Below are 279679 nucleotides of genomic sequence, written 5' to 3'. Positions count from 1 at the left end.
ACAACAACAACAATGTGTCGGCAACAATGCTGCGATCAGCATAAGCAACAACAATTCAACAATCAACTTCACCTTGTTCAAGGTCCAAACACGAAAAATACAGAAAATAAAAGCCGGAAAGACAGCGAAAAAGCGCCGAATGTTGTGCTGTTAATTTGCGTAGGGAAATTGAATGTTCAACCAATACGTCGGACAGAACGGGTGATAAATGAGCTCGGGCTTAAAAAGTTCCTCCGAGAAACAGTCGCAAAGAAAATACAATGCAGTGGGTAAGGATTAATCGGGGATTAGTCAAATGAAGCCAACAACAGTTCGCAGATAACAATTGTTTACCCAGAAGCGTGACCCTAAGACTTATACCAATTGGTAGTTCCTTTATATTGCAGAAGGTATTAACATTTCAGTTTTTGGTTAACATTTGTAATAACTGCAAGGGAAGCTAGCTTCTTCTCTTGTTAAACTTCTATTTAAGATGTGCGGTACAAGTATATGTGTAATATCTATAGTTTTCCAAAGATCACTGTACAGTAAGAAGCTGTTTTTATGGTTACGTTGGCGGCTGCACTTCCGTAGCTGGTGTATTTGAAGTCGGCCCACGCACTGAGATACAAATATGTGTGTAGAAGCCCCTTGAAGTACCTTCTATGCTTTGGCTCAATGCACGTGGGCTGCACGCCAAGCTACTCTTTCGGGGCTGGTGGATGGATCGGTTTGGTTGTTGTTTCTGTTCGGTGTGGAGCGGGGGGATTTTTTCGGTGGTTTGGCCATATGGTAGGTCAACGGGTGTCCCACGGCACCCGAGGACGACCTTCCACCGACATTGGGCGCGTTCCAGGAAATGGCATTAGCTCCTCCGCCTCAGGTTCAGTTCCCACCGCCACCGGCCATATCTCCCTGCTAATCATATTAATGCAGTGTGCGCGAGGGCTTGGCCCGAAGGTTTGGCTTCTCGCCCGCTCTCTTTTTTCTCTCCGTGCCATCACTTTCACTGCTGCATAGCATACCATACCGTGTACCGTGTTTAATGGGTCACATGCCCGTTGTTGTTTTATGGGTCATGTCCATCAGGCAAACAGGATACAAGCGAAAGGCAAGAGAGAGCTGCTATATAGTACGTAATATGATATGGCAAGGAAGTCCGGCGGGAATCAATTTAAATAGCTCGTTCTTCCAGAGTTGTCGCTCGAACTGTTTTCTACTATCTTATAAAATCAAAAGGGGCTTGCAAACGCAGAGAAACTTGCGTGCGACAAGAACAATAATATAATAAACAATATAAAAATAATATAAAATATTGGGACAACTGCAGCTGTTTCCTACCAAAACTTTTTCTATTCGAAAACGTTTCCCAACGGTATTTGGCAACTCTGTTCGCTTGTTTTCGGCCACGTTTCCGTTTGATGTGCGGTGTTTGTTCGTTTCGGTGTCTCTGTATTTGTTATTGCTGCCCCACAGACGCTGCCTTTTTCGCACAATATGGACTCATTAGCACAAGAACCGAAAAAAAGGAACTCGAACCCAAGAGCTGGTCCAAGTTCCGTGCCCCGTTCAACTAATTAATTATGGCCCTGCAACGTCATGGGGGTGTAAAATATATATAATTTGCATGCGCCGCTGTACACGCTGTGTGTTGTGTCTGTGTGATAATATATTTCGACGCTTGTTGTTCTTGCTTTTGCTTTTGAGTAATTGAGTCGAAAAAAATTTGCATTGTATTTAGTTACACACGCACACACGGGTGGCCCCAGTGTATCTGGCGGATACATTAGCATGGATATCCGCAGCATAGCCGTCGAAATGAAGCATTGGCCAGCTGTTGACCCCGACTGGGTCACAGTTTCGCGGTGACCACTTCACCACCATTGTCCTGTACGAAGGGGTATGTTACTTATTTCTTAGTAACCGGGGTAGTTATATCCAATCAACAACTAAAATTTAACGAAGAAAGGCTAAGAATAGGCCATACCCAAAAAACGTAAAATTTGTTAATTAGCTACCAATAACATCTTTCTTATACGGCGACCCCGAAAACTGGCAATAGGTCGTTGGCACTCCGAGCCAAAGCAAAAAGTATTAGGTAGCTGGCTCACAAATGCATATATACACACAGATATATGCTTCAAAGACTAGATATATGTTTAAATCAATACGATTTAGGTTCCTTCGATGACCCCTAATCATTCCCTGGATCATCCGACAGCCCAATAGACGAAATAAACGGAGTTCCTCTGACCAGCTGGCGCCTTCCGTACACTCAAAGCGGCTTATTGAGCTGTCTTCATTTTGAACCACTCTTATGTATTTATGTATGTACTTTCAGGCATATAGAACCAAGACTCGCCGTTTTCTCGCTTTTTTTTTTTTTTTTGTTTTTTTGAATATTTTTTTTTGTGTTTCGGGTTTCGTGTATGCGCGTCGAGATATGCAAATTAGCTCCGGCCTTGGCGTGGGCGTTAAAAGCTTTTTGTTTATGTGTGTGGATTTCTAACTTCGTTACACTTTGCTGCTCTGAGTGGTTGTGGGTGTCCCAGTGTGTGCGAGTGTGCGAGAGTGCGAGAGTGTGTGGGTGGGAGTCGTCGATATTTCTCGTTTAAGCTCGACTAAGAAAAATTCGCAAGCATATCTTTCTATTAGTCACACAATCTTCTCTGCTGACACGCTGACCGATTTGTAAATGCAATATTACGACCCGGTCCAAAATCCAGTCGCGAACCCAATCCCAAGTCCGCGCCCAGTTTGCCGGCCATTCCCATTTTCATTTCCATTTCCATTTCCGACTGTCGACTGTCGACTTTCAAACGGCCAGTGGCCATAACTCTTCTGCGCGGAATCGTTTTCCTCCTTTTTGCATTCGACAAATGGCAAAAGCATTCATATATTATTCAAAACAAATCAAATGAACGGCATAGAAACGAAAGAAAAATAGCCATTTGGCCTCTTTGGTTCATTGGCATTTCATTTGCCATATTCTCCCATTTTTTTTCCAATATATATATATAAATATATATATGTATATATATATATATTTTTTTATATTTATATTTTATTTATCCATCTCTATCAGCAACTTCCCATTCACGCACACCGCCATTCATTAGTCGAAACTAGTTTCTCTTTAGTATTTCTTCATTTTCCCCTGCTCTTTTGTTTGTTTGCCTCACACAGTCGGATATTTCTACTTCTACCGCTATTTATTTTAGTTTGTATTTTCGAGCTTTGTTCAACTTGTTTCTGCTATGCTAATTAGCAATCGAAACAAACCCATCCGAACCTCCATTTAAAACAATAAGCAATTCATTTGGAATTCAAAATAAATTAAAATATCATAAAGCCCCCACAACGAGCTCGGTCATAAAAAAAAAAAAAAAAAACAACAACAAAAAATAACAAAGCACGAACGCACCAATCAAATATTTCTTGACTTATAATCATAATGATAATCACAATCATGGCAAAGCGGCGGTACCCCGCACAACAAATACCCCCGTCGCCCCAAAAGTCTTGTGGAATATTCGCTTTTTCAGAAGTCTCCAGAATATGTCATTATCTTTACGAAAAACTCATTGACAAGAGTAACATTTTTGTCAAAAGCGTTCCCAGATGATTTGACTTGCGGATCGGCTTTTGCACTGATTGTCTTTTCACCTTGTGGTTAGGTTACTTTATGTAACTCCGCGATACCCGCCGCCCGCCGGGGATTCTTCCGTCAAATTGTTTACGATTGTTTTATGGCCTTTTGTCGGATGTGTGTTTGTGAATATACTGGATTGTTCCATTTTGTTGCGGATAGATCGCATCAAGATCGGATGTGCGCATAGAGCTAAAGCTACATATAATTCGGACGCTCTAGCCGTATCTATTTCTGCTGCATTGTCAGCATTAATTTGCAACTAAAAAGCGGCGACATTGAAGCGACAACTGTTGTAACTACATGAAAAACACCAACAACAACAATAATAACAACAACAACAGTGCCGACACGACCGATCGTCAAGTGCCACGCCCATGCCAGGCGGCACATGCCCGGCGGTCACTTTTCAATTCAATTAAAGACTGCAAGTTAATCAATCAATCAATTACTGTAATAATGCCGAGCGATTTGAGCCGAGCGACAACACAAAAAGGCGGCGCCCATCCAGATCCATCTATATCCACCCACTTCTTAAAGATACGGAACCGGATAATCGTGTAATGATACTGTGGCCCAAAATTTGGGTCCAATGTTTGTCCGAATTTGTTGCCATTTACAAAGTTCGCATGTCACTTGATGGCTTCCGAAGTGCCTCTTGTTCCCATCTGATCTCATTGACTGCGGAGCCTCGTCTTTATCTCAGGTGGCAAATAAATTTCATGGAATTTCTTTGTTGAGAGATCAAAGAAGCAGCAAACGCCCAAAATTTATAATATTTGTGTTTTGGTGGCGGAAAATGTAGTTTTTTTCAGTTGGCAACTGAATAATCCGAAATTATTCGATAAACTTTTTGGTTTTCAGAGGATTTTCTATCATAGCCTCTAGCTATATTTCTATGAACCAAAGTTTTCTCAAATCAAGGTGGTAAATCCTCCATCGCTCTCCCTTTTGGATACATTTTAAGGGAGGTGAAAGGCCCGTAGAAATGCATCAGGTTGGCAAGTGCTTGGGAAAGTGTTCACAAAACTGAGTCACGGTCAACTTGCACGAGTTTCCTACAACACATACATCAAGGGACTGCCGAGGTGTTGGCGCTGTCTGGGGCTTAATGACGACGCAGGCGATAAGAAGGGGCAGCGGGCACTGAGCCAAGTTGGAGCCGCAGTAATAAAAAAAAAAAAAAAATGCCTTTGGCCCGAAAGCGAGGCAAAGCAAACAAACGGGCACACGATAATTGACGTTCATTATCAACGGGCAAATAAGAATACAAGTCAATCCGAAACCCTTTAAGTGATCATCACTGAAGCTCTGAAGGGGCTCCAAAAGGGGAAGCGGGGGGTTTCCCCGAAAAGGAAAAAGGGGAGCGGGCGGTGCGGAGCGGTGCAGACATGTCAACGACTTGTAGCGGAAATCTAAAACTCGGCTTGGGCATGGAACTTCCCGTGTGCGGTCCAAACCTTTTGATTGCCCATCTGAAATTATGCCAGGTACTTGGTACTTGCTTGCCTCACCCCCCACCCCCCCTTTAAAATAATAAACATGCATGTGTGCTGTGCTTTTGTAATGACTTTTTAATGGTCTAGTAGTCATCGCACTTTGCCACAAAATTGGCCAGGCCAAGTCGGTTGGTTAATCAATGCGAGCTCTGCGGCGTTATGGCCGTATCTTATCGCCAGTGAGGCCTTCAACTTACAACACACATCTGAATCTTTGGAGTGGAATCGGAAGCATTTGTAGTCGACCAAACAAAAGCCCCCCAACAGCCAAAAACAAAGCACTGAAACCCAGCGTAAAAAAAACTGTTTTGTAAGTCGACTAATGAAGGTCGACAAGTCGGGGCTCACAAATGGGCCCCGGCCACGCCCCATTCTGGATTATGGCCCCTGGCGCGGCCTATAAATCAAGTTAGATTCAGCGGAAGGCGAGAAGCTTTCTGAAGGGCTCCGCGGCACCTGGTTCCTCTAATACTAAGGTCTCAGCTTTGGACCGTGTAAAAGGGTTTCGAACACCTGAAGAGGACGAGCCAAATTGTATTATAGATAAACCCAAACCAATTATTAAATGTATGAAAAGAAGACTAGCTTTATAAATGTTAAATTTCCCATAAGGCAAATTATGCTTTTGAAAAAAAAAAAGGAAAAAGTTTGAGCCTCGTAATTATACTTTACACGTATCCGGATTAAGTTCGCATATACCTTTGATTATAATAAATTTAAATTTTATTATAGTCGTTATTTATTTTTCGACAAGGTCACTGAAAAGTATCTTAATGCATCTCTTGGCATCTCGGGAATTTTTTACACTGTCAAACTATTCTTTGTGTACGTTTTTTTGTTTTTTTGGCAAATTTACTTGTTTTGGCTGCCATCCGATTTTCGTCTGGCGCCATTCGGGAGCCCATTAAAAATCAAGGTGCGATTTCAATTGGACTTTGACCGGACTTTGGCTAATTAAGCGATTATTTCCGTTCTGGTTCGAATGTCGACGGCACTCAAGTGTGATTTATGTCGGACAGTCCCACGCAATAGAAGTGATTTCGATTCCATCCCCGCCCCTGGCCCCTGGCTCTTCTTCCCTTCCGCGCAACTAGTGTACAGAGGTCAAATTCGGAATTCTAATTGACAAAGAGCGTGCACAGTGGGTCAAAACGAGCGCTTGCCTGGCCCACTGCCAGTTGACGGCGATTCATTCACTTCGAGAGCTCCCAGGCCCCCGAAACAGATGCCCCCCCTTTCGCCTAGATTAATGAAATTAGACAATCAGCATCGGCGTCTCAAGTGGTTGGTGGTTGGAAGCAGCAGCAAATGGCGAACGGCAAACGGCGAAAAAAGCGAAATTAAAATCACTTAATTAAATAATTTTTAATGTGTGCCGCCGCCGACCGTCCCTGTGACTCCGCCGCTTGGCAGCCGAAAATTTGAAATTGAAATTTTACTATGGCAGTCGGTGTGGTGTGTGTTGTGAAGCAGCTATCGATGTTGGTTAATTGCCCCGAATGGACATTAAAGCAACACAAATTGCCCCCCATTTCGAGACTCTCTATTTAGCTTTGTGTTCCCCGTTCATTAGGAGAACCCCGATCGCCGACTGCATCCCGTCAAGGTTACCGAATCGCATCTCCACTTCTATTTCTATTTTCATTTCAATTTCAATTTCCACTGCCATTGCCACCGCCAATCCCATTTGATGTTCGATATTACGAGTTTGAGAATTGAATATAACCGCCGATGAGGCCATAAAACACATCCATATTTCCATTTCCTCCGGCCGGCCATCTGATAGATCGCACACAGGCAATCAGCCCCTGCAATTACTGGAAATTAACAGCCTTCTGGCCAGGGAAAAAAGTGCCAAACGAGTTGGCCCAACATGTTTCCAGCTCGTTCGATCGGATTGAACTCGCAGCTAGACTCTCGATTCCTTCACTCAAAACGTCTAATATTTATAGCCTCAGCTCTGAGGCTATAAATATATCAGTTTCCAAACAATATAAACTGAATCAGGTTAAACAGGATTAAAGCCTTCCAGTTGGACTTCGTGCTTTCTTTCTTTCCAAAAAGATTAGTATAAATGTCCCTTGAATGTTTATATTTCTTTCATTTTAAATCAGCATTTAGTTAAGGTTCCCTTCCCGGATGAGTACCCCGCATGAATGACAATAAGTTGCCAAGTTGTAAAATGCCCTCGCCTAAATGATCCTGTATGCTCCGTTCAGTTAAAGCATTCCATTTAGGGACACCAAGGGCTCAATTAAACTTTCCTCTTCAATCAGTCTTTCAACTTGCTCTTTAATTCGCTCCGGCGCACTCCTTTTTGGCCAGCAGCGCAGCAAAATTGCTGTTAATTGCATCTAATTGGGTTTCAATGCGAACTCAACGCGAAAATTCGCACAAAATAACAAAAACCAAAAACCTGCAACGGTAGCCGTTGCCAGGTAGCCGAATCCCCATCACCATCCCCATCCATCCCTGTGTTCGTTCAGGTCGAAAACAAATTAATGACATTAAAGATCGCAAACAGAAGATGCAATTTTCGGTGTAAATAACACAATTGATGCAAATGATGTAGCGGCGATTCGGTCGGAGGCGAGTTTTGGAAGTCCAGAACAAATACAAAGTTTCGGCATCGCGAGAATTTTTCTGCTGGCTACGAAAGCCAAATAAACAAATTTAAGCCAAATTAATGGACAGCTTTTTGGCTCTCCGCTTAGTTGCTTTCTGTCTTTGGTTTGCTTGTCGTACCCATCAAATGTGGGCAGAGACGAAGAGTATATGAGTTTGGCGTTTCTCTCAACTATTGCCTTACAGTAGGTTTGCTCGTTTTTGTTAAAAATCTGTGTAAAGAAACACAACAAAAAAAAAGAAAACAAAATAAAAAACCCTTTACCTTTGATTCCATCACTACAGGGTGTTAGTTAGTCAAACAAACTCAGTCCGACTGATTCGCTTTTGGGTTGGTTTGGCTTGGTTTGATTTGGCGGGGCTTATTTATATTCGTGTTTGCCTAAAAAATTGGCGCTACCTACGCGAGATTTGTTTTTAGCGTCGTTTCTTCTTTTGTTTTCGCGATGATTCATTTCTTAGCCACCGCACTCGCATTAAAGTCCCCCCCATCCAGTATAGAAAGAAAAAACCTCTACTCCCAGAGGGAGGTGAAGCGGGGTCGTTCGCCTAATCAATAACCATCAATCGTCTTTACACACAGTAAACACACATAATAGATGGTCGTAAGCCGCAATTATTGATGGGCCCGTCGATTCTCTCTCTGAGCCGCGTTTCGATCGTTTTCAGTACCGCTTTCAATCCAAGCCGTGCACATCGTGTTTGAACGTTAGACGCTAATGAATGCTAACAGCTCCCCCCTCCTCTCTGCTCTTCATTTCAGCTCCGCTCAGTTCAGCTCAGCTCAGCTCGGCCCGGCGATTTCTGCATTTAATGGTAAGTCGAAGCCGGTCTCAATTTGCATTCAATTTGAGATTATATATACTATTACTATTTTTCAATATATGTATACGAATATGTCGGTTCAAAACATAATGAATTGTACTTCATTAACTCCAGATACTATTATATCTAGTATAACAATCCAGACCATGTTTTTTTTTCCAAATCCAACAGCTGCCTCCGTCGAGTTCCGCTTCAATTTTCCACTGTGTTTATGCTACTGCACTCGTCCCATTTCGCTCGCGAAGTAAACAAACCATTAAATGGCACTGCTAAATATAGTAACGACGACGAGGCGAAACTTTTGGGGCACACACAGCTTCCTGGCTGAGGCCAAATAAATAAAAGAAAACATTCAAATATTACGCATACGCACTGGCGACACGCACAGGCCAAAATGGATAGCCCAGCCAAGCGAAATCAATCAAAGACAACGAATTTCCAGCACGCAATCAATTCATTGCTCTTAAGGAGGTGGACTGCTTGGGTTTTGTGCGTCACTAGGTGTGGCAAAAAAAAAAAAAAAAAATAGGAAAAAATCGAGGAGTACATGGGGAAAGGACCAAGGCAAATCATTTGCCCGTGTGTGTGTGTGTGTGTGAAGGCTGCATCTTTAGGGGGATCAGGGTCCTCGAGACAATTGGGCGCCAGTCGAGTGAGGTCGTCTCGTCCAATCTCGTTTGTAGTCTGGTAGGCACCGACTCACTTTCTGCTGCACTCGCGTGTAAATCAATCAAAAAGGAGCGAGTGCCCAGGACAGGAATCTGCCACATTTACTGGCGAGTTACGCACAATTTAACCTGTCTGCTCCCCGCCCTCCGTACCCTCTTCTGTATTTTCCGTATTTCTGCTCACTCAATTATTATAATTGCGTCGTAAGAGGGTGGAGGCCAGAATGATAATGTCGGCGCCAGCATTTCCGCTCTTATTAACGACTTCTGGTCCTTGGACTGCCGACTGCCGACTGCCGACTGCTGGTCCTGGTTAAACACACCCAACTGAGTATGGACATGTGTCCGCGTTGCGGCTTTGTGGCTGCCTGACACGCACAATTAAGCCAAAGTTAGTCCAAGGATACGGTTTGCTTACTGGTTTGCTTTTATCTCAAAATCAAATCAAACAAGAAAGAAAGCTAGCTTCAGCGAGCCGAAGCTGATATACTCTTTCGGTAAAGTTTCGCCGAGATAGCCTTTCAAAATGAGAGATTAGTTTACGTAGAAAGAGACAGATAAGATAGACAGACTTACATTTCTAAATCGATTGAGATGGTAATTCAATATTCTTTATGGAGTCTGAGGTGCCTTCTCAATTTCCTGTATAATAAAATCACAATTTACTACGCTAACGCACGCTTCCCTCGAAAGATACATATCTATTTGTGGGACCCAAAAACTATAGAGAAGAAAAATAAAAAATAATACTGTCTCTTCTCTAGCTTTTTTGTCTGCCGTTTAGCATTTCCATTTTGCCTCGTTTCCGTTGCGCCCTAATGCGCTTGACCCTCGGAATTTGAATCCGAATCAAAATCGGGCTCCAAAACCCCGTGCAACTCAAGCGAGACAACGCTTGGTTGCAATCTGATCGCGTTTGGTTGCCCCTTCAGTTTTCAGTTAAGTTTCCGGTTAATGTTTTAAACTATTTCATATGGGAACTTATTTTTTTTTCAGTTCCTTTCCATTCAAACTACGAGATTATTATTTTGCCATACTTATACTTCACAATTTGTTGTTTAATTTCCTATATTCCTATGTCGAACTGGGATGGAATTAAAACTCTATTTCGGTTTTTCAACCACTTCCGCGAACCGCTGCCCTCCAGTTTCTATTGCTTCCTTTTGCGAGGGGATCCCCACGCCCCTGGACATGACAAAGGACACCCAGTGTCCTTGCTTTTGTTGCCGCCGTTGTAAAGTTTGAGTGAAAATTCCATTAGGATTATATTACGGCACTCCGCAATTCACACACATGCGCCGAAAGAAGCCAAAGCCACAAAAGTTTCGCTGGCCCATAAAGTAGGAGAATTCGTTTTTGTTATCCTTGAAGGCAGAGGAGGAGCGAGTTGGCAGCAAATCGGGAAGCGGGGAGCGGAAAACGGGGAGCGGAGAGCGGGGAAAGTTCAAATGGATTAGGGCCAAGCTCTGGCGAAGCCCCACAAGGCGTTGGCTGGCCTACTCACACATGCTCGCAGGATGTGCGTGCTGAGCAAACGCCAGGACAGGATATGTGTCAAGGACATGCCACACATCTGAGTGCGTTGGTGTGTGTGCAGCAATGAGGACTTATGGACTTGTGTGTGTGTGCCCTCCAGCTGCTCTCAGCTAGGTGCAATGGGCGTGGCCCTTGGGCTGGGCTGAAGAATATACATTTGGGACACATTTGTTGTCCGCTAATTGATGTCGCTCTTACCTGTCTTTATCGCCCATCTCTCCGATTTCCTTTTCACTGACTTTTTCGGCACTCCCAAGCGCATAAATTTTGAAACTTGTCTGCTTTCGGGGCACCATAGTGAGCAAAAAAAAGGGCACAAGCTTCGCCTAGAAAGTAACTTGGATGGCCAATCGGTTTTCACGGATTTTGCAGTCTATTAGATTGTTATTATTGCAACTTGAAGAGGGGAAGGTCTTCAAAAGTCTGGGTAAATGTTCTTTGCAGAAGGCCAACCAAAATTGAACATAAAATTAAAATACCGAAACGTTTATGTGTCACCATCAATTTACGGTTAGAATTGGTTGAACAAAAAAATTTAATTGGCAATCTCAATTAGTTACACTCAAGTGGTATTCCTTTAACCTCTTTTTCCGAAAGGAGCAGCATGTTTCTTTTAACTGCTGTAGGAACTGCAAGAATTGGCTATGAACTTGGAACCCCCCTTGGACCCCCCTTGAGTGACGCCTCTGCTTTTTCAGTTACAGTGCCGCCAACACAGAAATTTCCATTAGATCTACTTTGTAGCTGTGTGGATAGATGTGTATCTGTATCTTTGTTTCCATTTCGGCCGTTCTCGATTCTCGTTCTCAATAAATAAACACAATAAAGTCTTTTAATGCGAATTCCTTCATAAAAATCACCAAGACAACAATGATGACGATGACGATGATGATCGCTACAGCCGATGATGGTGATTTCGGCGATCTTTTGCTTTTTGCACTGACAGCTGTCGCATGGCCGAGCGAGCATCTAAATGTATCTTATTTTGTTAATTTTATGTTGGCCAGCCCAAGAGAACGAGGTGCGAAAAGTGTTCTAAATGGCTTTGGAGACGAAAAGCCACCGAAAAACCCCATGGCAAACAAAGTGAACGCGCTTTCTGATAAAATTCCACACACAAAGAGAGGCCAAGAGTGGCCATAAATAACAATAAATAAAAAGAACACGCAAATGGCGAGCAGCAGCGATAATGTCACCTTAATCAACATAAATCGCTTCGATGTCACAAAGTGAATTAGCTCTGGAAATTAATTAGATTCCGCCAAATCGACAAATCGAATGGGAGAGAAAAGGAGAATAGGAGACCCGGAGAATCGGAGAAAAACGATCGGGGAATGGGAACTGGGGACTGGGGAATTGGAGAGGTTAGCAGCAACACAACCTGCAGATAAGATTCGCTCGTGTTTTCCACCGATAAGACATCTTTTGACACGCAGTGTTCTGATAAGCCTGATAAAAAACACAAAGTTTAATGAAAGTTCCGATTACGGACGTCCTTGCACGCACACCGCCTAAAAAGTATATCTTCTCTTCCACTGCACTCCAAGTTTTTTTTTTTTTCGTTTCGCTTATCTGAGTGGCAGTGACTAACGACGCCTTGATATTCAGATACAGCTACACGGAGCAGGTGTGTGCAGGCGGATGTACAAGATACCCATATACGAGTATATAGATATAGATATAGATTCTTGCCATCTTTGATTACACAACGCGCATTCCGAACGATAAACTCATTGGGTTTTAGTGTAGGATACTAAGATTGGCATGGATTCAATGCATGTATGTATGTGGATCTCGACACTTTTCAACCAACGAGAGAAAGCCAACCCTCCTCGCTCAACTAGTTTCCCGCTTTGTATCCTTGTATCAACCAATTCATTTCCATAATTTTCTATTTTCAAGGCATTTCATTCACTTCGCTGCTGACAGTTTGAGTTTTATGGCCCGATATACCCTTGCTGGCCATATGGGTATATTCGAATGGGACATAAAGATGAATTAATATAAGGCTAAATCAAACACAAACTATTTAAATTTTTTTTTGGTTTTATGAAAAAATGTATATTGATTACTCAAAAGCTAGGTAAAAACTGTCTGGTTAATAAATTTAAAGAGAACTACATGTATCTTTCAATTACCAAATTGTCAGGGTCTTTTGCTCTTCGGTTTTTCTTTTCTGTCCTCTCGAAACAATTTTCATATTTTGCGCGTCTGCCTTGTTTTTCGGCTCTCGAATTTAACGCTCGAAACGCGGACGGAAATGTTTATCACTGTAAAACTTTCGCCACGCGTCGTCCATAAGTTAATGTGCACCATCCAACCATCCAGCCATCCAATTTTGCATCTTTTCAGCAACCCCGCCGTCAGGACATTTTTGGCACGACAGCGGGACGCGTTTGGAATGTGCGAAAACTTCTTAGAGGGTTCTCGCTCGCATTCTTTCGCTTCCTCCCAGTGTGCGCTTAATTTTTATAACATTTTTATGCTATCTCCGAACCCCGTAAAGCCCCCTTCTTCTGTTTACCCGTGGCGCTCTTAAGTGAATAATAAATTAATTGAATCGCCACGCGGCCCATTCTGGGCTGTAGAATGTAGGGGTTGGGTTGCCTGAGGAATACACCCCGTCCCAATCTCGTAAGTCGCGCTGTGCCATTCGTAAACTTTTATGTTAATGGCCAAGCTTGGGTTTATGGTTATATACCGCTGCCCCGCCGCCCCCCCGCCCCGGGCCACATTACAATTACCCCCCTCCCCCTTCCCTGCAATTAGCAAACTAATCAATGGCATATAGATACACTATCTAAATGCCTGATTAAAGTGTATTTCTTGCCATCTTGAAGGAGATTTGCGGCCCCCTGGCTGCAGTGACACTTAATTGGAAAACCACCGCTCCGAACCGAATTGTTTTTCGTATCTATCAGATACGTACACTTGCCGCCCGCCACTTGCTGTGTTTGCCTTTGGCCTTTCTGTGTTTGGCTTTGGCAATGCTTTTAATTAAGACCGGCCAAGACAGCAAAATAGCAAAAAAAAGTAAAGGCACAACAACATGAGCAGCAGGGATTGTCTCCGCACAACGAAAGTTAATTTTTATGGCTGAATACAGATATAGATACAGATACAGGCACACAAATACAGGCACAAACACCCACATGGCATAATGGCCAACTACTTTCTGCACAAATCCATTTCGGAATATGAATAACAGAATCGAACCGAGAGGAAGAACACATAGAAGAAATAGCAAATAGATGAAACACAACAAAGTTGGCAAAGTTTTTATTCCATTACAATGTGGAGAGCAAGCGAACCTCCCCCACAATTTATTCGCCAAAGGATTGAAATGGAATCCGATGACGCAGGGAAACCAGAAAACCAAATGAGAGCCCTCTGCGATTCCCCGGAATTCGAGACACCCGACTGTGAATGCTTCAAATGGTTTCATATGATTCGATAGTTAAGGGGTGGTGGAACTCGTTTTTGCAGCTATAAGATTTGGGATATGGTCCCTGGATAGTTCTTACAGTCATATACAAATGGATATTTCGTCTAACTTGATTAACTAAATGAAATTCATTCAGTTCCCCACGAAGTTTCCATCAGTTATTAAATGTTACGCGAAAAATCATGTTGTTTTAAATTTTTTGTTTGTCCTGCCTCATTTTGAATCGATCAATTCCAAGTAAAATGTTTAGGAAAAATATCTCAATATTCTTTTGCCCGCTTTGCATTGTTTCGCTGCTCTTGTCCTCTTCCCCCATTTATTAAATCGTGTGAAATGTGGAGTGCGACCGAGGCACGTAGCGAAACAAACAAAATAAAGACCGATATAAGTTCGTGGCGGAGATGTACGGACAACAAATATATATACTTTTATATATTATAACTCAAATGCTTAATGTACTTATGCAGCGTTTTCACATCGCACGCCCCAATGATAAATGCAGGTCCGTGCTCCTCGACCAGAGCATTATGTATATAGCAATTATAGAGTGCTTTTTGTGGTTGTGCAATCGCACCAGTTCACAATTCATTCATTCGCTCTCTCGATCGTTCGCCTACTAATCGTGTGCAAATGGAATGGGAATCCGAATCGGTCTCTGAATCATCCATCGGTCGCACTTTCGGGATATTTTAGATAGCGACGTGACCGGAGCCAATTCGCAATTCTTAACGATGCATGATTAATGTAAAAGTTTGCATGCCAATCGATAGGATTCCACAAAATCCGCGATTAGTTCGATAACAACAGAAGTGATCTACGACAACTTATTCCGATGTTTGTCTAGGTGATGAAAAACCTATCGATTAAGTTGATAATATTCAAAACTAATACAAGAAATTTTGTATTGTTAAATATATTGAAGTGTGATGCTCTCGGTTACTTGTGCAAATGCTAACAACATTATGTTGATAGCGCAATAAAAAGAAGCTATTCGTAAGCCTATTTTGGTTTTTGTACTCGACCAATAGTTTTAGAAGCTTTTTTCCAGCCAGCAAAACTGCCTGAATCGCATATTCATGGCGCTAGTGGCCCCAGCGATTCGATCCGATCTCTACATGATCTCGCCATATATCTTCATCGATCCGATCGTCGTGCAAGCTTCTGTTCTCTATCTTTATTCTCTCTCTTGCCATTTGCTGTTCGATCTCGTGGCCATCGATTGATGTTCGAGTGGCAGCAAAAACTCGCACACTTGAGGGCAATTCACATGCCAGCCGCAAATCAGCCGCAAATGACTTTATTTCCAAGTAGCAGCGAAACAACTAAGGAATGTCAATGTGGCAAGTGTGGATAAAAGGCTTCTGGGGGGGGGGGGTACCAAGAAATCCTACTGGTTGCCTGTCAAAGTTATTCAGTTTGAATAGAGCTTGAGTTGGCAAAGTCAGCTGGACATGTTCAACTCAAGATCGTATCGTATCGATTAAAAGTTTGGACACTTTCTGGGCGACACATTGTCGTTGATGATATTTTGGAAATCGATCAACGAAAGTTCTCGGATTCGAGAGCATAGAAAAAAAAATTGGGATTTACAGTCAGATAAAACAGTTTTTTTTCTGAGACTTGCAGTTTTAGTTGGCTTTGGGCTGCCCTGACCCCAAATGCCTTCGAGGAGGCCACGCATGCGTAGTCGCTGTCGATGCCGCTGATTTTGACGCTGACGTTTGCCGCATTTGGTCAAATAAGCTTTGGCAACAAAGCCGGGCTCGAAAAGCGAAAAAGCGATTTTGTGCCGTCGAATGTCAAAAGTGATTTTCGTTGCAGTGGAAACGGGGGGGAAGGAGCCACATCAAAGGCAGCAAGGCATTAAAAGCTCTCACAAACAACAAACAACAAACAACAAACCCCAAGCCCCCAAAAAATAAAAAAAAAATAAAAAACATGCGAAAGTCATAAATCATAATTCTTCATTCTGCCTGCGCGTTGTGGTGTGCTGCTGACTGACTTTCGGTTTGGAACGGATCGGGGAAAAATGGGGAGAGGAAGGCTCTAAACTTATTGAGCATGTCACACACATACACATACATATACATATAGTACAAGCACCACCACAATCGCAATCACTTATGATAAATGGCCAAAAGGCAGCAGCAACAACAACAACAGGAGAACAGCAGAACAGCAGAAATCGCGTACAAAACCAAAATGAGATTCTTGTGCTCTGTTTTTCGACTTTTGAAGTTTGACAGCCTCAATTTGCATTTTGAGCGAAATTGCGCCCGACCGACCACTAGTTCCCCCTCCCCCTCCTCCTCCTCCTGCCCCGCCTCCTTTTGCATTGCTACCACCACATTAACGCACCCTTTCCCTCGTCGGATAGTTCATCTTCCAAATGTCAGAGAGTCAGGATCTTGAAGATATCTGCAAAAGATATTCACTATGCATGTTTTGGTTTTTGAATTTATGTACTTCGTATATTCTTATAATAATAATAATATTCTTATAGTGCCTAAAGTAATTTCCCTATCATTGCCACTTGACAGGGAAACAACCAACAGAAAATTCTGTGAAATATCTTTATTTTCTAAAGCGTTTTTGAATGTAATTTCATAATTAAAATTGCTAGCCACTTTGTAAGCTCCTCGGGGATTCACGTTTCCATTTTGAAATGTACAAGCAATATCCCCGTATTTATCGGCATTTCCAGACTCAGTTGTTCCGACTCCCCCTCGTCGCCACACAGTTTTTAGGGGTTCTCGGGAGTCAAGCGAATTCATGGATGATTGCCTTCAATTGCATTTCAATTCCGTTTCAATTGCCGGCGAGGAATTTCGCTGCAGTTTCTCCTTCTGCTCACCTTCACCTCGCACACAACCCGTGAGGCATGTGTGTTTGGGACCCCCCTTAGAACCCCCCATTATCCAGATACACACACTGCAATAGCAACAACTACCCGATTCTACCCGATATCTGTAGACGCTGTGGGGCAGGGCAAGTGTGTCTGGTCCCAATTAGCCGATTAATGGCTTAATTGAAGCATCTTGAATACCTCCGCGAGAGAGGGGGTGGGGGTGATAAGTGAGCCTTTTTGGTGCGTGATCAATCACGCTATCGAGATTTGTAAGCTCGATCGCGTGACACGCGCTGCTGCTGCTGCTACAAGCCGCCGAGACTTACATAAATCAATTTAGCCGAGTTATTTTATAATTTAATTGCTTTTGTTTACGTTGACATAGCTCACTCACGTTCGTGGGTCTTTTGGTTTCCCCCAATATATCTCTCTATATATATCTATACATCTATATATCTGTATATCTGTGCATACTATCTGGCGCTCTTCTTACACTTACTCTCTTTTCCGTTTTGTCTCTGTGAATTTTGCAGATTCGCTGCCGATGTGAAGCGAGGTGCCGGCTGTTCGACGTTCAACGCATTCGCTCGGCCTTTGCGCTCTGAGCAACAACAACAGTCGGGGATCTGAGCCGATGGAACTGAATGGTATACCATACCATACTACTCCTCCAGCCCCCCAAGAACCCCTTAATAAGCCGAGAGAAAAACTCTAGATTCGAAGAAAAAGAAGCGGAACAGTGAAAAGTGTGTGCCTCCAAACCCTCTCCGTTTGTAAAACAATATTTAAAAGGGATTTTGAAGAAACTTTTTCGACAATCCAACAAACTAATGCAACGCGTAGGCCTTCAACTGTGATCAATGTATATATAACAAAAAAAAAGTAACAAAAGAGAAAACCTAGAGATAAAGCCAGTTCGTTACAATTTATTTAATCACGGTTTAGTTTTTTTTTTTAATTTCCCGTGTGTGTGTGTCCGTGTAACAACTAAGCCATGTTCAACTCCAACATACCGGCCTCCTCGCTGCTCAGCATCGAGAGCAGCGGCCTCCTGATGGGTGGCCATACACCCAAGACGCCGGAGATTCTTAACTCGCTAATCGCCATGACCAATCCGATGGACAACTTTAGTTTTGGCTCGACAGCAGCCGTTTCGGTTGGCTCGTCCGCTTCCTGCAGTGCGGCTGGCACGCCGGTAGTTACCGTCCGGCACTTCAACGGACATCCCAACGGACAGGTGAGGATTCACGCGCAAGCGGTGTGCCACGTGGCGTATACTTAATATTTCTACACCTCTGTGTTTTTGCAGTCGCAGGACAGCAGTCATTCCAGTTGCTCCGGATCGCCACTCGACTCGCCAGCGGGCACGGCCACCACGCCCAGTGTGCAACAGGTACTTTACTTTTATGCGATAACCATACCATAATCGATTTAAAATCGATATAATCGATTTTATATCAAAAAAACCATTTTAATGTCTAGTTGAAATTTGATCATCAACATCTATTGGAAAGCGATCGAAACCTGTTTCGATCTACGCAAACTTTATAAGCTATTGTTAAAGGAGTTCTTAAATCTTGTGATCCCATGGTTTCAATTCTAAACCAATCGAACTCCGTTATCGATTTATACAGAAATCAATGGTAAACGATTGAACTTCACTGCAATCAATCAAAAACTAATTAAATTGCTACTAGAAGCGACGCGATGGGTTTGAGCAACTTGAGGAACCGAACTTGTTCCATCCAAAAACGATATAGTGGTGCTGGTCATCCGCCCAAGTGGGAGGCAAATTTACGGCGGCTCTAATTTATAGGAAATTTGTGGGAAACAAGTTGAGAAGACGATACGTCTCTCTGGCCCTGCATTGCGGCAATTAAGAGCTGCACCGGCTCAACGCCTATAAATTCGTTTCGAGTAATAATCATAAATCACATTTGCACACACAGATAGAGAGACCAGACCGGGGCTATATAGACACCTGCCAATTATTACTGGGAGCGGACTAGGGATGCGTTCGTTGCACAACACAAAGATCGGCGGCCTTTGGCTCGTATGTAGAATTAATCGCTGAAGTTGACACCACCGGCAGCCGCAGTTACGTGCCTCATTAAGGCCAATGTCAGTCAGCCAGCCAGTCAAGAGTGATTCTCCCCACTCGCACACACACGATTCAGAGGCAGATTCAGCTACGAATTCAGATGCAGACGCAGATGCAGATACTCAAAGCAGTGCCGTAAAAGTGAAATCAATTCTGGCTGCGGCTCGCCAACTGACGCCTACTCACCGCTGCTAAAGCTCACGTCGGTGTATGCCGGACGGACAGACTTCTGGACGGACACCATACGGACAAATAAACGACGGAACGGACAATCAGACCAATGGCCAGTAGAGAGTGCGTGGGTTGATTTTGCACGGCAGCGAGTGCTGCGTGGGCGAAACAGTCATCCAATAATTTAATGAATGAAGCTGGCCAAATTGAAGCGGCCAGATTGAAGCCAGATCGAAGCTGCAGGTTAAATGTAAGCTAATTGTTGCTTGAAGAGTGCCTAAGCCTATAAAATAGAAGTAGTATTTTAACTTGTTTAAAAAGAAAAGCTACAAATAGGGTTCAAAGTTCGTATTAGGAACGATTTTCAATTTAATTGTAAGTGCGGCAGTAAATCTTAGCAAACAATGTTTGCATATTATTACATTTTTGTACAAACCTTTGGTTAGGTAGCAGCGGACTTTGTTTTATCAGGGTGTTTGACCCCTAGTTGAACCCAGAGGAGTCGGACCCGGACCCATCCCTGCGTTTTATTTTATTTTTTTTTTTGCATGCCAAATATTTGCACAAATGTTGCCGAAAAAGACAGTAAAGCAAATGGAAGAAATGTTAAATGGGAAGAAATTATAAGAACGGCAAACAAAACGAGTGAGAAATGTGCTAAGGTGCAAACAAGCCAAACAAAATGCAAATTTGCCAGCCCAAAAAAAATGCCTCTTTAATACTTTTTCGGGTGAATTTTGCGACTAAAGTTGCAGCGATGCGAAGTGCAAAGAAAGGCTCGGCCGTTCTGCAAAGTCTGTCAGATACAGAAATAAAGATAGAGGTACAGAGATACAGAGATACATATGTTCATACAAAGAAACAAGAAACTTTGACTGAAGCCGCAACCTGTGCCGTACGTTTCCATTCCCATTTCCATTTCCATTTGCAGCTCCAGCCCCATTTCCTCCTCCGAAAATTGCACAATTTTCTACGAAACTCTGTCCGACTTTTGAAGTCGACGCTGACCATATGGTCATATATTGGCTCCGATTTGCCAGCGACTTCGATTTCGGGCACCAGTGGACGGACGGGGGGCTCTGGCGCATGCGATTATTATGATTTTGTTTTGGATTTCGACATTCTTTACTTGTCGCTTTTTAAACACAAGATTTATTTATCTGGTTTCTGGGTCAATAAATAAAGCGCAGCGTGCCTAAAATTCAAATGGAATCCGATGCCCAAAAAATGAACACAGGGGCGCAAAGGCAACATTGAAAAGAAGGGCGCGTTCAATTAGTGGCATCCGAACAATTTCTCGAGCAGACAACAAACAAAATGCGCAAAAAAGCGACAACGACAACAACGAAGAAGGGAAACCCAAGCAAAACAACAACAACAAAAACAAACACACAAACACACAAAAAATAAGAGGGCGTCAGTCTGGTCGACATTTCAATGAGCTGCGGATTGAAAGGGCTAATTGAAGGCACAATTTTGACAGCCCCATTGATGGATGCCATATTGCGAGATTTATCGTACTGGAGTCACAAGCAGTATATATTCAATAGTCAGTTCGGCAATATATTATTCTTTAACAGCTGATTTATATAATTTAACTTAGGCTTCATTTCCAATTAGAGCTTTTGGAAAATGCCATACAGAGTTTAGACAACCTTGGAGTAGTTTTATGTAACCCACTTGTTGGTGACAATGAGAATTTAGCTAGAGCATTTCGCCAGTTCATACAGCTAAATGCATTTGGCAGTCAGTCAATCAGCAAGCGTTAAAGGAAAGTTGACAGTGTGCAGAGTGATGGCCATCTGTTCCTGGTCGATCGGGTCTCGAGCTCCATAAATGGAGTGGCCCAGTGCAGGCTGGCTATCGAGGTTGCTGCGGTTTCGGTTTCGGTTTTGGTCTCGGTTTCGATTTTATGTTTCGTTTTTTTTTTTTCCGTTTTTTACTTTAGCTGCCCACCCACCGCTGTCTCGGATTTTATCGAGTGCCAAATGCACTTGTCGGGGGCACAAAAACAGCGAACACTTTCTGGGCGTGGAGACCATCGCGATTTCTATATGTTTCACTTGAAAAATTTATAATTCATGCACACAACTCAGCTCAAGTGTCCCCAAACCCAAACCCAGACCCAGACCCAAATCCAGGGGCCAAGCCCTGGCCAATGCGCAAAAAGGTCGCCGGAGTAAATCACCGGGCAAATAAACAAACAAAATTAAAAATGCCGCTGGAGATAATCTCCTCGCTTCAGAGACCTGGTGCCGAGAAATCGGGCCGCGATTCGTCATAAATATATATCTGCCTGCCCCGCGAAGGGCGTCCATCTCTCGAGCAACTGTGTCGAACTCTCACTACAAAATCTCCACCGGGTGGCAAAGGATCAGTTAAAATAAGCAAGATCTCTAGATAAGAATAAACTTTACTTCGTTTGGTTTATATTCCGTGCACATGAAACATAAATATCGCTTGGAATTGATTTTTGTAGACTCTAGGAAAGTTGAAGACCAACTAAAGCCACCGCCGTTGGAATGCTCGAAATCTGTTCAAAATGTCAGTGAGTTGGGACCCAATCCGAGTTTGTCTACCTGTCTTGGCAACCTGGGCTGCCTTCTTTGGTGGATGCCTCTTTGGCAATTACTGACAATCCACTTTTCGGGTTAACATGTTCACAAAAAAAAAAAAAATAAATAAATAAACAGCAGGCATAAATTAGCTCAAAAACTAGTCTCCTTGTCCTTAAGCAATTTAAGAAGATTTTTACTTTCTAAAAATACATCATATCATTTAATGTCCTACATCAAAATTAGAAGAACATAGATATTTTAAGATTTAATATTTTAACAAAATTGTTTGTTTATGAAAGTTAAATTTTCCTGTGGAATAAACTCCTCTAACCGCTAACTCCGCCTTTTTTGTTTTGGCCTTTGCAGACCTGCTCTCGCCTGATTAAAGAGGGCCTGAAGCTTTCCATCCAGAGCAAGCGCAAGCTGTCCACCTGCGACTCCAGCTCCGGATCGGAGCAGCCGCACTCGAAGTACTCGCGGCGCAGCAGCAACCACAACGGGCACAGCGGTAGCAGCAGCAACAACAACTACAGCGGCAGCATGAGCAACGCCAACGACTTGGACGACGACGAGGAGTCGAGCGACGACGACAGCGAGACCAAGTCGCAACCGAAGGGACTTACTCCCGAGGACGAGGACCGGCGGCGAAGGCGTCGCGAGCGAAACAAGATCGCCGCCACCAAGTGCCGAATGAAGAAGCGCGAGCGCACCCAAAATCTAATCAAGGAGTCAGAGGTCCTGGACACCCAGAACGTGGATCTGAAGAACCAGGTGCGTCTGCTGGAAACCGAGCGCCGGAAGCTGATGGACATGCTGCAGTCGCACGGCTGCCAACGTGCCGAAGGCTGCCAGTTGCCCAACCAGCTGCTGCAATCGCCGGCCCAAAAGTATCTCAGCGAACTGGAACTGGAAACGGTGACCGAAGTGGTGGCCAGTTCCGGCAACAACCATCGGCTGCAGAGCATCCCCTCGATGGCCACCTTCAAGTTCGGGTCCAAGACGGCGGCGGCTATGGCCCAGCAACTGCCCAGTGGCTACTGCAAGCCCTCGCCAAGCGCCCAGGAGTTCGAGCACGCCGGCTACCAGCAACAGCAGCCGCAGCAGCAGCAATCCCTAAATCCCGCCGGCAACAGCGTGGTCGAGCAGCAGCAGCAGCAGCAGCAGACGAGTGCCAGTCCCGGCCTGATGTCCGACTACGTGCCCAACTGCGATGGCCTGAGCACCAGCACCAATCCGAGCCACAACAGCAGCAGCAGCAGCAACGGCAGCAGCAACATCAGCAGCAGCAACATCAACAGCAACATCAGCAGTAACGCCAGCGGCAACATCAGCATCAGCAGCGGCAGTGCAACGGCAACGAGCAACGCCAGCACCACGCCCACCGCCACCAGCAGCGCCATTGAGTTTGTGAAGAACGAGTTGGTGGACTCGCAGAGTCCCTACACCTCCGCCCTGAGTGCGGAGAGATTCCTGTTCGAGCCGAACGACAGTTTCCCGGATATCAAGCACGCCTGTGTTCTGCCCTCGCCCTGCGGCATCAATGGCATCAACATGGCCAGCGTGGTGCACACGAACGGCAGTGCCGGTGGCAACAATAATAACAACAGCAGCAACAACAACAACAACAACAGCAACAGTCTGATGGACTTTCACCAGGGACTGCAGCATGGCATCGGGGTTGGAGTCGGCGTGGGCGTGGGTGTTGGCGTGATGAACCCGTACGACGACGAGCAACTGCTACTGCTGAAAAACAGCTGCTACAGCAACGATATACTGTCCCAACTGGTGGACGACGGCGGGGAGTACGTGGACCTGGACACGGCCACCGCCTACATGAACAACGGCAGTTGCCTGGCGTGAGGAAGGGCGCCGGACAGGGAGCGGGAACGAGACTGCGACCGCGACCTGCTGCTACCAGCCTTTGATCAGTCCAATAGCCACCAGCAGCAGCAGCAACATCAGCAGCAGCAGCAGCGACTAGAACACCGACAACAGCAGTCACACCCTTCCGAGAATGAGGATCCATCGGCCAGTCCGCAAATGGATCGGCAGGTGGAACTTGAACTCGAAATGGAGCTGCAACTCGGAGAGGAGCAGGATCCGGCCTGGGCCCATGTAGACTATTGGTGCTAGGCCACTCCCTACACTAATTTAAATATTAACCGCCGCCACTCATCGATTTACCGAAAGTAATACCATGAAAGCAGTACAAGAAGCTGAAGAAGCCGCAGTCCCCCATAACAAACCAATCCAATTCGACCCGATTGAATTTTTCAACTTTGCCAAAAGTTCTAAAACAGTTACTTTACAATCACACCTTGGAGATATCTAATTTTAAACAGTCGAAATTGTTTTGAAAGTTTAGTTTTTATGTTTTCGTTAATTTTTCCTTACTTAAACGAAATCTTAGACATTCTTAACATTTATTTTATTTCAAAACATAGGCAACCCATCTATCAAAACTATATTTAAAATTTTATCAATCCAAGTTCGAATCCAAGTTCTTCCAATAGCAGAGTTTCCCTGAAAGGCCCCAATGGCCAATAGCAGAGTTCTCCCAATCCCGCGATCCAACCAAGGACCACTCGAATATCATCCCCAAGCCCTAGATCCATCCCCGCCTTATACGATTCCTGACCCCATGATCCCAAGTCCGCCTGGAGCGGCATTCAGCCTGTGGCTTGACTACCTCATGAAACAAAAGCAGAAACAATTAACAAGTAAGAGTTGTAAAGAGTAAGGATTAAACATTGTAAGACGATAGTCAAAAAAGCAGACGAAGCAGAGTAATAGAGAGCACACAAACACACGCCCAGGAAAAAAAGAAGCACTTGCACAACTGTACATAACTCAACATTTGATACGATATAGCTATCGATAACATTCCATTGCAAGCCTGCGAAAGGGAAGTCGAGAGAAGAAGAGTCACATCCGCATCAGTAATTATTAATTTTAATTTGTTCAATTATTTTCCAAGCGTATTTTTGTTTGCTCTTTGCTCCCAACGAAGCCTTAAAAATTATATTAACTATGCTATATATTTGTGTAAACAATAGAGAGAGATAGAGAGAGGGAAAATCTTGTTCAGAATTCTAAGCAGAAGCAGTAACAAAAATTAAAAGCCCATGCGATATATGATGACGTTTGATATTTTTTCTAAAAATTAGGCTTAGTCAGTGATATACCTTATATATACCCTACATATAAACAAGATACATGGATGAATTTTTGTTTTTTTTTTTTGTGTCCATACATTGTAAGCTAAATTAAAAATTGTGTAAGCTGTTGCCTTAATCAAAAATGAAAACGACAAAAAAAGAAATTCAAATTGACAACTAAAACTTAATTACTAATCTTCACTTTGTTAATTCTTTTGCAAAACTAATCTTCAAGAACAAATAATTAAATATTATATATATATATATACAAGAGATAATTGCAAAGAAATATGTATGAAGTATGAATTGGTGGATTCAAAGAACTTAAAGTGCTGCTAAAATTGAAACTTGGAACTCCTTTAAACTTGCGCCTTATTATAGTTTAACGAGAAACAACTTTTGTAACTTATATTATAAACGTCAGTTAGGAGAAGTCAAATAATATATATATATACAAGCGTGTACTAAATTGAAGCAAAACTTATATATTTGTGTGTGCCTATTGCTTGATCAACGAGTTAAGTCAGAGTTCATTTATATATATATATATACATACTTATACACGGATATAACAATAATATATATATATATATATACAAAAGTGTGTGTACAAACAGCTGTGAACACCAAAAAGTGGCCTAGAGGAGCATCGAACCCAAATGAGAGCAAAACAAAAATAATTCCCCTCACAAGTGCTTTGAAATTGTTCGTAATTGTAATTGCCTTGATTTGTACTAAAGAGTTAACCAACGATACCGATAAACGATAAATTATATATATGTAAAATATGCAAAGCCAACTATTTATAACAACCCTGTATAAGTAAACGAACCCCATGAGCCTCTTGATCACCGCCTTTTTCTCTAGATGTACCAAGTCTACCATAATTTTATGTCACCCCAAAATCCCACTTGTATCCGAAGTAACCCCCACGAAAATGCCTACCTATTTGCCCCAAATAGGACTGTTAAGCATGTAAACCATAAAGTAGCCTTTCCATTTGAAATGGAATTTTCAAATCAAAAATTTACCTCACACAAAAAAAAAAAAACTCGCACCCAAAACACACACAAAGAAGCAACCCTGAAGTATATTAGGGTGTGGACTTCACTCGCCGACAATTGATATTACGTTCATTACGTCCAACCAAAACGAAAATCTACAAAGAAAAATAACAAAAAACATTTAAAACGAAAAACTTAAAAAAGTTTTAACCACTCAGGTCAGGCGAGTGAAGAACCTTCAAGGGTTGCCATCACATTCAATGTTAAATGTAATTTGTAACTGTAAATGTTATTTGTAAACGATAATTGTAAACGGCTAAATGCAATCAAGTCCTTTTTGTTAGCCCCCCCAAAAACAAAAGGGGGCAAAAGGATAGTTCTCGCTTGTAAATTTCGTTTAATTTTTGTTTACCCTCGATTTGTTTTGTTTGTTTTCGATTAATATTCTCTAATATACATAAATATGACCTAGAGTCGAGTTTGAGTTTGAGTTTTGGGTTTGTGGGTTTCTCTTCTGCCTGCAGCTGAAAGGCGGCGATATCTTATCTAATAGAGCATCGTAGACATAGATCAACATCATCGGAATGCTATCCATCGCTCTCATCTTCGCAGGACTCATATATTCTCTAGTGGCGCATCTGCATTTTCCGATTTTGACATTTTCCTCGACCCAAACCTGGACCCCTCATTTTTAGCTTTTAGTTTTAGGCTACACATGTTTGTTTTATAAAAGTAATAAACTTAAACACAACATGCGCTACGAAAGTACCTGGACAAAAGTAACGATAAACGATCAACGACAAACGATAGATCAATGTTGGTTATTGTCTAAACACCAAATCGCAAACCTAATTCAGCTGCAGGCAGAACCATACCACAAAGCCCCCTTGAAAACGTAACAAAATCCAGACAGAAAGTCCCGTTTATTTTTAAAGTTTTAGACCTATCTATGTATATTTCTAACAAAATTGATAAAGTTAAACGCCTTTAAATGTGTGTATGTCCACAAACCACAAGAACAAGCAACAAATGAAGAAAACTCCCACAAACTGTGCTAAAACAAACGTATAAAATAATAAGAATGTGTCGAATGTTTTGAGAGAGTCCAGGTTGTTATTTTGTGTAATTTTGACAAGAGCAAAACTATACTGGAAATAAATCCAGCCGACTACTACTAATGTGAAAGCAAAGCAAGAGGAAAAACAGCAACCAAACCCAAGCAAATCTACTTCTTACTGAATTAAAATGACCCCCTAAGTCAGCCCTATCCAGTGTGTTCCATTTTATTCCGTAGCCGTATCCGTATCTCTAATGCTCGCTGTATCCGCATCTGTATCTGTACCTCTAACTGTTTCTGTAAATCGTCTCCGATCCGACCACAACTGATCACACTCTAAATAAAATTCAAATTTAATATCTAATGTCTTAGTTTTGCCTTTGATCTTACTGCCTGCCCCAACATTAGCGATTGCTCATCGATCTTGGATACTACCCGACGTCATTGCGCTTGGGGGCATATATCTGAATCAACCTGACCTGCCTGCAGTGCCTCTAAAGTTGTTACCCTTTTTGAGAGACTGGGTGTTTTGATTTTTGGTGAAGGCTTCATAAGGAATGCAATTGGTTTAGTGGTAGTCTATGAAAAACCATTTCTTCGGAGTGCATATCTGCTATGTAAATACCGGAATGAGATCAGAAGATGAGCTGTCCATATCGATCACAAACAATTGTTTTGCACCGGGTAGGGTATCGTAAGCCTCGGTCAGTGAATGCAATTATCTATTGATTACCGCACTCGATTCAGTTCGCTTTTGGCGCGTGTCTTGGCGTGGGCGTGGGACAATCTGTTCTAGTCGATCCAATCCGATCTGATCTTCCCCTGTGCAGCCCCACCAATTTCAGAACGGGTCTGCTTCGCTGACTGGCGAGTTATAAACAGACGCTGACATCATGTCATGCAAGCTGGATTCTGCCGCTTTCGGCTTCTCAGCGAGCACTACTTGCTATGTCGCCAACTATCCGTAGGTAGGCCCCTCTTAGCCTCTACATCTCTAGTTCTCCAGTTCTCGGGGCTCTCCTCTAATATGCATAAGTTGAAGGCTCGCTTTTGGCGCTCCGTGCTGCGTTCAAGCTTGGGCTCGAACCACTGCTCGTGTGATTAATGCTGCCCCCGGCAGTGATTAATGCCTAATTGCTTATTGAATGTCATAACAGTAATAAAAGAACAAAAAAACAGCGCACAAAATCCTTCTCGCTGCAGCGTGTGTCATAGATTGGGTCACCGTCTCCACGGGAGACCCGTGCACCAGACACGCGGTACGTGGGATGATACCGCCCCAGACAAGCCCTCTGTTAGATGTCATGATGGAAAAACCAGCATAGTTAGGTCAGACCTCTTCGAGAACGCTATAAAATGATACTTTGAGATCGCCTTAACATTGGTCAAGTTTTACTGCTTGAGGGTAAGTTTCTGCAAATCCCATGGTCAATTAAAAAATTTTGACGAAATAAAAAAAAAATTGTGAGCTCTAAAAGTGCTTAACAACAACAACAATTTTCAATAAATCGACTTTCAATAGCTACATTTTTTAAGTTTTAGAGGCAGTAATGTCTCATACAATATGAATATAAAATATAGTATTGTACTCACATTCCCACGATCCTTCCCTTTATCGTGTCGAATGGCATTTGAAAATCCGTAATGGTGCCAAATGTCATCTGGTCAACAGTAGATTTTAGTGTTTGTGTTTATGAGCGAAGAAATCTGAAATCAAAGCAAGTGCGAGCAGAGCTTTGATAAATGATGGCATTTAATCGCATAAAATATCGGCCATAAATAACCACAGAACGCATTATCATTGAGGTAACTATTAGCAATCATAGTGACACGCGCAGGTGTATTTGTGTTTGAATTAAGATAGGCTTATGTACATGTGTTGCAGCATTGGGTATTTATAGTCGTGCGTTAAGTGGAAAATTATGCCACCGAACTCTCAAACAAAAGCAAAAATGCGATAGTAATAAATGGGAAATGTCTTCGGGGTTTGCGATTACGAATTTCGACTTCGACCACTCCAATTATCAATTTCGACCCAACCCGGTCGCCAAGTGCCGACCTGCTGTCTGCCAAGGTCCCAATTCCAATCACAGTCTCAATGGAAAAGCCTTATGACTCAGTTGCTCAGAAGGTCAGGAACAGGTATCGGGAGTGGGTGTTTTATTGCAGATCGGTGAAAGAGAATGAGGCGTGATCCGGTCAAGAACAGATTGCAGGTTGAACCAAATATACATACAGTTACTATTTGGGTGCAGTTAAAATCGACAAGATCAACGATTAATTCATTTAATATGTAGGATAATGATATCCGTTATTGGTGACTGAATATTGTTATAACTGAACAAAATTTGGACGTTTTCATGCACTTGTTATGCAGTCAATATTAAATCTTGTGCACATTACTAGTGCAAAGAGAAAAGGCGATAATGATGGCGTCGTGAGGAGGAGCGTGTAAGCCCAAGGTCAACATTACCACTTATAAAAAATTTTGGGATATTCAATTCCTCATCCTCGTGAGGAGGAGCGTGCGCCTATTATTTATAAGCCCAAGGTCAACATAAAGACTTATCAAAATGGGATATTCAATTACATTTTAAGTTATTAAATCGAAATTTGGCACCAAATCAAAATTGCAATAGACGCCATCTTGCCAGAGCGAGATAGAACAAGCTCTTATGACTCTTATGACAGGAATCAACCAAGCTTTAATGTTTACTAAGCCAGTGCAGCACTCGATTTGCATACAATTTAACTATTACTCACCGCCAGAAACCCAGTTATTACGTCTTTCACTGATCTTTTTTTCACTTTTTGCAACTTTTCTTGAGTTGTTGTTATCCTACGAATTTTGGCGCCTATGCGGCTTTGGTTTATTCTTAGTATGGCGTTGCCAAGCGTTATCAAGACATGCGATACATCGCAACATATCGTTTAAAAACTAAAAAGTGTTTTTCAAGTCTAAATTGCCATCCAAAGAGTGGCAAAAAGGTCACCAAAAAAATTGACTTTCAGATTTGGTTGTTTTGTTATCAAACAATAAATATAAATTTAAATTTTAACAACATATAAATATATCGCTTGCACCTTATGTTTCTTTTTCTATTCGTCTCAATTAATGTTCCATCCCTAATTGTTCTTCTTCTTCTTGGCGCGTCGTTTTGTTTTTACACTGCTTTGGTTTATAAAATGAAAAAAAATTAAAAATCAAATCGGGAAAATGGCCCAGTACACGCCCCGCCAGCTGCTGACAGTGCCCAAAGCCCAGGATTTTGGATTTCCGTACGCCCCATACGAAATCCAGGAGCAGCTGATGCAGGAGCTCTTCCAGGTGCTCGAAAAGGGCCAAGTGGGGATATTTGAAAGTCCCACTGGGACGGGAAAGTCCCTGACTCTCACCTGTGGCTCCCTCACATGGCTGGCAAGACACGAAGAGCTGGTGCGGGCGGAAATGCTGGCGAGGATTCGCGAAGTGGAGCAGGAGTTGGCTAACCTGGAAAAGGAGGGCGAGCAGACGAAGGATTGGTTTGGAAGCCAGGGAAGGTCCAGGATGCAACGGGAGGAACTTCGTGACCTGCAGCACTTACAGCAACTACTAGATAAACAAGAAGAACAACTAGCGCAAATCAAGAAGCAGGCTAAAATCCATAAGAAGCAAAGAAAGGAGCAGCTCATCCGGCAGGATGAACTGGAGAAGGATCAGGATCCGGCCTCTGACGTGGATTCAGAGCACGAGACTGAAGACATGCCCGAGGAAGCCTTGGGAGATCACTATCGACCTGTCCAGATCTTCTTCTGCAGTCGAACGCACTCGCAACTGAGCCAAATAGTTTCCGAACTTCGCAAAACTTCGTTCAACCAGTCGGTAAGGTGCATCTCTTTGGGTTCCCGTCAGCAGTTGTGCTGTAATCCGCAAGTGCGCAGTCTGAAAAACGTGGGACTAATGAACGAACGGTGTTTGGAAATGGCTACCCAGAAAGATCAGCCCAATCCGACCAAGAAAAGTCGACTCACTATGAAAGCTAACGGTAGATGCTCGTTTAAAGCGGCGGCCTTGGTGGATTCGCTCAGGGATTTGGCACTGAGTGAACCCCTAGACATTGAGGAGCTAGCCAACGAGGGAATCGCTTGTGGCGGCTGCTCGTATTACGCCTCCAGATCTGCCCTAAAGCAGGCCCAACTGATTCTGCTGCCCTACCAGTTGCTACTCCACAAATCCGCTCGGCAACAGCTGGGCATTAATTTAAAAGGATCGATTGTACTAGTCGATGAAGCCCACAATCTTTTGGAATGTTTGGCGCAGTTGCATGGCGCCGAGATCAACCGCCAGCAATTAGAGCGAGCTAAAGTGGAGGTCTCCGCCTACAAGGATCATTTCCAAAAGCGTTTCAGCACCAGTAATCTCTTGAAAATAAACCAAATTATCTTTATAGTTCGACGGCTTCTCAAAAGTCTTGATCAAGGTGAGGAAAGCCAGTCTAAGAGCTCAAGGATGCTGCGCACCTATGAGCTTACCGCCGAGGGAGATTTTTTTAACATTAATCTGAGCGAGCTCCTGGATTTTTGTGCACGCACACGTTTCGCTAGAAAAGTTCAGGGACATGCGGCCAAGATGCAGAGGGCACCCCAGCCCAATGAGAATCAGCCTCCTTTGTCATCAGCAAGGAGTTTGATCCTCAAAAGATTAGCCAACGAGCAAAAGCAAAAGGAGATCATTAAGCAAGGAAAGCGGAAACTAGGCGACATAGAGGATAAGGTCGAGGAGCCGGCAAAGATTATTCCCTTGAAAGAAACGCCGTCGCCGATAAGACCTCTGCTGGCGTTTCTTGAAACGCTCACCAGCAATGCAGAGGACGGTAGGATATTACTTGATCCTAAAGAGGGAACGATTAAATATTTACTGCTCGACCCCGCTGAGCAGTTTTCGGATATCTTGAGCGAAGCAAGAGCGGTAAGACGAGCAATCATTTTAAGAAAATAATTACTTAACCATAATAATCCTCTGCAGATCGTTATTGCCGGGGGAACCATGCAGCCCACTCAAGAGCTAAAAGAGCAGCTTTTTGCCAGCTGCCAAGAGCGGCTAGTAGAGCGTTTTTACAGGCATGTTGTGCCCGACGAAGCCGTCTTGCCTTTTGTGGTATCTAATGGTCCAAAGGGTGCACTCTTGCATTTCAACTTTGCCCAGAGATCTAGTCCAGAAATGGTGGGTTCTTTTAAGTTTCCTTTCAGAGTTTGTTTTTTGCTTTATTGATTTTCCGAATCAACTGCAGATGCAGGAGCTCTCAATGGTGCTCCAGAATCTCTGCCAAGTGGTTCCAGGTGGAGTGATTTGCTTTTTGCCCTCATACGAGTATTTGGAGAAAGTTTACAATCATCTGGAGCTGTCGGGAACCCACGAGAGGATTAGTCGCAGGAAGACGGTCTTCCGGGAGGTCGCGGGATCAGCGGAACAACTCTTGGAGAAGTATGCACTGGCCATCAAGGAACCGAGATCGGGCGGAGCTCTCCTTTTGAGTGTCGTCGGAGGAAAACTCTCTGAGGGGCTGAACTTTGCCGACGATCTTGGCAGAGCAGTTCTAGTCGTTGGTCTTCCGTACCCCAATCGCCAGTCGCCAGAGCTGCAGCAGCGAATGCGGCACCTGGATGAGAAACTGGGACCAGGATCAGGCAACGAATTTTACGAGAATCTCTGCATGAAAGCTGTGAACCAGTGTATTGGACGAGCAGTTCGACACATAAAGGACTACGCTTGCATTTATCTTTTGGATGAACGCTTTGCGAACGCCAGGATTCAGAGAAAACTTCCCGAATGGATTTCCCGCCACATTGTGGAGGCGAGTACCGAAAGGGGTGGCTTTGGAGTAGTTCAAGCTCGTACTGCTAGTTTTTTTAAAAGCAGATAAGGAATCTTTGAACCTAATCATAAGCAGTCATTTCAAAAATGTCATTGTTTTAGGTTTTTTTTTATACTTTTTGTGTATTATACTTTGGTAGAAAACCAAGTTAAGTGTAAGACTTACAAACCATGTTTATAATTAAAAATTGAAAGTTATTATTTATTTAAAATTTGTGGGTAAATAAAATTTAATTTACTTCTCTAATAAATAAAAATAATATTATATATCATATAAATATAAATCGAAGATGGTCATTTGATTTTAAATTAATTAATGCGACCCAAACCAAATATACTAAATTTGGCTTTAATTAGTACTTTTTAAATTGGTTTTGGTCGTTACTAAACAGGGCTGCAACGGCGTAGGCTATCGTCCAATTATCAGTTCTTGTTCCACCGCTAACGCTAACGCGTTGAAAAAATAAAAAAAATAAAGGCGCGGAAAAAGTGTTAACTAAATGAATTGAAAATGTAAAGCTGAACCGAATTGTGCGATGGTTCGGGGACTATAGATTCGAGCTTTGTGAGAACTTCAAAAATCAACAAAAGGTGTGAAAAGTGCCGAAAAAATCCGCCTGTGAGCGTGTGTGAGTGTAGTGTTTTTTTCTCTGTATGCAGTATTAGGTTTTTTTTTTTTTATAAACGAAAACATTAATGAAGTTACAAGTTCAAGTTTACTCTTTCTCCATTTAAAAGAATTTTCTTAATGTATATAGGTTTCAAGTATTTTATTTCCCACATTTATTGATAAGAGTGTCTGTGTGTGTGTTTGTTTGCTTTTATCAGAATACAAACCGAATACAACAACAAACATGGGACCCCGTCGTTAAACAAATATTTAATATTATTAATCATATTAGTTGATAAATAAGGGCAACATTGCCAGTCGTAAATTTGGTTAAACTTCGAGATAAAACTGTGGATATAATTACCTTATATATAATAAACTTTTTTTGTTAAAGCGACATTTATTATAGAAGTTTAACTCATCTTTTGAAATGCTTAAGGAAAATTGAGAATTTTGTGCTTTGCTATATTAATGAGTATGATATTATTCATATATAATACAATAATCTTTAAAAACGGAAAGAGCAGGGTATCTAATGCATCACCCCCCTGCAGAAACCGCCCCGCCTCTTAGTGGTTATTCTAGTTAGTTGCTGTCGCCATTGTTTTTGCCTCGCTGGCTGACAAACTCGTTTTGCTTGACTTTGATAAAAATACAGAAAAATTACAAGTAAGCGAGTCAAAGAGGAAGGCAACTGGCACACTTTATACAAAAAATCTTAATAATCAGCAGAAAGAGTCGAGAAATCCGCTTGCAGTTGCACTTTGAAAGTTGAAAGCAAATGGAAGTGCTATCGCTATCGACAGTCATTCCTTAGTCTTGTTTACTTTATGCACTATATATTTTTATTTATTTTTTTCCTGAGATATGAGCCCGAAAAGCATTTTTGGTTGAAGGGCCTCTTGCATACGAGATCATATTTGATTAGGTTTTCTTATTTAAAGTTTCCTACTCTTAGGCTATTAGAAATTATAATAATATGATGATTAGGTTGAAATTATTTTTTCTGATTTTTTATTCTAGGGGATTTAAAAGTCGCAATACATTTTTCTATGGCTGTCTCTCTGGTTTTTGACTGGGCAAAAGAGAGCGCCGCGGATGCTCTTCCACTGATGTCTCTTTACTAAGGCAAGCCGAGGCTCGAACCAATGTTGGCTAGGTGGAAGAAAAATCTAGGGGCAGTGATGCGCATTTGAGGAACAGGGATACCATGTAGTGGGACCGAAGTTTTAGCAGCTGTCGTTTTTAACATTAACTGTAACAGGATAACTTTTACAAACATTTATAGCGCAGCACCAGATCCGTGATTTAATGGTTGTCCGTCAGGTGTAGATGGTGTATCTGCCGCTGCTCTGTTATTTGTTGCTCTGTAAATGTTAAGTCCTTACTCAGTTTCGCATTTCTGCAAAAAATTCCTGTTAGCGAAAGAGGCGAAAGCGCCTCCAGCGGACGAAAACCGAAATATCAACCGCTAAGCTGTTCAACCTACCGCGAGTGAATAAACAGACGACCGATTCCAATTCCAGCCGTCACATCAGCAGCAGCAGCAGTGAGTTCACTTCTTGGAGAGACTTGTTATTGCACTTTCGACCGCGGTTGTCTTCGGAATTCGGAAGTCGAAGCTCGGACAATTTTAAACTCGTAAACTTCGGTAGTCCGCAATCGCCGGGAAGGCACACATCCCAAGTTGTTATCTGCTTTACTGCAGGGAGAGCCCCGTTGTTAAGAATGAAGCTCTGATACATCATTTTTAAACACCTCATACGGCAGAAGTTGAGGAAATCAGGGAGGAAGAGCAAAGGAGGTTGCGAAACGTACCGGAAGCGAAACGGGTCGCGGCTTGGAACGATTCGGTAATGAAACAACACTATGAACGCCCAACTTTCGGCTATATGATGCAAAACATCGATCGCAATGTGCAAACAAGAAGAATATTAATTACAAATTGGCAGAAACAATGTGTAATATTTTAAATTTATAACATGTACCAACGTAAAGCTCGCGAAACTACTTTACTATTTAGTGAATGCGCTTTCGCTAACTCAATCAAAACAAACCGCAGCCGATGTTTATGTGTGTACAATTTTTTAGCATTTCAGAATTTTTCTTATAAATTTTTTTGGGTGTGTGAAAAGTGAAAGTGAAAATTTAGAGCAGCGAATAACAGGACGCGCTAAAAACGAAGAGAGAGGGAGAGAGCATGCGTTGTTGCTATTTATTTGGTTTTTTTTGGAAGGACTCTCCCCCGCACACACGCTCTTTCTCTAACGGTGTTTGCTCTCTTCCTCTTGTTCTTGCAGCGGCTCTCTCTTTGGCAGCAGCGGCGGCGATTTGTGACGTCAAAAGCAGCGACGTCCTTCGCTGGTAGACACACACGCACGCTCACCGACAGACACAATACCACACTGAGAGAAACTCCCACCAAAAGAACCCTCCCCCACCCCTAAAAAATCGAAAGAAAACAAGGAGAGAAAAGGATTTATTTTCCTTTTTAGTCCGCGGGCGTGCATGTGTGTGTGTTTTTGAGGCAGCCGCACAACTATAACTGTATCTAGCAGCAGCAACAACAATAGCAACTGAATCCCAGCAATATAGCAACAAAAATGGAACAGCCAAGCATTCTCGTCAAAATCCTGCACTCGATTCCGCACGTGAATTACACATTCCGTCGGGTTAACGACACCTTCAATCCGGACAGCGATGTTTACCTCGAGGTGAGTACAATCCCAACACACAGTAAGAAAAAAGATCTGATGTTAACACTTTCATTTTAAACTAATGAAATATGTTAATATATAACAACTCTAGAGGTAGGATTTAGCTCGGGCTTTTCTCACCAAATGTTTTCTAGACCAATTATCTTCCAAACAAGAAACTTATAAAATTGGTTTTTGTTAAGTACTTCATCCGATAACGTTAACTGCAACTGTAAAAGGGACCAACCATTGGGGTTATGGGCGGGAATTGGGAAGTGGGAGCACTTTAAATAAGTCATGCGTAAGGCACTTAGTATACGGGAGCGCAGCAAGATATGTAGAATCTTTCATAAAGAAACTTTATTTATAAGAGAATAAGTCATAAAAAGTTATCTTACAATGTTCACCAAATCAAAAATAAACGGAAACGAAAATGAGAAATTATAAACTGTTGAGCAAAGAACATTAATTTTTAAAATATTGGAAATGTTTAAATAGCATTTGGTATTAGGTATTTGCTATTAGGTATTTGCTATTAGGTATTTGGCCTTGATTAATTGAAGTTAAGCGTTATGTGGGCAAAACCCAACTGAAACACTTTGCCTGGAGTTGTAAACAACTTCAAAGTACCTCCATCAGAGATCCAAGGGATTGAACTGTATAGATATCCAATCCTAAGTACCTCTTGAGCGAAACCGGAGCATCTTCAATTGAGATTCGAGTTTTCGGTTTGAGTTATCTAATATCTATTTTGGTGTATGTTTTGTTTCTTTTGATGTCTTTTCGTTGGGCTTTCTTTGTTATTTTTGTCCTTTTTCCACCAGGTTTTACCTGCCCTCCAGGTTTGTCCCGTTTGCAAATGCATAGGATACAAAATGGAGCACAAAGGCGAGAAAAAACGCGTGGATAAATTTCAATTTCCATCGCTTTTCCTCTTCTTCCTTTTTGCCCCGCCTCTCGTTGTTTCATTGCCACTGTGTTCCGATGTTCAGAAGTCTGAATTTTGGGAGAGAGAACCCAATTTTTGACGGTCTCTCATGTCAGAGAGGGACTCTTTTGCAGACGTTCCGTTTTCATGTAGTTTCTGCCATGTGCGCTCCATGTGACGCCTCTGGCCAAGTAAACAGGGCGGGGCGAGGCAGGGTCCTTACTTAGGGGGATGAGGAGCAGCTGCACACTTCCGGCTTCCTTTTTGGCTTTGTCCCTCTTCTATCTCGTGGATTGCCTTTGTTTCTCCTGCCGACCGATCATCATCGTTGTCCTTAACTCCCTCGCATCCTTACCGCTATTTATAAATGTATATTCAAACGGGGCAGGGCAGAATGACGCCCTTTTTACCGGCTTACCAATCAACATATGCAAATCGTTAGATTCCCTTCCCGGGTTTCCCTACTTACGAAATCATCGCTACAATCCCAGCGGAAAAATTTGATTAAAATTAGCAGCCTTCTTTCCATTCTGCCATTTCCTTGATGCTGGGAAATGCCGGCTTCCAGCGCGAAAATTGTGTGTGTGTGTGTGTGTGCGAAAATTCAGGTCAGCTGGCAGAGCTATGGCTTCGGGTTTTCTTTTTCGGATTTGTGTTGTTGCAGTTAGACGTGGATGTGGATGTAGGTCAGACTGCAACATACATAACTCCCCTCGAATGGCATGGGTGAGAGGAGCGGGATTACGGGGACGGTCCGGACTTGGGGCGTAGTTTGTACGCACGTCAGCAAGAGTCATTTGTCACTTGTAAAAACTTGTAGGGGGTGAGCTTAAAATAGTAGCTACATATTCACAAACAAATTTTTTTAATAACATTTAAGTCTTTTATTATTAAATCCACAAGGCCACAATCCAATCCCTTTTAGAGTGTCTATTTAGTAAATGCCGTTCCTCTGATCATTTTTTCCGAGTGTGTCCCGGCAGTGGATGGCTAATTGGTGGGGCAGGGCTTTGGATAAAGCTCTAAGCCGGTAAAGCAGACGAAACCGAAAGGTGCGGAAATGGGGGAAGGGGATTGGAGGGCTTTCACTTTGGGTTACGTTCCGATGCGATAAACATCGAGAACAGCGAGTCCTTTAGAAGCACAGCCATCTAATCGTTATCAACGCCCAGCAATCTTCACCAGAGTCACCCGTCCTATCCACCAATCCCTAGCTCAAATCAGTCCGGCACAGTACTCATTGCATTGATTATGACGCAGACGAAGACGATGATCAATTCAACCTTCAACTAGTGACGGACGTGGACAATAAAAATAGACAAGATCCAACCCCATTTCCACACAAGTATGTGTGGGCCTATTGTACGGGTGCCCTCACGGCAGAAAGGGAAAAAGCGGGTTGAGCAACCCGCATCGGCAGATGAGTCCATAGATTGGACTAAAATTAATCGCGGCCAGTGACTTGTAATGGAGGAATGCAAACGGAAGGGATGGTTTGTTTCCCAGGAATGTGCTCCAAATATAGAGTTCCCAAATTCAGAGGTCCATCTTTGATCTATACCCTATGTTAAATTACCATCATGTCCAATCCGAAAATGATTTCTCTGAAAATCTAGGAATACTATATACATTATCGTTCCCTTAAAATGATAAAATAAGTGTAAGAAAGCTGCCACAAAACTTATCAAAGTTGTAAAGGCTAAAGCTCTCAGCTTTTTTGTTTTGCAATTCACAAAGAATACTCTTTGATCCTAAAGGCTTTCTTAATCTTTCCTGCATTACTCTATTCATGACAGCCCCATTCGCTCGCTTGGGTTTCGCTCAGAGATTGCTCTAAATATAGCTTGAATTTTATGCAGATTGCATATATGTACGTATGTATATGCATTTCGAATATCTCTAGCGGATTGTCAACCTTTTGTGCTTGCGTCAAAACTACGTTGCGGGTTATGGCAACAGCAATCTGTCTGCTATTGGTCCATCCCCTGCTCCCCCCTTTCTCCTCCCGATAGTTTTCCGTCTGCTATCGAAACAACAAAAGGGGTCCGGAGGAAGGACCAGGCCGATTCGGATTCAGATTTGGAGAACGCATTCCCGTTCTGTATTCCATATTCCCACATTGAGGCTGACTGACAGACAGCTGCCCTCACATTTGCCAGATGTGTGTGCCCACTTTACAGATTGTTTTGTATCAGTGTCTTTCGCTTGTTTTTGTTTTTTTCTTCTTTTACGACTTGGTATAAAGATGCTGCACTTGGAACTGAATGGGGCTTAGATGAACTGACTGAGCTCCAAACTGCTGGAACAGATTGCTGTGTCGCCAAGCTGCTGTGAAGAGAAAAGAAGAGCAGCTTCTTTCTTATCCGTTGTTTATTTGCCTTTTGGCCCGCCTTTTGTTGTTTTCCCAGCGAAGAAGTTCAAGACGCTGACCGAAATTGAAAAGTTGGGACCACCCAAAACGAAATCAGTTTGATTTCGGGCTAGGAGTTTGATTTGGAACTAACCCCCACGCTCTTTGGCATTTGACTAATGCTGTTGAGTGGTAAATATAGATCTGTTAATTCCATAACGGAAACAAATAAAGATCTGTTAGTGTTTTTAGTGCCATAATAAAAATAACATATAAAAGACTAGCTATATCATACACATTCTTAATAGAAAGTGTTTTATAAGGCACTTCTATCAAAGTATGTTTATTTCTCGATAAAGTACACAAAGTTCAAGTTCAAAAACGATTCAAATGGCTTTTGTTTACTTTTATATTGGTCTGCCCCGTCCCCCTTTATCTGTATAATATGCATTCGCCCACCTTCACCGCATTAACACAGAAATCTACTCCATTTGGTTTCGTCTTGTTTTGTGGTGGTGAATTCTGTTGGGGATTCTCTGGCCCCCTTTTTTTTCTGCTTTATTTCTCTGGTGTGAAAGTTTTGCGTGGGTTCTCGTATTTCTTGGCCGCAAGACCACATTCTTCAGCTCATAATGAATTAGCCAGAAAGCGAATTCACAGTTCTCGGCGAGATTCGATCCGAGTTAATGAGCCCGAACTCAGCTGATCGTAATTGGATTTCTCATTGGGGCTCCCCGATTTTACCCACTTCACATTGAAAATTCATCACGGAACGCTGCTGGATTAGCATATCAAATTATGCCACGTCAACATGGCCAGACATACCTCCCCGTTCATTTACTCTTCTTCCATTTCCTCTCGGGTTCTATTCAATATCATCGTTTTCTTTCAGGGGGGACCGGAGACAAAGGCTAAACTTCAACCGATTCTCAGTTCTCAATTCTCGGCACTGGGTTTTATGGTCTGTGTCGGGTTGATTTCCTGTGTTGCACTTGAAAAAAAAACCATCCTCGCGATTTGAATAAACCTCATTTTAAATTATAAGTGAGCGGGGTTTGAAGGGCTGTGGACAATTGAATTCACATTTTTTTTATACATATTTTTAAAAATAGATAATTTTTTCAATATGTTGCCGTAGAAGTTACTTGAGATTTCTGTAAATCTTTTTATAGCCAAGGCCAAGGAACAAATCCATTTTCTTATCTCAAAACCGAGCTAACCTTGACTGCTCCTCCAGCAATCTTGGCTTATGTGCCCTATGGCTCTTTCTTATCGCCTTTGCATGTTTTTCTTCCCAATCTAGTACTGAAAAAGGGCGTTGGTTCTCGGAATTACCATAACGAAGTGACAAAGCGGAAATAACACTATCCACCCGCTGGGCTTCACAACCAAATCGCTTCATATTTATGCACTTATTATAACTTTTTTTTTTGAGGTCCGACGAGGGGGCCGGATGTTTGGTGGAGTTCGGAGAACTGGTTTTTCTCCAACAAGAATTCTACAAAGTAACTGGTTGACCCACGCAAAGAGAAAACTTGATCAGAGCTAGAAAGAGGGAAATAATTAATGAAACAAGCTTTTCTTGGATTTCAAATACGTTAATGTAAAAACCATTTTGTTTTTATATCGTATATAAACTTCAAACCATATTGACTCATACTCAAGAGTGATATTTAAAAAGTAACATATGATCTTTAAGTTGTAAAATTATTTATTTTGTGTCTTTCGTCCGATTAAAATGTACACGAAATGTTCCATAGTTCACGTATTTACTTACTCTTGTTTTGTTCAGGTTTTTTTTTTGCATATGCTGTACATTTGAGTCTCTCGTGATATAGTTTACAATTAGCCCCTCGCTGAATCCCCTCGCCTACCCTCTCCTCCGTAAGCTCCTTGTTTTTCCGCCACTTTCATGGTAGTTTTCACACTTCCCATTGAGACACACTTACAAATACTAGGGAAATTGTCAATTAAATGGAGGATGTGGACTGGAAAAGGGTGGTGGGGGCTGCCGAAGGTGGTATTTGAAGAGCTTCAAGGTTATTTGTTGTTGCTGGCAATTTGCTTTGATTTAATTCAATTTGAGAGGCGTCGGAGGCAGCGCGTAAATTTTTGTCATTTTTAGCACCAGCGCCGCGTTTCCGAAAGGCTCCCAAAGGGGGTTGAACACTATAAGAGGAGGGCTAAATGGGGCTGGTATGGGGGTAGTTTTTCGCTTGTTAGCAAGGAAATTTTTCGCTACATTTTGCAGATTGCATGCCCTGGAAAATTGTAGGAGAGAGGGAAAACTTGGGGCCTTAGTATGTAGAGAAAAAAATTCACTTAATAATTAACTCTAAGACCAGAGAAAAAATGCACTCTATAATAATTCAAAGACCAATATTGTTGGATAATTTAAAAATGTGTCCTGTTCATAGGAGTTTGAGTACATATAAACAAAATAATGTTGCTGAGAAATACCCTTCTAAGCGATGGCTGGTCTGTTTTCCCGCCGTGTAATGTAAGGGGAAGGTGGTGCAAACAAGGTTGGTGGTGGGGTGGTGGGGTCATTTCTCAAGTGTCATTCAACTGCGAGGACACGTAAATGTGCCGAGGCACAAAGACGACAACAGCGACGGCGACTTTAACTAGTTTTAATGATTATTTGCATGGCACAAGTGCAATAAATAATAAATACCCCTCAAAGAAGTGATGTGGGTGATGGGTGTGTTGAGGAGGGGCGACTGCCTGCATCCTCCCAGGAGGATGTGGCTTGTCTAATGGGTATGTAAAAGGTAATTGCAATTTCGAATCAATGCTGATTGACTGCTGGACATTAAAGTTTTAAAGGAAAAGGCAGAGCTATAACAAAATCGATGTGATCCTTAAAGTTTGCATTTAAATAAATCTACTTGGGATTTTTGAATAGGTTCTGTGCACTTGCTATTTTTATCGCTCCACTCGAGTACCTAAAGTATCCCCATTTGAAATGCCGAAACTGGAACTCGACTTAACTTGACTGAAATGGACGACTCAAGTGGTCTGACTCATTTGCCATTCATTCGTATTTAGGCTTGAGTGGGTGCGATGGAAACCCCATCCCCATCCATCCCCGTTCTCAACTCCATCTCTGTGCCATATACAGAGGAATATCCAATATCCTGGACTGGTAATTCGAAGCTCACAGTGCATAACGTGTTTTTTTTAATGACAGAGGAAGGCAGTGAAATTACCATCAAGCCAAGAAATTTGTCGGTGCAAAAGTTGGTAAGGGTCAAGTGTCTCTTCGCCAGTTTTACTTGGCAAATTCAATTCAATTTCGGACACGGAGCCGAGCGAAAAAATAAATTAACTTTAAAGAGGACACTCTGCCATGAAGCCAACAAACAACATATTGCAGTGCCAACAAAAGGCATCGTGTTGCAAGTTATTCAATTAAAAGTTTTGCCAATGTCCAGCACAAAGAGCGGAGTGTAGAATTCACTGGAACAGATTTTTATTAAAATTTGCAGAACTGTCTGTCAACAGGTCAAAATGTTGATGTTTGACTAACCATATTGCCAAACTGCCAAATATATTTTTAATTAACTAAATTTTATAGGAATGTCTCTATTATTTGAACCATTTGGTTATCCTGTATTTTACCTTTAACAAGTTCATTGGTAAATCAGATTTCATCAGATCATTTCGGCTCCGTTGTGGATGTTGTAATTGATTCGCCAAAAATGCAATTAATATACAAATAGTTAATTTATCTGTTGTAAACTCTGGGATAAATTCTCAATCTTTTTAAGGATTTATGTTTGCTACTTATTGTTTTTGCTAATTGTTGAGTTTATGCTAACTTAAGCCGTATTATTTCCGTATTTTCTTGCAGAGTCTGGGAATCTTGGCGTCCATTCCTGCCGGCCTTCTGATCGTCTCGCTGTTGGGACTTCTGCTCTACCTGCTCACCCGCTGCTGCGACCGCCGCCAACGGAAGCCGAGTGCTCAGCGCTGCCAGAGCTGCTCGCTGGTCATCATCACGCTGATGACCTGTGGCGCCATCGGATTAGGTGAGTTTGGGTGAATTAGAGTTGGCGTTAAAGCCAGCGATTCCAAGTCCCGACTCCCCGAATCCTGAATCGCGATGGGGAAGGACGTTGAACCGCTGCATCGGATCAAATTGGCAGTCCCAGTTGCATTTGCCAAAGCACGTATAAATCCCTTTGCGGTTCCATCGCGTGTTGGTGGTTGCGGGTTGTCGGTCGTCGGTCGTCGGTTGTCGGTTGTGGGTTGTCGGTGAACAATTGGCAATTAGCCAGAACGCGACTTATCGCCAATGGAGCGGAGCTCAGCGGCTGGTCGGTCGGTGGTCACGTATGCAAAGTCGGGGCAAAGAAGTGGAGCCAATACTGGAGGACCATGCGTCATCCGACGGCGGTGGAAGCGGTGGTTTGGCGGCGACACAAACGATGAAATAATAATTTAATTAGCCGCCGGGCTGCGCAGAGAGCGCTTAATTGAATCAGAAATGCGAAACTTGTGTCGCGGTGCGCATTACATCACTGACCTGCCCCATGATGCTCTTGCCTTGATCTCCGATAAATGAATGAGCTCTCTGACTCGGTTAACCCGATTTCTCCGACTGGCATTATCCCCGCTATCTTCGGCACATATCCAACGCAGGCTCGCTCTTCACAATTTGATTTACTGATTTGTGTCCCTCTGATCTTGCTCCACTTGCAGGCTTGTACGGCAACGATGACTTCCACAATGGTCTGCTGCAGGCCTTTGGCTCCGGAAAGAACGTCGAGGGTCTGGTGCTCACCCTGAAACGTCAGGTATGTCCAAAGTCACACACGATGCCACATTTGCTGGTCTGTCGAGAAAAAACAGCAGCATGTGGCGGTTGTGCAATGTTTTAGATAAAGTTTTTAGTTTTTAAGCCGTTGTGTATCGACTTAAGGCCCCAGGCTCATAAACTTTTTAATAACGCGAATAAGGTCTGGAGTGCGATCTTAGTTACCCTGTGCCCCTCCCCCTCCCCCTCCCCCTACATCGCTTCCGCTATAGTAAAAGCTTGTCTTGCCTAGTTCTTGGCTTTCATAAACTTCTGCTATTTCCATGCAGCCCATATTCCCTTTCCAGGCGGTCTAGCAACCGCCCTTTCGGCTCCATCTTGTTCATTATAATCAACCTAAAAGCTGTGTGTTGACAGTTACGTGCCCATGTGGGAGGATGGGAGGATGGGAGGAAGGGAGGGTGTGTAATGGGGCTAGGAACAGCAGCAGCAGGACTGCAAAGGTGGCGGGTGTGGGCAGGCACTAGGGGAAGTGTCCTCTTGGCCGAAGCTTTCCTATTCATAAACTTTGTCAGCACACACAGACAGAAGAGCGAAGAAAGAGGACGGGGGGGCGGCAGGGAACAAGGCAGATGCGGCAAAAGGTTAAGGGGGTGAAAAGTGGGTGGGATGAGGTGAGTGAGCCAGCAGCATCAAAGGTAGACGACAACGACCAGGACGAGGAGGAGTAGGAGCAGAGGCAGAGAAGACTGAGGGAACGGCGGGGGCCAAACAGATGGCTGGCATTGCTCAACTCTTGAGTAAAACGCTATTAATTATCCCTGGCACAAAGGACATTGGCCGAAAGGAGGGGCTGCGAACGAAGGGGCTTGGCCTGTGGACGTGCGTGTGTGAATCAGTCCCTTGAATCTGAGAAGGAAACCTTCCCGAAGCCGAAGCCGAATCCCGAAAACCCCCAAAACCCTACCCCAAACCAAGTACCAAGTGCGGAAGCAGAAGTATTACGATAGAAACTATTTTTCCCTTTTTGTGTGTTCTTTGTTCCAGGGAATGAGGATAGAGGAAATAGATAGATGGGTACTGCCTTCACCCTCCATCCTCACATATTTGGTCATTTACTTTTGAACTTCTTTCATCTCCCTGGAAATGGAAACATTTAAAAACCATTAATTATTGTACATATCTGCTCGTTAATCTAGACTCGGTATATTTTCATTTGGAATGCTTTATTGTACTTATCTGTAAAAAGTATAAACATGCGAAAATTAAAGTAAATGATTGTCCTCACACTCAATCTGCAATTTTCAGACGGAGAGCATCAAGCACGACTTGGAAACGCGGATGGCCGGGCACAAGGTCGAGCAGCTGGTGGAGAAGCCGCAGTACAACCAGACGGTGGTCATGCTGCTCATCGAGACGTCACGTCTGGTCACGGAGAACACCTCGCGGGCGGTGGCTTCGCTGGACAGCATGGTGCACTACTTCATGAAGGCCAAGGGCAGCGAGAACGACACCTCACTGATGGGCTTGCTGCAGGTGAGTTGGGTGGAGGAGCCTCTCCAGATGCATACGTTTTATACTAATCAATCTCGTTTTGCGCTTGCAGCTGGGAGAGTTCTACGAATCCATTCGCTGGCCAACTACCTTGGCCTTCCTCACTGTGCTCCTGCTGCTCTGCACGGTTCTGGTGATCGGTGTGGCCAGGCGCTCCCGCTGCACCCTGATCTTCTTCAGCGTTTCGGGTCTCTTCTGCATTATCATCTGTTGGCTGCTGGCGGGTGTTTACCTGGCCTCCAGTGTGGCCGCCGGCGACTTCTGTATGCGACCGCACGACTACATGTGCCGCCAGGTGGGCATGGTGGGTGCTTCTTTCGATCCCTTCGATCCCCTTGCAAATCGTACTTAATCCCCAATTTCCAATTCGCAGCGGAGTCCCTACGTTGACTTTCTGAACTGCGGCACGCCGCGCAATCGGTTCATTCTGCGCCTGAACGAGTCCCGCGATCTTGTGGATCGCGCCAGGGAAAGTGTGGACCAGATGCAGCGGTGAGTGAATGCTGGTTGCCTTTCGGATTGCTCTGGGAATACCCTGATTTTTTGTTTCCATTGCAGGATGAGCAAGGACACCTATCCGCACATTGATATCCAGCGCACTCTGAACGCCATGGACAATGATCTGGAGAACACGCTGCGCAACCTGACGACGTTGTCGGCGACTCTGGACCGCCGGGCCATCGACCGGCACTACGAGGAGGCACTCCGCGGACTCTGCGGCGGCGGGCTGCTGGGCCTCAGTCTGATGATGGTGGCTGGGCTGCTCACTTCCTTCCTGCTGACGATCCTCGTGTACGCCGACTCGCACGCCTGGATCTATCTGACGAAGCGGTACGATTTGTGTGCCTCTATATGGCCCTTTAATTAAATAATTAATGAATTTAATTACAGACCAACTCTGGACGCTGACAAATCGGAGACTGCGCCGCTGTTCCCCGCCTCGAATGCGCCGAGCGCCAGCATCTCGCCCACCGCACCGATAAGCACGGGGACGATCAACAGGACGCTGCTGCACCACCAGCAGGCGGCGGCGGTGGGCGGCGGATCGGGCACCCTGCTGGGATCGGGAGGCGGCGGAGGCGGAGCCGGAGGAGGAGGAGGCATGGGCGCCAATGGACACAACGGCGTGGGACCGTATCGCAACGGAACGGCCGGCCTGAGACAAGGGTTGGCATCACCATCATCTCAATCAAGCCACACCTCATCTACCGCCACTTACAACAATCACAACAACGGCACCACCACCGGTTACAGCAACAGCCACCAACAACAACACCACCACCACAACAACCACCTGTACAGCAACAACCACCACCAATACAACAACCACAGCAACAACCACTACAGCAACAATACACAGCATAGAACTAACAACGCGGCGGGCGCGGTGGCAGCGGCGGTGGGCGTGGCCAGCAGCAGCGGTCAGCGATCGCCGTCGCCGCCGCCCGGCTACGATTTGGTGCATGGCACAAGGCATGAACTTTGATTTCATTCGATTTGTTGTTTGTTTTTCCCTCCCAAAAAAAAAAAAAAAAAACGCCCGAAACCCGAATCCCTTCCCTTATGCGTTTGTCCTGTGTTTCCGAAACCCACTGCTCACTGAAATAGGTTCTCATTGGATCATATTTTGTTACTTGTTTACTCGAGAGATGAAATCATCACATATTTGCGTTTATAGGCAACCAAAACCAGTCCAGTACCAAGTTTGGTATGTGAATAACCTGCCGGCTCAAATATAAGTTTTTTTTTATTCTATTTTCTACTGAACATACTGATTTGCAATTTTTAGAATCCATAGAGAGGTTTTAAAAATATATTCAGTGCTCAGCGGGTTTCCGTTTCTAGTAAAAGGAAGTGTTTCTTTATCGTTATCGTTATGTTTTCGTTTGGCTTTTGTTTTGGTTTATTTGTCATTTCGTTGCTCTTTTCGTTGTGCTGCACCTGCATGAGAACACTAACAAAGAACACCAGCACACACTTACTACAAATGAACACGATGACAACCAGCACAGACCCCACCTACACACACAGGTCTCTCAGTGAGGCTTCACTGTAACCGATTAACTTAACTCCACACAGTAAACTCCACGTACTAATCCCTGCAGTTGAAAATGGAAAGAAGTTGATGGAAAGACAGCTAGTTTAACACCTAAACAAAATCCTTATAAACTAATCAGATCTAAATTCCATTGATTTTTCTCACTGAGAGCTTTTGCCCAAAATGTAAATTCCACTTAGAACTTATAGGTAAAGGCTCACATTTTACAAGTTACAATTTCGTGTCTTGACACTACCTTCTAAACAAACGTTGGGTTCATCCGGTAGAAAGGCTAACTATTTCCAACTAAACAACAACAACCCATGCCCAATCCTAAATAGGCAGCTGACTAATGCCCGTCTTTGATATTTCAGGTCGGGTCACCACACGCTGGGTCGCCTGCCATCGCACCACCAGCAATCGGCGTCGTACCTGCCGGGCCCCAACAACGGAAAGTACGCGACGCTCAGCAAGCAGTGTAAGACGCTTGAGTCCAACGACTTCTACTGAGATTCGCTTGCCTGCAGTTCCCATGCAGGCAGTAGCAGCAACACAGCACAGCAGCAGCAGCATCAGCAGCAGCAAAGCAGCCTCATCAATCAGAACCAGATCCAGCAGATCCAGAGCCAGGGCCAGAGCACGCTGAAGAACATCTTTGCCTCGGCCACCCTGCCCCGCTCCACCGGCAGCTCCATTCGGTCGGTGCTCTCTGTCCAGACCTCCAACGCGGGCATCTGCCGCTCCACGGGCAACGGCTTGGACGCTGAACTGGTGGACGACCGCGATCCCAGGGACGTGACGAACAACAGCTTCAACCGCTTCGATCCCAAGTACATTAGCATCGGTCCCAAGGCAGTCAGGGGTCAGAATAACAATCTTAACATTATGTCCGCCGCCGGATCGGCGAATAAGTGTGCCACGCTGCGGCATGTCGGCCGCTACGGTGGCTCTCTGAAGGGTGTGTCCGCCGTCAATGCCACGCCCTCGCCCGCAGCTGCCCCGGCTGTCCATTCGCCGAACTTGCGGAGCGCCAAAACGCCTTTAATAGCCACCGTTTCAAAGGATTACTGCCAGCAGCCGGACTGCATTCCCCAGGAGTTCCTCCTTCAGCAGCAGCAACAACAGTTGCAGCAGCAGCAGTTGCAGCTTCAGCAGCAGCAACAACAACAGCAGCAGCAGCAGCTGCAGCAACAGCAACAGCAGCAACAACAGCAGATGGTGCCACCTGCTCCGCCGCAACCGGCGCCACCGCCTCCGCCCAAACCAAAGATAGTCAATACGTTTACGGAAATCCCCGGCACCACGGGGGTAGGCAGCTCGTATGCCAAGGAGCAGCAGCAGCAGCAACAACTGCTGGTCCTGCAGCAGCAGCAGCAACAGCAGTTGCTGGCCCTTCAGCAGCAGAGGGAGCGGGAGTTGCAACAGCAGCAGCAACAGCAACTGCAGCAACAGCAGCAACAGCGGGAGTTGCATCCACCCACCACCCACATACTGCCCGCCTCGGCTGTTTACAGCATCGAGAGCAGCGACGTGTTGCCCACAGCCGCGCCGCGAGTGCAGCAGCGTTCGCTAAATCCCGCCTCGATTGTTAACCAGCCGCTGCCCGAGATTCCCACCAACCAGCAGCAACAGCAACAGCAGTCAAAGATCTCCGCTCAGCCGCTTTGCGCCGCCAGTTTGGGTCAGTATCGGTCGCTGCAGCGACCCCAAACCCAGAAATTGCAACCGGTGGCCATCTCTTCGCCGCAGCAGCCGCCAACGTTGCCGCCGAAGAACAGGCACAAAAACAGCAATCGAGGCGGCGCCGTGGACAGCAGCAATGCCAACCACATGCAGACCTTGCCGCCAAAGTCAGCTAGCTTAAGACAGCAGCAGCAGCAACAGGAACGGGAAAGGGAGCGAGAAAGGGAGCGGGAGAGGGAGAGGGAACGAGAGCGGGAGCGTCCCCGGCGGGCGGAGACTCTGGACAATGCCCGCAGCTACATAGAGCAGCAGCAACAGTATCCCAGCCAATTGATAACCAGCAGCTACATGAAGAAGCAGCACTCCTACGACAGCAGCTACCATCAGCAGCAGCAACAACAGCAGCAGCAGCAGCAGCAGGCCTTCTACCAAAGGCAGCACAACAACAATTTCTCCACGAAGCAGCAGCAGCAATTGATGCTGGAGCAACAGCAACAGGCCTTGTTCTACAGATCCCTGAAGCGAGGCGAACGCGGAGCAGCTGGAAGCGGAGGAGGAGTTGCCGGAGGAGCCGGAGGACTGGGAGGAGGAGCTGCCATCAGCAACCAAAGCGATCTGTACTCGGTGACGGAATTGTAGGAGTGCGCCTGCTGCGGCGGCGGTGTGGATGTGGTGCGCAGAGGCGCCTCATCCACATCGCTGCACGCGGCGGCGGCGGCCACACAAACTCAGAGCCACAACCAAAACCAAACACAGACGCAGACGCAAATGCAGTCGCAGAGTCAGGCGCCCGTTCCCCTGCCACCCAAGAAGCACCGCCAGCGGGAGAGGGAGCGAAACCTCGAGCGGGAGCAGCAGCAGCAGGTCGCCCAGTGCAATGCCAATCTGTGCGAGGAGCACGAGTACGATGAGTACTATCCGCAGGCGTTCGAGATGCAAACAGCTGTCGGAGGCGGCGCTGGAGGAACCGGAGGCGGAGGTGGAGCAACTGCGAGCTCCGGAGGATCCAAGCATGGCAAAGCGAGCCAGCAGAGAGCAGCCACCTTCGATGTGGCCGATGCCCGGGACTACGAGCTAAAGCGCTTGGGCAACCGCAGATGCCAGCAGCAGGCGGCTCCCAGTAAAAGAAACGGGGGCGGAGGAGCAGGAGCGGGAGTAGGAGTTGGAGTAGGAGCAGCCATTAGCCAAGATCACCATCGCAGCCACGATCGGGAACGGTCGCGCAGCGATCATCGCATTGCCAGCTATGCCTGCGAGGAGGTCAACTCATCGGCGCTGTGCAGCGCCGGCTCCATGAGCTCCATGTTGCAGCCGTCGAATGGAACCGGAACCGCAACCGGAAGCGGCAACGGCCACCGAAGTAGCGGCCACCAGCACCAGAGGGATCACCATTCGCGGGAGCAGCAGCAACAGCAGCAGCAACAGCAACAGCGGGAGCGACGCGAGAAGACCTTTAAGGTATGATTTTTAGAGACGTCATAAGAATTGTCCAATCCGCGCCAGGACAGCAGAAACGGCACCTCCAGGCGGCGGACGCGTTGAGGGAAAATGGAAAGCGAACGTGGCGGATTCTACAGCGATTACTACGAGGAGGAGGAGGAGGTTAACCCCATGAATATGAATGCAAACGCTAGTGAAAAGTGAGTGGAGGAAGCGAAGGCATCGTTGAAGCTTTCCCAATTCGAGATTTAGAGATTCCCAGCCTGTTTTTCTGTTCAGCCTAAATCGCGACTACTCCCTTCTCTCTCTCTGTCCCTGTCTACAAACGCCCTCACTCTGTCGCACACGTGCAGACACGCACACCAGCAAAAAAGAAAAACGAACGAACACACACACATATATACTATATATATATACGTAAATATATATATAAAAGTTATAAAAATCCAACCTCTTCTGATTGATTCAAAGCTGCAAATGCTGTTAAAAGGTGCTAAAATGTTAAGGGTAGTGGTCAAAGTAATTTCTTTGTGTGTACATTTCAATCAGTGTATTTCTTATGTTTAAACCTATTTGTAACTATTTATACAAAATTGATATCACATTTATACAAAATCTGGCATAATCGATGAGCCAATTGCAAAAAGCAATATTTATTATTACATATTGGCAACATTTTTTTTTTAGTTTTATTGTATAGCCTTACTTTTGATTTACGTCCTTTACCCAGGATTATTTTGACCCCTGCTGTGCATAAAGCAATTTCATGTAACCTACATCAGTTCTCTGCTCTGTGTTGTTGCCTATTGTTATATATATATATAGAACTTAACTTTGATTAACCATAACGAATACTTTTTTTGTGACCACTATGAATACGAGTATTTTTTAAAAGCCTTAGTTAAGTACATTTTAGTTTTAAGCGCAAAACTATTTATTTACGTCAGATTGTAAGCTTCGATCCAAAAAATAAGACCTAGAACGTGCGAAAGGCAAAGGACAGTCGGCTAACAAAAACATAATGTTTGGAATATTGTTAATCAAGTGGCTTTTGAAGATTTTTGAGAATGATTTATGAGTTGGAGTCGATGTCTTTTGCATTTTCTGTGCCGAAATAACCTTTTTTTTTTGTAAGAGTGTGTGTGTTATATTTATTATAGTTTTTTTTTGTTTAATAAGCGATTTATGCTACATCATTTTATTGTTTAGGAATCCGTTGCGAGAACCAACAACAACAACTACCACAGCGACACGTACGTAAAAATTTTTGTGACGTCAGAAATCTAAAAAAAAAACTATGAAATACCAGCAGCAAGAACAAAGCATAAGGCAACAAAAATATAAGAAAGACGTTAAAAACCTATGCGGAAAACAACTCACAGGACAAAACAAAAATTGAAAATTTTACATTTTAAACAAGAAAAAGAACATTTTCTTAAATCAAGCAATATGAAAAGAAATAATTAAATCGAAAAGAAGCCATACCAAGTTGTTCAACTATTTTAAACCAACAGTTCAGCAAAGAAAATGATATACAAGAAAACATACATATATACATAAACATCAATTAAATACATACATACTTATTATAGAGCCAGCATAAGGAATATTAATTAATCGACAACAACCACAAACAATGTTCAGGTCAAAAACTGCATTTAAAAGGAGAAAAAAAATTAAGGACACCCTTGTTAGGCGGTAAATTAAATGAAATGCTCTTTTTATATACAAATATATACACATGCATATATATATATATATTTATATATATAACATATATATAAATATACATATTTAACAAATTGCAATTACCCAAAACAAACAAACCATCAAACACAAAATAAAAAGCAACTTAAAAATGTTGTTGGCACAGCGACAAACACACAACAAACTTTTATAAATCTAACATAATTATACTACACAAAATACAAAAATCACAACACTCATATGTACATGCGAACAGTTGTGGGCAAAATAATTTTAGTGCCATTAGATTTCGAAATCTTAAATAAAATTTACATTTTAAAATGATTTTTTTATTCGTATTCAAGGGTTTAGGTATGATAGATTATTTGTACCATGATATTAGGTCAAAGACTTGCCAGAACATACTATTTTAAATTTGTATTACAAATTTAAAGCTGTACGCACCATGTCCACACTATTATTTTGACCACAGCTGGGCACACAAACGAATTGAAATAGGAAAGACAAAGCAAGCTAAAACTGAAAACACATTTATTCTTTCTGCTGTGCAGATGCAAATAAAACAAGGAATAAACCACTTCAACTATGTTGAAAAATTGCAACACGCACACACAACACAATCGCCAATCCTCCGTCTCTTTCGCTGTCTTACTCTGACTATATCGCTGTCTCGCTCTGAACAATTCACCCACCACCCACACTTCCGTTGTAGTTTGCACTGGGAAATATATTAGCAAAAGTTAACACTCGAGGAGAAAAGTAAGTTAAGGAAATGTTTAAACAAAATCAAGCAAAAGGTCCTGTTCTCCTGTCCTGTAAATACTTATATATATATACGCTCAATATAATTCTATATAACTAAGTAGTAGTTACCACTGTGACTGTTTGTGTGTGTGTGTGCGATGTTTGCAATTGTTTTAAATTTTTTTTTTTGTGTAATTCGAAAAGCAAAAATATTTCGATGTTTCATATGTAGTGTAATGTAGAGTAGCTGAGTCTATGCGATAAGGCCAAAATAGATTTTAAAGCGCGGTAACAAAGCCAAGGATAATGAATCCGTGGGAAAATACCAAACGAAAATTGCAGGAATGTAGGCGGGAAGGTGTTTACTAAAACCATTTACATTCTAAAGCAAAGAGGAAATTATCAAATAACTAAAATCAAATGCAATTAAACACGAAACGTGTATGATAACGAAAATAAAGACAAAAACAAAAGTGTTTTCACGTTTTAGCCATTAAATAAGGGGGACGAAGCGCACTTTTTCGTACTTTAACTGACGCAAAAAAAAAACAATTTATTAATGATATTAAAAAGGGTAGAACGAGAGCAAGCAGCTATGTATTCCAATCTTAAATAGTAAACGAGAAACTAAGACAAATTTTAGAAAAATCAGTTTTTACATAAGGTTAAGACAGATGACACTTCTGGTTTTTCCTTTTAACTACCATTTTCTCCCATTTCCCGCCCACAAGTCCCACAACCGAACCGCGCAAAGAATTCAAAATCCTGTTGACACATTTCAGTGCATATTATATAATGCATATATACATATATAAATAAACCAACAAATATATTACATAAATACATAATTATTGAAATAACGATATAAGTCTGTAAATTTGTTAACATTTCTTAAAGCAAACACAAAGCTCAAGTCAGATCAATCAAGAGCAAAACAAAAATTTAGAAATCGACACCCAGAAGTTGTAGCTACGCCGAAATAAAATTATACAAGAGAAAAATCTTAAAATACGCAAGTACGGGCCACTGTCGTTAAATCATCCAAAACGTGTGAAATATATAGAGTGCAGATCGGTCGGTCAACGCGAATCGAAAACGAAACAATTGTTGAAAGCGGCCGCTTTAAAATCAAAACAAAGAAAAGGAAAACAACACAGAAAAAAGTAAATAATTATATAACAGTTGTGAACAAATTATATTTACATAGCGTATAAATAAATTGCATAACAATTGATTAAATTACTGAAGAGAAAAAAGCGTTTTATTTCCGTTATTAGTTTCTTCATTTCCAACTGACAAATAAATTCAAATCCGATAGGAATCGATAGGAAATTGATAAGAGTGCTGCCCATGCGTTATACCAGGCGTTAGTGACTTTTCTTTAGTGGGCCTTCTCACAAAGCGATAGTGCATTATAACCCGGCAGCTTTTACCATCTCTAGAAAACAAAAACAAAGCGAAACACTGCAAGCTGGAAATTTATTAATAAATATTTAAATAATGGAGCCAAGTACTATGCAATACGATGTTAGCAGGTTCAAAACCTTGTTTGTCACCAGGGATGAAGGGCAAGAGGAGATCTCAAACATGGTCTTTAGATCCGAATTCTATGATGAGGAGTTGGCATTGGAACGGGAAGAACAGGAGCTTGAGGAACGAAATCTGAGTAACCAGCAATCACTGGGTGGTAATGTAAAGACACTTCACAAAAAATCCAATATGTACATAAATGCAACAACCACTTTAATTCATAAAAACATATTCCGTTTCCTTTTTTTAAAACCCAACTTTTCACTTTACTCCTCCCGCCAGGATCCGCATCCTTTATCTGCAGGCACTGTCCAGAGGTGTTCTTCAGCAAGAAAGATTTAACCGCCCATCGTCCCATTCACCGGTTGAAAAGTAATAAGCGAAAACCCACATCCGGATTCCCCTGCGACATCTGCGACAAGGTCTTTCAAAGACGCAACGCCCTCGCGGATCACATGAATGGTCACAACGGGGTACGGAACTACCCATGCCCGGAGTGTCCAGCTCGCTTTGTGCAGCGCAGCAACAGGGATTGCCATCTGAAGAGCATCCACCTGAAGACATATCTGCACTCCTGTACGGAGCCGGGATGTAGAAGACGTTTCAAGCAAAAGCGGGAACGAGACCAGCATGTGAAAACGGTCCATCGGAAGGAGAGAAACTTCGTTTGCGAGATCTGCACGGCTAGCTTCAGTCATCCCATTAACTACAAGAAACACTTGGCGTCCCATACTGCTGAGAAGCAATATAGTTGTCACATTTGTGGCAAATTTTTTGGGCGGCCTGAAAACCGGGATATTCACCTCTTTGTCCACAGTACAAGTAAGGCATATGTCTGTTCCGTTTGTGGTGCAGATTATATGCGACGCAATCAATTGATTCGTCATAGTTCAGAGAGTGGCCACCTCAACGACCGGATTGTACGACAGAAGCCTCAGTTTAGCCCCGCCTTTGCTAGGAAACCCTTTGCTAAAGATCAGGTTCCAAAGAAATCCTATCAGGAGAAAAAAGCTCGGGAGGAAATTACACAAGAAAATCTGCAAGATGCACAAGGAGAGCAGTTTGTGGATGCGGAAGAAATTCCTAAAATATTTACAGAAGAAGAGGAGCCATTTGATCAGGTCTGCATAATGTGAGCGGATAAAAGGTAATTGGCCTTAAAAATACAAAAGAGGAAAAATAATCAGGTTAGTTCGTTTAAGACACAAAGTAATAGATGTTAGGTAAAGTTAAAATAAGAATCGAAACTGAAATATTGTTATATATTACGTTATTAATATATCAATGAAATAATCTATATAAGAAATCAAAAGCTAATTAAAATCTTAGGATCTTGGAATTATGCTTTATGCGGAAATAATCATTTACGAATGATATAAAAATAAACAATTATTACCGTATGCAAGACATGTGTTAAAGACGTCAGGTGAAAAATAAAAAATAAGCGAATGAAAAGTGAATGTCGTTTTGCTTGCACTTCAATAAAAAATGTGAAATGGATTTTGTGGTCCCAACTGCCCCCAGCCCTTGGAGTAGGTTGAAAAGTAACAACATTTAGGTGTATAACCCATACATATACAAATCAGAATGGGAAATGAAATTATTTAACACCTCTTTAATGGTTCATTTCGCTGTTAATGGTTAATGGTTACTGATTTTTTACCACAACTTCGCACTCGATATCAAAATTTGATTGATTAATCGTCTCTGTTGTTAGCTTATCGATAACCAATGGGTGACCACAAAGCCGAGATAAGTATATCTTTCATCTCACTCCCTCCATTGTTACACCTGTCGCTTTTTTTTAACTCTTTGTTAACTGGCATAGAAAATTATCTAATTTATTGTTGTTGTTAGCCTTTCGATTGTTGTGCCTGAATGAACTTGTCGAGAGAGTTAGGCTACCAAAAAGAAATAAAGAAGATTGCCCAAAGGGGCTTACGTAAGCCATGACCCTGTCCAATGATATTTTACCTCAACAGGTTCATTGCTTCTTTGAGTTCATTATTCAGCGTGGGTTACATGATATATAGTAGAGGTATTTCATTTTTTTTTACTTTCTTTTCAGTTAAAGATTAAGTAGTTTTGAATATTGTAAAATTGCGCTGCTAATAAGCTTTACCTATATATTTTACTTAATGTTTTCGGCTCCCTTTTTATTATGACGAACTTTTGTGCCTACTCAGAGACGAACAATATAATATGTATACAGATGATTCCCATAACAGCGGATAAAGAAATACAATACCATGAACTTCAGAAGGTTGGAAAAAATATTTTAAGTTTGCGATGCGTTTTCTATTTGCCTCTTTAGTCACGTTCCTGAGTGAACTCTGGGCACTTCCGCGACGGAAGTCTGATACAATTAGGCACTCAACTTTACGTTTGAGCGTAGGTCAACTCACTCCAGAGAGAAACAGATCCCCTGGTATGATTCACTAAGCCGTTCCGATCGGTGTCTATCAAGCTGTCATCCTTTCACTTTCGTTACGTTGCGCTGCGTCTTGATTTTTTTGATGTAGGTCAGCGACTGCAGGATCAAATGCCCAAACTGGTTGGGCGAATCGCGAAGATTGTGCAACAGAGATTGGAATGGGAAATGGGATTAAGTTAAAGTTATCAATTATATTGAGGTGAGTCGGGGAGTGCGTTCACCATCCATCATCCTGAGGTAAATGGTGCAACTGGGAGATGTACAACTGGGCTATGCAGATGGAGGAAAGTCATTCGGAATCAACTTAAATACATTTTTGGTAAATTGATGCCCTGCTAACACTACTCACAGCACTTGTAATGAAAGACTTCATTACCATTTTTCTTTGTAGGCGGTTTTGGATTAGACCCCCTTTTTTATATTTTTCTTGTAAGTTTTATCTTAATCTAAGTTTCCAAGCCAAGGTGGAGCACACTGATTTTTGAGTCAGATTCAAACATGTCTCATTCTCATAGAGACAACACTTTGATTATATATTATTTGTAAATTTTTAAGCTATTCAGAAAGTAATACTGGCATTAATATGGATGCTCTCAGTAAGGGGAACCAGTTCGACCTGGAGATGAATGAGCTCGTTAAAATGTTTGCAAGCATACATGTTTCAGAGAAGAAATCGGTGATAACTTTGAAAGTGAATGGAGACTTGGAGCTGATCGAAGAGAATCTGGAGCAGGCAGAAAAGAATCTCGATCGGGCGGATGTGGACTTGAATCAGAGGAACGAGTTCGACCAGAAGATGGATGAGCTCTTGAAAATGTTTTCCAGCTTAAACATTTCAGAAAATAAATTGGTGCTAATTGTGAAGGTCGATGAGAACTTGGAGCAGATGGTTGAGAATCTGGAACAGACGGAAAATCTGGATCTGGGTGTGAGTTTGAGTCAGACGGATGTGAGTCTTGAACATACGGTTCCGAATCTTGAGCAGATAATTGAAAATCTGGAGCCAACAATTGCAAATAATGAGCAAGTAGGTGAGGAGACAGAAGACGGACAGACGAACGAGAGTCTGGAGCGGAAAGTGGAAAATCTACAGATCGAAAAATCTACGGATCTGCAGCCAAAGGAAGAAAATCCGGAGCAGACAGATACTAGTCCTGTGAAACATTCCGAAGAGAACAGGCTAATCGAGCAGGCTTTGCTAATGGCCGCTTCCCTTACGATGACCAGCACCCTCAAGATGTTTAAGAAGTTCGCCTTTTGGTCCACGCAGCCGGTGGTCCAGATAAAGGAAAAGGTGACACTCAATAAATGGATCGAACCGAAACGGAAGATTACTGAGATCCGGGTGGAGCCATACCAACTGCCTTCTGGTTTCATTTGGTCAACTGTGGATTTGGATAATAGCGAACAGCTCGAGGAGCTTCACACGTTCCTTAAGGACAATTATATTGAGGATGACCGCAACCTCTTTCGTGTGGACTGTCAGCCGGAGTACCTGAAATGGGCCCTGAAACCGCCGGGCTGGAAAATCGAATGGCATGTGGGTGTGCGGGTGGGTATGAACGGTGCTTTGGTAGCCTTCATTTCGGGTATACCCTCCAGTTTGTGGTGTCACGACAAGGTGATCAAAGTGGTCGATGTCAACTTTATGTGTGTCAACAAGCAGCTGCGACACATGCGAGTGGCGCCCATTTTGATCCGCGAGATTGTACGTCGATCCAATCTAGAAGGCATTTTTCAAGGACTCTATTCCGCCTCCATCCTGCTACCGACGCCAGTTAGCACCTGTCGCCTCTGGCACCGCTTCCTCAATGTCCAGAAGCTGGACGAAGTGCGCTTCTCGGCGCTGCCCCGCAACATTACCCAGTGGCGCGGGGTCCAGACATACAAGCTCACCTCACATACCGCTACGAAGGGGTATCGCCCCATTCGCGAAGAGGACATGGATCAGGCTTACAGACTGCTCCAGGACTACTTGGAGAGCTTTGAAATGTGCCCGATTTTCAACGGGGCTGAGTTCAGGCATTGGTTCACTCACAGACCAGGTGTTGTCGAGTGCTTTGTGGTGGCGGATGCCAACGGCCTGATCACCGATCTGGCCAGTTATCTTTGTCGTACCACGACGGTCCTAAACCACCCGGTGCACAAAAGCGTCCGCACCGCCCACTCCTTCTACAACGTGGCCACAAAGACGCCCTGGGTCGAGCTAATGAACAATGTGCTCGTCTCGGCCAAAAATAGCCAGATGGACCTGTTCACTGTTCTCGATGCCATGGATTGCAAAAAGTTTGTACGCCCTCTAAAGTTCGCACTTGGAGACGAAAAGTTCTACTACTACCTGTACAACTGGCAATGTCCACCAATTGATTCCAAAAATATTGCCCTGACACGCTTGTAACAAGAACTCCTGTGATCCTTTCTTATCGAGCCATTTTCAATTACTTGGTATAACCTTTACAAGTATATATTTTTAACCGTTAATCTTTTTCCTTTGATCACCAATGTGCGCAGCCAAAGGCAAGGGGATTGCCAATTCAAGTTGGTTCACAGTGCTTGGGTTTTGTGTGGATCGTTTTGGGCTTATTGTCATTCCAGCGGCGCTTGGCTCGATTCACTCCCACTGCTGCCCCACCTCCTCTTACTTTGATATAGTTTCATGCATCAAATGCGAATCACAATTTTCAAGCGAAATCCGAAATCGAACAAATCCGTAATCACAAATCAGAGAAAGAAAACTGCCAAAAACGGCGACGTGTCCGGCATTTCAAACGGGTGGGACAACAAATCCGAAGAAAAAGTGTCTGAGAAACTTTCATTTCGCTTTAAAATGAAACAATGTATGCCAAAGCCTAATTAATATTTCAATTTTCAAGTATTTAGCTTTCTAGATCATAAATGTAAAAATTGGAAAAATAAAGTTAGTTTTACCTTGAAGAATACACCTGCGTTTGCGACCTTCTGGATTTCCCACCCCACAAGTCTCCCAAGATTCTTCGTTTCTATTTATCTTTTTTATTGGTTATTCTTGGCTTACAGTAGACAATAGATAGGTATAAAAAAAATAAAGACGACTCTAGGACCTAAAAATAGTATAATAATTTAATGGTATCCATGGGATGATGAGGCCGGTGGACCGTAGCTACTGGCAGGCGGTAAGTAAGTGGCCTCGGGTTCGAAAATGGGCGTGGCCGAGTCACCGGACTGCCCGGGTGGTCCGTAGAGCTGCGCCGAGTAGTCGTAGCCTGGCGAAGAAGGAGCCTGTAGGAACGGAGAGCTGGGCGTGGCGTAGTCGTAGCCGGAAATGGAGTTGGACCCGGACTCGTGCTTGGCCCCCAAAAAGGCGCTTGGCTTGAATGGCACCTTGGAGAGCTCTAGGTCGTGGCTAGGTGTCGCGGAATGGGAGGCGCCTAGGACGTCGGTGTGAAGAGCCTGGGGCTTGCTGGCCGTGTAGCTAAAGTGTCCCAATCCCTTGTGGCCTAGGGCATACACAGGGGTCTCCCTCTCCTGATCCCGCTCTGCCTTTTGCTCCTGCTCGAGGACCTGCACTTGCACAGGCTCCTGCAGGGACTCCTGGTGATCGTAGCCGGGAATAAGGGGAACACCGTAACTGCTCAGGGGAACTCCCTTGCCAAAGGGCGTGGCTGGGGCATCGTAAGAGTAGCCAGCATGCTCTTCTGCTGGCTGAGGCAACGGGTGCTGGGCGAACAACGCTCCTCCTCCGACGGTTCCTCCTCCTGAGGAGTGACCCAGTCCCAATGCGTGGCTCAGTCCGTGCTCCAAGGCGTGCTCCAGGCCGTGGTCTAAGCTTTGATCCAAGCTGGGTCTGTGTCCGTGACTGGGTCCATGGCTGGTCTGGTGGCCAATGCCATGGCCAAAGCCGTGACTGTAGCCGTGGCTGACGTAGCTAGGCCTGTGCACTGGTCCCGATCCATAGCCGATTCCGTGACTGCTTCCACCATGACTGCTACTGCTGGCGAACTCGGGAGTGGCCACAACATAGGTACTAGTTTTGTGGCTGTTACCCAGAAGATTCAGATAAGATCCAGCAGAGGATGGTGCATACTTGTAGCCCAATCCGGATCCGTGGGAATGCCCGTGTCCGTGACTTGTTCCGTGTCCAATTCCGTTTCTTATTCCATGCCCCTGAGCATGGTAATTGTGAGCAGAACCCAAACCACCGGTAGTTTGAACAATATAGGTTTCTATTTTGGGACTTCCACTGATGTCATTATGATGGGGTCTTCCGTGACCACTAGAACTGACGTAACTGGGACTCCCGGAATGTCCGTAATGATGGCCGATACCGCTTTCGCCCTCGGAGTGACTGGCGTAACTGGAGTAACCACCGGAGCCCAAGGAGTTTCCATGGAAACTGCCAAAGTTCAAGCGGTTCTCGTAAGCGGGCGGCAGATATTTGTGGGAGGGGCCGTGATAGCTTGAGATTCCGCCATAGCTCAATCCCGCGTCTCTTTTGAGCTTGGAAGACGAATTAGCTTCTGAAGCGGAAGAAGTAGCAACGGGATCGGAAGTAGTTGTTGTGGCAGATGCCAAAAAGAAAAGGCAGCAGCTTAGCAAGGCCACTACTAACGGTATTCCGGCGAATTGCATGGTACACAAAAAAAAAAAACACAAACAAAATCGAAATCGTAGAATTAATTGTTATCCTTTGATCCCTGGTCGTCCCTGTGGCTCGCGTTTGGATCGATAAAAAGACGCGACTCAACTCGCTGGCGTTGGCTTTATGTTGAAGACCTCTGAACGGCGAACCTTTTATACTTTTTATAGCCACCACTCAAAACTCCATTCAAAACTCCAAAATCTCTGTCTTTGCTTTTGGCCATTGCTCTCTCTTGGCCATACCCCTCTCGTTTACTCTTTCACGCACACGCATGCGAAAAGCAACGGTATTCGGTTTCGCTTTGTGTGTGCCGCCGACGCCGACTGCGCTGCAACCTTTTGCTCATTTACTTTACTCTTACTCTCGATGGCCCAACAGTGGAGCAGAAATAAATTTTAAATATATTTAAAATTCATATTGTATATGCATATTCAGTTTTATTGGTAACTACTTTAGCAGTTTTATTGGTAATAACTTAAGCATACATTAACGTAAGTCTCTAAATAAAGCCTAAGCCACGACTGTCTGTCGTCGTGTAGCGACGAAACATAATAATTTTAAACCAATAAAAATAGTAAAACACTTGCTCATGTCGTGAAATAAATTTGTAAGGTTTTTTCAATAGTTTGATCTTGAGATGAAATGACAGCTACTGTTCCGAATTATCGATAACATTGCTCTCTTTTCCTCATTTGTTCTTTTAGCTCAGTGGCGTGCGCAGCTTAAAATTTGCATAACCACAAAATTGCTTAAAGATTGATTTTAAATAACTATAAATAGTAAAATACTGCTCGGGATCCCAGAAATGTTGGAGAATATAACGTTTTAAATGCGGAACACGAGTTTTTCTAAATGCGGAGCAAGAGTTTTCCTAAATGCGCAGCAAAATGATTGACCGGAGCAAACCTAACCTCAAAATGGCAAGCACATGTGAAGACAAACGCGCTAAGTATGAAGTTAATTTCGGTTAAATTAGTGTTTTACTCGTTTAACTTCTATTGCAGGCGACTTTTTTGTGGATATAGGTTGTTTTACAGTTACGGAAAGCAATAACAGGATATCAACGTATTTTTCTTCCTCCCCCGCCCCCTCGCCATATACGAGAAATATGAAAAACAAAATGGAGGCAAAGCTATGCAAAAAAGAAGGATTAGTGATGGTAAAATATCCGATATTATACACATGCATGGGTAGAGCAATAATCACCGCCAAAATTAAATCATGTAAGTATTTATTATTGTTTACCTTTATTATATTTTAAAAATGGCTAACAGCACAGAATAAGTGGTTTAAATCAATTTACATTTGTGATCCCGAAATTTTTTTGTAGCAAATATTTAACAGAAACTTGATAAAAAAAAGGAAAAATTTTATTTAGTTGATATTAAATATAAAATGCTAAATCCATTTTTTTCCCTACCCCCTCAACTGATCTCTGCTCACTGTGCCAGAGTTACCCACTTGACAGCGCCACTCAAGTTCAAGTGACACTTTTTAATATCACATGTCGGCCCGAACACGCCCCCTTGTCATCCTCATTTGGCCAACGTTCGTGGTTGTTGTTTTTGTCTGTTTTCCGTACTACCTTTGCCCATTTTCCCCTTCTCTTCTGCCTTACTTATCACCTCAGTTTATGCGTAAATTGCATTTAATTCACAGCAACACGCCTCTTTCTTAGTTTGCTTTCCCCCTCTTTTCACTTTTTGCACCTCTCTTTGCCCCGTTCAACATGTAAATGTTGTTGTTTTTTCAGCTGCGCAATTTTTTTTGTAATTCGGAAAGCGATTTGTTTTGCCACCGTTCGGGATCTTAATTTGGGACTTTGCTGTGGATGATGATTTGGCAATAGTTTCAGGTCTTTCCTGCCCCTTAGGTCTGTCACCCTCTCGTCCCTTCAGTGGTGACCCACGGCTAACAAATGGACTTGGCCCGAAACTCAGACGATGTATCTGCATGTGGCCAACATTTGTTTGCTATTAATGATGTGCACCTTGCCCCACACTCCACCACTTTTTTTCCTGGTGTACTTTGCCCGTGGCAACCTTAACTTCTTCTTACAAATTTATTTGACAAAAATAAGAATGCAATAGTTTTTTCTTCATATGAAGCTTACATGCGTTAACTATTGTATTTTAACTTAATTTTCTGATTCCCTAGCGGTTTGTTTTCGCTTTGTGCCCGTTTGTTTCACGAAAAGAGTCGTGCTGGCGCATAGCTTTTAGTTGATGTAATTACCTGGCACCCTCTAAGACACTGCCAAAGACGATTGCGCAATTCGCCAGCCAAGGTCACACCTGCTACGTCGATCGAGTTATAATTTCGCCGATTTACGGCTTGTGCGAGCCGAGACAGCTGTAATTGAGGCATTTGAAAGCGGGAACAAATTGCTAGAGATTCAAAATCCGCCTATGGTAAAAGTCGGCGGCTTTTAAAACCGCCGCTTCCAACAGTGGGCGAGTCATCGCCGGCAATTCATTACATTACCCTAGACCCACACTTGGACTTTAATTTGGTCTGGGAATCGGACCAAGGACTGGGACTTGAACTTGGTCTTAGACCTCCCGAGAATTTATGTACACGCGTGGAAAGAACCTTTTTTGATCCGTTAAGGAGCAGTGAATCAACATAAAAGGAGAGCTCAGATCTAGTTTAAATGGTTGTTTTTAATGTATTTTCGGCATACAAAATTTAATAGCAAACAAATTTTTTGTTATCTAGCTTAACTCTGAACTATATTATAAGAATTACTGGGAGAAAGATAGACATAGCCTAGTGGACCACCTCCTCCTCCGAATCCTTTAGAGTCACTTGGCTGCTCCGATTTCTCCGCCACAGGTTTATTGTAGGAGTCGACAAGAAAGGGGGGTTCCGCCAGTTGATGCTGTGGCTGATGGTCTGGAGATCTTATACCCTGCTCATTACCACCATCTTCGTCATCCGTGTAGCCGACGAATTGTGATGGCCTGAACGGCAGGCTAAAGTGTCCTGCCTGTGGAGGTGTTGCTAAGGGATAAGCTTGCAGCTGGGGCGTAAATAAACCCACTAGAACGGACTGCTGTGGATATTGCCCTTGTGTGGTTGATTGCTGATATGGCTGTTGCATAATATACTGCTGCTGTAGCTGCTGTTCCAGTTGATCTTGTTGTTGATTTTGTGGAAACGTTTGAGGACCAGTGTAACCTTGGCTTATTTGGGAAATTCCCGCCAAAGTTGACAAAGGTTTGGCTGTGGGCAGGATCAAAGGTCGCCAGGGCATTGAATAGAGCCATGCGGGATGAAGGTGTATTCCAGCTTGCTGCTGATGCTGCCGCTGTGCCCTTATTAAAGCAAAACAGCCGACCAGGATCAGGACGTGGAGTTGGTTTACCTTGAACATGCTGCCGAAGATGATTGTCTGTTGCAAATGCTTGAAGTGGCCCTAACACCTAGCCCATATATATGAAAAAGCCTTCATGTCATTCGATATCTTTGGTTCCGCTGTAAAAGATACATTGGACTTCCATCTTTTCCTTTCGGTTACGCAACCTGGCATCCAATTGCCCGTCACCGCTTGATTGTCCATCGCCGAAAACTCCCAATTCTATTAAACTCTATAGTTTTATTAAACCTCATTTTGATTAAATGATTTTTTGGTTTTTGAAGCTTGCGAAAACAATGTTGCAATGCTGCAAGTTTGAAAATTGCTCCTGCTGTCGTCGTCGTGAACGACGTCGACGTCTTTTCTGCGATCAACAACCCATGTAACTGATCTGCAGACTTGGTTTTCGCCGCCCTTCGAACGCAACAATTTCCACTTGAGGTATTTCTCAGATTAGCTGTCAGTTGCACACAGAAAAAAAGTATACGATATGATATTCAAAACATCAATATGATATTTTAGTTTTTTTTATATTTCGAAAGAAAAAGAATTACTTAAATAAAATAATTTAATTTCAGCAAAAGCTGTAAATAGTTCAGTTATATGTATGCTTCGTCAACCTGTCGTCCATGGGCTTTTTTTTAATAATTTTTTCTGCAACACTTTAATTAAATCTATTGTCAAATTCCTTGCCTTTCGTATAACAATTTGCTCACTAAAAATGAAAGTGGCGCCGTGTTAAAATGGCATATACCAGTTTGCCCTCAGTTGGTTTTGCTGCTGTCAGATTTTCATAGTGCCGCTGTTCATTGATCACTTTCGCACGTCGGCAACATTTCAATTCCGCTGACTCGACTTGATTGAAACCAAAGCATGAACTTTGTTACGTTAATGTCCCAGAAATAGAGCCTCAGACTGGGCTGTAAATGCAATATTTTCTTAATTGCTGTTGGCTTCCTGAGGCAAAGAAAGTTGAGGTATTCCTACCGTACTGCTATGTTGTTGTTGAAGTCATGGGCGTTCTGTTTGTTTAACCTTCACTTGGACAGCGGAAGCCGCTGGAAAATACTGAGTCGTCTCTAATTTGGTGGCCCTCCAATCGAGTTTAATTTGCTGCGACGGCAGCAACATAAACATAAACAAATAAGTATGAGAAAATTATAAAATTCTCGTAATTATTTCTGAAAATCATAATCAAATTAGCTACGCTCCCAGTTGGCCAGCTTTGAAGGTTTAGCTGTTTCCCGTTTGGAATGATATCACTTGGGCACGAAATACACACTATAATTTTTATAAATAGACAACATAACAATAGTCACTATTGGATTACTTTTTGTTGAACAAAAGAAACAAAAACACGAAATATTGTTTTACCATACTTTATTAAACTAAAAAAAAATGTTTTCAGTAATCTGTACAATCCTTTTTGATGGAATTTGAATTTCCGACCAAATCCTTTAAAAAAAAAAATGCAAATGTTGAATATGTTACTTTGAGAATGGACTTCTTAACTATGCTCGGGATTTTTGATTCAATTGTGAAATATGTGGTATGAACAAATATCCGAAACGTTGGTTTTAGTAGTAGGGTGGCTGAAACTCCCGGCTGGGATGGGTTAAGCCATTTTTGGAGGATTGCAAAGGTTGGGGGGAGTGCAAATATGGCGGGGATACGGCATGGGCACTAGCCGAGTATTGTCGTTTGCCAATTATTTCCTGCTGGGATTCATGTTGGCGGTGTTCCTCGTTTTGGGGCCAATCCCTTTGAGTGCTTTGAGTGGAGGGTAATTGGTACGATTGGGATTGCATCTGAAGGAAATCAGAGGAGGCTCCATCAAGAGCACTACCGTGATAACTCCCGTGTGAACCACTTGATGCTGGTGAACCGCTCAGCTGATGGTCATGCTGTCGCTGACCCAAAGATGAAAGTCCCGAAGGCGAGGAGAATAACTGTTTGCGGTAGACGTTTGGCAAAGATTGGGTCAGCAGACGAGTGTCCAAAGCATCCAAACCAATAAATTGATCGTTGTCCAAATCGCTTGAGAGCGTGTAGCTTGGAACCAACTTCACATCTTGTCCGGGAGAAGGGATCGTCTTTTGACTATTGGCGTGGGCCTCAGCCGAAGGGAGTCTGTCCAGGTCAAGCTCACGAATTGGTTGCCAAAGGTTACCAGGCAGAGGACGCCGTTGCTCATAGCGATTGGGTTGCTCCTGCTGCTGTTGGTGTTGCTCAGGTTGCTGCTGCTGCAAACCGTAACCCTGGTGATGCTGAGGATGCTGAACCGAGCTCCAGGACTCTACTCTCTGATGTTGCTGGTGACCCAATTTATGCTCAGGTTGCTGTTGCAAGCCGTAACCCTGGTGATGCTGAGGATGCTGAACCAAGTTCCAGGACTCTACTCTCTGCTCCTGCTGTTGCTGGTGACCCAATTTATGCTCAGGTGGCTGTTGCAAACCGTAACCCTGGTGATGCGGCCTTTGAACCGAGTTCCAGGACTCTTCTCTCTGCTCCTGCTGTTGCTGGTGACCTAATTCATGATGGTGTTGCTGTTGCAAACCGTAACCCTGGTGATGCGGCCTTTGAACCGAGTTCCAGGACTCTTCTCTCTGCTCCTGATGGTGCTGGTGACCCAATTCATGATGGTGTTGCTGCTGCGGATGAGCAGGTTCGGAATAGTGTTCGTTGGGCTGACGACCAGAACCGTGATGATGTTGCGCGTGAAGATGTTGCTGCTGTTCATGCTGTTGCTGGTGACCTAATTCATGATGGTGTTGCTGGTTATGGCCTAAGCTCTGATGTTGCTGATAGTTGGAGCCTTCGCTGTGTGCCTGGCGGTCAGAGTTTTGTTGAGGTTGCTGCTGTCCCAAGCTCTGATATTGCTGGTTGGAGAGCACCGACTGCCAAGAGTCACTCTCCTCCTGCCTGTGACGCTGTGTCTGCGGTTGCTGACGCTCTTGATGCTGCTCCGGACCATGTGACTGCTGCCACTCCTGGTGACTATGATGTTGCTGCTTTTCCTCCTGTGGGCGATGCGAGTCCCTGTTGCTGCCATCCGAAAGCGGTTCCTCCGATGGCAGATATTTGTGGGCGGGTCCATTATAGCGATAGCCATTTCTGTTGTTGTTGGGCCTTTGCTGGGGACCAACTACAACCGCCTGTATGTAGGAAACCCCAAGAAGGGCAAGGAGCACAACGAGCTGGCAAAAACATATCCATTACTGTAGGGAAACTGGAAGAAGAAAAGGATTAACTTTACTTACCCTGACAGCTTTCAGCTTCATCTTTGATTTTGGGGCTTGAAAGTTGAATGAGCAATGACTAGCTGTAGCCAACTGAAAATAGTTTTTATACCCACCAACGGCCAGCAGTGAGTAGCTACATGATCTTGAACAAAATCTGTGCGTGAGCGGGGGCCGAATTTGAGCTACAAAAAATAGACACAACGTTGCCGCTGGGCAAAAGTCTCCGAAATCTCACGTAGCTAAATATTTGAAACTCTGAGCCATTTACAAGAGATTCGTTTGAATCTCTTATCATTTTCTAGACACAACCAGAACGTTAAATTGGCGGATGTACTTACTTTTTAGTCTGAATTTAATTTGGAAATCAGTGGCATTACTTTTACTTTGACTTACACAATTCGAGGTTAAAGCTTTGAATCTCTCTCAGTTTTTTTTTTTTGGGGTTGTGGGCGGTTGCCTTACACTTACTGATGGTTTAATGAAAGCAAAAGTGCGAAGCAAAACAAAAAGGCTAAAACAAAATATTCAACGCATTGGGTAACCTTAGCTTTGCTGTATTTCGTTCGATATTGATGTAGAAAATTCGGTTTTTTTCGAATAAATATCGCTTTTGAGACTTTATTCTCTTTGCTTTAAACAGCACTTACTCTTTTTCGTTCGTAATTTTATTTATTATTATTTTAATTTGCGTAATTTGTTATCGCTTTTCTATTTGGCCACTCTCCCAGCAGTTGGCCGCACAATAAATAATCATACTTTATATACTTAGGCTCTAACAAAAAAAAGAATAGCATATACAATCAACCATGCATTAAACTCTGGCATTAAATCAGCTAAGAGGGGAAAATGAGGATTAAAGGGATGGGCTTATTCGAAAGGAGTTTATTTTTTTAGAGGGGCAACTATTTTGGCGGAGGCCTTAGTGCCAGACTGGCTTCCAAGTCCTTTACCTCCGATGCCCGCAGTTGCTTCTTGATCGCTTCTTGTCTCGGATGGGCTCCTCCGCCACGTTTTCCTCGCTTTCCGCTTGCCGCCCCCGCGCCACCCACTGGGACAGCCACGCCTCCTGAAACTCCACCTCCACCTCCTCCTCCGCCTCCCGCCTGACCTCTGACTTTGTAGGTATGCTGATAACCATAGCCCTCGGGATTGTTATTAAATTTCGGACTATAGCTATCATATTCGAGACTCGCATGCTTGTTGTTGTACGTGTGGGCGTGGCCATGGGCGTACTGGTGGCCGTGGCTATGTGTGTGCGCGTGGGCGAGACGTAGAGGCTGTTGCTCCAGCCAGGGATCATGATCATCCAAAGCGGGCTCCTTTTTTAAGACATAATGAAAGGGATACCCCTCCTCGTTAAGAATAAGTTTGGATTCATTTTCCCCCTCAGCCTCCGGTTCGGCAAAGTAACCGGAGTAGCCCTTATAATCCGGATGTAGTTCCCCGGATGCGGTTGCTTTTAGTTTATGGCGATATTCCTGCAGGGCCGCCTCCTTGGTTTTGTAGGGTAAAGCATTGATATCGTGATAGATTTCCGAGTTAAAGTACAGTTTGTGAGGCTTTCCAGAATTCGTAAGCCTTTCCTGATCTTCCCGTGAATCGCGTTCTCGTTCCCTATTGTCCCGTTCCCGTTCCCGCTCCCGTTCTCTTTCCCTTTCCACCCGATCGGGTGTGGGTACAACGTGTGAGAGATCGAATTCTTCTATATTTTTCAGCGCCGCACCGTGATCAAAATGCTCGGCACTCTTCAATGGCAGGGTATAGGGCTTGGAAACAGTTTTTACCGTAGCCGTTTGCAGCGGAGCTCTGGTCTTAATCTTATAGATGAACTCCACATTGGGACTCAGTTCATCAACAGGTAAATCGGGTGCCTGATAGGCCGTTTCCGTTTCGGACTGATAGTGCTGAATGGGTATCGAATTGCTCGCCGATGAACTCCTCAGTTTCCCAGCTATTGGGTGGTGTTGTAGGTGTTGTATTTGCTGCTGGTGATGCACCTGTTGTTGATGGTACACCTGCGGCTTCGGATGATGCTGTTGCTGTTGTTGTTTCGTCGTTGGTGCTGCCGTATATTTTGGTCGCATTGTACTGCTACTGAAGCGCTTTTCCTCCGAATGTGAAGAGGGAATGGATCCGGAAACTCCAGATGAAAGCGTCTGGGTTTTGTAGTAGGTCTTGGTGATGGCCGGTGGTGGCGGTGGCGGCGGGGGCGTGGCCGGTTCCTGGGCCGTACTTATGATTTTCCCCTCTGCCTCCAGTTCCTTCATGTACTTAATCACGGACTTTTCAATCTGTTTCATAATCTCTGATTTCGGGATTTCCGTGGAGGCAGAGACTCTGACTTTTTCTTCGGCCTCAGCCTCCAGATTTCTGTACACTTGCGGGGGGTTATAGGGCTGATAGTTGTTGTTGTACTTGGGACGGTAGTGACGTTCGATGTCCTCTTGTCCTTGGGCAAGGGACTCACCCTCGGTCGAGGGTTCATACAGTTCATAGCTTCGAGTCACGGGTTCCTTCTCGTAGACAGGTGCTGGCGCCAAAGCTGAGGAGAGAGGGGAGGAGGAGGACGATCCCTGGGTTCCTGAGGATCCCGTAGAGGATGGAGCTGAAGATCTTGTGGCCAGGCTCAATGTTTGCTGTTGCAGTTCCTTATGCATTTGCAGCTTCAGCAGTTCCCTTTCCCTGCTCCTCTGTTCTTGGTAACTTCTTTGGGTGGCTGCTTGCAAGTCATTTTGTGACTGAACGGGGTTAAGGTTAGTGTTCTGGTTCTGATGTTGATGTTGATTCTGGTTTTGGTTCTGATTTTGATTCTGATTCTGAATTGGGTTCTTGAGCTGAATCGCGACTGGCTGTTTGTAGGCCAACTTGATGGCATTGGCCACGTACTCAGCCGCCGATTGAGAATCTTCTAGGTTGACAGAAGTTCCGGAGCCAGATGCTGCGGTTGTGGTGCTAAGGATTAGTTTTGGAAGCGATTCTTGCTCTGGACGCACTAAATTCAGTTCCACTTGGCCGTAGCTGAAATCTGAAAAGACATTTTGTATATCAACACGATGTACCTACATAATTTAAAACGGTTTAACTGAATGCTATAATGTACGAATTAAAGTAATTTTACATAAAAATTGCATACATTTAGGCACTTTCATTGTTTAACTGAATAGTTTGTAAACGTCTTCTTCGCTACCAAAATCTTAAAATAAAGTCGATGGAAAACTCAGTTACCTCTGCTTGGCGCTTCCTTTGACCGGCTGTGTATCACTGATCCGCGCCTGGAATATCCTTTTTCGTCTAATCCCCGCCGACTAGCTGCCAAAGCCAGCTGATCCGGTACTCTCTTCTCGCCATTGTCGTCCAGAGAAGATACACCTCCCACCGATTCTCCCGAGCGACGGCGACTATTGCCCGAAGTGCCTGATGTCACTGAAACGGCACTACAAATTGTCGACATCTGAAAGAAATACGAGTTATTGACAATGACATTTTTTTTTCCAAAGTTTGATGCAGTCTTAATTTTAAATTACTAAATACATGTTACGCCTTAGGGCATGGCCTGTTAAGCGATGTTAACTACTCCACTTAACTCCCATTTAGGCTTGGGCTTATTTGTTTGTGTCCGTTTCGCAATTAAACTTATTAAACTATACCAATTCACTTTCGCTTTCGAGGAGGCCAAGAGAAAGAAATCGAGAAGGAGGAGGCTGACTGACAGCTCAATTTCTGTATGATTGGGCTTAAGTTGACCAGGTTCAATGGACCGATGGCCAGATGAGAGTGCAATGAAACATCGGCATGATATACTTGCAGCACGCAATTTCGAATCGCAACGAGGATCGCGTTAAAGGGGAATATGAAATGCTCTTCGGAAAATATATGAATTTTTATATTTTTATAAATAATGAATAGATATTTTCTAATAGATGATTTTTCTGATATTTAATATTGACTTGGGGTCTGTATTATCCATTTCTAAGTTGTCAGGCGAATAGTTCCTTGTTAATAGTTTATGTAGATATAATTTTGTTTAGGACTTTTTTTGTTTTTAGAATCTTTAAAGTGTATTATTGATTTGCTACATAAAGTTTCATCAAGTCGTTCGAATTTGTTACACACTTTAATTTGATTATTTCTTGTAGTGTTTTTTAGAGGTTGTTAAACTAACAAATTTACGAATCTTTAGGAATTAGATTGACTTTGGTAACTCAAAAAACAAACAACACTTTAAAAAATTTAAGAAATAATTTTCACTTCACTTGATCACTGGCCAGCAAAACAAAAATAAGTCCTCGCGAGGTGCGGCTGAAGAGTTCGCACTACTTACGATGAGCACCAGGCACAGGCAAAACTGCCGCCTAGTAAGGACGTTCGATTTCATTTGGATCAGGTGGACTTTGTGGAGCGGATGGTGCTGCTGATAATGACGGGATCGTGGCGCTGACATCGTGGCGCGCCGGCGTCTCAACTGGGATTGTTGGCGGCCAGCTGGCGAGGCGAGGCTTTTATAATGATGCGGACCGCTGCAGCGGAAAATTTATGCGAATGTGCGAACCAAAGAAAAGCGAGAAAAGTGCTGCAAGTGCAATAGAGAGAAACAGTGAAAGAGACAGAGAAGGGGAAAGAAAGATCACTTCACTTTCGATGACAATTTGAATCGTAATAAGCCATCGACGCACAACACTGCGTATGCGTGATAGGTTCGCCCATTATAAGCCGGTAAGGTGCAAACGAGAAGGCCATATGACCGGCCGGAAAGAGATGGGACAACGGGGCTTAACTGGTTTAAAGTATTTAGTTTCTTGGTTTTAGTTTCGGCTTCGGTTTCGATTTCTGTTTGAGCTGCCACTTTGATGGCCAATTAAGCCATAAGCTAAGCCAAACAAACCCCATACCACAAAACAGTTCAATGAAATGTTTGCTACCGAACAGAGAGGGGTAATACCCGTAATTGACTTGTAAAATCCTCACCGCCGAAGTCATTTATTTGGCTGAACGACAAGTGGGGCTAACCCACCTCCACTTTGAGTCCACAGAGCACGTAGTAAATTTGAGAATTTGAATGCGGAGCAATAAATATATATAAATGGATTTATTTTGCTAGCTTTTTTACTTGCCTATGTACTTTCGTTACTATCTTTTTTAACTGGGTGAACCGATTTGATGTTCACTGAGAACTTATGGAGTGGGGCATTTTATTGATTCCGATCTTCACTTAACAGGCTTGGAGATTTGGTGTGTTCCGAATTAATGCAACGATTTGAAAACTATAGTATAGGGGATGAGATTGGTGGTTTTGTCGGTGCAGCAGCTCTCCAGTCAGTGGTTGGCGTCATGGACACTGATTTAGTGCATAATAATTAACAAGGAGCCAAGTCAAACGAAAAAAAAAGTTTACTGATTTATTGAGATTCAAGACGAGGCTGCCGAGTTTCTCGTTACCGAAACCCAAACGGAGCTGATTTTAATTTCGATTAATAGCTCCGGAGTTCAGGGAGTACAGCGATTGATATTAGTGGGAGTATCTCCGTGGAATAACTTGTGATGATTGACACGTGCAAAGGGCGTGTGATTTATATTTTAATATTCTGCAGGAGAAGCAACGTTAAACAAAACTAAAACACTTGCCACACTTAACACTAACGATAATAGCCGTAATAATAAAAGCGAAATAGTTTTGCAGCCGCAAAACAAAAGCTGGCAAAGCGTTTCGGCCCCTCCGCATGTGTGAAGATCAACAACCTTGCTGCCAGCAGTCGAATGCGAATGCGAATGCGAATGCTATATAGCTATAGCTTTTGCCGCTGGGATTGCAAGCCGTGCCCCGTTAAGTGGCCAAAAACTGCATAAACGCCACCAAATCCACTGCCAGTTTCTTTTTTTTTTGAGTATAAAACTTAAAGGTGTATAAATATAGTTACTCTAAATGTAACGTCAGTCAGTTTTGGACCCATTTCATATAGTTGTTAAAGCTTTCGATGAGTTGGACAAACTTCTAGAGTCCATTGTATCAATTTTATCAGATATTTAAACTTAAAGTTTAGGGTAAGACTGTCTAATGTTTGTTCAAAGGAATCCTTTTAATTTTGTCCACTGTGACAGCTGTAACGCTTCGATAACATTGGAAAATTATATTTTTATGGATCGGACTGCTTGCAGCCCCCTCACCACTTATCGTTTAAATGATTAATTTGTTGCCGTAGTTGTTTTAGTAACAGTTTGAGTTTTATGGGTCCATTGTTGGAAAGAAAGCCTCGGTTAGATCATAAAGCAAACAGACCTTTTCTCTACTCGCAGAAAGAGAAGTGTGGGATGATTGATAGGATTCCGGACAGGGAAGAGTCCGAAGTTTTTCCCTGACAGTTGCATATTTGCTCTTGAACACCTTTCTTGGATTGAATCGGAAAAAAAACTTGGCAGATTTCCCACAGACCCCTGACGCTGTGAAAACAATGCCAAGCGACCGGCGGTGAATTTTCAATTTCCTCTCCAAAATGATATCGGGCAGGCCTCCAAGAAGCGGACAGCATAGCACTATCTGGATTTGAGGATCATGCAAATGGAAGCGGGAATGCGGGTTGCTAATGGGAATGCGAATCTCCCAAAAAGTACGGAAGTCGCCAACCACTTTTTAATTTGAGTGGAAAGTAGTCGACAGACGCTGCCGCATTTCAAAATTACGAAAATTGGCACAATTTAGCAGCCATTGCGGCAGCTGATTATGCTAATTGTTTTGCCGCTGTATCTTAAATCTTTACGTAAACATCCATGAGGCAAGAGCGATATGGCAAAAAGGAAGAGACGGGCGGGCAGCATGTGAAAGTGCTGACCATCGCTCGGTGGGGCGGCAAATTGCAGTGTATCGTAATAGATCACTGGAGCATTGGAAGCTGCAGGGGAGCAAATTGAGGGACAAAACTGGTTCATGCCTATATTTAAAAAATGAAAAAATTAAAAGTGAATAACAGAACAGATCAGTCGTCCTCAGGATGCGATTTTTATTATACGAAGTTATTTCTTTTATTTGTTTTTTTATATTTTTTGGTGTTTTATATTACAATGACCTCTCAACTCTTGCTTCTTAATCGCCGTCCATTTCCTCTTTTACCATCTGTTTTTATTGCGTGTTAGGCATCAATTTCGGCTCTTTGTTTTTCCAAATATATTTGGAAATGCTAACATTGAAATCATTCGACTATTAGCACTAAAGTCACGCGGGAATCATCGATGCTATTTTTATGGGTTTCGTGCGTGACTTCCGCAAATAAGAAAACTCCCAAATAAAATGCAAACACTCTGGGTTTGGTTTTCGTTTTAGTTTCTTTTCGCTTTAATCGTAAAAAAATACACGTTAATATGAGTATGTTCAAGAAGCACATTTAATTACAGACTAAATATTGCACACATGATCAGCAGCACATTTTCTTGGTTAACAATATAAACAACATAAAAAAAAACGTACAATGTAGTAAAAAGTGAATGTGTGAAGTGAGTCCAGTCCCAGTCCATCAACTCTCGACGAAGAAAAGGGTGAAACGATGCCGACCTTTTCTGTTTTCCAATGAAATGCGCCCAAAAGTATAGTTTGGATTTGTAAGTCAGGGATCGTGAACTGGTTTCAGATGAGTTTTTGAGCTGGAGGTAAGCCTCTCCCCTACTCCCCCAACTTGGAATAAATACTAATGAAAGGACTTCAGGCACAAGAAGCAACCACAAATTGTGTTAACAATACAAGATTAATAAGGGATGACACTCACTGAAAACTTACTGCCTTGCTGGATTTCTTTTTGGATTCCAAACGGTAAGCATTTTGCAAAAATCTTTCAATATTTTTTCTTAAAATATTCTGGTCTACAATTATACAATCTAACATAGACATATTAAAATTCTGTCTAACATTTTTGAACATAGTGGTTTTAAATCTCTTAAAGAGGTGTCTATAGAATTTTTTAATAATTTATGTTTGATCTAAATTAAATGCCAAGTTTGATTATATGGATGTTGACACAGACACGTACGTCGTCTGTATTTCTTTACTTATCCAGCCAGTCAGTTGATGAATTCAAGCGAATCTCCGTTCCCCTAGACGAACATATATCCGAGTCTCAGCCTTCGAGGAGCTGCGTTGTTTTGTATTCGACAGCCGAACCCATTTCGGCACCCAGTTTCTCCTTCACATACTCCCTGATCTGTTGCAGTCTCTGGTCGCCGGCATTCGAGGCCCCGTCCTCAACCGCGGGCTCTGGCTTGGCCGCCCTCTTTCCCGGACGCATCTTGAGACCACCATGGGCATGGTAATTGAAGGGACGATCGCCCTCCGACTCCTGCTGTTGCTCCTCGAGATTAGGCTGCTGTTCGAGCGGCTGTTGCTGCTGCTGCTGCTGCTGCTGGTGATGCTCATGTTGCGCATGTTGCTGCTGCTGGTAGGGATAGGGATTGAAGATAACCTTTGTGTGGGTAGGTCGTGGATTGTTTTCCGTAATGAGCAGACTGTGCTCCGGCTCTGGATCCTGCTCCTGGGCCACCCCAGGTGCTGAAGGTGGCTCAGATTCTGGCACATAAATTGGCTGTTGGTGTACATGCTGATGTTGCTGTGGCGGTGGCGGTGGCGGTGGCTGTTGTTCCGGTTCTGGTTCCGCTTCCGGCTGGGCCATGGCAATCAGATAGAGCTGAGGTTGCTGCTGCAAATGAGATTGGTGCTGGGCATAGTAGAACTGAGTGGGTTGCTGATAGTCCATGGGTGCGTAGTATTGCTGCGTCTCGTACTGCTGCCGCTGCAGCTGTTGTTGGTGGCGACCTTTGTAGCTCTGATAGACGTCGTCGATGGGTGCATACTGTACGGGTGCAGGAGTGGGTGCCAATTGGTGGGCATAGCTAACATCCTGGTTGTAAGTGGCAGGCCCTGCTGCTTCATATTGCTGCGCAGCATCTACATGCTGATGTTGCTGCCGGTGCTGGTGCTGGTGGTGCTGTTGCTGTTCTGCCTCCTGCAGTAAACTGAGATACTGGGCTGCTCTGATCTCAAGATACTGCTGGAGAAGGGTCTGCAAGTGGGCGGCGTATTTGGCGGGTCCTGGAATGCGCAGGACAATTACAGGTTCCTGGTAACCACCTGGACCACCTGCACCTTCTGCCTCATCCTGGGGCAGATCAATCTGTGGCTGTTCGGGGGCTGTGTGCTGCGGATGAGTCTCATAGCTGGTCTGCGGCTTAAGCTCGTAAGAGTACGACGGTTCAATGGTTACGCTGGTCACCTGCTCGTGGTTGGGGTTGTGATGCTGCTGGTGATATTGTGCCGCCGGCTGCTGTTGTTCCTCTTGCTCCTCTGGCAGTGGCTGTGGATGGGCAAAGCCCGAGGGTATATCATGCTGCGAGTATGGATAGAACATAAACTTGGGTGGCGTATAGTCGTAGCCAGAGTGCGAGTAACCATATCTGAAAAAAGGTTAAATAAGGGTGATTACAATTTGTTTATAAAAATCCACCATCCGTTGCCTTACCCCAACTCCCCCTCGATGGTTCTCTTGCTGTTCTTGCCACCGCTTGTGGAATTATCCCTCTCCACCTTGATCTTGATCTTGTCGCCGTGCAGTCTGAATTGCTTGTCCAGTTCCTTAATGAACTCAAGATCATCGGCAGGCAGATTGCCAAAGGTTTCGCTCAAGGCCGGTGCCTTAGTGGAGCTTTTGCTGGCAGTGGACTTGGCAATCTTAACGCGTGGCTTACTGGGCTTCGTAGTGGTATCTCTGCTGGTCGAAACGGCCACTGTGGTTGGCGTTTTAGTTGGTCGCTTCTTCAGGGTAATCACCTTCTTTGGAAAGCCATTGACCTTTGAACCGGCCGTTTCCGACTGGCTCAAACCGCTCGCCAGGCACAGAAGAGCACTAAGTGTGCCCTGGAAAATATAGAAAACAAAAGAGAATATTCTTAGTTAACGGAACTCAAGAAATACGATTTCGAGAAATTAAACAAAATTTTTTCTGACATTGTTTAACAATGCAAATGCTTTAGTAAAACTTTAAAAAAGTATTACTCTCAATGATTTGACCACCAAGTTTATGGTTGGATTTTACTGAATGTTCGGTTTGACTTGAACCCAAAATAGATTGTTTAATTCGGCGGCTTTTGTTTCGTCCCAATCTTAGTTTGGCCTCAAGGTAAGAGGCGAACCTTATAAAGAGAGACAAAAGGAAAGCTAGAAAAGACCTCAGAGCCATCCGTCGCGTGGTTTCAATTTGGTCTCCATATACCATCAACTCACAACGATCGTTCAATAGAGGTTTCACATTTGACATTTTATCAAGCGAATTGGTGTTGTAATTGAATCTCGTTGTGGTCGAGTTTGTGTCTTGAGTCTTTTGATTTTAGCGATCGTCAGCAGCTAGTGTCATTAGTGTTTTAGATGTTCGGTGTTCGATGTTTAGCTGTCTAGGTGTTCATAGATGACGACTAATAAGCTAACAGTGAGAAAATAATCGAATCGGCGGAACCATTGGTGATGATAATGGGCTACGGTCGATTACAGTTGTATTTACATAGGAATTATGGGTTATTATAGCTTGTTAGAACATGGTAATTGAACCAGTTTAGTATATTCTCGCTAATTTCCTTTTCTGAAAAACCTTTTAAATTACAGATTGGTAAGTAAATGGCAAACAGGAGTTGCTTTCCTTACGAATTATTTATAGAGGGATTTTCACAATTATGGGCTTGAAAAATGAATTATTTTGATTTATCAAGATTTTTTTTTCATGTCCAGCACAAGTTCGCATATTTGATAGTTGGTTGATTTTTAAATGCATTTTGTTACTCAGTTGTCTAGCCAGTAAGTGCGCTTGTGTGTTACCCGAAACTGAGGCAGTGTGTCAAGTCATTTTAATAGCTGTTGTTACTGCTGGTTGCTTATGTAGCAGTTATTTTTTGGCCCCTAAGCAGGAAGAGTTTTTAGGCAGACTTGCCACAACACGGCCACAACAACAACAACAGTGAGTTTTTTGTCAAACGCTAGCATGAGCTGTGGGAGCGAAATAGCTTTTATGTAAGCTCTCGTCCAGCAGCAGCAGCGGCAGCAGCAACTAGTTAGATCTGTCTATCGAATTGATTTATCTTTGCCAACTATTTTCTGTAATAATTTAATTTAAGTGCACTGAGCTTTGGAGTCGAGTCGCTTTTCACTCTTCATAAAAAAGAATCGAACCGCGCAGCTGATGTTGCAGATGAATTGTGATGATATTATCCCCAACATTGAAAGCAACTGAAACTTGGGGCAAACGATCGTCACGCAACGCGTGCGAATTAGTCGGACCTGGCTTTCTTAGTTTTGTTGTGTTTTTTTTTTATTGTTTCGCTTTCGTTATTGCATCATCCAAAACAACAAAAGATGTATCAAGCCCCAGCAAAACAATAAAATGTAATTTAGACAACTACAGATTATCCTGCCAGTGGCTGAGTTGACCTCTTTCCCTCCCGTTAGAGTGTAATAACTTTATGTAACCACATGGGCGAAAACGACAACAAACTTTTTCTGGTTTCCAGCACTGCGAATAAAACTGTAAATGAAAATAATTATAATTAAAAGGAAAATAAAAGTAGATTGACGAGATTGGTTATTGCAATGTCGACGTTCTTTAAAAATGGTACATATGATTATAATATTATTTAATAGATTTGGTATTTACGTTAGGGAGATTCTTTATGACATAAATGATTTGGGAAAAAAACTGAAGTTAAAGATTTAACAAATTTAAGAACTTATATAAAACTTTATTGTTTAGGTTTAAATCGCAATCGCATTACTTAAAGACTAAAAACCACAATGTATTGATTTAAATTAATTTGTGATTTAACACTCGTTAGTTTTGCGCTGTGTGTGCATTTGCGTAAACCGATTTATTGCTACCACTTGGCCAATCGTTCGGCATTCTACCGTGGAATTAAGCGTCCAATTAGTGGACGATCAACGACAGACAGTCCAGCTCCCTCAGCGCGTTGATTGATGGACACGATGAACACGATGGACATGGACATGGACGTGGACATGGAAGTGAACGTGAGGTCTGAGCAAGGGCAGTGCCAGTCTGCCGTTTTGCAGCTGAGGGGCAGAGTCACTAGGGCGAACGATGAGGTCAAGACTGCGATAAATTATGTTGTGGGGGTTCATTGCATCCTCCGCCTGGTTGAGTGAACTGTGCAACTGCAACCACTTTCCCAGCTGACCAAGCCGGCTCTGCAGCTATACAGCACTTGAATGCAAATTAATTTGTCAGCCGACGACTAGTTTTTACTTCGCACAAATTGCACAATTCGATTGGTGGGTGCGATTGCTTTCCGGGTTTGTTCGAAGAGATTGTGTAATCTCTGAGGATGAGGCTCTTGCTCTTACCAATATCAATGCTAATCTCATGGCGAATCCAGATAACAATGCGCATTCACAGCGACTTTTCACACGATCAATCAGACTTAAAATCTATGTATATGCACTATTTATTATTCTGATTCCTTGGGCACCAAAACAAAAACAAGAAATATATCGCTCGGCTACGTCCGTCGTGTTTAGTTTTCTATATGGTCTTAGTTTTCGATCCGGAGCGATGCTAGCGTTCAAAAGTCGCGCCTCTTACTGCAGATGGCGCTGGCGATGCTCGCGGTTTTTATATCGCAACCACAGCAACCAGCAGCAACAACTTGGTCTTCGGGTTGCATCAAGCTGTGGAACATCGGCACCGGAGTTGGAGTTGAATTTTACAAAGCCAAAGGCGAAGGTGGATCGTGAGTCGGGGGAAAAAGAAGCCGAACGGACTGGAGTTTGCCACCAATGACACCGCACGTCTCGTTATATATATATATATATGTATATCGGCGTGTGACTAAATGTGTAGGTTGCCTGAGATTGCTCCAACTTTAAACAAAGTGCCTTAAATATTTGGCAGAAAGAAAGATGTACGAATAAAAAAATAGTTTTTAAGCTAAATGCAAAGAAGTTAGGGGGATTTCAAAGTGGGATTTAAGGTCCAGTTTCCTTAAAGTTTATTGTAACAAAATTAAATTAAAAAAGTTATCCTTCAAGCAGTTTTCATAACTTTTAACACACTCACATAATGAATAGTTTGAATAAATGTGTTTATGTTTTATCTGATTTAAACTCAGTGTTTAACACTGTACAATTTTTATTGCAAAACTTTATTACAGTTGTTACTTAATGTTTAACAACGATTCAAAATAAAGCTGAAACACTTTGGATAACAATTGAAATCATTTAACATGTTTTTAAGGAATGTCCTGAATGTCTAACTATTCTAGCCTAATCTTTGTTCTATATACTTAATAGATTCACTTTACACTTAGTTATAAAATTAACTTTTCATTTTTGAACTTGATTGTATTCTAGAAACAGATAGCTTTCCGCCAAAGCCGGAATTATTTCCCATGCTGAGAATCATCGACTGAACGACCTTGTCTCCCTGTAAGCAACCTTTCACAAAGTGTTAATTTATATCTACCAGAGTTTAAGGGGGAAGCTGAGAGACCTTTCCAATTTCTTTATTGACAAAATAGCGGAGCTTTTGTCTCCACTTTTCCAGTTCAAGTTCAAAGTCATAAAAATATTGCCGTAACTTTAGCTTGTGACAAAGGCCTGGACTTTTGGCTGGCTAGTGAAGTCCAACTTCGGCGGGGCCTTTCATTTTGAGTGAATAAATTTTGGGGTTATTATAATGGTTTCTGAATTTTGTGTTCCCCCAGACAAAGCCAAAACCAATCGAAATCGAAATTTGCATGAAAACAATTGCAGAGCATCCAGATGGGGGAAAAAAAGAGAGTGCCAGAGGTCCGCGTGTAGTGGCAATTTAATTGGCGCATTAAGTTGTCTTCGCTTGGGCTTGGTCTGGGATTTGGAGCTGAGTTTCGGGTTTGGTTGGACCATCGCCAAAGGAGAAATGGCATAACAAAAGCGGGGTTTGTCGTTTGGTAATCCGTTTTGTCAAAAGACACGACAGTAAGCAGAGCGAGATAACGATAAAAAGCAACAGATAACTGAAGAGTTAAACCTGAAAACTGAAAATATCATTCGCAATCACGTGGTGGTTGCACTGTCGAAAGTCTTTTCGCCTCTGATACCCTTGGCTTCAAGTTTTCTGGGCATTTCAGGGTCGCATACAATCTCCAAAAAAAAAAAAAAAAAAGTATGATAAACTTGTCGCAAGTAGGATTGTGGGATTTTTGATTAACGTTGAGAAGTGGATGTGAGACAAGAAATACAGAATACATTTTTTAGCTGGTACCATGCGTGTTTTGCTCTTATTGGGAGTCAGCCTTACTTGAAAATCTTTATTACATCCCAGGGTACTCCTGCTTCTATGCATGTTAACTTTGCCAGTTTGCATTTTCTTCGAGCTCGCCTTCATGGGCGCGCATCGATAAGCGAAAAAAGCAATTGAAATGTTGGTCAGCTCGCAAGTTCGACGCTCTTTTGTGCTCCTCCTAACTCTTGGCTCTCGATTCCATCCGAATCCGATGCCAACAATAACCGCAGCGAATCGAAGCCGCGCGGCTAAGCAAATATTGCACAATCAAAACAGTTCAACCTCAACCTTAGCTCAGTTTCAACTAGCCCTGGCTCATTGTCCGGCACGCTGCAACAATGTCACTTAGCCAGCGCTTATAGCGCGGCATTATGATTATTTATTGTGCCCAGCAAGTCCCCGGATGATTAAGAGGCCTACGATACACTCACATAAAACAGAGATCGGGAAGGCTGGCCGTGGGCAGCCACAAAAGGCGACCCTTTCGGAATTCGTATTCAGATTTCGATGAGGTCTATGAAACTTGACCGTACGATAAAGTTGCACACTGAACCTCTTCAAAGTGCATCTTATTTTACCGGAATCTGTGGCAGACAGGAAGTACGATTGCCAGCACACCCTTTAAAACGGGGCAGGGCTGCTGTCTTCATCATCATCAGCCTCATTTGCTGTCTGCATATTTAATGGGTGACAAACAATGCAGCAATTTTGTGCCAGTGGCAGCTTCATTAACAGCCATGAGGTGGCCGAAACCAAGCGAAATGAAATGAAACGGCAACACAAACAAATGCCACAACTTGCAACTGCTGCAGCATCTTCGCTTCCTACTTGCATAAATCTCAGCATGTCCGTCTTTTGGTCTCGTGTCTAGTAGATTTCGAAGCCGCATCTCTGCATCTCTGGTGCTCGGTACACTGGCACACAAATCATTATTTTGTGGCCACTCTCGAGTAGCATCGCTCCGTAATTGTTTGTTAGTGCTGGCTGGCTGTTTGGTTTATGGCCGCGATTACGTGAGCAATACTTTGTAGCTTCAAAACTGAGAGGCTCTGGAGCTCAACTGGCTCATTGACAAAGTCACATATTGCACATTTGATTCGATTGGCTTCGCTTTTGGCCCGCGATGGCCTGGCCTTACTTTAAATGGAGAGAGCTGCAGATGCTGCACGGGGCAATTTCTGTTATGTGATCAACGATCAGCCTTTGGGGCAGAGTGAACTCCCATTGCAGGTGTAAAAACCTATTTCGAATTGAGTTGAACTTTGAAATCCTAAGAAAACGGTCCCTCATCCAAAAAAAACGAATTTTATGTTCACTGCAATAAATATTCGTAATTATAGTTATATTTAGAAACAAAAAAATATAAAGTTGATAAGACTCTATTTCATTATCTGGATTCCCTGGAATCTCGCTTGTAGAGTCTTAAGTGAGCCGGAGCTGGATAGGCCAGCGTTTGTCGTTGGATGGGAGTGAATCCCTGCTGGGGTTTCCGCTCACCAATCAGGCGGAGAACCTCCCAGCTGGGGATGTACGAGTCGAGCAATGATTTCGATGTCCGACCGGCGAACAAGTCGGGCGTGGGATCCGGCTGCGATGGCCGGAATGGCCGGATCCTCTCCGATCCGGGTCTTCGAGTCGTGATGCTGACAAAACTCGGGGGATATGGCAGTGGAATTCGTGGTCCGTTCGAAAAGTGTCGCTGGGCCGGTTGGGCGGGGGCAAAGGCGAACTGCTTGGATTGCTGCACCAGCAGCGGTGATAGCACATTGTTCGATGGTCTGCTGCTTCCCTGGGTGAATCCATAGATAAACGGCGGCCGTCCATGGGCGGCGGGTGGAAGAGGGCGTGGCCCTGGCTGCTGGGGCAGAGCGTTACTCAACACATATTGGACCCCGTTTGGGCCGATTTCCAGATCGAACGGAACTATGGGTTTTGCGAATCGAGTAGTCGAGGCCACTGTCGTCGCTGCCGTGGGCGTCGGAGTGGGCGTGCCAGCCGTTGGTCGTCTAGGTGCCACAAAAATAAAAAAAATATTCAACATCGGTAAAGGGAAGATATAAAGAAGCTGATTAACAAAGTGCTTAAACCTTTTAAATTACTGCAATCGCGGGCTCTATTTGTCGGAAGCTAATTCAACTTTAGGCGAAAAGCTGTCATTTCAACGCTTCCAGCCGCTAACTAACTAATTTAACCATCCCAAATTGGCTGGAAACGATCATTGGGCTAAAAAAAATCACAGATTGTTTCCAATGCCAGTGTGTTCAGCATTACCATTTACAATTTCCAGTCCTCAAGCGGTAATTTCCCCGTCAATCAGCAGCCCAACTAGCTCCTAATCAGTCGACCATTAGAGGGCTAACCATGGGACTCTGTTCTGTAGTTAAGGGGTAAGTTGGGTGAACTTTGTACTGATTAGTACCTATTATATTGCAGTTCCTCCTGCCTTAAAGGTGAAATTCTCTGACTACCTCGATTAATGTTTAATTTAATAATAATGCCAATAATGTTGATAGTAAAGTTGGATTATTCTAATTGTGCTTTACCCCTGTGTACCTTGCAGAGAGTATTATAATTTCAGTCAAAAGTTTGTAACGCGGTGAAGTATAAGGTATATACATATATTTTTGATCACCGTCTGTATCAATTTAGGAGGTTTCTTCTGTCTGTCTGTTTGTTTTTATGTTAACTAGCGCCTCAGTTTTAAGTTGATCTAGATGAATCTTTACCAAAAGTTGTGAAGTTATTGAAGGCAGTAGATAAGTCGGAGCTGCCCGGATCGGACGACTAATTCTTTTCTTGTTTTAATTAAATTTGAAATGTTTTTCATTAGAGAAAAGTTCTGCTTATATTACATAATATTTTCTTAAGACCAGTTTTTAGTTTGTGTTTCAAGTTTTCTGCTTTCAGGTAAATCATTGTGTGCTTTTAGTTTTGGAAATTAAAGCACACATTTTAGCTTTTACCTATTTCGCTTTTAACCAAGTTAAAAGCTAGAGCTTTCTTTGAGCCAGTTTTGAACCCTGAGAGTGGAGTTTCAAACTTATGTATGCTTGAAAGCTCTCCTATAACCACTACTTACACGTAAAGCACACCTGGCAGGTTTGCGGGAAAGGCATAGCCCGAACTGAGTTGCTGATGCTGCCGCTGCAGCTGCCGCAGTTCCTCCAAGCGCTGCAGACGCTCCAGTTCCCGCTCCCGTTTGGCTGCCTCCTGAATGTAACTGGGTGGCAAACTGGCGGCCACATCCGGTCGCCACTCATAATGGTTGGGCAGGAGCGGCGGTCGATTCAAATCCAAATGCTGGTGCTGCTCCTGTTCCCGTTCCAGGTCTTCAATCCCAAGGGGCAGTGGAGAAGTGTCGTCGTCGTAGCCAAGTGGTGGCGATAGAACAGCTTGGATCCCAGTGGTCAAGGCAATGGACAGGAGCAGGTGAAGTAACATCTGTTTGGGCCCCAAGAAGAAACATGAGAAATCAATAAGGAGATTTAGGTTGCAGATGATAGTTTGAAAAAGTCTTTAAAAGTATTTGTTTATCAATTACAAACTCATTTCCACCCAATTCCATCTTATTTCATCCGAACTGTAGTATGAAACTGACCTTAGGGCTTCGCTTATTAAATGAATTATTTCGTATTGTAACTTTGTTGGTAAAGTGTTCAGTTTTCGTTTAGTTTCGCTCCGCAGAAAAGGAGCCACGCCTTCCAGCACCTATTGATGCGTTCAATTGAGTTTGACCATTTTAAATTTGGCTTATAATTGCAAAAGGGCGGGTACCGCAGCACTTGGCAGTCGAGTTGAAAGATCAACAGAGATTGGGGCGAGACAAATGCGATGTGAAATTCGACAGGTCGCGGGTGGGACTTCCCGTCAGACTACTTTTCGATTTTGCACCTGACAGTGAAGGCCACTCCACTGATAAGCCACTTGCAGAGCGGCCTTTCTAAAAAATCTTCGATTCGTAACTCTGCGCAGTCTCAAAGCTCTGGCCAAGCAACTTACGACCATTTGTCACGCGATGAAGAAGCATTCCAACTGATGGCGCAATATTTGCCACAAAATGCCGCACACACTTCGAAACTCTAGCTACAGTCTCTAAGTCAAATGCGTGCCCCAGTTTGGGAGTCTCTTCTAAATTATTTTGGCGGCCCCATGTCGGCTAATGATCCTAACCGGGTCAAAAGACATAAGACACAAGATGCAAATCCAGCTTGATTGATGGCTTAGAGAAGCTAATGGAGTGCGCATGGTTAACACGCGTAATTTGCGTCCCCCTTCGAAATCGAAAAACATAGACAAAAACCGACCACACAAAGTGCAAACATGGGTAAAAAAAAAAAAAAAAGATGGTGGAAATTGAACAAAAACAAAAGACTTAAGATACAAACTTGGCACAGCGCCAGCGAATAAACTTTGATTTGATCAGTTGAATGCAACTGCAGTTTTACAAGGTTCTAGGGCAATGCCAGTAAAAGAACAATGCCAATTTTTATTTTAACGGCCTTTTAGTTTCAATGGCCTTTCTTTTATTATATGAATGAAAATAACTTAACTTTCACATATTTCTCTTTTTCTACACCTCATTGTGTCCAGCTTAATACCTCACCCAACTCTTCGCTTTTGTTTTTTAAAAATAATACACATACCACATCATTAATCAATTGGCATACCATGAAATTTTCTCGACTGGAATCATTAGAGCTATTTTGTTTTCAAACAACTCAATCAAGCATTCTCACTTTTACTGTCAAATTTGAGCATTGCATAAGCCGGTAAATAATGTCTTTTGTATTAGCATGTCACTGCTTTATATTGTATTATTTTCCAGTTTTTTTAATGAGTCGATGAACGTTGAAATATGTCTTTATTATTATATTATTTTTAATTTAAAGTCCTTAAAATAATTTTGAAAAGATCCCTAGACTTACAGAAAATCTGTTTTAAATTTTAAACACCCCTAAAATCGTATTACTCGTTGTTTCGATTTATATAATCGGGTATATATAATATATATATACAAGTTCTATTGTTTTGCATTCGTGTTTGTTATGCTGTTGGTTGCTTTAGATCGCTCTGCTCGAGATTTATCCATTTGAAATGGCATTCCTTTCTGGTTGGTTACATACGCACCATGATTACAGTGTCCCGTTTATGGCTGCCTCCGCTTGTGATGATAATAACTTGCGCCAAAGATGATGATGATGAGGCTGCTTGACCGCCTTGATCCGGCTGAATGGCGCTGTTAACTCCTTCAAGCAAACCAGCACAGGCAACATTCACCAGTTCGCACGAACTGCACTTAGACAAACAACAACAAAAAAATGCGGTGAGCACTAAACTAAAGCCAAGACCAAAAAGCCGAAAATTAAAATGAAGCCGAAAGTGGAGACTAAAAAGCCGAAAACTAAAACTGAACCGAGCGAATGACGAGCGCTGAGGCGACTGCACTGGCGCAAAGCTCTGACACGGCATTTTATAGTTGTGCCGCATAATTCTCTCAGATCTCAGATCTCAGATCTTGAGTCTCGAACCACCTCAAATCTTACATTTCGAATATCGGAACCGAATGGACGGCGTTCATTGGCCACCTAGAGATGCATATGAGCGAAGGATAGACGGACGGAACACAAAGGCGGACTGAATCCGTTTAGAGCTGTGGCAATTAATCGAAAACGAAAGTAAATAGCTGCAAGCTCGGCAACTCAAATTGAAATCATTTCAAACTCAATCAGCAACAACAAAGCGAACACCGCCCAACCAACAACAACAAAGGCTAATTTACGCGCTTTAAAGTGTTATAACAACGTCGGACAAGTGAAGCGCACACCCCTTCGAAACTATGTAAGACATCTGGAGGAAAGCACGGGTTCGTTCGAGCCACGAATTCAAACTCAAAGCCAACCGGAGCATCGATAACCGCTCATTTCCGCAGTCTAAACTTTGAGGCAAATGGCCGACCTATCATCCAAATCTCATTACAAGGGATTCAGCGCCACGGGGCGTCCTCTACATCATACATCATACATCATATATGTATATATCTTCGTCATCGTCAGTGCATCGACGACATGTGGAATGGTCGGTGATTGAAAGTTAATTGTGGCACTCAATGCGCCGAGGAATGCCTCTCGAATTGCGTCCGGTACCCTAACTTTTAGGGTTAACAGAAATAATTACGTTATAAAACGACCGGAAATTCTACAGCTCAATATGGTATAGCTTTCTGTTTCTAAAAATTCCAAAAGTCGTCCCATAAAACAATTTCTCTAGGGACAGTAAATACCCAAAAAAAAAAAAAAAATGCACTCTCATTATTATTTTTTTTTTTTTTCAAAACAAGTGTATGCCCTAGTCAATGTTTTGCCGCTCAAAAATCAAAGGCCGTTGGGAATTTGTTCAACGTGAAGCGGCAAGTGAAAGATGCTTAAGGCTTACCCCTTACAAGCTCCGATGACTTGGAGTGAAGGTAATGAAAGCTTTATTCCAATTTCAGCCAGTTAATGCCAAATGAATTTGTCAAGTTGTGACAATTAGGAGTAGATAGATGATGACAGTCAGCTCTGACGTAACTCCAAGGTTGGTTTTTGGTGTCCAAGTGCAGACAACACTACAGGTCTCTGTTCCGGTCGGGCGTGAGATGGGATGGGGTCTTTGGTCACTTTCACGCAAATGAAAGAGAAACAAAAACAATGGCCCTGCATTCTGTCAAGGCGACCTTCGGTTTTGGGTCTCTCTAGGGTTTCAGCCTTAGAGGTATTAGAGCACTCTTCCATCTGTGGGGTGTTTTTGTTTGCTCACTGTCCCTCATTTGCTGCTGTGCAAATAAACAGTCTAGATCTCGTTGTGTTGGGTCATCTGCGGTTGGTTCGAGTAAAAACGAAAGTGGGAAGCCCGCTGAAGAACGACGGCAATGACTCAACTAATGTTGGGTTATGTAAATTTAATGGAAAGCAAAGTGGGGCTGCGACTTGAAGTGTTTATTAAGTTCAACTCATAATCGTGGGAGTTGTATTCTGTTTCAAAACTTTATTCTTCAAATTCAATGGACTTCTTACTTACGTATTATTTGTTAGTTGATGGAACCAGTTACTTCATTTAACATAATAAGATTTTAGAACAGAAAGAGGGTCACCAGCAAACCAGACTTAATTTCCCTATAACAGTTTGTTCTTCATTTTTACGGTTAGCAAGAAAAAAAAAAAGTTCTAAGAGCTAAAACGTTGAATGACTTTGGCAGTAGCTTATTTTCTACGACCTAGACCTTAGGTACATGTGTGGGTTTGCGGAGCTGTCATGACCACCACCCATGGAGGAGCCTGGCAAATACTCGTTGAGATTCAGTGAGAAGGAGGGTGGGAAGTGTTTGTCCTTGGCCTCACGATTGATGCGATAGGTGTTGCGGAAGGCAACGGTGGGATTGATGGCCCCAGTGGCGAATCCCTGGAGAGCTGCGAAGTTCGGCGGCAAGGCACTTAGAACCGTCGCTGTCCGTCCTCCGAAGTCTGGTTGTCCCCCAGCGGTGATTGAGGGCGACCCTGCGGCCGAAACGTACGGCGATATGGGCACTATAATCGGTCGGGTGGGGATCAACTGAAGATACTGGACCGTGTTCCCTGACCCGTCTTGGATCGCCTGGGCTGGCAGATACTGCATCAGCATGGGAGTCGACGGAAGGCCAGCCACACTGGGTGTTCCAGCGGTTTGCATCGGCGTGAAATTCGTTTCCATTTCGGGCATCTTGTACGAGGGCTTAAACGAAGGATCCGCAGGAGTCAGGACCTGGGCTTGAACGAGATTTTGGGCCTGATTTTGAGCCTGGTTTTGTTGAACCATGTCATAGCTGCTGGCATAGGCACTCAGCGAATTGAGGTGCGCCTCCTGTTGCTGCTGCTGCTGTTGCTGTTGTGCTTGTTGCACGCTGTTTGGTGACTTGGAGCCCTTGTTTGCTATTTCCGGACTTGATACGGGGGATCCCCGAAGAAGGGGAATCACAAAAAGCTGCAGTAGGAAAAGGTGGTAGTGGATGCGACGGTGGCACAGCATCTACAGGGGGTAAAAACAATATTATTAAGCTGTTATTAACTGTTTGATAGAAACCTTCACACATTTTTATACCCTTGCAGAGCAAAGGGTATTATAATTTCAGTCAGAAGTTTGCAACGCAGTGAAGGAGACACCTTAGACCCTATAAAGTATATATATTCTTGATCAGCATCACGATCTGAATCGAAATCCGTGTGTACGTCTGTCCGTCGGTCCGTCGGTCCGTCTGTCCGTCTGTCTGTTTCTATGTAAACTAGTCTCTCAGTTTTGAAGCTATCGTGCTGAAACTTTCCCAAAAGTTGTGTAGTAATTGCACGCAGTATATAAGTCGGAACGAGCCGGATCGGCCGACTATATCGGATAGCTCCCATACGAGAGATTGAAAAAAAAAAATCTCACTCCGTTGTTTTTGATCAGATCGAGTTGATTTCTTCCAGGTGGCGTTTTATAACTACTATTGAATTTCGGTTTAAATTTTATCGAAATCGGATAACTCTATCATATAGCTGCCATAGGAGAGATCAAAATATATATATAGAATTAATGGAAACTAATTGATAACGTCATTGTTTTTCATCACACGACAATGATTTTTTGAGTATCAAGTTTTTTAACTAGCCTTGATTTATAAAAAAATTTCATAAAAATCGGACAACTATATCATATAGCTGCCATAGGAAAGATCGAAAAATCTATATAGAATTAACGGAAATAAAATGATAACATCGTTATTTCTCATCAGAAAATGATGATTTTTGGAATATACAGTTTTCTAACGACTCTTGAATAACAAATTAAATTTCATCAAAATCGGACGGCTATATCATATAGCTGCCATATGAACAATAGTCAAAAATATGGAAAATTAATAGAAAAGTCGTCGTAGCTTCGATGTTGTTTAGCCTTTGTGTATTCAGTTCGAAATATTTGATGGCTGCAAGGGTATATAAGCTTCGGCTTGCCGAAGCTAGCTTCCTTTCTTGTTAGTTATTATAAATAGCAAAATAGTTGCATTTACGAAGCGTCTAATCACCACTTTATTTATCTTTATTTATTTAACTAAATTTGATTTATTTTTTCAATCAATCTGTAGGTTTCTGCGCCAACGTGCTTTTTTTCATTTATCGAGTATGATGGTAACTTTGTTTTAAATACAGCATCAAATCTTGAACTGTTTTTTATTGTTGTTATATTTCGTTTATTTTTTAACTTTTTTTTTTAAAACACCGAAAAAAATCACCTCAATATTTCACCTCGTTTTGTCCGCGCTTGCGTTTCTAACTCGAGCAGCCAGTGTGTGGAAAACACTTGCACTTTTCCAGGCAAGCGATTCGCTTTGATTAACATGGCTGCGTCGCGAGCTTCGCTTTTATATCGCCTGTCGGCCAATTTCCCGCAATAGGCAACTGGCTGGAGTTAAAGCCAGCAGGTAAAACACGCCAACATCGACAAACAGCATCAGCAACAACATTTGGCTGCCACTTCTCTGGAAACATTTGTGCGGCATTGTTGCGTGTGTCAGGCTGTTGCTGCATGCTGCATGTTGCATGTGGCTTGCCACCGACTAGTTCCTCTTTGCCGGCGGCGTACCCATCGCACTTGGCCACGCTTCAAGTTCAAGTTTACCAGCCATTGATCGCGTATCGTGGCTTCGGTGGTTTCGTTGTCGTTTCTGATCGACTTGCCTGCCTGCCTGGCTTTATTTTGATACGCTGTGTTCCGTCTTCCAAATCGCTTTTTGGGGGCGTGTCTCTCTTTTGGATCTCTGTCCCGGCTTCTTCCGCATTGCCGCATTGCCGTATGGTCATGGATATGGTAAAACGGGTTTTTAATTTCTTTTCGGGGGATGTCGGCGTTTTTCCAGTCACTAGTCGCAAGTATAGTTGGTAGTTGTCATTTTCCAGTTGGTCTTACTGAATCGATTCAATGGAAGGACAGTTGTATAGAGCGGAAAATTGTATTGTAAACAACTTTTGGCATGAAGTGGGGTAAGAAATCAGCCTTCACTAAACGGAAGAATTTAAGTAAAGTAAGGAGCTATGCAACTATAGAATCGGGTACAAGTCCCGAAGAAATAACCCCTTGTGGTACAGTTTAGGATCACATTTTTAAAAGCCATCTGAAATCTGGCTTGGAAAACCTCCCATTAAAACTCTTATTCCATTACTAAACCCATAAATTTATTACTGACTCCGAGGTGAACTGGTATTTGGTTTTAAGCGAATGATGGTTCCTTCCGATTCAACCGGCGAAGCTCCGGGTGCTCTCCTGCCTTTGAGTTGGTACAGTGCTGCCCGTTTCAAGTGGACGGAAGATGAGTGAGGAGCACTGGCGATGAAGGGAACGGCGCCAGTCGAGAAGGCCGCACTGCACCTTCCGCGGCAGCGCGGTGGCCCAGAGGGTAAGCCACAAGAGACAGGCGCCGATGAGTCCAGTGGCCAGGCCCAAAGTCCAGTACTCGCAGGCGAGAAAGGTCTGCTCTTCGATGGCCAACGCCTGGAGCACACCCACTACGGCACATTGGCAAAGGGCCTCTATTCGATGCCACAACTTTGTCAGTGTCACATCGAGCACCAGGCAACAGATGCCAGTTTCCAAGAAGAACGCTGCCCAGGACGAGTTATTGCTTCCATGATTCCTGCTCCTCATCCGCTGGTCGCCTGACGAAGCATTGGGAAAGATCCTCACCGCCTGGAGGAGGGCCACCACGCAAGCCGAGAAGAGCCAGGCGCCCAGAAGAGGAGCAGAAGAGCCCGGTGATCCGCGGAAGTAGTAGTAGTACGAGATGCCCAGAACGGAGTGCAGAATCACCGCCATGCCCAGCGCCGTTAAACGAGCCATCTTAAGAGAGTCCCTATTGGGTCTGGGTCACCAGTTCCTCCTCTCCAGTTTTCAATCCAAGTTCAGTCGGGCCGAGAAAACTTTTGAACGACACTTCAGTTTTGAATGACTTATAAAGCTTTAACAGACTGAGACTCGTCAAACAATAGTTAGAACCTTCGTATTCTATTCTAAGTGGACTGTTTTTGCATTGAATTGCTGCTTCTAAGTTTAATCTTTTCTAACATTTGTATTAGGGTTCATATTCAAACTGTTCACTGTCCGCGTCACAGTTGGAATCGCAAACATCGCGGCAATTATAGCCTCAAGTTAAACAGGCTTCGGTGCCAAGGCCTTGTTTTCCTGATTTTCAGCGAGCCCATTACCTGAAGCAAGTGGAAATGGAAAATGCACTCAAAAGTCGTCAGCTTACTTTCATTTTTCTTTGACCGGAGCTTTGCCGTTGATAGCTTTTGCGGTTTTCAGTTTATGTCCGATCATAAATAAGCTTACATTTCAATTTTCGGATTGGAAATGTGGAGAAGGCTTCTTGGAAAATGTTGATACTACTAAGTTTATATCTTAGATGGCTAATTGCCTTCTTTAAAACGTGAACGTTACAAGGAAAACCTGCATTTGATCAAGGCAAAGAAAACTTATTAAGCTTTAAAAATGCAGCCAAGAAGCAACTTCATTGCTGCGATTTTCTTGGCATACTTCGCGGAGGCAACGCTGAGCTGCAATGATCCCATAATCCGTGGACGCACTTGCTTCTCCCCGCCCGCCAGACATGACGTCCCAATCTTGGAGCAGCAAGCTCTCCGCTTCCTTTGTCAGCAAGTCATAAATCTTCGGATCCGACTGAACTTGATACATCAAAATGTTGGTCAAATTAAATTTCTTGCGCCTCGCCCTGGCGCTTTGCCCCCCGATTCTTTTTGAGTTTTCTCCCAGGAGCAGCTGCCAAGTAATTCGTCAAGCTGCTTTGTCCTCCTCTAGCGGCTGGGTGGGTTCCTTCCTTATCGCATCTTCTGGGCGAGCATTGTTGCTTCAGCTCCTCTTTGCTGTGCTGTGTGCAACTGTCTGCTGTCTCCGCCAACCACTTTCCACCCACTATCCACCCACTTTCCACCCACTATACGCCCACTGTCCGCCTCCCTTTTTGCTGGCTTTCATGTCAACTGCATTTTTCTTTTGCTGTGTTGCTGCTTGTAGTGTGCGCTTTTTCACTGCTTTAAACCACTTAATGGGTTTTTTTTTATGCGGACCTGGCTTAGACGGAGCAGAGAAAGGAGAAAGGAGCGGTGGTGCCTAGGGGCTATTCATGCTGCAGCTTTCTTGTAGCTTCATCCACAAAGACTTGCAATTCATCAAATCTCGTTAGCCTCGGCTTTTATAGAAAATCTGCAGCTGCTTTTGCTTTTGCTTCTGCTTTTATTTTCGGGCTTTTGGGGGCTGCCTTGCTTGCATTCAGCCGGCACGGCACGGCACGCCCCCAGACACTGAGTGGGCGTGGCCACAGCACCGATTCGCATCCGTTTTTCCATTTCCAAACGCACACGGCACGGCATCCCATCATCCCCATCATCCCATCTCCATCTCCATCCCCTCTGTCATTATTGACTAAAAAAGTCTTTAAGGCAACTCTTGCTTTGCTGCTGCTCCAATGCGCTCAACTTTAAGGGCTTTCTTCACCTGATCTGAACATCCTCCCTTTCCTTTGAGCTAATGAAAAGTCTGTGTCACCTGAAATGGAGTGGAATCCTTGCAGCTGCATAAGGCTGAGGGAGCTGCTCGCCTAAACAAAACCAAAACCATGCCAGGAACTACAATAAACGAGAGCTAGCCAATGCATTTTTAATGCCACAACCAGCCAGTCCGCCAGTCCGGCAGCCAACCCGCAACCCACCTTAATACATCCGAGATCCGGGGGGAGGATGTTTGCTCTCCAAGTTCGGTTGCCTTACAAATGTTGCCCTGGCACTGGGACACAACTGCCAAGTGGCCACCACTTTGCGATTCTGAGGCTAAAAAGAGCTCCCTTCACAACTTATTTCAGATGCCAGCCCTGAGTGTGTTTCATTACTTTCTTCTTACAAATTACAAATTACCAAATAATAAAACAAAATTAATGTATCTCATAATAACATAAACACGGGTCTGTTACTAAATTATTGACTCTTAAATAAATACTTGGACACCAACAGGGCTCAATTCAGAGTATATCTATTTGGGGAAACACTGAGGGCAGAGTGGTCTTTGCTTCACCTTTGACCAACACTTTTTTTTTTCTTTCGAAGTCAGTGTTGGTCAGGCCAAGTGTTGGCAGAGCATTTGGAAAGCACTTCTGCTAAGTGGGAGCAGGCCAAACGTTTCACGCACTGGAGCAGCTGGTCCTGGGCACCGTTTTCTGGTTCTCTGCATGCGGATTCTCCCCGAGCCTTCTGGCGCCCTCATTTGCTGACTCCTGGTAAAGTGCCCTATATCACGCACAGGCAAACATTGCAAGGACCCCGAAATGCATTCAATTAACAATTTCTCCAGCCCTCTCTCTACTCTACTCCCGGCATAAAACTTTGCTGGCTTGGCTGCTGGAAAACTGCGAGCAGAGGGTGGTGTGGTGGTGGCTTTTAATCAAAAACTTGCATTTGCCAAGTGGCAGGGCAACTTTTGGCCCAAGTTTTGTGTGTGGCTCCAGAAGTGGGTAAACTTCTCCAAATTGTGACGTAGACAAAAGTCAAATCCACCCTGATGGTATTGATGTTCCCCAACCCATGTGCTTTCAATCAGAAGAGTAGTTTTTTAAGATATGGACTATAAATCTACCACATAAGAAAGCTTATCAAATAAGGTGTTCACCTAAAACCCCTCTAATCGCTTGCTGGTAAATTTAACAATAAAAATCATATTTTTATAGCACTATTACTTTTCTATAATTACCTACAAAGGATTATAGTTATGATAAGCTCAACTTCAAATTAAATACTCCTTCATGCCAGAAAGAAATGTCAGAAAGCAAGTGGATGCCGTAAGGAAACTTGTGAGAAACTTTAAAGAATTGCGGAAAAAAGAGCGAAACCAAAGCCAAACACCAATTGGAGCTCAAAATACAGGAAATGAATTTTTTAAGGATGAGGAGAAGAAGGATGGCTGCCGGGTTGCCGGGTTCGTGCCATTAAGCAAAAGTAATTAAGCGTCGATGCGTTTCATTTGTGTTACTTTTCTGGGCAATTACTGCGGAAAGTTTGCAGTAGAGCGGCGTAAAATGTTCGCTGTTAAGTGTGTAGACCCGGTAGACTGCTTAAAAAAGTTAACACCAACCAAGAATAGATCCCCAGAAGAGGATAGTTTGCGTGCGCGAAGGCAACAGGTGACCGTACTGCTACTAGTACTATTCTGACTACACCATCACCATCACCATCAGCACTTCCATCATCATCATCATCATCATCATTATGGAGGCCATCATGGCGGGCAACAATTTACCAACTACCGGGAATTCCTCTGGCCACTGCAATGTGCAAAAAGTGTTTCTCATTAAAAAGTTGTTTTACAATTTTATTATCCTGTCGTTACCGAGGTAGTTGTAGTCAGTCATCCTAGCCCTTATCCTCGTCCCCCAGGTGCTGGTTCTTTGTCACGAGCTGCTGAGCTCAACCGGGTGACAATGTCAATAAAGCAAACAAACTTCGCACCCGGCCAAAAGCCCTGCGGCACCTCCTCATAAAATTATTTTTAAATTACTTGAAACAAGAAAGGAAGTTATCTTTGGCGAGCTCTGAAGCTTATACACCACACTTGTAACCAAAACAAATGTCGGGAAAAATGCAAACATATATATTATAGATATAAAAATGTATATAAAAGTAATTAAGCAAAAATTAAAATTTCCTTGTTCCTTACCATACGATATAATACCCTCTGCAAGGGTATAAAAATATCAGCAGCGCAAGAAAACTCAAAAAAGTTATCAAAACCAGAGAATACAAAATAATAACGGACGAGGACCAAACAAAAACGTTTGCGATGCTCTGGGGAAAACCCGGAGCTATAGTTGTATTGTTGGGAAAACAATTTTCACAGAAATAAAGCTTTCTGAGGTTTTTCGTGACCCAATTAACTCATATATACTTAAGAGTTTCATTAGCAAAATCACCATTTATGAGCTATTTTTTCAAAACATAAAATGGCATTGGTTCCTGGAATGAAAGTTAGGAGTCCCCCACTTATAACTCTTATTAATATATATATATATATATATATATATTCTTAAGAGTTTCATTAGCAAAATCACCATTTATGAGATATTTTTTTCACAAACATGAAATGAAAGTTAGGAGTCCCCCACTTATAACTCTTATTAAGATAAAGATTAAGCGAATGTGTGGCGCTAATGCTTCCAGTTCCATAACGAAACTGACACAGTCATAACTTTATATACTATTCTGTGGGTTAGGCAAGACAATTAAATGGTTTATCTTTATGCGTGTTATTTTCACCTTTTTTTGTTAGTTAGTCATGTGTTTATTAACCAAGGAGATATCGCCTTAGCAAGTGTTTTTTTTTTTTGGATTTCGGAAACGAAAATTGATAAAAGAGCAATAAAAATGTATGTATAAGAATGGCGCACAATCGAATTGAGGAATTGATTTCTAATCAGGAATTAATTTGCCCCAACAGTGAGCTATCAGTTTATCGAACCATCTTTCTAGGCCATTTTTGTTGGGTTTGCAACTCATATTTTTGATAAACAAGTCGTTTTACAGTCCAGCTGGGGTGTCGATCGATTATTTTTATATTATTACCACCGGATTGGGCCTATTAAATTGGCAAATTTGATAAAGCTCGTGGTCGCAGATAGTTTGCTATGAAGGCGGTTATCATTGTAGCCACTCTCGTCGAGGTGATTAGATTGCGGACCCAGGTGGAAAGAATCTCTCCCAAGCGCTCAGTACGCGGTCGAGCATAATGTCAGCCAGAGGTGGCTTTGCCCGCCTCATATTTCTGGTGGCTGCGGCCGTCTTCGCGCTCCTCCTCCTCCTAAATGCTCTGCAGCGGACGGATGACCTTAAACCGAATGTTCCTCCCGGCCGAAGAACAGAAGTGAGCCCTGCAAAGGTAACGCCGCCGCCTGTTCACCACCTGGAGGAGCCCATGAAGGAGGAGCTGGTGCGACAACTGGAGCAAGAATTGCCCGAGGTGGACTACGGCTTTTGGTACCACTTCGCCAAGCCCAAGGGCTACAAAGTGAACAATACCTGCGCACCATATCCCGATCCGTTGGACCTACAGCTGCACAACATCTATTGGCAGACATTTGTGAACTCGAACGTGACCTTTCGCCTGTACGCCGCCTATTTGGATACAAGAGAGGCGTTGAAGCGTCCTACGGTGAGAATTTTGTCCACTGCCAATCAGATTGGCGACGATTTCCCACCGACGCACTGTCAACTGTGGTTCGAGGGCCGTCACGAACCCATTTTCGTGCCCGTGGCCGAGTATCTGAGTGTGTGGGTGAAGGCGTGGGGCAGCAAGAGGAACCTTAACTACCCGCACCTGCTGAGCTGCCCGGTTCCCGATGAACTGCCACCGTCGGTGACACAAACGTTTCCCAGGACCGTGTCGCTGGTCTCGCAACGTTGTGAAAAGGCCAGCAACTCGTTGAGGGTCAACCAAGTAAAGCCCGACACCACCTCTCAGAATCAGAATGCCTCCGCGAGCAAAGATCAGAATCAAACCACTAGTGAAGAGGCACCTCTGAATTTCGGAGTTTGCGTTAAGGGCTTCGACTTTCCATATGTGGACTTATCGGAACGCCTGATAGAATGGTTTGAACTGCAAAAGATTTTGGGTGCCTCACGGATATACGCCTATATGTACGACGCGCATCCGGCAGTGCAGCGGGTGCTGGACTACTACCAGCGAACGGGATACCTGGAGCTGCGACCCCTGACCTTGGCCAACGGAATGCCCCGGTTGAGGCACTACCAGCACATGTTGCTGCAGCAGCGGAGGCTGGAGAAGCGGTTGAATGAACTGATACCCTACAACGACTGCTTCTACAGGAATTTGTATCGGCACGATTATCTGGTCAATGTGGACGTGGACGAGGTGATAATGCCGCTGGGCGAGAATCGCAATTGGCATCAGTTGGTGCAAAAGGCCCACGCTCTGGAGGCTGAAAAGGGTGGCACATGTGCCGGGCGATTTCCGGCGTTGTGCTTCATAAACTCGTACTTCACCAAAGTGCTTTCCGAGTTGAGCAACCACGAGGAGCAGGCCATCGCCGGGGAGCTGTTTGTGCTGCAGCACACACAGAGGTTCAAGAACTACTCGCTGCCGGGAAGGGCCACCAAGTGCTTCCACAACGCGCGTCTCTCCTTGACGCTGCACAACCACTTCACTCTGAAGTGGCTGCCCGGCGGCTGCAATCCCCGCACTCTGGAGACCTCGGTGGCCCAAATGCAGCACTACAGGGAGCCGGATAAGAAGTACAATGCCACCGATCTGGTGGAGGACCGCAGTGTCTGGAAGTTCGCCGGGGAGCTGCGTGCTGCCGTGGAATCAGTGTGGCTCCATTTGGACGATGTGCTGGCCCAAATCAGTGATCCCGATGAGCAGCTGGAGGAGTCACTCGACCAGGACGGCGAGGAATTGGAGAGAGAGCAACAGCCCCTCCAGCCAATCCTCCAGGCTCCACAACTGCCCACAAGATGAGTTGGAATAGGAATAGTTATATATATATTATATAGGTTATATAGGATCAGAGCAGTGGCGGTGATGTAGTCCATTTTGTCTTTTTTATTAGCCTTAAGTTTTAGTTTTTCCCTGCAATGGTAAATTTTCGACGAACCACGCATCTTTTAGTCGAAGAACGGGGCTTAGATTTATCTATAGTTTTTTTAATTTATTATTTGTTTCTTCAGAAAATGAACATGCTTAGTAATCTACATAATGATCTGATTGACAAAAATAGTGTTTTACCTTGCACTGCAGGAAATCGATCCATCATACTCGACAAGTTTAGAGAGTAGTTTCTCAGCTGGTTTTGTTGCAGTGATAACCTCGGAATTTGCAGTGATTGATTGCATCTGGTCTGCGGAATATCTTATCGACGCGGGAGTGGAATGATATTTGCGTCACTTTCCCCGACCCTTTCGATATGTTTACTTCTTCCATCGTCGAGCAAGCGAACCTCATTGACTCCAAACACACAATTCTTTATAGCGGGAAAAGTCGGCGAAGATAGTGCGCGTCGACAGCTAAAATTGGATTCGGGGAATATCCCACATACCGCTAAAGGTTTTTCAATGATATTGCTCAAAAAAAAAAAGATAACGTATCAATTTGAGGGCACATAAGTGTTTTTATTTTCGTATTACTGGCTTAGTTGAATAACTTATATAAGTAAACTAAAAAGAAATATTTTTTTTTGCTAATTTATAGTTTTATCTTTTAAGAGTGTAAGGTTCCAATAAATATTTAAAGCAATCGCGAAATACATTTAGTTTGCTCTCTTTAAGGCTTCTCTATAATTTATTATCGGCAGCTTATCAAAGCGTTCTACAAAGTGCGAAAGCAATTAAAACAGCAATGGCAATGCGGATATTACGATTAGTAGCGCCAATTTCTTTGGGTAGAACCTCTAAAATATATTCCAGATACAGTGACCGTACAATTGCTAAACTTGGCCAGTAAAACCGAGTCATTGTACACGATAAGCCAGCCGTTTATGTTGCTGCTATTACTGTTGCTTTACCGGCTTATCAGCTGGTATCATTACTAGTTTGGAGGTCTTTTGTTAGAGTTTTGCTGCGTCGATCGACCCACAACGCAACCGTATTAAAAGTAAGCCCAACAGTATGCAACAATTATTTTGTATTAAAAAATGGGGCAGAGGCTTTGACCCTGTTTTTTATTTAAGGCTACTTTGTATCTATAAAACATTTTCTCGTAAATTACGCTAGGTTAAGTTCAGAAGGCACTGAACAGTTTCCAGTAAATAAATGAAATTTATAAAAAAAAAATTGACCCTATTTTCATAACACTCATTAATCAAAGTCTTTTGAGCTTTTCTTCTGAGTGATTTCGTCTCTTAAATTCTTTGTTGTTCCTTGAGTATTTTAACCTAAAATTAGTTAACAAATCGAACGCATTTGTGGGGCCTTGGTAATTCCATTTTGGTTCGCGTTCGGCATAACCTGGTTTATTATAAGAAATTTCTTAGTTCACATTAAATTATATGGTAGCGATACTGGCTATCAAAAAACTAAGATAGCAACAAAAAAAAAAAAAATTTAATTCCAAGTTCCAAGAGTTCGGGAGGTTTGGTTTAGGGCCGCATCAGAAGCATTGTAGCGCCGAACAGAGTGCTGGCCAAGGAATAGGTGAGCCCGGTGGCCGTGTTGTTGGTGGAGGCCGCCAGCAGGATGGGCTTCTCATTGCTGCGGGCCGCAATCCAAGCCTGACAATCGGTTTCGTTCTTCACGAAGCGGAAAATGGACTGGACAATGTTGGCGGGCGTGATCTCAGAGCACTGCTCCAAATGATGAACGACACAGGACTCGAACTTCTGCAGGTCCACGCAGTGCGTGGGCGTGAACAACAGCTCGGGGTTGCTCATCAGGTCGGGAATCGGACCATCCTTGGGGATGTACTGATGGAAGGATTGGTTGAAACAGTGATTGATGGCCTCCTTATTGGCCTCCAGGCACTCGGGTCCCTTCTCGGCGACAAAAAGGGCGATCTGATCGCCGCCCCGCGAGCATGCGAATCCCAGAAGAGCCGCTCCAATGCGGTTCACCTTCTCCTGCTGTCGCCTCTCCTCGGCGGTCAGGCAAAGCTGAGCCTTCTCCTGGAACTCCTTGACACAGGCCTGCAGCTCTGGCACCTTCTGACACTTCTTGTGGAACACGTTGTCCAGCTCGCCATTGGGCATCGCCAGATCCAATTCCTCCTGCAGAGTGCTGAAGTTGGCCGCCCCATTGATGCAGGCGCTCATTTTGGTCGCCGCCTTCTGTACATCTTCGTAGAAGGTCGCATTGTCCACTCCAGTCACTTTCTTGCACTTTGCGCGATAAATCCGCATTAAGTCATCTACAGGTGGAGAACGAGATAAGCACATTAGCGTTGGTAATGGTAAAAAACAACTTGGTTGTCGCTGCAGAACAATTGAAAAGAAGTGAAGAAATGTACCGACATAAGTTTCTCCCCCACAAAAATCCAGTGGTCAATGGTTGTTGGAAAGCTAACTCCCGAAAATATTTAGAAATATGGGTTTACTCTGAGAAATAGCTTATACGTAATGAGGCGTAATGTTTTTAGTCGATAAAAAAAGTTGAAGTTGTTACAGTTTTTCCTAGTTTACTAGCTCAGTGGCCCATGGTCATCTTCCTGTCCCAAAAACTTACCCGCACTGACGTTCGTGTTGCGGTATTCAGGCGGTAGGAACTGGGCCGAAAGTCCACCTAGCTGGCTGGGATCCAACTTGGATGCGGTGGCAGCTGGACTGGCCGTCACCTCCAGAAGCACGGCTCCCAAAGCGGCCAACATGCAGATGGCAAACATCGCGGACTTGTTCATAGTGGCTTCAATGGAGGGCAGTAATTGTGGTGGAGGAGCAGTGGTTTCCGTTCGACCCCTTTGTAGATCCGACTGTGGCTGAGTGAGGTTCGTGAGTGAATGAAGGCGACTTCTCCCGGCCACACAGCTCCTCAGCAAAGCGAATCCGTACAGTGGTTCGAAGTTGATTGAACATTGATTCAAAGCAAGTAACAAAAAGCAAGTTGCAAAACGCAGTATTGATTATCTTATCGCAAGCAAACGTATTAGTTTGTGTAATATAGGGAGCTCATTTTTTATATTTGCTTTAAGTATGATTCAGGTGAACTTTTTTTCACTGAATGCTTGACCAATGTGCGATCGCGTTTCGGCTTCGTGTGATTAACGACAGTGTGACATCATTACGCCTCCGCTGCTGTTTCTGAGCGAGTCCGTTTTCGTTGCAAGTATTTTGGTGGCCAGGCAAAGTGCAAAGTTTTCCTGGGTGGTTCTTTTTCCGGCATTTACACATGGTAGTTATGGGTTAATGATTCACCATAGTGCGGGCAGCCGGTACCTCGCCTTCTACCCATTATCGAGGAAAAAGGGGATAGAAACGAAAATCAAACACGGAGACGTTGGCGCTGCCGCTAAATTGTAAATTTGGCAATATTTCCTGCCTTGATAGTCGTCAGCCGATCGGCTTGAGTCCGCCGACACATATCTTATCGAAATATACGTAATATTTATGTACTTGCTATCGCAATTGTCGGCGGGCTGCGTTTCTTTTGAATTTAAACCAGCATTTGTGAGGAATGGGGTATATGGTTTATCGAACCCAACTAAAATGTTTATCACTGCGGTCATATATGTTACAAAGTCATATTCATGTTACAAAATGGTACAACTAATGAATCAACACGTTAACAATAAATTACCATCTTATTTTATTGGTGATATACACAATCGGCTATCCGTTCTGCATACAGAAGGGTATTTGTTAAATATACATAATTCACCGAAGCTCAATGCCAGATATCGGATGGTTAGAAACTCTACATGCCTGTGTTTCCAGTTGAGTCGACAATCTGTCACCGCACAGCAACAACAAGCTGATTGAAAATAAAAAGCAAAGCGACGCTGGGATTAAGCAGTTTCCCAATCAATTGCTATATTTCTGCCATTTCCCTTGGATCGTCTTGGGTCGGTTTCAGGTGGCTCTTTGTTTACGCGTCTCTTTATTGTTTAGACAGCGAATTCCGTAATTGTAGTCTCACATTCAGTGCACTCTTTATTATGATTATGTGTCGAAACCCACGCTTTTTCATACCTTAGAAAGAATCTGAGAGCACTGCAGAGAGATTAAAGCCTCTGTGATAGGTAGTTCCCATATGATCTTGAACGCGACTTGCGACTAGACTAATTTTAATTACTCACTTGCTGTCTCGGCATCTCGAATTTGACTATCAAAGCGCGTACGAACAAACCAGTTCACATAATGGCGTAAAGTGGGCAAAGTTCAATCAACTGGCGACGTAAAAGACTGATTAGGACTTGGTGGTCTAGATCATACATAAGAAACACATACAGTTTTTGATTTTTTAATGATGAGGGATGAGGGAAGGGGCCTAATCTTCCGAAGGTTCTTGAAAAAGAAGCTTAAACTATCGTTTTATAAGAGGTTCTTATCAATATAAATGAATGTGATGTAATAATGCGTAATCAGCTGAAAATAACATAGCATACTTAAACTACCTATAAACAGAAAAAGTTGATACAACTACTGCATACTTTGAAGCATTCCTACGAAAGACGAAAGACAAGGGGCTATAATTATGCTAAAATGATTTTGATAAAGTGAATATTAGATATTAATTCGCCACGATGAAGACAGAAGATATGACATGGCAAAACAGGAAAATCGGTGTGATTATGGTTAATAGACCTAATGCGCAAAGGAAAAGAGATTGTAATAATGGAAAATCATAATCATAATCGTGGCTGTGGTATTTGAAGTATTAAGCATACGCCATGTTGCACGCTCCAGCTTCGGCGAAGGAGCTGCTTATGAAGCCAAACCAATAAGTTGTTGACCTCCGCCCTCTAGAATTCCATTGCTTTACCAATCCGGTTAGCAATTTGTGGCAACTGCACACACACTTGCCCAGGGAAATGAATTCAAGTAAATGGATATGCGCCTGCTCCGCCTGCTCCACTTTTCCCTCCTCGCCAGCTGCTGCTATTCTTTCCAACTGCCTTAATCAGATATCGTCAAGGACTCGCATGGGGAAGAGAGAGCTTGCTGTTTGCCTTGCTGGCTGCTTTATGAGCTTAGTCCGTGTGCTTTACTGCCCAATTAAGCTAGGAAATACATTTAGCAAGCTAATGAATTATAAACACACACACACGTGCAACAACCGGCAATACAGTACGAGAAAAAACCTAGAGAGAGTTCGGAAAGCCAAGGAACGGAGCATCCGACATTTCAATGCTCTCCTCGGGATCCTAGGAATCATCTTCATCTTGGGTGTCAGCATTTATACTTCTGAAAAGTGTGTGTCAAAATGGACCAAATGAATTACGATTTTGGAGTGTTATGCGCTTCGCAACTGTGCTCTTTTAGGCAATATTTGTATATAATAAGATATAGTTTTAGATTTTCTAATTCTAATCACATTCACCCAAAAAAAACAATGCTATTTTGCATACCGTGTCCAATGACAATGAGAATATCATATAAAGTCTGTGAACTTATTAGCAACTTTCGCATAACGCTAATCAAAGGTTCGGGGAAACCCATCCTGCACAAATCTACTCACCAATGCGCAGAGCTTTCCTTGTTGCCAACTAGTTAAGTATTCCAGATTCCATACGGAACCAGTTAACTTTTCTCTTCGTTAGCTGCTGCTGCCACACATTTGCCCCAACCCCACCACCGCAGTTGTGCGTTCTGCTCCGGAATCAAACATGCCACGCCGTACTCGGCTTGCAGCGCTTTATCCTTTTAAATGAAATTAAGCTAATTTGGAGTACAGGCAGCGCAGCGCGTCATCGTCGTCCTGGGCCAGGAAATGAATTCGGTGGAAACGGGAACGGAACTCATTCTCGCCGTGAAGTTTAATTCAATGCAAAGGGAGGCCAACACACACATACACAGCCACCAGGCTCATACATATGCATCCTATACACCTGCGTGCCAAATCCAAGTTGTGTATGTGTGAGTTAGCCATTTGCAACACATGCTACACGTCTGTGATTCCCCCTACTTTTACCTGCCCGCTGCCCATTCGTTTACCCGGGTATTGTAATTTATTATCCTGCATGGCAAAAAGGATTTTCATCAATTAATCATGCTGATGATGCTACTGCAGCTAGACAGCAAGCACTAACGTACACATTTCACTGTCCGCTGTCCGTTGTCCGTTGTCCGTTGTCCGTTGTCCGCTGTCCGTGGCACAGAATTCGACCATTCGACCCAAAGTCCTAAACGGCGAATCCTTTTCTTTGAACAAAAGATTGAGACCTGGGCTATGGACCTTAAATCTAATAAATTAGTGCGACATAAGTGGGTTAGGGTCAGGGTGGCGATCCCGAACCAAGGGAGAAATCGGTTTAGTTTACCTCAACTCAAAACTCCGAACTTAAAGTAATGCAAATATTAGTCAAAATCAACACGAGCAAGTTGGTTTAAGCTGGTGGCGAAATAAAGGTACATACATGTGCTCGTTATGTGAATATATGTTATCTAATTTAAGGTCATTAGTAATATCTAGTTTCCAAATTAAGTTCGAACAAGCCTTTACTTGAAAAGTTTTATTTCGAAATGGCAGGTTTCCATTTCTTCCATAGCATCCGCCTATTGTCTACGAAACTCGGAGAGATTAAGGTGAGTCGCCGTCGCCGTCGCCGTCGCCCACTCCGCAGGTGGCCTTGGCCTTATTGACTCGTCGGTTAAGCTCCTCGAACTGCCGTGTGTCCTGGCATCTCGGCTCGCATGTGCCATCCTGTCTGGAGGAGCGTGATTTATGGAGTGCCGAGCCGAAGTTAAGTCGGGTGGGTGGGTTGCCTGCTGCCTGACCAGTCGATGCACTCTATGTGTGCGGGCATTTTAATTCGATGCCCGAGTAAATCAGCTTAAAGTGCATGAATGGTCTTTTCATGGACAATTTCATCAATTATTCAAAGCACAGGACGCAGGACTGTTCCAAAGTTCAAGTAAATTATTGCCTGGCGGCAGCAGGCCAGCAAACAGTGCCAAGTGCAAAGTTCGAGCCAATTTTTCGTATAGTTTATTATGCAAAATTTAATTTTAATAAACAAATAGGGGAAAATGAGGTGCAGCTGGCTGGCAGAGACTCGTTTGGCCAAGGGTGCCAGGTCAATGGCAATGGCTAACTGCATTGCGATGGAATTCGAATTCGTTTGGCAGTGCCTTTTAGTCCGAATGATTGATTGATTGACTCGCTGACGTTCTGTTCTACTTGTTCTGTTTGCCATTGCTGCTGAATGTGAATGTGTTGTGTGCGGGCGAAAGCCAGTAGGATTATGTCTGCCTCTGCCGTGGCCCTGTTAAATTTCCTTATTATTTCCATTTACGGTTTTCAATTAGTGCAGTTAGATTGAACTGCGTTCTTGTTATCCCCGAGCACATACACATGTGGAGAAGTCAATGCTCTGGCAACGTAAGTGATTGAGATTTGTGTCTCGTATTGCTATTCCCCAGTAGAGTTGAGTATTGTATTATAAAAGGGCAATGCGTAGAAACCCGCCGCAAGTTGGTAGAACTACTTAGTTGTAACAATTGTGCAAGAATTTGGAAGAACAGAAACAGATAAGTTAAAATTAATCCTATGGTTGGTAAAGGGAATGGGTTGTATCAAAAAGTCAGCCACTTCAGCTTACCCTTTGGTGGATTCCCCCTGGTGAAACAATTCAGATCTGCAAGGGCCAGTGGTGGTGGCAGTGGCTCAATGATCTTTCCCCTCAACCACGACCTTCTGAGTGGAGGCGGCGGAGCCTCAGTTTGGACCGGGTTAATTCGGGTCATAAATTTGCTGGCGATACTGGTTGTTGCTAGTTGCTAGTGCTCCTGCTTCCCGGTTCGTTCCCAAGTAATGCTCTTGCCTCCGCCTCGGTGATATAATGTGACACCAGCTGCTTAATGTTTTGGTTAAAAGCATTCTAAGTGAAATGCAACAGGGCGGAGACACGACCACGGACGACGGAGTTGTTGCAGTCGACTTTCACTGGCCGCAAGCAGTAGACAAAGGCAGGGAGGGAGCCTCGCTGGCGGTTGGCAAAGTGGGGGCATGCCCTGCTCTCGGGCTGGCAATTTGCTTAAGCGAAAGGTTGCTGCCACATATGAGCTAAGGTACACACATCTTTAAGTAGTGTGACAGTGGGCCCATGTGGCACATATCAGGGAATGGGGAATCAAGCTTTAATCTCAAAGAAGAACTATTTTAAGTACGCTTGTTTCAATTTGATTAACATGGCTGTGGCTTTCAGTAAAAATTATCTGAACTGTAATATCGTGTAATTTTATTCCGTGACTCTACCATTTTTCGACACTGTTCGGAATGAAGTTGCTGGTGCTGCTGCTTTTGCCTGCGGCTGTTGTGGCAACATCATCATCATTCATTTGCGCCCAGGTGCGTTTTCGTGTGTGCACTCAGTACTTCCCCCCGTCACCCCGTTTTCATCGACGCTTAGTTTGCACTCGTATTAGGAGTTGAGCTTTAGTTTTCATTCCCGGTGTCTGTTGCACCCACCTTGCGGCACTTTTCTCCAGATCCTTGCAACGCGGTGCCACACACGTGAGACTCCTCCGCCTCCTCCTTCTTGTTTGTTGTTCTTAGAACTTGCGCCTGATTCCGCTCGGCTGGTTTTGTGTGTCTGCTTGCGTTACAGTTGCTGTCTCTGTTTTGGTTTTGGTTTCCGCTCCTGTCCTCTGTTTTTTGGGGCTTTGTCTGGCCGACGACGTCTTAGTCTTGCCAAAACCAAGGACGCCCCTTTAAAGCTTCAGCATGTGCACACACATATGACAATCAGAAAGATGTAGAGCAAGTAGATGTTTATTTAAAGAAACCATAACAGAAAGTTTATATCAATAAGTTCGACTCAGCACAGTGCAAACAGGAAAGGAAGCTAGCTTGGGTTTGCTGGAAAACTAGTTTTAGTACTTACTTACTTACTAGTATTTCCATTCAGGCCGTGATGCTGATCAAGAATATATATACTTGATGGGTTCTGAGGTGTCTCCTTCACTGCGTTGCAAACTTATGTCTGAAATTACAATACCCTCTGCGAGGGTAAACAAAATTAATTTCAACATTTTGCCTTATTTGTTTCTATACTTCAGACACCGTGAGTTTTGGGTGGCTTACAAGCGCCTTCCGTAAGGTCACCGCTCCATGGCGATGTATAAAGAAAACAGCTTAATCAAATATTTCGGCATTTAAGTTCAGAACAGACGTCGTACTCGCTGCGCAGTCTGCAGGTTTTTCTTTTGTCGATCACTCAGCTTTTGGGTGGTGCGCTCCTCGTGTACTGACATCTAGAATCTGACGGCCAGTTCCGGATTAGTCAAGTGCCGAAATGACGTCGAGCTACACGCGCCTGTTCCGCGTCCTATTCGTTATCATATTCCTGAAGTTGCTCTTCCTTCTCGGCCTCTATTTGCACAGTTACGACGGCGTTTCCAGGTTTCACAGGAGTCCGCAAGTGGACATCTTCGACGAGTTGCTAGTGGATCGAAGGGAAAGTAAGCATAGATAAAGCTCTTTAATGGCGAGAAAGAAAATAAAAGCAAATCGAATCTGTAGTGCCCTCGTTGGAGCAGCGAATGAAATGGATTCGTGAGGAGATGCCTTCTTTTCCGCTGGAAGAACTAATTGCCAGAGAGAATCTGCATTTGCCTTCACCAGCTTGTGGCCCGGCGCCAGATCTGATGAATATTGACTTCCACAATACCTATTGGCAGAGGGCTGTTAATCAGAACCTCACGTACTACCTCTTCGCAGCCTACTACGATGCTAGGGAAGCAGTGCCAGAGGCTCCGCTGGTTCGTCTTTTGGCAATGGTAAACCAGCACAAGGACGACTCCTACAAGTACCCCGAAATCTTCTGCCAGTTTTGGTTTAAGGGCGTAGCTTCACCGGTTATTGTTCCCGTTTCGGAGCACCTGGTCATGTGGCCATTTGGGCACGCTCCTCGGCGATATTACCCGACATTTTTGAGCTGTCCCTTGCCGGAGGGTCAGTATCAATGGCAGGTCCCCAAGATGGTTTCCTTGACGGCCAAGAAATGCGACAGGGCAAGAAACCTCTTGAGGGTGATTTACGAAACAGACGAAACAGCAGATGTTGCCAAAGATCTGGGAAAGCCCGAAGTGAACGCCACGTCGTCCTCCAAATCCACCGATCCCAAATTTGTGATATGTGTAAAGGCCATGGATTTTCCGTATGAAGATAAGTCCTGGCGCCTGATCGAGTGGTTGGAGCTAATGCGTTTGTTGGGCGCCCACAAAGTGGTGATGTACGATGCCCAAATGCATCCGAATATGACGAGGGTGATCAACGACTATTTAACCACGAGTCCCGGCTTCGTGGAGCTTCGTCCAATGTCCTTGGGCCGGGGGGAGCCGCATGCCCGACCACATTTCCAGCACTATGCAATGATGGCGGATGGCTTCAATCGAATCCTGAACGAAATGATACCGTACAACGACTGCTTCTACCGGAATATGTACAAGTACGACTATGTCGCTGTGTTCGATATCGACGAAGTGATAATGCCACTCGGCAACTGCACCACCTGGCCGGAGTTGGTGAAACTAGCCCGGATTGTTCCGGACTATGAGAGCCGCACTCCCGCAGATTGTGAGGAGTGGGTGAGCTTCTGTTTCCGGAACGTGTACTACCCAAGGTATCCAGAGCGTCCGAAGGTTTACCGGAACTTGTCCAGCTCCTTCTACATGCTGCAGCACGTGGAGCGGGTGAGGCAGCATTGCAATCGCGGGGCGGCAGCAAAGTGTATCCACGACACCCGATTCGCCGTCGGACTGCACAACCACTTCACATTCTATCACACCGAGGAAGCGGCATGTGCCGCCAAATCGGTGCCCATTGAGTTTGCCCAGATGCAGCACTATCGCGAACCCGACACGAAGTCCCTGCTGATCGATCCCATTGTGGATGCCAGCATCTGGCGGTTTCAGCCCCTTTTGCAGGCAAGAGTTGAGCAACGATACCGGAGACTGGGCTTCCTGCCCAGCGAGCAGCAACTGGCGGAGACTCTGGAAAGTCGTCGAAGGCGGGATGAACTGCAATTGAGGGAGGCCGTGGGAGCAGCCTAGGATCTTATCAGGAGAAAAGCTCCTAAAAACTTGAGCGTTTTTCTGTACATTTTTTTTTTAGCATGACTTAGTAATACTTGGACTCCTAGTGATTTTATGAGTAGAATATTTAATAAATACGCCTATGTATATATGATATATTAAGAAGCTTCATATGTTCAGAATATCTTGTTCTTTATTAAATAAAATTTTGTTTTGTATTAACTGTAATGTAAATGTTTATAAACGAGCCTGTAAGGCATCTGTCAAAAAGAACACCAACTGGAATTAAATGAGTCCGATGTTAAACGAAGAATTGTTGGTACATTAATGAACGGACCCAGTTGGGCAAATAATACGTAAGATTGGGGGTATTTAAACAAGAGAGATCATATTAAATAGGTATATTTGACAATAACATATCTTAAACGCATAATGGCCTCTTTCTTTGCTGGCTTCTGTGAAATTCGCATGACGTCTGAAGACAGGTGGGTCATGAAAGCGTTTTTCGCCAAGTATCATGGACGTCAATCCAAAGATGATGTGTGTGTAAAAGAGAATTCAAAACCCCAAATATTGCACAATTTCATTAACCAATGAGCTCGTTTCGTTGCTACTATTTATTTTCTTTGTAACCTCTGTTGAGTTAGCATTTATGTTGCTCGAGAAAGAGGTTGCAAGAAGTCCTGGTCATTAGCTTCAGTTGGCCACAAACCGTTCAACTCGATGTATGTGACCGGAGAGCCCCGGAGAGCAGCTTTCTGTTAACAACTCTTTAAATATTGGAAATGATTTAGCAGCTTTAATTGATTATCCGTCACACCCGACTGCGACAATTTTAGTTCATGCATTTTTATGCTCCATAAATTAATAATGATGTGTTTGCATTTAAGCTTCAAGTGGTTTTTTCACAACGATTCGTCGTTTTGCAAAAATGCACATAGAATTTTATTTATTTTGCGCACTGAAACTGCACAGACTCATGCTATTTAGCCACTTCTAATTTTTTACATTGCAAAATAACACAAAACTGCAAACATTGCAATGTGCTAATAATAACAAATATGCAAATAAAAAATTCGCACTGAGCTAAACTCTGAACAAAAAGCGCGATACAGGACAAAATTATTCATTATTATTTGGCCAAATGGCGATATTATGGTATAACCAAAAAGACAAAGTGTTGTTGGAATGCAAATTATGCGAACAAGCCACAAAAGCAACTGGTTCGGTGATATTTTTAATTAAATGTTAGCACTTATCCAGAGGCGGGTAACCGGAATGACGAAAATATTTGAGCATCCAAGGAAAGTTCAAAGGCAAACAAAGGAGAGCCAAAAAGAAGGAAGAAAACTAAGTAAAGCGAAACCGGAACCGGAAGCGCAAGGCAGTGACAATGGCGTCGCGTCACACAACTGTCACCAAGAGACAGTCAGTATAATTGAATCAAGTGTCTTATCTTAAGGTTCCCGAAAGGGTAAATAATTTCAAGGATATTTAAGTCTTGTTTTTTTGGTTTTGATGTAACTTTTGCTTCACCATTAGAACAATTTATATTTTCTGTACAGTACATAGCCAGCTTCGAAATCAGTAACAGTTTTAAATTATTTCGCACTTAGAAAATTGACTTAGATTATAATTTTGTACGAATTCAAGATTTTGTTGTTGCCTCAAAGTGTTATCGGGCCTTGGGGTACTCAGATATTGGGTAAGTGGGTAAGTGGGTAAGTGAGTTATGAAGTGAAAATTATGTAGAGTTTTCATCTGTACATATTCGGTGAAATTTTGAATTTGAAGTTTTGCATTCGTTTATTGATTTACGTTTCATGTTTAAGCTTTAGCTATTTTCTCATTTAAATGTAGGTATTGCTAGAATTACAAAAAGCTTTGAGTTCACCGAATTGTAAATGTAAGCTTTTGTGACGTTTCGGCATTTCTATAGCCCTCTCTTTTCAGATTGTGTCTGCTCGATCAGTTAGATTTCATTGGCCTTTACCAACGACAGGGAATCCCCGAAAGTATGCAGAAAGTTGGGCCAATGCAATTGACTGAAACGGAGTTTGGTGGCCAGCTTACCCACTACCCTTGTTCAACCGAAAAATACAAGAACACGGAGGAACAAAGTTTAAACTAGCCAAACAAAACAAAACAAAGCAGAACAAAACAGAGCTAAACAAAACACAAAACGCAACAGGGAGCTGGTCATGTTTTTGTTAATTAAAATTGGCATAGCAGCAGAGAGAAAGGAGCGGCGGGAACAACATTTTTGCATTTCCTTTACTTTTTCGCTGCAGAAAACATTTGAACGTTTGGCTTTTCAACTGAATGAATGCCATTTCTCTCTATATTTACCTTTGGAGTGCTTTATTATTTAATGGACAATTTATTTACTTAACACTTTGGCCCTCTGCAAGGGTATACGAATTGCAATGCATTTTTCTTAGCGAAGAAGCGAAAACAGCCAATATTACCGATTATCTTATATTATGTTTACATCGCAAACAATCTTCAACTGTTCGGCATCACATTTGAATCTTATAAAGTTCGGAGTCCTGTGAAATTCTTTTCCCAGTGAACTTTCGCGTCTTGTACTGTGTTCTAGTTTCAGTTTAAGCTTTACTTTTTTTTTTTTTTTGCTCTCCCCCAGGACTGTCACTAATGTAAAAGCGCATTTGTAAATGGGGACGAAAAGATCCCTGAGCGCCCTTAAAAAGCAAATCGAGCACAATCAGCTCTCTCTTCTCTGTTTCGTTTTTTTTTTTTTTTTTTTTTGTGGAAGTCCTGGTAATCCTCATCCCCTTTTGAGTGATAAGAGTGTGTGTGGGCGGGATCCACTGAATCTGCAACTGAAAATTGAGGCCAAGACACACATTTTCCATTAAGCAATAGTCGGGTAATAGAAAAGGCTTTAAACTCCTTGGAATGAAGCTTGTCAAAAGTCAAGGTCCACTCAAATACTTGAAATACAACACAGGTTATAAAAAATATAGGTAATACATGTACATTATAATTTAACATTTTAATAATCCACAGTTTTGTGGGGCTTGTTTTTTCTTCTTCCGGTGTGGGAATATGAATTCGGTGTTTAGTTTAATATGCAGATTTTTCGATTTGGGTTATGTTTTTCGTCGGTCAAACACAACTTGGTCAGCCTTCTCCCAAGTGCAGGCTCATTATAAATGTGTGAAGTGTTCTCCCACACTTGTGCTTTTTTGTTGTGTCTCGATTAAGCGAGTTCAAGAGTGTGTAAATATTTGTTCCCAAAGTTGGCAGCTTTTGCACACATTCCCTGCTTGGAATAACTTGTGCATTTTATTTGTTGCACATATAACATTTTCAGAACTTCCGTTTCAGGAAGCTATGCCATTATCCTTGAGGAAAATTGTACATTTTCCTTGTGGTTGTCTCATTAGTGAAAAGCTGGGAAAGCGTTTCGCTCGGCGTGAGTAAGTGAAATGAGCTTGGATTGATTTTATCGTTGTTATAGCTAAAAAAAAAAGGGAAAGGACTAAGCGTAGAAATGTATATTGTAAAGATTTTGTAATACAAATGAAATGAGAAAATTTGTTTATAATAAGGATCCCATTTAACAAACAAGTAAGTGGTGATTTTTCTGTTTTAGTGAGTCAGGAACTGTGTTGTGTTCAGAGGCCAGGCTTTCTAAAGCAAAATAATAGAGTAGAGTAGAAGTGAGTCCTCCAGTGCTTACCATCTGCCATCTTACTGTGTAGATGTTTTTCGACCTCCAATCAAGACGCCATGTTTCCAAACAGTTTTTACAAGATGAAGAACTTCGCCGATCCCAAAACGCTGTTTAAAAGCTGCACCAGTAAAAAGGATTTGCCCTCTCAGTCTCCCCAAAAGTTGCCGCTCAAGCTGCAGTTTCTCAAACCGGTGCAGTTCCTCAATCAGCTGAAATTACTCAATCCTCAGTTCAATCCGCAAAGACCCAAGCCAACAAGAATGCGCCGAAGAAGACCAATCCACCAGAGCCGTTCGGGGTGAGTAGCAGAGATGAGCTTGAAATTGTCTTAAAGGTATTATTATTGCTAGAAGGGGGAGAACATGATTACAATACTCCCCACTAAGTTGAAGGATATTTATACTTTAAGAAAAATGAATATAACATTTGGTTTACTTATTTAGTGTCGCAATTTTACAAACAAGTATGCGGCGATTTTTCTGTTAAAATGAGTTGTAGTAGATTTTATTTGAGGTTTGCTACTGCCAGGAACACAACACAATCAGAAGCCAGGCTTTCCAAAGCAAAATAATAGAGTAGAGTAGAAGTGAGTCCTCAAGTGCTAACCATCATCTGCCATCTTACTCTATAGATTTTTCCGACCACCAATCAAGGCGCCATGTTTTCAAACAGTTTTTACAAGATGAAGAACTTCGCCAACCCAAAAACGATGTTTAAGAGCTGCACCAGCAAAGAGGATTGTCCCACGCAGTCTCCTCAAAAAGTAGCAGCTGCTCCAGTTGCAGTTCCTCAAGCCGCTGCACTTCCCCCCCAATCTGCTGAAATTATTCAACAGTCAGTTCAATCCACAAAGACTCAAACTGCCAAGAATGCGCTAAAGAAGACGACGACACCACAAGAGCCCCCCAAGCAGGGGAAAAATAAAGCCAAGAAGGGTAAAAAGAATCAGAAGAATATGCCGCGTACTTCTAGTCAGACGAGCACGAGCAGTATAGGTCAAATAGATGCAAAGAAGAATCAAGTTAAGAATGGAAAGTCGAAAGATAAGGAATTCCCAGATAAAGAGAAGGCACACCACGAGCAAGAGAAGTTGCAGGAAAAACTGAAGGCTATTGAGAAGGAGAAGTTGCTGGAAAAAATGAAGGCCCAAGAGAAGGAGAAAAAATCGCAAGAAAAGAAGTTGTTGTCCGAGAAAAGCGTGGAGAAAAAGAGGCAGGATAAGAGGACTTCAGAACAAAAGTTGCTCGAGATGAAGATCCAGAATAAGCTATCGCAGCAGAAGATTCCAGATAGCCTGTTGGAGCCACAGCTTTATCAGAGCACGATTGCATTAATGAAATCGATTCCTCGGAAGGCCAACGGTGCAACGGTGCTTAGTTTTCCCGAGCCACTAGACGTTGACCCGCTAAGCGATATCAGCGAAGAAAACTCAATGACCGAGGGTAAGGCGAACGATCCCCAAGAGTCCGAAGAAAACGAAGAACCCGAGGGGCCGCAACATCCGCTCAACAGCTGCTGGACTCTGTGGTACCTGGAGAACGATCGCGCCAAAAGCTGGGAGGACATGCTTCACGAGGTCACCAGCGTGGAGACCGTAGAGAACTTCTGGAGCCTAGTGAACCACATCAAGCAACCATCCGATCTCAAAATGGGAAGTGATTATTGTCTCTTCAAGAAGGGCATTCGGCCGATGTGGGAGGATGCGGCTAATGTTCACGGGGGTCGATGGGTCATCACATTAAGTAAAACTACCAAGGCGGATCTCGACAACTTCTGGATGGACTCGATGCTCTGTCTGATCGGCGAGGCCTGTGATTACTCGGACGAACTGTGCGGTGCCGTGGTGAATATCCGCGGCAAGACGAACAAGATCTCCATTTGGACGGCGGACGGGGGAAATGAAGAGGCGGTCCTCGAAATTGGGCGCAGATTGCGAGAGGGCCTGCGCATGGAAAGTGCCTATGTGCTGCAGTATCAATTGCACAAGGACACAAAGGTCAAGCAGGGATCAACCGTCAAGTCGATTTACACCCTTTAGGACCGGACCTCATGATGATCGAGTTTACCCAGCCTCCTATAACTGATTAGCGCAGGTCACATTTTAGTTATTTTCGGTATTTTTTCATCTAAAAACAATAGCCATCTAGCAGCTGACCATCCAATTGAATTTTTGCCCAACCATTACTACCCATTGTTCAGAAGTCAATTGGATGCCAAATTTCCAGTCAAGTCTTCGTTGTACATGTTGTACATGTAAATTTGAACGTTGCTTTTGCGAAGCTCAGAAATATATACAACATAATGAGTGTTTAGCCATGGCAAGTGTTCTATATCTTTTATTTATCTCTTTTTTTCTTTGATTTGTTTACTCGTGTTTGGGGAGGCTTCCTTTAAGTTCTATCAGTCAAATTGTACATATATAAATGCAACAACCTTTCCTTCTGGTTTTTACGCAGGTCAATTTAACATTTCAATTTTGAGGAACATATAACATTGTCTCCATTTCTCGGTAGAGTACAACATGTTCTTTGTCTGCTTCGCTGGCTGCTCACTATCGAACCATTCAGAGTTGGCTGCTTGCTTTTTGTTCGGGGTCTACATTGGACATTCGGACATTGTACGTGGGACATTCGGACATATTTGGCGCACGCCGTCACAAAACTTGGCCGCGCTCAATTGTTTGATTTATTGGCATTTATTGGCAGTTGGCATTTTATTGTGACTTTTTTTTGGGGGGGGCCTAATAAGGGGGAGCCAACTAATGGCGACGGCAGGTGAATTCCCTGCTAGAGAAATCCTTCTGTTGCTGTTTTTGGCGACTTTAATTTCGTTCGATATATTTTGCCTTCTTTTACCTGAGTTAGTGCCATTAAGTTTTCCTCTGAGCTTTTATTTTGAGCCTTCGGTGCAAAGATTTGATCACTAGCCTTACCATTTATTTATTTTTGCTTACGTAACCCTTTTATTGGGGCCTTAAAAGGTCAACCTCAGATGGTTCTCCAGGGAGCAGGCCATTAAAGTGAGCTCACAGTCAATAAGTCACCTATATAATGATTTATGACACCTAAATAATTACACTTTGCCAAGGGGCAACGCAATTGATTAAACACTTTAACGATTCTTATGGCTCCCAATATGGTTATGGACTTGTTAGAGAAAAAAATAGGGAAAACAACATTTCTTCAGCAGCACCGAAATCGATTTGGGCGAGGATCCCAGAAGGGAGAGTGATGTGGGTGAGGGCATTTTCGGATGAGCTCGATGTTTAACAATGGAATTGCCAATAAAAGAAACGAAATCTGTAAATATGCAGAGTGAACAGGGGATGGAAGCCACGCCGAACATTTCACGGATAACAATTGCCAAAAAGTCCCCAGCTCCCGATTTTGCTATAAATAAAAACCGTAGAAAAACTTGTGCGGCCAATCAGACTCCAAGAAATGCCCTTAAGACTGTGATTTCTTCTAATATGTTTGGAGTTGGTAAATAAAATTAAAGTTGAAATAAAACTCGATTTGGAAAAAAAAAAATGTATTTTATTATAGGTTTTGAGGTAACAACAACTACCAATGGACTCAAAAAAAGATAGGAATGAAAATTTACCTTTAAGCTGACAACTACCCCCAAAACTACAGGCCCCAAAAAGTGGCGCCCCACAGGTGGCATTTGTGTTGTAAAGCGTCGATTTACATGCATGCGCAGGGATATATATATAGATATATATTTATGAAAGGAGGGAAACCAGCGAGGCGCTGACGAATTTCAATTTATTTACTTTTATTTCCGTATGCAAAATAGCCGGTTGCGGCTTGATTTTGGTTAGCGCGCACAGGCAAAAGAAAACCAGAATATATAGAGGAGCTTTGGTAAGAGATTTTTCATCTGCTTTAACTTACGCACCTTTGGTCCTTGTAGTTTTAGCAGCGAGGATGGAAAATTCGCAAGAACTTAAACAGTCGCGGATAATCCAGTCTAAGCTTGTTTAAAGTCATTCAGAGTTCTGAAAATTAGAGGTTATGGTTTGTTGAGCTTAGGAAAAGCAAATGTAAGATTAAGGGTGATTTATTAAACATAAGCCTTGTGTTAAAATATCCTTGTTGAGAAATCCAACAGTTAAGAATTATGTTTAAATCAATCCGCACTGCTAAAGATTTTTTACCACTCTTCCCAACGAAAAAAAGAGCTTTTTTACTTAAGACATCATAGTTCTCTTGACGGCAATCATTAGCCTTATTTCTCGTTATGGAAAAGATTCACCTCAGCCATGAACAATTAGGTTGACCGGACAAGCTGGCTCGATTCTGACACTTGCCCCAATGGCCAATGACTATAATCCACACGACCGCCTCTCGTTCCTCCTTGCTTTTCCAGGACAACAGAGCAGGGTACTTATGTTCGGACGAGAGGCGAACATGTCATATGGAAATTCTAGAAAGAGTCCCCAGGGTACATACACAGTAAAAAAAAAAAACCGTATCGATATGAAATTTATCTTATCATCTTAGATTTAAGTCCCTATGCTTAATGGCTGTCTCGGTGTTTGATTAGATGAATAAACTGCATAATTAAAGTTTTCTTCTAACGTCAATTCGATCTTCTTGAAATAAAAAAGTAATAATTAATTTTCACATTCCGTAGAGTCAATTTTTACTGTGCAAAGAATTTAGTCTGCCGCCCCAGAAATAGGGCTAATTATACGGCCATGGCTAATGTCGGAACATTGTGTGGGTCCTGAATAAGTCATGTCGCTGGTGTGATTACCTTTGGACGACCGGGGGTTCAATGGCCATTCGCACGAAATGTCAATCACTCGTAGCGTCGTAGTGCCCCTGCCTTTCAGCTGCCCAGTTATGTGTCCAGGAAATATGCTGTGCTGTCCATACGTACAGCAGCAAGAGAGGAAACGTGTTTGCCAAATTGTTGCAACAAATTTGTAGCTACATTAATTAAATGCGGCCACGCACGAGGCACACGGGTGCCATTCAATATGCAAATGCGGCGCCCAATAATCCAGTGCATATTGGATTAAGCTCAAGGAACATCATTAGTGCAGTCCCGTCAATCTCCGCAGGCCAAAATCCAATATGTATATGCTGCGCCATGCCACGGACCAGTTGTTTTTGGAGTTTGGAGTTGAACGCCGCACACGAAACTCCACACATGGTATTTTGTTAGGGACGCCACAATTAAATATCCCTGATTAAAAGCGAGAGCATTGGATCTGGATCACTGTTGTCAGGAGAAAAATCGGTAACAGTTTCAAGTTCTCATTTGGCATTCAATCGATTTACGAATTTAATTTGTAATTCGACCCGTATCTTTAGTCTTAGCGAACTTTTGGCCCCAGCTTTTAGTCTGCCCTTGGACCCGGGACTTAAGTTAGTTCAAATTGAATCGATTGTTTGGCTCCGATCAAGATAACTGGCGACTAAGCCGACAGAGAAGTCCTGAGAGACAGTCATCAAGCCCCTTTTTCTGCTGCCGCTTTTCGCTGAAGATGGTGCAAGTGCACTTGGCTGGCAAATGTTGACATTTCTTCTTGGGGATTTCAGCTCGCTTGAGCGTTTGGATTTTGTTTTTATTATGATAATTTTAACTGCTAAGGCAAAGACAAACATACACAGAGGGAAAAAGGCGAAAAGAGGAGGCAGCTCTCGCGAGGGGCGAAAGAGCACAAAATGCAATTTTCCAAGGGGCGAAGGACGACGAAATGGGTTTGGCGTCGGGCGTCGGGCTTTCAAGCCAAAGCCAGACAAAGTGAAATGCAATAAAACAAAGGCCAGCGAGGAGGAGGAGGAGGCGAAGGCACAGTACAGTAGGCAAAGCCAAAGGAGTGGCAGCACAGAAACTGTCTTGTCTTGTTTTTGCTGCTCGAATGCCTGCAGCTGCAGCTGTGACCCCTGGAACACATTGCACCGTCAGTTGCACCACCCACCCAATACTAGCACCACCCAGGGAATGCGCAGCGCATTTACAGAGCAATGATTCAAATTGTCGCCTTGGATTATGGATTTATTACGCGTCTCCTTCCTCGTAAGCTGCCAGCGAGAAGCTGCAATTGTGCATGTTGCTCGCAATTACTATCAACGCTCCCCTTTTTCACTTTCCTCAATTTTTTGGCAACCCGTTTTTCACCCACTTTTGCATAGTTCTCCCAGTAATTCGCTTCCTAGTGACAATGTCATTCATGACAATGGCTTGCCTTGGACAATTGATAAGTTCACTTTGTGAATATTCAATCGAAAGGGTTCTGGATTTCACATTACCTGATCCAAGTTTGAACTCTTATGTGCTTATTTTAAAAACATTTAGTTGAATTCATTTCCTTGTCACCTTTTATTTTCTACAGTTAACATTTTGATGGCCTCCAGAACTTACTCTCGACTATTGTATTTAATTATCTTTGGAAATTTGCTGGCTCATCGAATCTATTTTGAAGTTGAGCCAAGGGAAAAACGGAACCGTCATCGGTACCTTAAACAAAATACCTTTGCCGAGTTGCAAGTGGCCAAGGGAGGCTATGTTAATATCTGTCGTGGACTTTGAGCCCTTTGGATAACACAGATAGTGTAGATATTTAAGCCTACTCATGCTGCAAAGCGTTCTTGACCCGGCGGAGTAAGGGTTCAGACCCAGGTCCCCGTGTCTTCGGTCAAGGCGAATTAGATTCGGATTTAGATTTGGCCACGGACTTAGCACAAAGTTGGAAATCATTCGGCAAATGTCCAAATGCGGCAAATGACAAAGTAGTTGAAAGCTTTTCGTAATTATTATTATGTATTTTTTGTGTGTGCAACTCTAATTGTTGTCAACAACAGATGTGGTTGTTTGTGTTTGGCTTGCTATTCGCTGTTGTTGTTCGCTGTTCGTTGTTCGCCGTTGACAACGCTGACATTTTGAATTTAGACATTGCCTGACTGTTTGACCGCAAATTAAAATGCGCTTTTTGTGTGCCATGGCTATTTAGGATTTTGTGGCTCTGAAAACCCCCGCCGCTACTTGTTTACTTGGGTGCGCATGAAATTACGTGAAAACTCATTTTTTTCTACTCGAAGTATTTCCGTTTGGCCAACGGTTTGGTGAAAAGTCGTGTCTAAATGGGTAAGATCGGTGGGATTTCGGGGGGCTAAAGATGGTTGAGCGGAGGTCACGAAGATGTAGCAGCCACAACAATGCAATGAGCGGGCGTTGCAGATTAATTAGCGTCTGACTGCGATAAAGCACGTTCCAGTTGAAGCCGCAACGTGAGCAACTAAAAAAGGGAAAATTGGCGGAGGAAAAAAATGAAAAATGGTGAGGTATCAAAGAGGGTGAAAAGATGAGAAAACCGGAAATTTGTGGATCAAATAGAAACTGAGATATTATTGTTAAATCAAAATCAATACCTGTACAAAATTTCACTGTTGGTCGTTTCAATTAATAGTTACCAATAGAGGAATTTGGGGTTTTGATTAATTTTGTTAACTTTATTCATCAGATTCCGGGAATGTCCTTCGTAAATAACTAGTGGTACTAATGGTGCACAGATTTCTGTGGTCAGCCGCAGCCAATCAACAGCAAAGTGTCAGCTGCCAATTTGGTTTGGTCCAGATTGGATTTGGATTCGTCGGCGAAATACCGATTAGTTTGAGATCATAACTCTCACGTTCTAAAGATGTTTACTATTAAATCTGAAAATATTCAGATCGCTCATAAATTCCTCCTAATTTGCGGTTTTTTTCAGAGATGCTTGCCTCTTATTTCCGTATTTGCCAGGATACGCAGGCTAGCTGCTCTGCTATTCACTAAATTAGTGCAATTTCTTTGGCCCTCTTTCCCTAGCCTCTCAGTTCCTTCTTGTTTCTCCATTTATCTCACTGTATGAGCTATGGCAAATCGCTGTGAAAACTATGCGAGCATATTTATCTAACATGCCCAGCGTTGTGGGGAGAAACCGCTGGAGAACCCTACTGAGAAATAACGTCTAGACATTTTTTGTGAGGTCTGCTCTCTGTTGATTTTCAACGGCATTTTTGTGGGGGCTCATTAAAGGAACCTGGAACCTGGCTTAAATTTCCGTGTTTCGTGTTTCGCTTCTGCTTCGTGGCCAACTAAATACCTATATAAATATTTTATTACGCAAATGAAACAAGCATTGTTTGCATTTTATTTGCGCGAACAAGGAAACGTCGCCAGCTGCAACAGCCGGAAAATGGCGAGGGGAAATGCGGAAAGCAAGGACATTTGTATGCAGGAGGGACAGCTGACCACAGACACTGCCACAGGAAATGCAAAGCAGAATGCAAAGAATCCCCCGGAGGCAGCTTTCCCACCTGGGATTTCAGCCAGGTGCCACATTTCTCCAATAGGAAAACCATCCATTTCTAAACCGGATTCCAGGCAATCGTTCGTGATTGATTAAAAGCGATTTCAATTGTCAAATAGAGCAAGAGAAGCGCTTTTCCGAGATGCCGAAACAGAAAACACTCTTGAATATATTTACGAGATATGTTTTTCTTTCGATTCGGAGAGCTTTTCTTATTATATAGACACAATTATATAGACAAAAGCAAACCAATGAAATCAACAAATTAAAACACACCCTGAATTAGAGTATAACCAGTAATACCAAATTCAAATCGAATTCCCCAGAGTGGAAAGCCAATTAGCCAACTGTTGGATGGGCAAATCGGTACCGCTAATTGAGCCAAATAGAAGCAAAAAGCCCCTCTGAGAATTAAGGCAATCGAGACTCACTTGTTACCACTTTAAGTTGCACAATTAAAACTTAAGTTAAGTGGATAAAAAATTTAGGGAAATAATAATAAGCATTTAACATAAAAAATGGAGCTTGCACCAAAGCTTAAATCAAAAACAATTTCTGAAATATTTCGAAATCGCCGCATCCTATAGAATAAAGTTATTTTCTATTCTTTCTACATTCAATAAGCGCATAAATTGCGTTCACATGGCATTCATCTCATTTGCGGCCCCACCAAAGAGGATACACTAATATCACTCATGCGCCGCGTGTGACAGCTGAGGAGGACGCGTCCCCTGACCCACCCAAAAAGCCAAACATCAATCAGAGGGGATGGTTGGGGACAACAGCTCCTTGTGCTACTGTCCAAACAATCAAGAACTGAGGAGCCATTGGAATTAGGCTAATGAAATGCTTGTTAAGTGAAAACGACGATGACAACATCCCCAAATGAGCTAAAAAAAAAAAAAAAAAAAAAAAATAGTAAAACGGACACAGGACAATCGATGGGTTGCGAAAATACTGGGCACATTCTCTATTGGCCTACATCGTTATCTGTCCTCGTCCGCTTAGTTATTCATTATTATTTTGCTTTTGTGTCCCTTCATTTGCGTTTTAACGGCTAAATCGCCATTGATGAGTCTCCATTTGTGCGGAGGATCGGACTAACGAGAACCAAAAGGTCCAGTCATCATGCAATGACCAAATGACCATTATGCATGGCCTTTGGGTCAGGGTGATCGCATGACGGCATCTAAGTTTTTGTTGCTGCTGTGATAACCTTAAGAGTCTTTCAGTCTTTCAGTTCATATCTACAAAGTAGGAAGGAATGGTGTGGTTTAATTCACGAGAAAACGAGAAGCAGCGTAAGTGGAACCACTCAAGTTGCTCTCCAGTTGCTTTCGTCTTTCCCCTTAAATGCTGTCAACATGTGTGCATAAATTTCACACGTGGCGCCCAGCGACTCATGCATTTTACATGCACCAAAGGATTTACCAGCTCCCCGTCCCTCCTCCCACCAGAACCATTTTCCAGCTCCATCGGCTAGCCATTGTCCGTGTGGCTGCTCTGCTCTGTTCTTTTTTTTTGTACATTTTAATTTTTGTTTTTTAATACGAAGGCATTTAATTTTTAATCGCTGCATCCGACTCCAAGTTGACGTTGTCCCAGATTCTACTTCTTTCCTGCGGAACCCATCAACATCCCTACACCTTCTGCCGCCTTCCCCTCCAATTGTTAACCCAGCGCGTTACATATGTTTAATGAGGGGAGAGGACCGCACGCACGAGTTACTCGAGCGCCGAAACCGAATTCCACGGGGTTTGCAAGGAAGAATGTTACACAGAGACAAAAAATGTGAATTTGAGTAATAAAGCCAAGAAAGTTAAGCTGAGCTTTAGTATTCTTATTCGATTGGCTTGGAGAAAATAACAGTTTTCTATATTTTATGGGTTCACGATTGGGTTCACGATATAATTTTTTTTCAGTGAAATATATTCTTTGCGGATTTCGCAGCCGGGTATATGAATATATATATATATATATATATATATATGTGGATGTGGGAGTGGCGCAGATAGATATGTGTTGGATGCTTGCTTCTGACTCTGCAGCAAGTTATTATAACAGTTCATTGATTTTCAATTTTCAATGCATGGCATTGTTTGCCGTTTTCTCCTTTTTTTTCGCCACTCACCCACCCACACTCTCTCTTATTTCCATTTAACTCCATTTCCCTGCTGCACATTGCGAATGGCTCAACTTGAGGCGGAGGCAATTGCAACAAATTTCCGCCCAGCAAAAATCTCTTGTATGCATAAATTCATTCGAAGTTTGTTTTTGACGAGGGCCAGACAGAGGCAACGAAAACCGAGGAGAACTGTAAGAGAATTAACAAAACATGAGGTTGAAAATTTAAATGATTTCGCAGGCTTGAAATGCAGCCAGCCAAATGCAAGGCTGGGCCTCAGAAGGAATTGTCCCATTGCAGATGCGGTTTTTAATACTTAAAGCCCGAGTTATTTATGACAGCAGCAGCAGAGGAAACGAGTGGGAAAATGGGAATGCTCTTTAATTGAGCAGGGATATTTTCCTGCCAAGCAGACAAAAATAAGAATAAATCGGGCGGCCTTCCCCAGTCACTGAAAACATTTTATTTTTTATCGCAATTTATTTACATTTTTCATCTTTGCTCTTACGCCTTCTCGATTGAGCTTTAATCGTTAATTGCTGCGACTTCAATTCAAGTCATTTCGATTTAAAGCCAGCGTAGTATTTAACTTCCCTGTGATATCGGATCGAGTCGTTCAAAATTTGTACAAATAGTCACAAGTGAAAAAAATTTATTGACTCCAGTCGGTCACTCAATCAGACATCAGTAACCCCTGTGAAAAAATAACAACAGCTAGACAAACAAGTGAGTAAACAAATAAAAGCTACAAACAGTGTCCACCACTAATCGAATGGCTGTTATTTGTATATATTTTTCTTCCGAAACGGATTGTTACTTTTCATCCTTCACTTTGTAGTGATGAACCACGTCTTGAGGTCACGTCGCCTGCCAACGGATCCCAGCATTTTGATGAGCTGGGTGAATGCCTTGATTGGCACCAACTTCCATTCCCTGAAGGACCTGCGGAGCGGCATCATTTGGTGTCGCCTGCTTGAGGCTCTCTATCCGGGATCTGTGAATCTGGATACTCTGCAAATGGACAAGACGGATTGGCCATGGAACTACCGCGTTTTGAAGAGGACACTCGGTGATTTGGGATTCTATCCCCACATTAACGTGCAGGAATTGGTAACAGGTCGAGTTGGCGACACCATATACATGCTGCACTTTTTCATTGACTTGTTCACTGTGCATTTGGGTAGAATAATTAAGAGGGGAAAGCAGTCGTCCACTAAGGAGGTCAGAGATCCCAAGGGAGTCACAAAAATTGAGAGCGTGCTGCAGTGGCTCAAGAGCTTCTTTACGAGAGAAAAAGCGGTACGAATGTTAACAACAAAAAACGGTTGACATTCCTGTTAGTTTTCGAAAACTAAAACATAATATTACCACACTAATTAAATAATGTTTTCAATATCGAGTGACGATCTCCCATTCCCAGAAGGAACCAAAAGAGAAGTCCGAGGAGGAACTCAATCTGGAATTTCATCGCCAGGCGTTGCTACTGCTATTTCTACCCATTCCGGAGGGCTGTGCTCCCGTTTCCACAGAAGAAATGGTTAAAAGACTGGGAGGCGGAAGTTTGTGGCCAGAGCAGGATCACCAAAGTCATGAGAAGGTCGAGCAGCTGAAGGCATATAGACGACAGAAGACCGAGGATCACCGATTACTCCGATCTCTGGTTGAGACCTGCCTGCAATTCCGACGCGGCAGGCAACAGATGGAGCAAGAATGGTTGGCCAGTCTTAAGAAGCGACCCGCCACATAGGATTTATTTCTATTCTTCCGTCGTTCTGCTTTCCTTCACCTTGCGTTCTTGCGTTTCCTTTCCGGCTCTAAGCTGACCGACACTTAATACACATCTTAATAAGGTTTCCCTCCCGTCCACATTCCCATTTAGTACAGAGTTTTCTCTAGTCAAACTGTTTTTTTTCGCCCGGGGTTTTCCGTTTTTCCGCCATTTGACAGGCGGAGGACAACAAGAAGAGCCTTGGCGTTCCCCTTACCTTGTTTACCTGTAATTACTTTGACCTTGTGCGACGTGCGGCGATGCCCAGAAAAATCGAAGGTGGCTGAGGAGCAAGTTGAGGGACTAAGAAGGTTCAAAACAGTGGACATGAATGAGCGCCTTTGCTGATAAATAAACCTTTTTTTTTGTAGTAAATTGTAGTAAATGGAAATGTAGTAAATTTATCAGTTTATTCAATGAGGAATATCTGCTTGTCAAAAGTTTCTGTAGAAAGTTCTATACAAGTTCGGTTTTTTTTTTCTGCCCACGGTGGTGTTAAATTAGTTTTTCCTTTTCTATTTACTGAGGCGTTGTACCCGCCATTCTTATTACTTTTTCACTTGAGTTTTGCCCTTTTTTTTTTTTTTTTGTTTTCGCCCGCGAATTGCCATTACAATTTCATTCCATTTGAGTTCAGTTCGGTTCAAGTCCCCTGCTCAGTGACCTGCTCCGCCTCATTCCGCGTTTCACAGGTATTTAATTTGATTGTTATGCTTTCGCTCCCCGCCGTTGTGGCAAATCGAGGGAAGGTTCTGGGTTATGTCTTTACTTAAGACCCGCTCATAAATTTTAATTATGTGCATTTTTAAATACGTGACCCTTTGCTCCGCGCCCCTTCTCATTCTCCTGCACCCTCGCTTTTTTTTTCTGGGGCAGTGCATCATCATCATCGGCGAAGCATTAAATAAGCCCTAGAAATAAGGAGGGGCTGGGTGGGTGGGTCCTTTTCTATCGAAGGGTTGTTTTCTCTATTTCCGTTTCGGCTGCTCTTCCTGTGTTTCCCCCTCGAAGGGGAGGACAGGAGAGGTCCAACAATTAGGGAGGCGCATAATGACCTGACACCCCGCTGACCGCAAACAGTGTCCCTTTTCCAATACTTCGGATGGGGTTCGATGCCTTTTAACCAGTACAAAACAAGTTTAAAAACAAGTACGAACTGCAGATGATGCTAATAAAATTCGTAAAAGGTAATCCTAAGAAAGACCGAATTGATTACGGAAAACATGAAACTTGCTAGTTCATAAGGCTGGGAATTACGCAACTCAGTTGCTTTCGGTTAGGATTTGAACCAAGCGCGACCCTCTCAATTGTTAACCATGCAACTCTGCAACAAATCACTCTATATCAATATATATCAAAGCACAAAACATTTGTATTATATAATACAAACTATGTGTTCTTAGAACAGAAAACCGATAAAATCCAAACAGAGCGAGTCAATAAAATCTTCGTTTGGTTTTCGATTGGGCGTTGCATTATGAAATTTTCTTTTTGGCTTGGCCTTTGGCTGCCGGGATAGTCGCTTGTCCCTCCGGAAAAAACAGTTTCCCCTGTCGTACAGTGGAGCATGGAAAAAAGGGGCCAAACACAGATCGAAATAGTTATTGTGGCTCTTGGCTGCCGCTTTCCATTTGGGAATGGGGAGAGAGTGGCGAGGGGTACTGGGGCGGGAAAAACCGGCCCCATGAGTAAACCTATTTCCCAATAGAAATAGCGCCATCAAAAGTGGGCCACAAGGCAAGAGTGTGCAAGGGCTTCAGGTGAGCTTATCATTAACTTCAAGTTTGATAGGTTTTGAGCCGGAAACCATGAAGAATGCCTATGAGATTAAATGGTCTTGCCGAGTTTACAACAATTATCCCACTTCACAATATATCTCCGACTGTAACTGGCTTAACTAACAAATGATATTTCCCCGAACCATCGACTATTACTAAGCTAACCTTTAACCACACAATATGTATGATTAGGCCCCAAAAAAAGATGAACTGCTTATCCTAAAACAATAATTCATGTTCATTTAATGTTTATTCGTTTGAGTTTGTTCGGAAGTTCCTTTGTTGCTTTTAACCTTTTTGGATAATAGGAGTTGTATGCCGTCGTTTATCGTGAAGTTAAGTCCTTGCATACCAAATATTGCAGCCCCATATTTCTTTGTAACCCAGAGACGTAATGATCACACTTTATATTTGGAAACTTAAGCAGAGTAGCCACTCAATTCCTAGGGCTCATCATATTTCATTCAGTATTAGCAACTGGATTTAGTTGCTGTCAATCATGGGTGTAGGGTTTTCCCTATTGCGCATCCTTTCCGAACTTTCGTTTCCCTCTTCAGGCGTTATTACCGCTTTTTTTTTATTTTTTCCCCTTTCGGCGGGGACCTTAAGACCTCTAAGTGCAAACAGCTTGTTGTCTGTTCATCGCAGTCGTTTCGGGGAATCCATAATGCATGTGGCCCCTTTGCCCCCTCCTTTAACCCTCCCCTGTTTGCAATAATTCAACTTCTGTCTAACATCGAGAAATTCCCTTTTCGCATTTCCGGCGCTCGAAAGTTGCAGTCAAAAATGGCCAAAAGGTGTAACTTTTTGCTGGGCGGGTACGCCCCAATAATATTTTTGTTGAACGGCCACTTTAGATGTACAGCTTGGGCAGAAACATTAGCACCTTCTAAGATAATTTTATTTTATTTAATTTTGTGTGTTTTTTTTTTTAATTGGTAAATATATAAAAAAGAACCCAATTTGAAATTGAATTAATTTTCTTTCAAAAAACTCTTTTCTTACCTTAGCGTTATTTTCTCTTCCTCCACTGTAGAAAAGAAAAAGTCATAGAGCAGAGGCATCTAACCAAGTTGTTGTTGTTTGTTGACGATACGCAAAAGTTGGACAGACAAAACCCCTCTTCACCAGCCCCTGAATATTGGTGGAGCCTCCTGCAACGAAATCTGTGTGTATCAGTGGACAGGATTTATGTGTTTATATTGCGAGTTTGAAGTTGGTTTCGCAGTCCACGCTTTTCTAGGCCAGCTTAACTACGAGGGTTGTGATTGCGAGAAGGTTGGGCTGGGTCCGGGTCCGCTTTATGGAGGGAGTGGTGCTCTGCGGTTGCACAACTGTCGGCATGGGCGCATAAATTGCAGCCACGTTTATGTATCGCAAAAAGTGCGGCATCCAAAAGTGCAGAAACAAAACAAAACATTTGTTGGGGGGTTGCAGAATAGCCAGACAAGTTGCCAAGAGTTCCACCAAAAGGGAAATCCTGTTGGAAAGGGTGGTAAGTCTATTAAACCGCTTTGATTGAGAGGTTAACTCCGTTTTGGATTGTCAACTTTAAATAAAGGAAGAACATATATTAAACATATATTTTTGATTTAATAAACTACTTTCATTATCTACTTTAATCGTTGCGTTCGACTGGGAATTATGTTGCACTTCGTTCATGTCAATCCTACCTCACCTTGACTGTAGCACCGGAAAATTTATAAAACATATATTGAAAATGAATGCTTACTTGTTTGCGCTGGGAGCCACGTAAATGAAAAAGTTTTGATTGCTTTTAGCAACAGCAGAAAAAAAGGGAAATGGGAAAAATATGACCATAAGCCATGCAGCGAGAAAAATGGTGAAAGGGGGGAAAAAATTGTGATGCAAAAGAACATTTTTAGCATATTGCCAGAGCCGAAAGCCCCGCACTTGTGTCCCAGAAAAAAACCCCTCAACACATGGCTCATAAATCTTGCACCCAAAAAGAGGGATGGGCTGCATGTGGAGCGTGCCGGGAGGTACAGGTAAGCAAGCAGGTAAGGTGTGCTAATGGCAGAATCGTAGGAGCAATTCTCTGACGGGATGGTTTATATTTTCCAATTTTCAATGTAATTTCTGTCAATCCTCCCCTTTTTTGACGTCGCTGCAAGCGAGCGAGCTAACCTTCCTTTCCTTCATCTCTTTTGCTGGATTTTTTATTGGCGAGATATTGAAAATTATGCGATAGCGCTAACGCGATTTATGCTTATTTTTGGGAAATGAGAAATTAGAGCAGTGTGTGTGCTAAACGAAGTAAACAAAATAACTTCTGCTGGCTAAAAGAATTTTTAAAGGAATTTCAATGTAACACACATTTTGATCTTTGTTATTGAACAAACTGCATTTAAATATTTGATTTGGTTAGGTTAGATTTCTTTGACCGATTACGTTTTGACATTTTTTGTGTGTCAAATCAGGGAGATTTAAATAGAAATCTCGAATTAATTTCGGTCGCAACCAGCGCCGTTTTCTATATACAATAATCGGATCTGACATTAACGCCATGCTCCCCTTCCTTGACCAAAAAAAAGAAACACAAGCTTAAATCCGATTCAACAATTAGTTTAAACCTCTGATGGGCAAGCGACGAAATGAGGCCCAGACTGATTGTGCGAAGGCCTAATGATGATGGCGCTTAAGATGATCTGTGATCTGTTGCATTGTGTATCGGGGTCGCCTATTTGATATTTCAAGTCAAGGGATATTATACATCTTATAATCCGCAGTCCAGTGCTCGTAAATTGTTAGCTTTTTGGCTAGAATTGGTCGAACTCGACCTCGAAAAACTTAATTTACGCTGGTACTTATTAATCCAAAACAACTTCTTTTCTTAGACTTGACTAAATAAATATCAATAAATCAAATATACATTTTATAACCCTAGAATTTTGAAACGAAGATCGTTTTCAAAAGTCTTTGCTAGACTTTTTGCTGGACCTACGTTAACTACATTCGTTTTACATTTTATTCAACAACACCATTTTTCGACGATCGCTTGTCACTCGTTAAGCATTCATTTCTTTCATTTGTCGAGGGTCTGACGGGGCGACTTAATGACAGACAGCCGTCAGACCTTGGTGGTTGTAGATTGCCGCGGAGGTGGTGGCGCAACCGACGACTTGGGCGCTTCGGGTCGCCACTTGAGGCGGCAAAGCTCTAACTATGGCTTAATTACAACACCGATTTTCGGGGCCCGAAAGGTGCCACCAAAACTGCAGCTGCCAACAGTTGACAGGAGGGGTCAAAGGGTAAGGCAGAGGCCGAAGTGACTGCAATTTTGTCTGCAAGCCCTATTGCCATCGATGAGCAACGGATTTCTTAATTCGGCAGGGTGATTTTCCCCTCCCCATCTTGTTCTGGCAATATTTGAGCCATACAACAAATAGTTAATAAATGATCATTGATCACTAGCCTAGGTTTTCGACCACCACCTGATATTTTATTTGAACTGAATTTCTGTGATGTTTTTGGTTGTGAACTGCATTATCCTTTATCTGTCAATTAGTATTTAACAATCTTAAACAGGAAGAACCGAGCGAGTCCTCGGGATTACCTGACACCCCTTATTTCCTCACCATTATAGAGCTAGGTCATAAATCACAATTCCTGGCCTATAAGCCGCTTTTGGCAATGCTCTTTGCCTTCTTCGCTGAAACTTTCCTTGGCACTCTGCCGCCTTTCCTCTTACCCTCTTTTCACTTCTTGGCACTGTATCATTTTTTTCTAGATCCCTGCGATGAGGGAACTTTGGAGCGAAAAAAGTTTCTTTGGCAAAGTTTATGTGCCACTTGCAAAGATTTACTGGCTAAACTTTTGCATTTTGCATACAGAGGATGAGCACAGAGATGGGGGACATTTTGCAGATATGCGAACGATTCTCAGTACAAGTTCCCGAATTTGTTGCTCTGGTTTTTTTTTTTTTTTTTTTTTTTTTTTTTATACTTCCCAACATTCCACATTTGGGTGAAAACAAATCCAAGTTTTCGTAGACGCCGCTGTCACAGAAGGTGCAAGGCGGCAAAGTAAAGTCGAGCAAAATACAACTGAAGGCGGAAGTGCGACCGGACTCGGACTCGGACTCACTGGTGGACAGATTGACGAACAGACAGAAGGACAGACAGACAGCTGCGTCGGTTTTTCGGGGTACAGGATTCAGGTTCCAACTGCAGGTCCTTCTGAAATATGCATTAAGGGGGCAGAATGGATGAGGAGTTGCTTCACCGATTTGGACAGTTGATTAAGCATACAGAAAACTTTAGTGTCACCAGAGCGAGCAGCCAGGCTGATTTTGTCGAGTCGACTTCGGAGTACCCTTATTATATTATAATTTAATATATAATATTTACTCGTATCTAAAATATGCTTTTAGAAGCTTAAGCTGTGCAGATCTTTAAGGTTAATCCACCTTCCCAGAGGATCAACTTCACGTTATTCGATAATAATCCTCGAATGCCCCGTGGCTTTATATCCTTGCCATGGAATAGAGGTGACAGAATGAATGGAGGGCATAAATAAAACTAGAAAACTAGCAAACGAATGCAAAAACATTTTACCAACTTTTTTGTCAAGCAAAGCGACAAAAGCGAAGCGACAAACAGCAAACAAACAACGAACTCGACTGAAAACGGAAAATGGAAAACTTTTACAGAAAGCAACAACAACAACAGCAACAATATTCCAACAGAAGGAAAAGTTCATTTACGTAAATGTTTTTCTTGTGATTCTGCTTCGCTTGTTGTTGTATTATTATTTTTTTTTTACTTTTGTTTTTTTGAGAAATTAATCAGCAAATGGATTTTTAATTTTGCATTAACACTTTACGACCAAAGTGAAATCCAAAGTTGCACTGTGTTTTGTCCGCAAACCTTTTCTTATTTTCCATATGGAATAGAAAGGCCAAAAGCATATGTAATCCATGGAAAGAGGGCAGACAAAAAAAAAGACGAATCTTCTTGTCACTGAACAGGCGAATATCTATAATTAAGCGAAAACATTTTTAGAAGTAGGGAGTTTGAATGCAGTTTCGAAACACTCGAAACCAGGAAACAGATTGCGTCATCATCGTAATCACCTTTTGGCTCTGAGATCCCCCCATGATTCGGTTGCCGTGGAGGAGAAGTCCCACTTACTTAACCCATACTTGCCACTCGCCACTTTGCTACCGGGTGGCTACTGTAAAGCGATGCATTTTTTTAGCTGCTGCTTAAAGCTTCAAGTGCCAGAGGCAGCATCCCAAAAATAATGCCAAGGAGGGGACGTAGACAAATGCTACGCCAATTTAGAGGGACTTAAAACACAAAATCAGAAATAATCTTTGAAAAAAATATGGTACGGTTCATTCTTACGGCTTTAATGCCTCAAGAAGAATTGGGATACGAATTATTTACTTATAAAAATTGTTTACCCGCTAATAAAGCCGCTTTCAACACTCATTTCTCGCCTTGATCCGACGCCCATGCTCCGAGTTAGGTTAGGCAATAGTAGTGACCGCCGATCGTGAAGCCATTTGCGTTGCCTTTGCCGCTTTTCAGTTGCAGGTAAAGGTGACGATGATGACATCCAATTTGCTGACACTGCTGGCAATTTAGTTGTATAACTAAATTGGGCGGGGCTGGATGGAAGGACCAAAGATCAGAGTAAATCATAATGAAACAATGGACCGCACTTATGGATATCTCTACAACTGGCTGCTTTTGCCCGGAGCCGGGATTATGTTCATATATAGACACATAAAGCCATCGTACCTATGAGACAGAACCATCAATCAGCCGCGGTTAAGTGTGTCAAACCTTTTACTAATCGGCTCGCGGTCACTCAATCAATTAAAACTGAGAAAAGGAGAAACGCGCTTGAGAACGAGAACAGATGTTGAGACAAAGGCAGTGGCAAGCGGGAAGAGGTGACAAAATGGGGGAAGGGGAAGGGGGAGGGGAAGAGGAAGAGACAGAGAAAGGCGACCCAAATAGCCAAAATGAGTCTGAGATCCGCGAATGGAGCCAGAGGCCGAGAACCCACAGTCATGTGGCCACGGTATCTGTATCTTTATCTGTAGTATCTGTCGGATACGTGACACTCCCGCACCACCGACCACTTTTTCTCCTTTTTCCACGGGACACGTTCCACTGCTTTTATCGCTGACGTCGTTTTGGAGGCCGTCATAAAGTGTCGCGATATTCATAAAGATAAAGCTCTTTTGCTTCTCGTCTTTTTCTTTCTCTGTCTCGCTCTTTTATTTTTTATTTAACGTGTGACTTTTATTGCCATCTCCCTCTGGCGCCACCACCACCCACTTTCTGCAACCCACTTGTGTGTTGTGGCCTTGCCCGGCAATTAAAATGCCCATTAAGATCTATTAAAATACCAATGACTGATTCCACTTCGGGCTCTGCTGTAAATGACATTGGTATTCTGTTTGTGGCCACCACATCTGTCGTCCATATGCAGCAGGCTCCGCTGCAGTGGGAGGGGCTCTGCCCACTGCCCTTTGAGGCAAATGTAATGCTATTAAACCCAACAACCAAAGCAAACAACTCAATTAGGCGGAGAGTGGCGGTAAGGAAAGGAGTTGCAAATTTAAGGCAGATTTCACCCAAGAAAGTCTACAAATTTCCAGAATATTGGTTGAGGTGGGAAAATTCCACAAAATTTCATTTGTTTGAAAGTATTAAAAATATTTATATATTTTTTTTATTATTATCAAAGGGTATTTAAATTTCAGTAGCTATCTTCCTTTCTTGTTTTATTTGTATTACAAACAACCGATTTAGTTTATTACGGAAAGGAATTTAGTTAGCCTACCCTCAACTTCCTGCTTAGATTGAATTTATCTTTTAATGTGTTCATTTCTGCTGTGAGAGCCTTTTAACTTTTTGTTCTCTGTTTTATTTTGTTACTTTTTTTTCAACCCAAATACCTTTTCAAGTCTGCCGTCGACTTTTTGACACTTGTCCTCGTCACATGCAGTTTATGCAAGAAAAGTGAAATATCATAACTCGTCCCAGAAACTGTTCGCCCATTCTTCGCTGCATCCTTGCAGTTTTTAGTTTTTTTTTGTTGTTTTTCTGCCGCTGTCGTCATAAACGCAGCCTTATTAAAAGTGCACAAAACTTTTATATTAGTGCAGACAGCAACACGCCGCTCTGCCTCAAGGCTTCAAGGTGGTTAGGAGGTGGGCGGGGCATAGTTACTCCCCAGGTTGTTGCCAAAAAAAAAAGAAAAAAACAACCCACAACTTTGCGAAAGAAGCCAGATGATGACAGTAGACGCAGGAGCAGGAAATTATTATCAATGTACGCATAATTCATTAAAACGAGCAACTTTTTGGGGTCTACGAATTCAGGGTTGGGAAGCTAGAAGGCGACATGCGTTCACTGATGATGATAATAATGCCAGAGTGCACTTTGTCATTATATCAAGCCAAACCCAGGACTTTAGCGCTGAAAGAATTACAAAGTTAAAACTAAATGATCGCTTGAAGATATATGAAATGAAACCTTATTTTAAAAATAGGCAATATATTTTAAAAACTCATATGTAGAATTTAAAGATAAAACATTTGTTTAGCTGAAAATCTATAATTTGTGAGTTTTTTTTTTCTGAGTTTTCTTTTTTTTAAAAATAGGCAATATATTTTTAAAACTCATATGTAGAATTTAATAATAAAACAATTGTTTAGATGAAAATCTATAATTTGTGAGTTTTTTTCCTGAGTTTTCTTTAGGTGTATGTGAGAATCAAGCAGAACAGGACGGAAGTCTAGAAGGAAGGAAGAAACTAACTAACTTTGTTAAAATTTCTCTCTCACTTCCGGTCTTAGGGAAGTGCATCGTCGTCCCTTTCTATCGCTGAGGCATGTGTGTGACTTCCCCCTCCTCGGTTGCCCCGCTTCCTTGCGGCGCCCTCAAAGTCCTCAATGAAGTTATCGTTGTCAAGTTTTAAGCGTGAACTTTTCGCCGCAGCTCCTTTATTTTCCCCGCCCATTTTTGCCCATCCACAGCGCATTTAAATTGGCCGGCTTTTTGGCCCATTTTTCGCGCCCCTTTACCCTTGTCTGATCCTCTCCGCCGGCTGCATCATAATTCGCTATTAGAAGTCACTTAAAAAGTTTTTGAAGTTTTCCATGCAGCTGCCAACATTGTTGTCAGCCACGCCTAGTAGTAAGTCTGCCGCCCCTTTTAAAGCTCCATTGAATTTCCTCAGCAAAAGGAAATGGGTGGCGCCAGTGGGCGGTGGAAAATTGTTTTCATGTCGTTGTGGATGCGAATTTTTAATTGAATAATTGTAGACATAATGCCAAGACTTTAGGAGGCATAATTCTATAAATGATTTTTCAAAAAATTTCGGAGTACTTATGCCTCTGTTAAGGTAACTGTTTTTTAAATACAAAGCCTAAAGCCTATTCATTGAATTAATATTTAATACGAGGCACATAATGCACTTCCTTTATTCCTGGATAACTTTAATTTTCTCACCGTAAATTCCTTTGGGATAATTGCCAGTTTATTTCTTCCACCCCACTTCATATATTAAGCCGCCCCTTCGCTGCCTGAAATTGGCAGACATTAATGGTTTAATTTGCATTAATATATTCAATTGAATGGCGTTGCCGCAAGGGAGAGGTTGTTGTTTTTGAAATTTCTCTTTTGTTTTTGGTTTTTTTTTTTTTATTTCTGTTTTGGGTACTGCTAGTTGTTGTTCTTTTTACACAGTTTAATTCGATTTGCCAACGCATTTCAATTAAATTTCCTTTCAGCCAGCCAGCGAAAAGACCGCTGCTACTTTTCGTCCTGAAATGCATAATTGCATTTTAAGCGCGCACAAACAAAGACAATGGACCTCATGCCTTTCCTCCTCTGCCATTGAAGTGTTCACACGATTTTCCCCATATTTTTTGTCTTTATTTTCTACCACAAGTCAAGTCAAGCCGAAACTATCATTAAAGTAATTATATAACTGTCAATAAAAGGCTGGCCAAGTGCAGATAAGGATTAAAAGGAGGAGTGAGATGCACAGGCATCACAAAGGTAATTGACAGTCTAAGCAGTGCTCTTATTGAGCTTCCTAATTGTGCATCCTGCCCAAAAAAAAAAAAACATAGAACGAATTCTTTCCAGGGAATTTCCTTCAAAGTTTCGTAACCGTTCGCCGATGAGATTTCTTTACCATCTACGCCGAAAGCAAAAGTGCAAACAATGCCCAGACACTTTCGCTCTTTTCTCCTTCAAATCTTGCGCTTCGACGGGGGAAATCATCGTAGTGGGCAGCGCTTTTCCTTTTCTCCCCTTCCATCGTTTTTGAACCACCTTTTCCTGCCATCACTGCCACGCCTCGGTGCACTTGCTTAGCACTCGGCAAGTGATTAACGTGATTTTCTTATGAGCACAGTGGTCAAACACGAGTCATTTTTTGAGAATAAAGATCAACGCAAATTTCTTCTGGTTTTCTTGTTTTGATTTTCTACGATTTAAGCACATATACATTTGCAGTTATTATATATTCCTTGAGTTCTTAAAATGGTTGCATATTATTCTTCAACGCGTCTTTCTTATAGCTTTTTATCTTACGGATATTCTATTTTTGTGTATTCGAAACTGTTGCTGTTGTTTTTGCGGAAATCATTTTTTTTTTGGTCGAAATTAACTCTTTTTCCCGTTCCACACGCTTCCAAGCAAAACAGTCATAGATGATTAAAAGACGGCTTAAGGTTTGTGGGTAAAATGGGGCAAGACACCATTTCGAAACTGATGTGAAGCATTAATGAAGCTTCCCAGAGTGCAACGAATATGTGAGAAATAAATAGCGCACTGAATTCGATGGCACTTCGAAAATACTTTAAAGTGTAAATAAAGAGCTGGTCCAAACACGAGTGAAGCAAAGATCGCTAAACGCAAAACGAACACACATTTTTGGTGTATGGCCACTGGCCAGTGACCTTGACCTTGGTCGCCGGGGGTTGGAGTTGCCCCTTCAAGGTAAGCAAATAGTGTTTTTGCCTCGCTTATCCGCATTCAAATTGAAACGCCAATTGGGATGCAATGCGCGTTTAATTACGCAACATTCATGGAAACGAGTATGCGTAGTGGCTGAAAGTCAAGTGCACACGGCAAAAAAAAAAAAAAAAAAAACCCACGTTAAGGTGTTTATATACTCTTGCTGGTGTGCATTCAAATCTTTAAATGTAATAGTTTTGATTGTCTTAATCCAAGAAAACAAGTTGAATTGTATCATACCAATATTAATATTTATATGTAAATACAGCATTATACAAAAAATGCAAGTTCTTTAGCAGTGTTCCTTTTATTTATTGGAGGAAGATTTGCGCGTTGATAATATGTTTTTAAATATAGAGTTTGGGGGAAAAATAAAAATATCTTAATAATATACAAGTCTCTATAGTTCTCCTGCCCAGCCTTTGAGCTGTTCGCCATTGCTGTCGCTCAGTTGATAAGGAGATACAGCGAAGTATACAGGTTGATAATGAATAAATAATAATAGATATTGCGAGGAGTTAGATATAACGTCTAGTTACTTGTATCTTTACAATATTAATATATGTTCATAAGGCCAATGTTAAATGTTAACTAACCATAGATTTCCATAGAAGCGAACTTGTTCGACCGCTTGAAGGTTTGAAGCACCCAATTATAATTAAACTGTTGCGCTTGCGAACAGCTGCGCACGCGTAGGAGTTGCTTCGCACCGGGTTCGATGGCGTTTCGAACCCGTCAAAGTGGCGAGCAACAACAAACTGCTTGAACGGGTCAGGAATTAGGGATGGCACTTCAGCCATCGAGCATTTAGCTATAACTGGTCGTTTTAATAGATAACCTGCATATTACTTTTATTATTATGATCTGTACGTCTACGACCAGTAACATATAAATACATATATGTACTAATTTTGATCTGCTCTTTTTTAACACTAATTAAACATCAGTACTTAAAATTAACATTAAAACGAAAAAAAAAATAGTCTTGAGTCTCTTGTTCTTTGTAGATTTTATAAAGTTTAAGGATTGTATTTATTAAAAAATATTTATTTAACAAAATCAAATCTAGTATACAATACTAAATCTAACACATTTTCCCTGTGTTTTGAAGCCATCGAAAAGCAGCTAGTCGTTAAACTCTGTTAGCGCAGTTGTTCGAAGCGAACATTGTGTCGGGGCTCCAAGCAGTTTTTTGAGGTTGCGTGTTCGATGGCAGCCCAAGAAAACCGGTGGTATGACTCCAATAACACGGCTAAATTCAGTCGGAAAAATTTTTCAACGCGGACGGTTGTGCGTCGCTCCACGTTTGCGTACTACGATTCGAGATTTGCGGTTGTTTTTGCCGATTCTCAATGTTAATTAATTTGAATCGTTTTAAATTTTTTTGTGACCGGCAAGTACTAATATTAGCTACGCGTAAAGGACAAAAAAGGATGAAAGTGTAAGGCTTCTTAGTTCTCACGTGTTTATTATCGCCCTTTCATTTGCGCGGGCATGTGTTTATGTGAATATGTGTTGTTGATTTTTTTAACACACTGATCGATTAAATCAAGCAAAAAAAAATAATCCGTTTGCAATTGTATTTTCAAAATATTTCATTTTTTTCAAGTGGAAGTGTGCTGTTTTACTTAATTTTGAAAAATATAATAACAAAACAGAAGGAGACGCAAATATGAAAATAGATATAACAAGCTGAAAGAAATTTAAAAAAAAAAAACCGGATTTCCAGCAACAACAACTTAATAAGAAGCAGCATCGAAAGAGAAACAGAGGAAGATGAAGCAGCAGGCTTTCAGCATTTAATTTGTTGTAGTTGTCGCGCACACGCACTGGAAAGCCAGGAGAGAGGAGGATCATTGCAGGCAGCTCTCTCTCTTTCTTTCGAAACAAAAAAAAAAAAGAGAAAAAGGAGAAGGTGAGTAAAATGTTCTCTTTTGCCGTATGTCAAAATGGTTCTGACCAAGATAGCGCAGGCGCAACCACTTTCCTCGCATTCAATTAAAAAAAGAGGGTAACGTTTATGTTTCTTTCAAAAAATTAAGGGAAAAATATGGCAAACTAATTTTAAAATTGAATTGCTGATATAGTATATTTGATGACGCCTCGAGAAGTTATAAACATTTCTAGTGCGCCATTTCTTACCAGCCTTTATTCTTTTTCTGATCGCATTTTACACTTGCTCTCTCTTTATTGATGCCGTTTTTCTCCTTCTGTAGGTGTAAAATCGAAAGTTACAAAACATATGTATGTATAAAATAGTCTCTTGTCATCTTCATAGTTTTTGTTCACTTCCTATGCTGCTCTACTAATCCATTTCTTGGGTTATTTAGAGAAAAAAGTTTAGAAAAGAGGGTAAAAAAAATCAGAAATTAAGTGCGAGTGATTTCCAATCGTTAAATGTGTCTTTAAACCATAAAAACTTCTGCCATAATGTGAAAAAAGCTAAAGAAATGGATGGGAAATGAGGTAGTATGATAAGTAGGTACATAAATGAGCTTGGGGCACCGTGAAGAAAATATGAAAATAAAAAAAAAACTATTGCTGTTATCATTGCACTTAGTTTTAATCCAGTTTTCTTTCTGCCTTTCGCTCTCGTTTTTGACCAGTTTTTTACAATATCTCAACTTTAAACCGAGCGTTCCCCTTCATTTCTTATTAATTTAATATGTCTTAGGAGCAGCTAAACAGCCAATCTCTAAATCATAGATGTTATACAATACCTTAGTTTGCGTACAATCGTTTTGTTTTAACTTATTGCACCATTGAAAACATCAGTTTATCAGAATTAAAATTAAAGTTCATCATGAAATATTTTTATTATTCACTTAAAGATTACTCTTTATTTAGGTTTACATTTTTAATAGCTAAATAATGTTCGGTTTCACTTAAAAATTTTATTTCCCTCGATTAGTAATTGTGCTAAAATACCGATAACAGTGAGGAGCCTCGTTAAATGTCGTTAATTAAATTAGCACCCGCATATGGATGCATCAGTCAATAACAACCAAGAGCGAACAGCAACAACAAATTGGATTAACGCAAACGAATCGAAACACCGAACCAAAAAAGTAAGAAAAGTGTGTAAAAACTACAAAATCTTAAAACGATGGATTTGGATACAAACAAATTGCCAAAACGTAGCTACCAAAAAGCACTGAAAGAGAAACAAAATGTATCTTTAATAATCGACATGGTCAAGAGACAGAGACAAAAGACAGAGAGCACGACATGATAATAACGGTTTCACAAATTTAGTTGGTTTTTTTTTTTGTGTTAGTATGATTCGCTTTGCTTTTTGGCTATCCTTTCACTCTGCTTCTTTTATACGATTTTCTCTTATTTTGAAATTTTGCATTCAATTTTTTTGGTTTTTTTTTTTGTGTGAACAACGTTCAATATTTTGATTAGAACTTTGCTCGAACACCTCTCTTGATGATGATACTTTTATTGACTTGTCTCTGTTTTCCTTTTCCTTTTGTCAGGGCAAAAGGAGTGGGTGTGGTGTGAGTGGTATTTGTTTATTGATTTAACCATTCCCCTAATCCATTTTTTATTTACCGATGGCACTCTATCGGTGATTATTTAACTTTATTTGTGGGTCCCATTTATGAGCTTTTTTTTTATGTTATATGTATGATTGAAATTATTTTGCTGATAAATAAAAGACTAACGATATGATGTATTGTTTTCAAATCGATCAAATTGGATGAGTCTGCAAACACAGTTTTTTACGCTTTTCGATCGGCCCTTTTTCTTCTCGCTATTGCAAGTAACTCACCTCGAATAACGCGGATCTGCGAAATTGGAGCTAAAATGCAAATTCATTATGCGGATATGACATGAATCCCCCTATTTGCCGCTTAAAAAACTAAAAAGTCACGAACTTTTTGCGCTGAAATACGAGATGCCTGAATGAAATTGGGGGTACATTGGAGCTCATTAACGACAGATGCCGCCACCGTTAACAAGCATATCAAGTAGCGAACTCCAACCGAAAAAAATGAATCCAATAAATCTGCTTGCAATCGTTTCGCTCTTAAAAAGACATCAATCCAAAATTGGCATGGGTGTGGAGGGCTGGAATGTAATCAAATCAAATCAAAAGTACATCCCAGCTTGTATTTGTTTTCTGTTTTTTGTTTTCTGTTTAATTTTTGTCGATCAACGACGGGCTCGTGTGTGTATATTGTTTTGATTTGCCAGCGGAGAGAGTAAGTAGATCCCCTAGGCATCGTGGAATTCGCACTTTCCCCTCGTTAAGGTTTCCAGACTAATAGAATAATGAAGTCCCAACTGAATCAAAGGGAGCTTCATAATTTATTAATATTATATATTTAACTACAAATATATATATCTTATTCAATCAATATTTCTAAAGTTATAATCAGTTCGGGAAAACGAAGTCAATTAATTTTAATTTTTTTTTTCGTCCATTAAACACAAAAAACTTGTCTTTAAGAGTAAATATTATTATATTACCCACAGAGTAATTTTTTTATATTTTATAATTTAATATTTTTAATAACAATATAATATATTATAATAGATTTTTTGTTATTTATCGATATACGGGCTGTTTCAAACGATGTCGACTATGTTAAAGTCTTTGGCTTATTTGACTGCTTGTTTACCTCTTCGGGGAGCCATGTTCGCATTGTTGCAATTCTATATATAAATTGGAAGCGGATCCCTAGCATTTCTCACATCGTGCCACACGAAATGCTTGCCTCTGGTTAATTTTCGCAGTTTCTGATTTTTTGAGGTTTCTTGTTTTTTTGCCGCTTTTCTTGAAGAAGTCGGAGAACGAAGAATCAGACACAACGGCTAAATATAAAATTTTTAAAAGCCAAGAGGCCCACAAGGGGCGGGAAAAATAAGAAAAAAAACTGTGCAATGCCAGACAATTGAGGCAAGTCTAGAAAAGTAAAGTACTGAGAAACACACAATAATATGCCACGAAAATTAAACATCCCAAAAAAAATGTAAAACGATGAAAAGAAAGAGAATAATAATAGGCGGAGTTTACAATAAATCAGCGAGCGAAAGGAAAATGCTTTATTTCTGCCACCGTCCGAAGTCTTGAATCGTTACCACTATCTTTTTGTCACGTCAGTTGGTTTTTACTGCGTTGCCAAGCGGGGTTTTCTCCTCTTGTCATCCGGTTTCTGGGTGCCTCTAGTTAACTATGGATCTGTTGTTATGAGAATCAGAACCAAAGCGCAAGCCAAATACCTTGTGAGGTGCCACAACTCCAAACATTAATAAATATCGAACGTAATATCATAATAATTATACATAATAGGATTTTTAGGGGTTCTGTCATAAATTTAAGCGAACTAAGGTATCTTGTTAATTAATATTAATAAATTATTTTATCCTGATAATATAAATCACCATTTCATGTTAATCATTTAATCAACAGCAAAAAACATTATAAAATTAAATAATATATTTTGTACTTCAACCGCATCCCCTCGACTTTTCACCAAAAAAAAAAAAAGGCTCGAGTAATTGTTTGCCAGTCGCCAACTTATGTTGTTGCCACATCTGTGCAACACGTGTGCTGCTGCTGTTGCATTTTCCCCTTGCAGAGGTTATACCTCTGCATCACCACCCCCTTTTCCCTCCTGCTCCTCTGCTCCTTGTTGGAAACTCCATCGTTTTTGGGGCGCATTTGTGTCGCACTTTTTTGTCGTCGAGTGCACTTTGCCAACTTCGCTTCAAAGTCCGAGTCCGAAAACTCCCAGCTTCAGTTCCAAAGTCGTGTTCGCGCACAGATATGTATATATATTATAAACAGCAGCGGTAAACATCTTAGGTTTTCAGTTAACCATTGAAATGTATTTCAATACTAATGCTTAACGGCTTTGTTCAACCAATCCAAAAAACGATCCTTTACTTTTGTAAAAATATCCCTTATGTTATAACAAATTACAACTCTATTACTCTTAGTATTTTGACACAATCTGTTGATATAATATATCTGTGCTTGTGTGGATGATGTTGAGTTGTTTTTTGTGTGTAATTAAAATAATAATGCGGTGTTCAGTGTTCAGAGTTGAAATTGGAGTTGGTGGTGGAGCGAAAAAGCAAGGTGGAGAGGTAAAATTATAGGGGGTGTGTCTCGAGTGGGCGTGATTCAGTTTGGGGAGTACTTTGGGGTAGAGAATGCAGAGGAGGTGTGAATAATTTGGTGGCACATGTGTGCTCAGATGCTTCTTGCCCTGCAATTGTTGGTTAACCAGCGAGTTTTCCGGGGAATGAAGGGTTCGGGTTCCCCTTTTGTTTATTCTTTGTATTTGGCTCTTGTTTTTCCGCTGGCTTTTATTCATTTTATTCGTTTTTGCCTTGATTTCTTGTTTGGCATTTGGATTGCACCGCCTGTAACCCCCGGAATGGAGTTTTTGATGGCCTGGGACTTGGGTTCGGATTTGAGGTGTGGTAATGGTGATGAATCTAATGGTAATGGTAATGGTAGTGATGGTCACCATGCGGTCGTTGTGGGGGGAAAATTGAGCGGGTGGCGCATTTCGACCTTGTTGTTTACTTAAAATAAGTAATAAAAGTCTAGATTTGGGTTATTATTTATTGTTGAGTTTTTACTGTATAGAGTCATTAATAATTCGTGGTTGTTTCTTAAAGTATATTGTTGCTATTTATTTAAATCGGGGGATCAGTAGCTTTATTGCGTTTCATAGTTATCTTAAAGCTCTTTTGTATACCCTTCATGTTTTTCCCCCTTATTCTTCCCACATTCAACTAAAATCGGTTGGCAGTAAGTTGATTACAGCTCACGGGCCAAAAGACGGTTAACCAGTGGATTCGAGAAGGCGCAGATGATGAGGTTGCGGCTCGCCAGTGGGCGTGGCAACCGCAAACTCCCACTTTCCTCCGTCCTTTCACGAAACTAGTAACTGCATTCCATGCAGAGGCAATTTTAATCAAAACATGTTTGTAGCCGTAATCAGACGAAGGCAAAAATCGGCTGAGAATCGCAAACAGGGAAATAAAAGAATTTCAAACCAAAAATACAGAAAACATGAAAGAAAAGTTACAAAAGAATTGCAAAGCGAATCTGGCGAAAAAAAAAAAAAAAAAAAGAAGAGGAAAATGGAAACACAAAAATTCCCAATCGATAAATATTGATCGAGTGCGATTCAATGATTGATTCAAGTTGAAACCGCCGTTGAAAATGGCTGGAGAAGAAGCAGTGAAAGAAGAAGCCGGACCTGGAAAGCTGAATAACAGCGACGAGGGGCACAAATTTGCAAAGGCAACCGGTTTCATGTTGTTTGCCGTTTGTTTGTTGTTGCTTAGTGTTATGTGTATGCCTTAAACAAATTCCTGATGTTGTAGGAATAACTCACAACCAAGCGGAGTCGCCCAGTGAAGAGGCCTACAACGGGAGTAGTCAGTCACAGAAGAGGCCAATTTTTCTCCCGAAGGCAAAAATCAAAGATGAAGATAACCCGTCTCTGTTCCTAATGATAAAATCGGATTAATCGTGTGTCGTCGGTAATGTTTAACGAGGGCACAAAGTTGCACTGGCTTACCTACTTTTTTTTAATTTAAAAATCTGTCTCAATGAAATTGCATTGATTTATTGTGTATCAGTTGGAGGCGTAGACGTTACGACTACCAAAAGAAACGTCGAGGGATTGAAACTTAGTAGAAAGAAAGAGCTGCGGTTGCATTTCAGGGTCATGCTGTAGTCCCGAAATGGATCAAAAAAGAAATCTTCTCATGCGTTCCACACGCGCAGAAATTTCACCGTATAAATGCCACAAGCGAACACACACAGTGCAATAGTGTATAGTAATGTGTTGCCAACTGAGGAGCTGGCAACATGCAATGTGCGGCCACATGCATATATAGCATATACAGCAGACACATAAACAAGAGTCTCCAGCCACACGCCACATGGACCAGCACATCATCAGCAGAAGAAACGAAACAGCAACAGCAGTTCGAAAAAAGATTCTGCAAAAGAGATTTTTAAGATGTAATAGAGTTGAAATTTACCTTGTAATAGGGTAAATGATGGTTGCCAAAACTATTAGTTTATGCCAAATGGAATGGTTAAATTGTTACTTATACTTTATTTATTTTTCCTTCTACCCAAATAATGGCCTTGGTAATCTTTGACAGCCTACTTCTGTCGTAAACATAATAGATCTCTGTAGATTCACCCCAACCTCAATAGGTCTCTTCTCCCGGCGTCTTTCGTAGTCTTCTCCTCCCGTTCTTTTTTGGTTCAGTTTTCTTTGGCCTGTTTGGTTTGTTTTGAGCATCATCTCCTTAGTGTATCTCACATTGTAGAACCGGTAACTGAAACTGAACTGAAAAACAGAAGAAAAACGAGCTGCTCCTGCGGTTTAGCGGAGGTTTTAGGGGCATTTGCGGGGGTTGAGGCGTACTCACCACTGACCCAAGTGTCGGCATCTTTTCGTGTTCCATTCCATTGGGTTCAGGCATAGCTGCAGTGTCTTTTCGTGGTTGTGGAAAATACAACAGGCCAGGGTTGACTAGATGCTGCAACTAAGGTAGTGACACATTTGCGGTGTTCACAGCCAGGACCTTTAAATAGAATGGAAAAACTTTAGGTTAACAGGAATTTAAATTGTTTATACCAACAAAATTCTTAAACAGACTTCGTTCATTTTATTTTCTACCAGTTCCGTTTTATGCATTCGTCGTTTGTTAAGTTAAATATTTTCTCCTTTGCACATTTAAGCTTCCATTTATAGGCGAGACTCTAGTGCACCTTTAGAAGCTGTCTGCCATGCGGGAAAAGTGGGCGTGGCTGGCCGGCTCCTCCACTTCACGAAAAAAGTCGATTCGAGGGCATATTGCCAAAAAAGCTTTTTGCTGCTAGTGTAGTGCAGCTCTTTATTTTGGACTAAGGCTTTAGTTTGGGCTTTGGCTTGAAGTGTAGGGAGCCCCCGGGGCTTGTCAACGCTTAAAAGTCCACCCCCCGTTGAAAATCGCCGGGTTTTGCACTCCACCGCACCCCCGTTTATGCAAATGCACGTGAAAATATTCAAAATATTTCCATTCTCTGGTCGTTTTTTTGTAGTTGCTTTTAATTTCCCGGGCAAAGGCAAGAGCCCCCCTTTGAATTTGCCCCTCCACTAAGCTCATCCTCATCGACGTTTTTCAATTATTGCACATACTTTTGCCCCCCATCGATGGCGATATGCCGTTGATGGTTCGGTTCGCAGCCTTATTTTGTCTTAACTTTTTGTTTTCGGGTTTTCTGCTTTGTTTTCGGTTCGAAATTTGTCAGCGCGCCTGAAAAATGCTACCTGCCTCTCGGTTTCCCCTGGAAAGTGTGGACGCGGCTTGAAAGGAAGTGGGTGCAAAAAAATTAGAGGGACCAAAACTGGATTTGCAACTTTAAACTCATAATACTCTTAGTTATAAGTTCACGAGTTTTCTGAGCAATAGAGTCTTTCGCGAATAATGTTGTGTTGTAGGAGGAACTTTACTCAGTGAAGGTGCCTTAAGGTTAAAATTATATTTATTTATACTCTTTTCTTGAACTTAATACAACTAATGTGAGAAAAGGGCACATCACATCAGCCGATTACATTGACAACAAGAAAGGAAGCTAGCTTCGGCAAGCCGAAGCTTATATACCCTTGCAGTCATCAAATATGTCGAACAAAATGCATAAAGGTTAAACAACATCGAAGCTAAGACGATTTTTCTATTAATTTTCCATATTTTCGACTATAGATCATATGGGAGCTATATGATATAGTTGTCCGATTTTGATCAAATTTAATTCGTAATTCAAGAGTCGTAAGAAAACTCTATATTCCAAAAATCATACTTGTCTGATGAAAAACAACGATGTTATCATTTTATTTATAAACAAATCTATATAGTTTTTTCGATCTTTCCTATAGCAGCTATAAGATATAGTTGTCCGATTTTTATGAAACTTTTTTTTCAATATAAGGGTTGTTAAAAAACTTGATGTTCAAAAAATCAAGCTCGTGGGATAGAAAACAACGATGCTATCAATTTATTTCCATTAATTCTATATATATTTTTCGATCTCTCCTATGGCAGCTATATGATAGAGTTATCCGATTTTGTTCAAATTTAATCCGAAATTCAATAACAGTTAGAAAACGCCATCTTGAAAAATTCAAGTCGATCTGATCAAAAACAACAGAGTGAGAATTTTTTATTTCATTCTCTTGTATTGGAGCTATCCGATATAGTCGGTCGATCCGGCCCGTTCCGACTTACAGCTGTGTTCATAATAATAGCAGTGCTGATGACGTAAATGTTTAAGATCGAAAAATCATAGTATAAACACTAAATTGGGACAAATTTGGTTTACATCAACATAATATATTTAATTTTAATTATGTTAACATTTGTTTCAGTTTAATAACTCCATTTTTTTCGAAAATATACATAAAAAAAAAATAATAACGACAAAATGCGCTGTTCATAATAATAGCAGTGTTACCAAAAACAATTAAAAAATTCAACAAATCTTAAAAATAACTTAATACCAATAACAATAATGATAAATATTAACTAATATTTTGTCGTAAAACCTTTATTGGCTATTACAGCTTCACACCTACGTGGCATGGAGTCCACCAAGTCCTTGCAACGCTTAGGGGGAATCTGCGCCCACGCGTCCGGTACAAATTGCCAAAGCTGCGACTTTGAAGTCGGGGATTTCTTTGGCACATTTCGCTTGATGTCCCCCCATAAATTTTCAATCGGATTTAAATCCGGGGACTGTGCTGGACACGACATTACATCAATGTTTTCTTGAATAAACCAGCTCTTAGCCAATTTGCTGGTATGTTTTGGGTCGTTATCCTGCTGGAATGACCATTTTAAGGGCATATCCCACTGTGCATAAGGAAACATAACATTTTTGAGTATGTCCACATAGACGTGTTGGTCCATGATCCCATAGATCATATGTATGCGACCCACGCCGCTGTACGAAAAACAAGCCCATACCAATATTTTAAGGCCACCGTGCTTAACGGTCTTTAGAGTGTGGTTTGGGTGGTACTCAGTGTTTGGGGGTCGTCGGACATACTGTCTTGAGCCTGTCCCACCAAACAAGACCAGTTTGGACTCATCTGTCCAGAGAATATTGCGCCATTTCGTCACTGGCCAGTTCAAATGGCTTCTGGCAAACTCCAATCGAGCTTGGATATGCCTTTTACCAAGTAATGGCACCTTCCGGGGGCTTCGCGCATTTAAATTTCCATTTACTAATCGAAGGCAAATGGTGACGTCGCTGATCCCCAACTTCAGCTCCACTTTTACATCCCTAGAAGATGCAAGAGGATTCGCTTTGCTGAAGCACACTATTCGTCGGTCCTTAATATCGGTTGTTTTTCGTTTGGGCCCACGTGTTTTGGCCTTCCAATGGCATTGGATGCCTTAAATGGCATTGGATACCATTTTGGTAGAACAATTTACCATATCTTGGATTTGTTTATAGGTTTTTCCCTGCTTTCTAAGCTGAACTATCAAATTCCTCTCTTCCTCTGAACAGTGTTGTCCTCTACCTAATAAAATTAAAATTTTTTCATGGATATTGTGTATTTTTATTTAAATTATATTAATAAACTTAATCAAACTCACTTTTTGCAAAATTTTTAATGTTTTTGGCACTTTTTGTGGATGAAAATGAAAAACTGCTATTAATATGAACAGCCAAAAACTTGTGATTTTGCACAAGAATGTCCAAAAAACCAAAATAAAAAGCAAATCTAATGAAATTTTTTTAGTTTTCCTATCTCTATATTCCATTTTACAAAAAAAATGATCAAGCGATTAACTAACGAAAAGGAATATGCTAAAATTACCGTTGTTTTACTTCGTTGCTATTGCACTGCTATTATTATGAACACAGCTGTATATACTGCGTGCAACAACTACACATCTTTTGGGAAAGTTTCAGCACGATAGCTTTAAAACTGAGAGACTAGTTTGCGCGGAAACGGACAGACGGACAGACGGACAGATGGACAGACGGACAGACGGACAGACGTACAGACGTATTCCGATTCTGCTCGTGATGCTGATCAAGAATATATAGACTTTATGGGGTCTGAGGTGTCTCCTTCACTGCGTTGCAAACTTCTGACTGAAATTATAATACCCTTTTGCTCTGCAAGGGTATAAAAAGCGGTGTTAGTGAGGCGAGTGGTGCGGCGGATGAGTTATTACACTGCAACCAAAATCTAACAGGGGAAGTGCATATAAAGAAGAGGGTACGGCCTTTGTGTAATGAAGCATAACCGCAACGAGCGCTCTTTGTGCCCACTTCTTTTGGTTTCTTTGCTGTTTCTTTTGAAAAAATACCATGTAAGTCGTCCGGCTCAACTTTGTTTGCCGCATTTCAGTTTCAAGTGAAAAGGCATTGCCATTGGCTATAAAGTTTCATGATTTTGCTATCTTGCCTCTTGTCTCTGCAAAAAATAAAAACAAACAATGTAAAATATCGGGAGGATTTGAGCGGCGGAGTCTCTCGCAGAGGCAGACGATCCCATCCGAACATCGATAAATGTCGTGTCATAGTTGCTAAAGTGTGGGTTGTTCGGCTGTTCGAACTTATGCAACAGTCTCCCGTTTAAACGAAGAAAAACGTTCGGCAATAAGAGGATCCATTTGGATCTTCGGTATACTTTACTCTTTCGGGGATCGATAAACCCTTGCAGAAGGTATTAAGATTTGAGTCAGAAGTTTGCAACGCCTAAAGAAGACACCTCAGACCCCATAAAGTATATATATTCGTCTGCAAATTTGCAACTAGCATGCCTTTCGCCAATTTGTTTGCCACGTTTCCAGTTCGACCAAAGCGTAGACAATTACTTAATTAGACAACGCTGACCCGAGTCAACCAACTGATACGTATATGAGCAAATCTGGCCCGAACATGATCCGAATGTTTGTTTGCCAAGTTGAGTGTTCGGTCTAAGCTGGGCCCGAAATGAGTTGGCTTTTATTTGCCATTTGCCCTGGCTCAATTGCAACATATAAATGCATATACACATGGCCTGGGGGCCAATGGTCAGCGACCCATAAACCAATTTCGTTTTTGTTTCCCCGACCAAAAAATATGGAAAACTTGAAAATCTTTTAACATGTAGTAAAAGGTCTGAGTGCTTTATTAAATTGAATTCAAATGTCTTGAAAAAGAAATATATATTTAAGGTCTTCCCGATGAATGAGAAACCCAAACAAATATTATGAGCGTTAGAAAAGATGAAAAATTGCTGGGTATCTACTAGTCGTAAATTTAAACTGTGGCACTTTTACTTATTTGCCATAATTTATACGACGCTGGGCTTAAATAATTTTGTTGATACATACCATATATATATTTTTAGCTAAGATGTGGAAATTCATCTCGGGCTGAGCTCTAATTTTTCAGACACGAAAGCGATGACTTCGTTTCAGTTCGCTTCTTTTGCGCTTCGTTTATCTGCTCGCCATATCTTGAGGCCAGAAGGGGGAGAGTTGCACAAGGCAAGACTTTATTTTCATGTCTATTTCCATCTTCCTCTCAAAAGCCTCGCTTGTTGGATATCTATAAAGATTTCGCAGCCATAAAAAGTGAACAATATCGAAAAACTTTTACTTTTAAATGCAAAAATAACAAAGTGGCGGGAGGGAGTTGCGTTTTTCCATTTGTCAATCCCCAATCCCCGATCCCCAAAAACGATTAATTTGAATCCTCAATTGAAAGCAGCCAAATGTCAGTTCGAATTTTGGCCAAAATGGAAAATGTAAACAACAAATTTGAACCGCAACAGGCGCAGTTTCCCCAATTTGACATCCGCTTTATTCTTGGCTCCTTTGGCAACGGCTGCAAGACAAAGACGGCAGACTTTTGGCCTAACCGCACTCTTCGATCCCCCCCACCCTGTTTTCCACCAGCAGCACTCCCCTCCAATTTGGGAGCACGTTTTTGGGTAGCTCCCCGCGGGGCAGAGCGGCAAAGGCTCGGCGAGAAATGTCAAAAGTGACAAGCCCTCCCACCTTTATTTTTTAGGGGAAAAGAGGAGGACATGATATGGGGATAGGTGCCGAGGGTTAGCAGAAAGGAAATGCAATTTTCGCTGGGGGTTTCAACTTCGTCTCGGAAACCAGCTAATGTGGAAAACCAAAAGTGCAAAAACGATCTTTTATTGGAGGTATATTTTGTATCGACATGGCTTCCATGTTGTTTCGCATTTTCTTAGTTCGTTCGACACATTTGATGACTTTCTTATTTGTTATTAGAACAAGACAACGGCCTTTAAAGTGCTTTTGATTGCATATTGCCTCATGTAGGATTTGGGTATGCCACCCACTCATTCCGCCGGCCCTTAACATATTTGTAAAGCACAAACAGTTAAGCGGCTTATCAGTAAGGAAAGGGGTTCAACCACAGGCGTCAAGCGAATGGATTGAGACTCGGCATCAAAATCAAAATGGTCCGTCTGCTGCGGTTGGGTCTCCGGTTTTTGGTTTTTGGTCAACTACGGTCAACAAGGGGAATTGGATAGCAATCCTACACAGACAAAAATCTATCGAATATTCCCTGTGTATTCCACGAATTACTGTCATAATTCATAATTTGTTAAAAAAAAAAAACAGTTGGGAATAAAACCGAAAGTAGTTTTTCCCCGTGCAACCACGTTCTTAACATTCATTTGGATTTTTTGCCGGGCAAAACCAAGCTGTTTATTTGCCCTGCTTATAAATAATTTGCATTTGAACACTTTTGTCAACGAATGTGGCACTCGAATCAGCTGGGACTCGGCATTTTACGGATTGAGACTTCTGGCTGGATTTGCGATACGAGATTTGAGGGATTTGTGAAGTCTGGCCATGATAAATCGCGTTGAAAACGTTGGTCCGCGTTGGTCATTTGTTTGTCACGCCCACGAAAAAAAACCTGTTTTCAGATGGGGAGTATTGGCATCTATTAGGTTAGGTTTCCGTTGCTCGAACTGGTTCTCTAGTCGGGCTCCCTAAACGTGCATAGAAAACCTGAAGCTAATTGACTCGCTGCCTACTCGTGAAAACTCCACTGGAACCGTTCTTATTTACCTCCAGTTGGAAGGGTATAAACCATGGACTTTATCATAAGTTACCAAAAGGCAAAGAAAAAACATGTTCAAGTCTGTGCCTTACCCATTTACATCTTGAGCTCGAAAACACTTTTGTTTTCCCACTCCAAGTTTTCTATTGCAGGTCGCTTATTCGTCCAGAACGCCAAGATCCATTATGTGAAAACATCCATCTTTTGGGCCACGCAAAATCTGAAAAGAAATCGCTTTGGCAAATAAAGAAATATTGACCATAATAAATAAATGTTTGACAGGAAGGGAAAATCAGCACCTCGCAAAGTAAATTTTTATTGAGAATGCAGTTGCCTTGAAATGTCTGGGTACATAAATACACGTGGGTGGGTGGGGAGTAGAAACCCTAGGGCAAGGTCAGGCCTTTCCCTTTCCCCTTACCCACCTTCTTGATAAAAGGACTAAGGATAAATAGCCTGCGATTGCGTTTCAGTTTTTTTCGTTGGGTTTTCGACGGAAATCGGTGTTTTTTTTTTAAACCCACTCGAGGAAATTTAAACAAGAGGTTGCGGACCAACCGATTCACTGCCTCCGTTTAATAAATTTAAAGACAGGAATATAGAATTAGATTTATAAATTACATTGCTAACATTGTCAGCTGTAAGTACTTTAGGACAAGACATTGTCTGATGACCTATTTTTATATAGGTATTTTTTTTGAATCCTTTTCCATCACACCTCATTTTGGAGCCTTTGGCTTTCTTGTGCCTTAAAGTGCCAACTCATGTTGCAGCTCGTCGTCTGCCCACCCAATCCAATGTCGTTTTCCTATTTTGATGGCAATTGCAGTTTCAATTGCCGTCGCCCACCCCCTTTTTCATTTGAAAAGCCTCATCATTAATTAAACACTTAATTAAAACTGCTGCCGTCGAGCAAATGCAGCGAACCATGAGAAGCGCTGGGAAACGGGATGGGCGGCGCAAATTGATTAGATGTCATCGCTTTCAACCGTTTCCCAAATAATCGACAACACTGAAAATACATTTTCAAATGCCAACCGCAAACCAACAAGCACCAACAACAATGCGGGCAACTCAAACGAACATTTAATGCTCGATAATCGCGTAAAAACATTCGAAATTAACGCTAAACTTTTCTTTTTCAGCACTGTATGTATATTTGAGATGCCCTCGGGGGCGGATTGAAATTTTTGCCGATTTCGGCCGATTTTAATGTCATGTTTTATAACAATGGTTTCCAAGAAATGACATTGCACAAAATATAATTGAATGAAAACAGTAAGGGAAGCTAGCTTTGGCGAGCCGAAGCTGATATACCCTTGGAGTTATCAAAACAAATTCAAGCGGATGTTATTTTATAAGCGAAAACATTTTAAAAATATAAGTACATGTGCTCCTTTTTAGGAATTGTTGGTTTCAGGGGATTCAAGTCCTTCATGTTTTATCCTATCAATCCCCAAAAACAACTCCCACATCACTCGATATAGTATATAATTTCCAAATAGGAAGCCTTCCAACTTTGTGTACATTCCCAGAGGGCTTGTCCCTCGGCCGCCCACTTGCCACAAATTATTAAAATTATTTTCAGCTTCATTAGAAACACCAAAAAGATTTATAAACAATGGCGCGGGCAGCGGTGGCAGAAAAAACAAAAGCAGCAAATTGCAAAATGCAATTTTCACTTTTTTAAACATAATAAACAAAAATCCGCGGCTCACTTGACTGAATGACTGACTGACTGACTGGGCCAACTCATACATATGGAAACATTGCGCATACGACGCGTGTAGCCAAAGTAAAATGAAAAGTCTCTCCCCGGTGTGTGTGCATGTGTGTGTGAAATTTGTGAGAAGCGTATTTGGAGCAGAAAATGTAATGTCTGCCCACTCCCCACTCTTCTACTATATATACCATATATGTGTTTTTTTATTTTTTTTTTTTTCGGTCGCTCATTCGCTATGCGCTTGAGGTTTTTGATTTTTCTTACTTTTCTTATTTATTTATTTTTTCCACGTGACGCACCAAGAGACAGTAGAACCTTTTGATAAGATTTGTAATCGTGAAATGGCGGAAGATAAGCTTGCAGATTACTCTGCCTTAGCCCAAACATCAGGAGACTATTACCCTTTAAAATTCGTGGGAACCTCTTTCCTAGAGATTTAAATAAAAAACTTTATTTGTGCATACTATGTTCGGTTATTTTCTCGATTCATATAGCCTTGTGGAAAAATCCAAGTGCGGCACACAAAAACAGATAAGAAAATTAGCTTAGACTTCTTATCTAATCCATATCTTCCGTTGGGCTTCCTGATAAGTAGTGCAAGTTGCTACATTGGTAAAAGTAGTTATACAGACATTCTTATCGCCAGTCGCAGGTTTTGTTTTTTTTATTACATTTTCGGTAAGACAAAGTTATTACTAAATCATTTTATGATTAAAATGCAATTTAAAGGTATTTGGAAAAGTATGGATAAGGTAGAAGATTAATAGTTGATAGTTTATAATAGTTAGATATGCAGTCTTTAGCTGGGATACACTTATATATATTTATACATTTTATCGTAAGATTGTAGTTGAGTCATTGATTATTGTGATAAGGTTTCCACTGAACCAACTAACCTATAAGCTCTTATTGGAAAGTATACATACGCGATCGGTAAATGGAGCAACATTGATTTATTGATTGCGACCTTTTAACGATGAATGGATTAATAAACGATAATTGAGCTTCAGCAGCAATACATTTTTGTTTCTCGGTTTGTTTGTTTGCTTTTCAGATCGTTAGAAAGAGAATCGACGATATATAATCGACTTCATTTCAAGCAGTTAAACCAACAACGGCAACGGACCTCTCGCTAATTGCAAGTAAGCCATCAACAATAATTTCTAAATCTATATACACACACATTGTTATACATCGAAGGGGGTGGTCTGGTAGAAAGCTCTCCCAACAAAACAACACTTGATGTAAATTGCATAACACGACATCTAAAGGCGATGGCGACAGCTTGCTTGACTAGCTCAAAGTCCAGCAAAAACAAAAGCATCTATAGCTATGTATATAGCAGCACAAAAAACAATTTTTAAAAATGCAGTTGAAATAATTCACTTTGCATTGTGTGGCAAATTTTCAGTTTTTTTTTTATTTCCCTAGTATAAATTATAATTTTTATGAATAACAGATACAAATAATTTACGTAGACAGAGACGTTAAGGTTTATATTTGTTCTTGGCGATTCCGAACTGTCTAGCTTTTTTTTCGCTGTGCACTCAAACATAAACAATAACTTGTCTAACTTGTCACATCGCGTGCCAAGAAATAATAATGAAGAAAAATCGTGTTACTTAGGCCTGGGCCAAGTCAACAAAAACACAGCAGCAGCAACCTCAACACTTTATGCCTAATAATCATAGCCGCAATTGCAACTCCCTGTACTCTGTACTTGCTTCTCGTTCACCTTTTCCCCGTTTTCAAACATTTTTTTCGCCTTCATCAGTGTTTTGTGCCATGCGCCTGCGTGCCATCTAATTAGCGTGAAACCTCAAACTTCCATCAAGCCAAGGGGAGAACTGGGAAAATGGAGGAGGCGAGGGGAAAGACCCAAAGTTATAGATGTTATTAAGGCCACTATACTTTAGATTGCTGTAGGAGAACAAAAGCTGTAAAGATACTAAGTATTATTATAAAAATAAATCACAAAACCTGTGAGCGAATTTTGCTATTTTGAATGCATTCCCTTTGTTTTTCATTACTTCGCTCTCTGTTTGATGAAAGTGAAATAACTATATGTGCCATCGAGCTGAGGGTTTAGCGAATCAATATGAGACTTGTTGGAAAACCACAGAACTTTTGTGGGCCAATCATCATCCCGGAACCCCTTCGGTTCTTCACGAAACCGAATCGCTTAATCCCCTTAACAGTTTGAGGATTGCAAAGCATCTGCGGGGTATAAAATCTCTCTGTGTATCGCAGCTTATTTGCAGTGACTGCCGAGTTCTAAGCCTTTCTGCTGAGCCCCCCTATAATTTTCCATCCCTTTTTGTAGCCACTCCCCGCGAAATTACTTTCGCAAATTTCGCTAATCAGAAAGGCCGGGAAAACCCTTGACTCACGCCATTTCTCTGCCACCTGGCGAAACCATTGAAAAGCTCCAAAAACAAGACACCACTATTTCAGGTGTTGGGGGACTGGAATAATGGGGCAATGGCGGCCGCAGACAACATGCTAATTAAAAGCTACTTTGCCAACCGCATTAATATACACAAAAACACCGCAAAATGCATGCGTCCCGGTTGAAAAGAGGGGATTTCTGTAACCAATTCGGGAGGACGTCACACAATATGACAACGATTTGCATGTTGCGCTGTGAAAGTCCTGAAAAAAAAACACACTGCAAAACTATTAATATAACCTGTCAGGTTTTATAGATACGTAAGTTCAAAAGTATAATAAACGGGATGGAGTTCGTTCTTATACATTATACATTCTTACATCCATATAAGAGATAACAAAAATCTTGGTTTTTTTTTTATCTACAAATATCAATTCGATATTGAGCTTTTTATCTGCTCACAAACTGGTATACATCGTACAGAAATACGAGGTTTCCCAGAGGGTTTTTGCTTTATACAAAAAGGGATCTTGTTCCTTCTGTTCGTGGCGTCATTAAAAGTTTCCTTGCTGGGTTTTGTGGCTTTGAATTCAATGCATGGCATTTTTCTCATTCTTCAATCCATATTGATGTTTCTCCTTTTGTGCAGAAAGCGACAGCGGTTTGGTTATAAAAAAAAAAAAGAGAAAAGGCCCAGAAGCCAGTTAATTGATGGATTGCACTGGAAGTAAGGGCACATCTTTTTCCAAACCATGTTTGCTTTTTTAACTCGCCATTGTAAGCCGAAATGAAGCCTGGAATTCAAATTAAAATGTAACTCTCAAAAATTGGACCGAGAATAAACCATTTTATCTTTTTCGCTTCTATCAACAAATTTCTCAATATTAGTAAATCCTCACTTTCATTCAAAAGTGGAACCCTTTTAATTTTTTCGGCTGTCGACAACTGGAATGACACCAAAAACTTGAATGAAATTATTTTGTTCCTCTTGCCAATCGGCGTAACTAAAAAAACAACATTTTTTTTAAGTACGAGATGGTGAAAGGGGTTAAGAACTTAAAATAGGGGAATTCCGAGTGGAAACTTTTGGCACAAAAAGGAGGAACAAGCAAGCAGGTGGCAGGCAGAGGGTTTCAAGAAAGCGAAACTCACCGAGGAGTTGCAAGTGCAAGTGCCCGGGAAGTTTCCATTCCACTAAAACAGGTTCCAAACATTTTTAGTTGTCCTTTAGTACTGCCCACTAATACTCTCTGCAAAAAGTTTCTGCCTGCCCCTTTGGTTCGCTGTCGAACTCACGCCGGACGCAAATTTATGACTGACCAAAAGTAAAACAAAATGCGGAAAACCAAACTTGAACTGCAAGTGAAGTCACAGCGGTGGCGACAGGATACAAGGAGATACATCTCTTTCTTAAAAGCTCTTTACCGATAAGAAAAATAAGTAAAAGTAAATTCAACAGTAAAGGAACTCTAAGAATTTTTACCCGGCCGTACTCCGATTATATAGATGCCAGATTCCCCGAAACTAAATGAGTGAAATTACAATCAATATTCATTTAATATTTTCGATTTGGCACCACTAAACACACAATGCGGAGAACCGTCCCTGTGTGTGGAAAATATGTTGTTTCTTTGTGGGAATTGAAAAGGGATTCCGTACTGCAGCTCCTTGAGTTTCCTTTCGGCATTTCGAATGGCAGAAAAAACTCTTATTCCTCGATTTTTCATGCATACGTACTTTGAAGCAAAGCTTCGATTTCATTGTTAACACTTCGGTGACCAAAGTGGATCAGGAGGGAGCCCCACAATCAATGCGATTTACTGTTGCAAATGTGCAACTTTAGCTACGAAATGCGCTTTGGTCACATTGTGGCACTTCTTGATTGGCTCTGAAAGCGAAGCAATGGAGATAAAGATCCCGTTGGGAAATGCCCGAGCAGATCACAATAGTTGTTGTAACATCAAAGCAAATTTTTAAACGAAGGCAAGCCTAATGAGCTTAAAGGACTTTTGCCTACTTCGGGGGAGATTTCGCGCTTTGGAACTTTGTAACGCGAATGCAGATTTTAATTAAGCAAAGAGACGACGACTTGTTCACCTTACGCCGTTTGGCAAGAAGAAATGACTGGGGGGTTCAAGGACACCCACCCGGCTAAAAGACAAACAACAAGAGTCGCTGCCAGTTGACACTGTTGACTTGATTATAACGATAAGATCTAATTTAACAAGTTCAACATAAGATGTCAACTTAATTTACAAATGCCACCGAGACCCTTAACCCGTCGGGAGATCCTGTAGCTGCGACCCAACCAACGGTCATCCCTTTCAACCTCGCTGTCTGACGGCAGCACAAACATACTAATTACCAACTTTTTGCCAAGACTCTGCCTCTCATCAATAGCTAGAAGATGGGCAGGCGGTAGGAGGGGGCGGGAAGTAGGCCATGGATCGTTTGTTGGGTCAGTGGAGCGCTCCACTTTACATGTTTCGATGTCATCGTCGTCGTCGTCGTCGTCGACTAATTACGTTTTGTGTCCATGGACAGGCGTCACCTAATGACCCAAAGCTGCCTACAAAATTGTGAAGGGAAGGGGAGAGGGCAGAGGGGAAAATACACAGGGGGTTGGGTGAAAGTGCTGCGAGGGATCCGCAAATATGCGTGCGAAAGAGAGAGTTCTCACTCGCTTTGCTTTCGGTCCAAGTTAAGCACTTTTTGTGAGTCTCCGAGTACATTTCTAATGACCTTCATTACCCTGAGTGGCCTTCCTCAGTCTGCCACTGGGTCTAAAAAAGGGTTCTCCAACGCATTGGAAAAATTTAATGGAGGAAAACAAAGAGGAGAATCCTTCTCTTCACGAGAGGTGTTATCATAACAGAAATGAAGTTATCCATGTAATCCATTCAAATGAATTTTCTAGTTGCAGCCATTTTTAGTGATTAGTTATTAGTTTAAAGCTGAGGTCGTCTTGAAGACTTGTCTAATTAAGTTAAACTGCCATCTAAGTTCGCCTCTAATTTCGTTCACCTCGTATTATCGTTGCTCTGCTTCTTCGAAGAGTCCTTTCTCTGTTTGCTGGACTTTTTTTCCTTCCCCGCCTAATAGCTTTGAAATGAGTTTCGCATTTTTTTCGTTTCGAGTTGTTTGTTGTTTGTTGGAGTATTTTGCTTATATTGCATGCAATGGGTAAAGTTTATTAAAAGAAGTCGTGATATAAGAGTGACGACCGTTCGAATACCTCTCAACTTATGTGGAATTCATATGTAATTAATGGTACAGAAGATCTTATTTCCAGTAAGCTTGTCTGTCGCTAATCAAATTAATTTCATTTGGACGTATTCAATACATCCTACTAACTGGCAGTGGTGAAGAAAGATGTATACACAGCTTTAAACCTTCCACTACTGGGTGTTCAACATTTTTTTGTGCTTAAACTTATCCGCAGACAACATTAGCTAGTTGTCCGTGCTCCAAATAGAAAAGACTTCATTCCCATCCGATTTGGCCCACTATTTTTTAGCATATGGTAGGAAAAGTTCTGCACATCGGCAATCAAAGTGGTGCGGCGAGCAGCGACTCTTTGATTTCTAGTTCAATCGAATGGCAATGCAAATGCAAATGCCAAATCCCATTACACATACGCCCAGTGGTTCGCATTTTAACCCACTTCTCCTAGTGGCCTGCTGGCCCGTTTCAAGCACCGACTACTTTTCGTCGTCGTTTGAAGTTTTTATCCTTATTTATCTTCATAAAATATTAATGCACTTTGCTCTCCAGCAATCCAGCAATGTGTGTGGTGTCCTTTTCAAGTGGAGCCACTCGAAGTTCGGGATTGAGCACTCAGGCGACCGCCAGGTCCACTACAGAGTCCCGGATTCCAGCACCACCAACCACCATCTACCTCTTCTCACCTTCGATTCCTGCTTTTCAATTAAAAATTGTTTTTCACTACATTTGAGTTGATTGATTTTTAATTGATTCCAATTGAGCAAGACTCCTTCTCTTGCCAAAGGGGTTTTCTTTTTCCGTGTTCGGAGGTGGTTAAAGCAAGTGCCCAGAGTGGAGGAGAAACCGAACAGAACAGAACTGAACAGAACAGAAGCTTTTAAGACGCCCCCCAGAGGACAAGGAAATATGAAGAGCCAGACATGGACTCTGGGAATTTTTTGTGCATTGCTCGCATACACTTACTTTGAGTGGAAAAAAGGGTAAATGCCGTTTTAGGCTGTTCAAGTTGCAGTTGGTTTAACAAACCAAATAAATAAATTATTATTATTGCTTCTATATAAGTACTTAAAGTTGCACACAAACAATATGGATGCAAAAATATCCTTCACCAAATTAATGTTTTCTGCTTTCAGGGCATTCCAGTGTTCGTCTTTTGTACTGAATGCTTTTTGTCTACCGCATTGCTTATTTATTATTGACAACCCGCTCGGTAAACCCCCTTTGGAACCCCTTTGGAATCCCCCAACATCCCTCCGTAAACACATTTCTGGGTGGGGCCCACCCATAGGATGCAAATTTCATGAGCGGTGTCTGCGGCTTTTGTGGCTCGGCTCATAAATTCTTAAAGAGGATTTTTGGCATTTAAATAAAAAACGAGGTCGGCCAAATAGGAAGTGCAGTTGCTGCTGAATGAAATTTCAAATTAGAAACTAAAGTGGAATGTTGTTAAGTGAATTTTAATTTGCCCCTAACACATGCGGGGGAAGTATTTCAGCACCGGATGCGTTATATAAAAAAGGGTTGAAAAAGGCACACAAAAGGCGACAAAGGCTCGGGCGAACTTGCGACAAAGTTTTGTGCAGAAAAAAGTAAAAGGGGGAGCAAAGGCAGGCAGGCTTTTCCAGCCGCAACAACAACAGGAGGATTAAAAAAAAAACCAAACTAAGGAAAGGGGAGGAACAACCCTTCCATTCCATTGTCATGATACATTAGCTACAAGCTGACAAAAACCGAAGTTAGCCAAGGCAAAAACAAGATAGGGAGTGCCAGAGAATTTAAGCAGCTACAGATTATGAAAGCAGTATTATTATTTATAATCAAAATTTAAACGACAATCTTTGATAGAGAAAATCTGTAAAAGTATTGTAAATATTATAAGTTTTTAAAGAATTTTTTTGTTTTTACTCTTATCAGTAACGTATATGATATAGTCACCATTGTTCCTTGATGCTTGCATTAATTTTACTCTTAGTAAGATAAAGAAAGGTCCATCGATCATCTGTTTTTTTACCAGTATTTTACCTGCCAGTCCAACATGGCGTATGAATGATATTCAGCTGGCAAACTTTTCTCAAAACAAAACTCGGTATTGGAAGCAAGTAAACAGAAGTTTTTGCTTAGGTTCAGTTTAGGGATTGGGCTGTTGCTTGTTACCTGTTAAATTAATGGCAGAAGCTGTCAATATGTGCTGTGTGTGCTGTGTCCCGCTTTTCCCGGATTTTTCCACCCAACGCAACCATGTCTTGCCTATCCATTCTTTCACTCCGTCCCTGGTGCCTTTTGTTTTTCAGTTTTTCTGCTTTTCGTTTTTGTTCTTTGCCTTGAATTATGACAGAGCAGGAAAAGGACATGAAAAAGGGGCGGGCATGATGGGGGAAAATGGGGGAAATGGAGCCGGGCAGTGGGAAGTTATGGGCTACACATGTTGCTGTCTAATGTTGTTGTTTATAAGCCATTGTGTCGTTGTTGTTGCTCTTGCTGAGATATGTAAGTAAGAAAATTGTTTTTGAAATGGTTAACAAGCTATTAGCAAACAAGCAAAGGCAAAATGATGATGGCAAGAGGGGTTCGTAGCCGTTTAGGGAGTGAGCCTTTAGCTGCTTAGGTATTTGTCCTTCTGTCATTTCTGTATTCTGTATTTTATATGCGTGGGAAGTGGCATTTAAGCGATTCATGCTCCTGTTCCTGGTTTCACTCTAAATCAATCACTTCAATGTGAATGAGGAAAAGCAATGATTTATGAAATAACTATTGATCGCAAGCCGAAATAAATTCAAGCCAAACAAAGGAAAAGTCCCTTTGGGTAGCCATTATCTCATAAATCCGAACTTTTTTCGGTTCTTAAAAGTTGGAAAAAAAATATTATAAAAAAAATAATTTGAAAATAATTAAATTAAATAATTGATTTTCCTTTAGATTTGTTTAAAATTTTTTGAAACTGACGCTTGAGCGATTTACACTTTTTCCCCCCGCCTTTATTTTTTCACCTTAAGGGGCGGCATATAAGCTTCAGAAATGGCGTGGCAGCAAAACAATGACAATCCAAATTATTTTGACACCATTACCAAAATCGCTCGCTGCGAGAAGCAACGGTGAAGCTAAAACAACAGAACTGTCCCACCCAACGAACAAAAGAACGCAAAACTCAAGTGGTGCCTATAGAAGGGCTATATAGGCAGGGCTCAGACAGGCAGACATAGCAACATATTGTGCCATGTTTGTTGCGGCTGGATGGGAGGATTGGGGAGAAAGGGGAAAAGTGGGAAAAGGGGGAAAAGCGGGAAAAGATGGAGACCGACAGACACGCTCTGGGAAATTGTCGAGGGGACGGCGAGGAGTCCGACTGTCTGTTTGCCATTCCCCCTTCAATATTCACCCCTGCCCCCATGTTGGACTTTGCTACGTGCGAGAAAATGTATGGGGTAAGCCAAGGGGAAACCGAGGAAAACCGGGCGAGGATAACAGGGCGGGAGCCCTGTTCGCGAGCTCTGCTGCAAATTGCCAGTTAAAATTTTGCTGACATGTCAGCAGCAAACGTCAAACGCACCATGGGAATGGGACCCCAGAAAGTCCGGGGTCCGCCGAGGGAGAGGTGGCAGGCGAGGATGTAGGCGAAGGAGACAACATGACACTCGATGGGGACAAGTGTCAAGTGGAATTTTACGAGATTTGTTTCGTTTTTGTTTAGCCTTGCTCAACGGATGTCGCCATCGATAAGTGTTGAAATTATGGGACGTAGCAGTTTTGCAATCGATTGATTGTCTATCGATAAGTAAAAAAGCGATTGAAAATCAAGGATACGAGTGTACGAGAGAAACTCAATAAAATATAAAAAAGGTGAAAATTATATTGCTTATTGTAAGATTGTAACTTCGACAATCAGACATCAACAACTATGTCAATGGAAAATATTTAGATGTAGATTAAATATGTCTGTACAATATAAAACATAATAGGGCAGGTCATTTTTAACCAGGTCAAAAAAACGACCTTCAGTTGCCAAACTATAGGTAAATATTAACTCACCCTGCTTCATCACAAATCAAAAACCAAGCAATGAATTTCAACCATTTACTTATTCAGTCGTTCACTCAGGCATTCGGACATTTAGTCAATAACCGAAGGGCAACGTTTAATAAACTTCAACGGTGATGAAAATAAAAATAACGAAAATAATAATAATGCAGATATTAATAACTACGGTAATGTGGAGAATGAAATATTTACAGTGACCGAAAAATAATAAAAATACTTGTCAAATATTCAGGGCACCGCATGTGCGACCAGTAAAATTAAAAACAGAAAAGTGAAGTGTGATAAAATATCATTGAAATGTCAGTTGAACGAGGTGGGGGAGATGGCCTTAGAGCGAGTAGAACTGAAAAGTGATCACTTGACTTTGGTGGCTCCGGTTATGACAGATTTATGAAGCTCTGGCAATGAATTGTGGGCATTTGGCTCGCGGCAAAAGGTTTTTTGTAAATGGCCATGGAAATTACATTTTAAAAATAAATAAAATTGATTCCAAAATCGGGAAAATGATTTTATTTTTCAACAAAATTTTTAAGATTAATACTTTAACTTTCTTACAAACTTTTACAATAATATTTGCTACTAAAGAAATAATATGTTTGAAAACTTTCTTCTAAATTCATATTCATGAATCTCGACAAATTTGGGAAGCTCCACATCAACATGGAACATGTTTTCGATTCCAATTCCTATTGCCAATTGTCAACCCTCGTCTTAGCTGAATTTTTCCCCTATTTTGGCTTTTCTGTTTTCTGTTCGCTTTTCTCGATTTCCCTTGTCCTTTTCCCCAAACCATCCCCTTTCACTTCGTTGACTGAAGTGGCTTTGTTTTCATTGTCGCCTGTCCCCTTACAATTGATACATTGATAAATGATGTTGCCGACACTCGGCACTCGACGCCCGACGCTAATTTTGTGTGACAAACAGTTACACGTCAATCCTCCTGTTTCCTGCTTGCGACACTGGCTTCTTGAGCAGCTCCCTGGCGAGTCCTTCGTCCTTAAACGGCACGGGGACTTAACCAAACTGCCGCCGGAATACCTTTAGATGTTTGGGGTCTCTCGGTTATTGGGAAGCGCACCAAGCGGTTTTCAACTACTTGTTGACCTCCATGGTAGACAACCTCGAACCTCGAACATTGGCTCTGCTAGCCAAATAGTTTGCACTTAAAATATGAACTTAAGTACCTACAATTTGAATATTATCAACCTTAACATATTTTTTCAGGGTGTTTACTAGTTCAACAATAAAATAAAAAAGTTCTGTCTTGGCACTTAATGCCTCTTTGTCATGCGACGTCCTGCCCGATTCTATTCCCATTTCCTTCCTGAGATTAGTGTTAGTTCGCAGGGAAATGAAACGGCCACAGCAATTAAAACATCATTAGGGACGCCGAAACCATAGCCCGACAGAAAATTATTACTCCTCGTTGGGTGGAGATGAAGAATAGAATTTAATTGGGGGCTGATTGGCTCGAATGTGATCCGAATTGGCATTGGCAGCTGCTTTTCTTTTCAAACTCCCGCTCTGATGGCCGCTTTTTCCCTTTATTTATTTTAATGGTTCTGGTCAAGATTGGACACAGACGCGGGTCTGACGGAGGAGGTCCTTTGCAAATGGCCAGTGCGGAAGTGATCCTGCAGCATGACAAGGACCTGCATATGCCGGCGGAGCTCCTCGGGCATGCCGGCCTCCTCCAAATCAGGTGGCACGTGAACGTAGCGAGCCAAGTGGCGGATGTGGTCCCGAATCGACTTGTGCCACGAAGATTGCTCCAACGGGTCGTAGGACGCCCTCTGCACGGCACTAGAAGCCGCCGGCACCAACGCCATTTGGTTGTGACCGCTCCTGGGGGCCAGACGAATCGAACAGAGTGAGCCTCGTTTCACCTGGTTTACAGAGAGAGGAGAGGTCTTACCTGGTCAAAATCAGTCGCTTCAGAGGACCCAGGATGGCGCCCACGAGCAGGAGCAGGATGGATAGGCCCAGACAAATTCCGTACAGCAGGATGGCAGACATCTCGATTTTGGCATGGAACCACTGAATGGAAAGGGACGAGGACGTGGTAGAACGATGAGACGGGAAATTTGTTTACTTCGGTCTGACGATCAAACCCGGAATTCCAAAATGTGTCTGAGTTTATTGGTGTATGTGTGTATGTATGTGTGTATTTATGTGTATGTGTAGTCTTGTCAACGCCACCGAAATAAAAAAAGATGAAGTTAAGTTTGGCAGAAGGAGTTATCTATATTTTTGTTTACCTAATTAATATGCCTTTGTGATACCCCCTATAAGTGATGATTGCCTTTCCTAACTTCTGGTGCTCACCCAAACGCGAAATGTGTGCGGTAATTATGCTAACCTACGGCCATATCTACTTGCTGCTTAATCTGGCCGATCGCAACGATCATATATGTATATTCGACGATAACGATGATGGCCAGCACATAGCACATCTGGCTAAAAATAACGAAAATAACATAGCCATCCGGAAGTGGGCAGGCAGGTCGATTATTTGATGATTTTCATGGTTAGTTTAAGCGCTTTCCGCTAGAGTGAACCTTCAGAAGATAACCATCGCAACGAACAGAGAACACGATTACTCATATTTATTTCCACGAGGTATTTATATTCAAGCTTATTTCTATTACAGAGCTGGTTATTGAATTCACAATTCATAATCCAACTACCCACGCATCTAAAGTTTTTGACAGAGGCTATTCGTTTGTTTTTTGTTCGTTTTTTTTTCCCTGCTATTGTCTATTGCGTTAAGCCCAAAAGTCAATTATCGAATGACGTGGAGAAGCAAGTAGAGATTTTGCTGATCACAATTTTAATTTTAATTCCCTCGATGCGATTGTAAAAAAATAAATAATTTAGAACCATGCAGAAAGATTGGGAGAAAATTACATTAAAAATTTTGGAAACTGGTATAAATTATTTATGGAAAACTATTAATAATATATACGCCAAAAAAAAAAAAAATATTTTGGAAAAAAAAAATCCCAGAAAACTTTGGGAAAACGTTCACAGAGCGATCAAAGTAAACTCAACGTACAAATTTGAGATCCTAAGTGCGGACAGATGAAAAGTTTAAAGCTCTTTTAATGGCCGCGCCTCAGGGGGGGACTGGTTTTGGGTTTGGGTTTGGGTTTCTTGAACCCTGGAGGCGGAAGTGGCCGCTTTTATGAGTCACATATATCTGACGGATACACAGATAAAACAGCCTCCAGGTGAGCTCACTGTTCAGCTACGATTGTGTGGGGAGACTCGATTTGTACGTAGAAACAAAATAATGATTGAACGTTATGTGTACAAAAAAATTATTATTAGTGTAATATTTTTCTTTAAGCATCAAAATAGATTGTTTTATATGGAGGGCAGTTCTAGCAGCTCATCTTCTGAGTCTGAATCCGAACCCCAATTGAATAATGTCTTGTGTGTATACTTCCGAACTGGCCTGTCATAAATTCATTTTCGATGGCGCCCACGCTCGGTGGAAATACGAGGGGTGGCGAGATGACTGACAATCACATTTACGTGTCATAAAAACTATTTTTAATTTCACACCTCGCTGTAGTGCTCGAGGTCAGGGAACTTAAGCAGTTGTCAAGAAAGCTAAACATTTAGTCGGAGTGGAAAGGACTTCAGGTTGGGGTAGCAAGTTGTTGGGGTGATTACGGAATTAGTAGTTATCCCCGTGTAAATTTGCTTCGACTTGAATTCGATTTGAAAACGAGCCAATCATTTTATTTAAGGAAGGTTAATTTCATGTTGGATTTGTTCATCAGATGGCTTGCACAATAACATTTACATTCGATACGATTTCAAAGTGTGATATCTTTAAACGTTCGTGCTTCAATTATTAAGCAAACTGATACAAAATTTGTTAGTTTGGCGAAGGTCGGCTAATTCTTTATACCCTTGCAGAGGGTATTATAATTTCAGTCAGCAGTTTGCAACGCTGTGAAGGAGACACCTCAGACCGATCTGAATCGTAATACGTCTGTCCGTCTGTTATACCTCTAAAAGCTTATAATTGCATTCTAAATAAAATTAAAATAAAGTTGTTATCGAGGAATATAATTGCATTTTAGTATAAAATGAAATTCAAGTTTTTTCCCCAGGAATACGCGCGTTAATTTGAACCTTACTTTACTCAGTTTCTCTCGGTAATTAAATTTGTATAACCCATTTCTCGGGGGAACTCTGTAAAAAGTCGAAAAAAATAAAAATAGCTTGAGATTAAAAGGGTGTGATGTTTGCTGCTGGATTCTCCTGCATTAAATACTCAGCCAGAACATCATCGCAGCCGCTTTTTCCTGGTGTCCTGGGTTGTCTGCAAATGGAAATGGAATTAAGCTCACATGAATCAGAGAAAGGCATAGAACTGCAGAGGCAGTCTATATGCATCTTAGTTGCTGGAAAATTTAGGGAAAAGCACAGCCTAAACACAAAACAACCTGCTCGTTTCGAGAAGGGAAAAGGGTGCGTATATTTTTGAGCTGATGAGCTTGATGATTTCCCTGCCTCTAGAAAATCGAATCAAGTGAATACGGCGTTTCTATAATTAGTTATTTATATAATCTACCTAATAGGGCGACCAAGTTAGAGGATGATACTGCAGATATGCATGGCCATATGGCATCTCCGTGGTGTGGCTACAGATTTTTGCGTGCCGACATGACCTTAATCATCTTACTAGCCATCTCTGGCAGCCCCTTTTCAGTCTTTCAGTCGTTCAGTCTTTCGGTCTGCCTGTCAGTCAGCGAATGTGTTTTGAATTATTGCTTAAATTCAAAAGGGATGATGACGCTCCCCCTGCGCAGCTCAAGTGAAAAAAGATGACAAAACAAAGGGATATTGTGACAAGGATTTATTAGTGCGGACGACTAGAGGCGCAGCAGGACCATTGTCCATTGTCTTTTCATTCCGTGCTGGATTCGAACGGGGAAAAGCAAATGGGCGGGCTGAGGGTTGTGTCGAAGTGCAATTATTGCTCATTGCAACAACGCATACCCGTGTGGCATTCAATCTGCTTTCCTTTAAGGGGTTATATACCTTTTTTTTTTTTAAAAAAACGAAAAAATTTTTAAGCTGAATCCTAAAGTATATCCCCTAGAGAACATTTTCCCAAATTTTTGAAGAGATCCGAATAATAGTTCGATAGGAAAACAGCGTTTTGAGGCGCGGTACGTCACTCTTTGTACCGCAACCTAAAACTTTGAATGCGATTATCTCAAAGTCGTTTTTTTCCAAAAGTGCCTTTGCTGTGACCGCGATTGCACAAGAACTATTTGATCGATCTTCTTCAATTTTTTTTTAAATATTCGTAATGATTGTGCCGAGTTCGTCATTGAATCAGTTTTTATGCGGCAATTTCCATTTTGCAGATAAGAAATTTTTAATAAAATTTTTAGAGCTCGAAAAATCAATTTTTTGAAAAAATTGTTACTGTATGCAGAAAAAACCAAATATTCTTGAAGTAATTCAATGACGAACTAGAAATAATACTAAACTAATAAAAATTTTTGGGTTTATTGATTTTAGTTGACCCGCTGGACTTCCATCGTGGTCACCGCAAGCCGCTATAACAAAAAAAGGGTTATGAGAGAATTGCCATAACTTCGAAAGTTATTTATATTTTTTTAAGAACAAACGTTTGTTGTCTCTATAAAAACATGTACTATCAATAAATAATAACCTCAGTATCATAAAATAATTGCTACACACCTGAAAAAAAATCCAAAGTTCCCTCATTTTTTCGCTCAAAAAGGTATATAACCCCTTAAGGGGATATACCTTAAGGTTCTTCTTCGGCCGGGAAAGCAAATCTTGGCAGCCAATTAGGCGGGTGTTGGGTTACCTTTACCTTTTCCACCCGAATTCCGAATACCGAATGCCGCCGTTAAGCCCCAAAAAGAAAAAGGACCGAACTTTTGACCAATTTACTTAATGGCTTTGGTTACAAGCAGCAGGACACGGCTACTAGTGCTAAGGAGACTATCCTTTTAGCCGAGAATAATGGGCCAAATCTTCCGCTGCGAAAAGTTTTATTGCAATTGCCAAATTAATTTGCCTGCCAGAAGTTTGCACAAGCGAATGAAAAAGAGGCGAAAACAGCAGCAGCAGCCGCACAAATGTGCGTTCATTAATTTAATTTTTCATTAAAGAAAAGCAAACGGCGTGCCGGAGGGGCCAACTGAAAAGTGTCATAAGACCCACCGCTCCTTAAAATTAAGAAGAAAAAAAAGGGAGAGTAACAAAAAATTTATTTTTGACCATAAACAAAAGGTTGAATGGAAAGCATTCGAATTACTCGAAGCGGAAAAAGGTGGGCAAATGGCAAAGAGATAACACCTTTTATTAAAAAATTTCGGTCATTAAAATACCGTTTCTCAGTCGGATTTTCGGTGTTACGATTTCCAGTTCAATTAAAAAAAAAAAAAAGAAAACAAATAGTTGCTCCTAAAAATTTTAGCAATAGCATCAACTTTTAACTCTGCTGAAAAACACAAAAAGCATTGAATTCAAATATATTTTTGGAGGAGAAATTTTATTTTGAAAGGATTTAGTATACAGCTAATAGTTAATTTTTTCCCTATTAATGGAATACGATTCTAGGATCCTAGGAAGCAACAAAAAGTTGCTTCAGGCAATTAGGTGTAAACGCTTTTATAACAACATTATAAAAGTGTATGTAGGTTAAAAGAGGCGTGGCGCCTCCGCTTCTGGGCCAGGTTGAATGGAACTGGAGCCCTTAAAAAAGGAATGGGCGGTGGGTGGGGCGTTTTAAATAATGACACCGCGCAATTTTTACGATTGTTGGCCAAGTTTTGTTCATATAAAGTTCCGCGCCCGATGAGTTTTCTTCACGTGCTTTTCCACGGTTTTCCGCTATCCGCCCCTCCCCATTCGTTTCCCTTTTTACGAAATTTATGAAATTTCACCTTTCGGCCAAGCAATTTGCTCCATTTGCATTCTTTATTAGCCGCGCCAGTTTGCCAAGAGTATCCTGAGGGCAGGGGGGAAATTGTTTGAAAAGAATTTGGAAGGAACAGGAAAATCCAAATGGAAACAGACCAAGTTTCTTGTCTAGCTTTGGCAACAAAAAAAAAAAAAAAATTAAACATAGTTTTTGAGTCACAAAAAAAAATTTACCATTAACGAACATTCGTTAAAAACACATTTAAATGTATTAATCCTTGATCGAATTTAGCTGCTATTTTATTGTCATTTTTGGGATAAATAGCAAAATAAAGCAATTTAAAAACCTTTTTCCACGCTTCGCTTAAATTTTGCAGAAACATGGGAAGTTAATAATTTAGTCTGCTACACTGTCAAAAAAGGATGCGGAAAACACCACAAAGAATGAAATCTTTAAAAGACACCGTGGCCAGAAGCAGCTACAAAAAAAAAAAAAAAAAGACACAGAAAAACGTAGGAAAGGGAGCGAAAAAAAGCAAAATCGTGACTGTCATTTCAACGAAGCAAAGTTATTTTTCATGACAAAGAGGGAAACTCCTTCGACTTTTCTTCCGAAAAGGGAGGAAAAGGAGGCATTCCAGCATTAAAATACCTTTTACTGGCACATTACCCCCTATATTTTTTTTTTTTTGCTTTCCCCCCAGTTAAAACCAAAATGCAGCCGACGTGGCTGCGTTTCTCATTAAATTATTACGATTTTGGCAATTGGAGGGGTCGTACAAAACGTCTTTACGTTCGCGGAACAAAGTTATATTGCCCTTGCTGCTGTCCAGAGACTCCGTTTTAGTTTATGGCAAAAAAAAATCATAGTTGTATCTGCAAGCAATGTTTGGCAATTGGTTAAATTTGAAAGCGAAAAGTTGGGAAAAGAGTTGTGTGTAATAATTTTGTCACTAACCTACCCCATTCACTAAATAACTTATTGGGTTTTTTTTTTCATGAGTTTTAAAAATGAAGAAGACAGGTAAATATTTATTTATTACACTTCATCCGAATGTCTGGTCATTATTACCGCCGTCTAGACGGACGAAGAAACCCGTCGTCATTGTCTCTTAGAGGTTCTCGCTGTCCCTTCCCCTCAGTTTTCTTTTCCATCGTTTTCTCTTTCCGAATTCAAAGCTTTTGAGATCACATTAAAGGCCATAAAAGGCAGCGACGCATTACTTTTATTTTTACGCTGCCCGTTGAACGTAGAGAATCTGCTTTCTCGTCATCTCTTGATAAACGCCATCCAAAATCGAATAAATGTGAAATAGTTGACATTTACGAAAAGCTCACGCACATGGACAATAGACTTAGACTTGGTTTTGATTTGGAGTTGAGTCGAGTTAAGTTGGCCGGTGGACCAAAACAGAAACACAGAAACCGCACTCAGTCCCCCTGCTTTGCCCCGCCCGCAACCGCTATACTATATATATTACTCCCCGATTTTTTGGGCCAAGTGAGAATCATGACAGATGACCGCACGTACACTACACGTTTCCACGTTTCACGAGCGACGGAATCGCGACCAAGATACTTACACATTGTCCAGAAAAGAGCGATCGCTCTGCGTTTCTGGGTCATAAACCAGAAAACGGAAACAACAAATGTAAAATAATGAGTTGGAGTTTTGTTCTCTCTGGTAGGAGGGAGATGCTCATTCGGATTCTTGGCACCCTCGCTCTTTGTGGTAGTAGTAGGAAAACCGACGTGATGGGCAAGCCAATTGGGCGAAGAAAGGTGGTTAACTATTTTATAATGGGAGCAGGGTGCAAGACAGGTCTCAAATTGATGATCATAAAATATACAAGGTTTAAATACAAATTCAAATTCCTTCAAAACTTATCGTTGTTAAAACAGTAAAGCTTTTGATCTATCTATCTGAATAACTCCAACCCAACTCTATATCTTACTTCTCCTTTTTTTTTTTGCAGGCAAAACGGTAGCTGCCAGCGTGGGACATCTATCCAATGTCCACAATTTAAATGGTGAGTGCAAAGTGGAGTGTGAAATGCATTTACAAAAGGCATGCCATCCCCCAAACCAAATTGCTTGCCAGCTCAGTTGGGTATCGAAGAGTTGGAAATCGAAGAGTGTTGATGAGCTAGGCAGGCTCTCCCCGGGGGAAATACATGCAAATAGATGTCTCGTTTGGCTGGTCCCTTTAAAGAAATCCATTCCATGCTGACTGCAAGTCATAAGGCGTTAAAATAGGGTGAAAACAGGAGGAAATAGTCATGGCTTTGAACTGCGCTGACCCCTTATCATGTAATAACTACAATAAAAGGGTGTGCAGTCGGACTTAAAAACAGTTATAAGGTTTTCCTAGATAAATGCTGCTAAATATGCCTTCCGATCATCAGACATCCAACCTAGCAATTCCCCCGGTCTCCTGCCATTACGATGACCAAATATTGCCACAAGCTGCTGTCGCCGGAGTCCTTGCCGAGTGAGAGACATTGTGCAAAGCCAACTGTGCAATTGTTTGTACAACTAATAATTCACTTCAGTGTCTCATTCAGGGCAAATATTGAAGCACTGATGGCAAGAAAGCAGCAGGGAAGGCAGGGAAGGCGGCAATCCACAAGACATTTGCGACTGTCATTAGCGCAAAGAATGCGAATGCGAATGCGAATGCGAATGCAATACTCAAATGTAGGGGAAACCAATCTACAAGATTCACATTTCAAGTGTCTGCAGTGCTTGGTCATTTGGGACCCTCAAAGTTTCCCCGCAAAAATGTCAACAAAGATGGTAACTCTAAGCTGCTTACATATTCGTTTTGTTTTTTCTTCATATTCCTTTATTGCTTTATTGCCGTGTGTATTTTCTTTGGCTGTTTATTTGACAAACGACCTTGAATCTGGGGAGCCGATTGATTCCCACAATGAGTTAGCAAACTGATTGCCTCAATACGGCATGACCTTTGATTGGCTAACCAGTCGTGCTAATTGCCGCCTAATCTTTGGGTCGTTGTGATTTCTGCTGAAACAGGGGGATATCTCGGAGCATATTACACTTTTTATTTTATTTAATCTTGATCATCGTCACCCTGCGAGAATTTCCCAACAATTTTAACTACCCAAATCTTCGGCTGTGGAAAAATGGGTACATTTCAATCAACACGACAGTCACACTTAATGGCTACCTTCAAAATTGTTGGCTGAAAGTCGCACAGCCGTCACAGGCGTCATTCACCTTCAAAACAAAATCATGTCGCGTTTAGTAAAGCGGAAAAACCTGTAATTAAGTGTCTCCCCAGCTTTTCGCTTTTCCCTGTGGTTCGACAAAACAAAATTCAACCGACCTAGTGCGCGGACCATCTGTAATTGAAACTTTCATTTTCATTTTCATTTCCATTTTCTCCCACTGTTCGGCTGACGGTTAAAAAAAAAACCTGGCGACGACGATACCATACGCCCGGTTGAAACTTGCTATGTTGCAAGTTGCTTATCATTTTGATTTGATGGGTTTCATTGACACGACAATGTCACAATTACATTCACTTCGCATTAGAGGTAATTTGAATCATGCTGTGCCAATTGGGCAACTATCTACAGTGAGGGCGAAAAGTCGTTGCATGCCATAGCTTTGGACCTAGAGGTTCGAGAAAAAGAAGAAAACCCATTATTATATGCCGAAATCATATAGCATAAAACATATGTATGTTGCTTATACTGTTGGTATACTTATTGAATACCTACCATGTGAAGTAAAATATTATTTTATGTGGCCAATGTGTTAATTTCGCAGAACTTGAAGTCTTTCTCCGTCCCCATCTGCCAGTCGCTCCCCAGTTACCCTATCTCGTCTTGAGTAAGGCAACAACAAATTGCTCTGAAACCCGATGACATTCACGTCGCGTTGCTTCCGCCGTATTTTGTTGTCATTGTCGCCAGGGTCTCCCCTGGCTGCCCCCCTGGTTGCCCCCTGGTTCCCCCTTTAATTGTAACTGGTAGCCGGGTGCAGTGACTGGATCCGAAAGGGTTTGCTTGCTATGAGCTAATGAATGACATGCTATCCTAATGAATGGCAAGCCTTGCTCTTGCTTTCCCCTTAGCTTCTACACCGCAAAATAAGTTGTGCTAGTATTTAAATATATAAAATTCACATTATGCGTGAAAACTTGCAAATTTGTAAGCTTAAATAAATAGACTTTTTCCAGATGAGATGAGAAAATAATTAATTAATGATATATTTGAGGTACTACTTTTTCTTTGTGTAAACGCTTTTTCTACTTGGGCAAATCGATGGCTTGGCTTTAACAAATGATGAAATACAATATTTGTCCTCTATGCTGCTTGCTTTCCCCATTGTGGCAAGTTTTGTTGTTGTTGCTGTGTCCACAGGGAAACTCGAGCTAAATCTAACGGCTTCCACCTGCATCGCATGCACTCGAAGAAAAGCGAGAAGGTGGATCGCGTTAACAGTTAGTTAATCCGTTTGGAAAACGGACACATAACTTTGCAGCCGCGAGATGAAAATTAAGCATAATAAATAACGCATACGCCGCATAAGCCAACGAATGTCAGCCAACCGGGCGACCGACCGCCAGCAAAAAGTCGCCAGTAAATGAACAAAAAATAATTAAAAATGCATTTTTCATTAAGGCATTAAAATACATGGACAGACGGAGAGGGGAAAGGGGGAGGAGGGAAGAGGAGGGAGGAGGGAGGTGGTCATTCATTTATTTCATTTATCTTGGGGTTGCTCGAACTGTGAATCGCGGCCTGTGAACTGCAAGCTGCAAGCTGCAAACTGCAAACTGGACTGCGGCCCGCCAGTTCATTGATTACGATTCCGATGGCGATGGAATACGGAATACGGCTTGGCTTAGCGATGGATAATGCGAGTATCGGTAACGCAATCGCGTGGTTCCTTTTGTAGTGATACAATCAGGGTCTTTTCGCTGCCGTGGTCGCAGCAAAAGTGATCTTTATTTCATCATCTCTGTTAATGCTTAGCCTATTTCACAATCTCGTATGTGCAAGAGAGAGACGTACATACTTAGAGATGGGTTTACATGGTGTTTCTTAAAGGAGTAAGGGGGACATAAAGGATGACTTAACTTAAGGAATATACAATAACGTTAACTGCTTATCAAGCAGTGCTTAATAATAGGTATATGTACATACATAGGGCTGCTTGCTACACTTTGCAACACATGTAGCTTGGTTCGCTGTTCGTGAGTCCATCCCTAAAGTGCTGGCGAGATGCTCTGGGAGTTGCGTTTATGTCATTTTGAAATTATCATGAATGCTTCGTGGGGCTGGAGAGCCAGTGGGTGTGCGAGGGGAGCGAGACGAAGGTGCAGATATATATGACCACTTCATTTTGCAAACAAACGACGGCAACAACAATTTGTGCGGTGTGCTGCTTGGAAAAAAGGGGAAAAGGACGGGAGGAAAAGGCTTGTGGCGCGTGACGGTCATTGAAACAATGCGCGGAAAAACGCGTGTAATTAAAACAATAAAAGGCGGCAACGACAACACAGAAGCAATGACAACGTCAAAAAAAAAAAAAAAAAAAAAACAGCAACAAAAATGCACAGCGGCAGGAGCAACAACAACAGTTAAGTTTTAATTTTCACAAGGGTAAAAAATACTATTGAAATACAAAGTGCGCCTCTGCCAACGAGCCACTTCCGCCCAACAACAACAACAAAAGCAGCAACAACCACGAAAATGAACAGAACAACCATAATAAGAACAGCAACAACTAAAACAAGTGAAACGCCAAATAAAAAAGAAATCTTAAAAAAATGTGTGGAAGTATTTTGAGAGTTTTTTGTTCTTGCGGAATATTTGGGCAGCGACGAAATAAAACGCAGATGTGATCGAAAAATACGAACAGTCCCTTGGGGGAAAGATACAAGGCGTGGAATTTTCTGTAAAACCGCAACCAACCAAATTCAAAAAAGTAATGATATGTTGAAAAACGTAAGCCATTGATCATTAAAATCGAATTGAAATATAAGCTCTGAATTTTCCAAAAAACATTCTTAATTGAGCACTGCAATCGAAAGGACTTCAATAAAACAAAGTGGGAAAACTGATTGAAACACAATGGCAGTGTATTTGGCAATCTTCAGCCCACGCTTTTTGCCATTTTTTTTTTCTATGTTTTTTGTTCAGCGATCGTGGCATGTGCCCAAAAATGCCATCAATTTACCACGAAATGTGGCAAGAAAAGTGAATGTCTCGCAGCCATTTTCCCAGCTACATATACGTTTCTATAAAAACGTATCTATGTATATGCATATGGAGCTCTCGAAGACTTTGGCAATTGTTTTCTAAGCCAAATGAAAGCGAAAAGATTTTGGCAAGTTTTGTGGCAAGTCACCTTTAGAGGTAATTACGTAATTCTCACAAAATAATGTGACTTGTACTGTACGTACCGCTGAAATTCGGAAGTGGCTGACATAAATTTTCCTCGGAGACAACTAAAGTTGGCATTTATTTGTATTTTTCTATGTGAAATAATCAGAGTAAATAAATAAACTGATGAGCAGCGCGCCAGCTGAACGAAATCAAACAGAAGCAGAAGAAGCAGAAATGCCAATCATGCGCGCTAATAACAAAAACAACAACAACTAGTCCAAAGACGGCGATTCCGATGATGATGACGACGAGGAAAGCGAAAAAAATAAGAAGCTGGCAAGACGAAGATGCCATGATGCCATTAAAAAACAGCAGAAATCAATTTAATGCAGTGCAATCAAAAGTTGGTATTGAAGTGCGGACAGCTCAGCTGAGTTGAAAGTGTTCGAAACGCAACGGCAGTGAGCTTAAGCCGTCGTTGCTTTTGGGTAAGTTGCATAAATCAGCAGTCGCCGATTTGAGTGACATAACACAAAAGACACAGTGAAGATTCGGTGATGAAAGCCTGAAAGCCTGAAAGCCTTGCCTGCCAACTGCGGATGACTGGGAGGAACTTCTGGCAATGACAGTCGAGTTTTATGCCCATAATTTCCTGTCATCGCCAGCCATTGTCCAACCTATTATGAAATATTTTTTCGGATCTCATTTGACTCTTTTCTTCTGCCAAGTCTTTGGAATATTATCAGCTTGTGATTTTTCTTAGCGAAATTTACCACCAATTTACACTTGTTTTAATTGAGTTTTTACTATCTAATGCACTAAATATATATTCCACCTTGGATGGCCCTAGAATTGATGTCTTATAGTATTTGACAATTGATGGAATTCCAGACTTTGCCAAGAGGAGAAGAGGAGAGATGTTGTGTGAAAGGTTTTCGCAAATTTGCATAAATACGTTATTATGTGCCATTATCATATACATTTGAAATTGTGTTTGGTTGAGCATGAAACACCTTCACTTTCGGCGATTTGTTGTTTTGTTTAATTTAGTGTTGTTTGCTGTTTGTTTTCGGCTTTTTGTTATTTGTTATTTGTTTTTTCTCCCCTCTGTTGTTTTTGTTGTGCCAATAATTTTCTGCTGGACACGATGAGTCCCACAAAATTGATGAATGCGGTATATTTCCGGCTGACCATCATCATCGTTTTGCGGTGGGAATCAAAATTCCAGGCTGGGAGTGGGAATGTTAGTGTCCCTGGATTGTATATCGTGGATTATTTTCTTTTGTCACCTGCTGTGAGGGCGCACCTCGCTTTTTCGGATATTTCGGCAATGTGGCCCCTAACACTCGGCGGCGATAAGTCAGGGACAAATTGAATGGAGGGCGTGTCTCTGGCTTACGGCAACTCCACTTCAATTCAACTCACGACATTGTGCGTGCACTCAAAATAATTACGCAGCAATTAAAGGAAAAAAAACAAATCGCCGCATTCCAAACGATTTAATTTTAGAATTGTTACCCTGAAAGTTGCTCAACCTCAACCACTTGCGGAAATCAACGAGCGACATATTTTACTGCCGAAATTAACAATTAATCGAATACAAATTTACTCGTTTTGCGATGGCCGACTCCTGAATTTGCGGTGATTATTCGTTTATTGGCAAAGAGAAACGGCTAAGAAGGCGTTTGCGGTTTATCGTAAATGATATGTTAATATCGCGGCAGTGACTGGTGATTTAGTCAGCCCCATCTATATACTATATATGGATGAGCGGCAGCGTAAATCTGAGTCACACTGATTTTGGGGAATTTTACGTAGCTCTCGGAACGAGATACATATGTGATGAATATCTAAACAGTTGTGTATGTTATTAAGTAGTCAATGCAGGTTCGATCCCATGGCTAAACCGGGAGATCTTGGAAGAAAAGAGAAAGGAACGATTCGGCCATCTTCTATAACTGTATCCTAAAGACTGCAACCCAGATTAGACTGAGATGCCGCTCCATCGCCTCTCTTCTCAGTCAATCATTTGATTGATTATGAAAATGCTACACATATGGAAAGCATAATCAATGATGATGATGATAAACATGAACTGTTACGAGTTTCATTTATTTTTTCAATAAAACACAGCCAAAGAAGATGAATGCCGCGATGGAGAAGACGGAGAAAGAAACCGTAACCATTATTACTATTTATGATTATTGTTTACTCTCTCTGTTTGGTTAGGAGCTTCGATCGAAGGCGGAAATGGCTAGTTTAACAAGATAATTGAAGAGTCCGGGTTGGGAGTTTTCTAGCCCATATAAGACATAAATAAATAAGGCTAGAAAAATAGTTACAATAACAAAGTTATAGGGCGGGAGTAGAAATACATAATGCCAGAAATGTGATCCATTTTTCAGATCCGTTCAATCCAATAAGATACAACCGGCTATTAACAAATTATGTATCGCAATTTTTTTTATAATTATACCCATTAATTCCACATATCTGATAACAAAACACATTTGCTTTGACCCAGCTCAGGAAAAGATTGTTCCGAGCGATAAGCTAACTTATAAATTTAAACACTTTACCGCTTGTGAGCCATCAGATAGTTCTGATTTATGTAGGTGTATCTAAAATTACCGTTAACAATGCCAATTTTTATAGAAAATGTTTGAATTTTTCAAAACTTTCTGAGAGAAAAAAAGTATCATTCTTGATCTTGTTTGCATCGTTTTTCCTACTATTACCGCCTATCACTAGTCACTATCTTTTGATGGCAACTGAGTCCCAATCTTTTGATCTGGCTAACCTCAAACATTCGGGTTCTATAGAGGGCGACGAACTTAGATAAAACATGTGGTAATTGATCGGGCATTTAAAAAAACGGTTCAATAAACCAAGATAAGATTTAACTTTGTTTTGCATTTTTTAATTTACTTTAGCTGTTTCCCATTTGATTTTCTTTTTATTTCTGAGGTTTTATTGTAATTCTAGTGAATACTTTTGGCTTTTTCGCTTTGAATCATTCCAAAAGATGCCGCTGCAAGGGGTGAAAATGCATTTTTCGCTCTTGTTTATGTTGTTGAACTTGTTACAATTCAAATTAACATTTTTATTGAGCGTGGCCGGACCGGATTTTCTTTCTTTCTTCTCTCACTGTTTGAGTGTGTGCTCGTTTGGGTTTGTATCTGTCTATACGTCTTTTGGTGTTTTGTTTTTGTTTTTTTTGTGTTTTTTTTTTTTGTTTTGTGAACCGTCTATGTCTGTGTGCTGTGGAGTGGGACGCGTGCTGCAAAAATGCTGACCGATGGCCATGTGAAACTGAAAACCGGCTTGACACGTTGCCTAAGTCAGTGGTTTTCTAACAAATGCCGTTGGCGCGTTTTGCTGGCGGCTTTTACAGCGCGCGAATCGCTGCATTGGTTCCATTAAACTTGAACTTGTCAAGCGATGCGTTGCGATTTCAGGTATCCGATCGCCGTCCAAATAGCCAGATAACCAGACGCCCAACCAGTGAGTGACCCTACTCAGGTGTCTCAGGTGCGCCCAGGGTTTAGTGGAAATCTTTGAAGAGCAATCAAGACTGGCAGCCCGACCGACATCGGGAAACTTTGAATGACTTGTTAGACAAACTTGGCGTTGCAAGTTGTTGGTTAGATTCGAGACAGTGGCCATTTGATTGGCAAGTCCTGCTGCAAATGATGTCCATTGTACACTGGTAGAGACAAAGTTTGCCAGGCTAACTTTTCGGGTAGAACTCATCCGGACCAATAGCTCAAGGAGCTTTCTTATTGAAAATTACTCTACTGCAATATTATCGAATTCTCAACCTGTTGGAAAATCAGAGAAACCTACCTAAAGGTATATCAAGTGAAAAAAATGATAGAGCTTGCAAAGAATAGAATAGAAACCCAACAGTTAGGAGCTACACTTTATAAAAATATGAATAAAAACTTGTGGAAAGTGAAAATCAAATATTTTTAAGCAACTTCTTTATCGATAATTTTGATTAGTAGTTTTAGTTTTACTTTAAATAGACATAAATTTAACACAGATTCACATTTTCTTTCAACTAAATCTTATGTGCAACGTTTCCTATTTCTTAATGTGCATGTCCGAAATAACGAACATAAGCTCCTTCTATAAATGTTGGAGCGAAGGCATCCCAATGACTGTTGAATATTTATACCTTAATGTCCCCAGGGCCCAAAACAAAGTTGTCAAAGTAAAATGGCAATGAAATGCAACTATCCATCACAAAAATCTGGAATGTGTTATGCGAGCCTAGTTTTTGCCATTTGCATTCATTGCGTTGCCCCAAGGCGATTGAACTTTGCGAATTCGGGTTCACATTTTGAAGCGAAAGTCGTCGTCGTCGTCGTCGATGCTGCTGACTTGTCTCAAATTTGGACAACGCTTTCGCAGTGCGCCAAATAAAGATTTTACAATGTAAAAGTCTGTGAGAAAACCCGTTGGCGGAACAATAGTCTCTGCTGATCGATGATGGAGAGGGCGAAAGACTTTCTCAGTTTGATGACCGAGGCATCAAGTTCGATTGATTAATTGCCCGCAAAAACAAACGCAACCGAACACTATACCAGAGATTACGTGTGGTAGGAAAAAACGAGCAGCACAACAACCCATCCACATCCACACACTACATCAATGTAAGCCTTTCCGCTGCTTAAGGAGATTTGAAATTTATGACAAATCTGTTTGACGACAATCCCCAAATGTCTGGTGCTTGTAGGTGACTCATGAATTTGCTACGCTTTTATTTGTTTGCTTATTTGTGTGCTTTGCGCTCCCAGTCGAGTGGAAGAACTAGTTCTGGGAATCAACTGAATTCCTAATTAATGTGTGAGATTATCTATCCATTCTTAGACATCTACTTACTTGAAGGTAGCAAAGAGACATCAAATTACCTACACAACCATAGTTTGTCATATGAATGGAATGAACTCTGAAAATGAATAGTTCATTAGCTAATCGATTACAGAATAAACAAGATAGTACAGTTGCTCAGGTTGGAGCTCCCAGTCAACTTGAGCCCTTCACAAGCATCACAGCTCCTTAATTTTAGATCAGACGCTGGCCAAATAAAATGTACATAGTTGTTTGCCCTTTGCCCACATTCCCTTTGCTTTGCAGTTGCATTTGGCTGCACTCTAATTACATTTCGAGTGTGGCCAGGCAAACTTATCATCATCATGGTCAGTCTACCCAAAAAGAAGAAGAAGCGGAAGAGGCAAAGTGGAAGAAGAAGCACCCTTGACTGTGCACTCAAGCATAAGACTTTGTTTTCTAATTTGGCTTAAACCTTTTTGACCAACGCAGACAGTGAAAAAAGACCATAATAAAAGAGGCAAACAAAGTAAAAAAAAAAGAGGGGTAATTGAACCTTGACATAACCTTGACTTCGTCGTCTTTCATGGATTATTTTGTTGGCCTTTTCAATGCTGATTTTCCAGGACATCTTTCGTTGCATCTAAAGTTTAAGTGCCACGCCAGCCCCCGTTTGAGCACTCTTGATCTCTTTTATTTCTTTCGATAGCTCCTTAAAGGCGGATGAAAAATTCACGCATCATTTGTCATGAATTCCATTTAAGTTAGTTTGCAATTGCAGCTGAACAATTTCCCTCCGCCTTCCCAAAAGTTTTTGCCGCCTTTGTGTGTTGCAAGTTTGATTGCGATTCGGCGGGAGGCGTCGCCACCTCCAAAAGGGTCGTCTGCCACTCAATTGAAATTTACGATTAACTGTGAGCACTCTCCAAAAGAAATAAAGTGCTCAATGAACATTCAGTGTTTATTTATATTGAGAAAACTTCTGTGAGCTTACCATAATTCAAATGTTGAGTAACTAGTATAAATAGATTTAACAAATAATAAAATGGTCTGTTTTTTTACTATTCAATATATTTTTTTAATTGCAAAAATATATATGCTATATAAACTCTTATGATTTGCTCCTTAACATTAATAGGCTAACTGCTATATTTGTTTAACCAATTAAAATGTTTTTGGCTGTTGGATTGAATTAAAATGTTTTTTAAGGCTTGAATAAAATAGGGTAAACAGCCAAGCTTTGGGCTAGTCAAAGTTTCTTGGGCTTACTTCCTTCTTCTTTGCCGGACGACTAATGAAGCTCCAGCTATATCCGTCTCTCCTTTCAATTTTTGGAGCATCTTGCAATTGACCGCATAATAAATTTAAAGGAGCCACTGCAGCTTTAGCTTCTTCCTTTCACTTTCCTGTCCATGTCGTCAAGTTTTAATTTGTTTTAAAAACTTTTTGATTGTTTCTACTGCTGCCGCGTCTCCTGTTGCTGTTGGAATGTTGCTCATGCTGCACAGTTGCTATTGCTACTGTACTGGTACTGGTATGCAAATGCTCCTGCTCTGGTCATTCATTTGCAGCTGGCTTGATTAAATTGTTCTTCGGCTCACCGTTTAAAGTTCTTAATTTCGTTTTATTGGGCGCTCACTAAAGGAATGACAGCTCACAGCATTGTGTTCTGTTGGTTACGAAAAGGAGGGAAAAGCTTTCTGTTACTGCCCCTTCAATTTTGCGACCAGCGTTGCCGCAAGGCGAGTGAAACAATATCAGAGGTTCTGACAGCAGCCACTGCCATTGACAATTCTCGCACGCGCAACTGAGCCAAAAGCTAGCACTGGCGACACAGCCAATATAACTTTAAATAGTATCAATGGTTGTTCAACTGTCGATGGCCGATTATATCATTTTACAAAATAAAGTCTATTCATAGATGGATTGTTTGGGGTTCCGGTTTTAAAGTTCTATTTAAGGGTTCCATTGAATAATCCATAGTATTGCAATGTACATATTTTGTTAAGTCCATGCTGATCGATAATAAAATGTGAATAAGACTAGCAATAGCAAATAGCACCTCTGCAAACCAGAAACATCACACCCCACCCCTCGAAAACCAGCAACAAGTAGATGTATGTAGGCTCCCTTATATGTTTGTATGTTTTATATATATTGGCATGATCTGGCTGGAAGCACGCGCTCTGAGTCAGCGGCAAAAACACCTTAGACCATTCCCCAGGCATTCTAATTCATTTATGTTAATGCAATAAAAACACTCAATTCGCTGCTCACTCGAAATGTTTTCCATGTTGCCCATGTTGGCTGCACTTAGTTGGCAAGAGCGCAGAGCAAAAGCAAAAGCAAACGCGTTATCGCAGCTACGCCAGCAACACTCACAAAATAACCTTGTTATTGTTATTTAATTTCCCGTTTTTGGCTTTTTATTTATACTTTTTTTGTTACATTTCTGTTGCTCGTTGTCGTCGGTGTTTGTTGCTTTTGCTTTGCTTTTGCTGTTGCTGCTGCTGGTCTGGTCGCATGATTTATGGCGTTGGCGTCAGTTTTTATGCTTGTCGACCCGACTCCCTCTCCCCCTCCCCCTCCCCCTCCCCCTCCCCCTCCCCCTCCCCCTCCCCCTCCCCCTCCCCCTCCCCCTCCCCCTCCCCCTCCCCCTCCCCCTCCCCCTCCCCCTCCCCCTCCCCTGAAATATTTTTTCTGCAATTGTCGCACCGTGGAAATGTGCCAAGAATTTTGGACAAAACTCCAGAAAAAGATGGTGAAAAAGCCGCCTTGAAAATCCCTCGAGCTGGTTTCCTTTTGCTCCTGGGAAAGGCTGAGGAGATGTTTCCCAGTGGGCTCTTCCTTCCCCTCCATTCCTTTAGCACCGATGCTCTATTTCGCTAGTTAGTCACTGACTCTAGTCTTTATTAAGTGACACTGTGCGGGTTGCAACTGGTTCTTGTGGCTGTTGTGCTATTGCCATTGCTATAGCCGTTGTAATTTCTGGTTCCATAGTCTGTGTGCCCACTCCTTGGAGTTCATATTTCCCGCTCTGCAGGCGCCTTTTCCGAGTGTGTCATTTGCATTTGTCATAAAAAACAACAAGAAGAAGGGAAATCAGAGAGAAAAGGTCGCGTGGCTTGTTAGACACGGGCTTTGCTTATTTGTGACCGACCCCCCTTAAATTGCCTCTTCTGCGTACTTTATTGTTTACCTACCAACTGTGAAGTTTATCAAGAACTCAGAGCCCTTCCATTCTTAGCCCATTTAATAAAGTCGTTCTATTTGCATTTGAGCTTTTGTCTTGTTATTTATTAGCGTCTCCAGGACGCTTGGAACTGGTGACTGCAGATTGCTGCTGCCGCTGCCGCTGCCAAAGCAAGATGCCGGAGAATAAGTTGCTATAAGTGGCAAGCAAATGCAATTTTAATTACATTTGTCTGGGCTGGGCTTGCTTTTTCGGTTGTTTGTCTCCGCTACGTGTGCAAGTTTTTCAATTAAAATTTAATAAAACGACATAAATCACGATGCTGCCTCGCTGTCAACTGTTTAAAACTAACAAAACAGCAGTAGCAGCCGCAAGCGACTTCATTTTGGTTCAATGGGACTCCACTGCGTATGAGCAATCTGCAATCCGGCTAAGCTAAGCTGCTCCCTCGGCTTTTATCCTCCTCGCTCTTGACACCCTGACATCCAGCAAACGGACATTTTGTTTTGGCTCCTCGCAGGGGCGTCGGTTCGGGGGCGTGGCGGTTGTTGCACTTGTCGACGACAATCGTTAATCAAAGCGGACAGCCAGCTGAGAACTGAGAAGGGACCAGCAGGAATCTTTCAATTAAGGTCCATCCGGACAATGGAGCGGGGGCTGGGCCACGCCCTAATATGTTGATAGGTTAAGCGATTTGTTGCTGAATTTTTAAATACTTTGTTCTACTTTTTGGATATCTAAAATCTAAACTAAAAAATATTTACAATATAAACTATTTGAAACTATTTTATCAATAAACTATAGTTTGAGTGGGATGCGATTGCACGACATCCGCTGCTCTCAAATTAAAATTCCAACTTTTGACCTTGGGCTGTGACTGCAATATAGGGAATTTATATATATAATATAAGGGCAACAGCAACCACCCACATTACCAGCTGCAGAAACAACCGAGCCAGCGGCAACACTGCGACCCATGTGCGCACTTTTATCAACGCCCGTTGCAATTGTTTTTAATAAGTCCTTTTCGCTTCTGCCGCCCCCCCGGGAAGTGGGGCAGGAAAAGGCAGGGAAACCTTGAACTACATACGACAAACACCCGCAGTATAGTATATATGTACATATAATAATCAGACGCATATCTGAAGCCCATTCCTTTGTCCCTTGGCATTTCCCTCAATGGATTTGGGGCACTATATTTTATATACATTCTGATCCCCGCCACTTGAGACTCAGAGAAAATAGAATTAATGAGCCAAGAGGCGAACCTCAAGCCAAAAAGCATGTTCTACGACTCTTTTGCTTTGAGTGTCTCTCAACTTCGAGTATTTTTAAAAAACTCTACATTGGATTTCCTGCGAGCCACTCACGAACCGCGTTCCTTGTTTCTTTTTTCAGCGCCACAGCAGCAACATTAGACGGTCAGTTGCCCCAGAAATACTCCGCCTTTGAGGCAACCGGCGTTCATCAGGTAAGCTTTTCCGACCCAATTGGGTAAAAACTGAATTCGAGTTGGGCTTTGTCGGGGATAAAAGAGAACGTGTCGTTGACAGGAGGAATCGCAGATGCTCTACTTCAACCCACTTGGCCAGGCGACGAAATTGTCGAATGCGCACTCTACTCAGTACTCAATGAATAAAAAATCATTTTGGTTATAGATCACGAAATCAATAAGGTATTTTTTTTTTATTGCACAAAGTTGTTACTCACTCACTGAAGCCATTACATCATAATTGCTCTTCTGTGACTTTAAGCAGTCAATGCCCTAAATTACACGTTCTTCAGCCTTCTCTCGTTGGGTTACTCGTGTGTTAAGGCTTATTTATTATATTTTAACTTGCTTAATGTTCCGTTTACCTGGCCCACACCCGATCCCGTCGTCATCCGCCATCCGCCATCCGTGTTGCCTAGAATCAAACGAAATCCTGCCTAAAGCCACCCCGGGTTTTTCCGCGCCCACCTTTCCTCATTTTCTGTTTGTTGCGCTGTTCTTGTATCAAGTGGCTGGTGGCTCTATGAAATGGCCAGCGGGCTTGCCAACAATAAATAAAACAGAAAACAACAAACAAACAAACAACCGAACAACCAAACAAGCAACAGCGGCAAACAACAGACTTTCATTAAACGCTTTCGCTTTATCCTGCTGACTGAGCTTTTGGTTTCGGGATGCCATTTCCCAGCAATCCAGGTTGATTTTTCCGATTTTCGGGTCGGTCAGGAAGTTCTCTTTGATTTTAACCTGCTGCTTAGGACTTAGCCGTATCCTTCGTTCGCCCAAGGGCGATTTCCATTATCGGCTGCCCATTATCTCGGCCCTGAAAATGTCCTTGGCATTTGCATTATCTAATTTATGCCCTAGACAGATTTGCACAGACGGAAAGCAAAGCTATCAAAGCAGGTGGCCCAATATAAAAAAAAGGGGAAGATGCGTGATACGAGATTCCACCCACAATTAAAATTGGCAATTTATATCAAATGGTAGAAAAATAAAAATCTTGAATTAGCTTTAATTGGATTTTAAATTTTCCCTACGGCTTTACTGAAATTCCGTTTGCACGTGGGTGATTTTGATGCACTTTTTTTTTCATATTTCTGCGTAGAATGCAGTTTTAACCATATGTTTAATCGTGTAAGGCAGCTTTGGTCCTTGCCAACAGAACGTCAATGGAACTACAGTAGAATCCTGTTATAACGACTCCGCTTATAGTGTCCGTCCGGGTATTGCGACGAAAACTCGATGGCTTGATTGGTCCCCAGACAGACTTATACACTTTTATCCTTTTGCTTAGTGCGTCTTCCGGGTATAACGACGAAAACTAGTCGCTATAAGCGGATTTTACTGTACTCTCAGTTTCCATTGGCTTGGTGCTGCTGGTCTCCATTTTTACTGTTTCTTGTTGTGGGTTGTTGCATGTTTTCGCAGTGTTTTTTTTTTTCTGTGTGTTCTACGACCAGAAAATCTGTTTATGCGCCTCCAGCCAACTTCAGTTGTTCCCCTCCCCCCCGTCCCCCCTGCCCCGTCCCCCAACCCCCATTTTGGCCCGTTTTCCAGCTGTGGGGCTGCATTTGACTTTTATATGTGAACTAATTCATGAAAAATGCATGCTGCCTGCTGCCTGGCTTGCTGCCTGGCTTGCTTGGCTGCTCGTGCTTTTTGATTTCTGTGCCTTTTGCCTTGGCTTTTTGCTTTTCGGTTTCTGCTGCTGCTGCTGCTGCTTGTTGCCTTCGCTCGGAGCAGCGCCCAAATGAAGAAAAACCGGCCACCATAAATCGTTGTCGTCATCTCGCCTCGCTCGCCACTGCCACTGCACTCGTTTTCCAAAGTGCAAATGCGAATGCGACTGCGAATGAGATTGCCAGCGAACGTCGAGGATATGAATGGCGAATGCTCTGGCTGTGGCTGTGGCTTTGGCTTTGGCTCCTTTTCAACCCGAGATCCATCTATTCCGCTTTTTTGAAAGCCAACTCCATCTGCCAACTCCAAACAGCAAACTCCAATCTCCATCATCCGGCGTTCGTTCGTTCGTTCGTTCTGCGGCTTTGTTCGTGTGGCAAATAATTAAATTAAGATTTTTATGGCTTAATTGGATGTTTTGTCGTGGAGCGAGCCAAACGAACGCCAAGTAACGAATGACCACCCCACCACCAGTGGAGCCCCGTAAAGATGGCACTGCGAAAAGTAGCTGGAATTACCATACTCAGTGTTTATGTTCTATTATCCCAAAGATACTTCCAATTTGAACTGCCTCACTGAAATAGTTTTCAGTGGCATTTACCATTTGCGCTTGCCAGATGCAAGTGAAAGGCAACCAACATATCGGGGGTGGTCTTGGGTCTTTGCTCTTTTTTTTTTTTTTTGCCAGTCTGTGGGTATTCGTTGTGATCTCGATCGGACATTGATGGAATGACTGGATGGAATGGCACTCTTTAATAGCAGCTCCGATTGGACAGCAAACATAGATAAAGGCCACCAGCAAATCCCAAGAAATGTCAGCGCGGTCATCTGCAGATGTGATCTACATTTTCAACATCGTTCGAGACCGGATGGGTGCGACTTTGGTACTTTGGCATTTGTGGGTCAACAGCCGCGTGTTCCTTAAAAATTTGTCAGCCCAAAGACATTTTATTTTCCCTTTTTTGTTTATCGAAAAAGAAATGAAGAAGTAATATCGAACACTAACCGAGAGCCCTGAGTTATTCGCTCAAGTTAGATTCTTTTTAAAAATCCTTTCATCCTTCTATCTATCTATCGGTTTTGTGTGTGACTCAACACTTCTGGCCGTGGTTTACTATTATGATTATTTTGCTGTTGCTCTGCTGATGGTTGCCTTTCGGGGTTACCTGGTTACCGCCGGGCAGCGAAATCTGCAGGGCATCTAAGCACACGACATCGACGGCTCTGCAGCTGCAGCAGTCCTTGAACTTTTCGCTCGCTTTTCACAAATGCACGGCGTCATGAAAAAGTGGCGATTGCAGAGGCGGCGGGGCAGTTGTTTGCACAGGGGCTTTCCGTGGCTGCTGGATGCTGGATGGAAAATGGGAAATGGAAAAGGGATGTGGGGGAAAGGGGGCGGGGCGGGGTTGGGCGGCTTACTTATGCATTCGGCTTTCATTAACATGCAGTTGACTTTGGTCGGCGTCGCAAGCGCCATCAAAAGCATAAATTCCATATGCAAATTGAGGCAGTTGGCGCGGTCACAAGGTGGTTTTTGCCAGGCGTTGGTTGGTTACTGGTTACTGGTTACTTGTTCTGGTACTGGGTACTGGTAATGGGTACTGGGTACTTGTACTTGCACTGGTACTGGTACTGGTTACCAGTTACTGGTGACTGGCTACTAGTGGTTCGCTCGCCTTTGTGCCTTTGCCTTTGCCTTTCAAAGCGGCAACAAAAGGGCGGAAAATCATCGTATGGCCAGAACAAGGAGGCGAAAACAGAAAACCAAACGAAACCAAACCAAACCAAACCGAATGAAACCCAAAAGCCGCCATCAAACGGAGACCCAAGCTGACAGAACCGAACTGAGGAACTGAAAGACAAACACTTTTCAAAATTGCTCTGCAAATTTAACTAAAAATCCTAAAAAATTTTAAATTCAAGTATCAGGGTCGTAGCATTTGGCCACAGTGTACACCCATATTGTTGAACAGGGAATGTGGGGCTGGGGCACCACCGACCCGCCAAACTAGCAACGTTTATTCGCCCTACCTTTTCGGCGTTGTTGTTGTTGTTGTTGTTGTTTGTCGCCTGCCGCTGTTGCCATTCTCATTCTCATTGCTATTGCTATTGCTTTGGCCATGGGTGTGCTCCTGCTGCTGCTGCAACTGCGAGTGTCAGCCATTTGCTGCCCTTTTTGTGCAACTTCTCACTTTCCGATGTTTGCTTTTCGCCGGCACTGTGTTTGCTTGCGTTGCCGCCCTTTAGAAGGTACGTAAAGCTGTCCGGCCGTAGATAGTACGAGAGCGAGTGCGAGTACGGCTATTGTAATGCCTTCCTTATCGATGGGAATATCCATGGTTATGAGGACAACCCACTCACGTAACTGTGTCACGTCGTCCTATTATATTTAGAACGAAGAGTTCATGTTCCTCATGCAGTTAGCGTACTTCTGTAGATTTCATGGATCATTAGCTGCCCAGTTTTGCTGGGATTGAATGGGGTGACAAGAAGGCAACTTGGCTGCTTTTGTATAACTTGACTGTTAAACACATGGCGGTTGATATATTCTGAATTTAATTTCAATAATTCCCCTGTAATTAATTGAATCCCCTTCGCAGTTGGCGAAAGTCACTTGCCCACATTACATGCGCCCATCCCATCCCATCCATCGCATCGCATCGCATCGCATGTCTCACATGTCGCATTTAGCCTGGCAAATATTTTGCAATTTGCTCACGTAATTGTCCCACGTCAATAGGCAACGTTATACCTGCTGGCTGGCTTCCGTCCTGCTGCCACATATACTCCCCAATCCCCAATCCCCGATCCCCAATCCCCATCTATCAGCTTAGCACCTTGCAACGGAATCTATTGACTTATTGCCGACACATTAAGCGGGTTGGCAACTGGCAACGGAGACGATGCGACTTCAGCCCTTCAACCCTCCAACTCCCTGCCATCCTTGACAATTTCAGCAATGTTGGTTCAAGCGTCAGCGACAGGATTGAGAAGGAGTTGAGGATTGAGGAAGCATCGGCATCGGCAGCGAGGAATCGCATTCGCATTCGGATCCAGGACATCCTTGGCGCAGCGCATCGCATCGCAATCAAAGTCAGCGGCCTGAGTGACAGCGAGACGAACTTCCAGATACGCCATCCCATCCCATGCATCCCATCCATCCGTCCTTGTATCAGTCATCCCCCCAATAACCCTCGCACACCCCTCCTCGCTCCCAGGTGCCATTCAAATGCCCGTTGACAACTCACAGTGTTGTTGGTGTAGTGCCCCAACTGGGGAGAGTCGTCCGTCTAAGGTCTGAATCAAAGTTTGAGTCTGAGTCTGAGTTCGGTCTGAGCTGAGTGTGAGGTCGAGTCTGGCTGTGGGTCTAACTATGTGCACGTTGACTGACTGACTGTCGCACGGGGAACGGGAAAGGGGGAACCGCGGGGAAGATGAGCCCGGCGGAGTCTGCCTAGCATTTGACTGCTTCCTTATGTTGTTAGCTGGAACGTGACAAGAAAATCAAATACGCAAAAATCCACAGCAACTGACGTGCACTCTTAGAAGGATACAAAAAAAACGTGGAATCCTCGGCTAATTTAGATGTAAAGTATTTAAAAGGGTGCGCCTGCCACCCTTTGATTCAATCGGTTTAAGAAGAAATTATAAAATCAAACCCGGTGCAATTACTGACAGCTAAAGTTTTAAGAATATTTGTGCCTAGTTTTCTTCTCTCGCTTACCAATTTTTTCTCGGAGTGCATTTTGGCGGCTGCCTTCAGATAAACGAAGTGTACACGCCAACACAAACTGAAACTAAAATTGAAACACTGAGGAGACTCTCGAAAGGCGATGCTCTCGGACCCGGTTCGCAGTGGGTTTCTTGTGCATGCAGCACTGATTCAGTGGCATGCAGCAGCATTAGCAGCAGCAGCATCAGCAGCAGCGGCAACTGCAACAATCATTGCAGCTACGGCAGCAACATCGGTTGAAGCTAAGCACCTCGTGTCGCATTTACAGACAACGTGCTGTCAAAGTTTGGGGTTCGTTTTTCTCCATTTGTGTGTTACATCTGGTTAAACGTTGATTTGCTTCTCTGCGAAATTGTTTCTCAATTGCGTCTCGGCCCTGTCACACATGGCCATGTTGGGTTGGCTCGCCGAGGAGTGCTGCGACCTCCGAAACCCCCCGACAATTGCCATAATAGGTCCCCGCACAAAGGCAGAAGATACAGATACAACATATACTATATGTACAGCGGATTCGAGCACGAGATGCAGATAGCGCAAAGTTGCTGTGGGTCAAGGAATTGTCGTGCACTCCAACTGCAACTCCAACTTCACTCCGTCTCAATCGTTGAATGACGTAAGCGGATTGCCCAACTTATTAGCCAGTCAGCCGCGTAAGTCAGCTACTTTAATACTATATACGATGTAGAATGAATTTGTGGCTCTTAACAATTATCGCCGAGACTGATGACTCTGAAATAAAGAAGAGCCAAAGCCCAAAGCCAGCCAAAATTAATTTGCTGGTGAAATATGGCGAATAATTATTTTCAAGAAAGTCAACACAAAAGGCGTTATAAATTCTGCTGCCTAAAGTGGCTACTAACTTAATGGTTGGCCAGCTTCATTTTTGTTCAGTATCTTTAAAGGTCTAGAAGTAAATTAAAATAACTTAAGAGCACAACAGGGATAATACAACAAAGGCATGATCAACTTCAATAAAAAAACCCGAAGAAAACAATGCACCTGATTAAATGCGAAATTTTCTGTGACTAGCTGAAGGTTTAAATGTTATAGCAAAATTAATTGTTCAGCTTTGCAGTGAAGGCTTTATGGATGATTTGATTTTCCACATCAGACCACAGCCACGCCCCCATCTACTGAGATCGGGATTCGGAATTCGGGATTGGGGATTCTTATACCTGCATTATTAACTTCACTCCACACCGAGTGAATATGTGCGGCGGAGGAGGAGTGGTTGCCGCCCCTTTCGGATTCGGATTCGGATTGGGATTGCGGCATGTTGCGGCACTCTTGGCCGCTTTTCCGCTTTGGCCATTTTCCATTTGCATATTGGCCATCGCCCGTTTCATGTCTTTTGACAATTTGCCGCATTGTTTGTTGTTAATTGTTATAAATTTTAAATCACTGACAACAATTGCAGGCGGTTGGTTTTTGCTGTTGACGATGATTGTTATTATGGCGGCGCTGTTGTTTTTGCGGTTTGTTGTTGCTGAATTTATGAGATATATTTTCAGAGTTGCCAAGCACTTATAGCCATAAATAGTCCGGCACAAAATTAATCCGCATAATTATACTGGCTTCACATGGGTTTACTATTCATCCCCCCTGTTCTCCCCAATATTTATTCGGAAACATTTTAAGAGCGCTCACTAACTTTGCATTTGGCGCTGTTTAGCCGTTTTGCTGTTTTTGTTAGCCCGCCAGTGTTAATTGAAATTAAATGTTCATTTACCGAAATTTTAATGACAATTGGAGGTCGGGGAAAGGGAAAGGGCACTTGGGGAAACGATAATGGGCAAAAAACGTTGCTGGCAAATCTAAAACATTTTTACCAGTTACCGGTTGGCCCGGAGTGCCTGGCTGGCTGTCCTCTGCGATATTATATGTTTGTAATTTAATTTACGCAGAATTCTTTTTGCTATTTGCCAAGAGCGAAATGTATCCGATACCGGGGTGGGGAAACCGGGCTGGGTGCTCAAACAAATTTCATTTGGCATCAAAAAACGGAAAATCAACTTAGGCGACATATTGAGAAATCATTTTGCTATCAATCGTGGTGGGGCGAAGTGAGAAAATCCAAGTGAAGGGGGGGGCCAGAGGCAACAGAAGTTGCCGCACACGTACGCAAATAAAAGGATGTGAGGCGAATTAAAATCGGTGGCACACAGAAGCTAAACCAACACGTACACAAAGAAAAAAGATGGGGTTTCTTTACTCGATATATTTAATTTTATCTCCTGTTGCCAGATATATTGTTTGTTATTTTAAAAATATACTTCTCTCGAAACAGTCAATTGAAAGCCAATCTGTAAGACAAATGAAACAAGAATAAAATGGGGTGGAGATCATGTGATTAAGTACTCTTGCCAGCTACACTTTTTTGGCAAGTGCACGGTGTACGTATACAAGATACAGCTAAAGATACGGATCCAAGATACTCGTACAGATGCGAAGATACATATGCTGCGGCGTATCTGCGAGATGCGAGATGCGAGATGCGCCGTGCTCGATGCTCAACACTTCACGCAAGATACTTAAGTTCATTTGCGCCACTTTGCGTCTGCCCGTGCATTTTAAATGCGTTCGTGTTTCGACTTTTGGTTTTTGGTCTCCGGCTTTGTTTCTCAAATAGCGGAGATACAAATGCGGCCCCGTCGAACGGATCTCTGTGCCACTTGGCTCTGCCTTTCATTTGGATTTTTACTTTACTCTACTTCCATTCCATTTCATTTAGTTTAATTTACCATGTTATCTCTCTGTTCCCCCCCAACAAACCCAACAAACAAAACACACCACCGCGATAGCTACATAAACAGTGTAGTGTTTGGGGTTCGTTGAATACCCCGATTTGCATTTATTGCCAATGACGATGGTTACTCATCTGGGGACCTGACTCTGCGCACCTGGCATCTATGGCACCTATAAATAGCATGCTAATGAGCCCCTTTTAAGTTTGACTTCATCTCGCATGCATAAATCAATCAGCGGCCGGCGAATCTCTATCTATCCAAGCAAGTTATGATTGTAGCTGGAATGTGACAGCATTTATAGATATTACGTGTGCCCGCCAAGGTTTCCGCTACTCCAGGAGTGCTTTGTCATGAATCTTGATGCTTCCCCGCCAGATATGACCTCACTCGCCACCAAGCCGCGCGACTATTAACGTTTAATTTGTTTTCGGAGTCGGTGGGTTATTTTTAGTGAGCCCCATAAGCACTTTAGTTCTTTTGAGTTATGGTTGCGGATTTTTCTAATACTTAAATCTTAGTTTATTCTGTATTGCTGCTTATCGTTATGGGTAATGGGTATCCTTGGAGGCGCTTCTCTCCCCTCCAATTCCGAGATGTGAAGTTCTTAAAATTCTGCTGCTCGTACAGTTTGCTATCGAGAAAATAATCTGGGATTTTAGTAAGAAATTAATAGATTTATCTTCAAGCTCGTGGCAATAAATAATTTAATAATAGTTGTAAAAGTTGTCACCCACAAATACGTTTCAGAGAGTGTAATCATTTTCTGAACATCTTTTCTAGCTCTAGCTTGACGGTCATTAAATGATTAAAACGATCTTTTCGCATCTCGACATAACTTAAAATATCTGTGAGTTTTCTTGAATTAAAACTATCTTTTCGCATCTCAACATAACTTAAGATATCCGTGAGTTTTCTTGAATTTCTGTGGATAAATCGGTTCGGTGCCAGAGATACACACTCCAGCTTTGTCAGATTTCTCTATGTTTTACTTTGGATTTCGGATCAATGAACCACAGATCAATGGTCGCTGTCCAGATCCAATCCGCCAGAGGTAACCGTAGTTTAATTGCTGGGGTTCTGGAGGGGCGAGGGGGTTTCGGGGTATTCGGGGGATTCGGGGTTTCTGGGTTTCTGGCGAGGCAATCGCAAGAGTCATCGAGGCTCATTGACCCATTTTGGTAGCCGAATAGTTAAAGGCATCATTAAAATTTCTATCGCTCGAAGCGAGTTTCAGTTGCTTCTACATATCTATCTATTTCTCCGTGGCCGTTTTTTATTCCTCGGGTTGCTCGGGGTGCCACACTCATTCGGTCTGGAGATCGAACCTGTTTTGACTAGCAAATTGCCAGTTTGGAGAACAACTTGTCGGGCAGTATTCTATTCTATTCTGTACTTGTAGCTTCTACCTGGGCCTCGCATTGAAAGTATGTAATCGCATAAGCATGACGCGTATTTAATGGCAAATTGACCCAAATCGTTTTTCGGGCTCCGCAGATTTATGGCTACGTGAAAGCCAAGAGCGAGCGTCTTGCAAAATGATAAATGATGGATCCCTCGGGCCAAACTTTACACTATATTTTCTTTTTTTTTCTCGGAGGAAGAGGGCCTTGAACTCCGTTAAAGAAGCATTTTGATTGGAATCATAAACAACTATTCAATCTAGTTGGAAATTGCACAGGGATTTGCCGAACTTTTCGGACAACAGCCCAGGAGAGGGGAAGGAGAACAGGTGATTCTGCATATTTCACGAGGAGTCCTGCAGCCTCCCCTCCCCTCCCCTCCCCTCCCCCCGGTTGCCCCTCCGCCTTTGGGGCAGCTTGCTGAAAGCTTGTTGCAACATATTTAGTTCGCCCGTCTTTGTATCTGTATCTCTGTATCTGTATCTCGGTCTGGCACTTGCAAAAAGTTTGCGGCACATGCAAATGAAATGGAAAACATTTCAGTGAAAACTTGGTGCGGTGCTTGGCTTGTGCATCCCCTTCAGCGGCCTCTCACATATATTTTTTGAAAAACCCCTGCAGCTTGTTCCGAGTGCTGCAAAAATGTTGCACCAAGTTTTCGAGACTCAACTTGAACAAATACCTAAAACGATGTGAATTCTTTGAACTTTAGCTCGGAAGTTAGTGGAGTGCATACATATATGCAATCTGCCAAAGGTGAAAAGTGCCAAACACTCTCCCTTTCTATACAACTTTTGATTTGTTGCCATAAACATGTGCAACATGGAACCACATTTTTGTCACTCTTGTCCCTTTCCTCCCCCCTTGGAATTTTTGCAATATTGATTTTTCAATTTTTTACATTTTCTTTTCGGGGAAAAAATCATTTTATCTTAACGGGGAGGTATTTTCTATTTCAATACGAGCTTTTTAGAATTTTATGAAAACTAAAGTTTATAAAAAAAAAAATACAAAAATCGGGAAACCTGCTAAATAATGTTTTCCCGTTCTCGCAGTTGAAAAACAATTTTCTGTTTACAACAGCTGAAGATCATTTATCAGTACGTGATGAGAAAACGGCTTCAATCGAGAGCAGCAGAAATGAAATAAAAGCGACGACAAAGAGCAAAAAACTTGGGAGGACGGCTCGTCCTTGCATTCGTCCCAAGTCCTGAGGTCCTGAGTCCTCACCGAGTACAGTCGGCATTCGCTTTATGGATGCGAGTGCAAGATGCTAGATGCATTGTCATAAATATGAGAAGGCCCTGCCGCCAGACGCAGCGTCCAAACTGCTGAATGCTGAATGCTAAATGCTAAATGCTAAAGAGGAAATGGCGAAGGGAGCGATGTCTGTTGTCCGTTGTTTGTCTTTTGTCGTTTATCGTTTGTCGCACGCACAACTTGCGATTGCAAAGATACAAAGCACAGATAAGCAAACAGATTGTCGCCTGGAGGGTCGCTTCCAAGGGGTGGCGACGTTTCCAGGGGTGTTCTACATATCCAAATAGCCCAAGGCTCGAGCAGAACCCAACCAGCTTGACCAGCAGATGCAAGTGACTTGGGAAGGTACAGTGGATGGAACAGGAAGCTGCCTGCAATCGATAATGTGCAAAAACATAAGTTGAAACTTTCCAATGTTCCCAAAACAGCTTAAAGCCTATTCCAACCAAAAACGATTTAAGCTGAAATAAATAATAAATTTGTTGCGTAATATAATGTGGCTTTCAAATAGTTAACTCCTTTGACTCCACTGTTGTGTTGGGTCGTTCTATATTGTCTTCCATTAGGCAAAGAACCATCGCCAGCCGCAGCCGCTTTCTTCTAGCGGGAATTTCTCGCCCATGGCAAGAAAATATTACACGCAGTTTTCCACTTGCCATTTTGCGCCCGACCAAAGTGGTTTCCACAGAGTAACGAGGAAAAAGACCGACCATATTTAAAAATTGAATGATTCTGGGGAGGCGCAGTCTAAAACGGGGATGGGATGACAAAGAGTAACGCCTTCTATCGACCCATCATTAATCTCATTCCATTTCGCATTGCAGTGCCTCTGGAGGAACAGAAAAGCATCCCAGCCGTCAGAAGGAAGTCAGCCAGTCTCCCAGTCAAAATGGCCCACTCCAAGGTGATCCTGAAGATCCTCTTCTCGCTGTGCGTCTGGTCCTTCGTCATCATCGGGCTGTTCAAGATGCACGGCACGAACCTGGTGCCGCAGGAGTACCAGCAAGTGCCGCTCAACGGACGCATCCTGCTGCAGAAGGACATGCGGTTTGCGGAAACCACCTCCACGACCACGGATCACTTTGATCCCAGTGAGATCCTGGTGGACAATCGGACAGGTGAGCGAGAAGCCAATAAACACATTCAATTTGATGGTATACTTAAAATCCTAGCAGAAGAAAAGCCTCTTTATACAATATAAATTATGCAATTGGTTGATAAGTCTGGGCACCTGTTACACCCTCATTATCTCATTTCCCCTTTTCAGCCATGGACGATGACCAGCTGGTCCGCGACGTGGAGTCCCGCATTCCCTCGCTGCCGATCGCCTACTGGAGCAAGAACAAGAACTTCCTGCAGCAGAAGTCCTCCACCTGCGCGAAGTACCCCTCCATTTTCGAGCTGGAGTTCAACAACATCTACTGGCAGACGCTGCGCACCTCGAACGGAACGTTCCAGCTGTTCGGCGCCTACTACGACATCCGGCGCACATCCCTGCTGGGGCCGACGGTGCGCATCCTCGGGATGATCGACCGAATTGAGCCCAAGGTGAAGACCTACTGCCAGTTCTGGTTCGACGGCCAGAAGGAGCCGTTCATCGTGAAGACGTTCGAGTACAAGTACATCTGGTACAACAAGTGGGGCAACTACAAGCAGGGCATCTACCAGCCGTACCTGATCGCCTGCCAGATCCCCAAGCCCTTCCACGGCGTGGTGCCCAGCTCGGTGTCGATGGTGGAGAAGGAGTGCGACACGGCCACCAACAACCTGCGCGTGATCTACAACCGACCGCCCGACGACCAGAAGAAGGGCTTTGCCGTCTGCGTCAAGGGACTGGACTTTCTCTACGACGACCTGAGCGTGCGCCTGATCGAGTGGATCGAGATGCTCAACATCCTGGGCGCCGACAAGATCTACTTCTATAATCTCCAGGTAAGGAGAAGCCCGCCCAACCCAAATGCTAACAGATAAATGCAAACAGATACTTCCCTCTTACTGATAACACTTTATAATTCATTTCATTCAATAAATGTTTTCTGGTTTATCCCGTGCAGGTCCATCCCAACATTACGAAGGTGCTCAACCACTACGAGCAGGAGGGCAAGGTGCAGGTCATCCCGCTGACACTGCCGGGCGGTCAGCCGAACGTGCCCGGGTTCCAGCACCTGTACCTCACCAAGAAGACGAACCACAAGCGGCAGAACGAGGTGATCCCCTACAACGACTGCCTGTACAAGAACCTCTACCTGTACGACTACATTGCATTGCTCGACATCGACGAGGTGATCATGCCCAAGGGCGGGGCGGTCCTCTGGTCGGAGCTGATGGACAAGGTGCGGCCGGAGTCGCGCAAGATCAAGCCGGACGGCTTCCACAGCTACAACTTCCGCAACGTGTACTTCCTGGATGACCAGCAGCACGAGCACGGCTGGCACAAGGACATCCCCAAGTACATGCACATGCTGCAGCACGTGCACCGCGCCAAGAACTACACCAAGCCGAACCAGTACGTCAAATGCTTCCACGACCCGGAGCGCGTGCTCACGTTGCACAACCACTTCCCGCTGAGCTGCCTGGGCGGGGTGTGCAAGTCGTACCCGGTGGACACGCAGGACGCCCAGCTGCAGCACTATCGGGCGGACTGCGTCAAGACGCTGAAGAAGAGCTGCGAGGAGTACCGCGAGCACTCCGTGGAGGACAAGACCATTTGGAAGTACAAGGACGAGCTGATCCGACGCACCATCAAGGCACTGGACACCCTGGGCTTCTTCCGGCGCCAGGGCCTGAACTCCGCCTCGGGATCGGGCAGCAGCAGCAGCAGCGGACTGGGCGGCGGTGCCACCACCCACTCGACGGAGCGGTGATTCACACTACTCGGGGCCGGGGCCGGGGGAGGCGGGTGGTCCTGGCCCTGGCAACTGGTCGAGGCATCCGGCAGCAGCCTCGGCAACGAGGAGTTCTTCGTCTGAGGTGATCCTAGTACGCCGGATGTTGGCATCCAACCCAACCCAACCAGGTTGCTAACCCAATCCGAACCCAAAACCCGTCCTCTGATCCCTGAGCTTGGGCTGCGCAGAGTTGAGTTAGTGCGTCCAGAGTTCCCATCCGAAAACCGCATAAAACAGGACTCTGTTTTCGATTCGAATTCGATAAAGAAAAACCAGCCACTTGAGTATAGTTTTTTGAACCTGATGCTGTAGAATTGGTAACATCCATTTGCTTTGATCATCGCCTAAAGATAAGAGAGAGACTTTTGTAATTCAATCGAAATCGCAGACAAAAACAATCTTTGATTGAGCACGGCTAGTGTATAGAAGAGGCGTAAGTTAGTCGCGGAGTTGGGAGACGTTTTTGAAATTGTGCCTTTGAACCTGGATTGTAGTGAGTCCCGTCCCGTCCTTGCCTCACATCCCCCGCTCCCACATCCCAATTATGTATTTCCATTCACAAAAAACAAAGACAGGTCACAAATTTAAAACGAAAAAAAAAAAAAAAAAGAGAACAGGACCCACAATAATGGCCTGAGTTCATAACAAAACAAGAGAACTAGAGTCGAGGGGAAAATAAATCTTTGCAAAGTGAAGGAAACCTAAACTAAGTTCAAGACTGATGATGTTTATTAAGAATTAAAAAATCGAAAGAGTGGGAATTTCAATCGGATTTTGTTTTCACATTCGGATAAAATCGATACTATTGTTGTTGTATAGACAAGTATAGGCCCCTAAAAATCGCAAGCGAAAAATATCACTAATGCTAAGCAAAACAAAAAAAAAAACATTTAGGAAAAACAATTTAACAAGTTTAAATTGTAAACTGTAAATAGGAAAATTGTTAAAGAAGGCGAGACCCTGAAGAAGACGAGGCCCTAAGAAAAACGAAGTATATGCAGATAAGGCCGATCAAAATCGGATTAACTACCAGAATAAAATCGAGAATATATAAATTAAGAGAAGCTGCTCAAACCAATCTTTTTCTTATTTTACCCCTGGTTAAATACCAAGCATTACCCGATATGCATATATTTTTTAACTTGTATATACACATACACCTACACACAACACACACACACCAACACACCATACACATTTCCTAATGTATTCTATTTAATTTTTGAATAGCAGCTAAGTCAAATTGTTCTTGAAGCTAAAGAGAGTCGTGTACAGTTTTGGAAACTATGCACCCATTAAAACTATTCGATAGTTAACCGACTATTCATAACACAAATCATATACATATACATATAGATAAAGACATACAGATGCAGATACATAAACAGATACAGATACAGTTGTGGGTGTATTAATGTTAGTTAGGTGATAAGAACAACCCGTGTGAAGGAAATCCCATATTCTTCCCTAATTTTTTTTGAGTAGCTAATAAAACACAATTGATATGAGAACAAAGTGATTGAGGAATAAAATAAAAAAATACGATATAACATGAAGTATTTCGTCAAATAATTTTGATTTTTGTTTAAAACGCAGTTCGAGTTGCCTACTTAAATCAGAACTAGTTGACGAAATATCTGTCCTCTTTTCTAATGCGATAAACTTAAATTAAATTCTGTTACAGATGAAAATGAGATCCTGCGATACCGGTAAAGTGTCGAGACAAAACTTCCAGAAATGTAAACAACTGAGTATTTAGAACCGGGCCAAAATGAATCCACTTTACGCTGGGGCTGTACCAAAGGGAATAGTCGTCTAAGGATACCTTAAGCCACAGCACATGAAACTTTCTGCCCGAAGAGCCAAAGGATAACACAAGGCAGCTTCGCAGCCACCGGACAGGACCAACAACAAAAGGAGCTGGGCGCTAAGACTTGGGCGTAGAAATTTGTATAAACGCAACTTAAGTGAGCATTAAACCCGCTCCACTGGAGGACCAGAAACAGAATTGAGAGAACCTGAACCCTGGGAACAGCTCTGAAGTTTCAGGGCGTCTAAGTTGGTTAATAAACATTACCAACGCCACAAAACCCATTTACGTAAACTATTAAAATTGCGCAGGGTATAAGTTGCCTACCACCACCACCCTTTCTTCGCCTTGTTTCACGATTATGTTTATTTATATGGCACACACGAGGCGGAAAGTGGGTTGAAGGGCGAGAACGTCAGGAGTTTATGGACTGTAGAAGGATGATTATTATGTTGATTCCGCCGGCGGTTATGGCAGTGGTTTTAAACACTTGCCAGCAGCCCAACTGATTGAAAATTTGTAGCTCCTGACTTTGCCACACCGTATACATAGATTACGAAGCAAAAAAGGACGGAAATGCAAATGCAGAAAACTAATTAAAATTCTCTACTCCCAATGCTATCCCGTGGGATATGCGTTGCATTTATAATTTATAAATCCGGGAAACAACGTGGCTTTAAATTTAAATTTGCAACAGTTAGACTAACCCCAATGATGATGGTTGAGCGGATCGTCATTTAAAAGGTCAAAAAACTGAAAAAAATACGCCTCGATTGTCCAACTTTTATTTTGTTTTCAGTTTTATTCGTCTTTAACTTTCTTTAAAATAATCTACATTACTTCGGAGTAGGTTAACGCGCAGCAGCCCTCTTATGTATGAAAACAAGAACACTTTTCGCATACAAATTTGGATTTTTCTGAACTGCAACACCAGGCCAACATAACCGCTTAGTAGGTGCAAATCGATCAGCTGATCAGCTTAAACTTGGACTATTAGTGTTGAGCGCGTGACAAGTTATTCTTGTCACGCCAACAACAACCACATGGAAATTTATTATTTACTTGTGCGCGGCGTGCCACTTTCGTGACACGCACAAAGAATCAGCGTGGTTTCGCATCTCTGGTCTGATGTTTTCTTTTGAAACAACGGTTTTTGCCAGCGTGATGGCTTTCTGATTGGTCGGGACAGGGATGGGAAGCGTGACAAGGACAGCTATCTTGTGAAAAGAACAGTTATTTGAGTTAAATCAAATTAACCAGCTGCAGCCTGCTATTGATTATGTTGGCCTGGTGTCAGAAATCGATTTGGGAAGCAAAATCGGCGGTTTTTGGGAAACCAATCACCAGGCAAACAAAACTTCGAAGTAGGTGAATGTGCAGCAGCGCTAATTTGTACAAAACAACAACACTTTTCGCATACAAATTTGGTTGTTTCTAAACTGCAACACCAGGCCAACATAACCGCTTAGAAGGTGCAAATCGATCAGCTGATCAGCTTAAATTTGGCTTGTGGCGTGACAAGGACAGCTATCTTATGAAAAGAACAGTTATTTAAATAAGATCAGATTTACCACCTGCAACCTGCTATGAGTTATGTTGGCCTGGTGTCTCAAATCGATTTGGGAGGCAAAATCGGCTGTGTTTGCGAGACCAAACACCAGGAAAACAGAAATGCGAAGTAGGTGAATGCGCGCAGCGCTAATTTTCATACAAACAAACAACAACAATTTCCGCTAGAAAATTGTGTCGAACTGAATTGAAACACCAGGCAAACATAACCGATTAGAAAGTGGAAAATGATCAGCTGATCGACGCTTGATGCTACTTTTAAGTAACGGTTCTTTCTAGCGAGATGGCTTCTGATTGGTGGATCACGTTGATTTGGATTTACCACCTGCAACCTGCTACGAGTTATGTTGGCCTGGTGTCTCAAATCGATTTGAAGAGCAAAATCGGCTGTTTTTGGGCCACCAAACACCAGGCAAACAGGAATTGTTAGTAGGTGGCATACTCCGACGAACCAGCAACTCTTAAAAGTAGGCAACAATTTCGGATGAGAAATGTCAAAACATTTTTCGCGGCAACCTGTAATATTACTTAATTGCAAAAATCAGTTTGCCTTAAAAAAGGCTGCTTACCGTAATATGGTTTTATGAAATACAGGTTTGATCGCAAATTCAATATTTTCTTTTGTTTTTTTCTTTATTAAGCAATAATTTTATACATATATGCTTATTCTATGTTTATTATAATTATTACACAACTTCGCATATATTTCTGGGGATAATTAAAAACGTGTTTTGTCATCATTCATATTGTGTCCAATAACTGAAAAATAAGAAACATTTTTAACATTAATAAAGTATTTTTTTTATATGCGTAGAGGACTTTGGATATTTATTTATTAGGATACGTTTTCTTCATCAAAAAATAACGAGTATGGTTTTCTTAAACTTTTTATTTATTCTTAATAGCAGCTGTAACGCTGAATACCCCCGAATCCACGCACAAATCCCAATTTAAATTGCAATGCAGATGGCGTTTGATTTTTGGCCAGCCTAATTATGTGCTACTCCCCCACTTTCCACTTTCCACTGGCCACTGACCCCTTTCCCCTTTTACCATCTCGTTGCAGCTGTGCGTGTGTGCGTGCAAGATTGGCAAACCAAACAGGAAATGCTAATTACATGTAAGTGTACACAGCATATGAGTGTTTGCGTGAGCTGTTGTGTGTGGCCACTCCGACTCCAATTGCAGGCTCCCTCCACCCAACTAAGCCCCCTTTGCGCCCACGGGAGGCAAAATCGCCCGATTGCCGGCTCATGCAATATTATTGCTCGCAATCTAATTAACCGCACAGCGAAACCAGCCCACCCCCACATTCACCTGGCCAATATTTGCGCCAACTGGTCATATCAAAATGGACACACACACACACGTATAAGCGCATGTCCGAAACACACACACAATGGAAATTATACGCTTAATTGAGAAAGGAATTCCGCGCTAATTCAATTCGCCTTCACCGCCCTGCGTTTCTGACCTGGCTTACACTACTGGCGCCGACTTTTGGCAGCTCTATTGGCAAGTTAAGCAACCGCAAAATGAAGCTTTAGGTCGCCATTAAGAGGCTACTTAAAAGTTTTTTCACTGAATTCTATTGAGCCGCAATACAAGCCTCTATGGTTAAGCGAGAACCACACAAAATTTAAACCTTTCAAAATTAACATTCCAAAGCTAAAACAATCAAAAAGTAGAAAAAAAAAAAATTAAGGTTCAATCCAATCCAATTAAATCCACTTTACGGCACTACTTAAAGTAATCGCTACCACATTCTTTATGTTTTCAGCTTAAACTGTCGCCCAGTGCAGTGCCAATGACACAGTTCCTGTTTCTGCTCCCTCCACTTCTTTTGGACATCTACCAGTCACCATGCAAACTTGCCTCCTTTCCAGCAGATCCTGGGCTCCTTTTCCCGCCGACCCTGTCTATTAGTCAATTATAGACAAATGGCCTGGGAGTTGCGAGCGCGGCACAATGTAAACAAGCCATCAATAGCAGCAAACGTACAGCAGGAAGGAAGGATGAGGTGGGGAGAGGGCGGAACTGGGTCGTAAGGAAGGCGGGGTAGGGGGGGGAATGAAGGAGCCCAGCATGCGGCCTGGTTGAGATAAAAGAATTATGTATAGGCAACAGCAGGGGCAAAAAAGGGGGTCGAGGTCCAACACAAAAGGCGAGAAAGGACCCACGGGCCAGTCCGGATTCAGTAGAGTGGGTTGGTGATCTGCGAAAGGAAACCACAAACCACACAGAGAAATTGAAAAAAATGCAGGGAACACACTAGAAAGCCAAAGGAAAAAGGTATTGTTGCAGGGAAAACGGAAACGGGATGGCGAGCAAAAAACTAGACTGAGAAAAAGAAGAAAGTTATTGTCATTGGGTCTTCCACCAAACTGAAAAAGTTCCTGCCGACAAAATTTGAATAGGAATTCAAATATTTCTATTTAACCAATCTTAAATCCGTTATTAAATGGTATTCCTATGCTCTACATAACTAAAACTAACAATTCATAGTTATTTTTTTCTAATAGCTTTGTTTAAAATAAATATAATGATCAGAATGCCTCTGGATAATCACTCATTCTTTTTCCACTGTGACAAACCCCTGGGAAAAATCACCTGCAGACAGCCAAAAGCGAATCCCCGCGGGGACTCGCATCCCCATCCCCATCCCCACCCCCTTTTCACTACTATGCTGCAAACACAAAACGGAATTCAGGAAAAACGCAGTAAAACAAAAGAGAAAGCGTCGAGCCAAAAGACAGGCTCCCACTGGACGACTAAGCGGTTAGCAGGAGCGAAAACTGGGGGCGGGCTGCCTGTTTCAAGACGCTCAAGAGGGCGGGTTCCGGGGGCGGTTAAAACTTTCAAGGAACGGCGTCGGGCAGATAAACAAAAGTTCTCCATGTCCGTGCCACAAATGCAAAAAGCAAAGAAAAGCTCTACTATTACGACTACGGAACATTCCCTTTAAACTACATAGTATTGATATGACCAATTAGAGAAAAAAAAACGTAATTCATACTGGAATTTTATTACCTGATTTTGCGAGTTTCCATGTAAAATATTTTTGATAAGCTTCGCAGTTTAATACTTTAACAAGAAAGAAAGCACGCTTCGGCGAGCCGACTGAAAACGTGTTTGTTTTTTATCCCTATTTTTCCTTAAAAACCACTAAAAATATAGTGTTTTTCACTAAAATTGTGAACTAATATTTTCCAAGGATAAGTTAAAGAAATAAGGACGCGGGATGGGGATGGGTTTAGTCGCCTTCGCATCTTTCATCTTCCACTGTTCCGACTGTCAGTGGCGGCAAAAGGTTTTAAATTTAAGCAGACCCCTCAGTGCGATCGCAGCCACACGATTTCCGCTAAATGCCAGCTGGGAAATGCAGAAATGGGCTCCTCCCCTCGCAAATGCCCACTTTAGTCATAATGCTGCCAGTTGCCAATCGCCGTGCAAACAAAGGCAACAAAATCTAGTTAATTGGGTAAAATGCTCGGCGGAAATTGAAAGCAAAGGCAAAGCTGCAAACGCGACCGGCGCGCCGGGGAGGGTTCGAAAGGGCAAGCGAAATGCAATAAATATCTAAATTTCGCCTTTTGCCGGACCATTATTTATCGATTTATGCAAATTCGCAGCGAACAATTTATCAATAAACAACAATAAATTAAAATCAACAATCACTGGACTAAACATTCCCATCGCCATCTTTTTCACACGGCGCACTCTCTCTTTCTGTCCTGGTTTTTTGGTTTTTTGGCCCTCCGCCCCCCCGACAGTCGAAATTGAAAACGAAATTTATAAATGCAAATTGTCACGCCACTGAAAGCCAGCAACAACATCGAAAAGTGCATAGTGTTTTCCACAAACATATAGTCGGGTAAGTACCTGTGATATACGAGTACATATATCCGAACCTGTACGGCCGAACCCGTCGACTACACAAACAAATTTTACGCGAGCAAAAATGTTTGTTGTTCGCAACCAAAAATGAAAACTGCGAGCAATGAAAAAGTGCAGGAAGATGGACCAACAATGCCGAGAATGCCAGGTCAGGTTATTTTCAGTTGTAAAAAACCCCACCCAGTGGAAAATTCGATTGGCATTTGATAAAAATGCCTGCTCTAAGGGGCCGAATAATTACTATGCCTAAAGGTGTGTACACACCGTTTCGGAATCGCCGGCAGGCGCTAATCCTGCGGGCATGTACACACTGGCCAGAACATAAAGCGAATGGGAGCCGTGCAAAAAGTGCTTTCGCATATTTTAATTTGGATTTTAATTGCACTCATGGTAAATGGATTAACAATGCAATTAGCATTGCTTTAAAGAAAAAAAAGAAAAAATAATAAAAAAAAGAGAGAAAAAAGAAAATAATAAATGTATGCAAAGCACTATAACATTTAAAAATGTTATGAATATTATGATTTGTGTTAAATTATCTTAATAATATATTCACTTTGAAATTATGTTTCTTCCATTTTAAATAACCTTTTATTTGATTATCGAATCCTTTTCCCAGTGGGCAGCAATCAAGCAAACGGGTCCTCCTGCTTTTGGTCACACCCCCTCGCGCCTTCTTTCCAGCCCCTACACCCCGCTTCGCTCCGCTCATCCCCTAGTGCGCGGCACAACCTTTGACCGGAGCTATTTTTGCATACTTTTGTGCGACGCGCCAACAATTTGCATTTTCCATTTCGGCGTCAAATGAAAAGTGCCCGACTGACCGGCAGTTCCGGCCCCTATCCCCATTCCCACTCCCACTTCCACTCCCATTCCCATCTACAAGCCTGCTTCTTTGTGAGGCTGTGGAGTGGGAAGTGCTTAACCAAAGCCTGCAGCTGCACTGATGATTTATCGCATTTTTGACGTTATTGACATTTTATTTGTTTGCGATGAAGTCATTTAGTGCAGGCAGCACGCGTGAAAACTCGGGCAGTTGAAAACTCTGAGAGGGTAGAGCTCCTTCAGGACCATGATTTATGTCGATATCGACGAAGTTGGTCGAAAGAAGGAAGTAGTTTTTCCTCTACGACTTATTTATGTTAGTCAAAAAACTAAACTTTTCCCAACAAAAACGGTTCTCCTCGTTTGAACTTATTTAACCCATTGTGAAATCTATTCTTATGCTATGTGAAATGCCAAAAATGCAGTTGGCTTTTGCTTTTGACAGATTGTGCCTGATGTGTGTACCTGACTTGTTAGACTTTTCATTACACTTCTGTCGTTCGAAGTAGACACGTCTAAAAAACCTAATTTTTTATACTGAACGAACTTTTATTCCGGAGATCTAGGACAATTGGGAAACACAAACGGTCAGGTAAGTGATAACAAATTCAGAATCCTCTTGAGAATATATGGATATTCTAGATATCTAGAAATTCAAAAAAATGTCTTCAAAGGCCATCGATTAGGGACTCTTTTAACTCCTCTACTGCTCTTTAGGTCGTTTCATGGCTTTGCCTATGTCCAGCACACCTGTTTTGGAGCAGCAATTAACGTCTTAATTACGGCGTTGACCATGTGAAGATGGGCGCTCCCAAGGCGGGGTCTTCTTTTAGCAAATATTTAAATACTTTCCTGTCGGCACTCTACCGAGGCCCTTCCTCTGGGGCTTAACCAACGATAATTTAAGGGGTTATATACCTTTTTTTTTTTTCAAAAAAACGAAAAATTTTTTTAAGCTGAATCCTAAAGTATATCCCCTAGAGAACATTTTCCCAAATTTTTGAAGAGATCCGAATAATAGTTCGATAGGAAAACAGCGTTTTGAGGCGCGGTACGTCACTCTTTGTACCGCAACGTAAAACTTTGAATGCGATTATCTCAAAGTCGTTTTTTTCCAAAAGTGCCTTTGCTGTGACCGCGATTGCACAAGAACTATTTGATCGATCTTCTTCAATTTTTTTTTTAAATATTCGTAATGATTGTGCCGAGTTCGTCATTGAATCAGTTTTTATGCGGCAATTTCGATTTTGCAGATAAGAAATTTTTAATAAAATTTTTAGAGCTCGAAAAATCAATTTTTTGAAAAAATTGTTACTGTATGCAGAAAAAACCAAATATTCTTGAAGTAATTCAATGACGAACTAGAAATAATACTAAACTAATAAAAATTTTTTGGTTTATTGATTTTAGTTGACCCGCTGGACTTCCATCGTGGTCACCGCAAGCCGCTATAACAAAAAAAGGGTTATGAGAGAATTGCCAAAACTTCGAAAGTTATTTATATTTTTTTAAGAACAAACGTTTGTTGTGTCTATAAAAACATGTACTATCAATAAATAATAACCTCAGTATCATAAAATAATTGCTACACACCTGAAAAAAAATCCAAAGTTCCCTCATTTTTTTCGCTCAAAAAGGTATATAACCCCTTAACTGAAAGCCAGCTCCAGGTCGGGAGACAAAGAGCTGCAAGGATTTGCAACCGGAGACTGGGGTCTCTTCTGGAACTGTCAAATGGCAGACAGGAGCGCCCCGAGTATCCGCCTCACTTTTTATACCCTTGCTGAGGGTATTATAATTTCAGTCAGGAAAGGTAAGGGCACATGGGATAAGTTAAATGACAATTAAATTGAATTCGGTGGCATGAATAGTTGAGCTTTTCTAGTTTCCAAAACTATACTTTGTTTGGCTGTAAGTTGTTTCTTGACCAAATAACAGACAACTGGCCATTGAAAAATGTTTTTTTTTTCTTATGCAATATCTGAGGAAGTACTCTTTCTTCTTCTTCATGCAAGGGTATATAAGGCTTCGACTCTCCGAAGCCAGCTTTCTTTCTTGTTTCTTTTTGTCGTTGCTTAGGTGTCGTGCCTCTGCACTTGAGATATGTCCGTGCGAACAGCATGCAGCGTTTATATGCCCCATTCTCGTATATATCACATCTGTATGTTTTTCGAGTTATTTGCACTTGGAGCTGTATGGCAAATGCCGCACACAAACACTCTGTGAAAGGAGAGGGCCTTTTCGGGGCACTTTCCCTGGCAAGAGCTCGGCACAAATGCATTTTTCTTAATAAGCTCGCCCCGCCCGTCGTTGTTTGAGCTTTCATTTAAATTATATCGGTGGCAGGGATCGTTTTTTACCTGGGAAGAATGCAGGGAGAGCTCCAAGTGACTCCTCAAACAGCGCTGTTGCGGAAAAATCGGGCGTAGAAAGCCTTAGTCGACCACAGCTACAGCGAAAAGCAATTAATGACAGACAAGTTTTCAGACTCCAGTTGAAATCAACAGCGAATGAGGAGCTCGGAGTCAGTTGGACGACTGGTGTGGGTGAATTTGGCCACAGTGTTAGGGGGTTGAGGGGGTCGGATTGGATTGGACCCAGTTTGATTGGCAATTGAGGCAAGTGACAAGTGGCAAAGCTACTGAAAAAGCAAATACTTCGGAAGCCTTTCAGTACTTTTTTTCTAACATTCTTCCTTCACTCATTTTCCTCCCATTCTGTTTTCTTTTTGGGGAGCTGGGAGAATGCCACAATTGACAACAATTTATGAGACCGCCGTTACCATCAAACTAATTAAAAAACTAAGCCTGCCAGCTAAGCCAAACTAAACTTTTTCCTCTTGTTCCTTTGCCCGTAAACCAGCCCCAAAGCTCACACACATTTCGGGTGCAAAGTGGGGCAGAAGGTGAAGGGATGGGGAAGGAAACTGTGGAATATGCAAACAAAACCCCAAAATGTTGCACTTAATTGCAACTATTGGAAACTTGGTCCTAATCCGATCTCTTCTGCAGCCAAATTGGTTTATTTTCTTGCCAAATTCTTGGGACACGTCCTCACTTGGGGGCAGAGCAAATAAAGTACGAGTTCTGAGCGAAGGAGGAACAAGTTTCTGGCAACACACACACACACACACACAGTTGCAATCAAGTTGGGAGTGTCGCAGCAATTCTGTCAACTTATGCATATCATGCAGCATTGTTTTGTCCGTCCGTTTCTGTTTTGGTCGCATGTGGCCGGAGTTCCCTTTTCGAAGAACAGAGCTAAGTGATTGAGCAATTATGACAATTGACATTTTATCTGATTATAATTCGATTGGTTGGGGAGCGCACGAGCTTGGTTAAGTCCTGGTGATAGCTGAATAGGTGTAATTTGTATAATCATATTGAATAGCGTACAATTCATAATTATTTCTGCTTTACAAATTTTCTTTTGATTGAAGCTAGCTAAATTTACCATGAATCGTTGTGGTGTAGAAGAATCCAAAACACTTTCACGACGATGTGCCCCCTCTAAAATCCCCGTTTCAATTAAAAATCGAAGTTTTAGAAGGTGTAAAGCATCTGCTGGAAACCTTGGACGCAGCAGCGCTCCGGTAGAAAGTCTCGGATCGAAAATCTTTGAGAAATCGGAACCGAAGGGAATTTGTCCTTCCCCACCACAAAGGGAATGCATACTTGACGATTCCAAAGGGAGTAACCCATCGAAATTGAATTGCTTTCCACCGGTTGTGTCCCATCAAACTAGTAAGAGTGAAAGTAATGTCGCATTGAGAGAGGAGCTAATTAATCCTACAAGCAAGGAGAATGTTGAAGAAACAGAACACCCCAAGTCAAACTTCGCAACACCCAAAAATAAACATAAAGACGTTGACTCCAGATCCTCCTGTTCCCAATCTCAGCCAATTAAGGATGAAGGATTTGAGAATCCAGGATCCAATACCAGTTCCACAACAAGGGGGCCACAACCAGATAGTGCGCGGTCAAAAGGAAGTGAAAAATCCGGGAAAAGCATTCTTGAATGTGAAATACATCAAATCTTCAGGTCCAAGGGGCTTCGCTCGAGTACGGAAACCTCTCAATCGGGTATTTCCAGGCCCTCCACAGAGCACACTTCTCCATCTGCAACTTGCGGTTCGTCTAAACTAGAAACTTCGTCTGGCAATCTACGATCGCAATCCAGAAAGAGCAGCTCATATAAAGAGGAATCTTCTCGATCGAAGGCTGAACAGTCTTCTGAAACCGAAAAATGGTTCTCTTACATCAAAAAACTGGAAAATTCAGTAACCGAAGCATCTCACCTAGTCAATGCGTCAATGGGAAGAGTACCCAAAAATACCCCAGATCAATTGAGCAGCAAAGAAAAAGTGTCAAAGAACCAGCGCGGAGCCAGAAAGGAGTCCTTGTTCCTAGGGCAACTCGACTCAGGAAGCGAGGACCATGTGCCTCCGAATGAGTGCCTTGAGGAGTCTGACGACTCACGATTTTATCGCCAGATGATCGGGGTATTCTCGGCTGGCGAGACCCTTCTGAGAACCTTTATAAAACAAAAGGCCATTGAGATGAGCCAGAGACGCCATGAAATGTTTCCTCTGGTGGCCAGAAAAGAAAAGAATGCCTGGCGACAGCCCAATGAAAGAGAGGGACAATAGTCTCCCTGTGATCCTTTCTCAGGCTGTCGGAATTAATAAAGTTTGTCGCGGAAAAATACACTGGACACCAAAAAAAAAAAATTCAAGTATGCAAGATTAAAAGTGGGAACGACAAGTACAATAGCCACATCTCCGATTTATTCGAATAAAACTTCGTAACTTCGTAATTTTGTATGGTATTAAATAAATGGAATATACATTTCTCACCATAACTATATCCTAATGCATGTTTTATATTTTATGATTTATGTTGTATACTGTATTTGGCTTAACTTCGAAAATAAAATGAAAAAAGATCAAAACGCTTGCCGTCCAGTTTGTCAAAATTCGCAATTAAAAATGTTTCTCAGAAGCAAGTTAGCCAAACTATTTCATCATCGTCAGATACTCCGCGTTCCCCGGAGAGCAGAGGAGCAGAAGGCCCGGAAATATTATTCTGTTTACAGTCGCGCTATTTTAAGCGAAAATCGCTGACGCAGCGTGTGTGACAGCAGCAGCCGCAGACCCCCCCGCCTTTCCCCTCTGAACGTCAAGTGTCTTTGCATAATTTTTAGACAACCGCACAAGGGTGACTTTAATGTCATCAGCGGTTTTGTCCGTTTTTTGTTCACACAACGAACCCCAGAGCCCCCGAACCCCCGAACCCCAAACCGCGCGCTTTCTTCCGACAGCTGTCAGCGGATTTAATGTGCAGTTTTAATCAAATTCCCATCAAGCTAGTTAGGAGACGAGAAGCCAGAGCCAAAAGTGGCGCCTGAACTTGTCCCTTTCCCTTAACTTCTCACATGAATATGTGGAAGCTCTTTACAATCGGATGAATTAATTTAAAAAATATATTTTTTGGGATAAATGCAAAGACAACATTAGCCATGTGTTAATCTTAATGGAACTCAGCCTTATTGAAGATAAAACGCTTAATGTCCTGATTAAAGCAGACATTTTTAATATTGAAATGAGCCTTACAAAATGTAGGCAAAAGTGCTGGGTATTTTTGCCCAGAGAAGAAAACATGCGTTCTTCTCTCGAAATTAATAGCAGTTAAACGTACATTTGGGGGCTTTTGGGGAACAGCGGTTGGAAAGGGTTTCGCGGCAGGTGAAAAAATTAGCAGAAGGGTAAAAAAAGGAGGGTGCCAAGTGCATTGGTAACGATGCCACTAACACTTCAAACTTTGTGGCGCGCTGAGACTTTGCGGTTTTTATGATTCTCCCCCAGCTGTCTCCACGCTTTTCGCCACCGCCCCCTTTCTTCCTCTTTCCTTAATGGGCGGAGAGGATATGGAGCAAAGTTTTCGTCGACATCTTAATTTCTCACTTGTAAATTGAGCTGCGCCAGCAACCGCAAATTAGACCCCAAATGATAGGTACTTGTGGATGCCAAATATTCCCCGGAGTTTCCCTCCGGTTCTTGTCCACATCACCACCATTCTCCTCCCCCTTGCCTACACACACACACATACACACGCACGCACTCGCACACGCATTCCCACACAGACATTTACATATACGGAAGACCAACCAAAGTACAAAAGACAAGGGGAGAAAGGTGAAAGTCAGGAGAAAGAAGGCCCTCGCAGAGTTGCCAACTTGAAAAGGGCTGCTTGAAATGGGGTAAAAGGGAGTGACAAAGGTTTTAAATTGAAATGTTTCTAGTGGTACCTTGCAACATTTGCCATAAAGTTGCCAACTTTATCGAAATAATGATTTTCGAAAATTAAAAAGCAGCCACCTTTTCAATTTAATTTTTTTCTTAAATATGGCCTTTAAAGCTCTTAGTTGTCTTGTCTTATAAAAATGCGTTCAATCTACGGGATGCTGCATTTACTGAAATTTCCCCATGGGCAGCCATGTCTGCGCTTACACCACGGCCTTTGCGCCTGACCCCCACCTGCTGCACCCCCAATCCCCCGATCACCACACACCCACAATCACCGCCCCGCTTTCTCCTGCTCCATCCCATTCCCCACTCCCCATTCCCCACTCCCATCACGCGCTTTTCACACCGCACCCACGTAGCCAAACATTTGCCAATGAGCGTTGAAGCGTGGGACACCAACCGCTGCAGACGCCTCAGGGGAAATCCCCACCTGCCCCAGGTTTCGCCGCAATTTCACCACCGCCTTCACACCCAAACAAAGGGTGTTGGGTTCGAAAACGCTCTCACAATTAGAGATAGTTGCAGCAATGGCTGTGCCAGCTTAACTAGGACCAAAATTATTCTATATGTATTGCATAACTAAGCCACCTCTTAAATTAGAAGTTTACTTTTGAACGCAGGAACTTTCTATGAAATATGCAAGGGGAAAGTTTCTAATTTAAGTTGTAATTTCTGGAGTAGCGATTTTCCATACAAACATAATTTCATTAAGAAAGCACTTAAAAAAATTCATTTCTGTTGATTTTTGGATGCCGAACCCACCGACCACCAAAAAGGAGAGCCAATAATTTGGCCAATGACGAGCAATAATTTGCCAGCCAACTTTTGAGGGCCCTTAACCCCTGGTCAACCCTTAACCCCCTGTTTTTGGCAGTTGCTTGCGTGGCACGTACAAAGTTTGTCTGCTCCTTGCGAATTGCCGAATGTGAGAAATGCTGGGAAAGTGGAAAGTGGGAAGTGGGAAATGGCAGCGGGAAAAGCCGCGAATGATTCATGGCCATTGCAATTTAGCTGCCAACTTGCGAAAAGTACCGGAAACGCATTCATTTTCCGCATTCTTCACATCAATAATGGACTGCAAGGAGCGAACGAGGGAGGCGTGGTTGCCACTCGGACTCGGAGATCCGCAGTCCTAATTAAGTTTGCAACATTTATGACTTGTTAGCCAAGGACTTTCGACAGGCTAACTAGCCGGAGTTTGTGGCAGTTTGATAGGAATCGGTTAAGTGTTAATCTGGCCTCAGGCAGAATTTAGTTGTGTGGAAAACAGAACCTGTTTTCAGTATAATTAGGATATATTTATATAATAATTATCAAAATAGATTTACTTCTTGAAAACGCTATTAAACAAGATGCTCAAACTGGGAAAAGTGACGGCGTTCTTTACGTTTACAGATTGGTCCTCGCTGATTAAATGGGTCTGGCTTTTGACTAAAAAAAACCCTTCTAGGACAAGAAGGATTTACCATAAAGGCAGGGGAAGGCGGGAGCAGCTCAACAGAGCCAAGTAAGACCTCCTCAATTTCATTTTACGCTTCGTCTACCACCAAAATGGCCTCCGAAGGAAGCCAAGGCGAATGCCAAGGATGAGCTCCTTGTTGTCCAGATTTTCTACAGTTTTTTCCAACCCGCTCGTCTGTGAAATGATGACAGTTGCGGTTTCATTTTTTCGCTGTCCATTCAACGCCGCTTAGGTTTTTCGGACTTAGGTGAGTTTGCAATACCCCAATTTTTTCGTTTAAAAACAAATCGCGAAACGCAAGGTTATCGAAAGCCTCCTAAAACCTGACTAATAGCTATAGAAGTAATTTTGTGAAGTCATTTTCTCTCATTCTTAAATTCTAATTTAAAAGAAAATAATCCCCAAATTATTTATAAAGCAATTCTTGTTAAAGAACTCAAAATTATAAGTTCAGATAAAAATTAAAACTAAAATAGTTTTCATAACTTTGTAAGTCTTGCAGTTTTTATGAATAAATAAAAATCACTTACCTAATGAGTGGAATTCATAAAAGTGCGAAAGTTCTCCAGTAATTGAAGGGTTATCATTGACGAGTTATGTAGACGAGTCCTTATTATCATGAAGAGTATTGTATTGCCAAAAATTGAGTGGCCCAGGAGGCAATTCAATAAGTTCACCCTCAAAATTCTCGTTATTTGTTGCCTCCAGCTGTTCATCTTCGGCCTGATATTTAAATACACTGATCTTTGTAGTAAAGTTTTCGAATTCCGAACTTTCTTGAGGTCCAATCGCCTCCTCTTTTATGGTGTGCAACATTTTGGCGCTTTATAAGAGCATAACATAAGATGAAGGCAAAAATATTTAAATTTTTTAAACTCACATGCTAAGGAAGTGCTTTTCCTGAAGTCGCAAATTCGACACCAAACCCAGGAAATGCTGCAGCGGAAGAAGCCGATTTCGTTTACGTGAACTGGTCGCTTCGAGTCGCCCAATACGCATGGTTTTGTTCAAGACATCAAGCGAATTTTGAAGAATTATAAACCGCAGCAGCCAGGAGTCCAAAGTGGATGCGTATTTATCGATGAGCGCCAGGTGGGCTTTTAAAGCAGCTAAGGCTCGCTTCTTGACCTTGTGATCTTTGCAAATGTTCAACTCAATGATTGGCAAGCATTGCACGTAACTTTCGACTCGGCACTTCAAGAGGTCAGCGATAAGCTCCTCAATTTCGGGGTCAAGGTACTTTAACTTATTTGCCGACTAGAAAAAGTTAAAAAATATTAGCATCGCATAAACTGTGATATATATTATTAGCTCACCATTTTGTATTGTATTAACACCTTCCATATACGATTATTAGGCAATTCAATATGTTTTGTCCGAATGAGTTGCCGAAAGATGACATGCATCTCTGGCAAATAACTATTCGCAAGCAGATCGTTTTTAGGTTGCAATGGTAGTGGAGAGGTTAATTGGTCCAAAAGCTTGTCATAAGTAGAGCTATCAAGTTCCAAAAATGGCAAAGGGCTGATATACAATATGAGAATAGAACAGAAAAAGAACTTGGCTCGTTTCAAGTCAAGATTGACGTTAGAAAACTGAGAAACGCAAAAATCTTGCAACTGGTGAATTAGAACGGATATCTTGACGCCCATCTTGTCTTCCGAGTCCTTTAGATTTTCGTATAAAAGGATTAAAGTAGCAGCCAAGCTTTCAGAGCCATAGAGCGCTGAAATATACATACTCAAATTAAAATGAACTTTCTTCAAATCAGTAATACTTACTTATGCTGTCATTTTGAGTGGGCATTTCCAGCACATATTTAACTAGTGTCTCGTAAATGTCCACTACATAGCGACTGTGAAGCTTATTGGTCATCAAAAGCGCATGAAGGCGGGGAATACTTTTGGCATACGCGTCCAATAGCTCCTTCTTTTCCGGCCCACTAGAGTTGGATTTATCTAACTGGTCCTTCAATTCAGATTGTTGATCAAGTAAAGCTCTCGCTGCTGTTGTGTGTATTTGAATATTGCCCGTTTCATCCACAGAACGCGATATATCGTTGTAAAGTCCATAGAGCTCAGCCTCGCTGAGAGTGTCGTCATTTAAAAAGTGATCTAGGCAATAGGTCTCCAAGCTCAAAAGCAGCTGCAAAAAAAACATATTCAAGTTTGCATAAAATATATTACATGAACATTTCTAGAGCTTACATCGACATCATTCTGCGCTACAGAGGCAAAATCGATCATACCATAAATACTGTAGAGTACAGGTCGAGTTTGACTTATCGAGGACTGGAGAAAAAGTGGCCAGCAGCGCAGGAATTTGTTGACTTGCTCACATGCTTCTGGCCACAAGTTGTACCCTTCCATATGCAATTCAAAGACAATGCTCGCAGATTGGGCGGCAATAACGCTCAATTCTAAGCTCTCATTTTTAGCAGTGAGAAGACTAGCGTAGAACTCGAATTCTTGCAATGCGGGAAAATGTCGGATAAGGGTCTTCAGATAGCGCCTGAGTTCATTTCGGAACTGCGCATAGGTAACATTTTTTCGTGGATTATTGTTAATCTTTATATAGGTCTCCAGAATTTGCTGTGCTATATCCCGATCTTGGTGCTTGCGCTGGGACATCGTGATATAAACCTCGGCTGCCAGAGAAGCCACTGACGGAAAAGAATTCTGCATTCGAAGGACGACCTGCAACAGGGCCTGATGGAAACGAATGGTAAAGCATTCTGTGCTTACAATATGTCTGTAAAAAGATTTTAGGTAATACACAAATATTGTAAGATTAGGCTCGAGCTATACCTTTGAAGGGTCATCAAATATTTTAGGGCGGACAAAAGCAAAGGTCTGGAATTGCTCGACGTTAATTTTTTAAATAGCACTAGATATTTTCCAGAGATCAACTCGTCGGTCAATGGCCGTAGATATAAGTTTTGACTTTGATCTTTAATCTTGGCAAACATGTTAATCATGGCCTCCAAAAATTCGTATGCCTGAATATAGCTTCCATCATTGGTCTCCTAGAAGTTAAGGTATTTAACATATGTAGTTGTTTTGTTTGCACTAAAGAACAATCTTACCACAAGGATAAGGATACCGTAAACAAAGTCCGAAGCGCATTTTTCGGGGCCAAAAAAAAGGGTGTAGTTCTCCTTGAACATATTCAGCATGGGTGGAACCACCTCTGGGCGGGTATCCTTGTGTCTGAACAAACATTTTAACATTTAAACGAAAGTTTGATTTAAAAGTTTTTAAATATAAATTAATGCAAGTATCTGGTTTCAATGACTATATGTATATAATTTAAAAATAATGATTTATTTCTGTGTATATTTCGCAATTTACTTACAATATAGCATAGCGAACGTTGATGGAAAGTGATAAGCAAACCTTCTTAAGTGACGGAACGTTTTCGCCATATTTTGGCAATAATTTGGCCAGTCCACCAAGGATGCTAAAGCCTAATGTAAATAGTGGATTAAAAAGATTTTACAAAATATGTAGACCTAAACCTACACATTCTGGACAGCGGTTCGTAGAAGAACCGATCCGGAGAAGAACCGCAGCCCAACTGTTCCATTGCGTCTAGCACGGCCTTGACCACCATGATCCACTTTATGATCAGACTGAGATAACATGGCAATGGCTGAAACGTTGTCCCATATCCTTCCTTAGCCACTTCATCCCCGAATTCGGCCAATATCCTGGGCAGCCGTTCAAAAAACAAGTCAACTTCTTTCATTAAAGATGGAAATGGATCATAGATATAGTTGGCGTTATCATTGCGGTATGGAAGATCCTGAGTCCTGCCAAAGGCCTCTACGCTCACATTGAAATTTAGGCCAAGAATGCGGAAGCACTGGCCCACAAATTTATGTGACACCTTTACAATCCAATTCTCCGGGTCCGAAGTCACGGCTTGCTTGAAGGCACAAGCATATTCCCCGGCTACCGACTAAATTTTGGCTTTAACCATCGAAAATTACAAACTCTTAGCCTATATACTCACATCCGAATTGCCTAAAGTCAAAAGGGCCGTAAAAAAATCCATTTTAGGCAGACAAATTCAGTTCAACACAAATTTTAAACTTTGTCCTGGCGTCTGCTGTGTTGGAAAACGCCAAAAAATCAATATGGCGGTGTTAAGTAAAGTAAAGTGCTAAGTAATAAGCACGATCAGTTTGACCAATCAATATCGATTGTTTTTTGGCGCCGTCAAAGTATGTATTTGAAAGCTAATAATTGCTGCTTTGACAGCCTTATAACCTTTAATAATGTGTAAATCAATTGAGATTTCCAACAAACAGTTTATCGAGTACATTTGTATACATGTAAATTCTGTATTAGTAACATCATTAGTAAGATTAATATTACTAAATGCATATATGTACTTAAATACGCCAAAAATTTAAATTCGACAAATAGGCTATAGAATAGCCAGTGTGATACAGGCACTTTAGTGACCCCTCTGTTTTTTGACTATGATCCTAAAGTTACGCCAGGTCTGGCACCAGATCTGATCTAAAAGTGATTAATGGCTGAAATCAAAAAGTGCCAGATCGAAACTAAATTTTTACGCTGGTATGGTAGCTCTAAACAAGTATATTGGTATGGTAACTTTCACATGTGTTTATAAATTTGGCGGTTATTGTTGTGACTCAAAAAAACATCAAAATAAATAATAAATACAAATTTGGCTCTTTTTTATTCAAATTGGCTCATTTTTCAACTTTTTTGGGCTCATTAAAAATTTATTGAAGTGGCCCGTGGCTAGAAGTCTAGTAACGATTGTCTTATTTTAGATTTTATGACTTCGGCGTGGGAGGAGTCAAAGAAAAAGGCTGGCGAAAGGCGCAGGAGGCCAGAAAAAAGCGGAAAAAAACTTGGGAACAAGACAGCATTTGGTTGCGACTTTTGGGTGGTAAATCAATTTGCTTATCTCGTTGGCACGCTCAAAACTGAGTTGAACCTCTGCAGCTGTCGTCTTCGCTGGCTCCATTTGCAAGCGGAGTCTTCATTTCCCCCACTTTCTTTCCCTTTCTCCAGCCCCTCCAGTTCCTCCAGCCAACCGTCCCTTTGTCTTTGTTTCTGGTGATAAGAAGAGTGCTCGGTGTGACCCTTCAGAAACGCGGCTTTAGCTTTTGCTCCGGACTCGGACTCGGACTCGGATTGTGTTGCTCTCTATAATCCAGTTTCGGTCTCTGTAGCTATAGCTTCGTAGCTGCTGCTGCCTGATAAGCGGCTGCAATATGGAGCGAGTGCACTGAACAAAAAACCAAGTTCCACAAAACCTTCTAGCTTCGGTCAAAGTACCCCCAGAAAAGCACGTACTTTCTTTGAAATCCTGGAAAGGACTGCCTTTCGAGTCGCGCTCAACTAGTCACTGCTTTCGAATTTTGTCCAAAAGTCGGTGCTTTTCTCGCGCAGTGCACCGGCGCTGACCCGCAGTCTCCGTTCATATTTCAGGCTTGTGTTTATGCAGCTTAACACTTTGAGCCCCCGCTTCCGTAACCCCATTTTTTCGTGGCCCGCAACCCGCCACCCGCAACCCGCCTGCCCATTTGGCGTTTGGTTTTCCCACAGTTGAAAAGGGAATCCGTTAAGCGGCTTACGCCGGCCGGCAGTCCATCCGTTCCAGAGACTCCTCGTCCGACTTTGCAAAGTTTATTAAACATAATTATGAAATTGAAAAGAGAGAGAGAGACGGCGCAGAGAGCTAGACCCGTCGGGTGAGCAAAGTGCCCATTAGCAGGCTCGCGGTGGTCCAGGTGAGAAGCAGAGATGAGGATGGGGATGATCCGGATCCGGACTCAGATTCGGACCCGCCTGCCACCAAGGGCAGGGCTCTCCGGTGCTGCTGCTTGTTGACCCTGTCGATGTGCGGCTGGCAGGAGGTCTCCCGCCTCACGTACCGGAACATCGACTCCACAATGTTGCTCGGCGTGATCACCTCGCACTTCTCCAGCAGGCTCACCGTGCAGGTCTCGAAATTGTACAGGTCGACGCACTGCTTGGGACCCAGGACCAGCTGCGGCAGGTTCCACTCCGTGCTGAAGTCCTTGGGCAGGTAGCCGCCAAAGTTGGTCTTCAGGCACTCGGCGATGCCGTCGCGACTCTGTTCCAGGCACTCGGGGCCTTGCTCCGCAATGAAGAGGGCGATCTGGTCCCCGTTCTTGTAGCAGATGAACTCAAGCAGCTTGTCCGCAATCCTCTGCAGCACCCCGTTGTGGACCTTCTCGTCCGGCGTGAGGCAGGGCAGGAAGGCGTCGTTCAGGTCCTTCAAACAGGCCTTGGCCTGCGGCATCCTGAGGCAGTACTTCTCGAACACCACGTCCAGGTCTCCCTTGGGACTGGCCTCGGCGATCTCAACCTTGATCTCGGTGATATTGGCCAAGCCGGAAAGGCATTCGTTGAACTTGAAAGCCGCCTGCTGGAGGGAGTGGCTTAGGGCGGAGGCATTAACCGATCCCGCCGGCAAATGCTCGTTGGCCTTTTGGCACTTCGACTCCAGGAGCTTCTCGAAGTCCTCCAGACTGACGTTGGTGTTCTGCAAGCCCTGCGGCAGGTAGTTATTCCTCAGCTGGTCCACATCCACATTTCCGAGCAGCGCGGGATCCAAGGAGCTGGGCAGGTCCAAAGATCCACGAACGGCGTGGATGGCCAGGAACAAAAACAGCGGAGAAAGCGACCAGCTCGACATTCTCGCAGCGACTGGCCAGAAAATCCAGGGAGCTGGAGCTCGTAGCTCGTAGCTTGAGAGTTCTAATCTACCCAGTGTAAGTGTGGGTACGGCGAACAGCCATTATCTGCCGATTAGCAGAGGGCAACGGGGTTCAATGCCTGAGATTACGGCGCCCACAAAGACCCTCCCGCCCATTTCGTGTTTTCGGTTATCAGACGGGGTAAACAACCAAAGAAACGGAATTGTGTATTATTCACCTATTCAAAGGCACTCAAAGAAAAGCCAAATAAAACCTAAAGGTAACAATATGATTCATAATAACTATACATTCAATCTAAATCAAAAATCTAACTGTGTATTTGTCACTAAGTTTTTCCTTGGAAATCTTTCAAGACCGATTTCGTTGGCCGAACCTTTTAGAGTTTTTCCAAGTGTTCGAAACATGCCATAAACGAACAAGTAACCCCAGACCTTTTCCCCTTGACAATCAGAAAATCGTTTTAATTAGGCCAAAGCTTTCAAACCGATTCGTACAGTTCGGTAGCTGGAAGTCGAGAACTTATCAAGCATTTTCTAAAGGTGTGTTTTCAGCATTTGGCTGCTGACCAAAGTGAGGGGGGCAGCCTGGCTGAAATCGTTTAAAACAGTTCGTTTAAAACAGTTCGACACACTGTTCATACACGTATTTGTGCTAATAATAAGCCCATCTGATGGCGTTTGTGTTTTCAATCTAAATTGGGTGATTAATAATTGCTTGAGGCTTAGGCAAATGATGGGAATGTAATCAAGCGCGATCGTGGACAAGGGGGGTATTATTCGTCTTTTAAAGGATTATTATTCAGCGGCACGTGACACATAAGCTCAACACCGCTCTTACCCAGAACACAAGTGCGGACGAGTAAAGGCGATTATTTAATATGGTCACCGTGATAACAATCCAACACAATGTACATTTTTTTTGATTGTCAGCCAATCTGATAGACTTAAAGGTTAAGGCATATTTGTTCTATATCAAATCTTTGCCTCTATCAATAAGAACCTTTTTGAAACCTGTAAACCTCCCACTGCACGAGGTAGAAAAAAGGGCAACACTTGCAGAGAGCGCAGCCAAAGAAAAACCCGACAACGGCTAAAAACAAGGGAAGGGAGCCAGCAAGAAAGTAACAATTTATCTTCGTTTGTTGCGGAAGTTGCAAGTGCAATAAACAACTTCGGAAGGGGGGAGGGGACGTGGCATAGGGTGAGCATAGGGTGCCTGGCACTGCAAATTTTCGGTTAAAAATAATACCGAAAATTGTAGCTAACGGAGCAAAAGTGGGCAAGGAGTGAGGTCGAAACTGAAACGCAGTGTAAATTGAAATGAAGCGCGTGGCAGGGATTCCTAAAAAATGGACGCAATTAATTGCCGCCCTCTGCTTTGCTTGTGGGCGTGGCAGAGGGCGTCCCACAGCCGGCAGAACGAAGGGGCGGGCAGCATTAGTTGGCTGCAATCAGCTGGCGTTTCTGAAATTTGAACAAGGTTGAGTCGCGATGCGCACGGATATATCTCAGATGTTTCAGGATAGAATAATTCATTAAAAAAACTTCCTTTTTTTATTAAAAAAAATTCAAAAATTTCAATACAATCAAAGGTATTGCTTATCATTTGCTGAAGAAACTAAATTGGTAATCCAAACTTAGGTTGTGCATCAATTTCTTGAAGACCATTTATTTGCTTGGTTATGCAAATACAGACTTTGATCTTTTATCAATTATGGTAGCAATTAATTAATCCTATTTTAGGGGCCAATTGTGGAATTTCGAATTGTGGTCCAGTAGATACGCAGAAGCAAAAATATGCGAAAAATGGGTGCGAAAGTGGGTAGCAAGCTGCAGCGGATGTTTGGCGACCAGCTCATTGCAGCTGCCAATAGAGGAGGGGTCAAAGGGCGCGGCAGGGGCGCCACATTAAGCGGAGGCCATTTGCCAATTGCTTTGCCAACGTTTCCGTTTCCGCCCCGCCGTTCGCCCATGTGTGTGTGATGCGTTTAGCGAATGATAATAAGGACGAGGCTGCTAATAAAGATATTATATTGCCGTGCACACAAACCCAAACGTAAACACATACAGTATATGCATTGTTTCATTTAGTGCCTGGATGCAGTCATGTGTGTTTCTGCTCCTCTTTAATGCAAATAATTCATTTCATATCAAGCGTTGCCGGCGCCACAAATTAAGGCCACTCTTTGCGAATCTTCGAGCAACTCCATATGGTTTCCCTGTCCTGGCAGCTTGAAGCCTTAAGCCAGGATCCAAGTGATGATGTGTGCCACTCGGCCTGCCCTTTGACCCGAAGTGAAGGAAACAGGTAATAATGGTGTAGGTGTACGACCACTTACGATATTGGATCGAATTAAGGGGAATTCAAATCCAATCATTGTTTCGTATGAATAAAACTAGAGAAAAGTATAATCGAAACATTTTTAAATTCAACTCTTACAAAAGCCAGCCGAATTTGAAGAGAGTTTTCCCCACAAAACTGGGGATAAATCGATTACTGCTGGAGGTGCGACAAAACTCTTAACCCTTCAACACCCCCACATAACCACTCGTCGTTGTTCGGGTGGCAGAAATCGAGTGCAAACCGCAAATATAAATGAGAAATGCAGCGAAATTCAGGTTCATCGACAACTAGACAAAACTTTTCTGCGTCGACAGTGGTGGGGTGAAACTTCAGCGTTCAGACCCCCTTAACCACTTTTGTGCTCCACAGGAGACAAACGACAAAACAGTGGCGAAAGAAATATAATAACTAAAACAAACCGCAAACAAAACTTTTGTCAGCCGCAGCATCCCAAAAAAGCAACCAAACATAATTCTATAATGGCATTTAGATTTTTGGGGAGGGAATCGAACGGTTGACGAGTGTGCGATTCTATATTTTTATATAAGAATATAGAATTTCAAATAGAATGTAGAATTTAGATTTCATCGCTTCGAATCCGCACGCTCAAGAAGCATTACTAAATATAAACTGATAACAACGGCAATAATTTAATAAACAAACTGTTTATAATTTAAATGATCCTTTATCTTCAAGTTGGATTCAAGCCGTAATAGAACGAAGGAAAGCTACTTTTCATCTTGTTGCGATAAGACTCACTGATAAGAGAAAATATATGAGAAGTGGAAAAGGTATCCTTTTCACTATTTTGTTGGTAATGCGAATTGGTTGACTGGCGGTTAGATAAAGTCAAATTATTCGTGCTCTGTTTGCTCGTGGGTTTGTTTTTCTTTTCCGGTGTTTGTTTGCTTTTACCTTGGTTCTTGGGCCCCTGAATTGGCAAAGGGAAACTCTTTCCTTTTTTTTTTTTTTTTTTGTTGAAACGCACACTTCGATTCACTTTTCTCCACATCCTTTCAAACACTCGAAGATTGACTGACAGTCGTTGTGCTATTTTTGTTGCCGTCGATATCCCGCACAGGAGTTGGAAAAAGAAATGCAGGGGATGTATTCATACACCCGTCGCGTGTGTCGATGATTTTTTGCCGAACTTTTCACTTTGATTCCGTTTGAATTTCCGCAGGTCCGCACAGCAGGCGCTTTTCACCACTTTTTTCCCTTGGTGCGGAATTCAATGAATTTGAGGAATATTTCTCAGCGTCTTTGACAAACAAAAAGTGTTGGATTCGTGGGAGGACGACGCAGAGTGACACACACGTGTTTGTATTGCAAATTCCTAGCCGAAATAACACCTTTCCAACTTTCTAATACCCTATAAAAAGGATTTTGCAGAAAACATGGCTGGACTAAAGCTCGGCTAAATTTATTTATAATAGAGGTAAGCTGCGTTTTCTTTTTTTTTTAATGGTAAACTTGTTGACACCATTGATTTATTCTCTTTAGGAATTTACCAGTAAACCATTAATTTTTCCCATGTGGTTGGATAGAGTGGATGAAAAGGGGCATGATGCCACGGTAGACTCGAATGTTTGCTCATGGAAAACGGGCGGGGCGGGCCCTCCCGCTCGCTCCCTACCACATCCCGCATCCCATCGCCACCCCCCTTTTCCACTTGGGGAGTTTATTAACGTTTGGTTCGGGGGCCCTGCCCGCCAACGTTTTCGACTCGATGACGGCAAACATTTACATTTTGCATTCAGCTTGTTGTCTTCGGCAGCTCGATTCCCGTACGCGGCTTAGGTAACGAGATTTGATATGCCTGCTCCTTGGTATTCTCGACCCCCTCCCTTCGTCTCCCCTTTTATCCTTGTAACACGATTTGTTGCAAGTCCAGTGTTAGATTTAAGCTCACACTCGACGTTAATATTTTAACTCGGTTTCCCATTTTCTCAATTAAAAATGCCCCTCAACTTTATAGTTGTTGATAACACCCAGGCTAGATATACAAAATAGGCTGAGAACTAACCTTTAGGTTTGCTTATGATGAATGTCCTAAGCGTTAGTATTCTTCTTTTTCTTCTTCTTTTCAATTTCTTCATAAATGAACGTATTTAGGTATTTTACGAATCACTGCACTGCATTGCAAAAGTCCATTGAAAATGTTATCTTCTTTTCGATCTGACTCTCTTGCCTCGCAATAACCAAGCTTAAAAACAAAAGCCAAAAAATAGAATATTGAAACACAATTTTGACTAATAAATCAAAATATAAAATTAATAACATTAAGTTTTTTCACCTTTGGTGGTTCCTGTTTTAGCTTTCATCTTGATAAAACCGAATACAAAGTTCAAAGTCCAAACCAGATGTATCTTATTTATAGTTTCCGGTTTTTTTTTAGCACAAGTCACGTTCATTATCATTGCCATAAACAAAGCCGCGATCAACCCATTGAGTTTTACTGCTTCTCATAGTCCGTCGATTCAGCTGATTTTAATTATAAATTTCTTGACAACCGCATTACTCCCCGTAACCGATTTGTTTGCACTTGTTAAGGGAAATGCACCTGCCCCCGGAGTCCCTAGCGAATCCCTTGTTGCAGTAGCATCCATCAGGACATCGGAAGTGGCGGACCAGGCAAGGTTTTCCGAGAGTGGCGCACTCCGTTTGGCAACTGGGACCGCAGGCCAGGAAAGTCTCGTTTTCCGGGCATTCCCGGGGCGCTGAAGATTTTAAAACTTATTAAACGGGGGAGTGTTCCGAAGAGGGCTTGGTACTCACTTATATGAATCTGCGCTGAGATTATCGAAACCAGGCAGCAACCGCCGATCAGCAGAACACACTTCCAGTGGAGCAACATCGTCGAAGCTTGGCCAACAAAAGCACACTAAATCGATGAGCTCACTGCTGGCCGGGTTTTATGCCAGACCTCCGAAAAGTTAAGGTATACTGTGCATATGCTCCGACTTAGAAGATCTCAGGAACGTAGGTAGTACAATTTGGTTTACATAATGTTTTGATATACATGAGCGACATAAACGTACAATCGTTGACCATAACCGGATAACAAATTAAACTGTCAAACTTCTATAAATCGTACGAAATATGTATGTATAGTGGAGTTTCAAGTATAGAAGTTTGGCATCACATAAATATTGATTACATTAAATCACAGCATTCAGGGCGTCATCTAGTCGACTTTGGAAATCAAAAAGACTGAGGGATTCACACTTCGCGGAAGTGAATCCCCCAGGCAATCTCATTGTTACTCTTGTCGGGGAACCAAACCGCTTGTTTACAAAAATACGTTGGTGCTTTATTTGATACAACTTGTGAACTAGGAAAAACTTTGAAATGTAGAAGTGGATGAGGGGTACCAGGTGGATCATCGGAGGGAGCTGCTGCGCCGGCGACGCTTGTGCCGCTTATGGCTCTTCTTGGTGGGCGAACGATGACGCGACTGCTGACGCCGATGTTCGGCATCTCTACTGCTGGAGTAGCTCCGCGATCTACTTCGCCGGATGCTTTTGGACAGGCTTTTGCTCTTGCTCCGTCTTCTCTTCTTGTGGCTTTTTCTACTCTGCGCGGGCTGCTGTGATTTTCTGGCCGGTAACGATGATGGCTCCCTTGAGGATTTACTGCTCTTCTGCCGCCGTCGGTGGGAAGATTCGCGACTGGAAGCACTGCTGGGACTGCTTTTGCTTCTGCCATTTCGACTGCGACTTCTGCTCCGGCGGTGGGGTTTGCAGTGGCGCGAGCTGGAGGATCGTGATGAGGATGTCGCCACTACCTGGACGTCGTCATCGTCGGAAAGGAGAACGGCAGCAGGAGGAGGTGGAGGAGGAGCCGCCGGAGGAAGCACTGGTTTGCTGGTGAAGGTGTTTGTGCTATCATCGTTTAGCAGATTGTACTTTTCCAAATCCCCTCCATCCTCATCATCATCGTCTTCATCCTCCTCGCCGTCCTCCTGCGTTCTCCTTGCATTTCTTACCTCAGGCTTCTGGTCTCCTTCTTCATCGTCGTCCGGGCCAAAGTAGGTGATTGGTATTGAGCGCACAGATTCGTTGGACTCATTGTCACTATCGGCGGACGCCGATTGAGAAGCTCCTGATGCAGGCTCAGGATTCACAGCAGCACCGGCCATCGTCGGACCCACAGTGGCACCCTCGCCTACAGAAAATGAATGAAACTAATTTCGAAAATAGACACAAAGTATGAAAGACCCACCTTTTATCTGATTTAAAAATGCCATTGCCTTGCGCTTTCGCTCCAATTGCAACTGCTTTTCCCGGGAAATCATTCCGTTCAGCTTATCACGGGCAATCTGTGCCAGTTTGTCCTTTACTCGTTCCTCAGCTGCAAGACGAACTATCAATATAAGGCAAGTTATAATGGTTACCAATCGATCTTACCTTGGCGCTGTTCTTTTTGTGGCGAAGAAGAGCAACTGCCGCCTGCCTTCTGGCCGCTCGTCCTGGCCAACAACTGTGTCTCCACCTGCTTAATGGCTCGCTGCACACTGTCTGGCATGCCAGGACGCACTTGTTCCGCACCGCCAACCGAACTGGCCTCCTCGTCGCTGGTCTCCTGCGGAAGAGTGGGTTGCAATGGACCATGCTCATCCCGAGCGCGAATGCAGAAACTTACAGGGGCTAAAAGAGAAGTGTTATCTAAATATGTACTGGCAAGGGTCCCGATTTGTAGACCTACCCTTGTCCAGAGGGTTCCCAGCCGCGGATGCTGCCGTCCCGCCAAAACTGAGACCCTTCTTTGACATCAAGGCGGCAGCTACGGCGGCCGCTTTGCGTGTCTTTTCCTCCTTCGAAGCCGCATCCACATCGCCAGTCACTTTGTACAGGTAGTACGCATAGAACTCGTTGGCCGGCATCAGGAAACTAAAACGATCCACGCTCTTCGTCCGCAGGGTCTCCTCGAACTGGCGCCCATTCTTAATTACGTACGTTGCCGTCTTATCTATTATGTGCCGGAGACTCTCCTCCGGAACGGGGAACGTCAGTACGGGTGTCTGCGAAGTAGACCAGCATAAAATATAACTGTATTTGTGCTCATGAATTTACCCACCTTTTCGGGCTCCTTCTCCGGCTGCACTTGCTCCTCCTCCTCGCTTTCGGAACTGTAGTTCTGTGCCAAGGCCAAAGCACTTGTGTTTTTCAGCAGCTCCACTTGCGGCGGCTCGCCACTATTGCCCTCGCTCACGTCCGGCTGCTCCTGGGGTGTCGTCTCCTCCTCGTGGGTGAAGGTACTTCCGTTGTACTGGAGCAGCACAGGCGTGAACTCCCCGCCTTGGCTGTTGTGACCTTCCGATCGGCAGCTGGGCGTCGGTGAGGCCGTGCCACCCGAGTGTTGGGAGTTTCCGCCAGGGTTACTGGACTCATCCTCCAGCAGGACCGCTTGCAGGGGCACACCCTTGATCTTGCTGATCAACTGGGTGTAAGCGCAGTTGGCCGAGGGTTTGTACTTAATGGTGGGCACAGTGATGACAACATGGCTCGGGTTCCTCCTCTCCCCCCGCCATCCTCGTGAAAGTCAGTTGAATGTGAATCTGCGTCGGGATTCTGCTGATCCAGCGAACTCTCAGGAGCGGGCGGAAACTTGGCCGCCTTGATTGCGGCTAAGAGATGGCGGTAGTAGGGCTGCAACTGACCACCCTGGGTTAGGAAGTCGAACTGAGCGTTGTTGGCCTGTTTCGCCTTAATCAGGATCTCCATCTGGGCGCCCTGGGTGGAAATGAAGCGAGCCGTCTTCTCGATGATGGCGTGCTGCTTCATCGTCTCTGGCTGCAATTTAAGTATGTACTTCTGGTTAATCGCTCCGACTGAAACCTAAATTTGCACTCACCAGTTGCATTCCCAGTGGAGGTGCCATCATCAGGGTGTTCGGTAGAACGAAGGGCAGCTCGCTTTCCTCGGAGGCCGGGGAAAGTTGGGAGGGCGCCATGGAAGACCCGCTAAGGGAAGCCGAGGCCGACGATTGGCCATCGTACTGGAAGCCCACCTGGCTATAGTTGCCGCCGGAGGTCTCCTGTTGCAGCCGCTTGAGGTCCTCCTCTGTAGGATCCGCGCGGTTGGGCCAAAATAAGAGTAGAGAACACAAAAAATGGCGCGACTTTAGTATAGGCTGAGAAGTAAGGCCATTAACTAATTCGAGTCAGAGCGAGAAAAACGTATTCGAGGTGAGGCGAACGCACGAGAGAGACAGAGATCAATGAAGAGATACATAGGTAAGTAGGGGCTATTTGGTTTCACTGGGAATTTTCCGTGGGTTGTTTTTTATCCTGATTACACACACAAGAAGCTGGACGCTCCAGAAAGTTAACCTGAAATAAACGATTTAATCTGTCAGGTGGTGAGGATTGCGTATTTACCTGCTCCAAAAAGGACTCTCTCTGGAAATATCTAGGGTGATGTCGGTGTTTTCTTTATCGATGGTTGGTTTTGGTTTTTTCATATTAATTGGAATCAATTTGGTTCGATTTGCTTTTTCGGAACTGATCGTTTCTTGATACTTGTAGTACTTGTAATACAATTCACAATTTGAGGATTTTAAGACTAGAGGTGTCGACATAGTCAATCAAGATATAAAAATGTTGGAAAACTGATTAAACGTAAAATAAAATTGTAAACCCTTTCCGATTATATTGAAAAATTTCCCATTTAAAATAAATTAAATCTATATTATAAAAGAAAACATAAGCTGATAATTGACTTCTCTGAAAAGAGGTTTAGAACTTTACACTTTTTTTTTTTGCTAAACATAGCTTATTTAAAAACTATGAGTATTTCTTCAAATTTTTATAAAAAAAAATGCAGCCCTGTCTTTTGCAAAGGTGTAGGAATCTGCAGTTAGATGTTATATGGCGTTTTCCAGAAATCTATTCCAACCATAGCTGTCCATAGCTGTATAAGATTTCGGGAACCCTCCCATATAACATCTCCTGTACTCTAAAGCCTAGATGGAATATATCGACACCCCTGCCGGATCGTGAGATCTGGATCTGGTAGTACCAGTTAATCATGCCACTCACCTTGTTGCAGTCGCAACTCCTCCTCGTTGTTGTAGAGGAATAGGTAGCGTTCTTCCTCGCAAAGTTGCTCGGCACGCTGTTCCTCGGCGCTCAAGTATTCCAATCTATTGCCATATCCACCTGGTGGCGCCTCGTGGGGCGTCAGATCGCAGAGGGCGCCTCGGACATCGTATCTGGGGTTCAAAGGTCGCAGTATTCACGGTATTTATGGAGCCGAAAGAGAGCAAGCAGAGAAATATAAACAGAGAGGAGAGAAAGGAGCATTATCAGTAAGGAAGACCATTTCAGAGGTTGCGCAAACGGGGCGGGCGAAACAAACTGAGGGCCAGCTTTTTAAGAATCTTTCAGCCCTTAACAATCCCCATTTGCTTCGTACACACTTGCGCAGTTACACAATAATCATAGTCATACGGTTTATAATATACATATATATATATGGATATGTATATATATATATATAAATATACATATATAGTTATATATATATAATGCAGTTTCAGATTAGATTAAGATTTAAGGCTAGAGATCGTTCATATACATACCGCTCCAGTGGCTAAAAAGTTAATCGGTTTACGTTTAAAATGGTCAAAAAATTACAGTTTTCAAATTGTATATGGATAGAGAGTACAGTTCGAGAAGCACTGAAAAGAGCTGTTATTACAATGGCTTGTGTGTGTTGATTATGTGGGTGTAAAGTGTGTGTGTCCGCAGTTTTGTCAAATGTCCTCTATTAGTACAGTTGCAGCCAAAATACTAATGCAATTGGGTTGATAGTAAAAACTACCAAAAAGAAAATGGCTTTTGAAATTTTGATAGTCCAAGATCCTTAGTCCCTTCTATTATGCTAATGATTTAATGCAGCAAAATTAATCAGTGTTTGCTAAGAATTTAATACACGAGAAATGATAATGGAAACACAGTCGCATTAATAATTTTAGTAAATTTTAAAACAACGAAATTCTGAAACGAGCTTTTCAAGGAAGCTAGTATTTTGACTGACCCTGTGTAGGTTAGTGTAGGTCGTAACGGGACACAAAATGGGCATGTAGTTGTGTTTGTATGTGTTACAGTTGTGTGCGTACAGATTATTCGAATAAATATTGCTTGGGTTAGTCCCAACTATTAACCTGTCTATCTTGAGATTTACATCGCCCATCCAGGGAATTAGCTGCTTGCCGTGGTCCATTTCACGGGCCTTCTCGTCGTCCCGAAAAATCTTGCAGGCGTAACCAAAAACGAGGAGTTCCAACGGTGTTTGTCGATGGTTTTCCACATTCGTGACGGATCCTCCGACCCCTGTCACTCCAGAACTAATTCCATTTCCCAGAACCGTAGATCCGGGTCCGGATAATTGACCCGTACGGCGAAGAATCCCGCCAACGCTTCCGCCACCGGCGCTTCGCACATTGTAAGGCATCATCGTGGGTGGATTAACAGAACCAGGATCCAACTTAAGTGTTCAGGACTCCACTCACTCTCTCTCGTTCGCTCTCTCAATCGCTTTTTCTTACGCGGTTCAATCACTTTCTTTTGAATTCAAAAACTAGGCTCCTGGCCTAGTAGGTTGCATTTTACGACCGGAATTTTATCAATTTCTTTTTATTACATTTTTATTTTGCGTGTGAAATGAAATTAGAGACGGGCATTAACTGATATTTACTCGATACTATCGATATTACCACATATTTAGCAAAAACGATGTTTTCCAGCCTGAAAAATACCACAAAAAATACTAAACGCAGTTTGAAAAAAACCGTAAGCGGAAAAGTTTAAATTACCCAAATTAAACATATTTCTAAAATCTATTAGTCGTCAGATTGCTATTTAATGGTATATATCTTTATTTTCACCCAAAATTATTATGTAATATTTAATAATATTTAGTGTCCCACAAATTTGAAGACATACTATATATGACCCATATATTACCATAAGCATAGTTGGTCCTCTGCCACTACCAAATTTAAATCATCGCCTAATCTTTAGCATTAGGGAACTTCAGAGTTCTCAGTTTGGAGTAGATAATGTCCCAGTCGACGTAGGCACCTACTAAATGGCGTTTGTTTCCTGGTGCGTCCTCGTAGGCCGTTCTTCCATGCAACATTCGAAGGTTATTGAACACGAAAACTTCGCCGGCATTAGTCTTGAATTCTACCGCCTCGGCTTGGGCCATTTCCACAAATTTATAGTAAGCCTTGTACCAGGCCACAGCCTGCTCCAAGGAAACTGAAAAGCGGCTGTCTCGCTTGGGGTGGTTGTGGTTGATCCGTGCGAACTTGCCATCCACATCCAAACAAATCACCGGGGCTCTCCAGAGGCTATGGAAGGGCTTAGAGCTATCGCCGTAGTGCCCAATATCGAACCAATTTACGGGCACAGATTTGAGAACCTCAAAGTCTTCTGGGTGTTGTTTTTGCAGCTTAGAGGCCACATAAAACCCATCCGTGAGAGTATTGGCACCTCCTTTAGATTCCGACTGGACAAGGGTGTGCAGGATATTGATCCCGGCCATGTATTCGTAGTAAGGCAAGTCCGTGTGGAGTGGCAGGGGAGTCATCAAATAGGCGTAGTTTTCCGCATTTGGTTTGGATTTCACCTCGAAAACGTCGCTAGAGAACGGTGTAATGAGAATATTAAAGATAAAGCTTAACCAGTTTGCGAGATCAATTTGGGTTTCTAGTGTTATCTGGCTCATTCATTTTCTCGCTTTTGGTTTGGAATTTGCGTTCCAAAGTTGAATTATTGAAAAATAGCTGATAATTGCGCACCTGGCTGGAAACCAGAAGACAAACAAATATTGCCTGATTCCAATTAAATTAATCAGCCGATAGTGTTAAAAGTTTGTAGATTGGTAGATAACAACCAAGACCTCTTGAAACTTTGATTGCTTTCGTTAATAATGTAATTACCCGTAGGTGGTGCGTTTAATAAAGCCAATCCTTTTCGCCAAGTGCTTGGCAACATTAATGTCGTCGGGAGCTCCTTTCAGAATAGCGAATCCCTGGACTGCAAGTGTCTGCAGCCAATCCTTGAGTACTGAATCCTGCTGAAGCACATCCTGGTATTGAAACTCTTTTCTTACAGAATCAAACTCTGACTTTCCCCAAAGTTGTGGACTAGGTCTGTAAACCTCCTCTAAGTATCGTTTTCTGGCAGTCTCTCCGAAGTCCCTCTCCCTTAACCAGGCAATGTCAAAGGAGCTCCTGTGTTTATCCTGCCAGATAATGTCCAACTGCTTTTGGTCCCGGTTGTAAGTCACTTGGGACACCTCCATATTGATGGGTCCACGCTCCCAGTGACTTTTTTTGGCTCTTGTGGCGGCGTGGAAGCATTCGCTACATTGACAGTTCTCTCTTAACCAAACTTGTGGGTACTTCAATGGATGGTTCGCCCCCTCCTGGACTTCCACGCATCCAGAGGCTGTCATACGAGCTAAGGTGCTCGCTTTCCGGAGGAATACCAGCCGGGAAATAAGTTGTCTACAGCTCAGCATTCCGAGTTCAACTGCCGGATTACCACGCGATAAAATAAGAGCGACAAACCGGCTGATAAGGCAAGCCTCAGCTTATCGCTGACCGCTTTCTCTAGGGAGAGACACCACTTGCACCACGGATTGCGTCTGCTCCAGCCAACACTCTCTGTTTTGAGTGTCCGCCATAAAGCTTCGTCGGTTCCTACAAAGTGAGCACTCCAAAAACACAGACACTTTTTCTGCGATTTCTGGCTGGGACTTTAACGCTTCCTCTGCAATCTGCTTTTCTTCTCTCTTTTTGGGCTTCTTGCGGTGTCTGCGATGACGCTTCTTTTTGGTTTTTACTTCGTCGCTTGTAGGAGCCTCTGGAAGTGTAACTTCCTTCCGTTTTCTGTCCACCTGGAGCTCAGTATTCACACCGGGAATAAGAGGATGCGAACAGCGTCTGCACAGGGACCGCTTTAGGGCAGGAGCTCTTGAAATATAGATTCAAGCTAGACTTAGGGTCTTATATTTTCCAAGAAAGTTTACTTACATGTGCATCACGGCTTTGGTGCCCACATTACGACAAAGTTTTCCGTAGTAGGCAGCAAGTTTGCTTTGATGGCCCTCGGCCATTAAATTCGACGCTTGGAAAAGGAAGTTCATTCGCGAGGAGATGTGCCGCTGGGCTAGCAGCTTTTTTGAGTTGCCTTTTGTCATATTGTCACTCAATATTTTTATTTATATTTTACACAAGCCTCCTTTTAATACACATGGAAGCGTCGCAGAGTGACCGTTTCTGGCGCGCCAAAATATATTGCATTAACAGTCATACAAGCACAAAAATACTAAATATTTTACGGTTCGAGGCGATTTATTTGAAATCTAAATCTTAACTTATTTCAACACAAAAAATTGTTAAAAAAGAGAAGCCGATTGTAAGCAATATAAATTCTGTGATTAAAAATAAGACCAAATGACTCTTTCAACTGAATGGCAAACTCTAAAAGCATTTTCCAAACGCGCTCAGCTGGTCACATAGAAACAGCCAGCTGTTTCCCGCGTTTTTGATTCGCGAAAATTGCAATCAGCGAAAGTGCAGCCCAGAAAGCAGAAGAGAGTGGAAGCCTGAAAGAATCTGCAAAATGCAACGGGTTTTGGTCACATAGAACTTCCAATCCGTTGACCACAATCAACTGAGAACAGTCAGAAATACAATCGACCGCCAACATTATTGTTTTTGCTTAAAGAATTTGGATTCTCGATAGGATTCACCATGTTTGTCCAGGATTTGCGGAACGATTTCTACCGCCAGCTAGTGGGCAAGCGCATCCTGATCGTCGTGAACTATGACATCGATGCCATCTGCGCCAGTCGCATCCTGCAGGCTCTGTTCAAGTACGACCACATGCTTTACACGGTGGTGCCCATAATGGGCGTCACGGGTCTGAAAAGGGCCTATAGCGAGCACCAGGGCGACGTGAAGTACGTGGTGCTGGTCAACTGCGGCGGCTGCGTGGATATTGTGGAGCTGCTGCAGCCGGCGGAAGATGTGACCTTCTTCATCTGCGATTCGCATCGTCCGTTCGATGTGTGCAACATATACAGCGATCGGCAGGTGTGCATCTTGGGGGATGCCTCCTTGGAGGAGAACATTCCAGCATTTGAGACCATTTTCTATGACTCTGATGGGGAGGAGGACGAGGAGGAGGGCGAATCCTCCGACCAGGAGCAGCAAAACAACGACAGTGGCGCCGGGGAATCAGATCAGGAAGATCAGGCTCCTCAGAGGACAAAACTCAGCCGCCTGGAGCAGCACGAGCAGCGCGTCTTGAAGCAGCGAGCCCGCCGACAATGGGAATCGGAGCGTGACCGGATCATGTTCGAGTACACCCAGTTTAGCTACTATGGCCGATCCGCTGCCCTGTTGGTTTTTGAGCTGGCCTGGAAACTCTCAAAGGATAACATGGACCTGCTCTGGTGGGCTATCGTAGGAATTACAGAGCAGCTGTTGCTGGGAAAGATCGAGAGCGGGTCATACACTCTGGAACTGGAGCAGATCCAGTCGCATGTGTCGCGGTTAACAAACAAAACTAATGACCAGAACACAATGAGTGCTTCCAAGATCAGCTTTGAGAATGATTTGCATCTGGTTTTATATCGGCATTGGCCCGTTACGGAATCCATGAGGTGAGTACGGAAAAACTCGAAAATACTTTCTCATCTAATCACGGTAATCCATGACAGGTATTCACGCTATGCTTCGTGTCAGTTGAAACTGTGGACGCTGCGTGGGGAGAAGAGACTGCACGAACTGCTGCTCGAGATGGGATTGCCTCTAGTTCATGCCCGCCAAACGTACGGAGCCATGGATTTAGTTCTTCGGAAGGAGTTCTATTCGATGGTTGAGCGGCTAGCGGAAAAGTACGACATACCCGACATTGTCTACGGAACCTTCACCCTGAGCTACGGTTACCGCAGCAGATATGCGGCGGCCGACTACGTATACGCCCTGCTGGCCATCATGGAGTCGGTGAAGAAGCACAAGACGCCAGAGGATTGCTTTCTGGAGGCATCCGACGCATTGAGTCGCCAGCACAAGCAGCTGTTGTCCGCGGGAATCGACCAGGCGAAGCTCCTGCACGCCGCTGTTTTCCGGCAGGTGCAGAGCAGCCTGGAGGCGCGTCAGGTGCACTCAGCCGGATCCTTTTTCTACTTTGTGTTGCAGGAGGAGCACGCCTTCTTCTCCTATCCGTATGCCCTGGGGCTGCTGGCCCGCTTCCTTCTGCGTGGCCATGTGGCGACGAGTAGGGCCCGGCAGGCGCCGGACTTGCCGCTGATCGCAAGCTGTCCTTTGGATGCGGCGCAGGGCATGTGCCTGCTCGTCGGTATCGCCCCCGTTAGGGAGGATTCGCCGCGCAATTTCTTTGGCAAGGCTTTTGAGCAAGCGGCGCAAAAGAGCGGGGTGGCTCTTCTCCAAGACTTCTTTGAGCCTGCGGTGGTGCAATTGCGGCAGAGTGACCTCACCCGCTTCCTGGACGCCCTCACAGTGCTCCTTACCTGATCCACACTTCTTTCTGCCTGCTATTCAAATCCCTGCTCAGACGATATTATGTTTTAGGCTAACTATTTAGAGAACCCTACTTTGTACCCTTAGGTTAAGATTTTATGCGAAACCTATTTATGTGCGTCTATATTGTGACTTCGAAACTGCACACAGGACAAGAATATAGATTAAGTAATGCCCTTTTTTTTCTAACAATTATTGTAAACCTGACTTAGAATAAATTGTGTGTTTAAAGTGTTTACCAGCAAATTTTACAAGTTATTGTGAGACTTTAAGTGCAGATATGACAAGGACTTAAAATTGCTTAAAAGGTTTGGCTTTGTACATTTATTTAGAAAGTAATCACGCAGGTATTCTATTTCGTATCGATTTGTGCCATAAATTCCAATCATCAGCTTACTAGTTTTCGAATTTTAGAGTGCTGTGCCTCTAGGCATTCTTTAATAGGATCGGCGCTGAAAATGCGTGCTGAACCCAAACAAGCACTGTCATCATAAAACACAGCGTACTGTCCGGGCGTAATTGCTCTCAATGGAGCATCCAACTGGACTTGGAAGCGGTTTTCCGGGCAGATCCTTAGGTGGCAGTCCACCAAGGGTTTGGTGTGCTGAAAACGGAAGCGGCATCGCAAGTTGCCGGTGTCCAAAAGCTTCTTTTGGGACTTCGAGCAAAGCCAGTTTGGTGAATCGACATGAATCTGAGTGCTTAGCAGGGAGGGATGATTGTGGCCAGACGCCACAAAGATAGTATTGCTGAAGGCCTCTTTTCTAGCCACAAAGTAGGGCTGCAGGAAGGAATTTAGCCGGCAGCGCTGACCCACAGTCCACTGGTGGATGCCAGTATGTTCGCCAACGACAGTACCAGTGTCAATGTCCACAAAGTGTCCCTTTTTGGAGGTGATGTACTGCAATGATAGGGTTTGTTCCATTACACTTTTTAGCGATTTTTAGCTTAATCGAACTCCGTGGTCAGTACTTTGCATAAAAGAAAACCGCTTCTTTGATTGATTGGAAAACGTGTAGGACTTTGTTTACCTCCTGTATAAACTCCTTAAAATTGCGCTTGCCCACAAAACAGATGCCCGTACTCTCCTTCTTGGCGGCCAATCGTTGAAGTCCGATCTTGGTGGCCAATTCCTTGACCTGACTCTTTTGTAGTTCCCCCAAAGGGAACATAGTTCGTTGCAGGGCTTTTCGCGGTATTCCCGCCAAGAAAAAAGTCTGATCCTTGAATGTATCGGCTGGTATGAGCAGGCGGGCTTCCTTTCCTGAGGAAAGCCCCTCCAGAAAATTGCCTAAGCTGTTACGGGCATAGTGACCAGTCGCAACGGCATCGTAACCCAGATTCTCCAAAGCGTGCTTATGGAAAAGGTCGAACTTGATGTGCCGATTGCACAGGATATCCGGGTTTGGAGTCATTCCTTGTTGGTAGTCGTCCAGGAATTGGGTAAATACCGCCGACCAGTACTCCCGCACATAGTTCACCTGGGTCAGGTCCACACCCAGCCGACGACACGCCCACTCCGCGTCCTTCAGATCCGCCTCCCCGCTGCAGCGACCCACTTCGTCCATTTCGTCCCAGTTTCGCATAAAGACTCCCAGGACATTGAATCCTCTTTCCCGCAACAGATGGGCGGTTACGGCGCTGTCTACTCCGCCAGACACGCCCACCACTACGTTGCGGATCATCTTGTGTAGTTACACTATTATTTTTAACCGGGTTTAAACTTTAACAGCTGGCATCCCGATTTATGGGCAGAAACAGCTGACTGGCCAGATAATGTGGCCTTATTCTATGTAATCTAAAAAGATCTATATTTTATATATTTAACGCATTTTAGCCAAGACTCGAGCCGATGTCTAAGGTTTGAGAAGAGGCTTAATTTGGGCAAATTTAGGGGAAACTGGGCCTTAGTATTTTGGGGAATTCAAGATTGGTAGCAAGGTTTTTGGGGGAAAGCCATTTCACCTTCTGCAAAAGCTAGTTTTTTTGCCGATTTTGCCGCGTCTGGTTCCAAATTGCGGAAAATTCGGAGGCCTACGCGAACCAGCACGTCTGGCTTAGTGCGAGTCTCGTACTGTTACCTTAACTGGATTGCGAATTCGCGTGAAAGTCACAAAAAGTAAATAAGCAGTTATTTTTTTCGAGTGAATGGGAGTGTGTCGTGTTTGGCAGAGGCGTCATTCTTGTTGCACATTGCGCTCTCTGTCCGTTGTGTAGCCGCCTCTGGTTCTGGGACTTATTTGGCTTGGTTGGGTTGTTCGGAATACCTGAGTTTCCATTCCCAAGCGCTTTGATCTCTGCAGATCCCTGATTTCTTCAGGGGAAGGCCCTTATCTGCAAACTGCGATTGTGCCAAATTAAAATCTCCCTTATGTATGTATGTATGCTTTTTCAAGTTCTAACTATCCTATTTATAAGAACGAAACAGAATTTGTTCCTGGCAAAGGTGAGGAAATGCTTTTAAAATACATATTCTTAAAGGATCGAAACATAATAGAAAAAAACATTCCTAGCCGCATTTTTGTATTTCCAAGACCACAATTTCTTAAATGTAATTGAAAAAGTTCAACTTAATCCGACATACTAAAAAGATTAATCCAAAAGTTGTTTAGAAGGCTCAACGAAGATAAGGCAACTTTTTATTTATCCTAAGGAACTGGAACTCAACAACTAAGCGGCAATTAAGGACTTTCTTTTATTACAGCATAATCAAGAGAAAAAACTTTAATAACTTTTATACATTAGGCTGGCTTTTGTAGATTTAAAAAAATGCTGTTTAATTTTTATTCTAGTACTATGTGTTTGTTCCTTTTTATATTCCTCCGATTTTTTATTAAGTATTTTACTGATTTTTCTATGCCCAGTATTTTTTCGACTCCATGTTATGTACATATTCAGATATTCATTTAATCCAGCTGAAATATTAGAGCTTCAAGTGCGCCCCGCCTATTACCCAGAAAATAAAAATTACATCGTTGTTTTTTCTGAGTAACGGTTATCGCACTCTAATCAATTAGAGATATTGGCAAGTTTTATTAAATAAAAAGTTGCCGCTCTCCTCAACCACACGTCGTTGCCCTTTAATCCCGGCTAAGAATAAAAAAAAGGGCACAATTATCCCGGTTTTTAGGTGCAGAGGGTGAGAGGCTAATTAAAAATCACGTCAAATACAATCAGAAAAGTGAAAGAGGGCCAAGCCCAGGAGCAGGGTCAGAATTGTTTAGTTTGGGGGGTCCGATCGAAATTTGGTTTATTTTATATGGTTGAAACACCGCGTGCTGTAAGGGGTTTAAGGGTGGGCGGACACCCGGAATCGTCTCTGGATTCTAGATATGTACTTTAGTCCTTGTCCTACCCCAACCACGTACTTTTTGAGCCCACGTTGGGCTCAGCTGTCAGTTTATCAAAATGTGTAGCATACTTTTTGGGGTCGCCTGCTACTCGAGGAGAGCAAGGATGGACTGGGAACGATGGGGCAAAAGTATAGAAGGAAATGAGACCAAGCCATTTGTCAGAGGGCTTATATAATTTGGAGTGCAGCCATGTTGTCGCCAAAGCTAAGCGATTAAGTGGAGGAGGTGGGTGAGTGCAATTGCATCCAAACGGAAGCAATTAGAGAAATGGCGGAGCCATTCGAGAGTTGTCACCGGAACGGAAATAGTTTTCCTGCTCGAAAGCAATTACACAGAGAGGTAAACAAATAACACGCACAAATCATTAATCAAGCGGGGCAAAAATGACAAATTATTGGATTGAGGCAAAAAACTATTACCGGATATATATGGAGGCAGAAAAATGTGGGAATTTTCTCAATTTTCCTGCGGGGCTGCTGCATCTTTGAGCGAATGCGCTCAATTTAAATTCCGACAACCCCCGCTCCAGGACCCAATAGCCACACCACAAGCTTAGCTGAAGTTGAAATTTTTTCCCCCACCCCCGCCGCTTTTTCCGGCTTCCCGCTTCTGTACTTTTCCTTTTTCTTGACTTCTTCCGCGTTTACTTTACGCGTTAGAAACAAAAACAAAATTACTCCTAAATTACTTGTGAAGTATGGCGGGTCCTCAAGATTGCTCTGCATACCCAAACAAAAAAAGAACCATTGGGGAACTCCCGAAATACGTGGCTTCTTCTTTTCATCAGAGTTTCCTGATGAGTTCTTACCCTCGAGCGTTTTCTATGAAAAGCTAAAGAAGAGGTACACTTCGGATTTTGTTCAGCTTTTTAACAAGTTAAGTGATTAGGGAAATATCACCTAAGTATATATTTAAAACACTAAAATACTGCCTTCGGCTCGTAGCTTTTTTGCCAGTGTAAGATACACACACACTAATGCAGGTTGCCCTGGAAAATGCAATTTAAATCATAAAATATAATTTTCATGTAATGAATTGGATCATGTTACGAGTTGTCAGGCCAGTTGCTCATGTGTGTGTGCTGTCTCTTTGTGTGTGTGTGTGTGTGTGTGTGTGTGTGTGTGTGAGTGCCATGCACATATACGAGCAAAGACACATACATGAATTTGTGGCATATTTTACTTGAATGAATCGCAAGGCAGCAAAGTGGAAGAATTTCCAGTTTGCGAAAATCTTTTGGTGCGAAAAAGTTTTCCGTTGCAGCAGAAGAAACTTTTGCCCTTCATCTTAATGCCACGCATCCGGTTTTTCGCCATCCACCCCACTCCCGTTATCAACTTGATTGAGTCGAAAGCATCTCTCGGCTTTTGGCCAAAGAATTCCGGTATGAAGTTGGGAAAATCGGACAAAAAAAACAGCAAAGATTGAGCGCAAGGACGTGGGTCGGCACTGTTAAAAAGTGATAGGTCTTAAAGTTAATCTGAGGAAGTGCCATTTAATGTTTTGTGTTTAAAAAACCCGAACCATTATCCCCATTCAAGGTCTCCACCTATAGAATAAACCTATGTCTTTAAATTGTATTTTCTATAAACGATCCTTTAAAGCAAAAGCTCGCTTCTTTTCTTTTTAAAACGATTCCATTTCTGGTGTTGTATGGGTTTTTTTGCTTGGCGCTCTATTGGTTTTTGAGCATCTTTATCCAGGGTTGCTCTAATCCCGGCAAGGCGACATTGGCCCACTTGTGGGTTATGCAATAAGCTGTTACCCATTTCCTGTCCCGGTGTTCAGGTGAACGGCTTCCGAGTGGAGGACTTAAAAATTGCACCACAATGGGCGCTTGATGGTGGCCTTGCTTGTCCTTATTCATGTACACCAACCTCCTCACCAACCTCCTCCACAGGCCGCGCACCTTCTCTTCTCCCCTCCACTCCCCACAAGGTCCCGCCACGTTTCATGTTGTTCTTTTGGGGGCTGCATTGTTTGGGAAACTGGCAACAATAACCGTCGGCGACAAAAAAATGCAGAGGGAGGAACACAGAAGCAGAGAAAACACGACGAAAACAGACACATAAAAACTTATTTTTCGGCAAAGTGTAATCCAAGTGGTTACCCCTAAAAAGCGGGGGAAAAGTAGATGGAGGAGTTTTATCTCATGGCAATGGCCAACCAGAGGTCTTAAAATGGCTAACAATGAATGAAAACCCATCCTTCCTTAATTAGCTGGACTAGAGGAGTCGAGTTCTTGTTCTGCCAGAATTAGGTTTTTTGTAAACCATTTAAAGTTAAATTTTATTCTAAAGTATCATATGGTTTTATCATTCTTCTTAAAAGACAGATGCCCGATCTTTTATGGGCTAACATTGTTTTTTTTTAACATAATTACCTTAGGAGTATAAATTGGAATCTTTATTTTTGTTTTGCTGCATAAGCAAAATATTGACTTCACACACTTTCCAATTTTGGTGATGCCCCTAATGCCCAGACCCAAGATTCCAGCCGCAATGTTTATCCATCGAAAATCCCATCATCTTCGCATCGTTCTTAATTTTGAGGAGGGCACAAATTAATTGGCCTGGCGTCGTTGAGGTCGAAGTTGTTGATGTGAAAGTGGATTGTCGATGGCTTCCTTATGACCCGTTTTCCCAATTTCCCATTTTCCCGTTTTCCCGACGCCCCAGTGTGTCAGTGGGTGTCAGGTGTTGCGCAGTTAGGGTGTTTCATCATCCGAAGTCAAGTCGGGCGAAAGTCAAGTCAGAAGTTGTCAGCCATTTGGCGTGGAAATGGAAATCTCATGTTTATAATTTATGAGGGGAAGACGAGAAAGACAAAAGGCCACGTCGAGTGACTGCACTTGAGGATTGCGAGATTTGCATGCAAAAGGAGGACCGCTTGACATGTCGGCTCGGTTGCTCACCTGTTCGCATGAATAATGGAGGCCCGACAGTGACAGTGTTTAAGTAGGCTTAAAGTGTTGCATGTGCCAAAAATATGAAAAATAGGAAATAAAATATGGTAACAAGAAATAAGGAAATCGTAAGCATTAATTATTAGCACTACAACAAACCTATAATGATGTTGGGAAAGCAACATCATTATGTTATCTTAGATAACAGGCTCTTTCCTGCTTAAATAATATTTTGGATGCAAACTGAACTCGGGTATCTCGGCTGAACGACATGGCGTCTCTGTGGCACTCAGGTTAAACCTCTAAAAACTCAATTTCCAGAAATATATCCCATCTGAGTTGGGGGAGTTGTTATAATTTTTCTCGCCTGCTCGCCTCCCTTTTAGAACTGTCACACCGATTACGGGCTTCAACTGACACTCATCCCTTGGTTAACTTTCTGTGCGCTCGAACACATCAAAATTTGTTGATATTAAAGTCAGCCGCACAGGCAAGCGGCATACGCTTGAAAAGGACTCATCGACGACTTGTTGGGGAAAAGCCAGAAAAGCCACTTTGCCAAAAAAGTAAACCTTTGAATATGTAAACGCAATAAATAGCAAGTTGCGAGCAGAGAAGATAATAAAAGCCATGCAAATGTGCGCGATGAATACGTAAAGTAGATGAAGCAAACGAAATGTAAATTTCGTTCGGGAAAAGGGGAAAATATGGGCACTGCAGGGTTAAGCGTCGAGGCCGGTGACGTAGCAAGAAAAACGCACAGAATAAAGGGCTTAGGTCTATTCAAAGTGCGAACCAACAAAGGAGGGCCACTCAGTAAAAGCAACAGCCACTGTACAACCAAGAAAACATAGGACAAGATCGGGGAATAAACAACTAAATTGCGAAAAGCAAGGCGAGAGGCTCACTGTATGCATTTGCATAGGAGCCTGCCAAATATTTTGGTGTTGCGCCATGTTTAAAAGCATGTTTAAGCAAATTTAAAGAAATGAAAAGTAAGTAACTTACATTAAATTAGTTACATTTGTAAATGAAGAATGCTTTGATTCGTTTAAATAAATGCATATATGGTATATAAATTCAAAAGTAAGTTTCTAAAAGTGCTTATCAAAACCATTTTTTGTTCTGCACTTTCAATGTGTTTCTTAAGATCCCAGGCGGTTTCCCGCAAATTTTTTGCAATCGCCACAAGGCGAAGTTCTTGAGGTTTGGGGCTAATTGTTTGCACATTCTGAAAGTTGTGCTTTGAATCAATTGATTTTCCCGCTCAGTGCCTTTTCTTTGCCTGTTTTCGTTTGATTAAAGTTCGGAAAATGAAAGGCTCGGACACTGGTGGTCATGTTTTCTGCCATTTCAGCTGTAAGTGAAGCGAAGGTTCATTGCAATTGCACAACCACGAGGGCGAGGCGTTTTGTTCAGGTCAAAGCTTTCATTGGTCCTATGCAAATGTCACAAACAGACATAGGTAAATGCGGGCTCTGCACTTGTGTTCTGCGGCTAACGAACTAAACAAAGGACTCACGCACAATCACAAGGGGGCCACCTCGTCGAAAATGTTAACTTAGCCAACTTTAAGTCATGAAATTCAGAGTCCTGATGATCCATATTGCTTTCGTCTAAAGGCAGTATTATGTGGCACTATAAAATATAGTTAAATATTTCTTATAACAATCAGATATCCTTCAAGTTCCTGTTCTGAACAACAGAGTTTAAGGTGGCCCTAGAAAGTAGGCTACATTTTGTGAATTTATACTGGCTTGATGGAGCAGGATAGCATTTGGAGGTGTTTTGCTTGCCAGAAAAAAAGGACACCCTAGTGGAATACTATCATGTATATCCATTAATGGCACTTAGTTGGTTATTTTGCAAATGTGACAAGCGGCATGTGGCATAAAAATGCCATTGGTACACAAATAAAGGACAACATCTAAACAAGGCATTGACTTTGCACGTGAAATCTTTATTACTATCAAGATAACGATACAATTTTTTGCGAAATATATTGGTTCTTACTGGTTTCCAATATAGGAATACCAATATCGAGTTATTCGGTTAAATAACATTCAAAAAATAATAAATATTTCTTGTTAATAAAACATTAAAGGAATTTAAGTTTCTATGCTGGATATTGAAAATGTTCTGTTGCAAACCCATCCTTTGTAATTTCCTCTCTTTCTCTCTCCCCATTTTATACATTGCTTTGTTTGGTTTTAACTGTTCTTTTTTGGGCTCCTTGTGCTGTTAAATTTTTTATTGCCCAGGAAATATTTACGTGCAGAAGGTAAATAGAGAAGGAAAATTAAGAGAAAAAGGACGAGAAAGCTTCTCTTTGTTTTGTTTGATTTATGCGTAAACTTTTTTTTTGCCGTTTTTATGTATGTATGTATGTTTTGTGTAGTGTGCCACCTTTACGCAAACCAAAAAGGAAGGCACACACACACACATACAACAACACTTGCCATTCATTGGCATGCAAAAATAACTCATACGCAGCGTATGACAACTTTGCAAAATGCCAGAAACTGCAGAATGAGAATTTTGTAGCCTGGAAAAAATTGTTTTTATGTTTTGTGCTTCCCTCGCCATAATTGATTGCATAAGGGCGTTCTCATTCATTTACAGGGACTGCGGTTACGCGGCTACTGCCTTCATCCGCCCAACACCCTCAGCTCCTCTTCAAAGCATTTTAAATTAAACAATAAAATGCCCGCCAAAAGCATTTTGTGGTTTCTGTTTTTCGCTTAGAACAAGTGCTTTAATGACACAGATTGGTAGAAGAGGCGGGAGGAATGACACAAAATTGGACAGAACAACTTGGCCAGGAAAAATGATTCTCTTTTCATAACATATTATCGATATGTTCGGGATACAGAAGTTTCTCTTTTCTTCTTTCTTCTTAAGCTGTTGATATATAACTATGAATACTGGATAGACATAAGAAAGCTGGCGGTGGAAAAATGAAGGAAAGTGGAAAATTAGAGAATAAGACTGGGAGTTGAAAGTTGTTCCTTCATTTATTTTATGTCAAAAACTTTGCGCGCAACTCAAAGCAGCAGAACATCTCTGTTCTGTTGAGATGAATGAAATAATGCACTGATAAAAACTTACCCAAAATAATATACTGACGCTTAAAGAGAGAGATTTCAAAATGCTTTCCTTTCATTTGGTTTTTTTAAGTTGTCCGAGATTAAAAAAAAAAATTAAATTGTCTCAGTGAATCAACCGTATTTACACATCACTTTGCCTTGAAAGGACACAAAGGACGATAAACCAGCGAAGTCCCTGATGTCAGAGGATGCTTGGGGATCATCGCCTCATATGCAAATGCCGCAATCTAATTTTTCTAATTTCTAGTTTCCCCGTTAAACTGTCTTAATAGATTAATATTAAATGTTTATTTAACTTTTGTACGTGTGAAACTTACATAATCTACCTAGAAGGAAGGATCAGCCAGTTAACGAATTTATATTTAAATGTGAAAATTCTACCTTTGTGCTGTCAGATGTCCCTGGCCACCTGGGGTGTCCTTGTTCTCGCCTTGGCACTTCCTTTTTGGGCATTTTCATTGCGGTTTGCACCCGCATGTGGCTTCGTCCTGGTCCTCTCATGCTAGCCACATCCTTCCTGGCATCTGTGCATCGTAGAAGTTGAAAAAAAAAATATATGTGCTAAAAAATTGCCCACACACACACACAGAAATACCATCGAAATGCAATTTTAAATTTGCGGAGGAGTGGAGAGAAATAAATGCCTTCAAAGAGGACACCCCGGCTGTCCTTTCCTGGCCACAGCGATAATCCGATTTCCCCGTTTTTCCTCTCCAGCCATTAAGCGCCTTGGCCGCTCTGGCTTTTTTCAACCGTTCTGGTGGAATTATTTAAATGTTATTAAAGCCCCACTTCTAAATGTGGTTTAATTTCAAGACTGATTGTATTTGCCTTGAAGAATTTAAATGTCCGTACTTGAAAACAATTTTTTGACTCTTGATGGTGATACGAAAAGTTGAATTTCAATACATGTTTCGATTTTTCTGGAAGTGTTGACTGTTGAATGTGTGCTAATATAACGGATTCGTAGACTGATTATACTGTTCAGCATGTTGCCCTGCAGGGATTTCGAACTGGGATCGATACGGATCAGGATTTCAGTGCACTGCAAAAAAAGTAAATATGTATTTCACTCCTCCCAATGGGTCGCCATATTGTTAATGGAATGGCGTAATACATAATGCAATAATGAAACGATTCCCTTTTCTGTGTGGCGCTGTCACGTTGTCTCGTTGGCGGCCAATTTTGCGGACGTGTCCGCTATGCAAATAGCTTTCAATCCCTAATTGCTTAGTTAACATATGTACCCTGCTCTGGCCCGTATTTTGCAGCCTCCGTTCGATTTGGAAATCGGCATTTGCATATCCCGTGAAACGAAAGCGGTTGCGGGCGGAAATCAGAGGGCTCTGCACAAGGAGCAGGAGGATTATTTGCCGTAGAACCGCAGACGCGGGAGGAAGGCCGCCACGTTGGAAGGAAAACGGCTTTTCACGGCAGTTAATAAATTTTTAACTGGTTCAACAATTGCCCGCGAGTTCCGCCAGCTTATGGTGAGTAGCTGTTCAAGTATTTCTAATTTGAATAAAATTTAAATTAAAGAATGGCTAGCAGCCACTTTATATTAAAATGTTGTTAAAATTTTGTTGCTTAGAATGATTAACTAATATAATATAATGAGTCATTTTTGTTGAAAGCATTCAAATGTGGTTGTTTTTTAAGCATAATATTTGGGCTTTCTTGATTTTATGTTTATGTTTTATGTTTCTTTCTTGTAGACGAGGAACACGGCGGTGAGTGGCGATGAACCCGACGAGGAGCAGACGCCAGTCGCTGGCACCGAAGGGGAGGATCAAGAGAATCTGGATCCACATCAGGACGAGGCAGGCCAGGATGTGCCAGGACAGCCCGGTGAAGATGGTCACAAGCTGAGCGGCGAGCAGCAGCCGTCGTCACATCAACGCCGTCAAAGGTCTCGAAAAAAACCAACGACGCCGCAGGAGAAGCAACCACAACGAACTGCTGCCATTCCCCATCCGGAGCAAGCGGATGCGGACACGGACTCCAGCTCCTGCGAGGGCATCAAAGTGGGTCAGCGGAGGAGCACGCGGGTCAGCTACGCTCAAAAGAACCCCGACGAGCAGGAGCTGGATGACTACGACGAAGAGGGCGAGTACGGCGAGGGGGACGAGGATGACGGAGAGGAGGAGGAGGAGGAGTCATACGATGACTATGAACAGTCCTCGAGGCCAAGTGGACGTCCTGGACCTCCTTCACGCACAGCCCTGAGTGTCCGCAGCAGACGCAAGACAAAAACCCGTCAGACTTCCTACGCCTCTCCGGAATCGGACTTCGGCATGGGCGAGGAGCAGCACTTGGTCGACGACAAGCGCCGCTGCATCTCCAAGGGCCAGATGAGGGAGTTTCGCGAGGCGTTCCGGCTGTTCGACAAGGACGGCGATGGGTGCATCACCAAAGAGGAGCTGGGCACTGTGATGCGATCGCTGGGCCAGTTCGCCAGGGTGGAGGAGCTGCAGGAGATGCTGCAGGAGATCGATGTGGATGGTGAGTATTCGAAAACCTAGAAGCCTTCGCAGCCGTCCCAGGTTCTCCTTATGCCATTAAAGATAAGAGGGCTTTGTTATTGCTTTACGTTGTATTAATATCCACTAAGGCGATGGCAATGTCAGCTTCGAGGAGTTCGTCGACATCCTGTCGAACATGACGTACGAGGACAAGTCGGGTCTGTCGTCGGCCGATCAGGAGGAACGCGAACTGCGCGACGCCTTTCGGGTGTTCGACAAGCACAATCGGGGATATATCACAGCTTCCGATTTGCGGGCGGTCCTACAGTGCCTGGGCGAAGATCTCGACGAGGAGGACAGTAAGTTTCTACTACTCTACTAGTCGCCAAGTAGTCGGTCCCTAACTCTGTGTATCACACACCCAGTTGAAGATATGATCAAGGAGGTGGACGTGGATGGCGATGGACGCATCGATTTTTACGAGTTTGTCCACGCTTTGGGCGAACCGGAGGACTCCCAAGAGAACGACGACGAGGAGGAAAACACCACATCGCCGCTGCCTACACCCAAGTCGACCATTTCTCTCAGTTACGAATAATTGATAACGGATTCGCAGCTAATTTTCCCATCTTGTCCACAATAATCGCTTGACAAGTTAAAGTAAAACAATAAATTTAACTGATACCCGAGACGGACTGTCGACCTGCAATAATGTAAGTTCGGAGGATATCGTATATTACCTATTGACTTATCGAAAGGTTAAACAATTAAAATAGTTTTTCGACTACTAAGCCAACGTTAATCGATAACACATCGATTAAAAAGCATTAGCCAAATGAATTAAATAAAGCTCATCAAATTTATTAAATAAATCAACGCACAGCTAATCAAATTAAAATGATTATACAAATATATACAACGTAATGAATAATCAAGAATATCCAAAAACATAACCGACAAACGCTTTACTTTACATAGATACATATATATTAACTTAACACTAGCTCACATTTTGAAATCGCTATCTACCTTTCCACTTTAATCGAAATGGAATTAAAACTACATAGCCTTTAAGCAAGTAAGATAACCTACCATTACTACTATGTCCCTAGGTTTTGTCAACTGAACAGCACAAATACATTGTACTTCAAGACATATCATTAAAGAAGGCGTTTTGTAAACCCCAATCAACATATCCTTATAAATATTTACCGACTACATTCTTTAGCTGCCCCACACCCTTATTACCTCATCCCACTTCTCCGATTTTTGACTAGCATCATCTAATATGAACAAATTTAATTTATTAATAATTTAGGAAATATTTGCTCAATTATTGCTGCTGCCACAAAGCAACAAAGGATAACAACACTAAAGCTCGCAAATATACAAATTATTTAATTATTGAACGAATGTAATTTACAATAAAAAATTTTAATCATAAATTTGAATCAAAATCCCTTTAAACGAATTATAAATAAATGATCTGAAAAGGAATAAACGAATTTTCAATAACGGCGAGGGGAAGGGCAATACCGCAATGAGTCTAAAGTCCTAGAATTGTTGTATGATGTTGGCCACCCAAGGGGTTTCGCCTCGTTTCAACAACTTCGTGCCACAATATGGGGCGTATTGTTGCGCTGGGCAACCAATTCTTGAGGGTTTTTTCGTTTAAAAAATATTTGCTTCCATGTAGGACGACACTTCTGTTGACAAGCCCGTAAAAGGGCACAAGTATACTAAGGTATATATAAGTATACAAGTATGGGAAAATGACGGAGAACCAACTGGGCAGATTGCGGTCCAGCTGCGGTTCTCAGGATGCCCTACTTGATGTGATGTGGGGTCCCATCCCCATTCCTCGAGTGTCAGCTTCGTGAGGAGATGCACGCACAAAAATTGGGAATATATTTTACTAGATTATTTTACTAGAATATACTAAGTTTGTGTGATTTGATATGAAAATATAGTGTACCTCCTTTAAATCATGTTTATTTTAATATTTACACTTTAAAATTATTGCCTTTATTTAATGCTTTCAAATCTAATGGAACTCCCAAATAATGATTTTCAGACTTCATTTGGATATATCGATTTTAATATATTTTTTCGGAGAAGATTAACAAAAAGTTGTTTTTTCTAGTGTATTTGTGAAAGCTACGTAGACAAAAGTTACGTTAATGGTCAAGTGCTTAAGTGCTTGGCCAGCAAAATTATGATGGCATCCCAGAGGACATGTCCCCTCAGATCCACGCACTCACACATGTTTAGATACTCATCCTGGAGTTGCGTTCACTGAGCGTATACTTAATGTTTTTGTTAGCGCTTTGTCATGGCTTTAAACGAACTCGATTGGCCCATGATGAGTGGCTCCGGATTGCAGAGGGGTGAAGGGGGACAGGACGGAATCCCATGCTAATGCCACGGACATTACCCCCTGCTGTCTGCCTTAAAATAGATTAAAGTGGACATAATTCCAGTCGGGCTCAATGATATCGCAATTGACAACGACTAAATCGATGTTTCAAGTGGCTTTTAGTCCTTACTTTTTCATTTTTCATTTTCCGGTTTTCACCGCGCACACCCGCCACTTACCTGGCTTCCAGTTGGCCGTCCATTTCGGTATCCTGTAAAAAAAAAGGATTACAAATGGTCAGTTAATTCTCAGTCACAGGATAGTTCTAAAGAGCATAGAAGTTGGTATTGAATGGAGCTGTGACAGACTATTTGCAGGATTTGGTGACGTTCCCTCCCTCTATTCAGCAAATAAAAGCGAATTGATGTTGACTGATTAGCATGGGGTAATAATGGCTTCAGGAGGCGGTGCAAACTGGCAACTGAAGCAATTAACAGCTGGCGGAAAAATTCCCCCGATACCTTTTTCAATCCCTCGCAGATTGTGGTGGAAATCGTTGCCATTCATTAAGAGCAGACTTAGAGTGCTTTGGCGGTCATAATTTCCAATTAATTTTAATGAGGCTCGTCCATTGATGATTGATGGTATGAAAAATATATATACACATATAGAAATAAATAATTAACTCAAGAACGCCATTTATCCCTGGAGGGGATCGTCGAGCTCCCGCTTCTTCACGTGGTTCCTCTTGCGCTGTTCCAAAGCCAGTTCCTGCTGCCTCTTGATGTGCTTTTTGCGCAACAAGGCCTCCAGCTGGACGCAGAACTCCGACTTGGCAATGCCCGTGTCCAGGTAGACCTCCTCCCGGGCCTCCCTGCCACGCTGGCCGCGAAAGGGAGCCCTGATCTCCACGGAGGTGCCCGACGGCGAGCGGCGTTTTCCGCGAATGTAACTGTACCCGGGCAGCCAGCGGCGGAGCAGGCGGTCTAGGCGGGCCAGCAATCCCAGCTTGGGTGGCTCACCATAGCTTTCCTGACCTCTGGAGAACTGGCTGACCTTTCGCTCCATGCTCGAATGTCTTTTTTTGTTGGGTTTCTGCTTTTAAAAGTTTTGGTTTGGGAAACACCGTTCAGTCAATGTGCCGATCGATCGATTGCCTGCTCGGTTTCTCCCTTTAAACTGGTTCAAAACCTTTTCTACTCTGGCAAAGGGAATCATCATTTCAGTTGGGTGTTTTCAATGCAGTCACCCCCCTATTTTTCCATCAAATTGCCACGAGATTAGGAAGCTCGTTGTGTGTGGCACCTTATAATGCGACCACTTGCAGTTTCCACAAACATTCGTAGAGATTCGTTCGAAAAGCATTAATGGTCAAAAATATAGAAACTTAATAGAAAAATCCACTGCAAGGGTATTTAAGCTTCGGTTTGCCTAAGCCAGCTTCCTTTCTTCCCTTCACATTGTAATATTCAGCAATATTATTGTGTTGTGCATCCGGTAAGGTGTTGGACTCCTTTGCATCAGATTAATTGGTTTAATGTTTGTCAACAGACAATCGATAAATATCGCATCTATTTGAAATATCGCAGTTGGTAAGGGCCCTAATAAATGTCAAACGACTTGTGACTTGCAAGACTCGCCTTCCTTTCTGTGAAATCAGCTGCGCCTGCGTACTCTTATTTGTTCTTATTCTCTTTTTAAAAGAAGGAATAGTTTTGAAATGACCTACCAACATTATCGGTCAACAACCTTGGGCAATACGCTTCAGGAGACTCTGGATGAGATGCTCCAGGTAAGAAGTTTCCAGGGCAGCCATTGCTTTTTTTTTTCTGGCTTTAAACTTGCGTTTATTGCAGAGCGGCCAGATAACCCCCAATTTGACCGAATTGGTTTTGGCCCAATATGACAAGAGCATCAACGAGGCTTTGAAGACCAAGGTCAAGGCTAAGGTCAACTTCTCGGCCGGAAAATTCGTTACCTATAGACTCTGCGACAACGTGTGGCGCTTGGACCTCCAGAATGTGGAGTTTCGCGAGGGTCAGGAGGTCGTCTTGAAAGTAGATGCGGTTAAAGTTGTGGCCTGCATGGGCACCAGGGATTAAAGGGTATTAAATCTGTTTCTTGCCTTTCACTTCTTTGGTCTTAACTGAGAGCCGAGGAGGCACTTATAATTGAAAAAGTTTTTATGCCGCAAACCGCCTTCACACTTAATATTCCGCCGCTTTTGGCTTTTTGGTGGCGGCGGCCGAGCCGCGACCGTAAAGGTGGTTTGCCATTACCAAGTTCATGAGATATGAGATCTTGATGAACTCTTGCCAGATTGCCAGATTGCCAGTTTAAGCCCAGCCACCTAGCCACCCAGCCACCTGGTCTTCTCTGCGTGGGCGTATTGCTTCCGCATCCGCTTCCGGGCCCAAGGAACAAAAATGAAGGCCGGGCGGCAGGAAAGTATTATCCTCGCTCGGGATCTGGCTGAGGTTTTCGGATTTTCAGACTGGCACGAAACCGAGGCCTTCCCCGTACTGGAAGTTCAGTTCGCTTACCAAGGTCGAATCCGGTTTCGCATTTAAGGAGGAGACCACCGCTAAGATTTGGTAGCATGTGCTCTCTCACTGGCAAACAATTAGTGCAGCAGGAAAAACCAATATAAATCGTTCGGCGTTGAGGCATACCATTCATTCATTGTTAGAGTTTAAGCGTGGGGTGTAATTTATTATAATAGAGTGTTTGATTTTATCATTAGCTGCATACATATGCCTCTGTATGCAGAACAAACTTGCAAATGTCACTACAGGAGCACATTTTCAAACTTAAGAGCCACTTTAAGTGAGACATATTTAAAATGTGAAAAAAAGATATGTAGAAAGGACTCCACACTACATTGTTTTCTATGTTTGAACATCAACTTAATGCTAGAGGCATTTTAAAAAGTGTTTTCTAAAAAGCTTAGCTTAGCTTTAATATTAATATTATAAAAGCTTTTTAGGGCGATATTGTTGCTGGTGTGTTATGACACTAGCTAATTTTATAAAAGTAATTAATTTCTTTTTGCTGTAGTACACTTTTTTAGTAGTTTTGTGCATAAGTAAGCTCATTATCTTGTGTTTATTATCAAGGCTCTGAACCCGATTTTTTTAAAGGGGAATTTATCTATATCCTTAGATCAGTATTAATATTAATGGGAAAGTATGAGAGATTAGATGGTGTATAACAGTACTTTGCCCAGTATTTGCAAATACTAGAAGTAAACTAAATTTATAGAGGAAATTTAGATCTAATGTTTCAATGGAAATCGTTGTTATAACTGCTATAAAATATAAGTTATACCACCATAAACGCCATCAAGGAAAAATAAAAGAAAACAATGGGAAAAAAGAAGCTTTGCAGTGAGGTAGAATTTCCCGTTATTTTAGCATCTTTGACTACGTCCTAAATAAGGGGGTTGTAGTCTTGGGACGCACTCACACTCAAAGTGAGTGAAAAAGCTGGGAAAGTCTCTGAGCCTTAACTCACTCTAGATGTTGAGTAAATTCTCAGGTTCAAATGCTAGAACTCACTCAAAGAATGTCGGTTACTTGGCTATGCCGGTAGGCATTGTTTTCATTTCACTTAAAGAGGGGGAAAACGCAGCTGGGCAGCTGGTGGCAGTCTAAATACAACCAACAGCCCAAGGACTTGGCAGCACTCTCGACTTGGACATGGATGGATAGTCTTTCCGAGGGTCCTGCGATCGAATGCGGCCTGTGTGGCCCACATTTTGCAGAGTCCATTCGAAAAACGACTAGAGGGGCAGAATGTACACTCGTATTTCCGACAAGGTTAGCTGAAAAAGTTTGCCGGCATCCGGCCAATTTGAAGACCGCAACTCGCGAAAAAATAAGTTGACAGCCAGAAAGTCCCCGGAGTCGACCACAGACCAGACGATAGACTATATAGAACCGAAAGCACACCCAAAACCAAGTGCAAGACCAAGTCGAAGCTGGAAAAGCCAATTAATTTAACAGCGGCTTTCGTGAACGAGCGTCGGAGAAGCGCACTCAAGTGGAACAGGGTTCCCACCGAGGACCTGTCTCGTATTCCGCACCTTCCAGTGTGGGGACATTGAACTTAGAGGAGACCCTAGGCCAGGGACCATAGGCCAGAGGCCAGTACTCACAGAGTCCATGAGTCGTAGGCGCAGTCCCACGTTCACTTGGCCAAGTCCATCTGTCTCCGGAACGCCGCCGAAAGTTCCCCCGGGAATGATTTGCAGGGGGAGAAAAAATTGGACAAAAATAACTAACTTTGCTTTCAAGCAATCTTTACTTAAAAAGTTGTAATAAAAAAGTGCATGCAAGCTTATTATGAATAATTATAGAATATTATGAATAACTGTAGAATATCGCATTATCGCGTAAGGATAATGTACAAATATTTCTATCAAAGGGGTTTTCGGACTCAAAATAGTAAAAGTGATTGCATCGCTGAACAAATTATCGTCTACGCTCGTGAACGCATAATAAAAGCAACTAATTTTATCCCAATTATAAATATAGCTACCAATAAATAGTTGACATAGCAATTTGCTGATTTTGCACGAAACAATTAAATTTGCAAATTTTTTGCGGCAAGCAACCTATAATTAAATCAGTGAAGGCCGATGGATTTCCACGAATGGATGGCGGCTTTTTGTAAAGAGCGAATGCAACGCTGCCGAAAAGTTTGAGTGTAGTTTGGTGACAGGACGGGTGGAACCAGAGGTCCCCGAAGATTTTGCTGGCACCGCAGGAACGTGAACTTTGTGTCGTGCCGCCTCATTTGCACTACAAAGCAGTAAGATGACTAAATTAATGAGATTTCCTAGTTGGCAAAGTTTGCTCTGGCTCGGGGTCACCGTTTTTGGGTCACTTTTTGAGACGATCTTAGCTGCTGCAAATTGCCAGGCACTTAGACTATTTACTCTGTGGTGGTCGGTCGGGAAATCAGTGCAAAGCTCTGGGCTCCTTAATGGCTTGTATATTTTTTACGCTTCTGGTGATAATTTCTAAGGGTTCAAAGTTTGATAGAAGATCATTGCCACTGTTCTTTGGGAACACATTGGCGTGTGCCGAATAAAGAACTGTAGCAAGCAGCCCTATGTACATATACCTATTACACTGTGCGACAAAATTTAACGAAATGTTTGTTTGAGTTACTTTTTTGATTGTTTTCGGTTAAGGGGCATAAGTTATGCACAAAAATATTTATGCCACCTTCTAAGTGATAGGATTTCTTTTTTTATGATAAATTTAATGAAATTATTATTATGAAAATATTTAACACAAAATATTATTATTTTTTTTACTTCCAATAAACTATTATTTTTTTTAAAAGTGAAATTTTTTTCTGATTTTTTTTGGCTTTTTCAGAGGTATCCTCGCGTAACAAGTTCCATACGTAGTCGCCCAGAGTATAGAGCTGGGAGAAAAAAATTTTAAAGCATTGTTATAAAAGCCTAACGGTATATTTGCTTAATATATTTTAATTAATAGATATTGAACTTGCATAAAACGCTTATAACGGTGAAAAAATATTTTCCCAATATGGTATTATAAGGCTGTGAAATATGCAAAAACACGCGTTTTTGGGACCTTTGAGTGTGCGTAGAAGCTGATTGGCTATTGATATTAACAAATCCAAAAACTTGTATTCTTATTTTGACTAGTAGAAGTGAAAAATAAGAAAAAATCAACTCAAACATTTTTTGTCGCACAGTGTTATTAAGCACTGCTTGTAAGCAGTTAACGTTATTGTGTATCCCTTAAGTTAAGTCATCCTTTATGTCCCCCTTACTCCTTTAAGAAACACCATGTAAACCCATCTCTAAGTATGTACGTCTCTCTCTTGCACATACGAGATTGTGAAATAGGCTAAGCATTAACAGAGATGATGAAATAAAGATCACTTTTGCTGCGACCACTGAAGAGAAAAGACCCTGATTGTATCACTACAATTAGAATGAACAGTAAAGTATTCAAGAAGATCTGAGGGAATTCGGGTATACAATAATTTTGAGTAGCCAATCCTAACTGCTGCAGTTTTTAAAAGTGTTCGGGTGGTCCCGCAGTAGCAACGGTCATCAAATACAATCTAATAAGCGAACCGCAGCCCGCGGCGCCGCAACTTGAAAAACTTTGCAGTTTATCACTTGCCGGGCGCTAAACTGCAAGACCCGGGGCAAAACTTTTGCTCCGACATCATAAACCAGCCAGTTGGCTTTCCGTTCCGCCGGCTGGACCCGATTTCACCCCCCTCTCGCATCCTTTTCAGCCCGAAGATGCGTTTGCCCCATTTCGACTTATCATTGGAGCAAAGTTGTGCACTCAAAACATACTCCTTTCGGGTCGGTGAGCTGACCCGATTTTATGGCTCTTATGACTATCAAAAATATTGTCGTATTGCTTTCGCCGCCAGCAGATAAATCACGTAGAGCTGTCCCCAGCAATCCACAAGCCATTGTGTCTTAAATTCGGTCTGCGAATGCAGAAGAGGGGGGAAAAGTTCAGGTGGTATCTCCAAAAAGGGTGCAACAAAAGTGGTTGCTGTTGTTAAAAGGGCCACTGGTGAAGTGGTTGCCGGATTAAAGGCAACGCGGAGCGCTTGAGCTGCTGGCCATGGTGGAAGTTTAACCATTTATTAATAAAGCGTCACAAAAAATGGTAATTGCAATTTTGCATAACTTTGGCTGCTCATTTTGGAGCGGGATTTCTTCTGGCTTGGAAGGGTAATAAAAACGTCAACCGCGCGTATCCCCGCACCCGTCGCGATGCGTTGGCAAAACACACATAAAAACATCAAGCTCACAAAAAGCGAATGGACAAGGGCGTGCGATCGAACCGTACAACAAACAGCCATTTCAATTATTTATTGGAATTTTTACAGGGAAAACAGAACAGAAAGCAGAGCCAAAAGGCAGAATGGCCGAAAGCCCCCTGCCGAAAAAGGGGAGCAAACAGGGACGGAGCTTGTGGAAAACGATGGGGGTGAATCGGAGGAAAACAAACAGCATTCAGGACTCACACTAACGGGCACGGGTCTACGAAGTTAAATATATGTAAGCAGCAATAAAGAGCAACACGGCTGGCAGAAGGACCAGGGGCGTAGGCGACGAAAGGGGTTTCGCAGGGACAGGGGGCGTGCGGAGGGGAAAGGCGTTGCATGTACGTATGGAGCGGCAACTAAAGCCAATGCACAAAATATGTATCAGAAGGTAAGCTGCAATTGCACGGTGCACGAGACCGAAAACACCCTCGTTTGCCTCGTTTCCCGTTTTTTGCCACACACACACACACACACACACACACACACACACACACACACACACACCACACACTCCACCTGTCGATCCTTTCCACGTGCCCATTCCGCACCACCCAATGGCTACGCTCACTCGTGCCACAAGTTGGACTCCAAATTCGGCACAGTGGGGCAAAAACCAAAACATTTTATTATAACTTATAAAAAGTATTGTAAGTGTAATGGTCACTGTTAAGTGTAACAATAATTTAAGATGCCTAATGGCTTAATCGGCTACTCCAAGTCAAACCAAATCAGGTAAAATCGATTTCACGTGACAAAAATGTGTTCAAAACAATTTAATTATGCAAATGCATAACAGAGTGTAAGTGCATTGATAGAGTGTTATTTTATTGATGGAGTTTATTTAAAGTCAAGGCAGCTTTTCAGCTGGGAATCCAATTGAAATTGTTCTTTATTTCAGTTCGATTATGTAGTTTCTTTTTTCCTATTCCAGATACTCATCCACGATTCGGTACTAATTTATGTCGGTTTAAGCCGCACTCTTTTTATAAGCCATCGCAATAAGAGTGTGTCGATATGAAGCGAAAGTAAATCTACTTTCTCCCACCACCTGGACCATTAACCCTTGCCGTGCCCGCGTGTCCACCGATGACCCCAAGCTGCGTGTGGGGGTGGAAAATTGCTGCATTCGGGATCCTGTGGAGCGTGGTCCGCATTCGAATGCGGCCGCGATGTCCTGGCACCCGTTTTTTGTTGTTTTGTTGTCTTTTGTTGGTTTTCATCTTTCGTCGTTTGGCATTTTATTTGCAGTTTATCTCTGCCATTTTGGTGTTGCAAATCTCACATAATATCGAATTGCTAGTTAAGGAGATTCGAGGAGGGGCGTTCTGATAAGATTACCGACCACACGTGTCCCTTGGGCAGGACAAAAAGGTCTCTCCCCCACCTGCACGGGCTAAAGGATCGTTTCGAAAAACTGTTCCAGCTCAATGCTTATGTAAAATTTATCATTATTATGCAAAATTGTCAATTTCTGTTTGCCGTACAGAGAAATAAAAATGCTTCATATGCACCTAACAAAATTATAGGGGATACTTATAAAAATATTATTGTACCAAAAAAAATCTTTATTTACTACAAGATAAAATGTAATGACATTAGAGTGAGTATCCGAAAGATCGCAAGAAAAGAATTTAAAAGTTGTCATACGGATATTAAATGGCTGTTGAGCTGTTTTTTTTACTGTGTATAGTGCCAGACAACCTGCATGGAGTGGATTGTATCTCACTCTGAATTCCCTGACCACCTCCACCTCCGTCCTCCGTCCTTTCATTGGCCACAAAGTTGGGTTCTGGTTACGTGCTTGCGTCCGAAAAGTTTTCGTTTTGTGTTCGCATGTCTCTTGTTTTTGCTCCTGTTACGTGTTTTATATTTTTCCGACATATTTTAAAATGTACTGTGAGGTGGTCCTTGAGGTCTACATAAAAAGGAGTGCGACCAATTTAATTGTCTTTCAATAGACGAGTTGTTATAAATCAGAAAGCGAGCAAGAGTGAGCAGTAAGTGAGACAATTGTTGAAAGTATTTTCCTCACAAGAATACACATTCCGCAAATACCTTTTGCGTTTAGCTTGACTTTGACAAGGAAAAAGAGTTTGTTCAGATTTGAAATAATGTATAGCTTCTACCTGCATAGCTTTAAGTCAACCTTTATGTTTGTACAACCAAACAAATTAAAAACAAAATTCTTTTGTGGGTAAATAAAATTAAATCAAAAGAATGACGCCTTAAAAATATTATTGTTTCCACTTGACATGATGGTGACCCAAACCTAAACCGCTGGAGCCCACGACGGTCGTAATTTATATCCGATTTCAATCCAACTTCCGTGATTAAATTTCCGATCGATCTGCGTTTAAATTTTTCCGTTTGCTGATCGTCGATTTTGTGCTCCTTTCCTACAGAATTGTCCAAGTTTCCAGAAATGTGACCCCAAACTGTCTGCATATACTACTTACCCCGATTCCCCAGCTAACCCGCACAAATAATCAAATCTTATTGTGGAAATTAGTCCAAATATTTCATGGTTGAAGCTGCTGTTGCTCTGGTTTGTCGGGGGGAAGCTAGTTAAAGCAATTTGTATGCAGAATTTGCAATTATAAATTTCTGACATTAATAAGCAGCAATTTGTGCACACGACACCAGACTGCAGACCAGAGAAATGCCAGAAGGCATCTTCGAAGGGGGCCAGGGGAGGTGGAAATATTTGGCCGAAAACTGTTGCAATTAGCGTGACAAAACGAGGAAGTTTTTAAAGTTCCGAAGAGCGTTACAGTCCAGGAACGAATTGCTTGAGTCGAAAGTCGTTAATAATGGCAGTGTGACAAAAAATAAGTTGAAATAGAAAGTAATAAACAAAAAATAGTTATTTGATTATTGTAAACTGGTTCTCTAATTGCAGTTTAGTTATTAAATAATCCCAATAAGCTAATCCGATTTTCGGTGAATAACAACAAGCCCTGTTCTCCCTCTACGTATGTGTATCGTAGAAGTGAAACCCAAACAAAACGAAACCAAAGTCAAGAGTAGAATTTTAAGGAGCAAGTGACTTGGCATTTTTCATCAAATTCAATTTGTCATCTGCTGATGAGCCCGATGGCCGTATGAAACATGAATGCCCAGGGAATGGGGAAAGGACACACAGTTGCAGGGACCCGAAAAGATCCTCAATACGAGCCGCAAATAGACCCACTCGAGTTGCCATGCCAGCAAAGTCATAAATGCCATTGGTAATGAGCCCCAGTCTAGGCTCCCATCTCCCCCATCTGCCTCGGCGCTCTTTTCAAGTTTCACTAGGATCCAGACCATGGGGCTCTTGGCTTATGCTTGTTGCCAAATTGTAAACGGAGACCCGACAAAAGCTCCCATGAAACTTTTCATTAACACACGCCCAGAGTGCCAGCACGGAAAGAAAAAACCGCTCAAAGACAGAGACTAGAAAGAAGGACTCCCTTTGCTAAAACTAAAACTTCTAAAAGCAACAAAAATTTAGAAACTAATCAATTTCTTCAGTCTTAAATATTAATAAATATAAAATATTTACAAAATACGTTTGGTTTTTTTTAGACATTTTTGTTCTGTGCATAAATCGGACGAGGGCGGTATTCAGGGGGCGTGGCTGGCTTGTTGCCCGTCTCAAAACGTGCGCCTTACTTAGCTAAAGCTGTTTTCCCCCGGTCTCTTTCCGTGTGAAACAAAAGTTTGCTTGCAGCACTTAAATATTTATAGACGAAACTCATGGCAGTGGAGGAGTGTGGGTGCTGAAAAGGGGGTGATGTCCTTGGACGAGGTGCTGACGAGTGGAGGAGCAGGTGCTGCCCACTTTTCTGGTGGCCAAATTCAAATGAATTTCCATTTCGCTTTGTTTTCCCTTCTTGCCAACAAGTGTAAACAAATTTTCTGGAGTTTTTTGTTGTGTGTGTGCGTGAAAAATAATAAACTTTAATATAAAATAGATTATTGATGTTTGCTTTTCGCTGTTTGTTTGTTGTTGTTATCATAGTCCTCCCTGTTATCGGTGGTTGCCGCCACCTTTACCATTCTCCCCATGCACAGTGCAACAATAGCAAGTGGGTGAGTAATGAGAACACAAAATAATTGATTGGGCCCTGAACTGCCATGGAAACTTTTATTAGAAGCCGATGCACAATGTTTTTGTGTAGTGGTAAACTTTTCGCAAGTGCAGAACAATGTGTAGCCGAATTCTAATGCACAAAACATGCCAATAAGCGTATAATGTCGCATCAAAATTAAACCATAAAAAAGATTAAACAAAATTATGATGTTTGAATGTATGCTTAACAAGAGCCGGAGCTTCTATACCCTTGTAATCATCACAAATGTCGAGCATGCATAAAGGTTTACCCATATCGGAGTTATGACGGTTAATTCTATTCTATTAATTTTTCGCCGATTTTTTCTACGACATATATATGTTAAGTCGACCGATTTTCATTGAATTTAATGCAAAATTCAGAAATTAGTTTAAAAATCAACTTGGAAAAGATTAGCTAACAATTTTGGTAAAAACCACCATATATATTTTTAATGGTTTTTTGGTTGGTAATAGGTAAGACCAAAATACTGGTGTGAGCACCTTATGACCAAAGTTAACGAGCCCAATCACTTTTTGGGCGATTAAAAAAATATTTATTTTCGCATTTGTGGTAAGGGGGTAACATCATCATTTTATACAAAAATGGCTAAATTTAAAAATTTGCAGGTGTGAATGCCACCGGATTCAAAATTTTATTACGAATTCGACGATGTATGCCATTCCACAATAGTACTTCCCGAGATATTGAAAAAAAAAACTGGGCTTTTTGACCAATTTTATGTATTTTTTTTAATTCGAAGTTAGACATCTAGTAAAGTTTCATGGAAACCCTTTCATTATAAATTGAAATTTCATTAACAAGTTGAACAAGCGTTTATAACTTTTTAGGCAAATATTTTTAAAACAGCTGAAATAGAGAACATTATTAAGTTATACCCACTGTGCAGCCTAAAAATAATATTACGCTATTAGAAGAGCACACACACCCGTACGAGAGTACAGTGATACATACGCTTGTGTGCGCTGGCATTAAATGCATTAAATTCGATTCAATTCATTTGAAATGGGGAGTAAGTCGAGGGTGCTGGATAGCTCCTCGGATGCTGTGTACTCCGGGCTTAATCACACGCCCACCACCCACCACCCACTTGCATGAAAAAAGGTGCCCTTTTGGCCCGAACCATAAATAAAGAAAACGTGGCAACCAGCAGCAAGAATATTCGTACTTGAGTAAAAGTGCGAAACATTTGCTTATGGGTCGCAACAGCTGCTTACCAGATTCAGAGATAAATTTAGGGCGACGTGGAAAAAGATGGTGGAAAGTTGTCGAAATAAAAGCAAAGTTAACAAGTAGCTACGTTTTCAGCCCGTTTCTCATACCCCAAATGCTTTTTGTTTTTGTGCGTTGGAAACCCAATCATTTCAGACTCAAATATTCTTATGCTCCAAATTAAATATGGATTTTTTGATATTTTATCTTTTGATTTTTGTTTTTTTTTTTTTTTGCTTACGAGGTGTATGCGTGATTCTTGTTTATCAATATTTTAATTAACTAATCATAAATAAAACTAATTTTATTTTGCAGTGCAAGTATTTGTATACATTTCATGGTTACGAATTGCGAGTCCCCAGCTTCTATTGCTCATATTTTCTACTCCTCGGACTCAATGAAAAGGGAAATTGAGAACAATCACCGGATCTTACCACCCATCATTTAAAAAAGCGCCAAAAAGAGGCAAATTTTAAGCTGCTCCTTTTTGCCTTCTTTGGTTTACCCATCCCTTGCCACGAAAAGATAAATTTTTGTTAACCTTTTGCCGTTCGCTGGCGTTATCCTAAATCAACAACAAAGACTGGACCTCCCATGCTCCCGCTTTTCTGGGGCTGCCCCTTCAATTGTGCCAATTGCCTGCCGCTCGTCAGTTAATCAAAGTAAAAGCCGCGTTGCGTCGTCCCACGCCCCCTTCGAAGCCTCTGTAAAAATAACAAAAGCTTCCGACAAAAGTAAACGCCGCAAGAAGACATAAACAGGAAGAGAAGCCTGGCAAACGGACAACACACCGAAAAAACAGTGTGAACAGAGTTCATTAATACTTAGGGTTGCGTTTATTGTGATATTAAAGTGAGCAATTACATTTGGTCCTTCGTGCCGGATGTCAAAAAGAGACCAGCATTATTGCTTTTTTTTTTGGGAGTTTATAATGTAACGTAAAAGACCAACCGATTTTAAATAAAATCAAAAGTAATCTTTTCAGTGTAGAATGCAGGGCTGCCCATTTCCATTTCTTCGCTCCTTGGTCTTTTGGCACGCAGCCAAAAAGTTTTCGGCATAGAAAACGCTTTTCTCCGCCGCCTTCCCCAGTTTGCCAGCAACCTCTTTGCATTTTCCCAGCAATTTGCTTTCGATTCAGAGGCGGAAGAAGGGGCGGTTGGGCGGTGAGGGGAACCATATTTTAGCGCATCGATGGCGAAATATTTTTCAATTTTTCAACACATTTGGCTGGCAGCAGCAAAATGCTGCTCATATTTTCACAAGCTGTCAACATATATCTTCCGGGGGGTGGGCCCGAGGGTGGGGGGAATACTGGGTTTTGGGCAGGAAAAGGGGGTAAAAGTTGGGCGGTGGCAGTGCGTATGCAGTTCTGGCAATGTTGCAGCGGCAGCACTAACAACACCCTCGAAAACGTAATTTTTCCGGTGCTAACTTTGTAGTTTTTACTAGCCTGTAATTTTTATGAGCTTGGCAACAAAATGAAAATGTAGCCAAAGTGTCTGCGAATAGTTTTAACTATTTAGTGAGCTCAAGCCTAAGCGGAGGAACTGCATTTGCAACACGTATTTGGGGCATGGAAAGGTCATAAAATTGTTCATATAAAAAATACAGTCAAGTTCAACAAAATAACTCACGAACGTTGCACTCTAAAGTACATTTTATAATCTCGATAATCTCTCAAATGTTTTTTAAGTAAAAACTACGCAAGGTACACCCATAAACATTTTCTAAATACAAGCAAAATATGAAATTTAATACTTAGCAAGACAGAAAAATACTTGTACATCTTAATCTTTGAAAATCTCTCTTTTTAAGAGGTTTATATTTTTCAAAGTGCAGTACAGGAAAGCAGTGCGGCTACACTAACAGCATCAAAGCCAGTATAGGGATAGCAAACAACACTTGTAAAAGTGACGCACCCCTTTGTTTTTTGTTGTTGTTGCCACGCCCGTTTGCCAACGCTGATTGACAAAGCATCTGGCAAAAATGTAACAGACTCAGAAAGAGAAAAGGGGATTTCCTCCTTTGGCGGCGACATCAAAAAACATAGCATAAAATTCAGCGCAGGGGCCGAAGTCTCTGACGTCGTCCCTTTGCACTGCTTGCGTTGCTCAGTGGCTCGTAAATGGGCAAAACACGTTTACAAAGTGCGAAAAGACTCTTTCCGTCCCGTTCTGTCCATTGCCCGTCTGGTGAGGGTCGAGAGGGAGACGGACAGAGAGATGACAGCGACAGATTTATATGCATGTTTTTGAGTTCAATTGCTGTCGTCTCTTTCGCTCCACTGCTTTGAGATGATCACGAGGCTGCCATTTGCAAGCAAGCAGTACAATAGCAGAAACGATTTTTACTCATCTATCACAATTCCTTAGAATAAATTTTAAAATGTTAAGTATGGCCAAACCCGTTAGGTCTCGAAAAAAAAAAGAAATTGACATTTTTAATTTTAAGCTGTCTCTAAATTTTCCGGATCGCAAAGTACCCCTGCCATGTGAAGCGAATCCCGAGTCCAAGTGAAATGTAGAACATTTGTTGACGCATCGACATGGCACTTAGCACTTATACAGCGTGTACCTCCCAAAATCTCTCAAAGCCCCCTAAAAACGCCCCCCTCGATATCCCCTCCCATACTTGGCGTTCAGCGATTAAGGTGATTTTAAGCGCGTTCGCGTTTCTGCGCGATTTGATGGTGCTTTCGGTCGCGTTTGATTGCACAGCCCACGCAATTAAAGTTCCCCTCGTAAAGTCAGGCATCAAAACGTCATAGCACCCAGAGACTTGCTGCTCAACTCAAAATAATAGAAACAACAGCAGATTGGATTCCAAAACCTCTTTGGGAAAGGAATTCCTATTTGATCAGCGTCATGTTTGTAACTTCAAAATATTACAATCATAGCAATCATGTTTTCGATTTACAAATTTTAAAGTATTCTATTAATACAAACGGTTCCAATAAAAGCATACTTTTTTTGGACCAATATTATTTTGATTTAATTAGCGGCACCAGGTCATACGAATATAACCGCAGCTGTATTGGTATTCAAGAGTGCCTGATGATGATTTCTGATGTGCGTGCCTGTGTTTGATTTCAATTTGGTTCGGTTATTGCCTTGGCCACAAAAAATAATAAGCTAAGTCGTCAGAGATGGGCGGGCATAAAACCGGGTTTGACCCCCGAACCCTGATCCCTGACCCCTGACCCCACATATGCGTGTTAAATGCCTTCACAAAAGGAGGAAAGGAACGGCTTCGTGCAATGGCATGTAAAAATGCGTTCAATTGAAACTGGGTTACAGCTTACGGGCTACGGGCCTCGGATTTTGGGCTATGAATTGCCGGTTATGGCTTATGGGCTATATGGCTAATGGGGCAGATTGGGTGTTTCGAATACGATGACCGTGCGCCGAATGCCTGGACATCGGTCGAAAATCGGAGGAGAAGTCAAAGCAGCAGCGCATGTAAACAACGGCTAATCCGGCAGAACCGAAAAGTTTGCTTGGTTACCAAGATTAAAAACGTTTGTTATTTTGAATGTCTGTTAAGGAAAATAAAATACCTATAAAAGTAAAAATAAATTCGTTCCTCGTTCTGAGCAGCTGCAGCTTATCCCGATTCTGAAGTTGATGATGAAGGCAATGGACAATTCGATCGACTAATTGATTCCCGGGACATCCAAAGGTGAAGGGGTCAAAATGGGAAGCAGGATGAACAGGATAATGGGAGTAGGATACGGGCAACTTAAACTGGAGCTGCGAGTGGTGACATTTTGATTGATGGCCAAATAATTTTAATTGGCTTTGGTTTTCGGTCAGTACATGCGATTGAGGGTTCCCTTGATTGATCTGTTAAGTGTTTGATTCGTTAATTGAATTGTTAATTGAATAAGCCAGCAATTGAATTGAACTGGATGGCGGCATTGGTTATCATCTGCTCATTATAACGCAAAAAAAACTTATTTCTATAAATAATTAAAACTTTTAAAATGCCATAACTAATACTATGGAATTTATTAAGCCCACAAAAATGATATGAACATCACGTTATAAGCTGCCTACACAAATTTAAATTAATTTGATGAGTTATAGGAATACGAGTTAACATTTTGAGTTTTTTTTCATGTTCACTTAAATAAAGTTTTAAATTGCAATTGAGAATGAACTCGGTAAATGGTGACCTTAACCTGCCAATTTAGGGATAATATCCGATTAATGGGATCAAGTGGCCGCTGGATGATTGATTGATGCCAAAGACGGTGTGGCTCAGGCTCCAAACTGCATATTCCATATTGCACACCACCAGGACCCGCAGGTGGGCTACCGAGCTGCCGAGCTATCCCCCGTCGCCGATGGATGGTGATGGATCTATGATTGATTCGAATTCCCCAAACCCTTCCCCCAAGCCGACTGGCCACGCAGCCATTAGCATTTCCCTGGCTGGCTTTCCATTTTGCCCTTTCCATTTCCCATTTTCCACTGCTAATCGCCTAACGACTGACTTTAACCATGACAAGAAAGGAAGCTAGCTTCGGCGAGCCGAAGCTTGTATACCCTTGCAGTCAATAAACATGTCGAACAAAATACAAAAAGGCTTAACAACATCGAGGATTTTGCTATTAATCATCTATAATTATTCTTTTTTACTGTAAACCCATTTTAAATTGTGCAAAATTGTTTTGCGCGTTTCGTTGTTTTTTTTTAGAGTGTACATCGATTGGCAGACAGGGAAATGCAATGCCAGTTGCAGCAGAGCATTTTCGTGGGAGAAAATTTGAGGTAAATCGGGGGAAAACAGCAGCAATCCATTTGATTCATGCAACCGACTCGGCTGGATAAACAGCATTATCTACATGCCACGCCCACCGCAAAAACTAAACAAACCCGATGCTCGGTTTAATCACAAACAAATGCGTCCGGCACAAGGCAACAAAAATAAAAGCGGAAAACCGCCAAAAACAAAAAAAGTAAACAAAAAAAGTGAAAACGGCAACAGAAATAACAGAAACCAGTGGCGAAAACAAAGAGGGAATCCCGGTCGCCAAAAAACCCCCTTGGATATTGTCAAAGCCCCCCAACCCAAGACTGTAGACAATGAAAAACTGTTTCTCATTTTGCCCGCTATAAATTTTCGAAAAAAAAAAACTTAAAACTAATACTAATAGACGGTGCAGTGTTGGAGAGTAAAGTTTGAAGCACCCTTGCGTAATTTTCCTGTGCAAATTATTCCGCATTGCAGAAAAGAATGGTGAAATTTTCAGCCTAAATTTGTTGTCTTACAAAAAAATGTTGTTTGCTTAACTGTTGAACATTTTTATAAAAAGCTTTGAAAAAAATAAAACAATAGTTTGGATTGAATTTGGGACGATTTTTTTACTTATATCACACAGAAATTTATTGAACAATGAATCGTTTTTTAAAACTAAGTTTTTATTGTTTAACACAGTTTACTTTGGGTATTTACATTAAAAAAGTAAACAATGTTTTCATAAAGTATTGATGAAATCCTTTTCCTAAAATGGTATTGTGTGAAATGAAAATTGAACCATTTCTACCATTTTTTATATTTATACAGGATTCTATGCTGTGAGCAAAACTTATAGCGGGATTTTTAACTTCTAGTGTTTTGTAAATCCTTATCACAAATTATTATTGGTAGTTTTAAATAACGTGCGGGAAAAGACTTTTCGTATATATATTTATACCGCAGGCAAAACGGGGGAAAGTTTTGTCCGCCAGCAGCCACAAAAATGGTTACATCATTTTACAGCTGTACAAATATTAGACGGAAGAGGGGACTGCGGGAGCTGAATACGTAACGGGACTTTTTTTTGTTGGAATTGGCCACACACAAAAATAATTATCAGCCAGTGATTTGTAGTTTTTGCAACAACAACAACAACAACTGCCGAATCGAATCACTTACTTACAACACGGTTACCGGTAAGCCAGCCAACAGGCCCTCTCCCAACCACCCACTGAATTTTCCACCGCCCCGATTTTCCACCCGTTGTGGCCACAGGCATTTCACTGATTTGCGTTGCTGCTGCGATGATTTCATTTTGCGCCGTTATGTTGTTGCTGCTGGAGAGCGCATAAAAAGCATAAGCGCGTAAATAAAGTCAACCTCATTTATTTTGAATATAAACTACATTTTTTACGACAGCCAGACGCAGTGCTCTCCCACTCGAAGAAGAAGCCAAAGCCAAAGCACTTTTGCAACAGTCAGGGAAAATTCAGCGAGCAAAAGCTGGGGAAAGCGGTGAAAAGCAGTCAGCAGCTCGGCGACAACACTGCAAGTAAGCTGAGCATTTCAGCTAAAGCACCGAACAAAAAAACTGCGTGTTCTACAAGTCAAATTTGACAATGAAATATTCAGGATATATATATATATAAAAATTATCTGCATTTCTGTAAAATATAGAGATATTAAATATAATATAATTTTAAATTGTATTTTTCATAATATTTTTTGGGTTCTTTATAATGGCTTTTCTCCGTGACCAAGCAAAATGCGGTGGAGCTGCTCAATAACCTGGGAGACTTTCCGAGTCATCGAGGTCGACTATGAAGGAAACTCTTTGATTTTCCAGACACCGAAACGGACGTGCTTTGATACCCATCGATGGCCGCCGGTCTGCAAATGCAAATCACTTGCCTTGTCGCTTCATTTGCTCGAGTTCAAGTTTTCGTTGCATACTTATCGCATGCACAATGAAAGGGGGAAATTAATACTTGCTGCACGTTTTCTCTGTTGGAAAACCCCACATTTTTGATTCCCTCTATTAAAATTTAATAAGTTCTTCTAGTTAGACCATTCGTGGTCCATATAAGTTACGTTACTTTACTCGAAAATCTTTAAGGCGAACTGTAAGAAGTTTTTTAGCGAAAGTTACGATACGTTACGTTACGTTAAGTTACGTTACGTTACGTTACTTTACTCGAAAATCTTTTAGGCAAACTGTAAGAAGTTTTTTTTAGCGATTAGGCTGTTTTTTAAGAGCATTCGTTGGTCGACTTTAAATTATCACCTGAAAGTATTGTTTTCTACTTTTTGCTGAACGCTTGTTGGTTTTATTACGCATTGTTGTCATCCCTTCCGATGATCCCTACTTTCCACCCACCACCCCCTCGCTTCGCGGCTCCCTCTCAGCTTTCGCCTCATATTCCTCTTTATCCATTGTCTCTATGAAAAGGTAAGCAATTTTTATTGAGGTCTCCGCATTTAAGACAAAAAAGGCGGACATACTGCCCCGTGCAGGGCGAGCCCGGTAGATTGCGGAGTTCGGGGTTACAGTTCATTGCCGCATCTCGCTTGTTTGCTTTAAAATCAGCACACAAAATAAAAAAAAAATCGAACGAACGGAGAAAAAATAAAGAGAGTGCATTTGTCATGACCTCGAAACGGAAACAATTGAAAAAAGCTTTCCTATCGCGAAAACGACAACGAATTCGGTTTGTCGTCGGCTTCGTGGGCTGGCGGGTTGGCGGGGGGCATCCCGGCGTAGTCCGTGGTTCGTCGGTGTCACAGGGCACCTCAATCTCCGCCCTGACCTCCGACCTCCGACCTCCGACCCCTCCCCTTATCACTACGGCAAACTGTGGCGCACACCGAAATGCAGCTGACATAGAAAAACTGCTTTTTATGTGCATCCAGCACATATCTGTGTAAAAGTATATACGAGCATACGGCTTTATCTATATAAAAGGGTGCCTCAGCATTTGGCACAAACAAAAGTTATGTTTTACTTGATTTAACATATTTTGCACTTAAGCGAAAGTGAGCTTTTACTTATTATTACCTATTTGGCACTTAAAACATCCATTTTATCAACTCAAAACCTTTTTCAAAGTATTATGTTAAGTATAAATTTATTTAATTTAAATTCCAGTAACCGGAATATCTTTGAATTTAAAGTTACGTTGGTTCACCCTAACACACCTAATATATACCAGGCATAGTATATATGCAGTCTCTCTCTTAGTTGCTATATGAAGTCGGCCGGCTTTTTTTATATTGCACACACAATGCACTGGACCCCGTCCGGCAGCAAAAACATTCAACTTACTGCCAAGAAAATTCCTTTTCTCTGTGCTTTTCCCCTTTTCCGTCCGTTTGTTTGGCATTGAGCAAAGTAAGTCAACTGTCCTAAAAACGGGGCGCTCTGATGAAAAGGGGGAGTGGCAGAGGGCTGAGATTTAAACGGGTTATAGCCTCTGTCCGAGAACAAGCTGACATCCCACACGCACCGCCAGGTGGAAACTACTAGTTTCCTCGGAGAAACGGAGAAAATTGGGTTAATCCCCATTACCAAAAGTCAGATTGCTTTGAGAAAATTTCAACTCTCAGGCAAAACGTAAGCATGACCCTCCCCAGAATCATATTTATTTTGAATTTGATAAACAGAGTTAGGGATATACAAATTAAGAGGTCTTCCATTAATATTACACCATTTTCCAGTGTACTATACTAATAAACTGATAGAACTCCCAAATAAAAAAACCTTTTCAGAAAACGGTTTAAACACACTTATTAAATTTTATATACAATGTATTGACATATTGGAAATTCTCTAAACAGAAATTTTGAGAGCTAAGGTATGAGTTCATAAATAATTTGTCAACAATGACTACAAACAAATAAATAAATAAATCTCTTTTGCAACAAATATGATACGGTTTTTTATTCCTATTTCAGCAACTGCTGAGAAGTTTTTTTTTCACACATCAGGCTCGTGCAACGCTTTTATGAATTCATAAATAATTCGAGATAAAATTATTAGAGATATATTACGCAATGTTTTAGTGAATTGCAAATATATTGGGTTAAGCGTGGGCGAGCAAATAATAATCACAAACGTTTATTTAAATTTAAAGGCCAGACCTGTTTTCAAATGAAATTAATTTGACTATAATCTCAAATGTAAATATAGGAGAGATAATAAAATAGCTCGAAGGTGCGCAAAACCATTTGCAAATGCTTTAAATTGAACATTTCAAAATAAAGTTCATCATGTAAACTGAGTAGTGGCATGAATATTCAATTTGTTTGCGGTCCTGATTCAACACTTTCAGCAAAAGTACCCCCAGCGCCATTCGCCATTCGCCATTCGCATTAAATGTATAAACCAGTTCCTGGGGGATCTTGAACCCGTTTTGGGCCAGCACAGCACCAACTGAAAATTAATTGCGCTTCAACTTCATTATTTTGCATGCCTGAACATATTTGCTTTGGCGCTGCATCCACTCCACCTTCGGCACTCCACCTGCTGCAGAGGCTTTCCTCTTCTTCAGTTTGGGCCTGGCTGACACCATTTTGCGCATGGTCAATATTTCAAACAGATTAGAGGAGGCAACAAAATGCGCCTTAATTGAATGGCCTGGGCTCAGGACCTTGCCACGCAGCTGCTCCGTACAAGACATCCATATTTAATGAGCCACCAACACGTTGCGACGCATCTTTAGCCGCATCCTTCCAGACAGGAAGGTCCTCAGTCCTTAGTCCTCAGTCCAAAGTCCCGATGTCTGCCCATCAGTGTGCCATTCGCTTTCTTCGGAGAACGCACATCCCATTTAACGTTTATGCGGCCAACTCGGAGAACTTTTTATTTGTAAAGCTTTTGATTTTGTATTATGTCGCCGGCGGAAACTGTTTAAAACTAACATGAAAATAAAGTGCAGACAATCTATTCAGATTAAACGAGGAACAGTTTTTGCCAGAGTATTTAAATGTTATGGTAGAAAATAATATGAGCACTCATGCACTCTAAAATGTACTCCTCTTACATATAAAATGGTTTTATAATAAATTTTCAAATTGAGTCTTCAATGAATGTCTTAGTTTACTCCTTTGCCATGATTCCCATTCCCTTACGCATATCCTCAGCTGTAGAACACATATTTGCTGGAAAATATGGTCTCGGGATAAATCGGTTCCGAGCATTTAATTGAGGAGTGGCAAGTCGCAGTTGCTGGCAACACATGAACTCGGTATTCCGCTTGGGGCATCGTTAGCGGCACCTTCGAGGCGTCACGCACTCACACACACCGCCACACCCAAGCACACTCGCACACACACACAGGGATGCTTAGTTATACGTAAGCCGAAACATAAATTTCGTTAATCATTGAACTGGAAATTTAATAGCCAAGCCATGCACAAATATACGAACCATACATGCGCGTGCACTCCCAAAACTTTTCGAGATTTTATAAATTTGTTCTTAATCCGTTTCTTATAGATGAAATAAATGAAATACAAAACTGGCATTGAAAAAATTACTTATAATTTGTTTATTATTAAAAAACTTTATATTTGTAATCACTTAGTTGATTGAACAGTTGATTCAATTAAAAAAAAATAAATAATTATTTTTTTAGATATGGATAGGAGGGATAAGATCTTATTTTCGAACAGTGCTAGTTAAGTTTCCTCCAGCGGAAAATAAAGAGAATAAAGTAAAATATTGCGGAATCAAGAGAGCAAACTGGGTTCGACAATCCGAAACTTATACACACTTGCGTCGACTCTATGGTGTGCAGAATGATAACAAGTTTGCAAACTTCTGACTGTAATCAAAAGGCCGCCTGCAAGGGTATAAAAAGCAACGAGGGAAGGCAGAAAATTCAATTGCACAGAGCACGTAGCAATTCCTTTGGAACGGACTTAAGTTATGACGGGGGTTTCAGTGTTCAGTGTTTCACTTAAAACTACGTCAAAATAATAATCAACATTGCGCTAAAAGCCTTCCTCCTCCTTACCCATCCCCCTCACAATGAAATTTAGCTGCGGGCAACGCTAAAATCTCCATAATTATTTGACCGTTGTTACTCGCGTATAATGCGAGTTGGCCCAAAAGTTGAAAGCCAAATAAAACGGCCAACCGCCCGGGGAGCAGGCGAAGCCAATCCAATCCTGGCCTGCGCCATAGATCAAGTGAGATAGCATCTGGCCCTCGGATAACAGGAGGAGATCCCCACCATCCTCAACTCGAGGGCAAAGTTACCACATTATTTTTATTATTCTAATTTGTGTGATTATAAGAATTAGTGGAAACTATCTGCCAAACGGTTATGATGCAGCTACAGAATTTGGTATTTAAAACAATAGCAGCAATACTCGTAATAAGCAAAGGCATTTGTTTAGAAAACTTTAGGAATAAAACTTCGTTGGGAAGGGATGCTTTAAAGCCAATTCAAGCGTAACAGCGCTTAGGGTTCACGTCTCAGAAGTAAATGGAGCCAAAGCAGAGCATTGCAGCTATTAATAATTGTATACTTAACTGCAACTGACTGCGAAAACTGCGCAAGGAGCGCAGGACCTCTGGGAGACGTTTCAGCTTAGCAGTTCCGATCCAAACCGATTCGGCATCGCCTTGGCGTCGTAGGCCCCTCGCAATGGCCATAAGTACAGAGGAAAAAAAAACAGTTTATACCTAATATTTATATCAAGAGGGAAATTGTCGGGTAGTATACGATTTTATCTTTGCAATCGAGCTAATTAAGTTAAGAGTTCTATGGTGGAGTGGTGTTTTTATGGTTAATATGTGACTCATGTTTTTTTTCTGTGCAGCAGACGTCAGCGGACACGGCTGAAACCCCACCCCGGCAGTCAAAGCGAACTGCATTTAATCCGCCAACAATCGCAGGACCAGCTTGTGCTGCAGTCAAAACTCCCCGCCCGCTGCCCTTGGCCCTCGCCCCCCCACTTCCCACTTTGCGGACTCGGTCCATTGTTGGACAAAGTTTTTGCAGGGCAGAGCAGTCCCTCCATAAATGCCAAGCACCCATTCAGCAGTGCATTCAGCGAAAACAGCGAGGTGAAACCAGAGGAACTGTGATCTCTGCCAAGGCCTTCTAGCGATTTCTTCGAGTGTGGCACCCTACCAAAAATGTGAAATGAAAATGTAAATTAGCCGAAACCATTAAACTTAACGGAGTTTATTTTTAACAAGAAAGGAAGCTAGCTTCGGCAAGCCGAAGCTTATATACCCTTGCAGTCATCAAATATGTCGAACAAAACGCATAAAGGCTAGACAACATCGAAGCTAAGACGATTTTTCTATTCATTTTCCATATTTTTGACTATAGATCATATGGGAGCTATACGATATAGTTGTCCGATTTTGATCAAATTTAACTCGTAATTCAAGAGTCGTAAGAACACTCTATATTCCAAAAATCATACTTGTTTGATGAAAAACAACGATGTTATCAATTTATTTCCATTAATTCTATATATAATTTTCGATCCCTCCTATGGCAGCTATATGATAGAGTTATCCGATTTTAATCAAATTTAATCCGAAATTCAATAACAGTAAGAAAACGCCATCTTGAAGAATTCAAGTCGATCTGATGAAAAACAATAGAGTGAGAATTTTTTATTTCATTCTCTTGTATTGGAGCTATCCGATATAGTCGGCCGATCCGGCCCGTTCCGACTTATATACTGCGTGCAACAACT

At 42.4% G+C, this 279679-nt stretch overlaps 33 protein-coding genes and 1 long non-coding RNA gene across 40 annotated transcripts in view; 15 read left to right on the top strand and 19 right to left on the bottom strand.

Annotated features, from left to right (window-relative positions):
• Positions 1 to 26539, top strand: part of LOC108097219 (activating transcription factor 3) — a 33545-nt gene extending 7006 nt beyond the window's left edge. The window contains exons 2-5 of the mRNA XM_017199367.2: positions 8516 to 8568; positions 17608 to 18311; positions 18384 to 18467; positions 22271 to 26539. Of these exons, the coding sequence (XP_017054856.1) occupies positions 18069 to 18311; positions 18384 to 18467; positions 22271 to 23764 (1821 nt within the window). The 5' untranslated portion in view covers positions 8516 to 8568; positions 17608 to 18068 and the 3' untranslated portion in view covers positions 23765 to 26539. The remainder of the gene's footprint in view (positions 1 to 8515; positions 8569 to 17607; positions 18312 to 18383; positions 18468 to 22270) is intronic.
• LOC108097220 (calcineurin B homologous protein 2) overlaps positions 1 to 29976 on the bottom strand; it is a 53373-nt gene extending 23397 nt beyond the window's left edge. Inside the window, exons 1-2 of one of the 2 annotated variants that reach the window (XM_017199369.2) lie at positions 29887 to 29976; positions 28717 to 28830 (exon numbers count right to left, since the gene is read on the bottom strand). The gene's annotated coding sequence lies outside the window, so the exon portion shown is untranslated. Of the gene's footprint in view, positions 1 to 28716; positions 28831 to 29886 lie in introns of those variants that run through there. The other variant, XM_043207560.1, reaches the window with a different exon arrangement.
• Positions 29977 to 30271: 295 nt separating this feature from the next.
• Positions 30272 to 33171, top strand: LOC108097354 (ATP-dependent DNA helicase DDX11). The gene is made up of 3 exons (XM_017199590.2): positions 30272 to 32071; positions 32129 to 32326; positions 32394 to 33171. Exons 1-3 carry the CDS (start codon positions 30341 to 30343, stop codon positions 33024 to 33026), a joined length of 2562 nt encoding a protein of 853 aa, XP_017055079.1. The 5' UTR covers positions 30272 to 30340; the 3' UTR covers positions 33027 to 33171.
• Positions 33172 to 33412: 241 nt separating this feature from the next.
• On the top strand, positions 33413 to 52337 carry LOC108097230 (AF4/FMR2 family member lilli). Its single transcript, XM_017199391.2, is given in 10 exon segments — positions 33413 to 33606; positions 35888 to 36301; positions 43418 to 43595; positions 44269 to 44363; positions 45632 to 45859; positions 45930 to 46181; positions 46251 to 46369; positions 46436 to 46708; positions 46769 to 47350; positions 48290 to 52337. Coding segments are annotated over 9 exon segments (4611 nt in total). The 5' UTR covers positions 33413 to 33606; positions 35888 to 36190; the 3' UTR covers positions 51063 to 52337.
• A 2549-nt stretch (positions 52338 to 54886) lies between these two features.
• LOC108097349 (gastrula zinc finger protein XlCGF8.2DB) lies at positions 54887 to 56474 on the top strand. The gene is made up of 2 exons (XM_017199584.2): positions 54887 to 55176; positions 55302 to 56474. The coding sequence occupies exons 1-2, from the start codon at positions 54990 to 54992 to the stop codon at positions 56153 to 56155; spliced, it is 1041 nt and encodes a 346-aa protein (XP_017055073.1). The 5' UTR covers positions 54887 to 54989; the 3' UTR covers positions 56156 to 56474.
• A 1504-nt stretch (positions 56475 to 57978) lies between these two features.
• LOC108097016 (glycylpeptide N-tetradecanoyltransferase-like) lies at positions 57979 to 60392 on the top strand. Its single transcript, XM_017199015.2, has one exon. The coding sequence runs from the start codon at positions 58037 to 58039 to the stop codon at positions 59849 to 59851; it is 1815 nt and encodes a 604-aa protein (XP_017054504.1). The 5' UTR covers positions 57979 to 58036; the 3' UTR covers positions 59852 to 60392.
• Positions 60393 to 60466: 74 nt separating this feature from the next.
• LOC108097035 (hornerin) lies at positions 60467 to 62187 on the bottom strand. Its single transcript, XM_017199055.2, has one exon. The coding sequence runs from the start codon at positions 62059 to 62061 to the stop codon at positions 60553 to 60555; it is 1509 nt and encodes a 502-aa protein (XP_017054544.1). The 5' UTR covers positions 62062 to 62187; the 3' UTR covers positions 60467 to 60552.
• A 2603-nt stretch (positions 62188 to 64790) lies between these two features.
• LOC108096998 lies at positions 64791 to 65447 on the bottom strand. Its single transcript, XM_017198986.1, has one exon. It carries the CDS (start codon positions 65445 to 65447, stop codon positions 64791 to 64793), a length of 657 nt encoding a protein of 218 aa, XP_017054475.1.
• Positions 65448 to 66792: 1345 nt separating this feature from the next.
• LOC108097045 (putative mediator of RNA polymerase II transcription subunit 26) lies at positions 66793 to 68732 on the bottom strand. The gene is made up of 2 exons (XM_017199078.2): positions 68690 to 68732; positions 66793 to 68626 (listed from the first exon to the last, which is right to left on the bottom strand). Exons 1-2 carry the CDS (start codon positions 68708 to 68710, stop codon positions 67007 to 67009), a joined length of 1641 nt encoding a protein of 546 aa, XP_017054567.1. The 5' UTR covers positions 68711 to 68732; the 3' UTR covers positions 66793 to 67006.
• A 675-nt stretch (positions 68733 to 69407) lies between these two features.
• LOC108097039 lies at positions 69408 to 73120 on the bottom strand. Its single transcript, XM_017199068.1, has 3 exons — positions 72993 to 73120; positions 71897 to 72122; positions 69408 to 71696 (listed from the first exon to the last, which is right to left on the bottom strand). Exons 1-3 carry the CDS (start codon positions 73110 to 73112, stop codon positions 69574 to 69576), a joined length of 2469 nt encoding a protein of 822 aa, XP_017054557.1. The 5' UTR covers positions 73113 to 73120; the 3' UTR covers positions 69408 to 69573.
• Positions 73121 to 76693: 3573 nt separating this feature from the next.
• LOC108097041 (putative mediator of RNA polymerase II transcription subunit 26) lies at positions 76694 to 81276 on the bottom strand. The gene is made up of 3 exons (XM_017199070.2): positions 81048 to 81276; positions 78166 to 78560; positions 76694 to 78100 (listed from the first exon to the last, which is right to left on the bottom strand). Exons 1-3 carry the CDS (start codon positions 81066 to 81068, stop codon positions 76771 to 76773), a joined length of 1746 nt encoding a protein of 581 aa, XP_017054559.1. The 5' UTR covers positions 81069 to 81276; the 3' UTR covers positions 76694 to 76770.
• A 3007-nt stretch (positions 81277 to 84283) lies between these two features.
• On the bottom strand, positions 84284 to 88395 carry LOC108097047. The gene is made up of 3 exons (XM_017199080.1): positions 88093 to 88395; positions 86045 to 86406; positions 84284 to 84971 (listed from the first exon to the last, which is right to left on the bottom strand). The coding sequence occupies exons 1-3, from the start codon at positions 88093 to 88095 to the stop codon at positions 84353 to 84355; spliced, it is 984 nt and encodes a 327-aa protein (XP_017054569.1). The 5' UTR covers positions 88096 to 88395; the 3' UTR covers positions 84284 to 84352.
• A 1815-nt stretch (positions 88396 to 90210) lies between these two features.
• On the bottom strand, positions 90211 to 92325 carry LOC108097050 (maternal protein pumilio). Its single transcript, XM_017199084.1, has 2 exons — positions 92246 to 92325; positions 90211 to 91005 (listed from the first exon to the last, which is right to left on the bottom strand). The coding sequence occupies exon 2, from the start codon at positions 91003 to 91005 to the stop codon at positions 90211 to 90213; it is 795 nt and encodes a 264-aa protein (XP_017054573.1). The 5' UTR covers positions 92246 to 92325.
• An 843-nt stretch (positions 92326 to 93168) lies between these two features.
• Positions 93169 to 93956, bottom strand: LOC108097052. The gene has a single exon (XM_017199087.2). It carries the CDS (start codon positions 93844 to 93846, stop codon positions 93247 to 93249), a length of 600 nt encoding a protein of 199 aa, XP_017054576.1. The 5' UTR covers positions 93847 to 93956; the 3' UTR covers positions 93169 to 93246.
• Positions 93957 to 98761: 4805 nt separating this feature from the next.
• LOC108097040 lies at positions 98762 to 101324 on the top strand. The gene has a single exon (XM_017199069.2). The coding sequence runs from the start codon at positions 98794 to 98796 to the stop codon at positions 100540 to 100542; it is 1749 nt and encodes a 582-aa protein (XP_017054558.1). The 5' UTR covers positions 98762 to 98793; the 3' UTR covers positions 100543 to 101324.
• A 656-nt stretch (positions 101325 to 101980) lies between these two features.
• On the bottom strand, positions 101981 to 103702 carry LOC108097049 (27 kDa hemolymph protein). The gene is made up of 2 exons (XM_017199083.2): positions 103236 to 103702; positions 101981 to 102921 (listed from the first exon to the last, which is right to left on the bottom strand). Exons 1-2 carry the CDS (start codon positions 103405 to 103407, stop codon positions 102158 to 102160), a joined length of 936 nt encoding a protein of 311 aa, XP_017054572.1. The 5' UTR covers positions 103408 to 103702; the 3' UTR covers positions 101981 to 102157.
• A 6133-nt stretch (positions 103703 to 109835) lies between these two features.
• Positions 109836 to 111870, top strand: LOC108097043. Its single transcript, XM_017199074.2, has 2 exons — positions 109836 to 110128; positions 110190 to 111870. Exons 1-2 carry the CDS (start codon positions 109963 to 109965, stop codon positions 111719 to 111721), a joined length of 1698 nt encoding a protein of 565 aa, XP_017054563.1. The 5' UTR covers positions 109836 to 109962; the 3' UTR covers positions 111722 to 111870.
• Positions 111871 to 113296: 1426 nt separating this feature from the next.
• Positions 113297 to 114291, top strand: LOC122319786. 2 transcript variants are annotated; one of them, XR_006245325.1, is made up of 2 exons: positions 113297 to 113408; positions 113657 to 114291. It is a non-coding gene; the product is annotated as an uncharacterized LOC122319786 (long non-coding RNA). The 2 variants fall into 2 exon arrangements; XR_006245326.1 differs by having other exon boundaries at positions 113297 to 113424.
• A 1165-nt stretch (positions 114292 to 115456) lies between these two features.
• On the top strand, positions 115457 to 117725 carry LOC108097044. Of its 2 annotated transcripts, none has more exons than XM_017199075.2 (2): positions 115457 to 115701; positions 116035 to 117725. In XM_017199075.2, the coding sequence occupies exon 2, from the start codon at positions 116062 to 116064 to the stop codon at positions 117439 to 117441; it is 1380 nt and encodes a 459-aa protein (XP_017054564.2). In that variant the 5' UTR covers positions 115457 to 115701; positions 116035 to 116061; the 3' UTR covers positions 117442 to 117725. The 2 variants fall into 2 exon arrangements, with proteins under 2 accessions (XP_017054564.2, XP_017054566.1); XM_017199077.1 differs by lacking the exon at positions 115457 to 115701 and adding an exon at positions 115888 to 115989 and having other exon boundaries at positions 116057 to 117725.
• An 8715-nt stretch (positions 117726 to 126440) lies between these two features.
• LOC108097051 lies at positions 126441 to 128025 on the top strand. 2 transcript variants are annotated; one of them, XM_017199086.1, is made up of 3 exons: positions 126441 to 126559; positions 126672 to 127132; positions 127257 to 128025. In XM_017199086.1, coding segments are annotated over exons 1-3 (786 nt in total). In that variant the 5' UTR covers positions 126441 to 126558; the 3' UTR covers positions 127581 to 128025. The 2 variants fall into 2 exon arrangements, with proteins under 2 accessions (XP_017054575.1, XP_017054574.1); XM_017199085.1 differs by having other exon boundaries at positions 127254 to 128025.
• A 12641-nt stretch (positions 128026 to 140666) lies between these two features.
• On the top strand, positions 140667 to 203917 carry LOC108097042. Of its 2 annotated transcripts, XM_017199071.2 has the most exons (8): positions 140667 to 140833; positions 141002 to 141307; positions 157255 to 157342; positions 174750 to 174803; positions 188563 to 188635; positions 200304 to 200597; positions 200747 to 201411; positions 201534 to 203917. In XM_017199071.2, exons 6-8 carry the CDS (start codon positions 200369 to 200371, stop codon positions 202341 to 202343), a joined length of 1704 nt encoding a protein of 567 aa, XP_017054560.1. In that variant the 5' UTR covers positions 140667 to 140833; positions 141002 to 141307; positions 157255 to 157342; positions 174750 to 174803; positions 188563 to 188635; positions 200304 to 200368; the 3' UTR covers positions 202344 to 203917. The 2 variants fall into 2 exon arrangements, with proteins under 2 accessions (XP_017054560.1, XP_017054561.1); XM_017199072.2 differs by lacking the exon at positions 188563 to 188635 and having other exon boundaries at positions 140667 to 141307.
• Positions 167063 to 168601, bottom strand: LOC108097053. Its single transcript, XM_017199088.2, has 2 exons — positions 167765 to 168601; positions 167063 to 167694 (listed from the first exon to the last, which is right to left on the bottom strand). Exons 1-2 carry the CDS (start codon positions 167863 to 167865, stop codon positions 167403 to 167405), a joined length of 393 nt encoding a protein of 130 aa, XP_017054577.1. The 5' UTR covers positions 167866 to 168601; the 3' UTR covers positions 167063 to 167402.
• Positions 203918 to 206306: 2389 nt separating the features above from the next.
• On the bottom strand, positions 206307 to 222290 carry LOC108097038. Its single transcript, XM_017199067.1, has 11 exons — positions 222249 to 222290; positions 221756 to 222194; positions 221589 to 221700; positions 221320 to 221443; positions 221042 to 221259; positions 220442 to 220985; positions 220016 to 220379; positions 219551 to 219960; positions 219115 to 219491; positions 218765 to 219057; positions 206307 to 206505 (listed from the first exon to the last, which is right to left on the bottom strand). The coding sequence occupies exons 1-10, from the start codon at positions 222288 to 222290 to the stop codon at positions 218829 to 218831; spliced, it is 2859 nt and encodes a 952-aa protein (XP_017054556.1). The 3' UTR covers positions 206307 to 206505; positions 218765 to 218828.
• Positions 210967 to 215333, top strand: LOC108097046. The gene is made up of 2 exons (XM_017199079.2): positions 210967 to 211060; positions 213908 to 215333. The coding sequence occupies exon 2, from the start codon at positions 213923 to 213925 to the stop codon at positions 215114 to 215116; it is 1194 nt and encodes a 397-aa protein (XP_017054568.1). The 5' UTR covers positions 210967 to 211060; positions 213908 to 213922; the 3' UTR covers positions 215117 to 215333.
• Positions 222291 to 223838: 1548 nt separating the features above from the next.
• LOC108097048 (27 kDa hemolymph protein) lies at positions 223839 to 224971 on the bottom strand. The gene has a single exon (XM_017199082.2). It carries the CDS (start codon positions 224937 to 224939, stop codon positions 223956 to 223958), a length of 984 nt encoding a protein of 327 aa, XP_017054571.1. The 5' UTR covers positions 224940 to 224971; the 3' UTR covers positions 223839 to 223955.
• A 4801-nt stretch (positions 224972 to 229772) lies between these two features.
• On the bottom strand, positions 229773 to 230495 carry LOC108097054 (venom peptide CtAPI). Its single transcript, XM_017199090.2, has 2 exons — positions 230083 to 230495; positions 229773 to 230024 (listed from the first exon to the last, which is right to left on the bottom strand). Exons 1-2 carry the CDS (start codon positions 230159 to 230161, stop codon positions 229822 to 229824), a joined length of 282 nt encoding a protein of 93 aa, XP_017054579.1. The 5' UTR covers positions 230162 to 230495; the 3' UTR covers positions 229773 to 229821.
• Positions 230496 to 230595: 100 nt separating this feature from the next.
• LOC108097037 (protein suppressor of white apricot) lies at positions 230596 to 235994 on the bottom strand. The gene is given in 10 exon segments (XM_017199059.2): positions 230596 to 231471; positions 231529 to 231657; positions 231714 to 231888; positions 231949 to 231953; positions 232012 to 232327; positions 232384 to 232835; positions 232838 to 233099; positions 233161 to 233369; positions 234347 to 234519; positions 235474 to 235994. Coding segments are annotated over 10 exon segments (2799 nt in total). The 5' UTR covers positions 235767 to 235994; the 3' UTR covers positions 230596 to 230686.
• A 169-nt stretch (positions 235995 to 236163) lies between these two features.
• Positions 236164 to 237949, bottom strand: LOC108097268 (gamma-butyrobetaine dioxygenase). The gene is made up of 2 exons (XM_017199466.2): positions 237256 to 237949; positions 236164 to 236955 (listed from the first exon to the last, which is right to left on the bottom strand). The coding sequence occupies exons 1-2, from the start codon at positions 237837 to 237839 to the stop codon at positions 236322 to 236324; spliced, it is 1218 nt and encodes a 405-aa protein (XP_017054955.1). The 5' UTR covers positions 237840 to 237949; the 3' UTR covers positions 236164 to 236321.
• On the bottom strand, positions 237912 to 238676 carry LOC108097271 (ribonuclease P protein subunit p21). The gene is made up of 2 exons (XM_017199468.2): positions 238354 to 238676; positions 237912 to 238293 (listed from the first exon to the last, which is right to left on the bottom strand). Exons 1-2 carry the CDS (start codon positions 238518 to 238520, stop codon positions 237912 to 237914), a joined length of 549 nt encoding a protein of 182 aa, XP_017054957.1. The 5' UTR covers positions 238521 to 238676.
• A 178-nt stretch (positions 238677 to 238854) lies between these two features.
• LOC108097267 (cell division control protein 45 homolog) lies at positions 238855 to 241116 on the top strand. Its single transcript, XM_017199465.2, has 3 exons — positions 238855 to 239005; positions 239069 to 239990; positions 240048 to 241116. The coding sequence occupies exons 2-3, from the start codon at positions 239077 to 239079 to the stop codon at positions 240862 to 240864; spliced, it is 1731 nt and encodes a 576-aa protein (XP_017054954.1). The 5' UTR covers positions 238855 to 239005; positions 239069 to 239076; the 3' UTR covers positions 240865 to 241116.
• Positions 241117 to 241161: 45 nt separating this feature from the next.
• On the bottom strand, positions 241162 to 242630 carry LOC108097269 (mitochondrial tRNA-specific 2-thiouridylase 1). Its single transcript, XM_017199467.1, has 2 exons — positions 241902 to 242630; positions 241162 to 241771 (listed from the first exon to the last, which is right to left on the bottom strand). The coding sequence occupies exons 1-2, from the start codon at positions 242553 to 242555 to the stop codon at positions 241259 to 241261; spliced, it is 1167 nt and encodes a 388-aa protein (XP_017054956.1). The 5' UTR covers positions 242556 to 242630; the 3' UTR covers positions 241162 to 241258.
• Positions 242631 to 242823: 193 nt separating this feature from the next.
• On the top strand, positions 242824 to 254112 carry LOC108097373 (uncharacterized calcium-binding protein B0563.7). Of its 2 annotated transcripts, none has more exons than XM_043207428.1 (5): positions 242824 to 242989; positions 251507 to 251725; positions 251951 to 252737; positions 252847 to 253056; positions 253123 to 254112. In XM_043207428.1, the coding sequence occupies exons 2-5, from the start codon at positions 251723 to 251725 to the stop codon at positions 253293 to 253295; spliced, it is 1173 nt and encodes a 390-aa protein (XP_043063363.1). In that variant the 5' UTR covers positions 242824 to 242989; positions 251507 to 251722; the 3' UTR covers positions 253296 to 254112. The 2 variants fall into 2 exon arrangements, with proteins under 2 accessions (XP_043063363.1, XP_017055110.1); XM_017199621.2 differs by having other exon boundaries at positions 242824 to 243247.
• Positions 254113 to 255646: 1534 nt separating this feature from the next.
• LOC108097055 lies at positions 255647 to 256204 on the bottom strand. The gene has a single exon (XM_017199091.1). It carries the CDS (start codon positions 256119 to 256121, stop codon positions 255753 to 255755), a length of 369 nt encoding a protein of 122 aa, XP_017054580.1. The 5' UTR covers positions 256122 to 256204; the 3' UTR covers positions 255647 to 255752.
• Positions 256205 to 256681: 477 nt separating this feature from the next.
• Positions 256682 to 257164, top strand: LOC108097059 (transcription initiation factor IIA subunit 2). The gene is made up of 2 exons (XM_017199095.1): positions 256682 to 256845; positions 256910 to 257164. The coding sequence occupies exons 1-2, from the start codon at positions 256774 to 256776 to the stop codon at positions 257153 to 257155; spliced, it is 318 nt and encodes a 105-aa protein (XP_017054584.1). The 5' UTR covers positions 256682 to 256773; the 3' UTR covers positions 257156 to 257164.
• The last annotated feature ends 22515 nt before the right edge of the window (positions 257165 to 279679 follow it).

The sequence above is a fragment of the Drosophila ficusphila genome, unplaced genomic scaffold (genome assembly GCF_018152265.1).
Source record: "Drosophila ficusphila isolate 14025-0441.05 unplaced genomic scaffold, ASM1815226v1 contig_198, whole genome shotgun sequence".
Taxonomy (NCBI): Eukaryota; Metazoa; Arthropoda; class Insecta; order Diptera; family Drosophilidae; genus Drosophila; species Drosophila ficusphila.
This window is presented reverse-complemented; position numbering and strand designations above follow the sequence as displayed.

Excerpts from the sequence above, each read along its gene's own strand:
- LOC108097268 (XM_017199466.2), bottom strand. The coding sequence starts at position 237,839 with ATGCTGAGCTGTAGACAACTTATTTCCCGGCTGGTATTCCTCCGGAAA. Across the intron at positions 236,956-237,255 it reads ATTAAACGCACCACCTACGG|CGACGTTTTCGAGGTGAAAT; the intron begins GTAATTACATTA and ends ACCGTTCTCTAG.
- LOC108097267 (XM_017199465.2), top strand. The coding sequence starts at position 239,077 with ATGTTTGTCCAGGATTTGCGGAACGATTTCTACCGCCAGCTAGTGGGC. Across the intron at positions 239,991-240,047 it reads CCCGTTACGGAATCCATGAG|GTATTCACGCTATGCTTCGT; the intron begins GTGAGTACGGAA and ends AATCCATGACAG.
- LOC108097040 (XM_017199069.2), top strand. The coding sequence starts at position 98,794 with ATGTCAGCCAGAGGTGGCTTTGCCCGCCTCATATTTCTGGTGGCTGCG.
- LOC108097041 (XM_017199070.2), bottom strand. The coding sequence starts at position 81,068 with ATGAGATTAGCATTGATATTG. Across the intron at positions 78,561-81,047 it reads TGAGATTAGCATTGATATTG|GGCACACTTAGTGCTCTTCT; the intron begins GTAAGAGCAAGA and ends TATATTTTCCAG. Across the intron at positions 78,101-78,165 it reads ACCATCGAGGGGGAGTTGGG|ATATGGTTACTCGCACTCTG; the intron begins GTAAGGCAACGG and ends ACCTTTTTTCAG.
- LOC108097049 (XM_017199083.2), bottom strand. The coding sequence starts at position 103,407 with ATGAACAAGTCCGCGATGTTTGCCATCTGCATGTTGGCCGCTTTGGGA. Across the intron at positions 102,922-103,235 it reads CAACACGAACGTCAGTGCGG|ATGACTTAATGCGGATTTAT; the intron begins GTAAGTTTTTGG and ends CTCCACCTGTAG.
- LOC108097050 (XM_017199084.1), bottom strand. The coding sequence starts at position 91,005 with ATGCTGTGCCACCGTCGCATCCACTACCACCTTTTCCTACTGCAGCTT.
- LOC108097053 (XM_017199088.2), bottom strand. The coding sequence starts at position 167,865 with ATGTCTGCCATCCTGCTGTACGGAATTTGTCTGGGCCTATCCATCCTG. Across the intron at positions 167,695-167,764 it reads AAGCGACTGATTTTGACCAG|GAGCGGTCACAACCAAATGG; the intron begins GTAAGACCTCTC and ends TCTGGCCCCCAG.
- LOC108097051 (XM_017199085.1), top strand. Across the intron at positions 127,133-127,253 it reads TCTTTACGAGAGAAAAAGCG|AAGGAACCAAAAGAGAAGTC; the intron begins GTACGAATGTTA and ends TCCCATTCCCAG.
- LOC108097052 (XM_017199087.2), bottom strand. The coding sequence starts at position 93,846 with ATGGCTCGTTTAACGGCGCTGGGCATGGCGGTGATTCTGCACTCCGTT.
- LOC108097035 (XM_017199055.2), bottom strand. The coding sequence starts at position 62,061 with ATGCAATTCGCCGGAATACCGTTAGTAGTGGCCTTGCTAAGCTGCTGC.
- LOC108097354 (XM_017199590.2), top strand. The coding sequence starts at position 30,341 with ATGGCCCAGTACACGCCCCGCCAGCTGCTGACAGTGCCCAAAGCCCAG. Across the intron at positions 32,072-32,128 it reads TCTTGAGCGAAGCAAGAGCG|ATCGTTATTGCCGGGGGAAC; the intron begins GTAAGACGAGCA and ends AATCCTCTGCAG. Across the intron at positions 32,327-32,393 it reads AGAGATCTAGTCCAGAAATG|ATGCAGGAGCTCTCAATGGT; the intron begins GTGGGTTCTTTT and ends AATCAACTGCAG.
- LOC108097349 (XM_017199584.2), top strand. The coding sequence starts at position 54,990 with ATGGAGCCAAGTACTATGCAATACGATGTTAGCAGGTTCAAAACCTTG. Across the intron at positions 55,177-55,301 it reads TAACCAGCAATCACTGGGTG|GATCCGCATCCTTTATCTGC; the intron begins GTAATGTAAAGA and ends TCCTCCCGCCAG.
- LOC108097271 (XM_017199468.2), bottom strand. The coding sequence starts at position 238,520 with ATGACAAAAGGCAACTCAAAAAAGCTGCTAGCCCAGCGGCACATCTCC. Across the intron at positions 238,294-238,353 it reads ACCAAAGCCGTGATGCACAT|AGCTCCTGCCCTAAAGCGGT; the intron begins GTAAGTAAACTT and ends CTATATTTCAAG.
- LOC108097047 (XM_017199080.1), bottom strand. Across the intron at positions 84,972-86,044 it reads CTGCCAGGTGTGCTTTACGT|ACGACCAACGGCTGGCACGC; the intron begins GTAAGTAGTGGT and ends TGTGGCACCTAG.
- LOC108097048 (XM_017199082.2), bottom strand. The coding sequence starts at position 224,939 with ATGTCGAGCTGGTCGCTTTCTCCGCTGTTTTTGTTCCTGGCCATCCAC.
- LOC108097059 (XM_017199095.1), top strand. The coding sequence starts at position 256,774 with ATGACCTACCAACATTATCGGTCAACAACCTTGGGCAATACGCTTCAG. Across the intron at positions 256,846-256,909 it reads CTCTGGATGAGATGCTCCAG|AGCGGCCAGATAACCCCCAA; the intron begins GTAAGAAGTTTC and ends CGTTTATTGCAG.
- LOC108097373 (XM_043207428.1), top strand. Across the intron at positions 252,738-252,846 it reads GCAGGAGATCGATGTGGATG|GCGATGGCAATGTCAGCTTC; the intron begins GTGAGTATTCGA and ends ATATCCACTAAG. Across the intron at positions 253,057-253,122 it reads AGATCTCGACGAGGAGGACA|TTGAAGATATGATCAAGGAG; the intron begins GTAAGTTTCTAC and ends TCACACACCCAG.
- LOC108097042 (XM_017199071.2), top strand. The coding sequence starts at position 200,369 with ATGGCCCACTCCAAGGTGATCCTGAAGATCCTCTTCTCGCTGTGCGTC. Across the intron at positions 200,598-200,746 it reads CCTGGTGGACAATCGGACAG|CCATGGACGATGACCAGCTG; the intron begins GTGAGCGAGAAG and ends TCCCCTTTTCAG. Across the intron at positions 201,412-201,533 it reads TCTACTTCTATAATCTCCAG|GTCCATCCCAACATTACGAA; the intron begins GTAAGGAGAAGC and ends TATCCCGTGCAG.
- LOC108097038 (XM_017199067.1), bottom strand. The coding sequence starts at position 222,290 with ATGGATTTTTTTACGGCCCTTTTGACTTTAGGCAATTCGGAT. Across the intron at positions 220,986-221,041 it reads TATTTGATGACCCTTCAAAG|ACATATTGTAAGCACAGAAT; the intron begins GTATAGCTCGAG and ends ATCTTTTTACAG. Across the intron at positions 219,961-220,015 it reads CACTCAAAATGACAGCATAA|CGCTCTATGGCTCTGAAAGC; the intron begins GTAAGTATTACT and ends TGTATATTTCAG.
- LOC108097016 (XM_017199015.2), top strand. The coding sequence starts at position 58,037 with ATGGATGCTCTCAGTAAGGGGAACCAGTTCGACCTGGAGATGAATGAG.
- LOC108097269 (XM_017199467.1), bottom strand. The coding sequence starts at position 242,555 with ATGATCCGCAACGTAGTGGTGGGCGTGTCTGGCGGAGTAGACAGCGCC. Across the intron at positions 241,772-241,901 it reads TTAAGGAGTTTATACAGGAG|TACATCACCTCCAAAAAGGG; the intron begins GTAAACAAAGTC and ends CTATCATTGCAG.
- LOC108097045 (XM_017199078.2), bottom strand. The coding sequence starts at position 68,710 with ATGAAGCTGAAAGCTGTCAGG. Across the intron at positions 68,627-68,689 it reads TGAAGCTGAAAGCTGTCAGG|CTCGTTGTGCTCCTTGCCCT; the intron begins GTAAGTAAAGTT and ends TGTTTTTGCCAG.
- LOC108097054 (XM_017199090.2), bottom strand. The coding sequence starts at position 230,161 with ATGTTGCTCCACTGGAAGTGTGTTCTGCTGATCGGCGGTTGCTGCCTG. Across the intron at positions 230,025-230,082 it reads CTCAGCGCAGATTCATATAA|CGCCCCGGGAATGCCCGGAA; the intron begins GTGAGTACCAAG and ends TAAAATCTTCAG.
- LOC108097039 (XM_017199068.1), bottom strand. The coding sequence starts at position 73,112 with ATGTCAGCGCCACGATCCCGTCATTATCAGCAGCACCATCCGCTCCAC. Across the intron at positions 72,123-72,992 it reads GCCTGTGCCTGGTGCTCATC|ATGTCGACAATTTGTAGTGC; the intron begins GTAAGTAGTGCG and ends TATTTCTTTCAG. Across the intron at positions 71,697-71,896 it reads AAAGGAAGCGCCAAGCAGAG|ATTTCAGCTACGGCCAAGTG; the intron begins GTAACTGAGTTT and ends ATGTCTTTTCAG.
- LOC108097044 (XM_017199075.2), top strand. The coding sequence starts at position 116,062 with ATGTTTTCAAACAGTTTTTACAAGATGAAGAACTTCGCCAACCCAAAA.
- LOC108097043 (XM_017199074.2), top strand. The coding sequence starts at position 109,963 with ATGACGTCGAGCTACACGCGCCTGTTCCGCGTCCTATTCGTTATCATA. Across the intron at positions 110,129-110,189 it reads GCTAGTGGATCGAAGGGAAA|TGCCCTCGTTGGAGCAGCGA; the intron begins GTAAGCATAGAT and ends TCGAATCTGTAG.
- LOC108097055 (XM_017199091.1), bottom strand. The coding sequence starts at position 256,121 with ATGGAGCGAAAGGTCAGCCAGTTCTCCAGAGGTCAGGAAAGCTATGGT.
- LOC108097046 (XM_017199079.2), top strand. The coding sequence starts at position 213,923 with ATGAATCGTTGTGGTGTAGAAGAATCCAAAACACTTTCACGACGATGT.
- LOC108096998 (XM_017198986.1), bottom strand. The coding sequence starts at position 65,447 with ATGTTCAAGGTAAACCAACTCCACGTCCTGATCCTGGTCGGCTGTTTT.